Source organism: Crotalus tigris, unplaced genomic scaffold (assembly GCF_016545835.1).
Source record: "Crotalus tigris isolate CLP2741 ecotype Arizona unplaced genomic scaffold, ASM1654583v1 scf7180000017871.4482833, whole genome shotgun sequence".
In the NCBI taxonomy this organism is placed as follows: domain Eukaryota; kingdom Metazoa; phylum Chordata; class Lepidosauria; order Squamata; family Viperidae; genus Crotalus; species Crotalus tigris.
This window is the reverse complement of record NW_024096690.1, coordinates 333,173-603,447: the sequence shown is the minus strand read 5'-3', so window position 1 is coordinate 603,447 and position 270,275 is coordinate 333,173. Positions and strand designations below refer to the sequence as shown.

Here is a 270,275-nt window from a genome sequence, read left to right as displayed (position 1 = left end):
TATTAGGACATGTTTTAGAGTTGAACTTATTCTCTTACTAAGTATAGAGACTTAGAAAAAAATTAGTAATCTACATTGTAATGAGACCAAAAGTCTCATAAACAAAAGCCGTTAAAGCTGTCCAAATAAGATGTTCTAAATAATTATTACTCCCCAAAATTGAACAGGCTGAAATTATTTAAAATTAATGCCACAACATACGCCTCTATTGATAAAATGGAACAGTCCCAAATATTTTCACTCCTAGTGGTTGAGAATATTTCTGAGATAATATCAATTCAATTATTGTTATGAGTCATCTTCCTGGAACATGACCAAATGGCAAGGTATTGTCTAAAGAAAAATCTTCATCAGGATCCAGTCCAAGCTGGCAATAATCAAAAAGGAGACTGCTTTAGAAAAAACGTTGCAGTTTGTTGACAAGGAGAGCCAGACAGAAAGATGGCTCTGGAAAAACTGACCCATGTAGCAGAGTATGGTGGGTTTTTATACCTTCTGGGGCTCTTGAGATTGTTTTCTGTTCCTGTTTGAGGCTTTGTATTTCCTGTGTCATGTACTTTGACCTGAGTCTGAGTGTGCCCTTTTGGTATTGGTGGGTTAATCCTATTATGTCTCCTGTCCTTAGAATTTGGGTGGGGGTATATAGATTTTAGGAGTCTTTGTCTTCCTAATAGTTTAGGCTCCAACCTTCCTGAATGGATTATTACATCTGCATTTCTAAAAGCTGGCCTCTGTATAGTTTCTGCTTGGGGGAAAGAGGCTGGGGCTGGTTTCTGTCTTTTTTAAGATTTTCATTATTCCTTTAGGGAAATATATTCTGCCTTTTTAATATTCCCCAAAATATTTCTTTCTCTGGATTCTTTCCATAATAATACCCTCTTTGTGCCATAAGAGTGTGAGTGACATACTTTTACTGGCACAAGATTAAAAATTGATCTGGTCAGAGAGATTTGATGGGCACTTCTATGGGGCTCTAGGATGTGGGAAAACAAGCTTTTAAACTGTTAATGCAAAAAAAAGTGGGGGAAGACACTAAGAGAAGCAGCAGAAAAAGATCCCTGCAGTGGCTCCCAAAAGGGGAGCTTCCAAGCCATAAAGGTCTAAAAGTTTTGGCAAAAGTTCTGTTAGATGGAAAAAAAAATTATAGTGTCCAATATTCTGTGCCAATTCTTTTCAGATGTTGGATGTCACTTTGAGCTTCCAGACAGGTTTTTTTGAAGCACATGCCTCCCAAAATTCTTCACAGCCATGTTTTTCCTCAAGTACATAACCACTGGCTGCCCATTTTTCAAGGGTTGCTTCCTGCCTTAGTTTTAGTTCAGTGCATCCAAGTTTGTGATGTCCAATTAAAGTTAAGCCAGTGTGCAAGCCAGACTATTAATTTTCTTAAATTGCACACAGTGAGCCCTAGGATTCCCACTCTGAGTCCACCAGTGCAACATATTCTGGGCTTGGTTTTGGAGATCTCTTTTCTTCTCCTTCCTCAGTGAGAGCATATGAATTGCAAATCGCCTGAAGGGACCTGATTCCCTCCCCCTTGGAATTTGCAGGAAGTTGTGCATGTAAAGCTTTAATGCCACAGATAATCAGGCTGGAGCTTTACTGAAGGTAGGTGATGGGAATAGACTCAATGTGATTCTGAATTGTGTGAATGTAGCTACTTCTACAAAACATGTAATACAAACATCCTTGACAGATTTTCCCTCCCACCAGACAGAAGTCCAAGGTGTTCAGTACTTGTTATGCCAACCATTCCCAAATGCCATCCCTCCATGAATCCATTCAACTGCTTAATTACAATATAAATGTGACAAGAAAGAAAACTTTATGATAAGTTTCTACCTTCCCCCCCATAGGCTTTCCCTGTTAGCTTCTGAAGGTTAACATGGGGGCCAATGGCTCCAGGCCTCCTTCCTTCCTCTGCAGCTTTCACAGGCATCCTGGTGAGGGTAGGACTTGGGAAAATCTGTTCCACTCTGGTGGCATAGTGGCTTTCTAGGGTGACTGGATCAAAACCCATTTCCTGATTCAAATGAATGGAGGCAGATCTGGGTCAATGTGCTCTGCTTCCAAAGGTTGTGGGGTTCATCTCTGCAGGGCTGAAAGACATGAGAACAGGATCCCCTCCCCCCTTTCTGGGTGGACTCTTCCAGGAGAGGCTTTGCTGATCAGACAAAGACATGGAGAACAGAAGATAAGAAATGGAGAAGTAGATAGGGGAGGGTAGCTTGCAGTCAGAGTTTGAAAAGACATTACTGCAGTTATTAAAGAAACAGATAAGCAGACAAAATGGGGACACCACAGATGAGGACAAAAGAGAGTTTGGATTCTGGTAAGAACAAAAAAAATGAAAAGTCACTTCTGAAACTGAACATTTGCAACATGTTAAAGAGGACTTAAGGACTTGCAACATGAAAATGCTGGGCAGCTTGGGAATGCTGAAAACTCCAAATAATTTTAAAAGCTTAATATTTTAAGGTGTGCAATTTGCTAGGGACAGGATAGTCTACCTTTTACATCTGATTTCAAAATATTTAAACATCATGACAGCATTTTGGCCAGCAGTGTCAATAAACAATTTAGATAAAAATACCACATTAGAGATTGAAAATAAATGCTTATGTGTTCCAGGATTAATTCCATAATAATTTCACTGATTAGTGATAGGATAAGAAAAGTAATTTAAGATTATTTCCACACACAAGCAAACTTGAGCTCATGAGGCTCTTGTAGATAACACACTTCATTTTTCAGGAAAATGATAAAACCCATTTACAACACATGCAGAAAAGGGAGAACGAAACTTTTCCTGTAGTTGAACTTAAAACATTCCCTCCTGACAACTTTGGGCTGTTCTTACAAGTACAGAGAGAGAAAGGGAAAAGGGGGGGAATTTTTTTTTTCTTCACCCTGTTTGCTGGCCAGACAAACTGAATGAGAGTATTTTCCTTTTGGTAGCTTATTTTAAGCAGAATTTCTAGCAGAATTTTAGAATTCTTTTCTCTTTGGATTAGAGACAACAGTTACATTTACCTCAGACACAAAGACTTTGACACACATGCATACACAAAGACAAGGGAAAGAGAATAAAAAAGGAAAACAACTCTTAGTTTTACACATCCTGATCATTCCCACCATAAATCTTAGTTAACTCAAATTAGGGAAGGCACAAATCTTAAACATAAAACGTGTTTGCATAGAAATAGAGAGAATCACTATTCCTATATTTTATTTTCCTTTTTCTTTTAAGTACCTTTATTTAGCCAAATTAGTTTCCCAGCAAAGCCCTGAGCAAAGCCTATTCTTCATAATTTTCTCTTCATCATTTTTTTTTCACCTCTTGTCCCACGCCACAAGCAACTCTCCTAGGGTGCTCCTGTCACAACCCACAAGCTACAGCTTCCCATGTTCCTCTTCCAATGTGGGGTTTAATTAGCCAGGTCTCCCTTTGTGGCCAAACTCTGCTACTCCACCTGTCAGTTTTCAGACAAAACTGGGAGAACTCTGGTTCCCTCACAGAGTACGGGCACCTCCTAACCAAGAAACACACCGCCTGTCACTTTGCTGACACTGAATTGGTAGTATTACATGAGGATGATTTTAATGTATTAGGTGAAAACGATGAAATCTTTTATACTTGTATCAATAGTAATTCCTGTTTACCCTTTGGATTGATTTATTTTCAACACATCATTCAAAAAGTAAATTTAGCATGGGTTTGTCACCTGATCCAAATGCTTTACTGCAGGATTTTGTGCAACATTTGAATACGGCAGCATAGAGATAATAATGATCTGGGTTCTTCTATCTACAACTATTATCATTAGTGATCTGAGCCTGGTTGGCTAGTATGTTAGAACAGGGCTTTTCAACCAGTGATACGGGTACCACCTGTGGTACATTGGCACCTGGTAGGTGGCATGCGACCATCCTAGAAAAGTAGTAGCGGGGAAGGGGAATGAGCTGAACTGGTGGCAGCACGGCACAAGCCTGAGCGAGAGATTCCTGGAGCTGCAGGGCTGTCAGGACTCAGCAGAAGCGCCAGGATCACTGCTTCTTCAGGGCTGTCAGGGCTTAGTGGAAGTGCCAGGATCAGTGCCAGGCTCCAGCTGGAGCTCGGTGCTGATCCTGGCACTTCTGAGCCCTGAAGAAGCACCAATCAGCTGGAAAGCAGCACTGATCCTGGCACTTCTGCTGAACCCAGAAGAAGCGCCGATCAGCTGGAATGTTGCAGCATCTCCAGGGTCTTGTGATTTACATTCAGATGCTTGGCAACTGATTCATATTTATGATGGTCACAGTGTCCCAGGGTCATGTGAAGTGATCAAAACCTGCCGCAATCACCCAGCAGACGGGGGGGGGGAATAAAAACCAAACACCCCACACCCCACCCCCGCTGCCAATTCTTAACATAAATGCTCACAACAATAAAAACCTTGGATAGGAGGAAGAGTGGGCAGGCAGGTATCTTGTTCAGCTGTGGCTTGGGGGCCACTTTTTTCAGTGCCATTGTAACTTTGAACAGTCACTAAGCAAACTGTTGTAAGTCGAGGACTATCTATACTTTATCACTTTTTTCCTTTTTTTTTTTTTTTTGGTCATCAGGTTTTTGACAACTTGCTAGGTGACTGGTGGTACTCGGATATTGCCATATCCTAAAAGTGGTACAATGGGTGAAAAGGTTGAAAAGCCCTGTGTTAGAACATTTATTTTCAAACATGCAACTGAACTCATATTCTACAGGAAAACTTTTGACCTTGAAAGAAGTGTATCTTAATAAATTTATCCAGCAAATTATACACAGGCCAACTGCTTTTGAATTCTAGGATCATTAATATAAATGTATGTGACCTTTGTATGCAAATAAGTACTTTGGGGGGAATCTCAGCAAAAGAATTCTAATACAAGCATAACAGAAGCAGCCCTGTGCAAAAATTGAACCCTGCTATGTTGATTATTAAGCACATGAGTAAATAACAGGTACTGAAATGATTGAGAGGTTAAACTATAGCTAAAATGTCTATTATAGATTAGAAATCATGCTGTTAGACTGTAGGGCAAGCTAAATAAAGCTTTTTATAATATAAACGGTCTCTTTACCTATGGTGTTCTCCAATGAGCAAGAAGATGTTGGGAAATTACCGTGGTTTATTTCCACACCGTCCCAGTAAATTCTCATGAATCAGAGCCAACACAGATGCCATTCAACCTGACTAGCAGCCCAAAATATACTTTGATATTGATTTATTAAACAAATATTAAACCAGGTAACAATTGTCAAGCAGAAGCAGTGATTAGACAGACTTTAAAAATACCAGAACCATTGCCAAAAGTAAACATTTTAATAACAGAATAATCAGAGAAGCCATCGAGATAGAAAAACGCCCACACAGCATGAACAAGTGAGATGATACCTCCTGCCTACCAGCCATTTGGAAACCCACCCTTATTGACAAACGACTCCCTAACACAAAAAATGATACCAGACCCACACTCACAAAAACCACACAGGATGTCACCACCACACATTCACGCAAAAAGCAAACCCAAAGCCATACCGATGATGAGGCACGACCACAAACCAGAAGCCAGACCACAGCTGCATCATTAGCCACTTTAAACCCCTCCAATTCATACATGAAGCAAACTGACACCCTCCATGAAGATGAGGCACGACCACGAACGCGAAGCCAAAAAATAGCAAGGCAGCCCAAAATCTTAAACCCCCCTGCAACTCAGACTAACCTGAGCACAACCAAACAAAACACTCCCCCAGCCAATCAGAGCACAGCCAACCACCCAGCCAATCAGAGCACAGCCACGCCCCTAACCAATCAGAACACACCTCCACCCAATCAGAACACAGCCAAGCTCCCACCCAATCAGTTCATATCCCCACTGGCAGTTAAAAGGAAGAAACAGCTAAGACCACACATTGCTTCTCGAAGCATGAAACTGAAAGCACCAGCCTGAAGATGACGAATGGGACTTCGTCGAAACGTCGCCAAGACACTTCCAATTTTACGCGGGAGAAAACCCGAACAACCAAAGACCTATACACACACACACACACACACACACACATATTCCTAATAACTATAAAAATACGAATCCCAGGCATATCTGTACAATGATAGAAAATCCTTGAACTCTGGGAAGGATATAAACCAGCTGTTTATTGTTAAAAAACTAAAACAATAAAAACAACTATTTACAATACTAAAAACAACCTAAGCTTTTGCTGGTCCACTGCCAGCGTCATCAGAGTGAGTGTCGGGGGGGTGGGGGATGAGAAGATTTCTTATAAACCTTCTAACTCAGTTTCTTGCCCATTGACTGTGTGATAGGGCCGTCCGCCCTAATTGACCGTAATTGCCTCAGTTGTCCCACCCCCTCTAGTTTGCATTCTAGTTTCACAGCCTTCTTTCTTCCCATTGTTTCCTTTTCCACCCTTCCCATTCTTGTCAATCCCATCTTTCCTAATGTTGTTGCTGTTGGTATATTTTCTGACACACACACACATACACACACACACACACCAAAATCATCCTGGGCCACATATCTGGATCCGGCATTGTAGGTGCTTTTCCATTGCTGCTTCCCCCCGCTTTTCCTGTTTATCCACCTGCTGTTCTTGCCCTTTTATCCCTATCGGCCCCGTTCTCTCCGGTTTCCCTTTGTGCTTAGGCACGCGTGCACACAGTAACCTCCTGTCCCACTGTCTCGTCCACATTCAATCAGCTGGGGTGACTGCCGGATCGCTCCCAGATTCACTCCGTCGTCTGCGCCCAGCAGATGGCTCTCCATGTGCGGTCATGTGCGTGTGTTGTGCTGTTTTCCCCCTGTCTCGTCCATATCCGATAAGCTGATATTTGCGGGATCACTCCTCCACCGCTCACCCTGGACAGGTGACCGTTCATCCTGTTTCTCCTCCCCGCGGATCGCATTACTCTCCTCTGATCGTTGTTCTCCCTTCTCCTCACCCTCAGCAGCTTGTTGTGCATCTGGTCTCCTTTCCATGCAATAAATGCCTTCTCTAGTTCCTCTCCTTGTGAGCACAGTCCGCATTCTGGCTTGCTCTTCATGCATTTTTAGTGCCTGATATGCCGAGGGCAGCTCTATGTGTCAGTTGATCGAGCAAGCATCCGAGAGCCAAGCCTCCCTGAGCAAACATCCTCTTTTAGAGGCATCCTGGGCGATGGTTTCCACTCCCATAAAAACAAATGAGTGGCCATTGCTGATCATGTGTGTCCATGTGAGGCAATTACGGTCAATTAGGATGGACAGCCCTATCACACAGTCAATGGGCAAGAAACTGAGTTAGCAAGGTTTATACGAAAACTCCCCACCATCCTGACACTCACTCTGATGACGCTGGCAGTGGACCAGTGAAAGCTTAGGTTGTTTTTAGTATTGTAAATAGTTGTTTTTATTGTTTTAGTTTTTTTAACAATAAACAGCTGGTTTATATCCTTCCCAGAGTTTGAGGATTTTCTATCTGTGTGTGTGTGTGTGTGTGTGTGTGTGTGTGTGTATTGCTGGGAGAGAGAAATGATGTATCTGACAGAAGAGAAGAGAAGATGTTATCCACTCACAAAAATATCCAATTGTATAGAGCACATGTGAGTAAGCTGCTCAATTACTGTAATGTGTTCTTCTCTTACAGGAAAGCAGCTAGATAACCTTTATTGTTATTTTTTTACTGTAGGCACAATGGCACATTAAAAATGACATTTAGTTTCTTGCTCTCAAGAACACATACATAACACACATTTAAATATACTATATACAATATATGTATAGACCTACACCCTTACATATGAGTAACATATAAATATTAATCACTGTCCATCTTGAATATATAATGGAAGGAGGAAGCTTGAGAGTTCACAAGGTTAATGCTGTATGGAATGAAACTATGGTTGAATCTGGATGTTCTGCTATGGATACCACGAAGCCTCCTCCCAGAAGTTAACAAGGAAAACAGGTCGTGAAAAGGATGTGTAGTGTCCCAGACAATCTTCCAGGCCCTGCTCAAGCAACACTTATGTGCTATGTCCTGAATGGAAGGGAGGGAACAGCCAATGATCTTTTTGGCCATTCTCACCACTCTCTGCACCGCCTTCCTGTCTGAAGCAGTGATGCTTCCAAACCAGACTGTGATGCTGTATGATAGGATGTTCTTGATTGTCCCCCTGTAGAAAGTGGTCAGGACAGGGGAAGGAAGATGTGCTTTTCTCATGCAATGCAGAAAATGCAGGCAGTGCTGTGCCCATTTCACCAGTGTCTCACTGTTGGCCGACCAAGCCTACTTGTTAACTGCACACCCAGGAATTTAATGCTAGTAACCATCTCCACAGGTGAATCATTAATGCATAGAGAAGTGCGGCTGTGCCTGCCTTTTCTGAAATCAACAATAATCTCTTTGGTTTTTCCAGTATTTAAAATTAGGCTGTTTTCTACACCAGTTCACCAAACCCTCAACCTCCTTACAGTAAGCATTGTCATCATGAGTAAGGCCCACTACTGTTGTATGATCTGCAAACTTCACAATATGGTTGGTGGCAAGTCTAGCACAACAGTCATTGGTCAACAGGGTGAACAGCAGCAGACTTAGGACGCAGTCCTGAGGAGTAACTGTGCTCAAGAAAATGGTGTTAGAGGTATTTGTTCCAACTCGCACAGATTGGGGCCTGTTGGTAAGAAAGTCAAGAATCCAGTTGCACAAAGGAGTGTTTAAACCTAAAAGGCCCAGTTTGTCTACTAGATGGTGGGGGGTGATTGTGTTAAATGTCGAACTGAAGTCGACAAACAACAAACGCATATATTTCTTTCCTCTAAGTGCTTCAACCTTAGATGGAAAATGGAAGAAATAGCATCCTCCATAGAGCGATTTGGTCAGTAAGGCAAACTGAAGCGGATCAAATGTTGGTGGGAGGCTAGATACAATAATGTCCTTTATCAGTTTCTCAAAGCATTTCATGATGGTGGATATCAGTGCAACCAGACTGTAATCACTGAGGCCTGTAATGATGGACTTTTTTGGCACTGACCAAATGATGGCCATCTTAAAACACGATGAGACCACTGCCTGCTGCAATGAGAGATTGAAAATAACTGTGAGAACACATGCCAGCTCATCTGCGCATTCCCTACACGTCCAGGATATTATCTGTCTGCTGCTTTCCGAATGTTAACTTTCCGCAGTGTATTCTGGACAGAGGTGAAATCAAAGCTAAGCACTTGCTTGTCAGGATGGGGCACAGCTTTCCTAGCAGGAGTGTTATTTGATGCCTCAAATCTTCCAAAAAATGTATTCTGCTTGTTTAGGAAGTCTGTGTCGTCCTTGCATCTTGATGGAGCCGCCTTATAATCCGTAATGGCCTCAATTCCTTGCCACATTCGCCTGGTGTTTGTTGGGTCCTGAAAAAAGTTCTGAATTTTCTGGCAATGGGCTTGCTTTGCACCTTTTATGACACTTTTCAAATTAGTTCTGGCTGTTCTAAGTGCCAGCATGTCGCCGGATTTAAAGGCCACATTTTGTGCTTTCAGCATCTTGCAGACCTCATAAGTCAGCCATGGTTTTTCATTTGCCCTCACAACAATGCTTTTAAGGATATAGACATCCTGTACGCACTTTTGGATATATGCAGACACTGTGGTGGCATATTCCTCAACATTTATATGTTGGTTATCAGTAGCTGCTTTTTAAAATATGCCTCACTCCGTGCATTCAAAGCAGTCTTATAATGCTTCTATAGCTTCCTCTGTCCAAACCCTCACCTGTTTTACTCTAGGTTTCACTCTGATTAATAAATGTTTATATGCTGGAATAAGCAGCACTGAGAGATGGTCATAAGGGCCCAGGTGAGGGTGGGGGATAGCTTTGAATGCATTCTTGATGTTGGAATAAGCAAGATTCAGTGTATTGACCCCACTGGTTGCAAAGTCCACATATTGATGGAAATGTGGCAGAGTAACTTTCAAATCAACTTGAATTAAAATCCCCCACTACAATAAATGCACCCTCTGAGTAAGTAGTTTGCAAGTCACTGATGGTATGAAAGAGAACATTCAGGTATTCTTATCTGTTTGCATCGGCGGGGGGGATATATACAGCTGTGATAATAACAGAAAATTCTCTAGGCAGATAGAAGGGTCTACATTTGATGATCAGAAGCTACATATCAGGGGAGCACAGACTTGAAACCATCTTGGCATTATTACACCATCTGTCATTTATATAAAAATAGACACCTCCTCCCCGGGATTTGCCATTAAGAACAAAACTCCAGTCCAGCCAAAATGTTGAAAATCCCTTCAAGCTAACAGCACTATCTGGGACAGAGGACTTTAACTAAGTTTATGTTGCAATGATGACACTCTAGTTACTCACCTTCCAGTTTGTTATTAAATTTAGCCTCAAGTAATCTATTTTTGGCTCTAAGGAGCGAGCATTTGCAAACAAAATAGATGGAAGTGACATTCTGTAAGGTCTAGCTCTTAGCCTAGATGTTAGGCCTCCGCGTTTGCCACGTTTCCTCTTTCAGTCACACCTTCTCCTCTTCTTCCGAAGATGGTCAGCAATGGAGGGAAACTTCCCAGCTGCAATGGCTGCCACCTCATGATGCCCCTGCCATCCAAGACACTGCCTTTGCTGCTCAGAACACTGAGCATGATGCTGTTTCCATCTCCAGTAATTTCCTTTCTTCTACCCTGTTCCTCCAGACATTTCAGCCGATCTCTCACCCTTCATGACAATTGCCAGCGCCTCTGTTGTTGATTCTTTCCCCCATAGTAATCCAAGGTCATGCAGACTCTCCAGAACAGTTTTCTCGATAGTTCCTCTCTCACTAAATAACTTCATCTCCAATATGGATTGACATTTGTATGAAAGTTTAGCAATCCAACTCTACTTATTTGTCACTATTTTTGAAAAGTACTTCAGTCCAGATCATTCATTCCCTTCCATAGCTCAACACTGCTGTTATAGCTCACCAGAATTACCAGGTTTTCTAGGCAGACTCTTTTCAATTCTGTGATGATGATGATGATGATGATGATAATGATAATAATAATAATAATGAAGACAGCAGAATAGATGAGAAAGAACTGGAGAAGATAACAAAATACAAAGACCTACAAATAGAAATAGAAAGACTGTGGCAAAAGCAAGCAAGGGTAGTACCAATAGTCATAGGCTCCTTGGTTGCAATCCCAAAACAACTGGAGCACCACTTGAACACCATTGGCATTGACAAATTCGCTATTAGTCAATTGCAAAAGGCGGCCTTACTAGGAACTGCTTCCATCCTGCGACGATATCTGTAATACCATCAAACATCCACATCTGCTTATCCCAGGTCCTGGATAAGGACTCGATAAGTAGACAAAATGCCAAATCCAGTCTGAACATCTGGCTGATTGTGCGATGATCCATAATAATAATAATAATAATAATAATAATAATAATAATAATAATAATAATAATAATAATAATAATAATAATAATTGACAGACTTTATCTACCAAGGCAAATAGGTGGGCGTGGAATGCTACAAGTACATCAGATGGTTGAAGAAAAAAAAATGGCTTTGGAAGAATATCTGAAGAACAATGATGAAGATGCACTGAAATTAGTATATCAGGAAGGCTTACTGACTACTGGAGAGACCAAACTGGCCTACAAGAAAGACCAATGAAGAACAGAATAGAGGCATGGGAAGACAAAGCACTACATGGCCAATACATTAAAAAAATAGCTGGGAAAGCAGATAATAACAAGACCTGGCAATGGCTAAAAGCAGAAAAATTGAAGAAAGAGACTGAGGGACTAATTCTGGCTGCACAAGACCAAGTCTTAAGGACAAATGCATATAAAGTCAAAATTGAGAAGACAGCAACAGACAGTAAGTGCCGCCTATGCAAAGAAGCTGAAGAAACAGTGGACCACTTGGTAAGCTGTTGCAAGAAGATTGCACAGACTGACTACAAGCATCGGCATGACAAAGTAGCAACAATGGTGCATTGGAAGATCTGCAAAAAATATCATTTGCCTGTAAGCAAAAACTGGTGGGATCATAAAATAGAGAAAGTCATAGAAAATGATAAAATTAAACTGCTCTGGACTTCAGAATTCAAACAGACAAGCACCTGCAACATAACACCCCAGACTTAACAATTGTCGATAAGAAAGACAAAAAAGTCTGGATAGTGGACGTGGCAGTGCCTGGAGACAGCAGAATAGAAGAGAAAGAACTGGAGAAGATAACAAAATATAAAGACCTACAAATAGAAATAGAAAGACTGTGGCAAAAGCAAGCAAGGGTAGTACCAATAGTAATAATAGGCTCCTTGGGTGCAATCCCAAAACAACTGGAGCACCACTTGAACACCATTGGCATTGACAAATTCGCTATTAGTCAATTGCAAAAGGCAGCCTTACTAGGAACTGCTTCCATCCTGCAACGATATCTGTAATACCATCAAACATCCATATCTGCCTATCCCAGGTCCTGGGTAAGGACTCGATAGGTAAACAAAATGCCAAATCCAGTCTGAACATCTGGCTGACTGTTCGATGATCCATAATAATAATAATAATAATAAAAAGTTGGAATGGACCTTGGAGGTCATCTAGTCCAACTCAGGCAGGTAACCCTATACCATTTCAGTCAATGGCTGTCCAGTCTCTTCTTACAAATTTCCAGTGTTGGAGCATTCACCGCTTCTGGAGGCAGGTTGTTCCACTGGTTAATTGTTCTAACTGTCAGGAAGTTTCTCCTTAGTTCTAAGTTGCTTCTCTCCTTGATCAGTTTCCATCCGTTGCTTCTCGTCCTACCTTCAGGCACTTTGGCGAATAGCTTGACTCCCTTTTCTTTGTGGCAGCCCCTGAGATATTGGAACACTGCTATCATGTCCCCCCTCATCCTTCTCTTCATTAAACTAGACATACCCAATTCCAGCAACCGTTCCTTATATGTTTTAGCCTCCAGTTCCCTAATCATCTTTGTTGCTCTTCTCTGTACTCTTTCTAGAGTCTCAACATCTTTTTTACATTGTGGTGACCAAAACTGGATGCAGTATTCCAAGTGTGGCCTTACCAAGGCATTGTAGAGTGGCATTAATACTCACATGATCTTGATTCTATCCCTCTGTTAATGCAGCCTAGCACTGTGTTGGCTTTTTTGGTAGCTGCAGCACACTGACTTGATACGTAATTTGTTCAGGTCCTGAAATCTTTTGAACCTGGCCATCAGCAGAGTGGTCCAATAAGGAAAGAATTACAGTTTAGTTTACATGTGAGGCCTGCTGCATTTTGTTAGGGAAAGCTCTGAGTAAAATAAATGGGATGTAGCTGGATCAATGCTGAATCAGCAGAATTCTAGAGGAATCCTTTTCAGAGGAAGGAAGGAAGGAAGGAAGGAAGGAAGGAAGGAAGGAAGGAAGGAAGGAAGGAAGGAAGGAAGGAAGGAAGGAAGGAAGGAAGGAAGGAAGGAAATGAGAAACAGGGAGGCAGGGAAAAAGGAATGTAGTGGAGAGGGGAGTTGAGATGGGATTGGCACTAGTTGGGATCGGCACTGGCTGGAGGCTTTGCTGGAGTTCTGCAGATTCAGCGGAGAGGTTGGGAGCTCTGTGGCCTCCGCAGTGGCTGGTGGCAGGGTATGGCTCTTGGGGAGGGATTTTTAAAGAGAAAGAGGAGATTGACTGGGGAAGAAGAAACTTTTATTCTTTTTTCCGGAGGGGCAAGCCAGATGGAGGGAGAGTGAGATAGGAGGTTGGAGAAGAAGCTTTTATCCTTTTTTCCAGAGAGGCAAACCAGACAGAGGGAGAGCAAGGGAGGAAGTTGGCTGGGTTTTGTTTTTATTCTTTTCAGTGAGGCAAGTTGGACAGAGAGGGGAGGAATAGAGATAGAGACGTTTCTGTAGAGCAAGCTTGAAAGAGGGAAGAGGAGATCAAATAAGGGGGGGTTCCTGTGAGCTGCTGAGAGAGACTGGCCATCATCACCTCACGTGAGCTGCTGCTGCCAGAGACTGACTATCATTACCTCACCTGAGTTGCTGCACCACTGCACCATGTGTCTCTGTCAAGCAAAGATGTCCAGGTAAGGGACCCTTTGGACCTGCAGCCAGAGGGCCAGGAGAACCCAGACATCCATGGTCCCTTCAGGAGTGGCACTACAAGAAGGAAGGAAGGAAGGAAGGAAGGAAGGAAGGAAGGAAGGAAGGAAGGAAGGAAGGAAGGAAGGAAGGAAGGAAGGAAGGAAGGAAGGAAGAAAGGAAAGGCAACTTGGTTGAAGATGCCCCAGTTCATGCAATTCTGCTTCAATCCTGGATCCTTTGAGATTTGGGCTCAAAGGTGAAAACAATTTTGTATTGTGTTTTATCACAGATAGGACTTTGTTGGCAAGCCAAGTTAACATTGGTATTCTTGAATTGTGAGTTCTTAGGAAAGTATCCCCTCCTCACTGCTGCAAACAGCCATTTCCAGTGGGGAAAACAGGACAAAGTAGAGTGGGGAAAAATATTTTCCTTTGCTATATTTCCGGTCTGAATTAGGCCATGGCAGGGTCCTTATAGGAGAGCCCTTTTAAGGATTATGTATTAACAGAAAAGCAAGTAACTTACCTCTGTTCCTAATTGCTAAAGGTGTTGCACATAAAAAAACAGAGAAGCTCTGATCAACTATCACAGCCATTGTTGTGTCCTGAGCCTGCAAAGGCAGGCTCGGGATGTTGCAATGGTCCCGGGCAGTTGCAAGCTGCCCGGGACCAGACTGGCTGGCGCCGGCTTCGCATGCATGTGTGAAACGCGGAGCATGCCAATTGTTGTCATTCAGCCCGGGGAAGCGTTCTTAATAGAGGCAGAGAGACCTGCATGCCTCAGAGCTGTAACGGAGCTGAAGAAACAACAATAAAGGCTTCTTGACACTACAAGATACTCTGTGATTATTCACCATTAAGCTGAGGACTCAACACTGGTAACGAAGGTGGGATACCTTACAATCAATTAAAAGAATTGTAAGCTTACCCAGGAGTCCGGAGAACAGCTAGGAAGACGGCGTTAAATTCAGCACCTGCCTGCCAATACAGCGTCGTTGGAGGTAAGCTGGCTGATAGACCCTTTCCTTACAAAAGAGAAAATGGCAAAGATAGGAAGGCTCCCTGAATTTGATGTCACGCACCCAGAAAGATGGGAGTCTTATGTGGCCAGAGTAGAAAACTACTTGAAAATAAACCAAGTAAGAGAAGATGGTTTAAAGGCCGCTACTTTGCTCTGTCTTTGTGGTCAAGATGCATTTGAAATTGCTGAAAATTTAGCAGCCCCTGCGCCTCTTGAATCTGTTACCTACACAGATTTTAAAAAATTACTAAAAGAACATTTTCAGCCCAAGTTGTCTGTTATTGCATGGAGACATACTTTTGAACAGAGGGATCAACGGGCTGGTGAATTAGCTAAAGAATACATTGCAGCTTTGAGAAGAGCAGCTAAGCCTTGTGAGTTTAAAGACTTAGAAGAAAGGCTGAGAGACAGATTTGTATGTGGGCTTAGAAACAGAGACTTGCAGCAGAGACTTTTTGCAAAGGAAGACATATCGTTCCAAGATGCCTTGAGAGAGGTTATTGCAGAAGAGGCAGCAGGTGGGGCAATCAAGAATATGAGGCCTATCAGAAGTACTCCAGAAGCTGTTTCCGTGCACCATGAGGGAGTCCAGGAGAGCTCAGAAGAGGATCCTGAAGAAGAGGTGGATCATCTCTACCCAGCCAAAGAAAGGAAGAAAGAATTATTTCAGAGTTAATCAAGTAAGAGAAGAGGGCTTAAAGGCCGCCACACTACTCTGCGTTTGTGGTCAAGATGCATTTAAAATTGCTGAAAACTTAGTAGCCCCTGCACCTCTTGAATCTGTTATCTACACAGATCTTAAGAAATTACTGAAAGAGCATTTTCAACCCAAGTTGTCTGTTATTGCTTGGAGACATAATTTTGAACAGCGGGATCAACGGGCTGGTGAATCAGCTAAAGAGTACATTGCTGCATTAAGAAAGGCAGCTAAGCATTGCGAATTTAAAGACTTAGAGGAAAGACTGAGAGACAGACTTGTATGTGGACTGAGAAACAGAGATGTACAACAAAGGCTTTATGCCAAAGAGGACATATCATTCCAAGATGCCTTGAGAGAGGTTACTGAAGAAGAGGCAGCAAGTGGGGCAATCAAAAATATGAGGCCCATCAAAAGCTTTCCAGAAGCTGTTTCCGTGCATCATAAGGGAGTTCAAGGAAGCTCAGAAGAGGAGCCTGATGAAGAAATAGATCATCTCTACCCAACCAAAGAAGGCAAAGAAAAGTCTTCACCTGTATCCAAGTGCTTCGGGTGTGGAGGTCGCCACAAGAGGACTGACTGCAAGTTCTGTTCTGCAATCTGTAGAGCATGTGGGAAGCAAGGCCACATAGCAGCTGTGTGTCTGGGCCGACAGAAGGTACAGCCCCGGGAAGAATTGCGCCTGAAAGGTACCAGGGTCCCCAGCCAAAACAGGGTGGGTTTCTGTGCTTCACAAAGAAACATTTATAGGACAGGCACACACAAGCCACTCAAAAAGAAACTGTCACTTAAAGTGAAGTTGCAAGGAGTTCCATTGGTTATGGAACTAGACACTGGGTCTGCACTTTCAATTATTTCCATTCACACATTCAGAAAGATTTGTTCTAGCAGCGGGTTCCAGGCCAAGCTTAGGCCATCCAATATAGTTCTAACAGACTTTAAAAACTCCAAAGTGTGTGTTAAGGGGGAGGCCACCCTTAATGTACAATATAAGGATTTTGAAGGTCCATTAGATGTATTGGTAGTGGGGGGTGAGTGCACGAGTCTCATGGGACTCAATTGGTTTGAGGCCTTGGGAATGAAAGTTACAGGGCTTAATAGTTTGCAAACAGTAGGTCTACAAGAAGTCCGCAAAGAATTTGCAGATGTCTTCAGCCCACAGCTGGGTATTTACAAAGGACCCCCAGTTTCCTTAAAATTGGACCCCACTGTCACTCCTATCAAAGTAAAAGCAAGGAGAGTACCTTTTGCTTTAAAAAGAAAAATTGATGCTGAATTGGACAAATTGATTCAGCAAGGAGTCTTAGAACCTGTTGACTCCAGTCCTTGGGAAACTCCCATAGTCACGCCTCTTAAGGCTAATGGGGATATTTGCATCCTTGCAGATTACAAATGCACCCTAAATAAGGCATTGCAACAACATGCATATCCTGTACCTGTAGTCAGCCATATTCTGGCTTCCCTCAAGGGGGGGGCGTGTTTTTGCTAAGCTAGATTTAGCACAGGCTTATCAACAGTTACCTGTTGATGAAGCTGCTGCTGTAGCACAAACCATTGTAACACACGGGGGGGAGGGCATTTAAAGTCAAAAGACTACAATTTGGAGTAAATGTGGCTCCTGGAATTTTCCAAAGCGTAATGGAAAATATCTTGAGGGGTATACCAGGGGTTTTCCCCTACTCTGATGATGTCTTAATTGCTGGAGATTCTACTCAAAACTTAGCTGAGAGGTTGAGGGCTGTCCTGTTGCGCTTCCGAAAAACAGGCCTTAAGCTTAAAAAGGACAAATGTAAAATTGGGGTGCCTTCTACAGATTTTCTGGGTTTCAAAATTGATGCCACTGGCATTCATCCTGCTGAGTCCAAATTAAAGGCTATTATGCAAGCTCCTAGGCCTAAGTCCAAAGCTGAACTACAAGCTTTTCTGGGCCTCTTGAATTTCTATAATGCTTTCATTCCTAACAAAGCTAATGTAGCTGAACCACTTCATAGGCTTCTGGACAAACAGGCAGTGTGGCAGTGGTCACAAGCACCTGAAGCAAGCTTCAATGAGGTTAAGGCCTTACTCACATCCAATAATGTGCTTGCACATTTTAATGAAACTCTTCCTGTGTGCATCGCTTGTGATGCCTCCCCTTATGGGGTGGGAGCAGTACTTAGCCACCTGAGACCTGATGGAATTCAGGTTCCTGTTGCGTATTACTCCAGAACCTTGTCTTCTGCTGAGCGAAACTACACCCAGATAGACAGGGAGGCCTTAGCTGTTGGTGCTGGAATTAAAAAATTCCATGATTTTTTATATGGCAGGCATTTCACGGTCTATACCGACCATAAGCCTTTGTTGGGGTTGTTTACCACAAACAAACAAACCCCTCCATATCATCTCCCCTAGGATGCTGAGATGGTCCATCTTCCTGTCAGCCTATGACTTTTCCTTAGTTCACAAACATGGCAAAGAAATGGGCCATGCTGATGGCCTCAGTAGATTACCCTTACAGGTAGTGGAGGCTGATCCTGCCCCTGCCATCAACATCCTTTCCATTCAGGCGTTGCCTGAGTCACCTTTAAATGCCAGGGATGTGGTTGCTGAATCAGCCACAGATCTCACACTCTCTCATGTCTTATCCTGGGTTTTGTCTGGATGGCCAGAGAGTTGTCCAGATACTGAGTTTCAGAGTTTCTGGCTTAAGAGACATGAGTTATCCACTTTTCAGGGTTGTCTGCTGTGGGGCAGCAGAGTTGTTATTCCTACCTCAATGAGGTCTAGAATCTTAGGTTCCCTTCACGAGGGCCATCCTGGCATTGTAAGAATGAAGACGCTTGCACGCAGCCATTTGTGGTGGCCTGGGTTAGACAAGGAAATTGAGGCTAAGGTGCACGAATGCCACCTTTGTCAGCACTCATGCCCAGAAATGCCCCAGGCTCCTGTACATAGATGGGAGGACACACAGTCACCTTGGTCCAGGATGCACATTGATTACACTGGGCCCTTTCAGGGTCAATTCTTCTTGGTCATTGTTGATAGCTATTCAAAGTGGCTTGAGGTTGTACCTGTCTCTGTGGAGACTGGCACCACAGGTTGGCAGACTTTCTTCTTGCGCACTGCACCACATCTTCAACTTCTACTGGGAAAAGCCCAGCTGAACTTCGCTGGGGGCGCAAACTGACTACTAAACTTGACCGGTTCACCCGGACAGACTGCCTTCTAAGGCTTCACAACCCAGGGCACCGAGGTATCTGCAAATGGGTGCCCCAGTATGGATTGATAATTACGGGCCAGGTCACTTGTGGGTTCCTGCTGTAGTATGCAAGGTTACTGGTCCTTTGTCCTACGAGGTCTCATTGGATGATGGTCATGTCCTTCGGTGGCATATCGACCAGCTGCGTACAAGACTTACCCTCAGAAACTCCTGGGCCTTTTCCAGGGGGGAGGGGGACCACTATGGGCAAAGGGATAGGTGTTGGCAGCAGCCGGGCCCAAACAGAGAGGCCACAGATGGCCTATTCCAAGATTCCACAAGTGTTCCAAACAGGAATCCATGGGAAATAGGAAGCACACAGGCACCAGTGCCTACTCCAGCCAGGAAGTCACCCAGGAGGCATACTCATCATTCACCCATACCATTCAGCACTCCAGTCAGGGAGAATAACCGGGAGCATCCTAATAACTCAAACATTGCAAGAGAGCTGGCACACAACCAGTCTAGTTGGCCCAGTACTGCTACTGTTTCCAGAAGGAGGTATTCACACAGGGAGGTGGCCGGAGAGGCACATCCCAATTCTGACACCTCCGGCATAGATGGGGGGGGGGCAACTGAGTTTTGGGGAAATACTGAAACCCCAGACAGTCCCATTACGGGACTGGGGAGCGAAGGAATGCAGCCCCTGGATAGGTCCAGTGTGGTCCTGGGAGGCTCTACAGAGTTGCCTAACAGTGGCAGTTTATTAGAGGGGCCAGAGAGCCTGCAACTTTGGGAGAACAAAGTCCTGGTCTGACGAGCCTAGTGGACAAGCAAGCAGACCAGGCAATGGGGCACGGTCCATGGGGACCACCAGGGTCTGAAAGAGGGGGCAACTTCATGTCATCCTCTAGGTAAAATGGAATTGGGGACTCTCAGGGTCTAAGGAGGTCACAGAGAATCAAGAGATCTCCTAAGTACCTTGAGGACTTTGTAACTCTGTTGGCAAAGCAGAAACAGTGAGAGGGTGTCTGCTGTTGGGAACAATGGAAATCCGGGCATTGGGTATTAATGCCCAGAACAATAGCCTGGTACCATTTGAAGCATGGGTTGGCACACCACGCTCATGTTGAGGTCGTGTGTAACTATTCATATAGTTTATTAGTCTTAGCCGGGGGGAAGGCTCGGGATGTTGCAACGGTCCTGGGCAGTTGCAAGCTGCCTGGGACCAGACTGGCTGGTGCTGGCTTCGCGTGCATGCGCGAGGCGCGGAGCGCGCCAATTGTTGCCATTCTGCCCGGGGAAGCGTTCTTTTTTTTTTTTAATTGAAAATTTTTAGATTTTACAAAACAATACAGTTCCCTTCCCCAAACCCCAACCCAACCCTCCCTTACCCTCCCCCGACCTTCCCAGAGCTGAATACAGGCTTAATTAAAAAATTTTCAAAAAGTCTTAAAACAGATATAAACAATAAACAAGTCTAAATACATTAATTAAACAAATTGTAAAATAGTTAACAATAATATATGTATAAAAAGACAAAAATACAAGGAAATACAAGAAAATAGGAAGAAAGAAAAAGAAAAGAAATAAAAAGAAAAAAAGAGAAAAAAAAGTCTATAAAGTCTATAAAATATCTTAAGTTTTAAATATAAGTTATTGAAAAGCTAAATAATATTTTTTTATATCCAACTTATATTGTATAAAGTCTATCCATTTTTTCCATACCAAAAAATACTTCTCTTGCGATTGGTCTTTCAAGAAAGCCGAAATCTTTGCCATTTCCGCCAAATAAGAAACTTTTAAAAACCACTCTTGCAAGGTAGGCAAAGATTCCTTCTTCCAACATTGCCCTACTAACAACCTTGCCGCTGTAATTAAATTTAACATCAATGTAGTCTCTTTAATATTACAATCAGAAACAATACCTAACAAAAACAATTGTGGGGTTAATTTTACCCTTCTTCTAAAAATTCTTTGGATATTCCACCATATCTTAATCCAAAAAGCTTTTATATTTTTACATGACCACCAAATATGATAATAAGTAGCATCCAAACATCCACATCTCCAACATTTAGGCTGCAAGTCAGGATACATACGAGACATTTTTTGTGGATCAAGGTGCCATCTATAAAACATTTTATAAAAATTTTCCCTTAAATTTTGGGCTTGTGTAAATTTAACATTCCTCACCCAAATAATTTCCCAGGTATCTAATAGAACCGGTTCTTCAAAATTTTGTGCCCATTTGACCATACATTCTTTGACTAATTCTGCTTCTGAATCCAATTCTACTAACACCCCATAAATTCTCTTAATATGGGTTCGTCTTTGATCTTTTATTTGTTTTAATAAATTCTCATCTTCTCTAAGTAAACCCACATTACGATCTATCTTCCACCTCTCCACTATTTGTCTATAATGAAACCATGAACGGGGAAGCGTTCTTAAGAGAGGCAGAGAGGCCTGCATGCCTCAGAGCTGTAACGGAGCTGAAGAAACAACAATAAAGGCTTCTTGACATTACGAGATGCTCTGTGATTATTTGCCATTAAGCTGAGGACTCAACAGCCACCATTTTGACAGTTTTGCTGTACTGTTGTCCCCATTAAATGCAAGACGGGATAAACTTAGCCTGGTTTCCTCTCAGTCTTTTAAGTGGCCACAAACTACCAGCAAAAGTGGCATTTGAACACAAGGCAAGGAGGCATTGAGAAATGTTTTTCCTTTTGCATCTGAGCATCCAAGAAGAGACAGGAAAGGAGAAAGGGAAAGAGGAAAGGGAAAGGGAAAGAAAAAGAAAGAAAGAAAGAAAGAAAGAAAGAAAGAAAGAAAGAAAGAAAGAAAGAAAGAGGGAGGGAGGGAGGGAGGGAGGGAGAGAGGGAGGGAGGGAGGGAGGGGAAAAAGGAAAGGGGAAGGAAAAAATGAAAGGAGAATGAAGAGGAAAGAAAAAGAAGAAAAGAGAAAAAGGAAGGAAGGAAAGAAGGGAGGGAGGGAGGGAGGGAGGGAGGGAAGAGATTATAATGAGAGGGAGGGAGGGAAGATCTGAGGGAAGTCCTGCCTTATCACTTGGCCATCAGCAGCCCTGCTGTCCTTTTCCATCTCCTTGTCCACCTCCTGAACTCTCCTGGTGGTCTCCCATCCTATTGTTGAAATGCTTTGTTACAAAGCCAGGCCTTCTCACGTGGAGATGGAGTAGGCCTCCCTCTGACCCACACATTTTGCCCTCCTGCAAACACCATGAGCAACCTGGCCAAGGAGAGTGAGCACAGAAGCAGCAGGGAAGAGGTAAGTGCAGCCAGGAGCCCCTTCAGAGAAGCGAGGTTGGGCTGGGCTGAGCACTTGTCCTCCAGGCAGCCTGTGCCAGTCCTCTGCATGACCTGAGAGGGATGGCGAGGTTCCTCTGGTGGACAAAGTTTTGATGCTCGCCCTGGTCTTGTCTTCCTCCACTGGAGACAATGGATCTCCCCAGCCTGCCCAGGCAACCACAGCTGCCCCCTGACAAGAGCGATGTTTTCCTCCTTATTTTCAGCCAACAGTGTTATTTGATTTCCTTATGGACCACGAATAATATATCTTGCATGCCATTAAATAGCACCAAATGTTATTAAATAAATTATACTTATTGGTTATTAATTATTAGTTTCAGCTAATAGTTTGAACCGATTTAATAACCTAAATGTTTAGACTCTGATGGAATTGGTGCTATGGGAGGCCCCAGTTTGAAATATAAGTTTCTACCTGGTAAAAGCAAATGCTTTCAATTGGTTTTAAAAGGTCATAACTTTCATTATATAAAATGCCTGAGTTAACTATTGTAATTGTTTGGCTATTGATTTTTCCTTAAGTGTACTTTATTAAAAGCTTCCTGCAGAGCACTGATTATAGTAACTGAATTTAAAAAAAATGTGGCACATCAACTTTGCTGGGAAAGAAAATCTCTCTGAACTTGGCTGCTTTGTTAATGGGTGCTGGGTCATTGTGCCTGGAAGTGGCTAGCAAACAACTTAACATCAGGCAGAAATCTGTTGAAAGGCGAAATACAATTTGAATAAAACAAGCCCGAAGAATCCTAAATTATAGCTTTTGCACCCAGATCTGAGCAAATTGGTTCTAAATATATCTGAAAGCACCAAAAACACTTTGTTAATAATGCATGACTAGAAAACATTTTGGCTTCTGCATCTTTAATAATTTTCTAGAAAAGTCAAGTAAGTAAAAGTTTGAAATAACTGAAAATGTTGTTATAATTAGAGCCATAATGCAATGTCACTTGAATAATTTTTTACAAGAGTCAGCTATTCAATATAACATTTGAATGTTTAATCTAAGTAATTCAAGTGTAATTCTATTCAAAATAATTCAGCTTCAGAGAGCTAGTTTGATGCAGTGTTTACAGCATCAGGCTAGAAACAAAGAGGTAGAAAATTTCAAGGACTTGTCCATGCAGTCACCAAGAGTCCAGGTAGTCACCACCACTAGGAGTCACCAGTTTGGGCATTCAAAGGCACCAAAGTAACAAGAACAGCAGCAACAACAACAATAACCATACTTAAAACACTTTACGTTCTTTTATACCATCAAACAACATCTGCCTATCCCAGGTCCTTGGGAAGGACTCAATAGGTACATAAAAATGCCAGATATAGTCTAAACATCTGACTATGCAAAGAACCATAATAGGAATTTAACAGTAGCAATTGGGAGAAGTGTATAGTATGGACAGTTTTGTTTTTGTTTAAATTTAATTAATTTAATAGTTTTTCTTTGCTTGACATTGGTTCAAACCCCTTTTTCATTCAGGTACACTATTTCAAAATTATCAAATGTTTTGAAGAAAGAATGAATCAAATGTCAAAACTGCTCTTTGAGCTACTCGCAAAAAATGTAGGTCATTTGTTTGGAGAGTACCTGATAAAAGTACTTAGCAAAATTCTGTGGCCCACCTGATCCATGCAATTATATTATTATAGGGAAAATGTCCATCAATAAATGAAGTGCTACAGACATTACCTAGAATGATTCTTGACCTATTTGAGAAGGTAGTAATGATAATCAGATATGGTTGTAAGATAATTTGCTCATTTCCTTCCCATCTTAATCCATTTTAAATCAATTTTTGTGTTAATATTTATTGTTTTAAAGTTTTACCTTGTTTTTATTAATTGCAAGCCACCCAGAGTTGCTTCTAGGTGACATGGGTAGCATTTAATTTTAATAAATAAATAAATGGTCACAGGCAATCAAATTAAATTAAATTGCATAACTTAGTAGGTATGAGTACTAGGTTTCTCCTTTCCAGGAAGACGTAATACTACAGGAGTTAATACCTCTGTTTTTGTGACCAGGCATTCTCATTGCCTTTAATTAATATTACATTGTCTCATTCTAGTATGGGTCACTTTTCTGATTAATACAAAGTGGGAAGAAAAATCTGGGTTTGAATTTAGCCAGGTTCCCCATAGAACACATAGGCAAGTTGCTTGGAGCAGGGCAAGACAAGAAACAATGGTTGGAAATTGACCAAAGAGAGAAGCAACCTGGAATTAAGGAGAAACTTCCTAACAGTGAGGTCAATTAACCAGTGGAACAGTTTGCCTTCAGAAGTCATGGGCGCTCCATCCCTGGAGATTTTTAAGAAGAAACTAGGCAGTCACTTTTCTGAAATGGTTTAAGTTCTCCTGCTTGAGCAGGGGGCTGGACTAGAAGACCTCCAAGGCTCCTTCTGGCTCTGTTTTGTTCTGTTCTGTTCTTATTTCAGCAGCATTTCATTTTAATTGAGAACTTTGCTGTGAAGTATGTTAGATGTGTAAATTGAGGTACTCCTGCTCGGACAGCATGTGATGTTTGCAGAAGAAGATGGTTTTTTGCTCCATGGGATGGGTTAATCTTAGATGTGTAAATCTTTTCTTTAGCCTGGAATTTTATGAGGGGTCTGGCATGAGGATATAGTATTATAATAAAAGATTTCCCTTATCTTGAGGAGTTTCTGTTTTAGGTTTGCCAGTGTCAACTGACTTCCTGGAGAGGCGTGCTGCCCAAGTATCAGGTTTCTTTGTATGTTCTGCGTTTGCCAGTAGACTGAATGTGGTTTGATGCATAACCTGGCTAAAAAAAGGAAGGGTATCATAGCAGCTTTTACTCTTCCAACACAAGAAAGATACAATACAAAACCAAATTTCAAATTAAACTTTTCAATCCTGAAGATCTTCCTGAAACTAATAAGAAATATATTTTATTTTTATGTTACCCATCCTTCACATCCTCCTATACTGCTTTCTTGAATGAAGAAAGAATGCCATGAGTGGGCATCCAAAGTTATCCAGCTGAAACAAACCATCACCTTTATTGGCAGCAGCAATAGAAGAAGATGATGAAAGTGGATAACAGGAAAATCATCCCTTCATATTGTGCAAAAGGCACTGGTAAGCCACTTGAGGAAACCACATAGGTAGACAATATAAAGTGATTGACAATATGGTGTTAATTCTGAATCTCTCAAGTTGCATAGTACTGAATATGCTACTGAGGAAAAGCTGAGAATCTTTTAGCGATGTTTAGTAGATTAAGATCTTTAGGACATCTAGTTGCTATTGTTGTCATGCAGGAAAAGAATCTTCAAAGTTGCAAGGACAAAAATATACTGATTACATGGAACATAAAAGCATGAAAATGAAAATGCTCAGCACAGTGAAAGGTGAAATGAATCAACATTGACATCATAAGCATAAAATGACCTGAAATTAATTATAATTAGATAGTGTCAGTGTTATGTCCTGAGCCTGCAAAAGGGCAGGCTCGGGATGTTGCAACGCTTTGCGCGCCTAAATGTGGCCTTTTGGCCCGGGGAAAAACATCCTTAAGAGAGGCTGAGAAGTCTGTGCTGCCTTGAGTTGTAACGGGGCTGCTGAAGAGAAATAAAGAAGGTTACTGAACATCAAGAATGTCTCGCGTTGTCATTGCCATTAGCCGAGGACTCAACACTGGCGACGAAGGTGGGATGGCCTTGCAATTACGCAAATAATTGTAAGCTTACCCTGGAGTCCAGCACAGCGAGGAAACGGTGTTAAATTCAGCAACTGCCTGCCAATACAGCTTCATTGGAGGTAAGCTGGCTGATAGACGCTTCCTGCTTTACTAAAATGGCAAAGATTGGAAAACTTTCAGAGTCTGATATTACACATCCCGAAAGATGGGAATCTTACATGGCCCGAGCAGAAAATTATTTCAGAGTTAATCAAGTAAGAGAAGAGGCTTAAAGGCCACCACACTACTCTGCTTTTGTGGTCAAGATGCATTTGAAATTGCTGAAAACTTAGTAGCCCCTGCACCTCTTGAATCTGTTACCTATACAGATCTTAAGAAATTACTGAAAGAGCATTTTCAACCCAAGTTGTCTGTTATTGCTTGGAGACATAATTTTGAACAGTGGGATCAACGGGCTGGTGAATCAGCTAAAGAGTACATTGCTGCATTAAGAAAGGCAGCTAAGCATTGTGAATTTAAAGACTTAGAGGAAAGACTGAGAGACAGACTTGTATGTGGACTGAGAAACAGAGATGTACAACAAAGGCTTTTTGCCAAAGAGGACATATCATTCCAAGATGCCTTGAGAGAGGTTACTGCAGAAGAGGCAGCAAGTGGGGCAATCAAAAATATGAGGCCCATCAAAAGCTTTCTAGAAGCTGTTTCCGTGCATCACGAGGGAGTTCAAGGAAGCTCAGAAGAGGAGCCTGATGAAGAAATAGATCATCTCTACCCAACCAAAGAAGGCAAAGAAAAGTCTTCACCTGTACCCAAGTGCTTCGGGTGTGGAGGTCGCCACAAGAGGACCGACTGCAAGTTCTGTTCTGCAATCTGTAGAGCATGTGGGAAGCAAGGCCATATAGCAGCTGTGTGTCTGGGCCGACAGAAGGTACAACCCCGAGAAGAATTGCGCCTGAAAGGTACCAGGGTCCCCAGCCAAAACAGGGTGGGTTTCTGTGCTTCACGAAGAAGCATTTTTAAGACAGGCACATACAGACCACTTTAAAAAAAGCTGTCACTTAGGGTGAAATTGCAAGGAGTTTCATTGGTCATGGAACTAGACATTGGGTCCGCAACTTTCAATCATCTCCATTCACACATTCAGAAAGATTTGTTCTGGTAGTGTTTTCCAGGCCAAGCTTAGGCCTTCTAACATAGTACTAACAGACTTTCAAAACTCCAAAGTGTATGTTAAGGGGGAGGCCACCCTTAACGTGCAGTATAAGGATTTTGAAGGTCCACTAGATGTATTGGTAGTGGGGGGTGATTGTACGAGTCTCATAGGACTCGATTGGTTTGAGGCCCTGGGAATACAAGTTACAGGGCTCAACAGCCTGCAAACGTTAGACTTACAGGAAGTCTGCAAGGAATTTGCAGATGTATTTAGCCCTCAGTTGGGCACATACAAGGGTCCCCCAGTGTCTTTGAAATTAGACCCAACTGTCACTCCTATCGGAGTAAAGGCAAGAAGGGTACCTTTTGCCTTAAAAGGGAAAATTGATGCTGAATTGGACAAATTGATTCAGCAAGGAGTCTTAGAACCTGTTGACTCCAGTCCATGGGAAACTCCCATAGTAACGCCTCTTAAGGCTAATGGGGATATTCGTATTTGTGCAGATTACAAATGCACGCTCAATAAGGCATTACAACAACATGCCTATCCTGTGCCTATTGTCAGCCACATTCTGGCTTCCCTCAAAGGGGGGCGTATTTTTGCAAAGCTTGATTTAGCTCAGGCTTACCAACAGTTGCCTGTGGATGAAGCTGCTGCTGTGGCACAAACCATTGTAACTCATAGGGGGGCATTCAAGGTCAAGAGACTGCAATTTGGAGTAAATGTAGCTCCTGGAATTTTCCAAAGAGTAATGGAAAATACCTTGAGGGGTATTCCAGGGGTTTGCCCCTATTTTGATGATGTCTTAATTGCTAGAGAGTCTACCCAAAATTTGGCTGAAAGATTGAGTGCTGTCCTGCTGAGGTTTCGGAAAACAGAACTCAAACTTAAAAAGGACAAATGTAAAATTGGGGTGTCTTCTACAGATTTTCTGGGGTTCAGAATTGATGCCAATGGGATTCATCCTGCTGAGTCCAAATTAAAAGCTATCACACAAGCTCCCAGACCTAAGTCCAAAGCTGAACTGCAAGCTTTTCTGGGACTTTTGAATTTCTACAATTCATTTATTCCTAACAAGGCTGATGTAGCTGAACCACTTCATAGGCTTCTTGACAAACAAGCTGTGTGGGAATGGTCACAAGCACACGAAGCAAGCTTCAATAAGGTTAAGGCCTTGCTAACATCTAACAATGTGCTTGCACATTTTAATGAAACACTCCCTGTGTGCATTGCTTGTGATGCTTCCCCTTATAGCGTAGGAGCTGTATTCAGCCATCTCATACCTGATGGAACTCGGGTTCCTGTTGCATATTACTCCAGAACTTTATCCTCTGCTGAGAGGAATTATGCCCAGATAGACAGGGAAGCCTTAGCTGTTGTTGCTGGAATCAAAAAATTCCATGATTTTTTATATGGCAGACATTTCACGGTCTACACTGACCACAAGCCTTTGTTGGGATTGTTTACAACTAACAAACAGACCCCTCACATTATCTCTCCCAGGATGCTCAGATGGTCAATCTTCCTGTCAGCTTATGATTTTTCTTTAATTCACAAACCGGGCGAAGAAATGGGCCATGCTGATGGCCTCAGTAGATTATCCTTACAGATAGTTGAGGCTGACCCTGTCCCGGCAATCAATATTCTTTCAATTCAAGCACTGCCTGAGTCACCCCTTAACGCCAGGGATGTGGCTGCTGAATCAGCCATGGATCTTACACTCTCTCGAGTCTTATCCTGGGTTTTGTCTGGATGGCCAGAGAGTTGTCCAGGTACTGAGTTTCAGAGTTTCTGGTTAAAAAGGAACGAGTTGTCCACCTTCCAGGGCTGTCTGCTGTGGGGTAGCAGAGTTGTCATTCCTACCTCAATGAGGTCTAGAGTCTTAGGGTCCCTTCACGAGGGTCATCCTGGCATTGTAAGAATGAAGGCGCTTGTGCGCAGGCACTTGTGGTGGCCTGGGTTAGATAAGGAAATTGAGGCTAAGGTGCATGCTTGTCACCTTTGTCAACGCTCTCGCCCAGAAATGCCTCAGGCTCCCGTACATAGGTGGGAGGAAACACAGTCCCCATGGTCTAGGGTGCACATTGACTACGCTGGGCCCTTTCAGGGTCAATTCTTCTTGGTCCTGGTTGATAGCTATTCAAAATGGCTTGAGGTTGTACCTGTCTCGTCCACCACCACTGCAAAGACTATCCAAGTACTGCGGGGAATTTTTGCTGCACATGGGCTTCCGGATGTTTTGGTGTCTGACAATGGCCCGCAATTCACTTCTTCTGAATTCCAAGCTTTCTTACAGGCCAACATGATTCATCATGCCACTTCTGCTCCTTTCCACCCTTCCACCAACGGGATGGCTGAACGGATGGTCCGCATCACCAAGGATGTTTTAAAGAGACTTACCTATGGGGATTGGCATCACAGGTTGGCTGACTTCCTCCTTTCCTACCGCACTACACCTTCCACTTCTACCGGGAGGAGCCCAGCTGAACTTTGTTGGGGGTGCAAACTGATTACTAAACTTGACCGGTTGCATCCGGACAGACTGCCGCCTAGGGGTACACAGCCCAGGGCACCGCGGCAATTGCAAGTGGGTGCCCCTGTATGGACCCGTAACTACGGGCCAGGCCATTTATGGGTTCCTGCCACTGTTTGCAAGGTTACAGGCCCTTTGTCTTATGAGGTCTCCTTGGAAGACGGCCGCATCCTATCCTGCGACGGCATATTGACCAGCTGCGTACAAGGCTGGACTCACCTGCAGAGACTCCTGGTTCTTTTCCAGGGGGGGAGGGGGACCCTTACGGGCAAAGGGAAGGGTGTTGGCAGCATTCAGACTCTCACAGTGAGGCCACAGACGGCCTGTCGCATGATTCCGCGAGTGTTCCAAACAGGAATTCAAGGGAACCAGTTAGCACACAAGCTACAGCGCAGACTCCAGCCAGGGAGTCACCCCGGGGGCATAATCATTACACACGTACACCTTTCAGCACTCCAGTCAAGGAGAATAACCGGGAGCATCCTAATAACTCAAACATTGCAAGAGAGCTGGCACACAATCAATACAATTGGCCCAACACAGCCACAGTCCCCAGAGAAGGACACTGCCACAGGGAAGTGGGAGAAGAGCCAATTTTAGACATTGGACCCTCTGGTTCAACGGAGGGGGGAACTGAGTTTTGGGACAATACTGAAATAACAGACAGCCCTGCTATGGAACTGGGGAGTGGAGGAAGCCAGCCTCCCGTTAGGTCCAGTGTGGGCTTGAGAGGCCATTCAGAGCTACCCAACAATGGCAGCTTAATAGAAGGGTCAGATCGCCTGCAATTAGGCAGGTCAACCAGGTTAGAGAGAGAGCAAAGTCCTGGCCTGACAAGCCAGGGCAAGCAAGCAGGTCAGGAATCAGGGCACAGTCCATGGGGGCCACCAGGGTCTGAGAAGGGGGGTGAACCTATAACCTCCACAGGACAAGGTGTACTTGTAAATAATCCAGGCCTACATAGATCACAGAGAGATAAGAGGTCTCCCAAATATCTTGAAGATTTTATAACCTTACTGGCCAGGCAGAAGACTTAAGTGTATTCTGTGGAAGCCGGAAATGGGAACACTGGAGTTAATCCCCAGCAATATAGCGTGGTACCATTTAACAAGAGTGTACACCACGCTCGTGTTGAGATCGCATTAAAATTGTCATGTAGTCTTAGCCAGGGGGAAAGGGGTGTTATGTCCTGAGCCTGCAAAAGGGCAGGCTCGGGACATTGCAACGGTCCCTGGCAGCTGCAAGTTGCCCGGGACCAGACTGGTTGGCGCCAGCGCTCGCGCGCATGCGCGAGGCACTTCGCGCGCCTAAATGTTGCCTTTTGGCCTGGGGAAAAACGTCCTTAAGAGACGCTGAGAAGTCCGTGCTGCCTTGAGTTGTAACGGGGCTGCTGAAGAGAAATAAAGAAGGTTACTGAACATCAAGAATGTCTCGCGTCGTCATTGCCATTAGCCGAGGACTCAACAGTCAGGAAATCACACTATTTATTATTAAGAACATAAAAAGCAAAGAAGGAACAGACAGTACTTGGATACAATGCAGTCAATGATCAAACAATAGTAATTAGACTTCATGATCAGTCCTTTAATATGATGGCTATCCAAATAGCTCCAACTATTGTTACAGAAGAAGAATTTGGAAAAAAATGATTTATGGTCAACAGAATATTACAGCAAGATGTGTTGCTTGTGGTCGGGGACTGGGAAGTCAAAGTTAGAAACAGTAGAGAGGAAAACAACTATATTGACTAAGAAGTAGAAGTGAAACAAGATAACAACTTAATACTTTTTCCCAGTCCAATGATTTCTTCAATGCTAGTTCAAACAACCAAAACAAAGCAGAGAGTTGTTAGAAGAGATAAGGACCATTACAATGATATATGTCAAGACATGAAAAATAGGCATAAGTATGGAAGAACAAGACAAGATGAAGCTAGATTAGCATCTGGCCATTATCAGTTTGGAGGAGTCCAGGAATTGAGAGCAAAAGAAAAAGGATTGGTGGGTCCTAACTCAATTACCTTCAGTAAATCTGGAAAATGATTGAAAGATTTTAGTCTATCAATATCAAATACTGAAGCTAACAAAATATAATTTGTATATTTTTATATAAATAATCATACAGTATCCTTAATTTCACATTCTAACAAAGTAATGCTTAGATGTCCTACATGAAAAGGGAAATGCCAGGTATTCAAGCTGTTTAAAAAAAAAAAAAAGCCAAGGAACATGCTGGCTGTCCCTGTTAATGTACCAACTGAAGTGGTACCTATCTATCTACTTGTGAGTACACATTTTTGAACTGGAGTGAATGACAGGAACTCACCCCACCCTGAAGCAGCACTCAGGTCTCCAACTTGAGCTTGCTGATTGTCAACCCAGTGTCTTAATCATGTGAACCACTGTGCTCTTCTACTGCTTTGCTAAGCAACAGCAATTCCAGCAGTCCTCTTTGCCATCATTAAATAAGGACCATGCAGGCTGTTAAGGAGACCTCATATGACCACAACTTCTGAGTTCCTGCCAGCTTCCCCATTATAATGGTGTGAGGGAAAGACCTTGAGAGGTGGGTAAAGAGATACTGCTTAGGGAATAGCCAGATAAGAGAAAGTATAACTTGCAACTGGATAATGAGTGGGGCAAGATGCTTAGAACGGATCCTCCCTAGTTTTGGAATTGTAAATGGCAAGATAATTTTATTTTCATAGTTGAAAAATTCTGTGAAGTTTAAAATTAAATAGAATTAGCTTATCTATTTGTGGTTCCTGTCTGTCTACTCAGTAGAGTTGACACTCATTGACTTTGCTTTTGGGAAGCTGGTAGGGAAAAGCAGAAATTGTGAATGTGGGACATTGCAATAACTAGAGCTATGAGGACTTATCAAAAATATTATTTGTTCAGTGCCATTGCAACTTTGAACAATCACTGAACAAATGGCCATAACCTAAGAATTACCTATAATGATTTAAGGAACACTCTGAACTGCAAACTATCCAGTCACATTTTAGCTCAGATTGTTGTGTAAATGAAAAAAAAAAGCCCTATTTGAGTAAATAATGAATTAGTTGTCAGAACTGGCAATATTGGGCTAGATAGGCTGATGAAAGACAGCTTTTTGTGTTCTTAAATTAAATGAAATGATATAAATGAAACTTTTCCTGCTATTTACTGTTGTAATGAGCTTTTGACACAGGGCAAGATCACTTTGCTGACAATAGCCTTCATACTGCTGCAGCTATAGAACACATCTGTGCATAGTACTGAGCCACAGGAATAGGTCCTTGCACCAACTATACCACAGAACTCACAGAGCAGTGGAATAGTCTCTGCATGAATTATGACAATTATATTCTTTGCATTACATCACCCCCTGCTGATTGATTGTGGTACCTGCTAACAAAGAAAAGATTGCTTTGTGTTTCTTTTAATATGGATTCAGGAGGGAGGGAGGATCATAGAATCTATCTATGATTCTATCAAGGCCTCTCGTGAACCATCTTAAACAAAACACAAGCAATCACCTTTTCTTTAAATGCAGCGGCATGCTGGAGAGCAATGGAAAGATTGTAGGAGCACTGATGGAGCAAGATAACTAGCGAGGAAAAGAAAGAAGAGCAGGTGTTATCCTTAAATCTCCCAGACCATAATTGCCATCCAGGAACAAAACTAAATCTAGAAGTGAAGTTGATACAATCCTGCCATCTGGTTGACTTTGGGCAAGTTACTCTCTTTTGGACTGGGAAACTGAAAAACAGCTATCTACCAACTTCCTTGGTAGATTATAGTTCATAACTTTCAATGAAAAGGATTTTATCCCGCAATGAACAGATATGGGCTGATGACTATAGAAACAACAAAGGCAATACACTCCCAAGAAAGAGGTTCCTTTAACACGAATACTTCGAAATCTGGGGCAAATTTTACCGCTGGTATGAATTAAGAACTGCTCGGACTTCAAACTAATGGTAGAATTAAAAGATATACATAACTGTACATATAATTGTATATATAATTGTATTGTATAAAAGATGAGGTTTATATAGAGGTTAAGAACAATGTATAAAATTTTTGTACTATGATAGGAACTGATAGGAAAATTTACTCTGGAATGTCATGTTTGTCCATTGTTGTTTTAATTGTATTATGAATAAAAATTTATATATATAAAAAAAGAGGTTCCTTTGTTTTTTAATTAGGTGCATATACATTGCTTTTATTGTTAATATATTTGATGGAAAATTCTCATAAAGTTCAAAAGAAATGACTGCATGTGCCTCACCTAAAATAGGTTGGAGGTTATGGTCAGTTCTTCTTCACATCTTCTATTCATGTAATCACAACAGGAGGAATTGGAATGTAAGTGGACACATACTTGATTTACAGAATAGAGCCGTGGTGAGCATTGGTTAGAATGCAGTCATTGCAGACTAACTCTGCCTACAGCAGGAGTTTGATCTTGAGATTGACTCAGCTTTCCATGCTTTCAAGGTCAGTAAAATGAGGACCTAAATTGTCGGGGGTAATACGCTGACTGTGTAAACCACTTAGAGTGCTTTAAAGCATTATGAAGACGTATTTAAGTTCAAGTGCCTGTTGCTATTTCTATCTTCTCTCCAATTTCTTGCCTGGAACAGACATTAGCAATAACTGCCTTGGTCTTTTAAACCTTCACTAACTCTGCCACTGATAAAGTGGTATGTGGAGAATTTATATTTAAAATGGCCTCCTGCTCATTCCTGTATCTCCCATTAGCACAGATTTTTCCCAGTAGCTGTGAGAGAAGAAAAGGATTAATAGAATCTCTTCTGAATGATTCATAGCTTATTCGGAGGCCCACAAGAGCAATGATGTGTGTTTGTGGTTCATCTTTCTAATATCCATTTTTAATCAAGATAATAAGAACTGAGTCAAAAGATATGTTTATATATGAGTGCACTGAAATCGTCATTAAATTTTTTAAAAAATTAATGATCATTGCAGCTGGACTGATCATTTTTGTATAAAAGTGAAAAAGAGATGACATCACACTCAGCACGATTCTTAATAATCCTCAATAGAAATAAAGAACAACTATAGAAAATGTCTTCTCCCTTGTGATTAGTTACCAAAATGTAAAATTACTAGTTATTAAATTAGTAATTATTGAGTTATTGGAAGTGGTGTGCCTGGCAATGGAATAGGAATTCATCAGTAATTTTGAATAATATTAAAATACTTTCAGTCTTTAGTGAAATAGGTTTTAAATATAAGGTAAATGGTTGATTTTTTTTTCTGGAATAAAAAAATAAAGTGTGATTAAAATTAGAAAGTTACACAAGAACTAAGGATTTAGATAAATTTAAAATAATTTTTCTTATTCAATAAGAATGAGTAGACAATTCTGCATAAGCATTTACAAAGCCTCTTAGTACCACGAATTTTGGGAAACCACACCAGCACAGGCTTTATTATAGTAGAATCCATGACAAACCAGTGTTATCAACATGCAAAACCTGCAATGAAGTACTTGAGGTATTATGTCTGACTCAAATATTTAACTTGGAAGCATTGGATACATGTACATGCCAGCATTCCCCCCAAGATGTCCCACTTTGCTTTAGAAACTTGCACATGCAGCAACTAACATTCATGTACTTGATGAATTTTTATTCTGGTGGTTCCTATATTTTAGAATGCTCTTTCCAGCGATCAGTCATACATTTCAAGTACTGAATTGCACTTCCACTCTTCTGAATACTTTCCGCCTCCCCCTCCCCCCAGAGTACAGATAGCCCCAAACTGTTTATAATTTGCAAAAAAAGAGAAAAAAGTTAAAAACAGTTTCTGCTTGAATAGGCTTTCAGTGCTTAGTCATTCTTAAATGCTTCATTTGTGTGCTTCTCCTTTATGCTTCCTTTTTTACATTTAAATGTTTTATCTGTCATCTGCCTAGATTCGGTCAGATTTGAGATGGGATATTAATACTGGAGAATAAAACCTGTTGAAGTGCTGTTTGCTCAGGCCTTTCCTATCTGAATGCTATGTTTTTACTGTTTCTCCTTTAATTTATATTGCTTTAATGAAAAATGCTTTAGGAAGGAATGGTATGGATAGCGCTATATTGTAGATGTATATTCAATAAATAAATGTTCTAAATAATAAAAATTCACAAGTCATTGACCCAAGAGATGGGATTTTCCTTCTTCAGGTTTCAGTTTTAATTTTGAAAATGAGGACACACAATCATAAGAAAAATGCTTTGCCATCATAATGCCCATATTTAATCTTTTTAAACAAGTAAAGCCATTTTTTTAAAAAAAAATTTTTTATCTCATACAGTACATTTTTGTATTTCCTCAGCAATGCCTATCAACAGTATTCAAACATTTGACATATTTCTCAGTATTTTAAGTAGCATATAACCAGTGACTACAGTAAAGCAGAGTTCACATTACACATCTTCTTTAATTAAAATTCAGAAGCTTAAACCTTATGTCACATTTGACATAAAGACTGTTCTTCTACCTGCACATAGAATTTGGCAAAAGTCAGGGGCTATTATGCAATGGTTGATAAAAGTCACTGTTGCTATTGTCCCAAAGATGCTTTTCCAAAAGGCAACTGGACTTTGTTGTTTTCCTTGAAAATCTTTTGCTTCTTGTCCAAGAAGCTTCTTCAGTTCTTCAGCTTCTTGGAGGAGAAGTGAAACATTTTTTTGGGGGGGGGGGGAGACAAGAAAATCCAGTTGCCCTTTGGAAAAGCATCTTTGGAAAAACCATGATCTGGATGATTGAGAACCTCTATAGAACCTCCCATTATTCTGTCAAGACAAAAAAAGAGTGGGGGGCCACACATCTAATTCTATAGCATAATATCAGTACTACGCCTAAGGTTCCAGACTTCAGACAGAAGTTAAAGGTTTTCTTCTTCGGTGAATAAGATCAAGCTTAAGTTGAAATTGTACAAGTTTATTTTATGAGATATTTTGCTAACTTACATATATATTTGGCGAATTGTCTCTTTGAAACATAAGCAATTGTTCACAAAGGTTGAAGCAACACTTTCCTTCCAGAGAAAAACATTGCCTGTTAGAAATCTAGAATCAAGTAATTTGCTTCCTTTTTTTTAAAAAAAAAAAAAGAATTGATGGGAAATGATGAGCATGTCTTTGGGCTTTCGATATTTGGTAATTATTTAAAAAAAATAATTACCCCCCCAAAATTGTAACTCGCAATTGAGCATTTTTTTAATGAGATCCAATTATTACAGTGACAATACATCCCAATAGTTGCTTGAATTAAACAAAACAGGAGTTTGATGTCTAGCAAGGTCACAGAAATTAATTTAAATAAAATAATGCTATATAATAAGATTGCAAACAAATATTTTTACAATTAGTGATGCATTGGCCTAAAAATTATGTATCAACTATGATATTGTAAATTTTCACAAAAAGTTATGGAAAATTCGAGATGTGTTAAGTATTAAATAACTACATGAAATATCAATGCATTTTCAAAAGTCATCCTTTGAAAAATCTCACGGTTTGATACTGACATAGTTGTACTTTGATCCAACTAAAATATTTTCACACTATGAAAAACATGAAGCAATTAATATATTAATTTGAAAAATGCAACAGAAAATACAGTAAATCCTTGCTTAGGAATGTGTTACTGGCATTTAAAAGTCATGAAATTAATAGAACTCCACAGACATCAATCTAGATCAGTTTTGAAAAAGCTTTGGAGATATAACAAAACTGACTTTAAAAGTTCCACTAATGTTACAAGACTGATTATGTAGCATTTAACTTGCATATATATGTAGCGCAAATGATTCATAGAACACCCAATCTGCAATGAACGTATAACATAGGTTTCTGGATACTTTTCATGATTCTCCATGAAAACTTTATAGAAAAAGTAGCAAGGGTGATTACCAACTTTACATGCCTACACTGTAGGTGCATACAATATTAAAGGCAAAGAACTTTAGGAAATAGCCCCACATTCTCAATAAAGTTTAATTTTGACCTATTTATCTCTTCACATATTGTTTTAAGTGTTCAAAATTAACAAGTTCAGCATATCAACATACTAATTTGGGAATCTCTAAACCAGGGGTGTCAAACTGCCAGCCCGTGGGCTGGTTTCATCATACCGGAGCCACACCCACCCCATTGCCGGCAATGGCAAAAAAGCTCCGATACGTCGCGCGATGTCACATGACATCACGAGTTTGACATGTCTGCTCTAAACTCTTTTTTTAAATAATATTTTATTAAGTTTCCAATTTTACATTTGAATATTTAAAAAGCAATGTGGTGACTGGGTTACAATAGTTCAATAACAGAATCTTAGTGCAAATCTCAGGTTACAACATCGAATATTTCTTCTCTTTTTCTTTTGACATTTACTGTCTCATATTTGGGTTAGTACATTTCTAATTATTACATTTATCAATGGATTTTTAGCATACATATCTTAATTATCTTCAGTCTTCATAAACAATTCATATCCTATTACTAATTTTATTCAATTTTTAATTTATCAATATTCCAATTTAACCTTTAATATTTATAATTTTCAGACTTTGGGTAACCAAAGTTTTCCTTATCTCACCTGATAACAAATTATAATATCCAAAACACATATTTTATCTATTTGAATATAATCTTGTTCTATTCCCTAAGGTTTATCTATTTCCCATATTTAATCATCTACTTAATAACACAATATCCCCTTTAATAAATCAAAACTATTATATATATTGCCTGGGTTAATCAATAAATCAAACATATTCATAATATTTAACTTTCTTTTCCCTTTTAAGTCCAATTTTTAAATATTAAGCCAATTAAATATTTATTTTCAACTAGTTTCCAAATATTATAAATCTAATTCCAAAATTCCCCTTATCTCAACATCTCCCTTTAACCCTCTAATTGGCAATATAAAATCCTCTCTAATGAGTCAAAATCTCAGTTTTTTTCAACCTTATTCTAGCTTTCTTCCTTTGCCAATTAGAGTTCCATATCAACGCCTTTAAATCATCAAATAGATCTCCCTCTATTCTTTCATATGTTGTTTGAATTAAAGGAGACCATTTGATTGCCAATTTTCTGGAAGATCTAGCCCATTTGTATTCATTAAAATTTCTCCCTGTTATTCCAGTTCCCCAGTTTCGCTCTAATATATTTGTCTTTAATTCAATCTGTTCCACTTCTTTCTCAAATTTCTTCTGATTTATATAGAAAGTCATTTCCATTTTCAATGTTGTCACTTCCCTTTCTGGACTTTCCATCAGGTATATTTGATGATCAATTGGGTCCTCTGTCTCCATATTTGGTTGTCCCGCTTCTTCTGTTATCTTCTGCATTGTTGGTTCTTTAGTTGTAGTCAAAATTTGGCTTTGTGCATCTAAGCTGGCATCTTGATCTTTTATTTTAGGTATTATTTTATCACAAGCTGCAAGAATGCTTTCATGTATTGCTTTTAACATAGAAAGAATCTTTTCCTGGTCTTCATTCATCTTTCACTTATTTGTAAATAATCTTTCTAGTAAAAGTTATTTATTAAGCAAAAGACAGTAAAAGTTTACAGTCACAGTTCAAGTGGACCAATTCTGCTACCCAGCTGTTTTCTTACAGCTAAATCTTCTCACAGATGGTTCCAAGGTCAGGAAAGTCTTATCTAGGTCTGGGCTTTGAGCCAAGTCTCTTTTTAGGAAATAACAAATTGCAATACCAAGCTTCACCACAAGATGTCACCAATGCCATCTAGAGTTTTTTAAGTCCCAAATTTTTCCAATTCTTTTTCCAATTTTATTTCTTTTTTGTAGATAAAAACAAATGTCTCCAATATAAATAGGAAAATTTTTAGTCACCAAGTTTCAGAAACATATAAATCCAATTAGATTAAAGTTGTTCTTTTTAATGCTTTGATTCCCCTGGATAGTCAGACGCTGCTATTCTTAGAGGGTGGGATAGAATTTCCCTTCCCTCTCTCCTCAAAGGGGGAAGATACTTCAAGCTAGCTTTACAGGAAAGAAGGTACTTGGGGTAAAGAGAAGATCAAATCTCACCCAGTTTCATCCACGTTGCTTTCAGAGTGCTCGATAGTAGATTTGACTTAGCTGTCTGCAGCCTAATGACGAGCCATATTGCTATGGCCGGTCTTTTCTCTGCTAGTTTGGAGGACTGCCCCAGATTGAGCGGGAGGGCTGCCGCCCTTCTGTGGTCAAGTGGGGGTCTTCTCCTTGCTCGTTGGCCCTACAGGGAGACTTTTGACCCTTCCCAGGGTCCCCCAGCAAAGGAAAATCGGATGTGGAAGATGGAGTCATCTTCCAAGTGTCCACAGCGGCTGCGTCGGCAAACCAGAACTTGGGAATCTCTAAACTCTTAATATACTTACTTCAACTGTACAGAATCAAATGCATTCATATGGGTAATCCTTTAACTTCTTCACAGCTGAAAATATTGTGAAGTTTATTTATATTTACATACTTATATAATTATGTACGTACATGAAGTTTATAAAGTAATAATACAGCCATCTCTGTTCATATTATATGTGTGTGTGCGTGCATATGCACATATAAATACGTACAAAGCTGAATGTATAGTTTTATACTAAACTGATTCTTTTATAAACTATTCATAGTGAAATCAGAAACAGTTTTTAAAAGTGTCTCATATAGCAAGATATCTACTTAAGGATGAGTTGGACCAATATAGTCTTGCTTCATTTAGTTAAAGTGCTGCTTTCCATTTGTAGCCGCTGTGTATTCTTCTTTAGCATAATTAAATGATCTTTTCTGTAAAGACAAAGAGGTCAGCATCTATAACATTTAGTGTGCAAGTGGGGCAGTTTTGAATAATCAAGAAGAAATCTGTGGCCATTTTGTCAGCGATGAAATAAGGTTCAACCTGACGCATTTACTACATGTAAGAGGTCATGCCACTATTATGCAAATCCTTCACAGAAACATGTACAATTATAAACAAATATTTTAGCACAAAATAAAAACAATCAATTTTAGGTAAATCAAGTATATAAGTAAGAACTGAAAGCCTATGAATGAACTTTAAAGGCTAGAAGTTCTTCAGAGTGCATGTTATTTAAGGAACGCAGGTCAGGCAGTTTCAAAAGTAGTTTTGTAAATATAGAGGCTTCATTTGGATGGTTTTTTGTGATCAAAGTCCTGAGTGCACGGATCAGTGTTTCTTGCAGTGCTTCCACAGAATTAACATTCTCTATTCCTGATCGTTCTAAATGAAAGATAAACAATGGGAAGGAGACAGTTATTGGTTTGCAACATACACTGTATAAACTTCTGCAAAGTATTGAGGTATTCATCAAAGCATTCAAGTTAGTAAATGATATTCAAAGTAGGTAAATCACAACTGCTATAGATCAAGGCCTATATAAATTAACACGTTCATCTTAGGTCCTTAATTTATAATGAAGGATGGAGGGGTACCTAAGGTAGGCAAATACATTCTGGAGATAATGACAATTGAACTTGTGATCCAATAGCTTGGATATGTACTGTAGAGGAATCTTTACTTGTCTTTTTGAGCAGAGTAACAAATACACACATATTAGAACATCTCAGAGATCAGAGTTGCAGTAAAGTGAAACAAGGTTCTGACTCTATTCTATTGTGGAAAAGAATTGTGTGGCTAGAGTGTACAGCTAAGAGGAATGCGTGGATTCCTTCTAGGTAAGGATCCTAACATAATCAGGAATGTAAGATGGAAGAGTCTTAATAAATTAAAATTTTCTAGGGTGTTTATTTGAGTGAGTGTGACTTCAGAATACTCTTCCTTGCCACCCAGAAGAGTAAGAGGGCATGTGTTAGGCTGTCCACTCCCCTCCTATATTATTTTTATGATTTATTCCACAATGAAAAATTACATTCCTTTGCATGGTAAAGAATTCATGGTAAGTGGACTAAGAAAAAATATTTTTGCACCTACCAAGGACATTGTTTATTTTACCTGTGTTGCACTTCAGTAACTAAAACTAATCATCATAGATCAGACTGCATGACAATTCAAAATTACATTTCCTATTGCAATATTCCTATTCCAATATGGATCAGAACATGCAAACAGTGTAATCTCCCTGCCCCACAGGATATATTTTATTTTAAAATTCAATAGTATATTGTCTTTAGAAGTTCACAAGAGAAAGAATATGGAACTAAAAATGAGCTCAAAAAAATCTTCCCAAAAATCTTACATATGTAAAAGCAGCTGAAAAATAGCAATGCATACCTAATAAAGTAGAAATATTGCATCATTACTAAAAAATAGCAGCATGGGTGCTCTTTGCTAACCCCCAAAACAGTCCCAAATGTAACTACTGCTGAAAAAAATCTGCCTCTCATTCCTTTTCATGCAAACCAACTGTATAAAAAGAACAAAGACAGAACCATTAATAAGGCACCTCCAACAAATACTATAAGATAATTTTCATATATAATCTTATTTGTTAAACAGTGTGAAGAAATCCAGGGGAGGGAGAGAACGGGAATCCAACCCCCAAACCAGATTTCATATATTATGAAAAGACAAAGGATATGTTATTTTTTGCTACATATAAAGGTTCATTTTGTTTTCTTACCAGCAGATACCAGGACCACCGCTGTAAACAAACTCATTTCTTCATCACTAAGGTTCAGTGCATTTAGCTTTTCACTAAACTCAAACATGGAGTTCAGCAGATCACCAGCTCCCATGGTACGTAGATCATCCAAACTATACTTCTTTCCACTAAGAAAAGTGACAGTACGATCTTTTGCATCAAATAGGGATGCAAACCGTACCATTAGTACCTAGTCAAAAGAAAATTTAGGGAGAAAAGCTAGCATGTAAATCTATACTCAGTTCATATAGAATCTTCAAAGTTTGACAGCTCATAAAATTGAAGATAAAAGTCTTCTCTGAGCCAAGGTCAATTCTTGGTGACTTGTCTTAAAATTAAAGGGAAGTGATCTAAACTACTGCCTTCTGGGATTTTACTTCCCAGACCTTTAATATCCTGGTTCTCTTCTACCCAACTATTAGCAATGAAGTAGTGAAATATATCCTGAAGATTTAATTCTAAAATAATCCACACACAAAATGATTATTGTCCTATATAATTTATATCCTCTGTTTGTTTGTTTAAAAAGGCTTTCTTACAATTTACTGAAGACATGATTAATCCAAAGCTTTTAAAAAAAATCCCAGCAACTATTTATATAATTTAGAAACAGGCCAGGTTATATGTAAAAAAAATATTTAGAGTTTGGAGTTATGGAGACATCCTCACTTGGCTTTGATATTTTTATTGGCATATTATTTATTTATCAAATTTATATGGCTGCCCATCTCACAAAAAGTGGCTGTTATATTGAGGATATGAAAATGGTTCTGAATTAAAATGCTACATTTTCTAAAACTGTATTTTATTATTGTTGAAGTGAGAGGCATTCAACAGGGGGGCAGTCAAAAACACTCGTGTAAGCTGATCTCCATTCCATACAGCCTTGAAAGGGATGGAGAATGTTATTTAGCACCAATATTTAAAACTTTTTTTAAGTAACAGAGCTCAAAAGCAATCTCTTTCCTCAGAAAAGGAAAGATGAGGCAAAACAAGATAATAATTGGCACTTCTTAAATAAAGTTTTCTCGTGTTCAGTGTGACTCTTTCTAAAAGGCAAGACTGAATATAGTCAGGAAGCATTGGATTTCAATTGCAGACAGAGGTGTGGGTCTCTTTAGACTAGAGGAGGGGAATTATGGCCCCTTTATGACTTGTGGACTTCAATTCTAGAATTCCTGAGCCAGTATGGCTCAGCATGGTCATAAAAGTCATAAAAGAGCCATAGTTCCCCACCTGTGCTTTAGGCAATAGATATCACCAACCGGGGAAGCCCACTTGGCAGATATCACACAGAGAATTTGGGTACAGCAAAAAAAGGTGAGCGCTTTTCAAAATGAGTGAGGAGACAGGATGAAACTTCCAAGTAAAACATACAATCTGTAATTACATAAAGGGGCAAATTTTGCCACATTTCCCCAATAACTACAGCAGATATATGCCAAGTGTACCAAAGTAACTGCACTCATTTTATCAGTTTTGATTGATGGAAAAAGAAGAAACAAAAAGGAAATGTTCACCTCAAAGGTCCCAGCCTTCAGAAGATTTACTTGGTCATGTTGGGAAAGATCTTGGAAACCTGGAACACGCTTGGCAAATTCCACTACTTCCTTTACTGCGGGGGTAAAGCTCATAGAAAATTCTTCCCAGACTTCCTGACCAGACTTATTTGGATCCACAAAAGGAGTCTTGTTCATTGGGCAAACCTGGATATTTAAACATATATAGAATCAAAATGCTATTCTGAACACCCTCCTTTTCAAAAACTATGAAACTGGCAACGTTCTGTTTCAGAAGAAGAGGCATTGAGACGAAGCAACAAGTTCCAACAGTTCTCCTTTATTGCAAACACCAACAGAACCGATTTTAAAATGGTGCTGCCCCCTTTTATAGCCCTCCTGCACAATACCTTTCTGGCCAATCATTTCAAAGGATCTTTTCCTGCCATGCGCACGCGCACAAGACTGGGAGCAACCTTTCTTGTCGCAGGCATCCACATGGTCTGCCTGGGCCAATCGCTGCAGCCTGCGCCTGCCAGCCCAGGACATAACACCCCTCCCCCCTTGGCTAAAATAATAAGGCACACTTATTATTTTAAATACCTCAACACTCCATTATATTGCTTACGTTGCATCTATACACATACACAACACTACAGTCTTGCTACACCCATGCTCCCCGCTCCTCTTGAGCTGCATTACTTAACCCAGACTACTAGGCCTGCCTATGAACTGACAAGGACCGTACATAGTCTTGTAAGTATTTGTGAAGACCTCTGGCCCGCCCTGATCTTCTCATGGCCGGTGTGTGTGCCTGGCCTGCCAGCTTGCCTGCCAGGCTAGGGAGACCAGAACTTTGTTGCCCCAAGGATCCAGGGGATCCACCCAGCTGCTGACTGCCTGGATCCGCTAAATCCAAAACAGGGTTCCTTGGGGGGGTGGAATTCCCCAAATCCAATGGTGGTGTCCCCAAGTCCACAATGGACTCCTCTTGGGAGCACTGTCCCTCGAGCCCTAGACCAGCAGCTGGAGTGGCCTGAGTGGCTGATGTGCCCCAATACCCCATGGCCCCGTGTATGTGCCAGAGGTGCCAGAGACTGGAGCCCCCTCCATGTAAACCTCCTTTCTGCAGACTCCCTGTTTGGAGCAATAGCTGAAGCCTGGGGATGTTGGAGAGAACATGGTCCACAATCTTAATTGTGGACCTCCTTCCCCCCAACAGCAGAGCCAGGAGCGGAAGAGTTGCTGGGAAGTCTCCAGCACAGTTGGTCAATATGACGTTGGATCACACGACCCTCGTTCAAGGCCACTTCATATGACAGCAGCCCAGAGACCTTGCATACCACTGCTGTGACCCAGAAATGTTCTGGTCCATAGTTCCTTGCCCTGACCGGATCGCCCACTTGTCGTCTCCTAGGTGCCCATGGCTGTGACACCTGTGAAGCCACCCAGTCTGGGTGCAATCTGTCCAGTTTCGTGATGAGGTGATGACCCCAGTGGAGTTCAGCTGGGCTCTTTCCAGTAGCTGTGCAAGGTGTGGTGCAGTGGCAAAGAAGAAAGTCCGCTAGCCTGTGATGCCAGTTCCTGTGAGTGATCCTCTTTTAGGCATCCTTGGTTGTACACACCATCCATTCAGCCTGGCCGTTGGAAGCTGGATGGAATGGTGCAGATGTGGTATGCGGATCATGTTGGCCTGGAGAAACTCCTTGAACTCAAATGATGTGAATTGGGCCTCGTTGTTGGAGACAAGGACATCTGGAAGTCCATGTGTGGTGAAGATCCCTCTCAGCACCTGGATGGTCCTAGCAGTGGTAGTGGAGGAGACAGGCATGACCTCTAGCCACTTGGAATGGCTGTCCACAAGGATTAAGAAGAATTGCCCCTGAAAGGGCCCAGCATAGTCTTTATGGACCCTCAACCATGGGGTATGAGTCTCCTCCCATCTATGAACTGCGGCCTGGGTCATCTCCGGCCTTGATTGTTGACAAACAGTGCACCTGTGGACCTGGGTCTCGATATCTTTGTCGAGCCCAGGCCACCAAAGATGGCTGCGCGCTAATGCCTTCATCTGGACTATTCCTGAATGTCCCTCATGCAAAGACTGCAGGACTGTAGTCCTCAGTGAGGTGGGATTACTATCTGGCTACCCCATAGGACACATCCCTTGAAGGTAGAAATCTCGTACTTCCTCTGCCAGAAGCTCTGGAATTCTGAGCCTGGACATGTGTCAGGCCATCCAGACAATGCCCAGGTCAGCATGCGTGTTAGTGTGTGATCGGTGGCTGTTTCTGCAGCCACGTCCCTAGCACTGAGGGGAGATTCAGGCAAGTCCTGAATAGACAGGATGCGGTTGGCAGGTGCTGGATCTGCCTCTATCTGCTGTAATGGCAACCTGCTGAGACCAACTGCATGGCCCATTTCTTTGCCTGGCTTGTGAAGCAGTTATGGTCATATGCAGACAGGAAGATAGACCACCTCAGCATTCGTGGGGATATTATATGTGGGATTTGTTTGTTCATTGTGAACAACCCCAGGTTATGGTCTGTAAAGACCGTGAAGTGGCAGCCATATACGAAGTCATGGAACTTCTTTATGCCAGCCACTATGGCTAAGGCTTCCCTATCTATCTGTGCACAATTGCATTTAGCTGATGATAGGGTTCTAGAGTAGTATGCTATTGGGACTTGCATTCCATCAGCCTTCAAGTGACTTAACACAGCCCCAATCCCATAAGGGGACGCATCACAGGTGATGCACACCAGCAAGTTCTCATTGAAGTACGCTAGGACCATATTTGAAGAGAGCAAGGCCTTGACCTCTTTTCTTTTCATGTGCTTGTGTCCACTGCCAAGGAGCCTGTTTGTCCAAGAGCCGGTGTAACGGCTCAGCCACCGCAACCTTGTGAGGAAGGAATGAGTGGTAAAAATTTAGCAGACCCAGAAAGGCCTGAAGTTCGCCCTTGGATTTGGGACTTGGGGCCTGCTGAATTGCTTGCAGCTTGGATTCAGCAGGGTGGATGCCCTGAGCATCAATGCAGAATCCTAGAAACTCTGTGGAGGTAACCCCAATCTTGCACTTGTCTTGCTTAAGCTTCAGCCCTGCTTGGCAGAAACGTAGCAAAACAGCTCTCAGCCTTTCAGCTAAATTGTCAGCTGAGTCCCCAGCGATGAGGACATTGTCAAAGTACAGGCAAACACCAGAGATATTTCAGAGCGTTCGCTCCATTACATTCTGGAAGATGCCAGGGGCCACGTTTACTCCAAATTGCAATCTTTTTACCTTGAATGCCCCCGTGAGTCACTATAGTTTGGGCCTCAGCCGCTTCCTCATCAACTGGCAATTGTTGATAGGCCTAAGCCAGGTCAAGCTTAGCAAAGATCTGGCCCCCCTTGAGGGAGACTAGAATGTGGCTGACCACCGGTAGTGGGTACGAATGCTGCTGCAGCGCTTTGTTAAGCGTGCACTTGTAATCTGCACAGATTCAGACTTCACCATTGGCCTTCAGTGGTGTAACTATAGGCATTTCCCATGGACTACTGTCCACAGGCTCTAAGATACCCTGCTGAATCAGTTTATTCAGCTCTGCATCTATTTTACCCTTTAAGGCAAAGGGTACCCTGCGTGGCTTGATTCTAATGGGGGTTATGGCTGGGTCTAGCCTCAGAGAAATAGGAGGGCCTTTGTAGGAGCCAAGTTCTGGACTAAACACATCTGCAAACTCCTTGCAGACCCCAGCCAGGCCTGTTGTTTGCACGCCGTGTATTCCAGTCACCTGAATTCCCAGGGCCTCAAACCAGTTGAGTCCAATGAGTCTTGTGCGGTCTCCCCCAACCACAACTACATCCAGTAGCCCCTCAAAATTCCTACACTGTATCTTGAGCGTGGCCTCCCCCCTCACGTTGACTCTGGAATTTTGGAAATCTGTGAGGATGAGGGTTGACGGCCTGAGTTTAACCCGTAGGCTGCTTCTGCTGCAGACCTTGTTAAAGGTGTCTGGGGAGATGATCGATAGAGCAGACCCAGTGTCCAGCTCCATCGACAAGGGGACCCCTTGCAACTTCACGTCAATGTGAAGCTTCTTCCTAAGTGGCCTATGGACCCCCATTCTAAAAATGCTCGTATGTGATACGCAGAAGCCCACCCTATTCTGGCTGGGGACCCTGGTACCTTCCTGAGGCAATTCTTCTGGGTAACGTTCCTTCTGGCAACCCAAACAGACGGAGGCAATGTGGCCTTGCTTCCCACAGGCCCTGCAGATGGCGGAGCGGAAACAGCAGTCTGCGTGGCGATGGCGGCCTCCACACCCGATGCACCGAGGGGATGACACTGGCTGGGCCTTCCCTCCATGAGGTCTTCTCCCTGGAGTCTGATGCAGCCGGTCCACTTCCGATTCTGGATCCTGTTCGGATTCTTCGTGAATGACCTCTTGATGGACGGTGGCTGGAACTTGAGGGGGCTTGGCGAGCGACAAGGCCTTCACAGCTCCGCCTGCTGCTGCTTCGGTTGAAACTTCCCTCAGGGCATCTTGGAACGTGAGGCCTTTCTTCGCGAAGAGCTTCTGCTGCAACTCCTGGCTTTGCAGGCCACAGACCAGACGATCCCTCAGTTTCTCCTCCAAGTCTTTGAATTCACAGGGCCTAGCTGCTTACTGTAAGGCCACAACAAACTCTGCTGCAGACTCACCAGGCCTCTGGTCCCTCTGCTCAAACGCGTGTTGCCAGGCAATCACTGAGAGCTTGGGTTTGAAATGCTCTCAAACATCCTCTTCAAGTCTGTGTAGGTGATTGATTCCAGTGGTGCTGGGTGACCAGATTCTCTGCAATCTCTAAGGTTTCTTGCCTACACACATACAGCAGCATGGCAGCTTTGAGGTCATCTTCGTGAATTTGATTCACCTGGAGGTAGTTCTCCACCTGGGCCATGTACGAGCTCCAGCATTCTGGGTGAGCTGTGTCAAATTCTGAAAGCCGGCCTATCTTTGCCAGCATTTCAGCCCAGGAACTTCGTCCACGCCTCCTGCTGTAAGGATTGAGAAGGGGCCCCCTTTTCTGAGCTCACCTCCAGCGTTTCTGTGCTGCCAGGCTCAGTCGATCTCCAGGCGCCACACTTCTCCGAGCTGCAAGCCCCCTGTGGCGAGTCAGCTTGGCTTCTTACTCTGTTTGCCTTGCAGGCATCCCTCCTTCGTCGCCAATGTTCTGTTTCAGAAGAAGAAGCATCAAGACGAAGCAACAAGTTCCAATAGTTCTCCTTTATTGCAAACACCAACAGAACTGATTTTAAAATGGTGTGGCCCCCTTTTATAGCCCCCCAGCACAATACCTTTCTGGCCAATCATTTCAAAGGATCTTTTCCCGCCGTGCGTGTGCGCGCAAGGCTGGGAGCAGCCTTTCTTGTCCTGGGCATGCACACGGTCTGCCTGGGCCAATCACTGCAGCCTGTGCCTGCCGGCCCAGGACATAACAGGCAATGTCTTCAAATATAACACAATTATTTATAATTAAAACAGTTCATAATTAAAAATGCTAGCAAGTATGTTTCAAAAATATTAGAGTCTAATTAAAATTAAGAGTTTCTTCTTGCCAACTGCAAAATAAAATCTTTCTTAGAAAAGAAATTTAAGTATGAGCAGCTACTTTAAAATCCATTTCCCACGATATTTTATACTTGCAAACCTACATTTGCAGAGCATCTTTGCATTACAATTTTTGAATGGCTGTGATAATTTTATTTCCATCTAGTGCAATTGGTAGGCAATTACAAGCCTATTGACTAACCAGAACAAATTATATGACCTTGTGACTGTAAATACATTACTGTAATCTTAAATTTTTTTCACTTCACTTTAAGACATAAAAAACTGTTAAGGCTTAAAATGTTTGAATCACTTGCATGCACATTTCTTCTCTTAATTTCTATGCCATTTGAAAAATACAGCACAAATAATGTAAAAGAATCAGAGAATGTACTCTCAGCTTCAAGTGAAATTGCTATCGGAGTAATTACTATTCAGTTGGTTTGCTTAACTGACATATACTTTCACAAAGTCACACTACAATTAGTAATTAGTTAACATTTATTCCCCCCCCCCAATTGAATTCATAGATTTGTTTTAAAAAAGCACATATGAGGGAAGGTATTCGTCCATCCTAAAGCATCTTCACATATGTGTCACTGTGTTAATATTCCAACTACAGGGAGTCCTCAAACTACAACTGATCACTTAGCAACTGTTTGGATTTATGAGGAATCCCCAAAAAGGTAGTTATGATAAAGATTTGAAATTCTAATGACACCTCCCCCTCCATTTACCCGGTCACATTTTGGACATTTAGCAACTGGCTAGCACTGATGGCTGTTTGCAGTGTCCCAGACTCACATGTCTTTTTGTGTGTGTGTGTGTGTGTGTGCTAGGAATGGATATTCACTTCCAGTTTCCAGCAAAAGAGGGATTGGCTAAAATGGATCTGCTTAAGGATTGTAGAGTTCACATAATAACCACTGGAGCTGGTTTCATAGAGACAGAGAAAAAAAGAGCTGCCCTCCCCTTTTAAGGCTCTGCAAAAACAATGCAACCGCCCAAAGCCCTGATTCAAAAAGCAGAAGTTTAGCATGGTTTTCTTCTTTTCTGCAAACTCTTCTCTGGGCCTGGTTACTTCCATTTCAATGGAAACAGCTTCTTCCATTTGAAGCCAATCTCTGCTAGGAATTGTGAATTGTGCTTGATTGTTTTAACCCATGCAAGTCAAGCTGAAATGTCTTATAACTATTGTGCTTAGGAGCCACATTCAGAGAAGAGCTTTAGAAAAGGGTAGGCAGCTTTTATTCTCTATGAAGCCAGCAGCAATGTGCCAACCCTGTCCAAGAGCACGAGAAAAGGGGCATTTTAAGATGCTAGAGCTGAGGGCTGGTTTTAGCAGTTTTATCTTCCTTTTCTTAAAGGGCCAGGCTGGATGACCTCATGGGGAAAAGGAAATGGCGAAGTTTACTTGGCATGCAAAGCAATTCAAGTCAAGAAGGCTGGGCTGAAGAATCCCAGATGTTCAGGACTTTGTGAAGAAGGTGGCTGCTTCATGTCCTTGGAGTCTCCCAGGCATTTAGACCTTTTCTTTGGAAGAGAACTTCTAAAAACTCTTGTTCCCTTCTTTAATGGAAGGAGAGGATCAAAGCTTGAGGGAGCAGCACACACACATACACACACAGAGAGAGATGTGCCTTCCTTCAGACATTGCAAGACATTCACAATGTGAATGTGTCTTCCACCTTTCCTTTCTTAAAGCTCTTTCTGCCCCATATAGACTCTGGCAGATTTTTATCTTTCTTTTGAACTAGTAGCCCCTTGGATAATGGGATGAAGTTCCTGGCTACTGCAGATAGGAGGGATCTGGGCCCTGAGAGGTTCAGGCAGGGGGTTAACCCAACCCCAGCAAAATCTGGGGCAACTGCTGCCACTCAGTGTGAGGAAAGCCACTTGCAGGGGTGATTAGGGGACTGTTTTATTATGGCTGCTCAGAAAATAGTGCCTGCTTCTATGGTGAAGCCAAGTGGTCTGGCAACTCTGAGGAGTAGAGTGATGCAATCAGTGGCAGATATGGGGTGGGAAGTAGGCATAAGGCCAGGGGGGAAGAGTGGAGGGAGTCGACACGGCAGTGTCCTTGTGATCAGTCATAAAGGCAAATTATTGCGGGAGATGTTGTAACTTCAAACAGTCGCTAAGGGACTGGTTGTATATAGAAGACTACCTGTACACTCTACCACCTTATTGTTCCCAGGACTACGTGACTAATTTAAGCTTATGACAACTAAAGAACAGTATTTAATAATTGTAATACCAGATGCATTCTGCCTCCAGTGCTGCAGGAATACACATTCAGAGTTTCAATGGAAGAAAATCCATTTTCGAGCATTGTATTATACCCTTTTGTGGTAAAGCCATTGGCGAAGTTCATAGAATGGAAGCAAAGATTATACCCACTTGGATAGTGCATATTGTTTTGCCCTTTATACTCTTCATTGAAATGTTTAACATTCCCATTTTGAAGCACACTGCTTATGCTACCATGATCAATTTCACCACCAGAATTGAACTGGGCCAAGTATTTAAGATTTTTCTCCCTATTCGGATGCTGCAAAACAGTGATATGATCTTCTGGTTGTTCCTGATTGTACATAAATGTATCTTTGTGGGCACTAGTTACCATGCCAATCACTTCTTCCTTGACAATATCAGAGGGTAGAGGAAGAGCAGGACATAGTGGAGGAGGAAGGGGAGAAGGAGAAGAGAGCCTTTTGACAGTTTCTTCTTCTTGCTGTAGTTTGGAGTTCAGCTGTTCCTGAGGCACTAAGAGCAATGCTTCTTGGCTATCTTTTAATGCTTCAGTGGGCAAGTGATCACTGAGTTGCGTATTCATCACAGTTTTCATGGCACTTTGCATTTCAATTAGCATCCTCTGCTTCTCCCGTTTAGGAATTCGGCCAAATCGAACAGCTATAAGGAAGACAGACAGAGCCTTTAGTTTTACATTATATCAAATTCTAATAAGCATGCATTCTTCCTTAAGAAATCATACTATTGATTAAACACAGAATCTATTTGACATCAAAATTGTGAACAAGGACCAAAAGACTACTCAGCTATTTCTGGGACACTTAAATTCTGAAGATGCATTCTTCTCAAATCTGAAATACCACATGGAAGAGAATTTATACACAGCCCACACAGCGTTTTCAATTGTAATAAAGAGAATGAGTCAAATTTTTATAATTCTTTTTCCTTCTAAAAGCAAATTGTACATTTATGCTGCTTCTGGACAGAAAGGGCTATTGGAAAAGATGCTGACTTTTATAAATATTCTCTCTTTCCTTTTCCTATATTATTTTTGTACTTTATTCTCATGTTATTTTCTTTTATTAATATAGCTTATGTTGTCCAGAAAGCTGTGTTATTAATAAAGCATTGAAATAATTTATAAAATAAGAATAGATAAGCAATTTTTCTTCTCAACAATGCAGGCAGGAATGTAAGCACTGTTTTCATGACTAAGGAGAAAAAGAGCAGAAAGATACATCTTGGAGTACACACCTTGGAATGAAAACAGGCAAAATGTAGTAACCAGGGCCACTCACAGTTTGGAAAGTATTGTGATTATATTTACTAAAAATTCTAAGAATAACCAAAATTTATCCGAAAGTGACAGACTGGCTGTACTGAGATACTTTGGCTTAAGAGAACTGAAAACCAGTCTGTGTGCAATGATGATATCCAAAAAAGGCAGACATAGACAAAGTAATATTGGAAAGCCTATTAGACTAACTATAAGATTGCAAATGTATTTGCCCTATAATTTTTTTAGTTCCTTAATTTGCTGGTCTTGCACAACCAATTTAGCTAAAATACTAGTTACTTTGTGATTCCATATATGATGCAAACCAGCCAATGTGTTTAGTTTAGAATAGTATCTCCTTGATTCAATTAATCAAGTTAAGTTACCATGCCATGATTAATTAACAATGGTATGATGCTTCCCATTTACTAGATCACAGGTGTCAAACTCGCTGTGTCACGGGATGTGTTGCAATGTATCGCAACTTTTTTTGCATTGCTGGAGCTGGGGTGTGCGCAGCCTCTGTATAATGCAACTGGCCAATGGGCCAGTAGTTTGACAGCCCTGTACTAGATCATTCCTCTAAATCAGTATTCCTCAAACTTGGCAACTTTAAGATGTATAGACTTCAATCCCCAAAATTGGCTAGCTAGGGAATTTTGAGAGTTGAAGTTCACACATTGTAAAAAGTAATCATATTTGAGCAACGTTGCTCTAAAAAAACCAAAAAGACAGATCTAGGTTAACCTAACTAATTTACCAGATCCCAGGCTAATTTTCTTATGGCTCAGCCTAAATTGGAAGTATATATATTTCAGGAAAAATATCTAATAAAGTTAGCCAAAGTACTAGTGAGTTTGAATATTCTTCCTTGAAAATTATCCTCTTAGAAAATTCTGTTTGGAAATTTGCATTGTTTCCAGTGATTGATAAATAGTAAAGTCAAGAGCCTGTGATAAAGTCTAAAAAAATCTCCTATATTTTTCCTTAATGATTAAGATCCCTTATACATTTTGTGATGAATTAACTAAGTAAAGACTATAACTATTAGTGACTTTCATTTGCTGTTTTCTTTAATCAATATACTATATTGAAATGTCTTAGCCTTTTTATATTACATTGGAAGTGGCTTTATTGTACACTACAACACATTAAGATACATATAAAATGTGTTTGGAGATGCAACACTTAGTCCTAGATTTATGAATTGGACAGATTTTTTTTCATTAGTTTAAAATCATAGAAGTGGATGGCCATGTATCTCACATGTAAAAACATATAAGGGATCCTGACAGCCCATACTGCCTTGTATAGTTGAAGATGTAATTATTCCCTTCACAAACATGGTTTAGAGCCCTTTGTGAATACGGCCTTGCATACTGCTTATTCCCTCCATCATGGAGGGAATTCTGTTGATGCCACAAATACAAGCTCGTTACTTTTACAGGTAGATTTACAACCACACCGAGTCCAAAATTTCTGTTGCTAAGTAAGTTGTTAAATGAATTTTGCTCCATTTTATGATCTTTACAACTGTGATCTTTACAATCACAGTTGCTAAATGAATCACTGCAGTTGTTAAGTCACACAGTTGTAAAATGAATCTGACTTCCCCATTGACTTTGCTTGTCAGAACTTCACAAAAGGTGATCATATGATTCCGGGATGCTGCAACCATTATAAATATGAACCAGTTGCCAAATGTCTGGATTTTGATCCATAAGGACATCACAATGGTTGTATGTGTAAAAAATGGTCGTAAGTCATTTTTTTCACTGTTATTGTAACTTTGAACAGTCATTAAACAAACTGTTGTAAGTATTCACAAATGCTCACTGGGATTACAAGTTCTTGTAGGAACACATTTCATGTTCTAGCATCATTTCCATACTTGTGACTTTGTGGTTACGGTGCAATTGGAAGCAGAGCACAATGTTAACCTCTACTTTATCACCATTTTTATAAAACTTCCATTTGAATTAAACACAAAACGTACAACAATTCACCTTTTGAAGGTCACTGCTCAATATAGAAACATACCATCTCTTGACATTCCTACCGACAAGCATTTTTTGAATCGGCACTGCTGACACCTGTTTCTATTCATTCTCATTACACAGCAGTTGTTACTCTTCAGGCACTTCTTATATTGGATATTTTGCTGAATGCTTCTTCTAAAAAAACCCTGAAAAAATAAGCAATGGGTTTTTAGTTGGGTTTTTTTTTTTTTTGCGAACAAGCTTCCAATTATATAATATGAATACAATCTTGTATGTTTAATTTTCAAATTAAATAAGGCTTATGAAATTGTGTTGTGATTAAAAACAATAGAATAAAATACACACAAAATATTCATGTAAAACTTGAAAGAATATTACCTTTAGCCTTGCTGATTATACTTATTTAGAAGAAAATGAAAATATTTTAAATGTGGCAATTTAGCAAATAAAATATATAGCAAATAAAACATATTTCAGATAGTCAGCAACAATTATACTCATTCCTAAATTTATATTTATTCTTAAGCCATTTATATTAGAAAAATTACCTTGCAGCCTTCACAGGCATGGACCCCATAGTGAAATCCTGAAGCAACATCTCCACAGACTTTACACAGCAAGACCATGCCATTAAATTCTAAAAATGCAACGGTATGAAAACAGTAGTAACATGGAAAATGAAGCACGGATAGATTTGATTTGTTATGTAATGTAATGTAAAGGAATATAATTCTGTACACCTGCCTTCTCGGGTCATTATTACATATGTCTCAAAGAATTAGAAAAATATTTTAATATAGGAGTCGACAAAAGATTAAGCTGTATAGTGTTTAAAATATAATGTTGTGTAAATCTAGAAAAAAGCACTCTAGGAAATCTGGGCAGATTGCCTTTGAAATAAATCCTATTGCCAAAGGTGCTCTCCAAATTGCATCCAAAATTTTAAGATGTAAAAGTGTTTTGCTGTTAAGTCTGTTAATTATTAACTAATACTGACTGTATAAAAATAACATTGTTTAGGATAAATAAAAACTGATACATCTGCTCTACATAAATGAAATGTTACCCCGTATCATCTACAATAATAGCACAAATTTATTAGATTTAAATGCCATCTGAAAATTTCTTTTGTTCAGAAACAAGGCAGTAGGTTTATCAAGTAAACACAAATGTTTCAGCAGGTGATGGGGTAAAAAAAAATGAAAATGCTACCCAATGATGACTTATGAATTGATGAAATATCATTAACTTATTAACATGTTGCAAACAGGTTCCAAGTAACAAAGGTCAGGGAATCAACAATTCCACTTTTGATCATGGAATTTAATTATCTGAGTAATAAACCAACTAAAATTGTTCTCTGAGATTACAATATTAGGAACAGTGCAAAAAGTATTAAATTAATAAGTTATTATTAAAGTTGGCAATACTTAAATAATCAGAAAAAACAGAGATATTCATTTAAGTGATTTGTATAAAGGATATTCAAATACTCTTAGATAGGAAAAGAAGTGTTTAAATGTAATGTTTTCCCTAATACTCCTGACACCCCTAATAATGAATTGGTTATAGGATTGGCGGCTATATAATTGTTTTAAATTAATAAATAATAAAATATAATACATGTTTTAACATTTCAGAAGTTGAAACCCGATAGTCATAAAAATATTGTACTGAAGTATTCTTGTTTGAGTTTTGTGCTGATATAGTGGGATGTTCCTGGCTTATCAACTACAACTGGACTGGCAATAACTCCAAGTGGAAAATCATATGACCGCACCAAACGTATAACACTTCTGCTTGCCTCATAAAGTCAATCACTTAATTAAGTGAATCAATTTAGTGCTATCAAGTGCCACTCCATGTGATCATATCTTGCAATGTTACTTCCAGGTTCTCCATTGATTGTGAAACTTGTAAATGGCAATCACTGCAAGAGCTACAATAATCGTAAATGTGTGGCACTTGCAAAGTGCCTGAATGGTGATCAAGTGACCACAGATAGATGTGGTGGCATAAATGTGAGGATTGGTTGCAAAACTTTTTTTTTCAACTCTTAATTTCAAATGATCACCATACAAGGCAATCAGTAAGCTAGGACTAACTGTATCTAATAAAAGCTTTATTAGGGTGGGAGAGAATGTGCAATTCCAGAACAAATGTGCAGCAATCCTAAGAAGTTCCAGATTCAAAGGCTGGTCTCTCCAAGCTAAGAAGTACAGAAATTAAGTGCAGTAGTCACCAGTTACTGGAAGCTTAAGAATCTGCAGACAAGCAAATAAGATACTTTGAAATAGTCTCATGTTTTGTGCACACTTGGTAAATGATTCAGAAGAAATGTTTTGGGTCTGGTGCAAGTGCAGTACTCTTCTGCTATGTTTTAAATTAGTTCCTTGTTTTTCAAGCTTCTGTACAAGGCTACCAGTTTTAAAGGTAACATTAACCATAATAAATGCTCCTAAGAGCAGTGTAAACCTAATAGAGGTTTTGTGCTTATATGAGATCACAATCACCTAAATTATCTTCAAAATGTGCACGATCATGTTACATGGATAAACTTATTTTACTTTGATTCAGAAATGAATCAATTTGAACTTATATATTCTTTCAGTAGCAAACCTGGGTGATTCCAAAATCTAAATTCTAAAATGCTGTGCTTTATGCATTTTAAATAGGGAGATTTCCAGACTGGGGTTTCTTGGTAAACATTTCTCAAATTCTCATTTTTTTCCAATTTAATTGTGGACCATGGGACAACATAGCCTGTTGGTCCCAGTCTGTCTATGGAATAGGAATATGACAATATGACAGTTTGGGGCATCAGAACTCCAGTTTAACTAGAAGAATGGAAGTCAGAGGTTAAATGCTGAAGATTTAATACTTCAGGTTACAGGCCACTGCTGCCAAGCTTCAGATATACCTATCTTATACCTAAAGTGGAAAATCTAAGGATCAGTTCAGATGTCACAAGTTCCTCCTCTTGTTAGTCTCTCATTTACATTACAATGTTATATGGGTATGTCTAACAAAGGTTCAACCAGAGACCACCTGGAAGACAGCATTTGCAAAATTTCAATGATCAACAAGTGAGTACCAGTTTAATCATAACAGCTAACCATGGGAAGGAAAAAGGAGAACCTGTAAGTTATAGAAAAAGGAAAGGAGCTGAGAAACGTGATGTATTTTGTAAAAGACTAATAGCACTTACTTGCAAATCCATTATGACTTTTTGCTGTTGAGATGCTACTTGATTGATTTGCCTTAGTGTGATTCTCTAATTGGTCACTGTAGGATCTTCTATCAGACTGCTCTTTACTCTTGCTACTACAGCTCCCCTCAGAGGAGGAACTGTTTGGTGACGGTGGCACAGGGGAAGAAGAGGACTGAAAACTGTTGTCTGAGCCTTCGCTGTGACAGGAAGCAGGGCTAGATGCAGAGCTTGAAGAGCTGATATAAGCAATTACACTTCCTGGAAAAGAACACAGGAGTACAGATATTATCTGTAGTCAGGCGTCAGCTTCCCCTTCCCCTCCTCTTATAACATTATTCGAAATGTTTGATTTCAGAAAACAGTATCTACTTCATCATCTGAAGGTCAAGATTCAAATTCAATTACATCGCCCTAACCAAGAGAAGGTACTCAGAGAAAAACAAATGAAGTTTAAGTTGGTTTTGAAGACACAAGAAAATAGGTTTTGGTTTTGAAGACACAAGAAAATAGTCAGTGGTGAATCCAAAATATTGCAATTTGATTTTTCATATCTATTAGGGAGCAGGTATGGTAAGCCATTAAGACACAAAGTCAATAAACTTTATAAGTTTATAAAATAACAGTATAGCTTTCAGCAGCAATGAACATTAAAAAACAAACAAACCTAGAGCTTGGAGAGTCAGTTTACAAGTTTTCCAAGCCATACAGTGACTAAAGGACCCTCTAGAAGAGTAACTCCTAAATTCATTAAAACTTTTTATATATGCGGAGTGATACAAATTTACAACAGTCCAAATATTGCAATTGGCCTTGGTAGAAATAAGCAATTACTTTGGAAGGAAGTGAAAAAGGCCAAACAAGGGTCTTCCAGCAGAGTGAATGAAATTAAAAACAAAAGTGATTAAAATGATGTGAGATAAAATTGAATTAAAGGATGCTAAAAGTGATATTTTAGATATTTACATGGGAAAGATAGTAACATTCTATGAGTGGTATTGAAACAAATGCTGTTGTATACAAGAAAAAAATGAAATGCAAGTCACAATGCAACTTGTTTAACATGGGCATTAAGACTCCATCTATGCATGATTGATTAGACATATGACAATACTGTTTTCCTATTTTTTTTTAAAAAAAGGATTTAGAGGGCATACAAAAACTATAGAATAATTGCCTTAGGTTTGCTCTGGAAGTGGGCCAAATTGTGACTAAAATAGTTATCAGAGCCAATAATGACAAAAATTTGGGAACTGCAATCTAAAACTTACATTAATAGCATTTTGCATGAAAAATATAGATTAGTATTCTATCTTAGAAGTGACCCAATATGAAATAACTTTCAACTATCTGATTTGTGTGCTCTCTAGTATTCAGCATAAAATAGGAGATAAGAAAAACATTCATTCAAGCCCATAGACACAATTGTGGATAGTTTTTTTTTTTAAGCGTTCCACAATTATCACATACTGACCACCACTAAGCTACAACTTATCATACAGATTGGGCCTAAATGAATTTTGCATGTAACAGGTTAACTTGTCTTGATGTCTCTGTTATCTATGATGTTTTGATGTTATGAAATTATTGAGCTCAGACTTTAATAGCACCAAACAGTGGCATTAATACGAAAAATATTAGGAAGCTAAAAATGAATACCATGTATGTCAAATGGATTAATTTTATTTCATTACAAATGAAATAGGGCAATGATGGCGAACCTATGGCATGCATGCCAGCTGTGGCACTCAGAGCCCTCTCTATGGGCACATTCGCTGTCGCTCCAGCCCCGCCTCCCCCTGCAGCCCCCTCCACACCAGCAGCCCCCGGGTGCGGTCCATGCAGAGCAGCGCAGCCAAGGACATGACAGCCGGGCAGCAGGGACAAGACTCTGCCCTCGTGCCCCATCGCATGCAGATGATGCTGCGGGGCGCGGACAGAGGGCATGGCCGCTATGGTGCTGCAGGACCACCTGGACGATCTGCAGCAGGCCATGGAGGCGGTGAATGGTCCTGTGAGTGGACGGGGCAGAGCAGGGGGACGGAGTAGGGAGGCAGGCGGGGGATGGGCAGGGGGTGGGATGGTTTTGGGGCACTCGGTCTCTAAAAGGTTTGCCATCACTGAAATAGAGAAATGGAACTTTTTGTACTTTTAGCCTTATAGCACAGTTATTTATGCATAACTGTAAAAAAAATTCAAGAGCACTTGGAAAGGCTTAGTAAGAGATAACCATGAATAAGATCCCAACCTCAGTAACTTTCCCACTGATACTCTGATATTTCAAGTACTCTTCACAAAAGATCCTCAGAGGGAGAATCATTTCAAATAATAACATTAATAAGAACTATAGTATGAGAAACAAAGGATGATTTCTAAATTTGCAAAACAGAGTCTTAACCTGTGTGCTTACCCAAATGTGTGCTGATTTCATACATAACCCCATTATTTGCAGTGAATGGAACAGAATCAGATTACAATAAAAATTACATTTGAATAACAGGTTTTAAGGATGGAATTACAAAACCAGGGAACGATATGGTACATTGGTGATGCACCTATCATTAGTGTTTTGTACTGAACAATATGACTTTTTAAAGTGGAATATTATTTCCAGTATATTGAAAAAAGAGAAAAAAACAAGGATACCCTGTCAAATAGTAAATGTGCACTCTATTTTACAAAAACAACTGTTTAATTTGACTTGAAACAGAATTCTGATACCGATGTACTTAATATTTTATGCTGTTTTTCCTTAATATTCTACATACAAGCACATTATGTATTTCCAAAGTTTTCTACCAAACAACCTAGCTGCTTATGTAGCTCATGCAAATCTATGTGCATAGTTTATTGTATAAAACAAGAAATAAAACAAATGTATCATGTCTTTTTAGAAAAAGCTGGTTTTAAATTTTGAGTGAAGCGTATTGCCACTTCAACTCTAATATTTAACTGCCTCTATTTATTCTCTAGTCTTTAAAAGAAATTCTGCCAGATTTTTTTTTAACACACAATTCTTATCTAAATCATATTTCAGATTTTCATCAGAATGCCAACTTTGGACATGTAAAAGTTAAACCATGTTCACTTACCATAATTAATCTTATATAAGTATCACAATACCCTTAAACAATTGGATTAGAAGATAAGAATACAGAGGAATATAATTATTATGATTTAGCACCTGACAGCTGTAAGCCATCTCTTTATAGAAAAGCATTCTGTAATATACTCACAAAATCCCAGAGTTAAAACATACAAATAATTTCAAACCTCCACAAGAGGCTCAGCAATCTATGCATAAAAAATAAATAAAAAAGAGCATTGAGGAAAAGTAGGAAATATTTTCACAGTAAATGCACATCAACAGCGAGAAAACTGCTATTTGATATTCATAAACAATAATGCTGACATCAAATTAATTAGGATAGTGAGGAAAAATTGGCAACTGAGAAATAACCTTGCTTATTCACCTTTGGAATACAATGGAGAAAAAAAAGTCCAACTTCATTTATGTATTTACAAATTCTTCAGATTGATGATAATGGTTTAATAGTTCTGCTTATAGCAACATTTCATTTTAGAAAATATTATGAAAAAAGAAACACAAATAAAATGGTCAATATAATGATTTTACATAATCCAACCTCTTTATTTTTCTCTATTGTAAAGTATTATTTTATATGGATGGCACATAAAAATAAATACACATACATATTTTGTGGTACCATAAGGTAAACGGTAAAGATGAAGTCATATCTTACTTTAGGGGGAGGTGCTCCTCTGTTTCTCAACCGAGGATGCCAGCATTGTCCGAAGACATTTTTATGGTCATCACTATACACCAAGGCACATGGAAAGCTGTTACCTCCCCACTGAAGGAGTACCTATTTATCTACCTGCATTTACATGCTTTCAAACTGCTAGGTGGGAAGGAGCAGGGCAAATAACAGGAACTCATACCATTACACAGCACTCTGGTCTTGAGTTCAGGCAGTCAGCTTTCCAGTTGACAAGCTCGGTGTCTTTAATTGCCCTTTCATATGGTGCAAATCTTTTTAAACTATTATCACAGTGATGTTCAGAAAATTAAAGTGATTGATGGCCTTTCCTTACAAGGAGAAACATATAATTAATTCAGGAAAAAGGCAAGACAAACGAAGTGTTTTAAAACTATGAATGATGTCAAGGAAACACATAAAAGCAACTACCTCTCTCTCTTTCATAGAACATACTTCAGGATTATACATGGTAGTAAAAGGAAGATAGGCCAAAAAAACTAAAAAAAAAATACAGTGTATAAATGACATTTGTTCACCATAAAGTGTGAGAAAGGCCAGTGGCTTAGATAGTCCTTGTGACATAGAGCCTGATTATTTGTGGGGGTTCTCTGTCTTCCATAGCTTCCTCGTCCTATATGATCAACCAGAAATAGCATGCTTTGGATCCCATCAATTAGACAACCTTATCTGATACCATCCAAGAAACAGGCCTTCTCTTTCACAGTGCCTGCTGCTCAAATGATATCTCAGAAACTTGTATGTCCCCCATGCCATTATTTAAACCAGCCATTAAAACCTGCCCCCCCCCCAATCTTGAGCAAAATAGTTAATGGACTCCTTTTAGGACATTTGTTTTGGTGGTGGTGTTTTTCCTCTAGAGTTTGTTTTCCAAATAATAGTCCTCAACTTACAATCATTCATTTGATGATCATTTGAAATTAAAATGACACTGAAAAAGGTGGCAGAATCAGTCATATTTGTAACCATTTGAAACACACCCACAGTTAGGTGATCTAATTTTGGAGGCCTGACAACCAACTGTTGGCAGCATCTGTTAGAATTGTTGCCACTTTCAGCTCTTCTCAGCCAGCTTCTGACAAGTGAAATCTATGGGGGAAGCTAGATTTTCTTAATAACCCATGATTCATTTATCAACTGCAGTGATTTACTTAACAACCATAACAAATAAAATGTAATAAAATCAGGTGTAGCTCACTTGCTTTGCTTAGCAATAAAAATTCTGGATCAGTTATGGTTGCAAGCTGAGCACTAACTGTAGTCTGCATTATTTTGTGTTCTAAATTGTTTCATGTTATAAATGCCAACGAGACTTAATAGATAGATGATAGATAGATAGATAATTAGTCAAATCCATAAAGAAAAATCTTGCCAACTAATAAACAAAGCAGCTATATACTGGACTATTCTATCAGTTATAAATTGCTTTTAGTCTATTAGAATGAGAGTGAGCTTCTCAGCACTACATTCCTTCCTAGCCAAAAGGAATTTACCTTACCAGAAGCAAAACAGACTCCATCTGATCCAGCAATCTTTTAATGTTCTTTTTCTTATACCTTTTTATTACATGTTTTTCACTACATATTAAACAGACCCCAAAGAAAGCAATTTATTGGCATTCTACTTATCTTTTTTTAAAACCTTTTTAATCATCAAAATATCACCTTGCAATTCAACTTTATTTCTCCAAGATGTATATCCTGTTATATATATTTTTTCTATTAAATTCCATTATGTTTGCAATTTTGTCAACTTGTGTGATAGATACTTGGAGTCAGTCATTTTGAGCAATTACACACAGCCACTACACACCTGTACTTTCTACAATTACTGAATTGGGAGGAAGAGAACCACTCCCTCCGCTATCCAGTCTTTCATAAATAAAAAAAAAGCATTTCAATTCTCACAGTCTTAGGCAAACTGCCCAATTCAGTTATACAACTCTCTGAAGTCTATACACGTTATACCACCTGACTTCATCTATTGCATAAGCTCAGTCATCAGAAAAAATTGTTCCACAGCCTTCCTCCAACCTGTTACATTACAAATGCCACAGTTCCTAGTCCATGTGAGAGTGAGATCTCAGTGATGACTGGATTCCTATCACATGGGCATACACACATACAAATAACCAGAAATGGTTTCTGTTCTAGAAGGAGGTATAAGCAAAATTGTGTGATATTCCCAAACTACAGAAAATGCTTTCAAGTAAGTCTAATTCTAGAGTGGATGGCTATAAATATACAAAAATGGTGGACACATTTACATGAGACTAAATGTGAGTAGAAACCATGAACAAAGTCTGAGTAGGTTTCAAGACAGTATCGTTACATCAACTACACTTCAATAAAAAATAACTATGCCTGTCTGCTCAAATAGTTCTATAGGTAAGAGTAAACTCAATGACTTAGGGCTTCCTTTTTGCCTTCTGAAGGGCTGTGCAGACCTGGTCCTTCCCCCAAGGTAGGGGTTGAGCTTGGAGGATATTTGGTCTGGCACCTGGCGAAAGGGTACTTTTGTTTTTAACCATTTTTTTTAAATAGATTGTTGTGAGCTTTCTAGAGTCATTAGGAGACAGGAGGCCCGTACAAGTCCTGCAAGTGAATGAAGGCAAGTTGGGAAATAACTGCATTAGTTTTTCAGGAAAATACAGCAACATCACACAGTTAGTGACAGTATCAACAAGCTTCCCCTATGTTCTTTCTCCTTTAAATTCTGATAACTCGTCTTGTTTTTTAAATAAAAACAGTTCACCATATCTCTGAGCTTCAATTTTTTTTCAGAACCAGGAAGACATTTAGCAGTATTTATCTACACTTTTCTCTGAAAACAGCCCACTGAACTTAACGTGATAGCAATCTTTTAATATATGAGAGTCACTCACAGAGAAGAGGGGGTCAACCAATTCTCCAAAGCACCTAAGAGAAGACAAGGAATGTAAGATTAACAAAGAGAGAGAAAACTTAGAATCATCAGGAGAAATTTCCTAACAGTTAGAACAATTAATCAGTGGAACAGCCTGCCTCCAAAAGTTGTGGGTGCTCCATCACTGGAAGTTTTAAGAAGTGACTAGCCAGTCATTTGTCTGAAATGGTATGATCTCCCGTTTAAGTAGGGGGTTGGACTAGGAGACTTCCAAGGTCCCTTCCAATTCTTTTATTCTGTAACTTTTTGATTGTATATAGAATTGCTACAACTTTATCTATCACTGTACATAAAGTTGTAGCAATTCTATATACAATCAAGAAGTTACAGAATCAGACACATTTAACCCTCTTGATTTAAACTTCCTTCACTGTTGTCTACAAATTACAGGAATTGTAGACCAATATGGCCACAATATATTGTCAAATTCTATATATAAACAAGTATATAGGATAACACAGTTTCACTCAGGAGAAAGAAAACAGAGAAGTATACCACTGCCAAAATACACCACTGAGCAGTATCTTTATTGTGGAGTCCTTGGTGCTCCCTGAGCTTGGTTATTTGCTTGGAGACATTTCATTACCACTCTAGGTAACATCAGCGCTGAACTTATATTTATCTCTGATCCTATCCCTGGTTTTCTAAATTCAATTAATCAAGCTCCTGATGAAATCTATTTAGGGAATGTGCAGTTAACCAAACTAAAGCTACCTAGTCCTCCATCACTTCGAGACCAAAAGTGACCAAATTCTGCCCAGCAATTGAAGACGTCCGGTCAACGGTCAAGCATTCCGCGGTTCCAGGCACAATCCCTCCCAATGCCAAGCGGAAACGGCCCGCCTTCGGATCCTTTGTCTGCAGAGCAACTTCCATTCACCAAGTACAAATCACCACTTTGTGGTGAAGTGAGAAGAGATGACGGGCGTGGCTGAATGAATCGCCTCCACTGCCTCCGCCCCCCACGTGTCCCTTGCCCGCTGCGCCTGGATGTAGGTCACCAAAACAACGGCCTCCAGCTGCTTACACGTGTCAGTCCACACGGTGCCCCAGCAAGACCGCCCAGCGCAATTATGCAATCTGGGCATCTGAGCAAGCCAGAGCCAATGAGGGCGCGCCAGGCACTGAACGTAAACAAAAGGGCGCACATGGCTCAGCCGGCCAGTCCATGTGAGGCCACGGAAAGAAAACAACTGGTAGAAACAGGGGTAGCAACTATGGGGAAGAGGGAGCGGCGGCAAGCACAAACCTGTCCGCAAGGCCAAATGCCCAGACTGATCTCTCTGTAAAGTATCGTAGCCTTGCTATCCCAAAGAAAAAGTTGGATTCCGATCAAGCTCCAAGAAAGGGTTTTTTTCGCCAACCCTCCATTCCCATGATGCGTTTTTTTCCCCCCTGAATGGACTGATAGCTGTTTCTTCTCCCACCCTTTTCTCCCGACCCCACTAGTTTGTAACCTCTCATTTCTAAGCCAAGGTCTTCCCTTTCAGTCAGCACAAACCTCATCACCGCTTCAGCCAGCCCCAGAGGTGTAGAAGCTACAAGTCTTACTCTGTGTTCCTTTGCTTTTGGAACAGAAACACGAGAATAAACTAGTAAAGCGACCTTCAAATCATTTAGGATCAAGACACTGGCCGAAGCGATCTTCCTTAGTAAAAGCAGTTGCTTAAAGTGCAATACTCCATCTACCCAAACTCTCTTGCTCTAATTATCCCCTTAGGCAAACCCCATGACCCCACCCCACTTTCTGGGCACTTACGGTTGCGGACTTTCGTCCCAATAAAGAATCTACTTACCGACACTCAGCTCCATGCCTGCCTTTCCTCTCTTCCAAGAACCTGCTGCCGAGGGCCGTGGTTTTTTTCAAAGAAGAAGGAAGGGGATTGCGGCTGGCCCTTGAGAAAGCCTCCTGAGCCGCCGACTTAAGCCCACCCCGGTGCGTCTCTGGTGACAGTCTTGAAGAGCTGCCGGGGCGCGCGGTGCAGGGGGGGGGGCGCCTCTTTCTGGGTCCCTTTTCTGTGCCTTCCACCTGCGTGCGGATGCAGAATGAACCACTGCGGCAGCTGTACTCATGGGAGGTGCACCCGCCTGCCCTGTGCGTGGAGCTGCCTCGTGCGTTGTTAGGCGGGAGGAGACGAAAGAACGGCCGCAGAAGCCGCCGCCGAGCCTTCCTGAGGAAGTTTCTTGCTGAGCTGGCTCCCTGTCAGGGCTGCTGCGGCTGTTTCCTCCTCCCCCTGACAAAGCAAGAGGAGTCAACGGGAGTTCGGCTCTGACCCACGTGCTTCTGCGCTGCCACCCTTCCTTTCCTTTCCCTACCTGCGCCTCATTCCCTCTGCTTTGCCGCTTGGGCGTCTTTCACCTAGTGACACGGTTCCTTTTTTCTCAGGAGGCCGAAGGGAGGGGACGTTAGAAAGAACAAGCCGTTCTCACGTGTAACTCCGCGTGGTGAGACGGATCTGTGGGTCTTGAGCTACATCAAAAGAACAGAGAAGCGGGCTTGCGAGTTTCTGTCCCTCTTCCAACCGCGCGGAGCAGGAAGATGGCTGACTTAGACATTTCCTTGAATTTTGGACTTCTTCCCTGGGTCAGAAAGGAAATTTCAATGCTTTCAGCTTCTTGAGTAACTGTACTGTAGCATTATGGTAAATATGGAGATTCTCAGTCATCCAGGTCGTGGTTGTCCCAAAGGTGCTTTTCTAAAAGGCAACTGGACTTACTTGAGGGGTTTTCCTTGAAAAGGTTCGCTTCTCATTCAAGAAGCTTCAGTTCTGTTCTTCAAAACTGAAGAAGCTTCTTGGCTGAAAAGCAAAACATTTTCAGGGGGAAAAAAACAAGCCTTTTGGAAAAGCACCTTTGGGACTAGCTTTATGGTAATTATCACTTGGTTTCAGACAGAGCTTTCTATTCTAAAGTAGTTGTTACTTTATCGGACCACACTTATGTTTCTATAAAGTTTTCACCTATAGCAAAAGGCAGGAATAATCACCTGTCTTGACTTTGACCCTTAGGATACATATGATATCTCTTCATCATCAAACCTAACACATTTGTTATCATACAGGCTTTCATGGATATGGTCCGGAGCTAAACAAATTAAGTTAGAAATATCCAGAATATTTTGCGTCTCCAAAAGCCTTATATGGTTAAGTCACATTTAGATGAAAAATCTTCCTTGTCATAAATAATAAGTAACATACAGCATTAAGCTTAAGACAGAAAACCTTTATTGTATAACACACAAGAGCTAGACAATCACTTGTCTGAGATGGTATAGGTTCTCCTGCTTGACCAGGGGGCTGGACTAGAAGACCTCCAACGTCCCTTCCAGCTCCTATTCTATTCTGTTCTGTTCTATTCAGTTTGAAATATTTTGCAGCTTTTTATTAATGCTACATTAGCTTTGAAGTAAAATTTTCTTTAACATTGAATTTTAGAAAAGATGGCTAATATTATGCAAACTTCTTTTTATCTTTCAAAGTTTAAATTTAACATAAGAGTTAATAATCTCTAGTCAATATGGTATAAACACCATTGTACCTAAATAATATAAAATATTACTTCTGTTTTATAATATAAGAAAACAATTTAAGAAAGAAACATTGTTTAAGGGTACTTACTGATCCCCACCATCTCTTATTAAACAATATACCAATAGAATAAATATTGGATATTGGATAAGCATCAAAAATCATGTTAATGTTAACATATAATTAAATTATTAAGCTTGCATTATGCCATTCCCATTTGTATCTAATTCTGTACTTTGTGTTAGTAATGTTGGAAATGTTAGTAATAGACATTTTTTGCAACCAAAAAACTGAACCAATTGAACCAATATCTTTACTTGTTCATAAATGATCTTGGTTTAGGGAAATGCAGTGAGCTGACCAAATAAGCAGATAAGTATTTTACAAGGTAGTAAAAAAATGAAAGATTTCTTTCAGTTGAGTCAATGGTCAAACAAAGGGCAAATATTGATTACATATAATCTATATTTAAGATTTAGAACATTCCCTGCTTAACTTCGTATGTACAGTGAGCTCTCTGAAATTAATGGAGAAAAAGATATTGGGATCATAATGGAGAGCATAGTGAAGATGTTAACACAGTATGCACCAAGGCAAATCTCACGTTAGAGATAATTAAGAAAGAGATTAAAAAATAAAACTGCAAAGATTAAAAAATGTCCTTTTACAAATGTAAGGATGTTGGCACCTGAAATTCCTGTACAGTTATGCTTGCCATGTTGGGTATGAAAAGGCGTGTAACACAACAGAACTAGAAAAAGTGTAAATGAGGTCACGTGCACTTAAACTCTTTATGCAGAAAGGACTATTGTGGGCTGAAATAGGGAAAAGATAACTAAGACGGAACACGATTGAGGTGAATAAAGTCACACTTGGTATGGAGAAAGTGGACAGGGAGAAGTTCTCTCAGAATTCTGGTCACCAGATCATCTAGTGACAGCAATGAAGAAAGATATATGAAAGAAAATACTTCTTGTGATATATAACTGTAGAATTCATTACTACAAAATTATAATCACTTCATGGAGATTAAGTATTTCAAAGCTGTTCCTTTTTAAGACTTAGACTTAGGGTTTAGAACTGCCTGCCTTAAATACCAGCTGAAAAGAAATGTTGATAGCAAGAGGTATTTCTCTATCTTGTTAGCACTTCGGAGACATTGAGTTGGCTATTGTGTTTGGTTAAAGTGTGCTTGGTTAAAGAACAACCCAGATGGGTTGTTCTTAATGAACTTTTTGTGTGTGGATTGCAAAATACCATTTTTAGAACATTAAATAAATGTCATTCTTTCAATCCAATTAAGTACTTTGTCATCTCTCTGTCATAGTATCATTGCAGAATGACTTTGCTGACAAGAAAGATTTGCAGTAGAAATTCAATGATGCAATTTGTTATCTTCACTAATTAATTATTCACATATCTATTGTATTATTAGCAATGTTCCTTGCAAGTAAAACTTTTATGGACATTCTCCATTGCCATGCAGTACTTCCTCAGATCAGGCTCAATTAGAAGGCTAAATCCAACAGGTTTGCCTTGTTGTCTTCCTCACTAGCCCTGGATTTACTCCGTACAAGTATTAGGGACAATGCTTATGGATGGATGTTTTACTCATTAGAGCAAATCAACTAACCACTGAATCTTAGTTTGTACTTGCAAATTGTTAGAATAGCTAGACTGACTAGCTTAACTAGCTTAACAGAGTAGTGATCGGAGGCTAAGCAAATTTGTGCTGCCTCACAGAACGAAGGAATTAATATTAAGCTTTGTCTGGATATGCATTTGTTTCTAGATTTATTCTGGATTCAGCTGAATAGTATGCAGATCCCTTGCACCAATTATTTTGCAATGTTTCTTGTTTGATTTATGCTTGTGGAGGGATCTGAATAAAGATAAACTGATCAAAGCTTTCATTCTTTTAAGTTTATCAGTTACTGATTAATATTTGAAGAGTCCAACTGAAACATACCTAACTAGTATCTTAATTTTTCTGAAAAAAATCCTGACTCCACTCTTGCTATTAGCATAGCCTTCCTTTTAAAACTCGAAGTTACTTGTGTGCCCTTAATGGCAGAATATTTCTAAATTTATATAAGGTATCTTATTCTTAGAAGTTACTTTGTTTGCATAAGAAAATTGGTATTTAATTATAATTTGCTTCATAACAAAATGTTAGTTATGTGGTTAACATAGCTACATTTCTAGAGATTGTCTATTACTATTTTCCCAGCTATGTCCCTGGTAACAAGATAGGAACCAGGATGGTTTTTCTTGCCATTTGCCACAATCCTAAAATTCTGGAGAACAACAGGGTGATTGTCAGATTTGGTCCCTTTCCTTAAACATAGTGGTGAGGTCTGTGGGTTTTATATCTTTTAATATTGATCTCTGTGTGAGATGGGTGGTCTCTAAATATGAAAGATACATTAAAATCTGAAGTTTTTAAACTTTTTAGCAATTGATCATTAGAATGTGAATATGCTGAATTTGGTTGTCTTCCTCTTTTAAGAGAGGAAAAATCATATTACTAATATAATTGACCAATCTTTGAGTCTTTCTGACCAAGCAAAAATACATACAAAAATATATAAAAATGCATTCATAGAATATTCCATTTGTATATATAACATTTTACTAAATAGTAAAAGGTAAACTTGCAATATTAAGGAATATAAAGGCAGGGCTGGTTTAAAGAATTGAGAGGTTCAGTACAACATCAGGTTAAGAATCCTCTTTATCTGTGCTTTACATTAACATTGCTGATTGATTCTGTAACAATAAATGTTAAAAGGTCAAAAGGGTCAAAACTGACTTAACAATTGTCTTGCTTATCAATAGCAATTTTGGACTCAATTGTAGTTATTAGTTGAGGACATCCTGTATCTAATTATACTGTTTATTCATAGCAGCTGAAATTCCTGAAAATAAATCTTTCTAACCCAAATAATAACTCTGAACAAAAATCATCATTGATTGATGTATTATTAATTCAATACCAAACATATTTACTTTACGTGGAGCTGTGGTGATGCAGTGGTTAGAATGCAGTACTGCAGGCTAACTCATTGCTCATTCCAGGAGTTTGATTGTGAGCGGCTTAAGGTTGATTCAGCCTTCTATCTTTCTGAAGTTGGTAAATTGAGGACTCAGATTATTGGGAACAATAATCTTTAAACACTCTTTAAACCACTTAGAGAAGACTGTAAAGCACTATGAAGCGGTATAGTGCTATTGCTATGTTTAGCCGAACTATTAATGTGTGTTAAATAATTATATTTGTTCAAACTGATCCATTGAGAATTAGAATTGTAACACACTAAACTCCTGCTAACTTTGTTGAGTTTGATTTTAAAAATTTAACAAAGATTTTAAAGGTGTGCTATAAATAAGTACACCTTTATAAATAGGTGTGCACACGACTTCTAAAAAAAAACAAGTTACCAGAAATCAGATTTGACAAAAAAAAAAATATATATATATCACTTATTCATTGGTAAAAATAATCTGGCATTACAGCTCAAATTTAGTAAAATTAGTAAGTAATATCAAGGTAAAGTAACATATTTTACTAAGGCAATCATGTCACTAATATATTTACAAATGATATATGTATTTTTAGTTGTGTTCAAAATTCACTGATTTGGTGTTCTCCAGATGATGTGGATCACACATTCCAGAAGAAAAATAGAAAATTCTCATATATTCTCATAAAATCTAGGACAGACAGTAATTCAGTTTTGTAAGTCCCTATTTTTTAAAAAAATCCAAATGAAGATCTATTGCCAATTGAATTAAATAAAAAGTCATGCAGTGACAGGTTTAGAAGTTATTTGTCTTGTCAACTGATACTTGTTCTTCATTGTTATATAATGTAAAACAGTTCAGAAAAAAATTGCTTTATCAGCAAGATCTGCACACCATAGTCCATTTCATTCCCTTTTGGTTGGCAGTCTGGAAATTTATCACTAATTTCAAGTATAAACATGGCTATCAACAGTGATATAACCGTTTACATTTCATTGCATGTTGTTGCCTGTGCTTGAAAATGTAAGTGAAGCATATGAAACAGATGGACATGGTTACAATTGCATTAGATCAAAATGTACTTTGTTTTTAAATTATAGTATGTGTGAACTCAGCCATTACATTTTGCAAGTCGTGGCTTGCAGGCATTGTAAAAATACTGATCAACATAAGTACTATTTTTCTTTTCTTTTTTTGTACATTTCTTTGATGTTTGAGGAGGGTTTTGTTCTTATGTACACAATAGACACTATTTCAGTTCTTATTTTCAAGTCAAGAAAATTATAAGACAACTCTCATAAAAACTGCTGTTTTCAGCAGTTTGAAATGGGAATATATTCTCGGATTCATGATTCTTGAGTACTTTTGTGGCTTGCTATAATGCTGATGCCCAACCGGTATATCAAGAATAGCAACTTAAACAAATGAGGTATAAAAGTTTATCTTACAATAGCTAGTTATTTGAATTATTTTGAACCTGATTATATGCTGAATAAAATTGATCCCCTGTATACTACAAAGTTGCTATCAAATTTTAAGTTATGTTGAATCCTTAACTGACAATGATCAGACAGAAGGATTTCTGCAATTGATTCATTAAGTCTATATATTTTCTAATGATTGGGCATGTCCCTCATGCTATTCAGCTCTTCATTAAAAATACTTTGATTTTATTAATATATTATCAGACATTAAGCACGATTAAAATTATATGATTCATTAGAAATATTTAATGAAAGCTTTGGCAACTTATACATGTCAGCATAGCAGCTTTGGCCTGTACAGCTTTCTGCATAAAAGGAAAATGAATATTTTAATGATAAAGAATGCAGTATAGAAAAAGATTGTATTTTAAACACTGAATATGTCACAGTCATGCTAGGTGGACTATACAGTTGTTAAGTTATTCTGGATATATCTTTTTCTTCCATTGTGCTGCTTTTAATATCCTACCTTATTGTTAGTCTTGGATGTGAAACATTATTCCTCTACATTAAATATAAACTTCCTTAATTTTCAGACTTCCGGTTTCGATGGCTGACGAGATGAATGAAAGAAGCCAGGGCTCCAGCTTCTCAGCCCAAATTTGCTTTGCTCAGCGACCCTAAACAGTCAGAAAGTTACCCTGGAGGGGCAACGAAGAAGGAGGGATACTTCAGGAATCCGGACCAAATGGCGGTCGGTCTGAGCGGACTGAAGAAACCTTCTGAAAGGACAGAGGAAAGGCTGCTGGGTGAGCCCAGGCAGCCCAAGTCTTCGCCAGCCAGAAGGAAAGCGAGGAGCTGCGGCACTCCACCAAATAGCTGATTGTCAACAGCGTGCTGAAGCTGGGTGAGCCAGTGCTTTTTCCTTTTCCTTTTGGATTAAAAAACGTTGAGCCCCTGATTGGGAAGAGCTAAAAAGTAAAGACCTCAGAAGAATTGAAGCTAAAGGTGGCGAGCAATTACAAAAGGGGAAGATATTTAAGGAATACAAAAAAAAAAATTCTAAAAATTGAACTCAGATTGATTCAAAGAAGGACTACTTAATCTACAAGAGGTGGAAAAATTTTCTAGATATAATCTTAAGGGTAAACAACCTATAAAGAACTTTAAAAGAAAAACTTTCTAAAAATTTTCTAAAATCAGACATTGATAAAATAATGTATGAGGACATTTAGTGGTGAAAGAAAAAATTACAGTATTGTTAAATACTAAAAAAAAATCTGGAAATAATTGACCTTGGGATAACACCTGGTGTAAATAAAGTGCCTTGGTGTGAGTCTACAATGGAAAAGACTTTTCATAACTATATTTGTTGATTCTGGATATAACTAAAACAGGAATTATTTGGAGACAATGAATGCTTTACATCTGAGACCTGACTGGAGGAGTTGGATTTGCGCTAATGTAGTTGGCTTGTTCTTTTGGATTGGATTTTAGCCTAAGATTGTTGACTTTTTCTTTCTTTTTGCCTGCTCTATTTTGTTTTTTTCCTTGAGATACTGGATTTAGCTTAAAGTAGTTGGCTCCTTTTTACATTTTGGATTTTACCCTAAGACTGTTGGCTGAAAAATGAGTACATCAAACATCACCAGACTTATGAAGAAGACTTTCTTCACATCCTTTTTTGGAATACCTAGCCTAACAACTCAGGGATCTATTGAAACAATGTTGCAGTGAGAAAATAAGCACTGCCCAACATGAAATGCAGACTACATTAAAATTGATACAAGAATCAATGCAAAAAAAAATCATGAAGATACAAAAAGCAATTTTGATAAATTAAGTGAAGAAATTTTGAATATAAAGGCACAATTTGAAGTTCATCATCAAATGATTGCCAAAAATGAACAAAGAATTCAGAAAATGGGAAACAAATCAGATGATATTGATAAAAAATGGAAATACTATTACAAGAAAATGAGAAATTAGAACAAGCAAATCAAAATCTAGAAGGAGCGGTGGCGATCTTAGAAATGGAGAAGGCAGAACACTATTTGAGATTTCAAAATATCCCTGAAGACAGAGAAGAAAATATAGCAGTTGTGATCATTGAGCTTCTGGCAGAGGCTTTGAAAGCAGACAGAGCAGAGATGCAAAGAGATAGATGAAATATTTCGAAGGAATTCAAACTATGCAAGGAAATATAAATTATCTAGAGAAGTACATGTGAAATTCATAAAGAAAACAACAAGATATGAAGTATTGAGAAAAGTGAGAAATGAGCCATTACAATACAAAAATAAAGAAATTGTGGTCTTAAAGCAGATACCTAAGAGATTAAGAGATACTCGAAGACATTACTATTTTTTAACTACAAAGCTGATTGCAAAAGGCATAAATTTTAGATGGATAATGCCAGAAGGGATTTTAATTAATTGGAATAATACAAGATATCGACTGGATTCAATCTGGAAAGCAGAAGACTTTGAAGTAAGAAACTGAGCAGTCTTAGATGGAGTGCAACATCAGCAAGAGGAGAGTAAGGAACAGAAACAAATGGAAGAGACAATTGAAGAAGTAACTACACAAACAGGAGAACAAAAGAGAAATTTGAACAAGAAAGTGAAGGAACTGCCAGAGAACAGAGGACCACGAGATCGACTAGACCTAAATATAAATAATGGAAATGGAGAAAGAAAACAGAATTTTTTCAGTGAATATAAATGGACTAAATTCCCCATCAAAAAGAACAAAATTTTCAGGAAATTACAGAAATTAAATATAGATATAATTTGTTTGCAAGAGACACATATAAAAAAACAACAACATAAACTGTTGGAATACCCCAAAATTGGGAAACTTTATTATGCATCAGAAAAAAAGAGATGTTGCTGTATATATTAAAGAGACAATAGATTGTAAAATGGTTTACTCAGATGAAGAAGGAAGAATTGTGATGGTAGAAATATATCTACATCAAAACCAAACATTGTTAGTAGTAATATATGTATCAAATAATAACCAGGAAGAATTTTACCAAAGCCTCCATAGAAAAATAATAGAAATGGAGTACCAAAATATTTGTTTAGTAGGAGACTTTAATGCAATAGTAGATGGGACAATTGACTATAAAAGCAGTAAAACAGGGAAAACTGGAAGAAAAACCAGGAAGATGGTTAGCTTATAAACTTAAAAAACAGAAGAAGAAAATGATATACAACTTAGTACAGTGGTGGCGAACCTATGGCATGGGTGCCAGAGGTGGCACTCAGAGCCCTGGGTTTCATAAAACCTTTTCGCTTTAGGCCTCCGTTGCCGTGTACAAAAAAAATGGTTCAATCAATCAATTTCAACTTCTCATGGGAAAAAAAAATCTTGCAAAGTTGGAATTGATTGAACTTTTTAGTCCCACCCAGTCTGCTGTTACCATTGCAGACACACCCACCCAATGGGCCATACCCACCCAATTGGCCACATCCACCCGGCATCCGATGATGCATAAGTGGGTTTTGGGTTGCAGTTTCGGCACTCGGTCTCTAAAAGGTTCGCCATCACTGACTTAGTAGATAAAAAAGGCTGTCTACAATTAAAAAATAAAGAAATAAAGATAATTAAGAAATATTACAAGAAACTGTAGGACATGGAAGAAATTCCAAGAGAGAGAATGATCCAATATCTAGAAGAAAATAATCTTTCAAAAATTCCAGAAACATTTAAGACTATGTTACTGGAAAAAATCACAATGCTGGAAATAACAGAGGCCATAAGAAGGCAATTTTAAAAAAAAAAACACTGGGTCCAAATGGATTACTGGCGGAGTTATATAAAACCCTACAAGATACATTAAGTGAACTGTTGAAATACGTTTATAATGGACTTTTGTTGGAGGCTAAACTCCCAGCCACATGGATGGAAGCAAATATTACTTTAATGCCAAAAGCAGGTTCAGATTTGACACCGATTAAAAATTACAGACTGATATCGCTGCTGAATGTGGACTATAAAATTTTTACTTCAATAATGGCAGAGAGACTAAAAAAAACACCTAACTGAATTTATACATCCAGACCAAAATGGTTTTCTATCAAAGAGACAGATTAAAAACAATTTAAGAGTGATAATGGCCATATTAGAATAATATGAACTACATCCAGAGAAACAACTGGCACTAATATTCCTAGATGCTCAAAAGGCATTTGATAACGTTTCCTGGCAATTTGTGACTCAACAATTACAAATAATGGACTTTGGACAGAACTTTATAAATATGATAAAAAAATATACAACAAACAAACAGCAAAAGTGATCATGAATGGAAATTATACTGAGAACTTTGAGATATGAAAAGATATAAGGCAAGGATGTCCACTATCTCCATTGTTATTCATTTTCACTCTGGAAGTCTTAATAGAAATATCGGACAAGATACAGAAATTAAAGGACTGGAAATAAAAGGTGAAACATATAAACTACAAGCATTTGCTAATGATTTGGTATTTATCTTAGAAGAACCTTTGGAGATGATTCCTAAATTACTGGGAGAGGTAGAACAGTATGGAGAAATGGCAGGATTGAAAATAAACAGAGAAAAAACTAAGGTAATAGCAAAAAATCTTACAGATAAACAAAAAAAAAGTCAGAAAAAACAGTGTTACAGATAGTTAAAAAGGTTAAATATTTGTGTCTACGTTTAACAGCAAGATGTTCAACAATAAAAGAAGATAATTACACAAAATTATTGAATTAAATAAAACTGGATTTGGAAAAATGGAAAAATTTGCAATTGTCAATACTAGGAGGAATTGCTATAGAGAAAATGAATGTATTGCCGAAAATCTTATTTTTATTTCAAACAATACCCATAAAACTTGAGAAAATTTGTTTTCAAGATTAAAATTCATTAATTTTGAAATTCGTTTGGGAAGGAAAGAAAACTAGAATTAAGATGAAAACATTACAAGATGCTAAGAAAAATAGAGGATTTGGTTTACCGGAGTGGGTTTTGTACTATCAAGCATCTGTATTAACGTGGGTAAAAGAACGGATAACTCTTAGAAATAAAAGGTTGTTATATCTGGAGAGGCATGATTTATAATTGGGGTGGCATGCATTTTTATGGTACGGGAAAAATAAAATTCATAAATATTTCCAAAACCATTATATAAGAAATGCATTGTTAACAGTATGGGGAAAAATAAAAAGTAAAATATATTTGAAAATTCCAGGGTGATTGTCAACTATGGAAGCATTTGTACAACCAAATTTGGTGGACTTTGAAAAAATCTGGACATATAGAGATATTCTAAATTCTGAAGGGAATCTAAACTCTAAACAAAAAATAGAAAATCAGGGTATCAACTTGTCGTGGTGGGCACATTTATATATGCAAACTAAATATGAAAAAGATGTTAAACTCTATGGATTTTATAAAGAACAAATGGCATTTGATAAGACTTTGTTAACTTCAGATGAGAAATTAAGAAAATGTATATTTTTTATTAACTTTGGAAATGAAAAGCAAACAAGTTAAAGAAACAATGATAAGATGGGCAAAAATTTTTGGATATAATATAGAATTAGTAAAATGGCAAAATTTATGGGAAAAAAATTACCGTATATGCCGGCGTATTAGGCGACCCGCGTATAAGATGACCCCCGTCTTTATAGCTGGGCCGCATTCCTAGAACGTCGTCTTATACGCCGGAAACTACCAGACGACTCGGCGTATAAGACGACCCCCGTCTTTGGCGCCGATTTCAGCGCTCGCGGAAGTCGTCTTATACGCCGGCATTTACGGTATAACCTGACAATGTCAACTTCTTATAAAGAAAATTTATATAAAATATTTTATAGATGGCACCTGCCACCAGCAAGATTAGCCAAAATGTTTAAAAATATGTCAGATAGATGTTGGAAATATAAACATATTATCATGTTTGGTGGACATGTGATAAAGTAAAGAATTATTGGAAAAAGATACATATTTGGTTAGAAAAGATATTGAAAGAACATGTAGATTTTAAACCTGAACTTTTTTTATTAGGTATAATGCCAGAAAAGACTAACAAACAAAGCCTATATTTGTTTTTACGCATTACAACAGCGGCAATAATAATATTTGCGCAATATTGGAAAAATGAAGGAATACCACCAGATGAAGAAATAATTAAAAAAATACTAAAATGCACAGAGATGGACACATTGACTATGAGACTGAAAGAAACAGAGGAAACAGAATATTATCATACTTGGGACTTATTTTATCGATGATTAGAAGAAAGAAGAAAGGATTAGGAATTAAATATGTATTAGCGTATTTAAACTTAGACAGCACGGTTGAAAAATTATTATTGTATGTATGGAAAAAAATAATAAAATCTTATAGAAAGATAAACTTCCTTAGTTTTCAAGCAATGGAAATGATTTGTTTTATAAATTGGTGAAACTTAATTGTTTTGCTGCATTTTCATAAAATAATACAATCTGTAATAGAGATTTTACTATCTATAACAGAGACCAAGTACCCAAACTGCAATCCAAAACCCATTTATTTATTGCTGGGTGCTGGATGGGTGTGGCCGACTGGGTGGGCATGGCCTCGGTGGTCACAGCTGATGGGGTGGGCGTGGCCACCTCAATGATGCTTGTGGGGAGGGACGTTTGTGGGGGTCGGGCAGGGTTGGGGGAGATCCAGGGGTCTCTGACTGGTGGGGCGGACCGGAGTGGACCAGAGGCTCATCCTGTGGGGTGAGGCAAGGCGAAGCAGGGCAGGTGTGCCAATTGCCATGGGGCAATGCAGGGTAAGGCAGGGGTTGGAACAGCTGCTGCCTGATATCATCAGCCCCCCCACACAGAGGCCAGCGAGCGCATGGGGGCCGCCAGTGTCCGTCAGCAGCCACAGCCTTCTGCATCATCAGCGTGAGTGGAGACAGCCCCGGGACTGCCGGGAAGGAGCCCTCACCTGGTGCAAGCCCTGTCTACAGGGTGGCTCTGACGGGGGGGCAGCTGCTGCTCTGAATCCCTTGACTGGCCAAGCACACAGAGAAGCAGGAGGCGGTGATCCCTACATCGCCAAGCCTGGCCAGCCACAGATCTGGAAGCAAAGCTGTGGTGACCATCCTTGCGCTGGTGGGGGCAGTGGTGGGGGAAGGTGAGCTGTGGCACACACCCTCCCCTCCCTGCCCAGAGGTACACGTGGGACAATGTGCGGCAGGAGCAGCAAAGGGTGCCTGCATGCCAGATCCTGCCTTCCCCCACCACCGCCGCCAGCGCGAGGACGGTTGGCAGAGCTTTGCTTCCGGATCTGCTGCCTGACACTGTCAGCCCCCCAACACAGAGGCCAGCGAGCGCATGGGGGCCAACGGTGTCTGTCAGCAGCCACAGCATGCTGGCTGTCCTGCATAATGGTGGACTGGCCACAGAACCCCATTGGTGCGGGAGGAAATCACTCTGAGATAGCCGGAAGGAATAGCCGGCCTGGGCACATCCACCCGACGGATCTGATGGGGTGGCTTCTGCTGCTGCTCTGACCGGTCAGCCCTGCAGGGAAGCAGAAGGGGCAGCTGATGCATGAAGCCGCTGCCTTGTCAGGCTGCTAGTGAGCAGTCGAGGCGACTCCAGACCCCCGGCTGCCCCTCCACCTCCTGCTTCCACATTGTCCCACTGCACCTCCGGGCAGGGAGGGGAGGGCGTGTGCCACAGCTCACCTTCCCCCGCCACTGCCTCCATCAGCACAAGGATGGTCGGCACAGCTTTGCTTCCAGATTTGCGGCTGGCCGGGCTTGTCGATGCAGGGATCACCGGCGCTGCCTCCTGCTTCTCTGTGTGGTTAGCCAGCCAAGGGGCTCAGAGCAGCAGCCGCCACCCCCATCAGAGCCACCCTGTAGACAGGACTCGCATCAGGTGAGGGCTCCTTCCCGGCCGTCCCGGGGCTGTCTCCGCTCATGCTGATGGAGCTGCACTGCAGAAGGGAGATGGCAGCTCTGATTTCACTCACTCTCCCGCCAAAACTGCTCCTTTTAGGTTCCCTCACCCGCCCAGCTCTTGCAGCTATTCCCGGACTGCGCATGCATGGAGAGGGGGAGAGGGAGGAGCCCAGCAATGGCGTGCGTGCCCACAGGGACAGCTCTGCATGCCTTCTGTGGCACGCGTGCCATAGGTTTGCCACCACTGATCTATAAAGACCCTATCAATTTAGTATAGAAAGATAATTTCCCAACATCAGCTTATGTTAACATAGTGGAATCTAGCATGAAATTAGTAAATTCTAGAAGCTATAAGTTCTTGTGGTTATAGCTGTCAGACTAAGATGTATTTTTGTATGTTATAAACTATATAAATGTTGTAATCCTGAAAATATAATTGAAGCTAGAGTACATAATTTTGTAGTGCGAAATCCTAATTTTCATTCAAGCTTTGCTACAAGAATTCTAATAAATCAAAACCTAAATTGTAAGTTTGCTTAGGAAAAAGAAAACCTTAGAAGGAATAGCTTTGTAGAAAAGTGTAATGTTTGATTAATCTAGAATATTTGTGCAGCTTTATGCTTTAATGTATAAATTACCTATCTCAGCATGTATAAAGGCAGAACTTTATAAGAAAACATGTGTAGCCTGATCCCAAGGTATTTGCTCAATTCCTTTTTAATGAGATTTGTTTTCTGCTATGTAACCAAGTAATTTGCTGCTTTTGTGTGTGTTGGGGCAGCTGGAAAGTATAGGATGGTCTGTACAAACTATGCTCTTTAGGTATTATTTTCTAACTGTTCATTTTGTTCTCCATGCAAATGGATGGGACAGCTCAGCCCTTTCTCATTTGTCAATAAGTTAAATACAATATAGTTTTTAGATTTTTGTTTGGAATTAGGTGTACTATTTTGGAAAAAATAATGGGAGTTATATGAGATGTAATTTAGAGAAAGCACCTACATAATAATCTATTTAACTAAAACCTTGTATTTAAATACAGGTAGTTCTCGACTCACGTTCATTTAATGATGAAAATTACAATGGCCCCGAAAAAAGTGAGTTATGACCATTTTTCACGCTTAGCAGCATCCCCATGGTCATGTGATCAAAACTCAGAGTCTTGGCAACTGACTCATATTTATGACCGTATTAGTTCCCTGGATTATGAGATCACTTTTTGACAACGTAAGTCAATGGGGAAGTCAAATTCACTTAACAACTGTGTAACTTAACAGTTGCACTGATTCATTTAACAACTGTGGCAAGAAAGATTGTAAAATAAGATACAATTCAGTTAACAACAGAAATGTTGGGCTCAATTGTGGTTGTAAGTCAATGACTACCTGTATTTAAAGGGATTCACCATTTTGTGACTGCAACTATGACTAGATTATTAAAATTTTAGCATGAATTATTGGCTTAGGAGCAAGTAATCATTCAGTGATTTTAAACATGATGTGGTGCATTATGAAACCACTTTTGACTAACCATTTTTAATGTCTACTCACAAAATATATTGTGAACAAAGTATATCTAATGTTCCGCTTCCAGAAATTATCACAATTTATATAAATTATTACAAAATAGAGCCGAACCTCTAATGAAATAAATTTATATCAATCTTCATTAAACCACTTTTGGAATAATTTAATTCCAAAATTTGCTATTTGTTTACACGGCAAAGCATTTTTTTCCAATTTTTGTGCAGATTTTATTTTCAACTTTTTTCAAAATTTACAATCAAAATTATTAATTACAAGCGAGTTTCTGTTGCATATTCAATGTTTATGGATGAGAAGCTGTAGTGAGAACGCTTTGATTCAGACATGTCAAACACAAGGCCCGCGGGCCAGATGTGGCCTGGGGAGGGCCCAGATTTGGCCCCCCGGGGCTGTCTCAGAAATGGCAAGAGACCGGTCCCCGCTGCCCTAGCCCACCGCTGCCCCAGCTGGTTACCTTGGAGCATGTGCAGGAAACAGCCAGCACTCTGTGCAGCAGCAGCAGTTCATTTGCTTTAGCCCGCCCCTCCCTCCCAGCTTAACCCCGTCAGGCCCGGTCAGGAGTGTAAGAGGAAGAAGCCGAGGTATTACAAAAAAGCTTCCCCCATTCTTCCACTCCTTCTCTCTCTTTTTTTTAACTTCCTCCTACTCATTCAGGTGTAGCTGAGGAAAAGGATGAGGAGAAAACAGAAAGGGTGTGTGTGTGTGTGTGTAAGAGAGACAGAGACAGAGAGAGAGAGCCGGGAGGGGAGGAGGAAGCTGAGGTTTTACAAAAAAGGAGAGCTTCCACCTTTCTCTCCCTCCTTTTTTATTAACCTGTGTTGTGTGGCATTTGTGTGTGTGTGAGAGAGATTGAGCCAGCAAACTTACAAAAAGGGGATCTCTCTCTCTTTCTCATACACATACATTTGTTTCTTCTGCCTAATTTATTAAATCAATGATGCTTTACAATAGCTGTCTTTGAGAGTTTTCAACATCAACATCTAATTTGAAATTAAAAGTTTCTGAGAAATCCAGGGTGGTTTACAAGAAAACTCTCAAAGACAGCTATTGTAAAGCATCACTAGCACTACTTAAAACAGTGGTTCTCAACCTTTTTAATGCCGCGATCCCTCAACCGGTCGTAAGTCGAGGACTACTCAACTGGTGCAGCACCGTTTGCAGAATGGGACTTTTGGCGGGCTCAGCAGGGCAGAGACAGCCTGGACAATTCCTATTGGCTTTTGAAAGCCAATAGAATTAGACTCTGTTCAAGAGAGTTTATTCTATTGGCTTTCAAAAGCCAATAGACAAGGGAGTAGCACAGCTAAGGAAAAGGGGAAAAAATGTGGACTGCATTGTTTGGCGACCCCCGTGAAATGGTCCAAATGGGGTCCCAACCCATAGGTTGACAACCACTGCTTAAAACAATATTAAAAGTATGTATTTTAAGAAAAATAGTAGTAGTAATTTACTTACTGCTGTTTGACCATAAAATGTGTTGTTTTACATATGCCAGGCTGAACAGTGTGTTTGGAGTTGCCCCTAAATGAGTGAGGGTTGCACTGTTCATATTTTCCTTGGGAGAAAGTTTTATAATGGGGGTGCCGTCTCTGAGAAGGCTTTGCTTGTGGCCACTGTTCTATAAACCAAACCAGGGGGACCATCTGGTCTAAATGGATGGTAAACATAGATGATTAGGGGCTGGAGGCTAAAACATACAACAAATGTTTGTGGGAATTGGGTATGTCTAGCTTAGTGAAAAGGACTAGGGGTGGTGACATGATAGCAGTGTTCCAGTATTTGATGGCCTGCCATAGAGAAGGGATCAACCTATTTTCCAAAGCATCAGAAGACAAATAATAGATGGAAACTAATCAAAAAGAAAACCAGCCTAGAACTAAGGACTGTGAAAACTAACCAGTGAAAAGGCTTGCCTTCAGAAGTTGTGGATGCTCCACCACTGGAGGCTTTTAGTAGATTGGATATTCTATTGACTGAAAGGTATACATCCCCTGCTTGAGCAGGAGCTTGGACTAAAGACCTCAAAGGTCTCTTCCAACTCTTATTTTTTGAGAGCAGTGCTGCCAACCTCTCCCCATCCTCGTCCCTTCCTGGGAACAGAGAAGGCGGGGAGGAAGGAGGGGAGGGAAACAGGAAAAAAGTAAGGGAAGGGAGATGGGAATGAAAAGGAGAGGCAGGGAAGGAAGGAAAGAAAGAGAAGGGAGAAAGGGAGGGGGGTCTGAGGGAAGTCCTGCTTTAGCACTTGGCCACCAGCAGCCCTGTTGCCCTTTTGCCATTCCCTGGTGGTCTCCCATCCTATTGCTGAGAATACTTTGGTTACAAAGCCAGGTTTCCTCATATGGAGGAGTGGGCCTCCCTCTGACCCACACTTTGTCCTCCTGCACCCACCATGAGCAACCTGCCAAGGAGAGTGAGCATAGCAGCAGCAGCATTGAGGAGGTAAGTGCAGCTGGGCGCCCCTTCAGGGAAGTGTGGCTAAGCTAGGTAGGGCTGTGGGGTCTTGATGCCGTGGGAGCTCAAGGGCCTGGGCTGGGCACTTGACCTCTGCTGCCCAGGGCTCTGGGCAGTCTATGCCACTGTCCAGGGGCCCCGTGCACAGCCTAAGGCTCAGTGAGGCTCCTCCAGTGGACCATGCCTGGTGCTTACCCATCCCACCCACCCTTCCCCACCTTCGGATGCGCCTCATTCCTGCCCAGGCCCGCAAAGGTGCCCGAGTGACATGGAGCTGGCCATGCCCATGCCAGCCACACCCAACCAGTCCCCCAATGGCAACCATGATTCTGATGGGGCCCTCAATGAAATTGAGTTTGACACCCCTGCTTTGATTCAACCTCTTTATTCCAATTTCACCTCAATGACCACAGAAAGCAATGTAAATGTAAAATCTCTGGCTGACTTTTTATTGTAATACATTTAAAATCAAAAGGATCAGCAATAATGATGAAGCTGCAAAGTGTTATGCTGTCTCCATGAAAAGGATCAGCGATAACGATGAAGCTGCAAAGTATTATGTCGTCTCCATGCAGCACGACGTGATCCACCAATTGTGTGATGGAACTTATGGCCTTTGCCGAGGCCACGGCTCTTCCTGCCAGCAGAGGTCAGCCCACGCATCTCTCTATGTTTGTGAACTGGTTTGGTGATCCATTGCGTATCTGGATTGCGCCTGATAGCTTTGTGGAAAGGATCAATCAGAATGACCTCAAAGAACTTGTATGTGGAATCCTCACCCACCCAGTAAGAATTCAGCACTCTTAAGGCTCCACAGTGTCGGCCAGCACGCTCCTAAAAAATAAAATAGTTTAAATATATGTATCTGTACCTATATATAGCATACAGGTGAAATCAGATTGAGAAACTTGATGTAAAAAAAATAGTATATAAAGACAAAAGTACTTACAGGTAATTTAATATCTCCTTTCTTTACATGTAAGCATTTAATTTTCCTCAATGGCCATCTCTCATGTTTTCCCGACTCTAAATATTTTGATTCCACAAATGCTATGCTTTGAACAGTTGCTTTACTCAGATATTAGTAATAACTATTCTCATTAGTAAACTATCATTCCCAAACAATGCTGCTCAAATAATGTCAGCCTCCTGCAAACATTCATTTGCTCAATGTGGTTTTCTATATAATTCAAAACATATTGGTTTGCCCACGAGCCAGAACTCTGCATTAAGGGGAGAGTTCTCATGTGAACTGATAACAGCATTTGAATTAACTGTCTCCTGAAAAAATAAGGAATACAGATAATCCTTAAAATCAAATTCAACCCACCAAGAATAATTGACTTAATTAAATCCATTTCTAATCTCATTTCCAATTTATTTCTGTACTGCTATATACATCCAGTTGTATTTACACAGAAACAATGTCTTCATATAAATGGTTATACAGAGTTATTTATCACAATATTGTTTATAGACATTCTATCTAGTATTGGAAACACTACACCATCATTATTACTCACTTGGAATATTTTCATTACTTGAACTTAGTAGTTTAATATATGCTAGACTACATTACATTGTAATATTAATATAGCATAATTTAATATATTATGCTATAGATCATAGACTTCTAAAATTTCACATGGTTCTTCTCCAGATTTACTTACTTCTGCTACAGACTGCAGACTCCGGGCAAATTTCAACTGGTTCACACCATGATGCACAGGCTTTCCATAAGTAGCACCCTTAGGAACTGGACGTTTACGACCACCACGACGAACTCTGATGCGATAGATGACATAACCTACAACAGAAACAAATAACATTCTAAAAATCTTAAAACTTTTTTCCAAGCTACCTGGCTATTCTGTATTTTTGATCCACGTATGTCCATTTTATTAATCTGAGATGATTTACAGCAGCAACAACAACAAAAAAAAGACAGAAATTAGATTCATATAATATAGACAAAAGAAAATATTAAGATTTGTTGCCTTACATAAGCTTCCTTTCTATCAATTTGACTTTTCAGGTGTTTCCTGCAGTTTATCCTCTTTGGATGTATAACTAGGTGCCAGTTAATTTATAATAATAATCCCTGTAGTGAGCATTGTATCAGATCGGTTTTTCTCCATATATGTAATAAGCATGCAATAAAACATATAGAGGAAGAAAACTTTAAATGTTCCCATTACCTTGCTTGGCTTTATATCCCAGCCTGCGGGCTTTGTCTGGTCTGGTTGGGCGAGGAGCTCGATGAAGTGCCGATAACTGGCGATATTGCCAGCAACGGACACGCAGGAGAAAACGCATTACATCAGACTGCTTCTTCCTCCATAATTCTTGGATATACTTGTAGGCACCCATTATGACTTACCTACTAAAGAAAATGCAGAATTATGTTACATCATATTTCTTTAATAACAGGCATATACTAAAAGGGACTCTTTTAAAAGAATAATGCTCTCAAGTATCTAAAAGTAAATTCCATAAAACTGACTAGTAAGTAAATCCATAAAAATATACCATTATTCTTTGGATGCTGTGTTTCTTTTTTCTGCTAATGTGCTGGTAAGAAGGCACATAAAAGCAATTTTAACTTCAGTCTGACAGATAAATATGTCAAATAAAAAAACATGTTTTGCATGTCGTAACTTTTGCCTTCTTCCATCAGCTTCTGAAGCTAATGTCCATGATAAAATTTCAATCTGTTACTGCTTATTATATATACCATACACGCAAAACCACACATGAATATATATGTATCATATACACAAATATGTTTTTATCAATATAAGGTAACATTTTTTCTCAAATTCTCTAGGTTTTAGCTTTATTCAAAAACATAGGTTGCTGCTTTGTACCAATTGCTTGGATAATCTTTTCTGACAGAAACTATCTAAATATTGCAAGCAGGAATATTTTACATCATTTACCAGTACTACCTAAAAAGAAAGCCTTAAAACAAGTCTGCCAATTTGGGAGTTATTCTTAATTTTCTATTTCAATTCTATTTTTTATTCTCATTAACGCTCACAGCAGTCCCCTCCTCTTGACTATTAGTCAGATTTGAATAGAAAACCACTGAAACTCAGGTTTCGTGCAGGGAGCCTAATGGTTAAGGCACCAGCTTAGAAAGCAGGAAATCTTCAGCTCAAATACAGCTTCAGCCATTAAAGCCAGCTGGGCGACTTTGGGCCAATCACTCTCTATTAGCCCAATCCACCTCACAGGATTGTTGTCGGGACACGGTAAGAGGAAGAGGTGTGCGTGTGTAAACAAATTAATAAGTCTGCTCTACTATTTACGAGTTCCTTCCTCCTCTTCCCCCCCCCCAATAGGTTTGCACTGAGCAAAGACCGCATGATCCGTCATCGCTCGATTTTCACCATAATTCTGAGCTGTAAGAAAAGCCCCGATGCCAGAGGAGCCCAGCATTTCAAATATTTATTTTCGTTTCCATTCTCATCCTTCATCTTTTTAAACTTGACCATGTCGTCCGGTAGCAAAGGGCCCAAGACGCCATCCTGCCAACCAGACCCTAAACCCTCTTTTTCTTCCACAGCTACCCAAACATAATCATCCTCTCTCCCCAAGCCTCGATCCATAAGAATCTAGAGCAAATGGGTGCAAAGAACCTCCAAATTGCAGGATGGTAATGGATACACCGTCCGCAGAAAGAACACAAGCAACCTTACCAGAAAGCGCTCGAAGCCGGAAAGGAAGAGGCCTCTCTCCCAAAATGCTTTGCAACAGAGGCGGCAGGAAGATTCAGCGGTCAGATGCTTGCTGGGAAATGTAGTTCATAGGGAACACATGTTATTAGAGCGTGGACTTTCACGCTATGGGATGAAATTGATCACTGTGACTTTTGACTGGCCGCTCTCTACTAGTTATGTTGATTTAAAGTCATCTAGATGTGGAAATTATCCTAGAAAAGATTCTACTTAATCACAGTTTGGGACTATTAATGATAGACTGCTTTAGAAATACTCTTTCGTCATGATGGTTTACTCCATACGATCTATGAAATGGGCTGGATGGGAAGATCATGGCTGAGTTCTTGTTTTAAATTAAATTCCAATGTTGTTCCAGAATTCATGGTGTTAAAGTCAAACACAGAATAATTCTTTCATATTTAAAATTTTTTTATTTGTTGCTCTTTAGAAAAAAATAACTTCCAGTTTCATTAACTTTGTGCAAAGTAGCTTATATTTTGTAAATGGAAAAAGTAGTTCTAGAAAACTTTTGCTCGTTCCTCCAGAAATCTTAAGTTCTTAGGAGAGTTGTCCTGTAATTTTAAAAGGGATCGACTCTCAACTTCAGTTATATAGAGCAATAGCATACTTTTATCTTTAAACTATGAAATGACAAAAATAACTTCTATTCTGGTTGGTCTATAGGTTCTGGATTGCTAATAATCTGAAAGAAGATGGGAAAGGGTTTCAAAGTGTTGGTTTGTGGAATGTGTTCAGTGGGAAAGACAGCCATCTTGGAACAAGTTCTGTATGGTAATCATACTATTGGTAAGATATGCCTATTTTTTATTGTCTAATGTAACTACCACTTTAATAATTAATAAATATATGTAAAATGATCCATATAACACATTTGCACTAATCAATATAGGTTAATTACGTTTTCCACAAAAGGCAAACTAAGAAGATCTAAAGAATTAGATATCCCTTGTAGACATTTTTCTAAACAAAGCTAGCTTGTGGAAAACAATGTTCGAATTTTTTTCCCCCCCAAAAAATGGTTGCTCTTTATTTCAAACAAAACTAGGTGAAGAATACAGCAGAACTATGGGAGATGTATATGTTGCTGTGGCTGAAACAGACCAAGGACTAAAAGAACAATTACGTTTGTATGACACCCAAGGACTGGAAGGAGAAGATGATTTCCCGAAACATTATTATTGTATGGCAGATGGCTTTGTTCTAGTGTATGCTGTAAATAATCTGAAATCTTTTGAGAAAGTTAACTGGCTCAAAAAGGAGATTGACAAGTTTAGAGAAAAGAAAGAGGTAAAAGACTGTTCCTTTTATTTTTTCAGTCAATTTGCAGTATTATTAGTATTTGTTCCATAAAACTATATGAGCTTATTATTTAAACTATTTTCCAACTGCTTATTAGTCATCATGCTATTTTGAATGTGTCAGAGATTATGGGTTGAAGCACCTCCACTTCTCACTATCAAGACTTGCTTGGCCTGGATGACATACAGTATTATCTAAGTAGACTCCTTCTTAACTTAACAGGTTTTATTTTCCTTTCTCTTCTTTCCTGACCTTTCTGCCTCTCAATCTCTCTAGAAGAGTCTCCCTCAGAAGAAATGGATTGGATAACCATGGTACTACTATTAGAAATGGATAGGTGACTTAGTCCTACTGCTTGTCATAAGAGGCAATTTAATTTAGACAAAATCCAGTTCATAATTTGGAGTATTTCTATGTGAGTCTTTAAGGTGAAAGTCCCCTAAGTATTAGCTACTAGGATTCTCTATTTTGCCTCACTAAATGATTTCACACACACAAGGCATATGTAATAAATTTAATAAATTGTAGATATTGAGCTCCGAGTGAGATTAAATGTTTTTGACAAAATACATACAGGCAAAAAACCTCATCTGGGACCATCTAAAACAAGTTTTCAGGTGGGTACAGTTACATAGCATTAGATGTTGCAAAGGAAATATTTGTGTAATATTTTGGCTTGCTGATTTCATGAGCTGAATGTAGCATTATAATAGTAAGTTATTTAAAAAGTATACAGTAATCCTCAACTTACAACTATTTGTTTAGTGACTTAAAAGTTTGAGTGACACTGAAAAATATGCTTATGACATTCTTCATTTATGACCATTGCAGCATCCCTATTTGGATGCTCGGCAACTGATTCATATTTATGATGCAGTGTGTAACCTCCTCACAAGCAAAATTAATGGGAAAGCCAATTTCACTTAACCATGCAACTAAATTAACAGCTGGAGTGATTCACTTAACAACTGTGGCAAGAAAGGTCATAAAACGGGGCAAAATTCACTTAGCAACAGAAATTTGGGACTCAATTGTGGTTGTAAGTAGAGGACTATCTGTATGACTTTAATTATGTCTTGAGACTCTAAAAAGACAGTAGATTTTCAGTGTTCTGTAATTGGGATCTGTTAATTTCTGTTTCTGTATAACATCATATCTATAGCTGAGGTAACTTGAGAGCTAGTCAGCACATTCTGTAATTTGTAGGATCCACCTGTCAGGAAAGGTAAAAACTGCCTAATCTAATTTCCCTTTTATACAGTAGTCCTAAATAAGAAGTTACTGCTGCTGTTGTTTCTCCTTCTCACTCAGTCTGTTCCTAGACTCTGATATTTTCCAAATATTTTAAATTATAATTTCCTAGGCAATTGTTTTTTTAAAATGTTTTATTGATTTTTAACATAATCTCCTTAATATTTGGTAAACAGCGTATTGTCTGGGTAAGTATTTAAAAAACAATCAATAATAATTAATTTCTATAATTCTATGGTCCATATAATGGCTTGGCATGATTTTCTTCCAATAATATTCTTTTACCAACCTTAAATTAATATAGTTCTTATTTTTTGAATGACAATTAAATATAAATATTTTTCTCATGTTTCTGCAAATAACCATATCAATATAAAGCTTCTTTTCTAATTGCCTCATCAGAGATCCTATTTACGGAATTCTTATTTAAATTTGTTTAAATTTATTATAGCTGCTCCACCTAACAATGGAAGTTATTTGACCATAGTGAGTTTTTAACCCCTGCTTTATTATTTTGATAAATAATTCAAGGTTACCTAATATTCCTGAGAGAGAGTGCCTCGTTCAAAGTCACTCAGCCAGCTTTCATGCCTAGAACTCAAAATAGTTTCTAGTCTGATGCTGCAATCACTAGATCAAACTAATCTTTTTCTCTACTGTTAACATATTTCTAAAAGCAACCAAAATACAGCCCTGGGTTTAAATATTGGTAGCTAATGTTCTATAAAAGTAGAACTTTGGAATCATACTCTAAAATAGAACTGAATATATAAAATCCATTCACTTACCTACCTGTGTTTTGGATTTGGAACTGTGTGTTTACTAACCCTCTACTGATATATAGCATCTTTCCTTTGGAAAGGAGAAAAAGAAATAGTATTCATGATTATGGTATTTATCTGGCAATAACTGATTGCTGTTGCAGGTGCTTGTGTTTTTTCTCAAATGATGGCCTATATAACAAAAGTATTTGTTTGCATAGTCGTTATTCTGAAAAATAGCAGTTAGGTCTACTTCTGTTGAATCTATGGCTAGATTTCCTAGCATCTTTTCTCATTGGCAATACTGGATATTGCAATTCAGCATATCTCAAGAACTGTAAGTTCCATATCCCTCTGCAGGATCTAGATATAATCATGGTTAAAATAAATATATTAAAGGAATAAATGGTTTTAAAATATATATGGAGATGTAAATGCTTTAAATAACAGTAATAAAATACAGGAAATGTAGTCAATAAGATTTTAGTGATTACCAAGTCAATTTTAGTACATCTACTTCAAATATAACTATTCAACTACTGCATTATAAAATTGAAAAATATATACATAAACATTACAGAAGTCAGTCAAGGAGCTAAAGAATTATTTATTCAGCTCATAGATCTGTTTGAATTTTGCATGGTCTACGGGAATAATAGCAGCTGTCTAAATTGCAGGGAAGAGGGCATCCCAGTCTCTCTCCCTTTCCCAATAAGGTGATTATCCTATATTTGGAAACTGGTACAAAGTAAGTTTTACATCACTGAGCGTATTTCCTATTTTGATTGTTATATTTCTTCTTTGCAGTGGCCAGTTATTGTTTTGGGTAATAAAACTGACCTTTTGGAGGAAAGACAAGTACAGAGTGAAGTTGCACAACAGTGGGCTAGGATTGAGACAGTGAAGTTATGGGAAGTGACAATAACAGATAGAAGGACAATGATGGAGCCCTTTGTGGTGTTAGCAAGCAAACTTTACGAATCACAGAACAAGTCGACGTTCTCTTTCTCCCGTCGGAGACTCAAATTCAATAAGGAAGATTACTGAAAGTTCTTATGTTTCCCACTGGCCAAGAATCTACTGCGGCTTTTGCATTTCCAGAGTTGTTCATTTCCAGAGCAACCAAAGCAGCTCTCACACTTCACAAAGAGAATGGCATTTGAAATCACTTCGTAAAAACACTGAAATGATCATGGTTGTCTGTATTCAGTTATATGTTTGGGGAATGTAAGCTGGAGAATGCTTGAGTGCAGAAAAAAAGAAAGAAATGGCATTCTAGAGTCATTGGGAATACTGCCACTTCACTTAGCACTTGTCAAAAAATTTAAGGGCATTTCAAAAAAGAAAGAACAAGTTTTTTTGATCATAGATTGTATAGCTTTATTCATTGTTACGACTTTGAGAAATAACTTGTGAAAAAGAGAAGCTAACAGAGAATTGAGTGAAGCATAAGCATTTCACCTTCATTACCTTTATTATAGTATGCTAATACTGTTAGCACCGATGCTTTTGGATGAACCACTGTTATTTCTATCATCAAGCAGCCATTCATCTCAGGTAATGTAAAACAATGATCATTAGCATTGCTAAAAATTGGGCTAAAGAAAGAAAAAATAATTTCCAATCACTTCATACATACATGGGGAAAATTTTGGTCCCATTCCCCAATTTCAAAGCCCACTAATATCTCTCCCTGTATAGTGACAGCAGCCTCATGAAAAGGATAGGACAGCACCAGAAAAAAAATAGTAACTTGGGTCATTTAAAAGGCTATAGCAGGGCCTCTCACTCTCAGCAACTTTAAGAAGTGTGGATTTGTAACTTCTGGAATTTCCCATTATACATAAATCTCAAGGTTACTGTGATTGAAAAGCACAGAACTATGTTAAGAGTATTTGATTCTGGCGTAGTGTTTTGTTTGACCTAGGTATTCCATAAACTATGATTTATGGCTCAACATATCAGCTGAAATCAGCCAGTAGTAATTTATTAAGTCTGTACAGGAAAAAAACATTACTATGGGAAAGGATTGCTCCATCCAGTTTTAGCTTTAAGCAACCTACCTCTTATTTCAATTGTACTCATTGTTGCTGTGCAATTAAATGCCTTAAAAATAGTATACTGACATAAAAGCAAATGAATACAGAATTTAAACCTAGGGAAGTGGAAAGATCTTTTTACAAAAATAACATGAAGATAGGTACAAGTTGAGCTTCCCTAGAAAAAGAAGTAGTAGCATTCCTAATTATACTTTTCCTCATAGCTATATTCTGCATCACATAAAGATGATTTTAGCAACTGATCACAAACCTAGATCAAAATTCTCCAGAATTACTAATTGATGTGGCTAATCCCACTGGCTGGATGTTTTAGGAACTGTAGTCCCCAACAAATCAAGACAGTGCTACATTGAAGAATTCAAAAGGGCTATCACAATATAACAAGTTCTCATCCACTTCTCGTAAATGGAATCTGTAGTTAGATTTGTATTTTCACAATTTTCATTACAATTCTCAAGGATACAAAATTCAATTAGAAAGTGGGTGGCTAATTGGACTGAAATTTCTCAAAATATGCAGTATAGAAATTGATCAAAGTTTCTTTTCTTTCCATCCAGGAATAAAATATTTTAAGGCCTAATGTATATATTTTAAGCACATTTTTTGAATTTAAATAACATGGGTGAAATATCTAGGGTTTAAATTACAGATTGAATACAGATTCTGACTTCATTCTATTTACATTGCACATTGAAATGGCTCTGATCTGTTTATATAATTTACTCATTAAGTTGTCCTTCAGTGCATTTTGTAGAATGACAGGGTTTAATTGTAGCATCATAATAAGCACAGTTAACATGAATTTTATAGAATTATTCATTCTGGGCCACTAGTGAATTGTCCTGCTTCAATTACTATTAAGTGAAAGCCAATTTGAATTATGTTCACTTCAGATAATATTTTGGGCACTATTAAAAGAAAAAAGGAACTCTTTTGATAGAGATATTAAGTATGTTAGCACTTTCGTATAGATGGATACTAAGACAAAAGGGAAAAACTATTCCCACTCCCAAATATGTCAAGCAACAATGGCCTGAAATCACAATAAATAGCTTTAATGTTGAACTGCTAGGGAAACTCTAGGTTTAAGTACTTAGGAGATGATCCAACTTGCAAAAAACAACAGATTGTTGGATAGGTAAGTAAGTCTACCTTCTCGTCCAGAATTTCATAACCTGTTAAAGTCTTTTCATGTAACTTTTTGTTATGTGACCTGGAAACTATTCTTTTTTTGTATGATTCATTTATCAGGAATAGGTTGTATTGTCTGTTATACTGGGGTCCCCAACCCCCAGTTTCTGGACCGCTACTGAATCAGCCTGCGCATGTAGTGGGAGAGTGAGTGAAGCTTCATCTATGCATACATGGGATCTAGGTTGCACATGCAAAACCACTTACCCTTCCGGTCCATGGAAGACAATTTTGTTCCAAAACCAATCCCTGGAGCTAAAAACGTGGGGGACCGCTGTGTTATACACAACCAACAGATGTATTCCAGAAAGAAGTATCAGTAGGGGGTTTGTACATATTTTTATTAGCACAGTAACAAATGCAGACTTAGATAGCCCACAACATACAACCAATCCACTGAGTAACTCCTATTCCACGCCTTACAGTTAAACAGCTTAAGGTATTTCACTACAGGTTGCTCCAAGTCCATTTAAAACCTTTATTTTCACAAAGGTAACTTGGCATAGAAAAATGAATGCATGAACTATTTTCCCTATGCTAGGGGAGATGACAATCTAGCTGCACCCCTATATTTGAACTTAATGAAAGGGTAGTCTTGTAAAAGATGTGTTAAATATGAAACTCCCACCTCCCCTAGGGAAAATATTCCCAATATTGTTTTACAAATAAAATCAAGTTAAAAGAAAATTAAATTGCAAGCCTTCTTGCAAAATTTTTTTACAGAAATGCCAAATATATGTACCCCTAAATTAAGCTGTTGTATTTTTTTTTTTAATCTATTGCAACCAAACATCCTTTCCCACCCTCATCCAATTGTCAGATTAGTTTACATTCTTCTTGGTGCTATAGCAGAGCTACTATTGCTGAACTAATGACAGTCTTAAAATATGCTAGTCCCATTCTAGCTGTCTACTGTAGCAAGATACCTTAAGTAACAACAACAAAATTTCAGGAAATAAAAGACTGAATAAATTCTGTTATAGAAATACCCTACTCTTTTTCAGTTTCTCCCCTTCCCTGTCCCACCCCTTCAAAATCATAAGCAGCTCTTTCTGTCACAGATGATTTAACACAAAGATATGACAAAAATCCAGTTTATGTTGCATATCTCTTGGTCCACTGTCTGGCCATTCTGTCGTGCTCTGCTCTGTTAGTCATATACTGAGTTGCAATACTTCCAACAAGGGGATCAGCTGCAAAATAAATAAAACAAATGTAATAGATCAGATATGATGAAGACTCCTAGAACACTGCTTTAATGAAAAATATTTGTGTGACTTTTTAATTACAATTTTAGAATTTAAATACATTTTCCATTCAGGCCAAGAATGGGAAGGGGAATCTGGTCTTCGAGATGTTGGCAAACCTTTATTCTTTTCCACTAGACTTCACAGTGCTTTTTCAGCAATAGCCATACTTGCTGAAACTGTTGGCAATCATACAATAGTTAACACTGCATCTCTGTTAGGCCCATGCACATCAAAGACCTACTATAATAATGGGACTTGCTGGACAACTGCTGTTTCCATAGATACAATACATTTCTATCAGTCCTTTAAAATATGTCTCACAGCAAATCCTTCTGGAGATAATGATGACTTTAACAAAGGCTGTAATCCTTCAGTGTAAACACCATCAATGGGGTTATTCCACTTCTTATTAATTTTGTAGAAATGATAGAATCACTTTTCCATCACTGGATTTTGAAAAACTTCATTTTGTAGGTTTTTAAAATTAAGTTTTGGAGTTTATGTCAATGCAATGGAATATACATGGCATTCTAACCAATAACAATTCTGTTTGAGTTTTGTTTTGAATTTGCTGTTCTTCAAGACAGGACAGATAATCCTTGTTCAGGGACCACTCAACGTTATGACATAGATGAATAATATGAAACATATTGTTCCTCATAGTTGTGGCTGTTACAACGTTCTTGTAATCATGTGATCATGATTTAGGTGCTTGGCAGCCAGCTTGCAATTGTAACATTCATAGCATCCTACAGTCATATGATTGTGATTTGTGATATTCATTGCTGGCTTCTGACAAGCAAAATCAATGGGGAAGTTGCAGAAGGTTGCAATGGCAATCACATAATCACAACATGCTGCAATTAGAATAGAATAATAACTCTATTGTCACTTTAAATGTACATTATTCAGCATACATTAACATGAGATTTTATTATATAACAGCTCTCAAAGAGTAACCAACTCCAATATACTCTGCATAAATAGGGGAAAAAAAATGCTTTTCTCATCCGACGCAGGAAATGCAGGCACTGGTTTGCACACATCACTAAGGATGATTTGTGGAGAGACCAAGTCAGATTGTTAGTTATCTGCACCCCCAGATACTAAATACTGTTGACCACCTCCACAACTGTAGCATTGATACAGAGTGGAGTATGGCTATGTCGGCTCTTCCTAAAATCTACAATGATCTCCTTTATTAATATTCAGAACCAGGTTACTTTTATTGCACCAGTCCACCAGAGCCTTCACCTCTTCTTTATAAGCATCTTCACTGTTGTCCCAGATAAGATCTACCACTGCCGTGTCATCTGCATACTTCACAATGATTCATAGCAGATTTGGCACAGCAGTCAGGGTCACCAAGGTGAATAGTAAAAGACTCAAGACGTAGTCCCGAGGGAACCTGTACTCAAGAAATGGAGTTGGAAACTTTTCTTGTGATATTCCCTTACAATGGCAGCAGGGACTGCTGCAACTCCCATTATAAATTGGCATGATCATATGATGGGCTTTACAACTATAGAGTTGCCAGTTCAAATTACCCTCATTAAGCAAGGACTGCTTGCATAGTTTTAGACACATTTGATTGGATTCTCCTTGTGTATTGTGTTTTGGAGATGGGCCCTTAGCAGGAAGCAGCTAGAACAGTGCAGGAAAACCTATGGGTTAACAGACTAGTCTAATATAAGGCTGGACAAGGAAAAGAAGGCCAGCCAGTGAATGACTTTTGCAGTGATGATAAAGAAACCTATGGAAAGCAATTATAATACAGAAATGTATGTGCTAATATTTCTGCTGAATCTCTTCTAATTAAAAGAAAATATTTTCAATTCTATACAAAAAATGTGAGTTGCTTGGCTAGAAAAGGTCTGTTGCCGTCTCCTGATCAATACATTCTTAAATACCCAAAAGAATGCAGTGCTAGAGGGCAGCCATTCTTTTTGTAGAAGATGTTCCTGTATTGGTTATCAGAAATCAATATGAAAACTCCCCATGGTTTTGGCATATGGATTTATCTCTGTATAGATCCTGTTCTCTGTCCCTCATCCCTCATTTTGACCCCACTTACCAGGATTGCAATCTGTGAGAAGTGAACAAATTGAAAGAAGAACTTTAGAAATAGTTAATGCTGGACTCCAGTTATCTTTTAATATATCCAAACAGATCACTCCTTGACTGTTAATGTTGCAGTGATAGATTCTTGTTCGAAAGGTAACCTATGTGAGAAAAGTTTTTTTAAAAAAATGTAAGGAAATTGTGTTCATTCTCATCTTTTCATTCAGATCCAAGCATTTCCTACAACAGATATAAAGTGCTAAATTTGTCTAAACCCATTTGTAGATAATTTCCAATTTTTGATAAATTATTTATCTAGCATCAGACAATTTTCTATTATTTCTCATTCTGCCAGATTTCCATGAATAACTTTTCTCCTTTAATTCCAAAATATTAAATCCCACTTATTAATTTCATCAATTGAAGGCTTTTCTAGGGTTTACAATAATGTTTTAAAATCCTCAGATGTTAATCTGAGCTAAATTAGTCAATATCATTAAAATTCAATTTGTTGCATCTGATTTTTGTATCTCATACAATGATGCAAAAGTTCACTTTCTAGTGGTCAGAATGCTTCATGTATTCTACCAGATTACCTTTGTAAGTTCCCATGGCTCAACTTCTGAATGAGGAAGCCAAACCTTTGCCCCAGTTTTGTACTTTTTGAGATTAGCTAGATTAAGGAACAAAATGCTTGTCTTAAATCTCTCAGTGACTTAAAACATCCATTTCAGTCCTTACAATAATAAAAAAATGGATCTTGCATTGCCTACTTTTGCAATGTGGTCCCTGATGTGTTGAACAATATCTAATGTTGCCCTTGAGCTGACAGAAGATCTGTATATATGCAACAGATAACAAGGAAATTCTCAAAAATTCATCTTATATTTGATTACATTCCTTAGTTGGTCTTTTTGAGACTGATTTAACTTGTACAAACTTTGGCTATTTCTTATTTTCCCAATTCATGAATCTGAATGTTACACCAAATAATGCAATTATATTTTAGGCTTTAATTCCATAATTCCTAAATTTTATTCTAAAAAAAATATTTATACTTTCTTTTCAACTAGCCATTATATAAAAAAACATTTTAATTTATGGTGAACCACTGCCATTCTGTGTCCATTGTTTGCATTACATGAGAATTACACAGACTTAAAAGGTGATGAAATTTATTGCAGCATTAATGTATTGCTAATTTTCTTCACAACTTTAGGCAGGATACTTAGGCAACATCTGCTTTCTAAAGATAGGTACTTTATCAAGGCAGAAATTACTAATCTTTTCTACAAGTACTGATTAAGAGAACATTTCTTGTTACATTTCTGATGATAGTGCTTAGATTTGCCATAATTTAATGTATTCTTCCTCAAAGGACCAATTGTCAAACATTTTAGCCCAAATCTTCTACAGGAGGCATAAATATCAGTTCTTATGAAAAATATTGCACTGACTTTAATGTATTCAGCACATACTTGTGGTGATAAGGGATGGGATTGGGAAAGAAGAGCAAAGAAGGTAGAAAAATGTATGCAGGATGAAAGATTATGGTTTTTCTCATCATTAAACTGTATCTATGCCTGCTTTTGATTACTGGAGGACAACTATAGAAATTCAACACACTCTTTACCAGGGCTTTTTCTGTCATAGAACGCTCAGAACGGAGTTCTGGCACCTTTTTTGGATGGAACCTTGTAGGGAAGGCAAGGCAGGTTGTATGACGTGTGTGAGTTCCGGCACATTTTTTATATATATATACAAAAAAAGCACTGCTCTTTACATTTACGACACCACTGTAAAAAAAAAAAATCCTAAGGATTTAGAATGCAATTAAAACACCCTGCTACCAGTTTTCCTTGCAAAGAAAGGGCAGGTCAATTATCTGTATGTTTGTTTACATATACATAATTGTATTTGTTTACACTTTTGATTTATAACTCTGGGCAGGATACAACATGAAAAATCCAGTTAAAAATTCACAAAGAACCCCCCCCTCCCAATTCTGTAGTAAGAACAATAGAATCAGACAATCTACTTGATTGGCTCCAAATGGAATCTCCAAGTCCACTGATGAAACTATGTCTTCTTAGGCCTTGCAGAAAAGAAACAAGGTGGGGGCAATCATATCTCTGGAGGAATGAAGTTTCAAAATGAGGGAAGGCCCTTTTCCAAGGTCCCACCAGATGTACTTTCTTGATAATTGGGACCCACAACATGCCCTGCTTTCTTGCTCCGGTGCACTGGATAGATACAATTGGGAAAAGGCAGTCCATCAAATATCCTGGACCCAAGGTTTAAAACTGATAACCAGCACCTTGAACTGCACCCAGAAGCAAACTGGCAACCTGTGCAGCTCCTGAAAATGTGATATATGTGCAAATTTGGACTTGCAAAAAAAACATGCAGGCTGCTGCATTTTGAGTCAACTGTAGCTTCCAGGTGCTCTTCAAAGGCAGTGCAATACAATAATCCAAATGAGAGATGATCAGGCATGGATGATTGTGAGAAAGGCCCATTTGTCCAGCAATGGCACTCAACACACAGTGGTGTAAAGGCCCTTCTGGTCATGACTGCTAACTGCTTCTTGAACAAGAGTTGTGTGGGTCCAGGAGAAACTCCAGATTACGCATCAGATCTGTCTGATGGTAATTCTCCAAGAACCAAGAGGCTCCAAATCCAAAAACATTCTGTCTTGTTAGGGTTCAGATTTAACCTGTTGCTTCCCATCCAGACCTCAACAGCCTCAATGCACAGAGAAAGGGAGATTGTAGCATCATCATGGGCAGAGATGTACAATTCAATATTATCAGCTTATTGATGATATTGTATCCCATTGTGACAGATGCTCTTATCCAGCAGTTTCATGCACTGTAGATGTTAAACAGGAGTAGAGAAAGTACCAACTCTTGAGGGACTCACAATGTAGGAGTCAAGTGTTTTACCTCTCATTCCTGATCAACACTGACTGGAAATAGTCTTGAAGAAAGGAGGCAAAGCAGAAGAACACCATGACCTTCCACTACCAGTCTAAACTGTTCCAGAAAGATACCATCCATGACTGATATTAAAAGCTGCTGAGAAATCAAGCGGAACAAAAATGGATACGCTATCCAGGTTTCCATGTGGTTGAAGAACATACTACTGATGAACTTTGAACTGTATATTTGAGATGATATGATACAAGATTCTCTACTGAAATTGTATTTGGTCATCTGAATCTAATTTGGAAGAAGAAGTATATAAACAAGACCATTTTTACTTTATATAACTTGTAGCTAAAACTGTGGCAATAAACTGTAAGTGTCTAACACTAAATACCAGTCACTGTTGAACATGCAAAATAAATGCATTTTTTTTTTACTGGTGATTGTTGTAAACATGATTATTGTTATATTTGGAAAGGACCATAGGCAAACATCCATAAGAATTAGAGGCAGAACATAAATAGCAGAATTTGATTTGACAGAGTAAAAAAGGTGATTGATACATAGCATTCTAATACAATTCTCAAATTAATTCGCATAATTTTAATCTAGCAGTAGACAAACAGGATAGTATGATATTGATTCAAATAATATTTTAAACAAAAACACAAAAGGAGGAGAAAAAAGATACTGATGCACTAAAAAAAATCAAGACATTTTCTGTGATAACATTCTGCTCTTTATCAGAATACAATGTACTATGTCTAAGCTATTTAGTGATGAGTACAAAAATATTTATGAATGACAGGAGGTATATATTAGTCAAGAACATTTATGACTTATTACACAACTCGTCAAACTTGCCCATCCTCCTGTTTAAGCACTGGGTTAGCACAACTTGTCATTCCCTACAGAGTTGAGGGTAGGAGTGTGGTGTCTGTAGTTATGTGAGTCTACTACAATGTTTCTCTGAATTTTCAAGTGTTCCACATAGTTGACAGATTATTCTCTTTATGGTATTTGATAGTTTAGCTTGAAAGAAAGGTATATCCTCAATACCAAAAACTAATTTAGAAGAAATGCACTCAATACTTTCCTCAGTTAATAATTTTATTGCTCTTCTCTTTTTTAATTGTTAAAAATAGATAAAGTCTAAAAACATTTCCTTCAGGAACTAAGAGATTTATGAGACAAAAGTTTCTGAAAGAGTAACTTATATGGATTGCTCCTAAGCAAGAATTTACAGCAATGTGGAATATTATTGTGATTTCTAAACTCTATATCAGAAATCTTTAGTGTAATTTGAGGGCACAGTGTACACATTTAAAATAGTTAATCCAATATTTTCTTAACATATCTATCTCTACACTTTCATCTTTATGGAAGTGACAGCTACCGTGTTTCTCCAAAAATAACACCCAGGCTTAAATTTTTTTTCCTCCAAAAGAGGCAGTAGGTCTTAGTTTCAGAGGATGTTTTATTTTTCCCCCGACACCTGCCTCACCTTGCGGTGGTGGCACCAACGCCCCATCCAGCAGGAGCCCATATGGTCACTGGCCCACTTCAGTGGCCATTCGCAACCATTGGCGGCAGGAGGCTGCATGGCCCACCATGCTGTGTCACCCCATGAGATGAGGCAGGGTGAGGGAGGGGGTGGAGCACCCCATGGGTGCACAAACACTTTTTGCCCAGAGGGAGATTGGCCATACCCACCCCCGGGCTTATTTGTGGGTAGGGTGTATATTAGGCTCACCCCCAAAAAATCAAGCTAGGGCTTATTTTCAGGATAGGTCTTGTTTTTGGAGAAACATGATAAGCTGTTCATTAGCATCTTATTTCAAGTGAATAGCCTCCTTGGAATATTATGGAAAGATTAAAATATACTGAAAACAAAAACTTTAAGAAGAAAGTTAGAATATTTTAAGTCTGATTTAGTAAAAACAATTATTCATTTTGAATAAATGATTGCATCCAGACTAATTCCTAGGAAGGAAGCCTGGGAAAAGGAAATGGGGAGATAATAATTTGCTGTATTCTCTTCCCCTTGGATTGTTCTCCAAAGTTCTGTGATAAATGGCAATGGCCAGCGTAGTAGAAAACAGAATTGGAGAAAATCAATGCCTAATCCCTTTTTTCTAATGCAGGAAACATTGCACATCCTGAGGCTCCAGGCTTTATGTACTGCAAAAATACTTAAGATCACATCACTAACATCAGATGGAGAAGCAAGACAATTCCAAAAGACATCTAAAGAACCTTTCAATAATCAATAAAACAAAAATAGACTATAGAACACAACAAATTCTGAACAGCATTTAAAACGGCACTCATCTGCCTATTGAAGAACTTAGATGATGACAAAGAATAGAAAAGAATAATAGAATAAAATAATGGCACAACTAAATAGTTTGGGGTTAGAAATGGAGGGTACCATGGTTGTATACTATCACTATATTTAACATATGTAGAACACTTTATGAACAATATTTGACTACAGGAAATTGGAATTTAAAATAGCTAGTATTATGCTGATAATACTAATTTGTCAACTAGGAATGAGGAAGACTTGAAGAGTTTTGTTAAAGTGAAAAAAAGAATACAAACGTCAATCTAATGCTTAATATTAAGACAAAACAAAGTCCAACTACTAATACTAGGTTAAATATTATTTATTAACAATAAACTGCTTCAATCTACGTAACGTCAGACAGCATACATAGACAAGCCAATACAAAATGAATATTTCTATGTGTTTAGTTAGAAACAATCACAAAACCATGAATACCAAATACTTTAGTGACTAAAGGTTTGAAATAAAATCCCTTTGACAATCTTTATGAAAAATAAAGAGTTTAGGGTCCAATGATAACAGACATTATCATCCTGCATTTAAAAATAGTGATATTGTAGGAGTGATAACTTTAACCATAAAATAAGGAAATGTATCTTTAGCTGGGCATTCTTTTGTTATCAATGATTAATTAATTAGTCTTCATACTAATCAAGCATGTCTTATGAATAAGAAATTGAGAAAGTCTCTTTTAAAAATCTGGGAGGTGATTCTAAAAAGGGAAAACAGTTCAGTAATCTGATTCTATTTTTTAAAAAAGTTCAGGTAAAAGGACTCTGGAAGAAAATCTATTTTCTATGGAGAAGGTATTGCCAAGAATTTGCTACCTGGAAACCCCCCCTCCATAACATTATAGACAAAGTAACAGAATTTCAGAACCATCATACTAAAAAAAGAAGTATTTTTAAAATGTTTTTAGTTATAGCGAAATACTAACAAGTACAATAGCAATATCACCAATAAAAAAATAAATACAATAAAAACCTACATATGTTGTATTAATTAAACGTAACAGAAAGGAAGAAAAAAGAACTAATTAAAAAAATCTACATAATATCCATTTGTACTAGTATGATATTAATTGAATCTTTAAATTTCTTTTTTTAAATAATATTTTATTGGTTTTCCAGTTTCACATTTAAATATTTGGAAGGCAACGTGGTGATTGGGTTAATCAATAGTTCAATCCTTAAGCTTCTCATTAAAACTAAATTATATAGAAATATACTGCTTTATCTTTCAATTTTTAGAATATGGTTTTTGAAAAATATATAACATACAAATATCTTGAATCCATTCCTTATCAGAACAATAATTTTCTTTACATTTACCTAAAAAACTAAAGCTCTTAATAAAATTACAAATTCCATATTTTAGAAATATAATTTAATGTTACATTTATGTCCTTATTATATAATCAAACTTGTGGTAACAGTTGCCATGACTTTGAACCAAAACAGAATTGTGGATGGACAAGAACAAATCAAATGAATTAAAGAGCCCTCTGATATTCTGTAGTACCAGCACAGGTAAATATGATGTTCCACTTTTTACAACATTCTTTCAGAGATCCAACAGATATCAAATAAGATTTTCTAATGTATTAAATTCTTCCTTAAATCATAAGGAATAAATTTTACATTTTTTAAAAAACTGGATTTTCTGGCAAAATTGAATATTCCACTTCTTCATTCTATGTAACTAATGCTAACTTTTATAATATTTTTTATCTGAATGGTTTCACTTTACTTGCTCCATTTCTTAAGGATACTAAGATTTCAGATGCTATATTATTGAGTCCCCTAAAACATCTGGGCCATACAATTTTAGCTAAATTCCTAGTTTTTGTTTTCTGAAGTTATTTCACTACATAAATGTATTTTCAATCACAATTAAGAAGGTACAAAATTTACAAATACAATGTTTTATAATCCATAAAGCAACTGTAAATCCATTGGGATTCTGACAAATGAAGGACATGATTTAAATTATCACAATAATTTTATGCATGAATTTGAAAGTAATCAAATAAATGAATATAAAGATACTCAAGAATAACAAGGTACTGCTTCTATTTTGTAACAAAAAATATCAAACAGTTTTTGTCTGCTTTAAATGGATCCTCACATGACAAAACTTTTGAAATAAGACTGGATAAATTAGTATACAAAACTACATTGAATAAAATTAGACCACAATAGGCAAAATAAAAGTGGTATTTCTATAAGATAGGAATAGAAGAAAAACCAGGTATTTGGTACAAATACAATGGTCTTTCTAGCCCAGGAAAAGAATAACTTTTGTATTACCTGATATCCTTAGTATCTCAAATAATGTTGTGCTCTCCAAAAATTCTGATGTAATAGGTTTCAGTCCCCTCAATACAATTATCAAACTCTATAAAAACATCTACAATGGAAATTCCAGAACTGGCTGGAACAAGACAACATACTTGCAGAGAAGCAAGTTGGTTTTAGGGAAGGCCACTCTATGCTGGTCTATGACTAATAGATTTGATTGACTGAGTGATGTAATAACTAAATGGTAATAATAATAATAATCAATGACAGATGCTCCATTTCGATACATTATAATCTTTTCAATTTCATGGGTATCAGGACATGGGCATTCTCCCATACAAAAGAATCTGCTGCTTATTTAGATAAGATGCTAGCATCTCATTGTGAAGCTCCTTTTTAGGAACATATGCTTAATTAATTATTTCATTAATAAGATTCAGAAAGTAAAACTAATAAATTAGGTAACGTTTGCTATCCTTTTTACTGTCTAGATTATTGGGTAGGATATTATTGCTGATTCTTAGGTAATCTATTATGCTTTTACGTCAGTGGTTCTCAACCTTTTTAATGCTGCGACCCCCAACCGGTCGTAAGTCGAGGACTACTCAACCGGTCGTAAGTTGAGGACTACTCAACTGGTGCAGTACCGTTTGCAGAATGGGACTTTTGGCGGGCTCAGCAGGGCAGAGACAGCCTGGACAATTCCTATTGGCTTTTGAAAGCCAATAGAATTAGACTCTATTCAAGAGAGTCCATTCTATTGGCTTTCAAAAGCCAATAGAATAAAAGGGAGTAGCACAGCTAAGGAAAAGGGGGAAAAAAATAGTGGACTGCGTTGTTTGGCGACCCCCGTGAAATGGTCGTTCGACCCCAAATGGGGTCCTGACCCACAGGTTGAGAACCACTGTTTTACGTGATTTAATTTTCTGTTTTTTTTATAAACTCCCTTGTAGATCCTAAGACAGGAGGGTAGGCAACTTGGCTCTTTTATGACTCGTGAACTTCAACTCCCAGAATTCCTGAGCCAGTCATGCTGAGGGGAAAGGGAGAGGTTTCCAAGCTGAGTCATGCTGGCTCAAGAATTCTGGGAGTTGAAGTCCATGAGTCATAAAAGAGCCAAGGTTGCCTACCTCTGACTTAAGAGATGAAAAGCCAATGTATAAATGTTTTTAAAAAATTAAACCCATGGATGGTTGCAATCTGAAAGCCAACAAAACTCATGATTTTGACAATACTTACAAAAATAATTTATGTAAAAACCACAAAGTTATGCTTTTATTGAAAAAAACCTTACAGTAAATTGTTTTATAAATCTATGATTTAAACTACAGCAATACTGAACTATCACAAGTACAATCAACAGAAACATTTATATCGATAACAACTGGCTACCCAATCTATTATATCTATTCAGAATTCCAGTTCAAAATACAGATGGATTTCCTGGGTATGACAGCGATTAAGCAAAGGGACAGTCTACCTCCTGGATGCTGGGTGCTCTATTGAAGGTTTTCAAACAAAGGCTGAACAGTCCTTTGTCTGGCATCTTATAAGGATTCCTACTCTGGGCTTCATTGACTATGCAAAAGCCTTTGATTGTGTGGATCACAACAAATTGTGGCAAGTTCTTAAAGAGATGGGAGTACCAGACCATCTCATTTGTCTCTTGAGAAACCTATATGCGGGTCAAGAAGCAACAGTGAGAACCGAACACGGAACCACTGATTGGTTCAAAAGTGGAAAAGGAGTCCGGCAAGGCTGTATACTGTCGCCCTGCCTATTTAACTTATATGCAGAGCACATCATGAGAAAGGCAGGGCTAGATGAATCAAAAGTTGGAATTAAGATTGCCGGGAGAAATATCAACAACCTAAGATATGCAGATGATACCACTCTAATGGCAGAAAGTGAAGAGGAACTAAAGAGCCTCTTGATGCGGGTGAAGAAAGAGAGTGCAAAAGTTGGCTTGAAACTCAACATTAAGAAAACCAAAATCATGGCATCCGGCCCTCTCAATTCCTGGCAAATAGATGGGGAAGAAATGGAGGTAGTGACAGATTTTATTTTTCTGGGCTCAAAAGATCACCTCAGATGGGGACTGCAGCCAAGAAATTAAAAGACGCTTGCTCCTGGGGAGGAAAGCTATGGCAAATCTAGACAGCATACTAAAAAGCAGAGACATCACCCTGCCAACAAAAGTGCGTATAGTCCAGGCCATGGTTTTCCCAGTTGCAATGTATGGCTGTGAAAGTTGGACCATAAGAAAGGCTGAGCACAAAAGAATTGAGGCCTTTGAACTATGGTGCTGGAGAAGACTCCTGCGAGTCCCTTGGACTTCAAGGCGTTCAAACCGTTCAGTCCTAGAAGAGATCAACCCCGACTGCTCTTTAGAAGGCCACATCCTGAAGTTGAAACTCAAGTACTTTGGCCACCTAATGAGAAGGAAGGATTCACTGGAGAAGAGCCTAATGCTGGGAAAGATTGAGGCAAGAGAAGAATGGGACGACAGAGAATGAGATGGCTGGATGGAGTCACTGAAGCAGTAGGTGTGAATTTGAATGGACTCCAGAAGTTGGTAGAGGACAGGAAGACCTGGAGGAACGTTGTCCATGGGGTCGCGATGGGTCGGACACGACTTCGCAATTAACAACAACAACACTCTGGGCGGAAGACTGCAGCAGAAGACTTCCACAATCCCTTTCAACTTATGATTCTATGATGATCTTAATAGCTATCCTTAACTACTCCAGACAGAGATTTCTGCAAGAACAATTCATTGCACAATTATTATAGTATATGCTTCAGTCATCCCTTCAGTGCTTACCCATTAGGTAAAGAGCTACATTTGCAGAATGGAAAAATATTAAATAATAAGGGAAATTAAATTATACTGAGTAGTATATGAAATGTTGATGCATACAGTTATGCATTAGAAGCTACATAGACCATGTGGTGCATTTATTACCTTTGGAGGCTTGAAGGGATATTCTGGTGTAAATGTGATGTCCAGGAAGAAAACGCCACCCTCGTACACTGAACCTGGAGGTCCTAAAATTGTTGATCTCCATTCATAGATATTATCACCTTTTGGGCCAGCACTGCAAATTAAACATGAATAAAAAATTGACAGTGTTTAGCTTTAATAAGAATTAAATATTTATGAAAAGTAACTCAATTCTTATAAACATATTCATTATAAAATTAATACTTTAAGAGAATGATCAACAACTAGCAATGCATATTGATTATTTCTCACAGAAAGCTGCTATCTGTGGTGATGCTGAAGGTAAAAAAATGACATAAAAGCAAGGCAGACAGAACAATTTAGGGACAAGATTGAAGTAGAAATTTAACAAAAAAAGTGCAGGTTAAGGAGGAATCTTGGATTCATCTATTTTTGCTTCCTTCCTTGCTTATACAGCTTCTTCTTCTTCCATATCCATTATTGGACGTTGGCGATCATGTTGGTGATCCTGTTTTTATCAGCAGCCGCATGAAAAAGTGCTGAGTTTTGTCCAAACCAGTCCCTTAGATTTTGAACCCATGATGTTCTTCTTCTGCCTGGACCTCGTTTGCCTTCAATCTTTCCTTGGAGGATTAAATGGAGTATGCCGTATTTTTCTGGGTGTCGCATCACATGTCCAAAATATTCTAACTTTCATTTTTTAATTGTTTTGATGATTTTCCTTGGCTTTCCCAGGCGGTTTATCACCTCCTCATTTCTGATCTTGTCAATCCAGCTTATACGTAACAGCCACCTGTAAATCCACATTTCAAGTGCTTATACAGCTTGTGCAATATTAAATATTTCTTGTCTTTTTATATTACATCCCTGTATGTTTCCATCACAATTTAAGAATGTTTAGCTTTGATCTATAAACCATTTATTTATAACTATCTTTTCCACTATCTATCAGAAATTTGTTCTAACCTCAAAGAGCAAATGAATGGTTACTGTGAATTTACTACAGTTTGGATTTGCCTAGCACCTGACTACCTACATAAGAAAAATGGGGTGAGGGAAGTTAAAATAAAAAAAAATCTCTGGATGGAGTTTAAATATTTATGAAATTTATAGGACTGTCAGTGGAACTCTGGAAGTGAACAAAATAAAAACATCAATTCCATTAAAATAATAAAAGAGGAAAATTTGGGGACCATGTTCAGCATTAATCCCTTGCTCCTATATAAACATGGGTTTGCTAATGCATTTTCTGTTCTATTATGTTCTAAATTTTATCAGTGAAAGTCATCAGTAATAGATCATGATATTTTCATAGGAGTCATGAAACGAAATATTTACATTTATGTGTGAAACTACAAGAAAACAGATCTAAGTTAGACTCAAGAGAGAAAATACATCAATATTATTTGGGGAGAGAAAGGGAAGGAACCTGTTCAAAATTGAAATATAGCGTGATATTCCCAAGAGGACAATTTGCCTCAGCAGCTTTGCTTGAACTATGTACACACTGCACTAGAAACAGAAGCCTTGCTTATTAGCATATTGAAATAAGTTGCAAAATTACTACTTTAGATATCTAAGGTACCTAATTAGCAGTTAATTTTTTTCTCAGAATTAGGTTATAGATGATGTAGTATACATTTTCTTCCAAGTGGGCACAAAAGTTAGGCCACCCCTAGAATTGTAACACAAAGCCAAATGCCGAATAATAGTAAAAAATTATTTATAGTTATATTTCATGATGTAACAAGCTAACATATAAAACTCCATTCAGATACCAATTAGATCAAAAACTTACTTAGCAGAAATAATAATAATAATAATAACAACAACAACAACAAAAACGATATCTGTAATACCATCAAACATCCACATCTGCCTATCCCAGGTCCTGGGTAAGGACTCGATAGGTAGACAAAATGCCAAATCCAGTCTGAACATCTGGCTGACTGTGCGATGATCCATAACAACAACAACAACAACAACAACAGTGCCTGGAGACAGCAAAATAGATGAGAAAGAACTGGAGAAGATAACAAAATACAAAGACCTACAAATAGAAATAGAAAGGCTGTGGCAAAAGCAAGCAAGGGTAGTACCAATAGTAATAGGCTCCTTGGGTGCAATCCCAAAACAACTGGAGCACCACTTGAACACCATTGGCATTGACAAATTCGCTATTAGTCAATTGCAAAAGGCGGCCTTACTAGGAACTGCTTCCATCCTGCAACGATATCTGTAATACCATCAAACATCCACATCTGCCTATCCCAGGTCCTGGGTAAGGACTCGATAGGTAGACAAAATGCCAAATCCAGTCTGAACATCTGGCTGACTGTGCGATGATCCATAATAATAATAATAATGAAAGTGGGAGTGATAAATGGAGATGATAACCATAGCAAATATTATGAATGTTATGAATAAGGTTGAGAAAATCAAAAAAATTTTTCCTGCAAAAGTATATTACCAAAATTTCAACAAAATTAACCTAGGAATATGAGCACTTTAAGAAGTTTTTTACTCCTCAGAATACCAATTATTTCAATCAGCACATCGGTTAGATACATACTTTTTAAATGCTTTACTCGATGTTTTGAAGATGTTATTATTGTAATGTTACTTGATTTACATGATCTGTTCAGACAAACAACACCACAGTTAACCTGCAAATTTACAGAGAAATAGCTCTATTGAATATTCTCAGCTCTGAGTCTAAGGAATTATCTAAACGGGATTGTTGTTGTTAATTGCGAAGTCGTGTCCGACCCATCGCGACCCCATGGACAATGTTCCTCCAGGTCTTCCTGTCCCCTACCATCTTCTGGAGTCCATTTAAGTTCATGACTATTGGTTCAGTGACTCCATCCAGCCACCTCATTCTCTGTTATCCCCTTCTTCTATTGCCCTCAATCTTTCCCAGCATTAGGCCCTTCTCCAGTGAGTCCTTCCTTCTCATTAGGTGGCCACAGTATTTGAGTTTCAATTTCAGGCCTTCTAAAGAGCAGTCGGGGTTGATCTCTTCTAGGGCTGATTGGTCTGAACGCCTTGCAGTCCAAGGGACTCACAGGAGTCTTCTCCAGCACCATAGTTCAAAGGCCTCAATTCTTTGTCACTCAGCCTTTCTTATGATCCAAATTTCACATCCATACATTGCAACTGGGAAAACTATGGCCTTGACTATGCGCACTTTTGTTGGCAGGGTGATGTCTCTGCTTTTTAGTATGCTGTCTAGATTTGCCATAGCTTTCCCCCCCAGGAGCAAGCGTCTTTTAATTTCTTGGCTGCAGTCCCCATCTGAGGTGATCTTGGAGCCCAGGAAAATAAAATCTGTCACTCCCTCCATTTCTTCCCCAACTATTTGCCAGGAATTGAGAGGGCCGGATGCCATGATTTTGGTTTTCTTAATGTTGAGTTTCAAGCCAACTTTTGCACTCTCCTTCTTCATCCGCATCAAGAGGCTCTTTAGTTCCTCTTCACTTTCTGCCATTAGAGTGGTATCATCTGCATATCTTAGGTTGTTGATATTTCTCCCGGCAATCTTAATTCCAACTTTTGTTTCATCTAGCCTTGTCTTTCTCATGATGTGCTCTGCATATAAGTTAAATAGGCAGGGCGACAGAATACAGCCTTGCCAGACTCCTTTCCCAATTTTGAACCAATCAGTGGTTCTGTGTCCAGTTTTCACTGTTGCTTCTTGACCCACATATAGGTTTGTCAAGAGACAAATAAGATGGTCTGGTACTCCCATCTCTTTAACAACTTGCCACAATTTGTTGTGATCCACACAATCAAAGGCTTTAGCATAACTAATGAAGCAGAAGTAGATGTTTTCTGGAACTACCTAGATTTCTCCATGATCCAGCATATGTTGGCAATTTGATCTCTAGTTCCTCTGCCTCTTCGAAATCCTGCCTGTACTTCTGGTAGTTCTCGGTCCACATACTACTGGAGTCTAGCTTGTAGGATTTTAAGTATAACTTTACTAGCATGTGAAATGAGTGCAATAGTGCGATAGTTTGAACATTCTTTGGCATTGCCTTTCTTTGGAATTGGAATGTAAACTGACCTTTTCCAATCCTGTGGCCATTGTTGAGTTTTCCAAAATTGCTGGCAAAAAATTGACATAAAATTCTAGAATGCACAAAAATGAACAAATTTACGCTAGAAATGAAAGACAAGGAGGCAATAGAATTCTATGAAATATGGAACAAATGTTATGATTGGCTAGAACAGATAAACAGAAAGACATGTTTACTAATGTAAATAATTGTAAATAATATATATGAGATGTATAACACAGTACTGTTAAGGAAAAAAATGTATTTTTATTTTTATTTTTGTTGTATAGTGAAAAGGGAATAAATAAAAATTAAAAAAAAGAACATTCTTTGGCATTGTCTTTCTTTGGAATTGGAATGTAAACTGACCTTTTCCAATCCTGTGGCCACTGTTGAGTTTTCTAAATTTGCTGGCAAATTGAGTGTAGCACTTTTACTGCATTGTCTTTTAAGATTTTGAATAGCTCAGCTGGAATGCTGTCACCTCCACTAGCTTTGTTGTTGCTTAGATTTCCTAAGGCCTATTTCACTTCACATTTTAGGATGTCTGGCTTGAGGTCAGTGACCATCGTGGTTATCTTGTATAGTTCTTTTGTGTAGTTTGCCACCTCTTCTTGATCTCTTCTGCCTCTGTTAAGTCCCTGTCATTTTGATCCTTTATTATGCCCATCTTTGCATGAAATGTTCCCTTCATATCTCCAATTTTCTTGAAGACATCTCTGGTCCTACCTATTCTGTTGTTTTTTCCTATTTCTTTGCACTGTTCATTTAAGAAGGTATTCTTATCTCTTCTAGCTATTCTCTGGAGTTCTGCATTCAACTGGCTGTATCTTTCTCTTTCTCCTTTGCCTTTCGCTTCCCTTCTTTCCTCAGCTATTTGCAAAGCTTCCTCAGACAGCCATTTTGCTTTCTTGCATTTCTTTTTCTTTGGGATGGTTTTAGTTGCTACCTCTTGTACAATGTTGTGAACCTCCGTCCATAGTTCTTCAGGCACTCTATCAGATCTAATTCCTTAAATCTATTTGTCACCTCTACTGTATATTCCTCAGGAATATGATTTAGTTCATACCTGAGTGGCCTAGTGCAGGGCTTTCAACCAGTGGTATGGGTACCACCTGTGGTACATTGGCACCTGGCAGGTGGTATGCGACCATTCTAGGAAAGTGATAGCGGGAGAGGGGAATGAGCTGAACTGGTGGCACCACCGCACAAGCCTGAGCAAGAGATGGTTAGAGCTGCAGGGCTGTCAGGGCTCAGTGGAAGCGCTAGAATCAGTGCCGCTTTCCAGCTGATTGGCGCTTCTTTGGGGCTGTCAGGGCTCAGTGGAAGCACCAGGATCAGTGCCAGGCTCCAGCTGGAGCTCGGTGCTGATCCTGGTGCTTCTGCTGAGCCCTGAAGAACCGCCAATCAGCTGGAAAACAGCACAGATCCTGGCGCTTCTGCTGAACCCAGAAGAGCCGATCAGCTGGAATTTTGCAGCATCTCCAGGGTCTTATGATTTACATTCAGATGCTTGGCAACTGATTCATATTTATGATAGTCACAGTGTCCCAGGGTCACGTGAAGTGACCAAAACCTGCTGCAACCACCCAGCAGATGGGGGGAATAAAAATGAAACACCCTCCACCCCACCCCTGCTGCCAATCCTCAACAGAAATGCTCACAACAATGAAAACCTCGGACAGAAGGAAGAGCGCCTCCGGGCGGGCAGGCAGACAAATGTCTTGCTCAGCTGTGGCTTGAGGGGCACTTTTTTCAGTGCCATTGTAACTTCGAACAGTCACTAACAGTCGAAGACTACCTGTAGTTTATCACTTTTTTCCTTTTTTTGTCATCAAGTTTTTGACACCTTGCTAGGCAACTGGTGGTACTCAGATGTTGCCATATCCTAAAAGTGGTACAATGGGTGAAAAGGTTGAAAAGCCCCGCCTAGTGCTTTTCCCTACTTTCTTCAATTTAAGCCTAAATTTTGCAACGAGAAGCTCATGATCTGAGCCACAGTCAGTTCCTGGTCTTGTTTTTACTGACTGTATAGAGCTTCTCCATCTTTGGCTGCAGAGCACATGGTCAATCTGATTTCTGTGTTGATCGTCTAGTGATGTCCATGTGTAGAGCCGTCTCTTGGGTTGTTGGAAAAGAGTGTTTGCTATGACCATCGTATTCTCTTGACAAAATTCTATCAGCCTGTGCCCTCTTTCATTTTGTACTCCAAGGCCAAACTTGCCTGTTATTCCAGTTATCTTTTGGCTTCCTACTTTAGCATTCCAATCCCCCATGATGATAAGGACATCATTTTTTTGGTGTTAATTCTATAAGGTGCTATAGGGCTTCATAGAACCAGTAAATTTCATCCTCTTCAGCCCCAGTGGTTGGGGCATAGACTTGGACTACTGTGATATTGGTTTGCCTTGGATTCACACTGAGATCATTCTGTCATTTTGGGGATTGTATCCCAGTATTGCTTTTCCTATTCTTTTATTGACTATGAAGGCTACTCCATTTCTTTTGAGGGATTCTTGCCCGCAGTAGTATATCTGATGGTCCTCTGAATTAAATTCACCCATTCCTGTCCATTTTAGTTCACTGATTCCTAAGATGTCGATGTTAAGTCTTATCATCTCTTGTTTGACTACATCTAACTTGCCTTGATTGATGGATCTTACAATCCAGGTTCTTATGGAGAAAAGATCTTTACAGCATCGGACTTTCCTTTCACCACCAGATATATCCACAGCTGAGCGTCCTTCCGGCTTTGGCCCAGTCGCTTCATTCTTTCTGGCGCTACTAGTACTAGCCTTCTGCTCTTCCCCAGTAGCATATTGGACACCTTCCGACCTGAGGGGCTCATCTTCCAGCATCATATCTTTTTGCCTTTTCTTACTGTCTATGGGGTTTTCATGGCAAAGATACTGGAGTGGTTTGCCATTTCCTTCTCCAGCGGATCACATTTTGTCAGAACTCTCTGCTATGACCTGTCTGTCTTGGGTGGCCCTGCACGGTATAGCTCATAGCTTCATTGAGTTATGCAAGCCCCTTCGCCACGACAAGGCAGTAATCCATGAAGGAGTAAACAGGATTACTATACTGCTAAAATACAATTATTATCTTAAGTTGCATTAGAAAGCTCTCCTAAGATAGAATTCTGAAAAAGCAATTTAGAATTAGAGTGTGCCAACTAGAATTGTCAACTGGAATTCATAGTAAAAAAAAGGAAATTAATTATTCTTAACTACATGCATGAATTTTTCTGCATGAATTTTTCATTTTTTTCCTTTCCTATAATTTTTTTTAAAAATTATATTGCTAAGTGTTACTGAAACATGCTGTATCCAAATTAGAATTATCAGTGTGTGCTAGTTTGATTGCTCCAATCTAAGCAATTTGTTGTGGTCATTAAGAGGTAATATACAAGTTTACAACACAATAAAAGAAAACAATAAACCAGAAGTAACCAAGAAACTGATGAAACTGAGCATATGATGATACATAGGGCAATCATATGTTTATGTATCTCTTAATTGCTTCTTTAATGGGTGCCCCAGATCATTCCTTATCTATAAGGAAGAGTTGACTATTGATATGAAACACATTAAAATACTTTGATAAAACACCAATCTCTTTGGTAAAGGTCAGTTTAGCTTTCCTGTCAACTATACACAACAGCACTGCAAAAAATTAAAAGCATGTATGGAGAAAAATAATGGAAAAGGAAATGTGTTTTTTGTTAAAATCATTAAGTTTCAATTAAAAATAAAAATAAAAAACTCAAATATTATTTGAAATATAGCATTAATCAACAAATAACAAAGACCCAATTAGTCAAGGTTTATAATATACACATATTCTGTCTGCAATTTTCATGCAATTACCAACTATGTAGTAACTACTCAAAACCTTTCCTCTCTTCCAAGAGGGCTGAGCATAGAGGAGAACGGAGATGAAGTTTCTCAACTTCCCAACTTTAGTATGGAGTTAGAGCACGGGTGTCAAACTCACCATGTCACATGTCACGACGTATCAGGACTCTTTTTGCATTGCCGGCAATGGGATGGGCGCGGTTTTGGTATGATGAAACCGGCCCGTGGGCCAGCAGTTTGACACCCCTGAGTATGTATTATTATTATTATTGCTTCTTAGCTCCACCACTCTCAACTGACATTTATGCAACTTATGAACATTTTTAAGAAGGTATATATCAATGATTAAGAAGGTCTATATCAATGAACTAGATAAATGACAAGCCTGTGAAAAGACAAATGTAGAATCTTTAGTCTTAATAATTAAGTTAAATATACTTCCACATTATTAAGCTGTTACATATGTTAGAGAAAACTCTAAAGGTGTTAATTGTAGTAAAGAGAGAGAGACGGGGGGGGGGGGAGAGGGAGGAAGGGAGGGAGGGAGAGAGAGAGTTAAATAGCTTATACTTCTTGAAAGTTATTACATGATTTGTGTAGAGCTTGTAGCTTTTAGGGAGATTTTCTGATTTTTCTAATACATTAATTTCCTTAATGTATAGAATTGTTTAAGTCAGTATTTGTATGTGCAGGTAATAAAGCATGAATATTATAGTCTTTATTTTGAATACTCAATTATCACTTCTCCTTTCATGTTCCCTCAGAAAATAATCTGACATAAAAGAGGCTTGATCTTTTTTCTTTTTTAAAAAATGGCATTTTTACGATATTATTGCATTATCTAATACTATCCTAATTTGATCACATTATTTTTCATTATATTTTTGAACACTTATGAGATACTCAAGCCACAGAATGGTGAAAGTCCCTACCATTGTCTTTTATTAATGATAACATTTGTTTGATTAGAAAACATGAGCATTGTGGAGATTTTTTAAGCTTAATGTTTATATTTTTCTCTCTGCTGTTCAACTAGGAATATTTAAAAGGCAAGTATAGTCCCTGAAATTAAAGTAAAAAACAAAAAGAAACCGATTACTGGAAAGTTCAGACCAAAGCCTGGGTCTATGTGTCAATGATACTGCGTGTCTTATGCCCTTTTTGGAAGATTTCAACAATGCAAGTTTGTCAGGCTAGAACTAGGAAAAGTGTTATTATTCATCAGTGGTATTTCTTACATTTGAATTGAGTAAATATATTTGAGCTTTTATTATTCAAGCTTCATTAACTTAAAGGAAAGAAACTGGCAAATCAATGTAGGGTCATGTAGGACTCAAGATCATATTACAATCTTTTTCTATATTGCTAGAAAAAAGTGACAAGCAACATTTTCTTTATTACTACTTCTTGGTTAAGTAAATTGTAGCAATAGCTGCAGCTTCATCCCCTATAAAAACAAACACACATGTAGAATAGCCCTCAAACCTTGAGAAAATATAAAAAATAGGCCGAAACCTCTAAGACTGCTGTACTTTAGTAGCAGATAAGAAATAAACCAATCAATCCAGTGTAAAATGGAACATGGAGTGGAACAAAATTTTGTCCATTTTCATTTCATACTGCTCTGTGTTGTTCTTTGTTGTCAAGATTAAGTTAAATTGATGAATTGGCCATAGGGAAAATGCCTTAAAGCAACATAGAGGAGGTGACAATGACTGAGGTTTTAAAATGTAGCTGATGTGGATTCTGTCATGTGTTAATTCATAAAAAGTAGATTCTCTGGTCATTCATTCTGACTGATTTTATTGCATCAGAAACAAATTTTGTACTTATATAGCAATCGCTTATTGAACTTTTTTATCTACAATTAATAGTGCATTCCTCAGAATCCTGTCAGGAGACAAAAATATCTTACACTCACACATAATGTACTCACAAAAATAACACAAAATATTGTTATACTGAGATTGTATAGAAGTAATGAGTTCAGGTAGTGACATTTAAAATCTCTGAAAAGAGAAGCAGAAGATATGAAATATTGTTACAATTTAGAAAAGGATCCAGCTGTTCTCGAGCAATTAATAAGCAAATGCATATCATATTGTCCATTATCCATTATGATCACTGGAAAAAATAATTTGTTAAGCAAACCTGTGAAAGGTAACGTTTTTGTTCAAATGTGATTTCTCTCAGCTAGCCCATGTTTTATATAGGTCCTAAGTTCCTTCCAACAATCAGTGTGCTATAGTACTTAATCCATTCTAAATCATGAATTTCTCAGCAACTTTTAACTAAAAATGTTAAAATAAATAATCCAAATATAAGTCTATCTAGTTTGGTAAGGTCAGCTGGATGCAATGTTTAACCGACACTGGATTTCACAGTAAAATACTAATGCTCAGTGATTTATTATCATTTTAATCAATTAGCATTTCTGTAAAACTGATGCATGATTCCACAATGTAACATACAACCCTGCCGATAGTTAAAAATAAACAGCCTTTGGGGAAAAATGCAATCTCTTCATTTGCTTAATAAGATAAACATATCAGAGACATTTTAATTTCTAGCAGCAGAAAGATCCCTTTCGAAAGTATACTGCTACACATCTTCTGGTCACAAGAGGTTCATGTAATTGCATCTTAATCAGCCTGTGTTGACAACTAATAGAGATTACACTAACACAAATAAAATTGAAAAAGCTATTTTCTTTTCTAATTTATCCTATTGATTTCAGTGATAGCTAAATTAAGCAAACTTAATTTAAATATAACACACTAGTTCCAATCCAAAGTACAAGTAAGTATAATTAGATCTATATTTAAGCACTCTTCCTCTTTCATATTTAAAACATGAAAATGTGTCTAATGTCTTGACACAATATATTTATGAAATATATCACTAATAAATATCACTATTAAATTAATCCAATTAACTAATGTTAGCACAAGGTAAACATATGGAAAGGCATAGAATTTTAAGGCTACTCAGAAAATGTGCCACAATAAGCTATATAAAATGTTACTCAATAAAATGCATGCACACATGTTTATTTTGCATTCCATTGATTTGATATTCTTTAGTCTGAATTCAATATTTGAGTATTAAAAAGAGAATAGTGATTAGTAGGCAATGCTCCACTAAATTCAGTTAAGAGCTTTCAAATAATTATACATGGAATTTAACTGCCTTATGCTGATTTAGACTATTGACTAAGAAGATTGACAAGAAACCATTCTGTAGCATGGGTAATATTTTAAAATAACTCCTTCAGGGCAGTACAGACATTAAATATTAAAATAACAAGTTAATTTATTAAGGAATTTGTTATAAATTCCTTTTAGCATTTATAAAAGAAACCAGTTTAAAAGAATATATATGCAATTAGGAACACTTGACTGATGATTAGCCAATGTCGGAGTTCAGAGTCAATATTTCTCTTGCAATTAATAGTAAAAGCATTTTCTCTTTCTTTTTTTGCCACCCCAGTCAAATATATTGGTAATAATGGAGCTATTTTCTTTTTCTGTCTGAGGAAGGAAAAGCAAATGTTCATATTATAGAAAATTTACTATCAAATGACTGCAAACTCTTGGCCTCTTATAGAAATCAAATCTTTTGGTCTTTGGTCGCTGTTTTAACTGTTCCATTTTTACATAAAGTGTGATCCTGATACTATAAAGAACTAAAGAGAACTGGAAAGACAGGCTACACAATCTTTACTCTTTCTGTCTTTGCTCTTTTAAAATTTATCTCTGATATTTTTAATACTTTGCACTATTGAAGTAGATGCAATCTCCCTCAGAATTGGATTTCGTACATTTTTAAACTGTTAAAGTAAATGAACTGCAACAATAGTATCTCTTAAAAACAATTATTACTTCACCCTATATATTTGTGTGCTCTGGGCAATTAATTTCATAATGTTAAGTGCAATGTAATGAAACCTCTAGAAGTAGCTGCTACTCACGCTAAAAAGTACCTGTTTTCATCATATTTCTTTCAGAACACAGTGGCTCCCCACATAGCATATTTTAGTGAACTGTCACATTTCCTGTTTCCCTAAATTCCATTAATTTGTTCTTAATTTTTAGGATTTTGCTCAACATTGTACAAGCCATTTTTATAGGATTTTGCACAGAGTTTGCATGGACACTTCCTGGCTGTAACAATTTAGAAAGGAACATATGGAATTTTATAAATTAGCCTCCCTAACCTGGTGCCCTTTCCATATGACAGGTTAAAAATGATAATTATCTGCCTGATAATGGTATCTGTTGCCCGTTATCACATTTGAGAAAATTGCAAAACAAATGTAATAATGTACTTCCAATGAAAGTTTGGAATTACTTTAAGAAAGCATTGAAACCAATAACCTGAAATACAAGACAACACACATAAAATACAAAAACAAATGTTTAACTCTGAAGACTAGCTTTCATTAATAAATTAGAAAAAATGACTAAAGTTGAAAATCTGATATACAATTAAACAAAGTATCTTGGATTTGATAAACCAATACAATCATAATATATTGTAGTATTTCACATGAAATATGCTATTGAAAGAACTGATATATAAATTGGCATATTTAAACAAAATAGATTTCTATTCTTATTAGTCCCATACAATATGGCCAACATGCATGTCCTTTTAATTGTGTAGATTCTACTGAATCCTCACAAGAGCAGTGCTCAATACAGCAATGTGTCCCATGATATGTTGAAAATTATAAAAGGCTGAGGGAAATGATCTGACACTGTATTTACTTGCACAATCATTCTGTGGAATATGCTATTCTTCTCTGATGTTTTCTTCACTACTAAAAACCAATACTGTATTGATTCTCTTGCACTTAGAAATGTCAAAACTATCGATGGCGGCTTTTTTTTAGCCGTCCACCCTGGGATTTGTCAAAGCCAGCTGAGACAGCGAGCAACAGCTGTCTCGTGGCTCGGAACCTCTCTCCCCGGGAGAAGGGGAGCAGGTGAGCTTTCCTCAGATAGTGGTAGAGCTCCGCGAGACCCCAAAGTTTTTTTTTGGTGGTCAGAGGGTGAGAGCTCCCATGGAGTCTGAGGTGTTCTCCACATTCCAGGATGCCTTTGCCTTGATTTTTCTTCAGGGCAAAGCTAGACGCTGCTTCCACATCTGCGCTTAAAATGAATTTGTGAGTAAAATTTAAAGCAGACAGAGCTGACCAGGAGAGATTAAAATGGGGATTATTTTGAGACTTTAACTCTGGAAAAGAATTTATCTTCTCCTTTTTTTCAATTAAGAGTGGTGAAAAATGGCGCTGAGATGTTGATTCTTTGAGTGAAAGGACCGGAACTTCTATTTGGAACAATGTAACAGATTTTGTATTTATATAAAATGCAAGAATCTTCTTTTTTTCTTTTAAGGGGGCTTTTGTCTTTTTTCCTCCCCTTCTTTTTTTCTTTTTTCTTTTTTGGTATTTGTTGATTTTATAAGATTTTAGCAGACTTTTTAATAAGCGGTTTTTAAAAATAAAATGGCTTCAAAGCGTCTCGGAGCTTCTGTTGTTTCTAAAGCCTCGATCTTCCCGGTAATGCAGACAGTTCAGCAAGCTAAGTTTAAGGTACCATCACTTTCTCCATCGTCATCAGCATGTACACTTAAAGATCTACAGGATGCCTTGGGAAATATGGCACGACAGATTAAAGAAGAGATGGAAGAATTTTTTGAAAATAAAATCAGAGAAATGAGAGAGGACATACTGTTTGCGTTTCAAAAGTTCGTTGGTCATATAGAGCGTCTGGAGGATCATATTGATGATGCTGTGGAAAATTTTGAAAAACTGGAAGATCGAATTGACAAAGTAGAAAATAAGGTGAAAATAATACAAGATGAAATTACTATGTTACAATATAGAGACATGGAATTTGCTTTAAGAATAAGGGGAATGAAGGAAAACATGCAAGAGGATTTGAGACAAGTGGTGGTAAAAGATATAGCTTTCATTTTGGGGGCTGAGCCTGAAGAAATACTGAGAGAGACGGAAAAATTTTTTAGGGTTAATTCAAGGGTTGTGAGGCAGAGGAATTTGCCAAGAGACGTGGTTATTTATTTTTCTAAGAGATCACTTCGTAATGAAATTTTACAGGCTTTTTATAAGCAGAGATTTCAAATTGCAGCTCAAGATGTTATAATTTTAAAAGAAATACCTTCAAAAATTCTTAGAAAAAGAAAGGATTTTGCTTTTTTGGCTGACGAGCTCAAAAAACGACAGGTCCGGTTCAGATGGGAGATATCGGCTGGAATAGTGGTGAATTATGCGGGGATATATTATAGACTTAATACAATTTCAAAGGCAAAAGATTTTTACACTTCTGTTTTGAAGGCGGGCTCTCCATCATCTTCACGAGATAATAGAAGAAAAGTTGGAAAAGCAGCCGGTTGATGTAGGAGACATACAGGCTGAACCTCTGCAACAGTCTCTTTTGACAGAAGATTTTTTAAAGAAACCGAGAATGACTCGTGCAGCCTGTAGACGTAAAGAAAAAAAACAGCAGAAGGCAGATGTTGGAATAAAGAAAAGGAAATGATGAATTTTTGTAGTAGTTTTTTGAGATAGAAGATGTTTTAAAGGAATAGTGAATGATTTGTGTAATATGTAGATGTAAAGAAAAAGAATAGTGAATGATTTGTGTAATATGTAGATGTAAAGAAAAATGTTAGTTTAGCTGGTAGCTTGATTTAGTATGTTTAAAGGAATAGTGAATGACTTGTGTAGTATGTAGATGTAAAGAAAAAGAATAATAGAAGGTATTGATTTAGTGGAAAAGTTTAAATATTTGGGAGTATATATTATAAATTTTTTAATTTAAAGTGTATAAAAATAATTATGAGATATTATGGGTAAAGGTGTAAAAGAATTTAAATTCTAATGATCTCTGTTGGTGAGAATTTTAGTGATTAAGATTAATGGTTTGCTAAAACTTTTTAAGTAGGAGGGTATTAATAAATTTATTTAAGGGTGGGGGAAAAAAAGAGCAAAGAGCCAAGTTTATTGAATGTAAGTTTGTTGATGGGGTTATATTGGAGGGAAAATCTTGTGTTTATTATGGATGAATGGTTGTTTAAAAGAAATATACACCTAGGCATGGAGAAGATGGATAAATTACATGTAGAGTAAATATGGGATTTAATGGATAAATTATGATTAGAGTTGATATGGGATTAAAAAGTATTATTTAGATTATGAATATTTTTTAGTTTTTAATTTGGAATTGCTTATATTGTTATTTTTGTTTTGTTTTTTTAAATTTGCTTAAATTTGTTTTGTATTTGAGTTAAAGCACATTATTGATTTGTATAGTTGGATAAGTTTATTTAGAATTTGCTTGTTTATTCGTAACCCTGTAACCAGCTCTGGGAAGTGAGGGGGGGAGGGAGGGAGGGGGTTATTCTAGGGGGGATATTGTTAAAAACTTGTATAAAACTTTTCAATAAAAAATAACTGTAATAATATTATGGAATAATATTAGCACAATACTTTCCCTCAGTGTTCCTAGCACTATGAATAAAAAAAGTACAGCTGTTTTTCCTTTCCTACTTAATAGATTTTTTTACAGAGAGACCTATTTTAGAAGAGAAGATAGCAAAATGAGAAAAAGAAGGCAAGAGTTCTTTTGAGTACATACGTGATCACCTTTTGTGACCTTCTGACAAGTAAAGTAAATGGGGAAGCCACATTCACTTAACAACTCGTTAAACATTCGTTTAACAATTGTGGCAAGAAAGATCGTAAAATGGAGCAAAATTCCTCTAACAGCTGTCTCACTTAGCAACGGAAAGATTAGGCTCAACTGTAGTTGTAAGTCGAGGACTACCTGTACTGAGATGTTATTGGAAGAATGCCCGTCTTTCACCACTTCTATCATCTAGATGCATGTAGAACTTCAGCATCTATATTTCTAAGTATAAAAATATATTTACTGGAAGTTCTACATGCATCTGGGGGATAAATGAGGTGAAAGAAGGGCATTCTTCCAGCAGTATCTCAGTACAGGTAGTTCTTGACTTACGACCACAATAGATTTAATCATGTTACACAGTATCTTAAAGATGACATGAAAAAGAAAAACCTTCATCATATAATGGCCTGTAGAAACACCAAGCTGCTGAATTATACAAACTTCTCCATTAGCAGACTAAAAAGATTGCTATGTAAAGTTAGAAATAGTGAATTGATATTCTGGCTGATGCATCTGAAGGTAATGTTATATGAATATTCAAATCTTATTGTATGAGTTATCTTCAATATTCATGTGGACTGATCACATCTTCTCCCTGGATCAACCAAGCAATACTGTGAAGATTGTTTCCGAGTACCTGGAGATACTGAGGGTCTGGATGGGGCTTCTTTTCTAACCCTGGCAAGATGGAGTCACTGTGGTCTATAAGCCCCTCCAGTTCTGCAATTTTTCACCTTTAACTCTGCATAGGAGTGCATTTACTCAGAACTCATGTACAGTCTGGGGATCCTCCTAGATTCTTGCTTCTGCTTGAAAAGCAGGTGGCATCTGTGATGATGGGAGGTTTTCTGTATAGGTTTATCTTGTATACAAATTATATCCATTCCTGGTTATATCCATACCACTATTATGGTGAATCATGCTTTAACCATCTTTCACTTGGATTAATGCAATATCCTTATATGGATCTGTGTGATCAGCATTTGGAAGTTTCAGATGGTTCAAAATTTTGATATTTTTCATTACATTCATATAACACCATTACTCCACAAGCTGCATTGTCTCCCACTAGGTTTTTTTTTAAAATAAAAATGTTGCGAGCAGTAGGATTTAAAGATTTCTATTTTCTTTAACTATCCAATTCACTAATACCTATTTCTTAAGAATGTCAATTATTTTACACTAATTGTCAAAACAAAAAGATCTTAATTTATTTAATTCCACTTTGATAGAGTGATGCATAGCATTCTTTAAGGAAGCATTAATCACTTCCAAGAATAAATTATTAGGACATCCAAATTAATCCTTATAGGCTGCCTATAAACAATTGAAGGGAGGGTGTTAGTGCAAAAACATTATTTATTTACAATATACATATCAAATCACATATGTGCACTATGCTCTTAGGAAGTTAAATACTGGTATCTAGGATATATTTAGATATATTTCTTTTTCTATATAACCAAACTTAAAAAAAAACCCATTTTCTAAGGAAAAACAAATTCTTTGATCCCCAGAGTGGTGAAACATAACTTGACTTCCTTATTGAAAGGCCTCAATTTGTGCGAGTTGGAAAGAAAGTTTCCAATTTCATCTTTTTGAGTACTAGCTCCCCACAGGGCTGTGTTTTGAGTCCATTACTGTTCACCTTGATGACCCATGACTGCTGTGCCAAATCTGCTAGGAATCATATTGTGAAGTATGTGGATGATGAAGATTCTTATAGGGAGGAGGTAAAGGCTTTGGTGGACTGGTAAAATAAAAATAACCTGGTTTTGAATATTAAAAAAAGATTATTGTTATTTTAGAAAGAGCTGGCATAGTCATATTCCACTTTGTATCAAGGTTGCAGCTGTGGAGGTGGTCAATAGTATTAAATACCTAGGCATGCAGATAATTAGCAATCCGACTTCATCTCTTCATACATTATCCTTAGTAAAGCATGCAAACCAGTGTTTGCATTTCCTGGATGAGGAGAGCACAACTTTCTCCTTCTGTCCTTACCACTTTTTACAGAGGCACGACTGAGAGCATTTTAACAAACTGCATCACTGTTTGGTTTGGTGATAGCAATGTGTCAGATATAAGCCCATACAGAGGGTGGTAAGGACAACTAAGAAGATTATAGGAAGCTCACTTCCCATTATTCAGTATACTGCTTATAGCACTATGTGCTTAGAGCTCGGAGCAATATTAGAGTCTACACATACCCATTTCACGGTCTGTTTCTGTTGTTCCTCTCTGGGAGGAGATTTCAAGTATTTATAGCAGTACTACTAGATTCTGTAACAATTTTGTTCTTTATGCCATTCTTCTTGTAAATTCATTGGATTCTTTTTTTTCACCATGTATATGTATACATTTGAACTAAATTGTGATGTTTCTCTGTATCATATATGTGTGTGTATGTGGGTATATACATAATGATATTTTTTGAGAGCTGAATGCAATTTCATTTTAATGAATGCTGATTGATGTACATTTAAAGTGACAATAAAAAGTCTATTCCTATCCTATCCTATCCTATCCTATCCTATCCCAGTCCAGTCCAGTCCAGTCCTTCAGAATATTAAAAACAGAGAAAAATGCATGGAGGTGAAAGGACATAAAAAGTAATAAACAATATTTCAAGTCACTGAAGAAATAATTTATCCATCCTTTGCCCCATTTAAAACCTATCCTGTCTAAATGGGAATTTAAAATAATTCATTTTTCATGGTAGGTGTCTAGTCACTTCTGCATCATTTCACTAATAGATAGGGATGCCACCTAATAGGTAGCAGAGTCAGCAAACAGAAGTAGATAGAGATGGGGCGTTGGTCTTACCTGAACGCCTTTTCTCAGTACGGAGATGGATAATCCACCAATGGGTTTTCTCTGTCTGTCTGCTCTTAAGACCAAGTAACCAAAACTTGACACGCCCCCTCTTCCTGTGGAGTCCATTCTTAACAAGGGCGAATTGGCTGAAGGTTGACGAGGTATTGGCTCTCAGTTCCCTAATAACGGCCTGCTGACCTTGGGATGGGTGTGGATTATCCATCTCTGTACTGAGAAAAGGCGTTCAGGTAAGACCAACGCCCCTTCTCCAGTACAGGAGATGGATAATCCACCAATGGGACGTACCAAAGCCTCACTGTCCCGAGGGGTGGGAGACAGACAAGACCGGTAGATTGATCTCTGAAACAACTTGCTGGAGGACCCTCCTACCAAAGGAGGCGTCCGCTGAGGCAAAGCGGTCGATTTTATAGTGGCGTACAAACGGGGAAGGCGAAGACCATGTCGCGGCCCTGCAAATTTCCTCGATGGACGCCTGGGTAGCCCATGCCGCCGAAGTTGCAGTGCTTCGAGTGGAATGGGCAGTGAGATGGCTTGGGGGGCGGCAGAGACGATACCTTGTACGCTTCCGCGATAGTTTCGGATCCACCTTCTAATGGTGCCGGCGGAAACTTTCCGCCCCAAGGTGCCTGTTTGGAAGGACACAAATAGAGCCTCTGACTTGTGGAAGGGTTCCGTACGTTTTATATAACGCCGCAACGCTCTGCAGACGTCCAACGTATGCCACTGCCGCTCCCAGTCATGTGTTGCGTTTAGACAGAAGTTTGGGAGAATTACTTTTTGTGTCCTGTGAAAAAGCGAATTCACCTTCGGTATGAAGGAGGGATCTAACCTAAGGACCACCCTGTCATTGTGGAAAATGCATAGGTCATTTCTGACTGACAGTGCGGTCAGTTCCGAGATTCGTCTGGCCGATGTGATGGCAATCAGAAACGCCACCTTTAGTGACAGGTGTCGCAAGGAAATGGTCGCCAATGGTTTAAAGCATGACTGAATGAGAGAGTGAAGAACTTGTGGTAGTTCCCAGGACGGGTACCTGTGAACTACGGGAGGTCTGGTGTTATAGGCGCCCTTGATAAATGAGTGGATCCTGGGATGGTGAGCTAAGGGAACCGAGTCCGTGCAGGTGAGGAGGGTGGACAGGGCCGCCACTTGCCTGTGGATGGTCGCGGGGGCGAGGCCTCTGTCCAGTCCCTCCAAGAGGTAATCTGCTATCTGAGGGATGTAGAGTTTGTGCATGTCAAACTGTCGTTTCCTGCACCAAAGGCAAAATTTTTTCCAAGTGGAATCATAAATGCGATTTGTTGCTGGATGGCGTGCAGCTTGAATTATGGTAATTGCACCAGGAGAGAATAGTTCCTGCATCATTATCCGGTGCTCAAGTGCCAGACAGTCAACTGTAACCATTGGGGTTCCAGATGATGAATGGTTCCCTGGTGTAGGGACACTTGATGAGGAGGAATGTTCCACGGGGGCGATTGAGACAGGTTCATCAGGTCAGCGAACCACGGTCTCTGTGGCCAATATGATGCTACTAGGATCACTTCCGCCCGCTCGTGTATCAGCTTGAGGATAACTGCCGGTATGAGTGGGAGTGGGGGGAGGCATAAAGTAGACCTTGGGGCCACTGAGTTCTTAAGGCGTCCGTCCCCTCCGCCCATGGATTGAAGTAGCGGGAGTAAAATCTGGGAAGCTGAGCATTGTCTGACGATGCGAACAGATCGAGGATCAGGTACCCGAACCTGTGGGAGATGTCTAGGAACAAGTCCGGGTGTAGCCCCCACTCTGAAGGGTCCACTGTGGTGCGACTTGTTGGTTGTCGACCCCCGATATGTGTTCCGCTTTTATCGACTCCAGACTGGACTCTACCCAGTTGTATAGGAGTCGCGCCTCTGTCATGAGGGTTTTTGACCTGGTCCTCCCCCGCCGATTGATGTGTGCCTTGGCTGCTACGTTGTCTGTTAGGACTAGAATGTGGCGGCCTCTGATTCTGTATTTGAAGTGTTGCAGCGCTAGGTGGATAGCCCTGAGTTCTAGTCACTTGATGTTGTTCCTCAGATCCGCGGCGGACCAACATCCCTGCACAAACTGAGACTCCAGATGGGCTCCCCAACCATACAGACTGGCATCTGTAGTGATGGTAACCTGTCTGGTTCCTTGAAGGGTGACCCCTTGGTCACGGCCCGAGAACACAACCAGCGTAGCACCCTGCGGATTTGTGGCGGGACCCTGACTACGTGATTGGATGCGCAGGTGTTCTGCCATTGGTAGGTCCCGCAGATGAAACCTGGCCCAGGGCACTATGGCTATGCAAGATACCATCTTGTCTAATAATTGGGAGAGGGTTACTATTGGAGCTGAGCGCTGTCTGTATACCTGGCGAGCCAGTTCCCTGATGCCCACCCGCTCCTGGGAGAGATAGACCATGCAGTTGGTTGTGTCTATCGTGACCCCCAGGTGCAGCAGCCTGGACGACGGAACTGTCTGGCTCTTCTGGAAGTTTACTGAGAATCCATGTAGTTGGAGAACGCGAATGACGGTCCTTACATCCGCCTGAGCTGTCTGCAGGGATGTTGCTTGGATTAAGATGTCATCTAGGTAACACTGGACACGCATCGGAATTTTCCTCAGTTTGGCGGCTACCACTGCTAGTATCTTGGTAAATACCCTGGGTGCCGAGGACAGGCCAAAGGGGAGAGCCCTGTATTGGAAGTGTTTTCCTCCGTAACAGAAGCGTAGGAACCGACGGTGGTTTGGGTGAATGGGAATGTGAAGGTAGGCTTCCGTGAGGTCTATCGATGCCAGGAAGTCTCCTTGTCTGATGCTTCCCAGGATGGACTGAAGGGATTGCATCTTGAATTTTTTGTATGTTATGTAGCGGTTGAGGTTTTTGAGGTCCAGGATTGCCCTCCATCCTCCTGAGGTCTTGGGAACCACGAAAAGGATGGAGTAAAATCCTCTGCCTCTGTATTCCGCTAGGACCGGTTCTATGGCGTGGATATCCAACAGGTGTTGGATGGCCTCCTGCATGAGTCTGCATTTGGTGGGATCCCTGGAGACCGAGCAGGTGATGAATTGGTCTGGGGGGTGAGCAGGAACTCCAGGGATAACCCAGACTGGATGGTTTGTAGTACCCAGTTGTCCGTGGAGGTCTGTTCCCACTGGTGGAAGAAGTGGGCTAATCTTCCCCCAATGGGTAGGTTGGTGTAGGAGTCATTTGGTCTTCCGGTACAGATGACCCGTTCCACAAAATAGTCGTCTCGACTGATTTTGTTGCCTGGGCCGGAAGCCCGGTCTGTCGTAGGGGCAGTCGTATGTCCTGTCCTGCCTGGGAGTGAATGGCTTGGGGGTCTGGCTGATAGATGTGGTTGCCGGTTGCTGAAAGGACTGCCTACGAAAATAAGGTGTGGTACGTTTGTCCGACCTTTTGTTCAAGTGTGCCATGACCTTCCGCTTGTCCTTGTTCTCTACAAGATAAGGGGCCAGGGCCTCTCCAAACAGGCTGCTGCTTGAGTAAGGGGCGGTCGCTAGGCGCCACTTAGCCTTGGTGTCGGCTTGCCAGTGTTTTAGCCATAGCATTCTCCTGGCAATTATGTTGGATGCTATGGATCTGGATGAAAAAATGGCCGATTGGAGCGTTGCGTCTGCAGCGTATTCCGTGGCTGCCACCATCTTAGTCAGGTCCTGGTGTGTCCGCATGTCCTCCATAGGAACTATGGCTTGTAGTTGTTGTAACCACATGAGGGTGGTCCGGACAAAAAAGAAGGCCGAGGTGGCTGCTTTGATGGCCCATGCCGCTGTCTGGTGGGTTTTGCGAAAGGCTTGTTCCCACTTTTTGTCATCTGCCTTAAGAGCCTCCACTAGGTCCCCAGCCATGGCTTTCTGGGAGACCAAGGGGGTCCAGGCTTCATCTACCTTAGGAATTTCTAAGGCATCGTTGAGATCTGCGGCAGTGCTGTACAATTTTTTGTCCGTACCACTCACTGATGGGAAGGAAGCAGGAGAGTCCCATTGCTTCTTGATCCCTTTCAGGAAAATGGCGGGGCAAGGTACGTGATGCTGCGTTGTCACCTTTTCAACGAATATGGGTCTGGACGTGGTGGCTGGTGTCGCTTGCGGCTGAGGGAACTGGTCCATCCCTATGTCCGAAGTGACTGTAGCCTTGCGGAGTATTGTGAGGAAGAGGTTGGGATTAAATAACCTCCCTGAGGGGGGCCCAGGGGGAAGTTCCTCATCCTCTGACATGGTAATCTCAGGTTGCTCCTCCTCTTGTGGTGAAGAATAACCACTCATGGAGGACTGGGCCGGGGAGGCGGGCTCCTGAATGCCTCTGTGTGGAGTTCAAAGTGTGGCATGGATGAGGTGGAGGCCCCCTGATCGTGATGGGCGGAGCGCTGTGTTAGGGCTTGGTCCACCACTTTGGTTAATAAGGCCTCTAGCCGTCCATCTGCCCAGATGTCCCCTAGGTCGTTACCTCTGAGTGTGGCGGCCGCAGGTGGTGAAGTGGACTCAGTGGTTGTGCCCACAGTCGTGGTTGTTTGTTGGGTCGATGTGGATGGCAAGCCCAGTGGTGGCGGTGTTCCTGGGATGGACCACACACCCTGGGTTGATGTAGATGTACCCAATGGTAATTCCATCTTGGTGGCCGCCATTTGAACCAAATCCAATTGGGCCTGCCTCTGTGCTCTGGAGAACTCCTTCTCCAGGGCCTGGTGCCTACAGCTGGCTTGCTTTTCCGCCAACTTGGAGGGCCTCTTGAGCGAATGTTTTGTCTTCGCTTTGCACTTGCCTGCTGCTTTCTGGCCAGAAGGTGTATTGCAGCCGTAATTGGGAGGTGGAGAGATCGTGCTCATGGACTGAGGCAACGATGATCCCTCCATCCCGTTTGAGCAGTCCCAGAAAACAACTGAGAAGAAGCTCAGGCAGGCAAGTGATTGGTGGGAGCGAGATTGGAACAAGTACCAAGACTGTCCCCCTGATCACCCGACCATAAATAAAAATATTCTCTCTGGGCTACAGTCATGGTAGCTGAGGAAGGTACCAAAGGCATGTTTGGAGCCACTCTTTGGGTTCCGCCCGGAGGCCTTAGATGACCAGGCACTGTGCACCAGTAAAAGAAAAGGACAAAATATCAGTGGTGACCTCGAGAAGGTCTGTAGGCCTGACTTAACAAGCAGAAAAGGCACCAAATGGCGCCACCCAGAGCGGAAATTTATTCCTATTATTATTATTATTATTATTATTATTATTATTATTATTATTATTTAATATGTGTCTATGTGTCCTGCCTTTAGGCCTGTTGGCCTTGCAGTAGGGTTAGGTGTCGTTAGGCCTATGCAGCCCGGACTCTTGTTTAAAATTTTATATATATATATATCCTGTTGCCCGGGGGGATCGTGGACGGGGCGCTGGCTGTGCGCTCCTATTCTGCTGCTATTACGAGATTCCGGATCAGCTGTGGAGCTTCTTTGAGCTCCGTTAATTTTTTTCACTGTTAAAATGGCGGCCGCGGCCCGTTTTCCTCCGAAAACGGACTCTGCGGCCCCCAGGAATGTTTTATAGCCCCCGGTTCTTGTGTGGGGCTTACTTGCGCTCCGTCTGCTTCAGCGGCTTTAAAATGGCGTCCGCAGCTCGTTTTCCTCTGAAAACGAGCTCCGCGGCCTCCCGGAAGTTCCTTACACCCGGGGAATTCGAAATTGAAGCGCTGGTTGTGCACTCCTATTTCGTCGCATTTGGGGAATCCCAGCCGAGAATTGCCTTTGTTGCCTGAAAAGGCAACTAAAAATGGCGCCCGCGGTTGCCCTGGCTGCTGGGCAAGCTCCGACGATCCGAATTCAAGTTTGAATCCGGACCTGGAGCTTGTTATTTTCTTTCCAAATTTGGGAAAAAATATCTTGGAGGTTGGGGAGAAAGGCTCAGCAAGTGGTCTCTGCTGATGCCTTCTTCCCCTTTCCCTGGGGCTGGCTGGGATCTGTGGGGAAGTTACCCCCCACACCCCCTTTTCAAAATTAGGTTTGAGATCAGGAATGATCTCAAGAAAAAAGAGTGGGTAAATTCTTATAAGGGGCAAAATTTTCAGAAGGGAAAGCCAATCATTAATGGATAATCCATCAATGGGTTGCTTTGTCTAACCTGATAAGCTAAGAGCCATGCCAAAATGAGTCTTCCAGAGCAGAGACCAAGTTAAGAATGGACTCCACAGGAAGAGGGGGCATATCAAGTTTGGGCTACTTGGTCTCAAGAGCAGGCAGACAGAGAAAACCCATTGGTGGATTATCCATCTCCTGTACTGGAGAAGCATTTTTTTCCATACCAATGCCATGGCAAATGTTTGCTTACCATAAGCTCTGTTAGTGTTCTAATCATAAACATAACAGGTAAATCAAATCAATCTGAAAATAACACAACACATCATAGCCATATTGTCGACAAAGCATCTGAATTAAGAAAAGATGGCAGAAAGAAAGGTAGTCAAATGATAATTTAAAAGTGAAGTCTTACAGATATTCAGCAATCAGATATGTCGCTTAGACCTATAGCACAGAAGCACACATACAACCTGACTTAGAAGTGATAAAAAGGTTAGGTCCTGTTAGGATTTATTTTGGCAACTATAAAGAGCTCCCTGTGCTACCCAAATATGGATAGTAGACTATTCACTCCTTGCATTTAATTTTTTTTTAAATCCAAGAAACATTAATTTTGTCATAGAAAATTTTCCAATTAGGGAAAGTTTTTTTTAACTCATTAAACATAGTTACTGCATGACTCACTTTTATTTAAAATGGGATGGGAAGAGGAAAAAAACCCCAGAAGCATAAGATAATGGCTGATTGTTTTACATAAAAAACCAAATTTCAAATTGCATGCTTGTTCTGTTGCAAACTTACAGCTTCCATATAAGTTGGCAGTAATGGAGGTAATGAACAGTTTTCTAGAACACTAAGAATACATTCAGGCACCAGACTGAGTAAGGCTAAAGGGAAACAAAACTTTAGTTTAGCCCTGAATTCTCCAGGGAGTGTGACTTTGAAGTCACACATTTCCTGATTCACTCTTACTTTAAAAATATGAGAAGCCACACTGCCTCTTCATTGATTTTACAAACATGAGTAACAAAAAAATAAAAATAAAAACCATGAGCCAACTCAGCATGCTTAGCATTATGTCAATTTGAAATAAAGTGAATTAATCTTATCAGCGAAGAAACGAAGTGAATCTGAGTATATCACCATTTACTATACACGCTCATTGAAACTCAAGTGATTACATCCCTCATACTAGTATCCATAAAATAGCCTTAATAAGGTCAAGACCAAACTCTTTGACATTATAAGTACTTTCTTGGAAACTTCAAAATTAGTTTATCATGCTTATTTAATAGAATAAGATTACACATTTGTTATCTTAAAAGAAATCAAATTGAACATGTTTTTAAATCCTTAATTCCACATGTCCAGGGTCAGGTTTACCATAAAAATTGAGAAAGCAAACACTCTAATTTCTTGGTACCCTATCACTAACGAAGTAACAGTAGTGTGCAAACTCAGGCTTACCATTACAATAACAGCTTCATATATAAAAAGGACATCAGAGCATGCCAGCAAACATTTCAAAACTAGGCATCATAATGACCACAAACCATAAAGATCATAATGACCACAAACATTGAAGACCATAAAGAACACTATAAAGAATTCTGTACAAACCAAAAGACTGCACACTGCCCAAAACAGAACTAAACCTTGTCTATAAAATTAACATAATTTTATATATAAAGGGCAAATAAGTACCAGTTTTATTTTTTTTTCCATTGCTGGAAAACTCACAATTCTAATATCTTAATCACTAGACTAAACTGCCTCTCAGTTGCATCAAAGAATTAAAGAACATAAGTGTAAAAAGAAGAATCAGGATTTTAAATAATTTGTATCTATCTATCCCTTCAATACAAATCATATATTTGACTAGGAGTTAGGAAATTATAGACCATACCAATAGCAGGAGAGCCAGAGATCCCTAGAAGCCTTACACTCAAATAAATGGACCATTAATGGACCAATGGAAGATATAATTTACCACTCAGTCAGGTGTCTGATCCAGCCATACCTACTAAGCAGGCAAGGCAGACCAATTAAAATAGAGAAAATATTATTTGCAGCAATCAATTAATTGACATCTCTCAGGAAACCACAAATCACCAACTTATCTTGAGATTCCACAAGGCAACTCTCACTAAAATGTTGCACTGAAGAACCCAATTAGACTGAATTTTATCAGTCAACCTGATAAAAAGTCTTGACAAATTGACTATTAAGTACAAAGAATAAGGTGTATTCTTAAACACAAAAAGCATAAAGTATAGAGCTGCAAGACCAGGTATTAAAAAGCCCACTTGAATTTCATTGATAAAAGTAATTATAAAACAATTATTACCTTGGAATTTCTTTAATATATCATTATTTCATTTTTTTAGTCACACCAGATGAAGAAAGCTACAAACAATTTACCACATCCAATTAGTAACACGTCTATAGATAATCAAGCTTAACAATTTCACAGACTTGAGCACTCACTTCTCATTTTAAGAACCCAAATCAGATTAATTTTGCCAACATCAATAACTAATAACATGGAATAAGCGAAGCTACAATTGATAATATGCCCCAGTTTAGAAACTTCTGGCCATACACTAGAGATTTTTGAAATAGGGTTAATAGAACTATTTAGTAAGATTAACAGTGGTATGTATCATAAAATTTAAGTGATGCTATCCAAAGGTAGCATAAATCCATGCAGGTTAAGTGATTAAAAAGAGAAACAATTCTGACAAGCAGAAGGCTTCTTTCCTCCATACTACATCCGGTGTCAATGATAAATTTTCAAAAGAGAAACATATGCATATAGCTAAGGTCAGAAATAAAAAAAAATGGATCTGCATATCTAAGGTCAGAAATAAACAATGAATAAAAGGGGCGTTGTCTTACCTGAACATCTTTTCTCAGCATGACGATGGAGAATCCACCAATGGGTTCTGCTTGTCTTCTGCCCGTAGACTAAGTCAGCCAATTTTTTGCTCTACCTCTCCTCCTGAGATGCCCCTTTCCCAGTCTCGACTGAGGCGAAAGCTGTTGGCTATGTAATTTTATGTTGGCTCAATTCTTTCCCTGCATAGGACCTGACTGACCCTAAGGGCGGGACTGGATTCTCCATCGTCATGCTGAGAAAAGGCGTTCAGGTAAGACAACGCCCCTTCTCCAGCATGATGAATGGAGAATCCACCAATGGGACATACCAAAGCCTCACTGTCCCTACGGATGGGAGTCAGTCTGGCCTGTGTCCCACTCTCTGATACTACACTTTGGAGGACCCTCCTGCCGAAGGAGGCCTCCACAGATGTGAACCTATCTAACTTATAGTGTCTTATAAAGGGGGAAGGTGATGCCCAAGTTGCTGCCCTTCATATTTCCTCAATTGGTGCCTGAGTCACCCAGGCTACTGAAATGGCAGCCCTGTGAATGGAGTGTGCAGTGATTTGCTTGGGGACTGTTAATGACTGTCCCCTGTATGCCTCTGCTATTCATCTCCTAATCCATCTTCCGATTGTGGATGCCCTTTGACCTCTTGCATGGGAGGGAAGGAGATGAACAGGGCTTCAATTTGCGGAAGGGTGCCGTTCATTTAATGTATTGTCTTAAAGCCCTGCGAACGTCTAGGGTGTGCCACTTGCGCTCCAATTCATGGGAGGGCTCGGGGCAAAAATCTGGTAGCACTACTCCTGTGTTCTGTGAAATAGGGAATTGATCTTGGGAATGAAGGAAGGATCCAAACATATGATCACCCTGTCCGTGTGGAAGATATACAGATCCTCTCTCACTGATAGTGGTGTCAGCTCTGAAATGTGCCTAGCTGAAGTAACAGCGACTAGAAAGGCGACCTTAAGGGTCAAATATTGTAAGTCGCAGGTCTGAACAGGTTCAAATGGGGGTAAAGTAATGGCCTGTAGGACCTTAGGCAGATCCCAGGATGGATATCTGTGGACCACAGGTGGCCTGTTGTTTGTTGCGCCCTTAATGAAGGATCGTACCACTGGATGCCTGGCTAGTGGTTCAGAATTGCCATAGGTAAGAATGGTGGATAAGGCGGCTACCTGTCTTCAAATTGTGTTGGGCACTAGTCCCCTATCCAAGCCCTCTGGTAGGTAGTCTAAGATCCTTGGGATTGAGATGCTAAAATGTTCTAGCTGTTGTTTAGTGCACCAGCTGCAGTAATTTCTCCGCATGGAGTCATAGATTCTGTTAGTTGTAGGCCTTCTAGAGGCCTGGATTGTCCTGATGACTCTTTGTGAAAAGGTCTCCCCTTCTAGGATGCTCCGTTCAAGTTCCAGGCGGCTAACTGGAGCCATTGTGGCTCTGGATGAAGTAAAGGCCCCTGGCTGAGGGGATTTTTTTTTATTTAAAAAGTTTTATTAATAATTAACAAAATAACCCACCCATCCCCACCCCCCTAATCCCCCACTTCCCAGAGTCAAATACACGGTATTACAAGCATATTAAACATAATCTAATTAAATTTAACCAATATATTAAACATAATCTAATTAAATTTAACAATTTATACAACAATTAAAATCATACTTAACCCGTAACTCCCTTTAAACCTTAATAACATATTATAAACAAATCCATTTGTAAGCAATTATTATATAAGCAATTATTATAAAAAATAATACTTATTATTATTTCTTTTTTAAAGATTTAATCATAAAATAAATGGAACTTTTTAGTTCCATATTTAATCTGAATATAATCTATCCATCTTCTCCATACCATAATATATCTTTCTTGTGTATAATCCTTTAAATAAGCAGAAATTTTAGCCATTTCTGCTAAATTAGAAACCTTAAGTGTCCATTCTTTTAATGTAGGCAACAAATCTTTCTTCCAATATTGACCTATCAATAACCTTGCTGCTGTAATTAAATTCAACATTAAAATAGTTTCTTTAACATCAAAATCCTCAAAAATCCCTAATAAAAATAGTTGAGGAGTAAATTTTATCTTCCTTTTAAAAATATTTTGAATGTTCCACTAAATCATAATCCAAAAAGCCTTAATATTTTTACAAGTCCACCAAATATGAAAATAGGTTGCATCAGAACTACCACATCTCCAACATTTAGGCTGTAAATTAGGATACATACAAGACAACTTTTTAGGATCCAAATGCCACCTATAAAACATTTTATAAAAAATTTCCCTTAAATTTTGAGCCTGTGTAAATTTAACATTTCTGGTCCAAATTATCTCCCATAAATCCAATGGGATGTGTTCCTGAATATTCTGAACCCATTTAACCATACAAACTTTAACCAATTCCGTTTCTGAATCCAATTCTATTAACGCATTATAAATTCTTTTTATATGAGCCTTATTCTGATCTTTAATCTGAATTACCAAATTTTCATCTCCTGATGTTATTCCAACTTTCTTATCTAAAGTCCACCTATCCACTATTTGTAAATATTGAAACCATGACTGTAAAATATTTTCTTGCCTTAATACATCTAAAGATTTTAATTGCCAATCATTACCTAACCAAATAAGTAATTCTTTATACAAAATTTTTTCAAAATTCATCCCCTTAGAGATTCCCTCAACTGCATGTCCAGGAATCCCCCAAATAGGTATTTTATAATTTAACCTATAATAATACTTCTTCCAGACTCGAAGTAGGGCACTTCTTAAAATGTGCGATTTAAAAGCCCGATCAACTTTCTTATTAAAAATTAAATATGCATGCCAACCATACAATAAATCCCACCCTTCAAGAGAGCGAATATTTTTGTTTGTTAAATTAAGCCAATCACTTATCAAAGTTAATGCGGCTGCATCATAATATAATTTCAAATTAGGTGCTTTAAGCCCTCCTCTTTCTCGAGCATCTTGCAAAATCTTAAACTTCACCCTTGGTTTCTTCCCAGCCTATATAAATTTATTGATACCCTTCTGGCACTCATCCAAATTAGCGTATTTTTTTAAAATGGGTATCATTTGAAACAAAAAAAGAAACTTTGGTAGAACGTTCATTTTAACAGCTGAAATTCTCCCCAACAACAATTGCAATTTTTTCCAATCGTTTAAATCCTTTTGTACTTTTGTCCATAATACTTTATAATTATTCTTATATAATTTTCCATTAGAAGCAGTTATAAATACTCCCAAATATTTAACCTTCTTCACTATCTGAAACCTGTAAGTCTAACTAAAGTTTCATTTTCCTTCTCAGTCATATTCTTAGATAATATCTTAGTCTTATTGTTATTTACTTTAAAACCAGAAACTTTCCCATATTGAGTTATAAGTTCCAATAAATGACTAACCGATTGAGTTGGTTGTTGTAAAGTTAACACCAAATCATCTGCAAAAGCTCTCAATCTATACTCATTCTTATTTATTTTTATTCCCTTAAGTAATGAGGGAGATTTGATCATGTGGAATCCTCCACGGTGGAGATGTAGAAAGGCTTAAAAGGTCTGCAAACCACTGCCATCTTGGCCAGTGTGGTGCAATGATAATTACTTCTGCTTGTTCCTGCAATATCTTTCTGATGGTTGCTTATATCAGAGGAAGCAGTGGGAAGGCGTATAGCAGTCCTTCTGGTCAATGTCCTCGAAGCGCATCTGCTCTCTTTGCCCCTGGTGACAGAAACTGGGAGTAGAACCTCGGGAGCTGAGAATTCTTGGGGCTGGCAAATAGGTCCAGCACTGGGTGGCTGAATCTCTCTGATGCTTCCCTGAAGAGAGCAGGGTGCAGACTCCACTCTGAGTGGTCTACTGTTGCCCTGCTTAGGAAGTCCACCTGATAATTTGCTTCTCCTGATATGTGCTCGGACTTGAGGGAGGCTAGGTTGGTCTTGGCTCAGGCTCCCAGCGCCTGTGCCTCGGTCATGCGGGACCTGGATCGCGTGCCCCGGTTGGTTGATGTGGCCTTTGGCCACCACATTGTCCATGAGAACCAGAACATGCTGATCCACTGTGTTGTGAAAGTGGCGAAGGGCCAGGTGATTGATTCTGAGCTCTAACCAGTTTATGTTGTGCTTTAGGTCTTCCTTTGACCATTGGCCCTGTGTCAGCTGTGACTGTAGGTGTGCTCCCCAACTGAATAGACTGGCGTCCGTGGTCAGAGTGACTCGGTCGGTTTCCTTGAACATGTGTCCCTTTTTTACCACTGGAGAAGCCCACCACTGGAGTGACTCCAGGACCCCTGGTGGTACCTTCACTCGTCTGTTGGATGAGCTCATTCTCCTCTTTTGGAACGGGAGTAGGAACCACTGCAGATTTCTGGAGTGTAGTCGTGCCCAGGGCACGATTGCAAGGCATGAAATCATCTTTCCTAATAATTGGAAAAGCATGGCCAGTGTTGTGGTTCGCTTCTTTTGAATCAATCTGATCATGGTTCGAATGCTGTCCAGGCGATCTTAAGAGAGGTAGACCCTGCACTGTATTGTGTCTATCATAGCTCCCAGATGGAGAAGGCGGATCGAGGGGACCGCCTGACTCTTTTGAAAATTTACTGAGAAGCTGTGTTCCTGAAGCATTGTTAGAGTCAGTGCTAAATCTAACTGAGCTGTCTGAACTGACGAAGATTGGATGAGAATGTTGTCTAGATAACATTGAATGCGCACAGGAATTGTTCGCAGATGTGCCGCGAGTGTCGCCAATACTTTTGTGACTACTCTGGGAGCTGAAGAAAGTCCAAAAGGTAGAGCCCTGTACTGAAAGTGCTGCCCTGTGTGGCAGAATCTGAGAAACAGGAAGTATGTTCCGGAAGTATGGGAATGTGAAGGTAGGCCTCAGTCAGGTCTATGGATGTCAGGAGGTCTCCCTTTCTGGTACTTGCTAATATTGACTGTAGGGTTTGCATTTTGAACTTTCTATAAGCCAAGTGGTTGTTGAGACTTTTTAAGTCTAGAATTGCTCTCCCCACTCCCGAACTCTTTGGGACTATGAACAAGATGGAATAGAATCTCTGTCCCCGCTGATCTTTCTCTACCGGTTCTATGGCCTGGATGTCCAGTAGGTGTTGGATGGCCTCCTTGATAAGGTTGCTTTTGGCTGGATCCCTTGGAGATGAACATGGAATGAAGCAGTTCGGGGGTGTTGAACTGAATTCCAGTGAGAGGCCGAATCTGACGGTATTTAGGACCCAAAGGTCCGTGGTAGTGGCTTGCCTTTTGTGAGTGAAGAGAGCAAGCCTGCCACCAATGGAAGAGTCCTCCCCGCCGTCACTTTGATCTTCGGTAGGGGCGACCTCCTGTTCCTCAAAAGGGCCGCTTTGATTGGAACTGTTGTCTGAACCTGTCTCTGTTGCCGGTTCTATCATCCTGTTGGTCTGACCTAGGCTGATAGGGACGAGAAAAGGAACCTTGCTCTGTGCCTGTGTCAGATCAAAAGGGCGGTCTGCAGGGGTATGAGGAGACTCTCCTCTCCGTTCTCCTTGACTGGTGGGCCAGAATTTTGCCTTTGTCCTTGTTCTCTATCAAATAAGGATCAAGGGCCTCACCAATAAGCCGCCCACCCTTGTAGGGTGCTGCCGCCAATCGCCACTTTGCCTTAATGTCGGCTCTCCACTGTTTGAGCCACAACAATCTGCGTGCTCCGGTGCTGTACACTATTGCCCTTGCAGCATAGTTTGATGCATGTAAGGATGAATTTGACATGAACTCCGCTGCCGCCACTAACCTTCTTAAGTTCTGGTGGATTCTCTCCTCCTCCGGAGAGATACTTTCCTGAAGTTGGCGCAGCCAGAGAAGTCCTAGCGAAAAAGGATGTAGAGCTGGCTGCCCTGCAGAAGGTGAGATCCATCTTCTTATCTTCTGATTTCAGGACCTCTGCCGCATCCCCGGCTACCGTGGATGGAGAAAAAAGAGCAGCTAGGGGTTCATCAACTGTCGGAACCTCTATTACCTCCGATAGGGCTGGATCTAAGTTGAACATTTTCTTGTCTGTCCCCCCCATTCGTTGGAAAGACCCCGGTGCCCCCATGTTATTCTGAACTGAATCAAAGAGGAGAGGGGGGCAAGGAATAAATTGTTGTGTGTAAGTGGGCTGTGAAAACATCTCATTGTTTGTGACCTAACTAGTTGATGGTCCCTTCTGAGGAAGCAAAGGTCTGTCAATCTTTGCGGTGCTGCTGGCCTTGTGAAGCAGGGGTTTGAACAGGGATGGATTAAAGAGTCCCATGAAAGATGGAGGATCTGGGGGATATGTCTTCTTCCTCTGACAGCCCCTGATCCGTCAGCTATGGTCCTCCGCAGGAGACTTCCTGCTTCTAGAGGACCAGGAGGGGGAAACTAAATCCTGGTACATAGAGGCTTCCTCTTGGGAAAGGCGGGAGCCCCCCTTTGAAGCCACAGACCCTGTTCTGGAGCAATGATGTCTTGAAGACGCCATGGTCTGAGCGACGGCTGAGATATCAGGTATTGTAAGTATTCTGATGACAATGCTCCATGATTGTCTGAAATACGGGTGCCTGCTTCCGTCCCCAGACCTCCAGGCCCCTCACTTAGGGAAATCCGCTCCCCTCCTCTGTGTCAGCCTCTGCTTCCAGAGGTTCCTGACTAGGCTTTCTTGGGCCAAATATTTCCTTCTCCCTGTAACTAGATCGTTCTAGCCCCTCCTCCCCTGAGCTTTACCTCTTCTCCGCTCTAGAAAACTGTTTTTCCAGAGCCTGGTGTCCCTATCCGCTGTCTTAGAAGGTCTTTTACCAGATATTGCCTTGGCTTTGATCCTGCCAGCCGCCTCCTGCTTGGATGATTTTTGCCTCTTATGATCAGGGGGGCTAATGGAGGTTTCCTGCACTGTTTGGATAGTGTTTGTGTCTGCCATTTGTCAATGGGATATATCCCGATGCAAGCCTGAGAAAGAGAGGTCCCTATTAGGAGGCCTTGTGAACTCTAGTCCTGGGGCGATCTGGACTGAGCCTTGCAGTTATTAATATATTTTTTTCTTCAATATTTTATTTAATATTCTGGATGGAGGCTAGGGATAGTGGAGGAAGATTCTGTTCCCTGAACAGCTTTCCGCAGCTCGGCTGAGTCCCCCAAGCTTGTTAGAAGCCTCCTTGCGCTCCGCCTGCTGGCTGAGCTCCAGGAAAAAAGCGTGCGGCAATTTAAAGCTACCCACCGACCGGCTGAGCTTCAGAGAGAGAGCAGGCTGCCGATGGAAGCCGTGGGAGCCCTGATGCTCACCGTGGATCAGCTGGACTAAAATTAGAATCTGCGGGAGATCTGATGCCCCCCGCGGATCAGCTTCATTGTCCGCGGGCCAGCTGGGCTTTCGCAGATCAGCTGGGCTTCGAGGAATCCTCGTGGAATCCCGGTCCCTGTGGTTGTTTAGATTTTTAAAAAATCCTTGGCTGTCCCAGAAGAGGGGGAGCTGAGGCGATCCTTGTAGTTGGGGTGTGGGAGGGAAGGGGGTGGTGGTGGGGAATCTTTCCCTGGTCCTGGAGCCCATGCGGAGCCAAAATGGCGACTGACTCTTTGTTCTTCCCTCCGGGATTGGCTGTCTTTAAGGCAAGCCTCATGGTTGTGCTGCAACTTGCCGCAATGAAAAAGGCAGTAAAAGGCGAATCTCCGTTTGTCCTTCGCTTCCCCCCTTTGGGTGAAAATAATAGAAGAATACGACCTGATTTAAAGTCCTTTGAGTCTGGAGCCAAGAAAAACCTATCTGTCCGGGCTGAGACTAAGTCGAGACTGGGAAAGGGGTGTCTCAGGAAGAGGTGGAACAAAAAATTGGCTGACTTAGTCTACGGGCAGAAGACAAGCAGAACCCATTGGTGGATTATCCATTCATCATGCTGGAGGAAATAATGATCAATTTTTGAAAGTCCCTCCAGCTATTCCAAGAAATGTGAACAGAGAGTAGAATGGGAAAACAAGCTGCTAGAAGGACCGTCTTAGCTAATTAAATAACTAAGTAGATCAGGATAGAAAGTGGGCTAAAGAAATAATGATATATCTAAATATAAAACAACAGTTCACATAATCTTCAAAAAACGGGCAAGTAAAACAAAGTTTTAAGCTTTATTTTCATAGCATTTTAATAGTAAGTGCATTAAACAATAGGCAAATACTTTTCCAATAATCAGATGATGATTCTATTGATAGAATTTTATTTCTGTCAACTGGAAAATACTTCTCTATTATGAGTGAAAGGTGAATTTCATAGTTTATTATTTGCCACCAATGTAATTCAGCAATTTTTTTAGTCATGAAACTTATTAACTAGTTTCATCAAGCAGTTCTCATTTCAGTTTAATAAGAATAGAAAAAACTCTATATTCTTGGATTCCTGAAATAATGGCTGAAGATAAATGTGGACATTTCCATGCAAAGCAGGTCACAATTAAAATATTCCTGGATTGTAGTTAGGAACTTTTACTGTCTTCCAAGTACAATATTAATTATAAGGTGAGGTTTTACATAGTTTTTATGCTTGGAATGCCCTTAGGATATGAATTAATTGTCATTTCAAACTGTATATATAAGATTACATGGGAATCAAATGCTGCACTTAGCTGGTATTAGCAGTCAATCTATTTTAGCATTATTTATATTTATCAATAATCATTCAAACTAAATATGTTAGTTGAAAAGTACAGCAGAATAATAATAGCTGTAAATAGTTTATTTTAATAGGACTTGTTCAGGCTTGTGTACAATATATTCATTGAGATGTTAAATGGAAAAGCTGTAATGTCTCTCTGCAGATAAATGATAAGAATATGAAAAAGAACAAATTGCAAAAAAACCATTTTCAGTTCCCAAAGATCCACACTCAGTGAGAGCCAAAGATCTTGTAACAAGGCACCTTTTTTTTTATTCCTGCTGTGGTTAGCTCAATGAAATTAAAAATTATGAAAGTGTGTCAAATCAGAAGGAACTACCTTCAATTGCAAAAGTGCAAATGGAATCAGCGATGGGAGACACTACCCTGAAGAAAGCAGAAGTAAACCTTAAGTGGACAGGATCATAGAGAAGTAAAGGGGGAAAAGTAGAGCTTAATGTATTTGTTAGGTTGTCAAGGACTTTGGTTCTGTTGAACGGAACAACAAAATATTTTTTCCATCCTAAATTATATTACTGAAATAAAGTTAGCTCCAATTAACAGAGATTTTTGTGTGTAGGGAATATGAGCAATATTCAATTCTAATTTTTCAAACAATTTCTTGGGCTCAGAATTGTTTAATCTTAAGTAGAGATGTTTCATTCTAGATTTTGCTGAATATCAACATTCTAAATAGCACAGAAGATCCTTATATAATTTCTAAATTGTCAAAACTACACCTAATGAGTAACTGTACACAGGTAGTCCTCAATTTACAATCATTTCTTTAGAACTTTTCAAAGTTACAATGGTGCTGAAAAAAACAACTTACGACTGAACCTTTTACTTATGACTGTCACAGTGCCCTCAGTCATGTGATCAAAATTCAGGTACTTGGTAGCCAGCAGTATTTACAATGCTTGCAACATCCCGGGATCACATGACTGTCTTTTTGATCTTTTCACCTGGTTTCCGACAAGCAAAGTCAATGGGAAAAGCTGAATTCACTTATCGAACACATTCACTTAACAATCACAGTAATTTACATAATGACCGTGGCAAAAAAGTGGCAAAATAATGCATGACTCACTTAATAACCATTTTACTCAGTGAAAAAATTTCTGGTCACAATTATGGTTGTAAATTGAGAATTATCTATTCCTTTCTTCCTGCTACCCCAGATAAGCATACATTATAGCATGATCAATTATACAATATATCATCCACATTCAAAGTGTCCAAGAGTGTCAAGAAAAGTGCCCCAAGCTGTCTTTGCTTATCTTCCTTAAGGATTAAAAAAAGAAAAGAAAAGAAAAGAAAGAAAGCCAGTTTGATCAAGTGGTTAAGACACCATGCTAGAAAGCCAGAGACAGTGAATTCTAGTCATGCCTTCACCATGAAAGCCAAGCTGGGTGATCTTGGGCCAGTCACTTTCTTTCAGCTCAATCCACCTCACAGGGTTGTTGTGGGGACAATAGGATGAAGATATGTTAGTGTGTGTGTGTGTGCGTGCATGTGTGTGTATGTGTGTGTTGGATATGTTTGCTACCTTGAGGTATTTGTAAAAATAAAGACAGGATAGGAAGGAAGAAAGGAAGGAAGGAAGGAAGGAAGGAAGGAAGGAAGGAAGGAAGGAAGGAAGGAAGGAAGGAAGGAAGGAAGGAATACCCCGTTCTAACCAGTAGTAGTAACATGCTTGGTAAGGAAAACTAATTTTCATATACAATTTCACAGACATTAGAAATCATATGCACTCTACTGTAAATAAATGTGTGGTCTCTGCTCTTGCCAGACAATAAAAATGTGTTCAGTGATTTTCTTTCTATTTATTTTTATTTTCAGGCAGATGGGAACATTTCAAAGCAAAATAGTGGACGACAGTTATCGTTTCTATTTTCCAAAATTATCTGGGTCTATAGGTGGTCAACAGCCATCCAGAAAATAAAGATAGTAAATAGATGAAGATCAGTATTTTGCACTGAAACATTTCTGACCATATTCTTGCTATACATTTAATTTAAAAATAATTTAAAATAAAAGATTAATAGTGAAAGAAATAAACATACATTAGCAGAATATAAAGTAGAAAGTTTTTTCCCCAAAAGAACTCTGAAATTCTGAAACTTAGTAAAACCTTTTTGGGGGTAATTGCCCAATAAAATTTTTCACACGACATATAGGAGAAAAGGAGTCTTATCTGTAACAAAGATGAATATATTATATTTAGGGTACCCTTACAGGGTATATTATAGTTGGTAGTAGAATTGTTAGCCTTGGCTGATCTTAAAAAACTAATCACGGTTGGTTCAAACTAGTATTTGAATAGGGGAAATCCTACGGCTCTAGTAAGGAAGCCAAAAATTCCAAGAACAGTGGCAAGCTATTTCTACTTACTGCCAAGAAAACTACAGGATCATATCCATTTAGAAACCAGAAATCTTTGCAACTAGGAGCTAAGAGCAGGAAGTTATGCATACAGACTGAATGGTCAGAATTGATCACAGTTACTCAGGTTAGCCATGAGAAATGATACATATTGGGGTCTTGCCTCCTAATACATCATATAAGCAGGCCAAATCAAAACAATCTTAAAACATTCATCTTAATAAAATAAGCACGAGTTTATTTTATTTCATAACACTATAATTTCCCGCCAATACCATATTTAATGGGCTATCTTAATAATAGTAAATGGCAAAACAATTCTTATAAAATAGCAATTATTAGCTTCTAACCTCTAAATCTCTCTTCTATGAATTACTGGGAAGACAACTGACAAAGCAACTGGTCTTTCAATGAACTGAATTATTTTATCAACTGTAATAGATGGAGGAGGGAAAATGAAAAGAACAGTCAATGGAATTAATATACTAGAACTAGAGAGAAATAAAATGATAAAAATTAAATGCATATCTCTGCATTAGTATATGACACAATACTCTGCTTGCCACTAAACTCTTGAGTCCATCATTCCCTGTTCTGACTACATTTTCACTTGTTTTTCCTTTACAGCAATATCATACTGCATGTGAAGTAATGAATAGCAGCAAAAATACAAATTGCTCAACTGGCTTAAAAAAAACCACCATTCCCTCAGAAGCATAATTTGATATAATACATGAATCTTTACATAAAATTCACAGGTAAGCAACTTAATAATAGTAAAACTAGAAAACAATTAAAACGTTCTCTCAAAGCAGAAGCAGTAACCACAAACTGAAAGAGAGACATACATATCCAAACAGAAGTGAATATGCATAAAGTGGTTTCTAAGAGGGATTTTCAGATCTAAAATAAAACTGTTTACTTCTCTAGATCAAGGTTTATCTTAGATCAGTGATGGCGAACCTTTTAGAGACTGAGTGCCCAAACTGCAACCAAAAACCCACTTATTTATTGCAAAATGCCAGGGCTGAATCAGCATTGTGGTGCTCTCAGGGGTGTGTGTGTGGGCGTGGTTCACTGGGTGGGTGTGGTTTCAGTGATCATGGCAGACTGGGTGAGCGTGGCCAAGGCCAGTGCCTCGCCATTTCCGGGGCATCTCTGGGGGGCCAATGCCGCTTGCTCACTTTCTGCCCTGTCGCTTCCAAACGCCATGTGCTCGCTACTCTGGCGAACTCTGCTGGGGCAACAGAGAGGGCTCTGAGTGCGGCCTCTGGCACGCGTGCCATAGATTCGCCATCACTGTCTTAGATGATCTGAAATCAATAGATTTGAATAACAAAAACATTTATGATCCCGAAACAAAAAAGCTCTTGGATCAGTGAAAAGCCAGAGCCTAGATTAGAAACTGAACAGGTTTAGAACAAATAGTTGTCATATACTAAAGAAAACAGAAGACTGGATATAAATACAATCCACTCCATCAATATTTTTTTTTTACCCAAAACACAGTTTAGGGTAATTAAGACAGTTCTCCAAATAGTCTAGGAAATTTCTGTGTTAAACTTGATTTTCTATTTCAGGGGTAGGCAACCTTGGCTCTTTTATGACTCGTGGACTTCAACTCCCAGAATTCCTGAGCCAGCCTACCCCTGTTCTACTTCATTGTGAAAATAAAAAAGCTATTCTATCTCTGAATATTATTATCTGTAAAAGTCTATGATTTGAATAGCATGAAATAAATAAATAAATAAAGTTCTAAATATTTATTTTTATTGTGTATATGGAAAAAATAAAGTATTTGTTGTACACCTGGTAAAAACAAGCTACCCACCTATCTTCAAATCAGTCAAGATTTCAAAATTTCTCAAAATATTCAATAATTATGCCTCTCTGTTTATCAGCCTGGACCTCAAACATAACTTTTATTTCAATAAGAATTTATACTAATATCGGTTTCCAGTTTGCGATTGTGGCGCTGGCAGACACAGGGGAGCGCTTTCTCTGCTGTCTGGTTTTCCTTCATTGGGCGACTCTGAAAAGGGTCGAAAGTCACCCTGGAGGGGTGACTGCCGCAAGGACCCTTGACAGATCATGGAAGGGCAGCAGCCCTTCTGTTTAATCCAAAGCAGCTCCTTTGGACCGACAGAGAAAAGATCGGCCATCAACATGGCTGATCACTAAGCCATACCAGCCAAAAGCCAAAATCACCACCAAACACAACAAAAGTACCGCAGAGGAATTGGGTGAGACCTTACCTTACCTTTCTTGTATCCCAACTACCTTCCTGTAAAAGCCTCTTGAAATTTCTCCCCCCCCCCTTAACATTGCGGCATCTGTCTACTTTGGGGAAATAAAGCTTTGAAAAGAAAAGAACAACTAAACTAAATAACTAAATAATTGGACTTGCACTTTTTGGGGTCCCAAAAATTTCCTATTTCTTTTGTTGTTAGTTGCAAAGTTGTGTCCGACCCATCGTGACCCCATGGACAACATTCCTCCAGGCCTTTCTGTTCTCTACCATCTTCTGGAATCCATTTAAGCTCACGCCTACTGCTTCAGTGACTTCATCCAGCCACTTCATTCTCTGTCATCCCCTTCTTCTATTGCCCTCAATCTTTCCCAGCATTTACAAGAACCTATATTACCTTATCTACTTGTTAAGTTGGAAAAAAAAATTAAACTGGATGAAAGCCTAATTTGAGTTTGGAAAAAGACTGTACATGCTACTGGGGATATCTTGTGGCAAAACCTGGTATAGCAAGTGAATTTTTTTTTTCTTTTGGACTGTGAGACCTGTCTATAGCCCAGATTTGTCCTTGGTACTATCTAAAAAAGATAAGAATTTGAAACAGCTGGATGGTGAAAACAACTTTTAGGAATAGTGGAGGTGGACATTCACTGACTTTTATCAAAAACAGCCTCCACTAAAGGACTATCTGTAAACACCATAGAAATGGAGGAACACTACCTACAACTTAACTATAAACTTATACTTGAAAAAATCATTGAAGCTACTGAGTTAATGAATTCCAGATCAAAAGACAAAGGTGCCATCCTAAACTTACAAAATGAAGCCCAGATTTTAACTGATGAACCTACAATCCAAAAAGCAACAGAAGAACACTAATTACAATCTACTGAAAACTTTGATAGTCAAACCCTTATTTCAACTAAAAAATCTACAATTCAAAAAGCAACAGAAACTGAAGAAAGCAATACTAAGATGGAGGATGCTGCAGATCAACAAGTATAGCATATTGACATCCTAGACAACAATCACAATATTGGACATGACTTCTTACTTAAGCCAGATGAAACCAGAAGAAGACCAGACTGAGCTGACAACAAATATACTAAACCAAACATGGAGATTTGAACTATTAGGCCAACAATCTAAGAATTACAAAGGGGCCAGTTCCTTTGAAAAATTGATAATTGGATGGTCTCCCTTGATTCAAATAACATGCGTGGGAATGAAGGGAGATCCACTTGAGGATTTAAAGGCACTGGTATGGAAGCCTGCTTGGCACAAAAAGAAAGCTAGAGTCAGATTTAAAAAATGGGATCTTTTGTCTTATAATGGAACAGCCTAAAATTTTACTTAATGGGCTAAGCAGATTTTAAAAGATATTAATTGATTTAATATTTAGGACTTAGACTTACAATATTTTATTAGTAAGTGATGAGGTACTAGGATGAGAAATAGAATATATTGTATTCGTGAAATAAAGTAAGAATCTATTTAAGTAAACATTGTGTATTTTAGATGTGACAACTATTTTGTAATGAAATAATGGAAATTTGGGTTACCTGAAATCTAAATACTATAGATATTAAGCTAAATTGGAACACTGTAATTGAAATTAGGTAAAAATTTAAAACAGGATATGGATATGTATAAGTTAAAATATATTGATAAATGTCTTAACTGATTGAATTATAATTAGCAATGTATTAATTTGAATGTAATATAATAATCAAGGGCAATAGAGAGGGATTTTTTGATGAAACAATCTGAGATATGTACAAAAGATATTGTTATTGGACTACTGATTACCCAATCTCTATGTTGCTTCCTTAATATTTGGATTTTTATAAAACTGGAAAACTAATAAAACTTGTTTTAAAAAAAGAATTTATACTAATATCCATGTGGAAGATCTTCATTATTTCTAGAATCTCTCTGTATAATGCTTTTTCGCTTTTATTGTAACAGAATCTTTCTTATCATGGGAATTACACAGAGAAAGAAAAAAAATATTAGTCTTAGAAAAAATACTTTACCGTATATGCCGGCGTATTAGGCGACCCGGCGTATAAGACGACCTCCGTCTTTATAGCTGGTCCGCATTCCTAGAACGTCGTCTTATACGCCGGAAACTACAGGTATTTCCGGCGTATAAGACGACTCGGCGTATAAGACGACCCCCCGTCTTTGGCACTGATTTCAGCGCTCGCGGAAGTCGTCTTATACGCCAGCATTTACGGTACTTTTCTGCAATCCATTTTCTACCATTTTACCAATCCAAAATCTACCATTTTCTGTGAGACTTTATAAACAGCACTATTTACATTCCACATTTTAAAAAAGCAAAGCAAAATTATATGTACATGGTTTATATTCTTCTATAATAGAAATGGAAACTTAAGTAAGACATCATTCATGTCTTCTAAACCAGAGTTAGATCTTGGTAATTTTTAACCATACTAAAGGTGGGATACAAATAATCAAACAAATAGGTAAATAGCTACTCCTCATTTCCTGTCACCAATTGTTAAAACTTCTGTGTTCTTTTCAACACAATGAATTTATAGTTAGGAAGTTCCAATTTAGAAGAGCTACATCTTTGAACTTCAATACAAAAAGTGTAGCACTGTATGTGGCTTGCGTAAACTGCAGAGAGGGACTCTCTGAGACTTTCTTTCCTAGCTTTAGAAAGTCAACTATGATTGCCCTCAATCCATGACTTCCTAATCTCAAGGTGAGCAATTATTACATTACTATTTCCAAAAGAAAGAGGTCAAGGGAATGGCAACAGTTTGAACAGTAGATGGGGAAATCACAGCATACCACTAAAAAGTATTCCTACTTTTTTCAAAATCCAAAATTCCTGCTTTTATACAATTGTGGCCCAATGAAAACTAGTCAAGATCAGCCTCTGTTGACTATATTAAGAGTTTTGTTTTGTTTTGATTTTTTTTTTATTTGCTTTCCCGGTGACTTTTCCTGAGTTATTTTATTTTTTACTTTCCAGTCAGTCATTTGCTGCTGGTTTTCCATTCAAATACTATCTAGGCCTGACCCTGCTTAATCTCAGTGCCCATTTGCTGGACAGCCATTGCATCCTGGTGAGACAAAATAATAAAGTTTCTTCTAGTTCTGCAAAATATCTTAGATATGGTTTATAGCAGGGGTGTCAAACTTGCAACGTCACGTGACATGTTGCAATGTATCGCGACTTTTTTTCCATTACCGGCAATGGGGTGGGCGCAGTTTTGCCATGACATATCCGGCCCATGGGCTGACAGTTTGGCACCCCTGATTTATAGCAATAGTTTATTAGCTCCCAGAAATTTTTCAAATTTATAGATAAATTAACAAAGTTAGATATGTAAAAGTACTATTTAGACATGACTACACTGGCATAAAGCTACATGTATAAAGGGTTCTTTCTACTGAATAATATGTAAATATGTTATCAGCTCTGAAATGTATACAATATGGACCTATTTTTGAAAAATCAGCAAATCATAAAGATAGCTAAATAATATTAAACAATATGTATACAGAACCAAAGATAAGATTTAGAAGGATGAAAGAAACAATGTAATTTATAAAATCAACTGTAACAACTGCAACCAATTCTACATGGGAAAAATATAGCGTCAAAAGAAAATCAGGCTCCACAAACACCGGCTGACAGTCAAACGCCATAATCTTAAATCCTTAATCTATACCCACATTTACACCAAATAGTACCAGTTTGATTAGAGAAACAAAAAAACCATCAGCCATGCTACCATCCACCATGCTCGTGAGTTCATCGAAGCCTGGCACTCCACAAGCAATTCCATCAAGAGACAGATTGACCTATAATCAGTCTACTAACCCCTCAGAATCCAAATCAATCGCATAGCCAACCAGAGATATCACTGACCCTCAACCAACCCATGCAAGCTCCCCTCCCACCAGCAGTTCACCTCACAATGACCCTGACCTGATATAACCTTCCCATTACAAGACCCATCACAAGACTCACTGATGACTCACACCTGACCCATCACAAGACCCATGACAGACCCTCACTTGACACACCCACACCTGAAGCCCTTATAAACAGAAGAGCACTGACACTGACATCTCCTAAATTCTGCTGGTAATGAAACATTTTGAAACCGACCCTCAAGCTCATAGAACGAACCTTCACCCTCAAACTTCTATCTCTCCGCTTGTAGAAAAAAGTATGATTTTGTATTACTCATATTTTCAAATATCAAATGCAAAGTAGTAAGATGACAAGTGAAAAAGGACAAAGTTTAATATTACATTTATGTAATTGTCAAGTCTATAAAACACTACTCTCTGAGGTGGATATTGAAATATTTTAAAACAATATTTGAATTAGAAAACAAGACAGACATCAAGTAGCTAATTGTATCCATTGGCTAACTTTTCTATCATCAGAACTAACATTTATCTTTGTTTTTCTATCAATATTGCTATTTCAAAAATGGTTGGAAATCCAGGGAAGACAAATACATATTGATCAAATGCAGCCATTGTGATTATCTGGATTTTGTTTTAATTTTGAAATTAATCATTTGGAACCACAATAAAACAAATATATAAGGTACCAATACATAAACTGTTACCCATATGCATCCGTCCAATCTGTTTTTAAGCATAACTTGTGCTAAAATGATGGTTTTCTTTGAAGTAAGTATAACCTGAAGAATGAGGTATATATACAAGCTGAAAATTACCAAGTGTATAGTACAGTATTATAGTAAGTGGATGTTTTAGTGTATAGCACTAAATGGTGCTATATGCCATTTAGTGTACAGAAGAATTCACAATTATCAGGGATTATATAATAGGCAATTTCCAATTTAGGAAACAAGGAAGAAATCACTATGGAATATATGTATCATAATTTTCACGCACTCCAAAATTCCTAAAACATTCTTTCCTGCAATTATCATTTTTTAAAATTGGAATACAGATTGTTTCTTTTTTTAGAAAAATAGAAACCACTAAAGAATATATATAGCAATAATAAACTTAACAGGGTTCTTCCCACTTTTTAATCTGAAGATACATGCAGCAATATGAAACTGCTAAGATGCGAAATGACTAAACACTTATACGAACTGGACATAGCAATTATAACAGAATAACAGAGTGGGAAAGAACCTGGGAGGTCTTCTAGTTCAACTCCCTGCTCAAGCAGGAGATCCTATACTATTTCAGACAAATGTTGTCCAATCTCTTCTTAAAAGCCTCCAGTGCTGGAGCACCCACAATTTCTAGAGGCAAGTCATTTCACTGATTAATTGTTCTAACTGACATATAATCTGATTATATGCTACACTGTGAAGATTTTAAATATATGTGCTTTTAAATGTTCAATATTAATGACACAACATAGAAAATAATTTTACGTGCACATGCATATATTTAGAGACTGTATAAAAAAACTGCCTCTCTAACTGTATTAGGCAAATTTGTGTTTATAATAATTGATTTGACTGATACATTAGTAAAATCAAAGCAGTTCTAATGCAAAGTACAGTTCAGTACTGATTATCTGCAGTGTCCATGGAAGGACTTTATTCAGAGGTGTCTACAGGACATGTGGGTCAAATGAGGAAAATAGGATCACACCAATATAACACAAGCCCCAGTTCCTTTATATATGCTTTATGACAACACACACACTCATAAGAAAGGGATGAACCTTGTGTAAAAAAGAAGAAGACTTTAGTTATTTTAATGTAATTCCATCTTCATTTTCATTTCCATAATTTACAAGCCAGAAGATTCTATGCATTCCTCTGTGTTTATTAATTCCTGACAGAACATTAAATCTTAAGAAAATATGTATTTATTATTTTTAGGTTAAAAGATTTATAGCTCTTTTTATAAAAATGAAACTACATATCACTAATATGTATAACAGAATCCCCTGAAAGTGAAAAATTTCATGAAAGGGAACATATTCCCAGGTCATAGGGAATAAGACTGCAGTGTTAGCTTTATTTATGTATTTTGACCCGTTTTATTGTTAGCATTTCCTAATGAACTGCGAACAATGTTGGTACTATTCATAAAAATCTGGAAAACAGCTGAAAAAGATTTGGGTTTTTATTCAGATAGATATTAGACTTTCAAATCATCAGTCTTTTTGACTGGAATATAGAGCCATTTGCACTGAGTTCTTTTATCAAAGTTGCGATATCCAGAACTTAAGATAGACTCAGAAATAGACGTTAAGGGAAAAAAAAAATCTCTTCACTAGCTTTGCTCATTATTTTTCCAGAACAAACGTACAGGTAGTCCTTGACTTAGAATAGTTCACTTAAAGATCATTTGAAGTTACGATGACACTGAAAAAAGTGACTTACAACCATTTTTCTGACTTATGACCACTGTAACATCCCCCATGATCACATGATCTACATTTGGATGCTTGACAACTGACTTACATTTATAATGGTTGCAGTGTCCTGGGGTTATATGACCATCCCTTTGCAACCTTCTGACAAGCAAAGTCAATGGGGAAACCAGATTTGTTTAATAACCAAGTTACTAATTTAACAGTTGCAGTGATTTATGTAACAAATGTGGCAAGAAAAGTCATAAAATGGAACAAAACTCACTTAAAAGATTTCTCACTTAGCAACAAATTTTGGGTTCAATTGTGGTCATAGGTTAAGGACTATCTGTATTTATACAACTCTCAAATTCCATATTAGTGAACATTCAAGCATGCATTTATTGATATTCCACATATACAATATTATTTCTTTATAGCTAAATGTAAGCCACTGCATATGAAACTATTTTAAAATCCATACATTGTCAAGAGAAATGTAGATCACCCTTTAATGGAGAGACTTTTCAGTTCTTAGTTAGAAAATTGAAGTGTTCAAGGTGAACATAACTCCTCCATATTAATGAAAATTTGTATTTAAATGTAACAGATACCATTTTTTTAAAAAAAGATACTGCTTTTGTCAATACTACAAGTTTATAGAAAAACTTCCTTTATAAAAACCTATTTTTATCCTATTATTTTTTGAAGGTTTATGAAAGCCTAGTGGATGGCTGGATTTGCTATTCAGACATCAGGTTTTTTGATACATACTTGTTCAATATGTTGCACTGAAATAGTTATGTATACAAGTCATTATAGTATGGACAGTTTTTAGTTTTTCCATACATGGTCTCAAAGAGCACCAGGTCAATAAAGAAAAGCTCTTGGTCAACATCTGGAGCATTTCAAACCAAGATTTAAACAGAGACCATAAAATGAGGTGAAACTTAATCACTTGAAAAGTATTGCCATGCGAAAGGAAAGAGTTGCCATAAGATTACTATCAGGTATAGAACAAAGGAGGAGGTCTAAGGGCAATGAAGATGGTCACATGTTATGAAAGAGATACAAGAGAAAGCTGTTATGAAAAAAAAACCAATCCAGAATAGCTATACAGCACTATTCCACCATAAAACTTTAATTTTAGTTACCATTTTCTAAGATCACATTTGGACACAAATTTCTTACAAATCAAGGCCTGAGATTCTGTTCAAAGTAGCTTATAATCAATAGTCATTTTTATGACAATTACTTAAATCTTCTTCAATTTACCCCCAAAACTTAATACATTACTATTCATTACATTAATATTAGGAAGCTGCCAGCTAGGCAAGAAGGAGCACTCAAGTGGGAATTAGCCTTGAATCCAAGAGACCTAGGGTTAATCCCCCTTTCCCATAACTTTCATGGGTCTTTATCTATTTGTTTCCATGAGAAAGCAAGCAGTTTGGGGACATTCCTGTATGATAGGCAGGATATAATAAATAGTCCATTTAAACTCTACATGTGAATTTGATTGCTTCTGCCTGACAATTAACTTACACCACATATATTCAGATCAAGCTGGAAAATCTTAGTTTTTCAAGCACAATCTACACAAAACATAAGCAGATTGTTATTGACAATGCTCAACCTTGGCCTGAAGCCAAATGATTGAATTAAAAAAAAGAAAGTTATAACAACATGAGTCTGTTGGCAGACTTCTTAAAGAAAAAAAGATATCTGAAAAATAAAGTAGTTGCCCCTGTCACCATTAACATTAAGGATACCAACATATCTCTGCTTATTAACTGGAACTGAGTGAAATAGTTTTCACCTAAAAGAGTATTTATAAACTTGCAATCTTTTGTGCTTTCTTATCAATGCTAACTCTAAGTCTTCATTTGAATGCCATGAACTACCTTGAAGCCTAGAATTTAGAATATTTAAACTATTATTTATTTATTTAGTATATCAACTTATATCATAATTATACTTCTACTCCTCATATGTTAAGTAGAAACTAAAGCTTTTTCAACTCATAATGAAAGCAACTTAAGAATTGATAGGTGGTGGTGGTGGAGGATTCAGAGACAATAGAAATAGCCTGGATAGCTCGGTGCTTATGTTACATAAGTACAATAATTTTAACAGCCTATACATTAGGTACTTAAATCAGTTGTTGCATTTCTTGTGCCAATCATTTTAACATGACATCTGTGCTGGCTAGAACAATTATTTGGTGAAAATTGTTCTATATATTTAAATAAAAAATAATTTTAATATGTTTAATGCAGAAAAGATAACACTTTCTGTACTACACTACATTATATCAAAACTCAAGAACTTGATCAGAAAACAGCATTACTGCAAGATGTATTTCTTTTCTTATTCTTTTGAACAATTATGAGTATAAATCATAACTAATCTTTGATGTGAACAATGAATTTAAAAAGAAAAAATCCACAATAATCTACATTTTTATTTACTTACATAATCATAAATATCTTATGATCACTAGATTGCTTATGGCATAAACCAATCTCTGTCCCTCAAAAGTCTTGAGCAAAACAAGTATATTTTCATGTGTTTTAAAATGTATGATTCCTAGAAAAAGGAGCCACATTTACTATCATTATATTTTGCCAAAATAGAGATGTGAAAGATATTGGATTCAAACATGAGCTGTTTAAACAGAGTTATCTACTGAAAGTATCCCATGATGATCTCGGTACAAACTTTGATTCAAAAAGCGTGGGCTGGAAAGAGAAAGAACATGGTTCAATATTGGATGCAGAGCATAGATGATATTTACAACCACCATAAATTAAAACGGTGTGCAGTTTCCATAGCATGACAGCCCTTACTAATCAGAGAAATATTTTCTGTTCTTCTGCCAGAGTGAGATAGTCAGAAAATCTACTCACCCTCCTATTCAAAACAAAAGATTTTACTACTTCCTAATTAAATGCAACGGGCTAGATAAATTAAGGGACAACAGACACTTTCTCAAAATGTTTAAATCTTTTAAAAGACAGCTCAGAGCTGGTTTCTAAAAGACAACATCCCCCAATTACATAGGGGCTTAAGTATACCATGATCACCTTAAAATTATACTTCTGTAACACACATTACTATTGTGCACATAGCTAGAAGAGATATTTTCTCTTTATTCCCAAATCTCAGTCATAAATAAAACAATATTAAAAATATTTATGAAAGTAAAAGAAAGTGACAAAAAGGAAATGTGTTTTATATGCAACCATTTTTCAGTAAAACAAAAACAAAATTCACATCTGAAACTCACATCCTGAATTTTAAAGCCCATAAAGAACCATTTTACACAGTTCAATTCTTCAAAACAAGATTTTCGGTGTCATTGTTCAGAACGAAAAATGGTCTTTTTAAAAATCTTATATATAGCAATGTGATTGAGCACTGTGATCCTCAATTTCTTTAACTGACAAATAATATGAGACATGATGTCTTTGTATTCTGCCCTTCCCTGCTATCCCGCAACCAGCACAAATTGGATGAAAGTTGATAATATAGTATAATGCCATCAGATGATATTTCTTACTTAAACATTAGCAACAGGACATGGAAGAAAATATAGGATGGCATTGTAATTTCCACACTTATAATGTATAAACTTGTAGAAGTATCAATACATACCTGCAGTTGGGAGGTGGATCTAAGGTGATGTCAGCTAATTCCTTTTGAATCCTATGACAATAAAGAACGAAGGTTCATTATTTTGTCGAGTTAGTTTGATCTGCTTTTATGTTTCCCTATTAACAGAAGTGAAAGAAAATTGCATAAATTTACAAAACAGAGTTAGTCAACATTTTCTAATATTTCCAATCAATATTTTTATCATTTAAATTAAATGTAAGGCAGTAGACAAAGAGGCATGAAATATTCCTTCTTTTTCCCTCCCGAAACAAGACACAGATCTATTCTTCTCTATATAAATTCCTAATGAAAACCTGCTTTTTTATTTTTATTGTTTCTGTTATAATAATAGAAACAAGATACAGAGAACTAGATTTATTAGGCAACTTGGTGAATATACTGCTTCAAATTCCTGTCACAGAGCAAACATACATAAGGAGGATCATAATCACAATGGTGGTACAATACAAATATTTGCAGTTGTAATTGACATTGACAAGTCTTGCTACTGAAACAAGACATATTTTACATGGAAGTCTTAAAATATGTACTGAATTCAAATTGATTTGAAAAACAGAAATTGTTAATTGAAATGCACATTATAATAAAAAGCAGAGTCCCCCTTTCATAAAAAACAAATATTTTGTCATATAATCTGATTATCTTAAAGCAGCAACCAAACATAAAACAATCTTTACACTCCTTATGTTAAGACCATTGTTATAATCTACATCTTTGGATAGGTAAAGGGCTATGTAGTAAGTCAGCAGGAATTTACAGTCTTGGTTTCCAGTCACATGCTTTTAACTTTTCTCACGTCAATATCAGTAATATAGACAAATGCTAAGAAGAAAGTTATCAGGAAAATAATCCACCTTTAAAGGAATGGTGATTCTGATTTGGAAAAAGTTATTATCTTTCACAAAGAGGAGTGAAACAGGGATATTGAAAAGAGTAAAATCACATTTTAAAAGGCAGTAAATAAAGATTCTAGATAAAAGACAATCTCACCTTTTTGCGCTGGTGGAAAGGAGCTTGGAATTTTTACTCATGCTGACTTTACTTTCTTTCTTCTTAGGTGTGTTTGTCTCTTTCTCAGTCTGTTGGTTGGAGGATGAAGATGAAGAAGAGCTGGTGCTAGCCCTTGAATCGTCATCCGACATAGCTCCCCCCCACTATAGCTCCACCCAAACCTGGAGAAGAAATACCACAAGGAACAGGGAGGGAAACTGAGAATTACTAATCACTGCATGTGTGTGTGTTTTGTGTGTGTGTGACTGTCTGTGTCTCTGTGTGTACAAATCTCAAGATTCTAACTCTTGGGAAACATTTTCTTCTCCCATTGCAGGGGAAATATAGAAACTGGATTAAAAGAGGAAAAAGAAGTAAGTCTCTTCTCCTTCTACTTCAGTAGCATTTAGTGCTAGTTCCATCTCTAGAAAGGAGGGGGAGATAAGGAAAATGAAGGTGACATAGGTCGGAGGAAGGAAGGAAGGAAGGGGAAACAGGATTACTGAGACTAAATAATTTCCTTAAAAGTCTCCTCTTGCAATTTTTTTATTTGAGTGAGACTTACCAAGACCCCTCTCCCAAACATGCAATCCCAAGACACAGGCATATGGAGAAGACACTACCAACAGTAATTCACTGCCTCTTAAGCATAAGAAAATGTTGGTGGGAAAGCAGGGGAATCCTTATTTACAAAGCTTAGGCAGAAAGAAGAAATTACCATTTGGAAAGAGGGCTGTACTAAGAAAGCCTGATCAAAAGTAAAGGTAGTAGGGTGATATTTTAAGAGATTAGAAAGGAAATTTAGAATCCCAAGATGAGGAGGAATGGGAATACTTCTCAGGAAGTGTATTTACCCATGACTACTAATTTAAAGAGAGGGGGAGGGTTGATTAGAAAAGAGATGAGGTGCGTGTAGGGAACGGAGATTTGTAGCTTTCGGCCACCATTTGTGCGTTAAGGGCGATAGGAATTTCTGAAAGGCGTCTGTGGGGGTATTTGGGTATCTCTACAATTTAAAACAGCTTCTCCAACGGGACTCTCTGCCCCCAGATCTTTTCGCTGCCTGCTGAAACCCCCTCCCATTTCCTGCTACCCACTTCTCAATCCGGAGACCCCCTTCTTTCACTTCAGCCCTCTCCCCCACCAAATTTTTTCCTCTCCAGCCCATCTTTCGCCTCCATTCACAAGCGGAGGTGGGGGTGATGGTAGTGGTAGTAGAGCTGCACATCGAGGCACCTCTCCTGCCACTCCGGCCTCTTGCCGCTCAGCCGAAGGTACAGCTGGGCTGGGGGCGATATCTGACCGTCCCAGAAAGGATCACCCCAAATCCTTTCCTTCTTCCCTCCCTCCCTCCCCCCCGATCTCCTTTGCCAACCCACGTCGTTCTCCCATCTCTCGCTTTCCCCGGGCAACCACAAAGCCCCACCGGGTCGCTTTCCCCCGTTTTTCCCTCAGAGCTTGTCCGGACCAAGCCGCGACCCAGGAAAGGGGAGCTGTGTCTGGTCGTGGCCATGGGGTACCCCTTCCCCATACCTCTCCCTTTGTGTCTGGCTGCTCCTCCTCGGTGCGGCTGGGCCTGGCCACTCGTGTGTCTCTCGCAGGGAGAGAAGCGGAAGTGCTGCAACAGCAACTATTAAACAGGCAATGGCTTCCCTGCCTGGCTCAACCCCCCCTCCCTCCCCCCGCCGCCAAGCAGGGAGGGCATCCAGCTAACCGGCGCCACACATAGTACTCTATACACATACACACACATACACACACATAAACACAAACACAACTCTCGTTCTAGTTATCAATGGGCAGGGGGTCAGTAACTAAAGAGGCACCACTGCCCCATCCCAAGAGTGTTTCCCTTGGGTCATATTTTTATTCGCAAACTGCGCCCCGAAGATTTTCAGATGACAACGGAGAAAAGGGGATAGGTACCTCTCCCCCCAGACTTGTGAGGCGAATCTCCTCTTTTCTGGAGCAAACGGGTAATACTCCACACCTTGACACGCTACTCTTCAGAAGACTTTAAAAATAATGATAATGACAACAGCAGCATGAATAATAAATCAGATGTGCGCTTTAAAAGGTATCTGACAGGGAAGACGAACAGAGGCTCTCACCCTACACTCACATTCCTAACAATTGGGTTTTTTTTTTCTTTTTACCTGTAAGGACAAGAGCATAAAACTTGAGGGCAGAAGGAAGTGTCTAAGTAAAATAAAATATTGGAAAGTGGTCAGATTTAAAAATTACCTTATTCCTTTACTCTCTTACACACACACACACACAGACAGACACAGACACACACACACCCCCCTCTGCTCCCTGCTTTTGCAGGCAATACGTCTGCTCTCAACTATCTTCTCCGGGGATTTGACTTTTCTGCTTTTCTATGTCCCTATCACTTGGAACGCATACTCTTTTCCTCTAACTTAATCTGCTACATTAACTTCATCTTTGTAGTGGTGGTGTAGAGGGGTCTTGTTTTTACTTTATTGCCTATTTTAAATAAAGCAATTGGTAACCATTTAAGTTTCTGGTACTTCAAACAACGCATTATTAAGAAACTGTAGTCACAATCCAGCCAGAGTTGTTGATGGCAATCTGTAGATTCTGGCACCATTGTTTTTTTTTAAAAAATGATAGTGCTTGATTATTTAAACTGTTAAAAACATGTCATGTTAGTAAAATGTTTATTAACATCCACATTATATCATTTTTCTCACTTGGCTCTTGTCTCCTCAGATATGCTCATAGTGTTAAAACCCATTGAGTAACATCATTACCTTATAATGGGGAACTGTAATGTTATAAATCCTATTCTGGGATTTTTATGAACATGTCTGAAATTGGCAGCAAACTGAAACAAAATCAGTCTTATTTTCAGATGTATTACTGAGAAACCTATGAGTCAAAAATTCTTCATTTGGTTTTTTCTCTTTAAACTGTTACACTGATAGGCTATTTGTAAGAGACAAGTTACATGATGGTATATTAATTAGATATATAAATGGCTGAAGTTTCTCACATATTGGTAGGCTCAGCATTATTGTTAGTGAAGAAAGAAAGCACTGGTTTTGTCCTTCTTTCTACTTATTTCTGAGTCAACATGTATAGGATTGCACTATTAATTCAACCTAGAACAGAAAAGGCCATTCAAAAGGCATGCTAGCAAAATCCAATAGAGTGGATGCATTCAGCTGGACAGTCTTTTTCTTTCCTTACGAGTTTCTGTTTGTGTAAAATAAAATGACATAATAGTCTTATTTAACACTGAAATCCAAACTGAAGCAAGTTGGAATATCTTTAACTGTAGAAAATATAGTGTGCTCATACCAAGTCATCAACATTTTTCAATTTCACCTTTTTAGCACCCTAGAATCTTAGAACTGGAAAGAATCATTTAGGTCATCAAGTTCAACCCCTTGCTCAATGTAAGAATCCGATTTAACGCCTCTCAAACAGATGGCTGTCTTGCTTCCTGTGAACATACTCAATTATGGGAAGTCCATCGTCTCTTTAGTAATTGGTTCTACTGTGAAACTGCTCACTGTTAGAAGTTTTTTTTAATAGCCTTTTAGAATTTGGCTTAAAACTGAGGGGCACTACGTAGTTAATAAAAGCAATATTGCTCTATCTTGTGTAGATGCAGTAAATGGAGAAAAGTCAGCACTCCAAATGGCTTTTAAACACGTGTAATTTGATTCATTGCAACATTTCTTTCATATGGAGTCCAGCTGTTTCCCTCAGCCTACCCTTATTAAACCAGAAGACAGATCTGTCTCTGAAAGAGGCCAAATATTTAAACAAGGGATATCTGATATATATTGTAATATACATTGTGAATTTCAGACTTAAATATGCCAATGGGAAGGAAAAGCCCAAACCATGTGAACTAATTTTCCAATTCCAATTCAATCTGCAGCAGCAAGAAATTGTTGCTACTCCATCTTGCACACATTTTTTCTATTATATTACTCACTTTTTAAGATCAAAAGAGACTGATTTCAGAACAACTTGCTCTTTATTTTCACGATAGGATTTTCAAATTCATTATTTCAAAGTTTGGTTTGCTGGTTAAATAAGTACTTCCTTTATTTCTTGGGTTTGGAGATATATCCATTGACTTGCATATAAATATCATTGAACTTAGTGAAACTACCTTCTTAGTGAATATGTATAAAATTGGATTATTATAAATTATTTTAATTTTGCTTTATTTATATTTCATTTTTTTCAATTTAATAGGGTGGAAATAATATAAAAAGAGATCTGAATTTACCTCAGTGATCCAGGATATCTAGAAAGTAAAGCTTGTCTTCTAGGCCTACATAACTGTCAAGAGGAAAGAGTCAAGTTGATAAAGTAAAAATACTTGTAGGTTGCAAAGAAAAGCATGGATTGGTTGTTTTGCAGCTAATGGAAGGGCAGAAGCCCTAGAACTGACTGTGATGGATATAAATCTATTACTTAAAAAAAATTGAGTTGTATAAGCTTGATTGGCCACAGGTTGCAGAGGCCTGATCTAGATGATAAAAAGTCTGAAAAAGTTACACTATGTGTGTGTTTTTGAAATACTTCATTTCTGTCAATAGTATTTCCTTAGGTAGGGTATTCCTTCATAGTTGGATCTTTTAAACCAGGGGTGTCAAATTGCCGGCCCACGGCTGGATGCGTCACACCAAACTGTGCCCACCCCATTGCTGGCAATGGCAAAAAGTCACTATACATCGCGACATGTCATGTGACATCACGAGTTTGACACCCGTGTTTTAAACTAAAGGTTTGCCAATATAATTAGAGTTACAAAGTAGATTTAAAAATTTCTTACTTCAAAGGTACATAAATTGGAATTATAGTCCATCCTAAGTTGCAAATCTGAGAAGCTGAAGTTTATTTAGATGTCAAGACCTTTGCATACATATTATGACTGTGTATGTGTGACACATTATTATGATATACCTTTGGATTTCCTTGTAGTATACTGTCAGCCTTATGAACTAGCTGAAGTAATCCTGTTCAGTCTATATAGTAAAGAAGGCAGGTTCAGGGAAGATAAAACAAAAACAAACATGTTTTAATTTACCCTAATGTCTGTGAGATAGCATTAGAGAGTTCCAATCTGGATGAACATTTTATTGATATGTATCAAGTGGGATGGGGATAGGTAAAAGATTGTGGAATTGAGATGGAAGAGGAAAACATAGTAGGGGTAGCACATCAAGAATGGTTTCTGGAATTTTTCCTAACTCCTTAAGAGCAGCTGCACTCTAGATTTCCTAACTAATGGGGGAGAGGGTAAATAATGGAGCAATTGGCAACATTCTGAATTTCTGCCCAACTGCCTCTTCTGTTGAACTCTGTTGGGCTTTAAAAGATTTTTTTTCCTCTGCTCCAGCTGAATCTGTCCCATTTTTTTTAAACTCAACCTTTCTATTGCTCATTTATCCCAGCACACCCAGTGGTGGGATTCAGCCAGTTCGCACCAGTTCGGGAGAACTGGTAGCTCATTTTTTGTTTCCCAGGCCCAGAATGGACTTCCGGAAGCAGCATCCACACAGCAAGTTGTTCACATATTTGAATCCCACCACTGAGCGCATCAGATCTGCTGCACTTCTATTGTATTTGGACAGTCAGCAAGAGTCCTCAGCCAAATTACATAATTTATTCTAAGATGTCACTGGATTAATACAGCTAGTTCTTAAGTTACAACCTTAATGGAGCTTGCCCATTACAAACATAAGTTGTAACAATTGTAAAAAAAATTGGTAATGTGACTGTTTACAATGTTTTTGTAGACATCATTAAGTGAGCATGGCAGTCATAAGTGTGAACCCTCTATTCACTATAAGTGCAGTTTTGCTGAAAAGTCCTGGTTTTCGGCAAACCTTCATAAAACACAATCTTGTGATCATGGAATGCTGCAAACAGCCATACTGTAAATGCTGAACACCTAAAGTACATCACTGACTGGTGGGAGGGCAGCTATCAGAACTTGGATCCAGGTCATAAATCTTCTTTTTTAAACAGGTTATAACTTTGAATAATCAGTAAGTGACCAGTTGTAAGTCGATGACTACCTGTAAAAGGTAGAAAAAGCTTGCAGAGCATGGCTTCTGGAATTCTTTCCAATTCCTTTAGCAGTAGTGGCCAAAAGAAGCATCAGTAATTTCTTCTCTACTATGTGTGGTGTCTGCTTTATCCTTGTGTTATATTTCTGTCTTTGTGGGAAGGACAAGACAGATTGCATATGTTCTGTGAAAGGAGAAAACAGGAGGAAAGATTTAGAATGAAGCAGTAGCTAATTTTCTGAACAGCTGCCCAGATGTTTTTTCATAAGTATGAAGGAATTTCTTTCTGGAATTTTTTATTATTATTTTTGCTTCTGCCATCATACCAAATTCAGTCCCCCTCATTTAGTTTTTGGAGAGACATCTTGCTGATAGACAGCAACACAAATGTCATGAGCCTCTTTCATTTCAACATTCTGTTGGCTTGGAAAGAAGAACAAGAAGTTATTTTGAAATTTTATATAAAGAGAGTGATGTGATTATCATTCCTTTTCTCTAAATTTAAACTTTTATATCGATCATACTTTGCATCCTTTAATGAAGTGGGTGACACATCAATACAAGTTATTGATAATATTAAATACATAACTGTTGTGTCCTGAGCCTGCAAAAGCAGGCTGGGGACATTGCTATGGTCCTGGGGTTGCTGCAAGCTGCCCGGGACCAGACTGAGAGGTGCCAGCCTTGCACCCATGCGCGAGGCGCGAAAGCACGCCATTAACTGTAGCTTTTTTGCCCGGGGATTCGGACACTAAATAAGAGACCTGCAAGTCTCACTGTTGTGGTGGTGAGCAGAAGGAGAAATAAAGAACTATTACTTCTAACATGTGTGATCTTCATTCGCCATCGAATGAAGGACTTAACACTGGCGACGAAGGTGGGATACTTGCAAGCTTGAAAGAAAAAAAGCTGTAAGACTTACCCAAGGAGTCCAGGTACTGAGTTCCAAAGCTTCTGGCTCAAAAAGCATGAGTTATCCACTTTTAAGGGTTGCCTGTTATGGGGTAGTAGGGTAGTTATCCTGGCCTCATTGAGGCCTAGAATCTTGGTCTCTCTGCATCTCTCTCTGGCATTGTCAGGATGAAAGCGCTTGTGCGCAGCCATCTTTGGTGGCCTGGGCTAGATAGGGATATCGAGGCTCAGGTGCACAGGTGCCAGTTGTGCCAACAGTCATGGCCAGAAATGCCTCAGGCCCCAGTTCACAGGTGGGAGGAAACTCAGGCACCTTGGTCCAGGGTGCATATAGATTACGCTGGGCCCTTTCAGGGGCAATTCTTCTTGGTTGTTGTTGATAGCCACTCCAAGTGGCTAGAGGTTGTTCCTGTTTCCTCCACTACTACTGCCAGAAAAATCCAGGAGTTGAGAGGCATTTTTGCTGCACATGGCCTCCCAGATGCTCTGGTTTCAGATAACGATCCTCAATTCACTTCTTCTGAGTTCCAGGCTTTTCTTCAGACCAACCTGATCCAACACGCGACTTCGGCTCCTTTCCACCCCTCCACCAATGGAATGGCTGAGCGTATGGTGCACATCATCAAGGATGCCCTCAAGAAGCTGACTTATGGTAACTGGCATCACAGGTTAGCAAACTTTCTTCTTGCACATCGCACCACACCTTGTACTTCTACTGGAAAGAGCCCGGCTGAACTACGTTGGGGCCGCAGGCTCATAACTAAGCTAGACAGACTGCACCCTGATCGGGTGGCATCTCAGGCTTCACAGCCTAGGCACCAAGGAGGTTGCAAGTGGTGCTCCGGTCCGGACTCGGAACTATGGGCATGGTCATTTTTAGATTCTAGCTGTGGTCTGCAAGGTGTCTGGACCTTTGTCCTATGAGATGTCCTTGGGCGACAGCCGCATTCTCTGGCAGCACATAGATCAGCTGCGTACGAGACTGGACTCTTCCTCTGCCACTCCGGGCTCTGATCTGGGGGGGGAGGGTTATATTGTGCATTTTGGGGATCACTATCAGCAGTCACTGGCCACTGAGGAGGCCGGAGGAGGCCCATCTCAAGTTTCCGCAAGTGTTCCCAACAGGAATTCATTGGGACAGGGAACATTCTCCACACCATCACTTACTCCAGCCAGGGAGTCACACAGGGGGGTACCCACACTACTCACACTCATCATACAGCACTCCAGACAGGGAGACTGACCGGGGGTACCCAAACAAATCAAGAAATACAAGAGAATTGGCATCAACTCAAGGGAACTGGCCCAATTCTGCAACTGCTCCCAGAAGGAAGTCAATTGGAAGGGGAGTAGACAGAGGCAAATCCTAATTCTGGCACCTCTGGCACTGACTGGAGGGCCACTAGGTATTGGGGTACAGCAACTACCCTGGACAATCCATCTGCTGGGATAGGGGATGAGGGGCTGTGTTTTCAAGAGAGGTCCATTGTGGACCTGGAGAATACCAGAAGTCCAAGGGATGCTGGTTGGGACTTAGAGGGTCCTACCAGCCAGCAGATGGGCAAGTCAACCAGGTATGGGAATGAGCACAGTCCTGGCCTGCCGAGCCTGGTAACAGAACCAGGTCACCTGGATACCAGAGGCAGCAAAGAGTGGGCACACCTAACCCGGTAGGGGAGCAGGGAAGCCAAGGGTGTTCCCTGGGTCCGAGGAGGTTGCAATGGATTAAATACCTACCCAAACAGGGAGTTTGTGATGTTGCTGTCAACTCCCGGGCAAACAATACAGAAATGCCATAAATGAATGATGGTGAAGTTATTTGGTTTTGTTTTGGAAGCCAGATATGGTTATTCCCAAAACGATAGCATGGTATCACACAAAGATGTGGTTTTAGAGTAACATCTATGTTCCACAGTCCATGCATTTGATTGATGGAACCTTATACCACGTCCCTTCATAGAGGTCGTACATGTGTGCGGAGAAAGCTTCATCTGGGGGGAAGAGGTGTTGTGTCCTGAGCCTGCAAAAGCAGGCTGGGGACATTGCTATGGTCCCAGGGTTGCTGCAAGCTGCCTGGGACCAGACTGAGAGGCGCCAGCCTTGCGCACATGCATGAGGTGCGAAAATGCGCCATTAACTGTAGCTTTTTTGCCCGGGGATCAGGACACTAAATAAGAGACCTACGAGTCTCACTGTTGTTGTTGTGGTGAGCAGAAGGAGAAATAAAGAACTATTACTTCTAACATGTGTGATCTTCATTCGCCATCGAATGAAGGACTTAACAATAACATTTTTGGATACCTTTTACCAGAGTATATAATTGGGAAATGCTATTGGCCTATGTCCTGTTCAAGTTTTCATAAACTTCTGGTTAAAACAAAAGTGGGGACAGGCTCATTTTCCAGAGCTGGCCTAGAGTCCATCTCTGGATCCCTTTCCCATAAGCCTATAGCTCTACCTATTAGGTTAGGGACTACATTAACGGGAAAATTCAAACATTCTGTTGGATCCCTGGACAGGTTTTAGATGGATACTCTTTTGTTGTGTAAGAATAACAGGAAACACTGGCAAATGCTGTCCATTTTGCCTTGTTCTTTAGCTCTGCTTCTTCTGAATTTATTCTGAAGCAGAAGATGCTATTCTGAAGCAGATGATATATGATGTAATTTTGAATCTTTATTATTAGAAGAAAAGGTTTCATATTTCTGAAGCCTGGCATCTTCTCTAAGAAGATATCTAAATGAAGGAGTAGCTTGAAAGAATGGCCAATTCCTTTTCCTTTAGGTGTGTAATTGCTGGTGAGGAAAAAAGTACCAAAGAGGACTATAATGAACAATGAATCAAGATGGAAAACTGTATGAACATCTTCTAGCTAATTTAGCTTTTACATTGTAGACAAGGCAATTAATTTTTCATGCTTTATTTACAAAATAGGAAAAAACTCCAAAAGTGATATAATTGTTAAGTTTTGACTAGGTGTTGGAAGGCACATGTTCTGGTTTGCTTTCAAACCTGGAAGCTTATTAGGTGAGTCTGGATCATCTTTCTCTCCTAGCCCATTCCATTCCACAGTGTATCCAAATTAGAAGGAGCAAACAATATACCATGTTTCCCAGAAAGTAAGACCGTGTCTTATTTTCTTTTGGGCTTTGAAGTAAGTACTAGGTTTTATTTTTGGGAAGGGCTTAATTTTTGCCGGTACCAGTACCAGTGAGTGCACAGGGGTTGGGTGAGGCCTGTGCATTAGGTGGAGAAGCAAGGCGGCAGCAAAGGCATGATGGCGGACCAGGTACAGTACCAGTGCAGCCCTGGGAAAGAGTGCCAAGCCCGGCGCAGGGTGAATCGGCCCAGATCTGGAGTGCTGCCCCATTGCCTGTCTGCCAGGGCCCTTTGCCAGCGGCCACCGGTGAAACCACACCGTCCACACCTCTGCCTTTGGGCTGCTGAGCGCCAGCCTGCAAGCATACTCGTTGCTGCAGGCACTGGGCTAAGGGCGGCACTGAAGCTCTCATGCCAGCTGGGCACTTTTGGCATCTACCGGCCGCTCCCACTGGATCACCTTCTGGCCAGCCAGCCGCCACCATGGGTAAGGAGGCGAGGAAGGTGGTAGGAGGGTGGAGTTGCTTCCCTCCGCCTGTCAGTCACCTGCCAAAGCCATGCAGGGTAAGGTTACCGCGCCCCCCCCCCTCAGATGCCCTTGCCTCCCACAAACATTTTTTATTAACCTGCCTTTCAGCTACATTGCATTTCTCTATTCGCTTCTCAGCCTTTGCTGCGTGTTAGTGGGACTACTGATAAAACAAAAAAAAAAGTTCAGTCAGACTTGTTAGAAAGTCTGATTGAACTTTTGTTTGTTTGTTCTACAAACACGCCGTGAAGGCTGAGAAGTGAATGGAAAACACAATGCAGCTGAAAGGCAGGTTAGTAAAATGCTTGGGGGAGGCGAGGGCATCTGGGCGGGGGCAAGGGCAACCTTGCCCTGTGTGGCTTTGCCAGGTGTCTGGCAGGCAAAGGGAAGCAATTCTACCCCCCCACCACCTACCTTGCCTCCTTATCTCATGGCTGGGCCAGTAGCCGACCAGATGGAAGGCGATCCGGCAGGAGGCAAAAGTGCCAACTGGTATGACAGCTGGAGCGCCCACCAGGGGCTGAAGAGCTCCAGATTCAGCCTTTAGCCCGGTGCCTGCAGCACCAAGTAAGCATGTAAGCTGGTGCTCAGCAGCCCAAAGGCAGAGGCGTGGGCAGTGTGGTTCCACTGGCAGCAGCTGGTGAAGGTCCCTGACAGGCCAGCAGCAGGGAGGGCTCTCCAGCTGTCACATGGAAGATCTGGGCCAAGTCACACCACCCTGCCCCACGTTAGGGCTTACTTTTGGGATAGGGCTTATATTAGGCCCACCTCCCCAAAATCAGCTGGGGCTTACTTTTGGAATAGGATTTACTTTTGGGGAAACGGTATATGCTGCCTTAAGTATTGAATGAAAGGCAAGATACAGATCTATAGGTCTGAAGTTGTGTTGATATTATCTGGGAGGCATTTGGAATCAACAGTAGAAAAATCTTTTAATTTTATTACCTTTATGCTCGGTAAAAATGCATTGTCCCATTTGTTTTCCTCCTTATATATTAACACTTTCCTTTGTTTTTGATTTATATGTTACTGGAAGCTTCTATTTCTTGAAGATTAGTGAAGCAAACAGGTGACACTATGTTTGCAAAAGACTGATCACAGCTTTCAGTATTAAAAACTATCCAAGTTAGCTGTACATTATTTGTTTTTGTTTGTTTATTGTTTCATTTTTGGTATAGTAACTAAAAAATGAATTCATCTATATGCATGAACTAGAAATCTAGTTTCTGTTGATTTAAGGCATAGAGGTTGTAGATATTCAGAAACTAATATAAAGATGTAGATTCAAAGTGCAGTATAATTATTCTCTGATATATGAACCCCAAGTTATTTCACTCCTGCATCAATATTTTATGCGGACCAGAATTGGTAATTATCATATTTCCTCATTATCCCTGCAAATGCCATTGTAAATCAACTTTCAGCTTCTGCATCCTTCGTTCTATCTATACCTAACATTGTAACAAATGATCAATGGTATTTAATTTTTGCAGTATATTTGTTTATCAGTTTAGCTATACTATAACACATTAAGGCCCATTTGCACAACACATTTATATTGGTTTCAGTTGGAAATAAATATTATGTTTTCAGTATTTCCTTACAATATAAAAAATTGAATTCTTGTAAAGAGGAAAATACTTTGGAAGGATTTAAGTGCTTCCATGGAATTGAGATTCTACTGGACACAATGCAAATTAAGCAATTCTGAAACTATATATATTAATGCAAACATGTTCTCTTAAACAGAATAGCTCTTTTGCAGTGCAATAATATGTAAGTCTACCTAGATTTGTAAGATGTACTCAGAAGTAAAGTGTTTGGTTTATGGATAATCCTGATCATAAATCATACTTATAATCATGAAAATCCAGAATTGGGCTAATTTAATAAAGCCTATTCAGTTAACCATTGCCAAGCAAATTATAGGAATGTAACTTTCACCAGTCCACTTTTTTTTATTGTGGTGTCTTAAATCATGGTACACTTTTTCTTTGTTGAAGTCAATAATACAATAAATAGGAAATCCTAAAGCACTGAAATGATTTCAACTGCATTCAGTTGATCAGTTCTACTGCTTTGGATGAAAATATTGATCCAGTTGATTTTTTTCAACAGTTGAATCTTTATGTATGTATGTAGGTAGGTAGGTAGAAGTAGAGGCAGAGGTAGAGGTAGAGGTAGATGTATGTATGTATATGTTTGTTTATTTACTTACTTACCAAACTTGTATACTTACCCTTTGAGCTATATATCATTAATGGAAGCTTTTATTTCCTGCAAATTAGTGAAGCAAATAGGTGACAAAATTGTAACTTTGCTCCTGTTACACTGCGATTCTGCACACATCCTTTTTATTTGTGTTTTAGTGCTAGCATTAGCTGTTAATTTAAGGTGGATTTTGGCATTGGCACTGAGGACATGTGGCTAAGGTGGTTCCTTGTTCTTTGGTCAATTTCAAAATTGTGATTATTGCCAAAAGAAGCTTTAGGGATTGAAGAGCTCTGCACCCAGGGATTTGTTAGGCATAAATAGATAGATGAAAGAACCTTTTGCACTGGGTAGTGCAATCAGTGCTCTAGCCTTTAAAATATTGAAGAAAATGTGGTTACATTATTACAATGTTATCAAAGGAGATACTTATTTGGAGACTTCCGGTGGATAGCGTCGATGATGGCGGCTACATTGTAGCCGTCCTCCTGGGACGGCGTGAGAACCGCGGAGCACAGCAGAGATCAGCTGTCCCGCGGCTCGAAATCCCCCTCCCGGGTGAAGGGAGGGGGTAGAGAATCACCCGAATAGAGGTAGAACCTCTTAAAACCCCCAGGAATTTTTTTCTGGGGGGTAGAAAGAGAGCCCCCTCGGAGTTCGGGTTGCCTCCGCCTCCCAGCTGTCTCTGTTCCTTCGGGAACAAAGCGAAACACCGCTACCATCTCCGCACGCTTATAAGGACCGGGTGAGTGATTTTTAAAAGCGGACAGAGCTGGATAAAGGATTGGACTTATTGATTTTTTATTTACTTTTTAGTTTAGGCTGATTTTCTTTTCTTTTTCTTTGTTTTTTGCTTGTGTGGAGAGTGAAACTAAAATGGCGATTTGAAAGTGCTTTTTTTTTTTCTCGGAAGAAAAAGAGTCAAACGGAATGTTATGGACTATTTAGTTTTTTCTATTTAAATTTTTTAAACTTTTTTTTTTTAGAAGGTGGTTTCGTGTTTTTGAAATAGCTTTTAAACTCTCCTTTGCTTTTTATTTTTTTTAGAGGATTTTTTATTGTATTTTCTTTAAGAAGGAAGAAGAGGAAATAAGATTTTTCCTTTTTTAAAAAATGGCTTCAAAGAGGCAAGCAGCTTCTACAGTTCCTAAGGTGGCTTCTTCCCCTGCGATCTTACCGGTACAACAACCTAAAGCTACACCGGTACAACAACCTAAAGTTACACCACCATCTTCTCCTCCTCTGCCAGTATTATCTGTACAAGACATGAAAGATATAATGGGAAATGCTGTATCTCAAATCAGAGAGGAAATGAAGGACCTTTTAGATCAGAACAAAACTGAAATCAGAGGGGAAATGAAGGAGCTTTTAGATCAGAATAAAACTCAAATCAGAGGAGAAATGAAGAACCTGTTAGAGCAGAATAACACTATTCTGAGGCAAGATATAGTTATGGCTCTATCAGGACTGGCTTCTGTGGTTGAGAAGCTTGATTCAAGGGTTGAAGAGGTTGCAGAAAAGGTTGATACCCTGGAAGATAAATTTGAAGACATGGAAAAAAAGATGGAAATTTCACAAGATGATATTGTTATGTCTCAGTATAGGGAAATGGAATATGCTTTAAGAATTAGGGGTCTGAAAGAGGATATGCAACAAGATCTGGCAGAAATTGTGGTAAATGACTTTGCTGTTATTCTGAATAGGGAAAAAGATGGAATACTTAGAGAAGTGGAAAAAGTTTACAGAGTTAATTCCTGGGTCGCAAAACAGAAGAATTTACCAAGAGATGTGGTGATTTATTTTGCAAAGAGATCTCTGCGTAATGAAATTATACAAGCTTTCTATAATAAGAGGTTCCAGATTGCTGCTCAAGATGTCATTATCTTAAAGGAGATCCCATCTAAATTTTTAAGAAAGAGAAAAGATTTTGCTTTTCTAGCTAATGAACTTAAAACAAGAATGATGCCATTCAGATGGGAGATTCTGACGGGTATTGTTGTGAGCCATGTGGGGACGCGTTATAGACTCAATACAGTTACTAAAGCAAAGGAGTTTTACAGTTTGGTCCTGGGAGCAGGCTCACCATCATTTATGATGCAGAAAGCTTTGGATGGTAAAGAGGTGGAACAACAGTCTGAAGGACAAGGTGTGATGGTTGCTGGAAAGCCACAGGTGGAGTGGTCGCGACAAACAGAGATCAAAGAGCAAAGAATGACCCGTGCAGCACATAGACGCAAGGAAAAGGAACAACAGAAGAAAGAAGTTAAAGAATCTCTTCAAGAAATTGTTTCGTTGCCGGTGGGAAGAGCAAGACCCAAGAGTTCTGCAGCACATTCTTCTATGGCAGACCTTCAAGCAGTCTTCTCCAGGCTCTTGGTTAAGGGAGATGGTAAAACTCCTGACCTGGAATGCTAATGGCCTTAATTCCCCCCAAAAGAGAAAGAAAATCTTTCATTACTTAAAGCAACATAATAATGATATTATTTGTTTGCAGGAAACACATATTTTATCTAAAGACCAAAAACATTTAGCCAATGCTCGTTTGGGATCTCATTTTGTATCTTCTGCTCCTGGGAAAAAAGGGGGAGTAGTCATTTATGTTAAGCAAAACTTACCAGCCTGTTTGGTAGAATCTGAACTTCAAGGGAGATATGTTATGATTGAGGTTGGTTTATATGGGAAGAAAATACTTATAGTGGGGTTGTATGCACCAAACCAACAACAGGAACAATTTTACAGATTGTTACATCAGAAATTAACTTTGTTGGATTATAGATCTGTGATATTAATGGGTGATTGGAATGGTGTGTTAGATATACAAAGAGACAAAAAAGGATCTTCTACTTTTTTTAAACAGGCTAAACTACCTAAAGCCTTTTTTGATTTGAAAGAGGACTGGGAGCTGAGAGACTACTGGCGGGAACGCAATCAGGAGGAGAGAGACTTTACTTTCTTTTCAGACAGACACCAATCCTTTTCAAGAATTGATTTTTTCTTGATTACAACTGATTTATACTTTAGGGTAAAGAATGTTAAGATTTTTCCTAGGACATTGACGGACCATAGTCCAGTTTGGATGGAGCTGGCTGATGAAAAAGAGGAGAGGAGATCGTGGAGGATCAATCAGAACTTATTTAGACAAGAAAAGAATGTTCAAAAATTAAAGGAGCACTTAAAGGATTATTTTGTTTTAAATATGCATAAGGGAACATCAGTGTCAATGGTATGGGATGCAGGTAAAGCCTTCATGCATGGGATCTTGATACAAATGAATAATACTCACAGACAAAAGCAGATTCAGAAACGTAAGGATTTGGAAGATGAGATTAAATTAAAAGAAAAATTTTTGATTTCAAATCCTACAGATGAAAAGGTTAAAGAATCTATAAAATTGCTTAAATCACAATTTAATATGTTGATGGCTGATCAAACTGCAACTAACTTACTGTATATGAGACAAAATACATTTTGTAATGCTAATAAACCAGGGAGATGATTGGCTTACCAACTCAGAAAGCAACAGAGACAGAGAATTATAGATAAAATAAATCATAATGGTAAATTGGTATATCAGAAGGAGTTGATTAAAAAATCTTTTCTAGATTATTATCAAAAATTATATAAGAGTACTAAAATACAGGTCTCAGATATAGATAATTACTTAAATGAAACCAACTTCCCCAAATTAACAGAAGATCAGAAACAAGAAATTAATAGTCCAATTACTAGTGAGGAAATTGAGACAGTGATTAAAGAACTAAAATTAGGTAAAGCACCGGGTACGGATGGTTTGACATCTATTTATTATAAAACTTTGGTACAAGAGATGATTCAACCTTTAAGACAGCTTTTTAATAATATATTACAGGGTTTAGAGATCCCCCCGTCATGGGGCAGAGCCTTTATATCTTTAATTCCAAAAGAAGATCAAGATCTTACTCTACCAAAGAATTATAGACCTATATCTCTTTTAAATGTAGATTATAAGATTTTTGCAAAAATATTAGCTAATAGGCTTATGAGGGTTTTGTGTCAGATTATACATAAGGATCAAACTGGTTTTATAACTGGAAGGTATATGAAGAATAATGTCAGACAAATTATTAACTTATTAGAATATCTAGATAAAAATAATCAAGTCTCTGCAGGATTGATATTTCTAGATGCTGAGAAAGCTTTTGACCAATTGAATTGGCAATTTATGTTAAGACTAATCGATAAAATGAACTTTGGAGAAAAAATTTCACAAGCTCTTGGTGCTATTTATCAAAAACAAACGGCACAACTTATAGTTAATGGGGGCTTGTCAGAGGTTTTTATAATAGAAAAGGGGACTAGACAGGGATGTCCATTGTCACTTTTGCTGTTTGTTTTCAACTTTGGAAATATTGTTGATTAAAATTCGAGAATCACAGCAAATAAAAGGAATAGAAGTTAACAAAAAAGAATACAAACTAAGAGCTTTTGCAGATGATTTGGTGGTTACCCTGTCCCAACCTACTCACTCCGTAATAGAGTTATTACAATTGATATATCAATATGGACGGGTTTCAGGTTTTAAAATTAATAACAATAAGACTAAAATATTACCCAAAAATATGACTAATATGGATAAGCAGACTTTGGTTAATCTGATAGATTTTGAGGTTGTTGATAAGGTAAAATATCTGGGGGTTACTTTATCTGTCTCTAATGTAAAATTGTATAAAAATAATTATGAAAGGTTGTGGGTCAGGATACAAAGAGACTTGGAAAATTGGGAGAAGTTGCAATTATCTCTTTTGGGAAGAATTGCGGCGATTAAAATGAATGTCCTGCCTAAATTCCTTTTCTTATTTCAAATGATACCTATCTTAAAGAATGAGGTCAATTTAAATGAATGGCAGAAAGGTATCAATAAATTTATCTGGGCGGGGAAAAAACCAAGAGTAAAGCTTAAAATTATACAAGATATTCGTGAGAGAGGTGGACTCAAGGTACCGAATTTGAAATTGTATTATGATGCTGTGGCCTTAACATTAATTAGTGATTGGGTTAATTTAACAAATGTAGAAATACTCCTCTTGGAGGGTTGGGATTTACTTTTTGGATGGCATGCCTATTTAATTTTTAATAAAAAAAGTTGACCGGGTTTTTAAATCCCATATTCTAAGGATTTCTCTACTTCGGGTTTGGAGGAAATATTACAGAAGTGATTCTAAAATACCTTTATGGGCTATACCTTGGCATGTGATAGAGGGGATAAGGAGAGGAGTTAAGATGGATAGTGTTTCTTATGCACAATTGCTTAGATGGGATGGTAAAATTTGGCAGTTAAAATCTTTGGAAGATTTAGCACAAGAAAATATTATATATTCATGGTTTCAGTACAGACAAATAGCGGACAGATGGAAGATAGATCGTAATGTGGGCTTGCTTAGAGAAGATGAAAATTTTGTTAAACAAGTAAAAGATCAAAGACGAACTCATATTAAGAGAATTTATGGGTTGCTAGTAGAATTGGACTCAGAACCAGAATTAATTAAAGAATGTATGATTAAATGGGCACAAAATTTTGGTGAACCAGTTCTACTAGATACCTGGGAAATCATCTGGGTGAGAAATGTTAAATTTACACAAGCCCAAAACTTAAGGGAGAATTTTTATAAAATGTTTTATAGATGGCACCTTGATCCACAAAAAATGTCTCGTATGTATCCCGACTTACAGCCCAAATGTTGGAGATGTAGTTGTTTGGATGCTACTTATTACCATATTTGGTGGTCGTGTAAAAATATAAAAGCCTTTTGGATTAATATATGGTGGAATATTCAAAGAATTTTTAGAAGGAGGGTAAAATTTACCCCACAATTGTTTTTGCTAGGTATTGTTACCGATTGTGATACTAAGGAGGTTATATTGATGTTAAATTTAATTACAGCCGCAAGGTTGTTAGTAGGGCAATACTGGAAGAAGGAATCTTTGCCTACTTTGCAAGAGTGGTTTTTTAAAGTATCCTATCTGGCGGAAATGGCAAAGATTTCGGCTTTTTTAAAGGATCAATCGCAAGAGAAGTTTTTTGTGGTATGGGAAAAATGGATAGATTTTATACAACATAAGTTGGATATAAAAAATATTACTTAGTTTATCAATAATTTATACACAAATTTTAATATTTTATAGATTGTATTATTTTTTTCTTTATATGTTTTATTATTATTTTACTTTCTTATATTTCTTTTCTTCTTTCTCTTTATTCTTCTTTTTTTAAGTATTTTTTTCTTTAATATTTATGTCTTATTTATATATATATATTATTGTTAATTATTCTATTAGTAGTTTAAGTAACGTATTTAGACTTATCTATGGTTTATATTTTTTTTTCTTTAAGAATTCAAGAAAATTTAATTAAGCCTATATTCAGCTCTGGGAAAGTTGAGGGAGGGAGTGGGAGGGTTGGGGTGGGTTGGGGAGGGTTGTTTTTTCTTATTTTGTAAAATTTTAAAAATTTTCAATAAAAAAAAAGGAGATACTTATTTGAAATCCCATTAACTTTAATCAAAAAGTTGATTTATAAGGTGGAAAATGTCACCATATTTGCAGGTAGGTGTTGGATGGTTGGGTATTCTTGCTGTCAGTTTTTCAAGATGCCCTAAAATAAAGCAAGAATGGAAAATCTGGAATAGTCTTTGCTTTGTGAGACAAGTATCAGCTAATCAGCAAGTTGCCTCTAGCAACTTGGCAGTACCAGTACACCAAAGTAAATATGAAAGTACTTTCCCCACTTTAAATGTCATATTGAGCTGAAGCTTTTCATCTCATTTTGGATCATTAGCTTTGACCTTTGGACCACAGTTTACAAGTGTCAGAAGGTGAAGTAACAACTACACATATATCCTAGTCTTTCTGAATTCACAGAAGGGTCAAAAATTCACTGAATCAAAAATTATTGAATTTGGAAGCACACCATTTAAACCAATGATATGTACATTTGAGTAAAAAAGGCAGAATACAAATTAATAGATAAATAAATCAATAAAAATACAGGTCCAAGTTACATATGATTTTTAAGCTTTAGAGATGGCTCTCAAAGGCCTCTCCAAAAGTTAATACATAATTGAAAGATAATATTAATGTTACTCCAAATATACTGGATTTAATTGTAATTAAATTATCTTTGTTCTCACTCACTTACTTTCTGAATATGACTATTAGTATCTTACTCAAAAGCAAAGTGTGGCGCTTAGATCTTACCCAAATGTGCACACTTTTAATTTAACCCATGAAAGGATGGTGGGGAAAATAAAGTTAAGTGCATCCATAAACATTTTCCAAGCTGATTTGATCTTTATATTTGATATAAAGGAAGCAAAAATAAAGGATTAAAAACATCTTTTAACACGTTGAAAAGAGGTTATTGGAACAATTTTCTGTTGTGTTCACTATCACTGTTATTTAACTCTTGTCAGAGTTAAAAGAGGCTAAGAAATCCAAGCACTTTTTCTTTGTATATCTAGAAAAACAACATAAGTAGGAGAGTATGGGATCAGTGGAATCATGTTCAAGGCACAATTAATAATACAGATATTTTTTTATTCTGTCACAAAATACTTGGTTGTACATCACTTTTATAACCATATTGAGGATGCATAGATAAACCCCAAAGAAGAATACACAGTGTTTTTGCATGAATTTCTTTGTTAAATATCCTGAACTACCCTTTACCCTCTATAGTTTATAATTTACCCTTTACTGTACTCATTTCATTAAAATGACCAGCAAAGCTCTTCACCATTGCCCTTAATCTTTTTTAGCTTTTTCACAGTAAGAATCATTTTACATTTATCCAAGCAGTTGAGGAAAACAGTGATCATGTTTAGCTCTTATTTCATTCGTGTTTGTGCAGAAGATTGCATCATAATGCCACTTTTTATGTGACAGGATAAATAGTGGATACAATTACAAAATTAAAATCAATTATCATATATATTCAGTTGATGCGAGGAAAGATCTTATGTAGGAGAAATCCAGGTATACTCACCCAAATAGTCTCTACATTTATGTATATAAATTGAGCATTGTGACATTGTGGTTAGAACTTCCTGAAAAATGCAACAAGCTTAAACCTGAAAGACTTGCTGCGAATCAGTGTCATAATGTGCTTGGATGCATGATATGATTTATTCCAGCTCTGAAGAAGCTTTAGCCCATGACTCCAATTCAACCACAAGGTTCCCTAATTTGTCTGCAAGTTTCTACCTTCTTTCTTTCTCTCATTGTTCCATTCTTCCAAAACCTCTTTTCCATAGGCATATAATTTTATTAATGTAAGAAATGGCCTTGTTGCTTCACTTAATATTGACAGATTTGCTATAATATTGTAGCTATTTATGTCTTTATCTGTATATTTATCTTATTTATAGATAATATATTTGCTACAATACTATAGCAGTTTCTATCTTTATATTTATCTAACTAGATATATTTATACATAGTTATATTTATCTTATTTATAGATAATAAAAGATCTTTACAGAGATATTATTCTGTGATGAATATTGAAGATATGCAACAATTCTGTAGCAAGTTCTGTCTTTTTCTACATCCTCTACTGTTCCCTTTCTCCATATGTGACCTCTGGCTACTCCTGAATGAATTGATGAAAGTCAACATTCTCCATTTGACTAGACTGATTTGCAACAACTACCATCCCACAATCACAGCTGATATTTTTGCAAATGTGACTTCTCTCTTGAAAAGATAAGACTTTCAATCTCAAGAATAAGAATAAAACTTGGTAAGTTTTATTTCCAATTAGCTTAACCAACAGATGTAAGACTGAGTTCCTTGGGTGATGCTGATTATTATTAATGTTCATTTAATACAGCTTCAAATCTGATTTTGAGAACAGAGAATGGCTGTATTTGAAGCATAGATTTTAAATGATTAACCTATCCATGATTTATTCAATTAACCCCATTGTTTGCTTTGAAGTATAAACTAACCACCTAGGCTGCTAAATTGTGATTGACTGGTTTGTGGTTTAATGCACTATGTGAAAACAACCAAAGCTAATCTTATATTCCTCAGGTAACTTTGATATGGTTAATGGGATTCTTTTGGAAGGGTGCCAGGAATCTGGGTGCAAACCTTTGCTGAAACGTTGCTTTAGTAGTAATTAACTGAATGAGAAAAATTTCTCCCCCAAATGACAGACATACTCTTAAAAAAATGGTTCATATACCTAGAACCTGGTGATGGTAAATAATCTTTAAAGCTCTGGAAAGGACATTGATTAGTTTGATTGCAACATATTCTCTGAGGTTTTGTGAGAAAAGTAGCCACATTTCAGACATAGGCATTTCTAGGGTTAAAAGGGTTGAAATTTACATTGTGTTGTGATCTTAATGAGATAAATTTTATAAAATGATGTCTTTTCTATTTTTCAATTTTTTTCTTGCACCTTTTGCCTTCTCTTTGCTTTCTTTTTACTTTTTTCTTCCTTACTTTATATTAGCTTGTATTAGTTTTTATTTTATTTTCCCAAATTTTAGTATGAACTCCTCCCACTTGACTTTGCTGAAGGCTCCCAAATGAAGCTACCCAAGCCAGGAGTATTATCTGGACACAACAAATCAGAAGCACGTGTGATGTGTGCATGGTACATATCTACTGCCCTTTCAAATCTATTCTAGGGGAACAGATTTATTTTACTTCAGACGGAATCTCTCTCAGTTTTAATGCTAGGTAATTACTTGAAAATTAACACCACTGTATAGTAAAGCTCATTACAAAGACAGAGAAACCAGAGAGCAGCAAGAAGTCAGCCTCGGTTTGAGCATTATTCCATGGGGAAGTTTCAAAAGGACATCTAAGGATCACAGCAAACAAGATTTCCAAGAATTCAAGATATTGAAGCTTTTTACATTTCAGCTTACAAAACCTTGCCTATTAGCTCTATTCTACTGGTACCTATTCTTAAGCAGAATTTATTGAGGAGTTATATTTCTAGTCTCTGGAAGAGTAATTTTTCTGGATACTGACAGCCTGTATACTCTGACATTCATATTGCATAAGATAACTCAGCTTCCTGAGAATATTTTCCTATAACGAATTAGGATTTTTTGAGCAAGTGTCACCCCATGATATTTCAATATAAAGGGTGAAATTTCTGCTACAGAGTAAAACATGCAGAGCTTCTAACTTATTCACCCATTTCATGTGAGACCCAAGTAATCTCAACTGCCAAGAACATCTTTTTTCCCCCTGATAAAATGTGTGTAGTAAGCCAAACTCTCTTGGTCAGGAAGAAAGCATCTTTGGATGAGCCTATGGAGCCCCCTCTTACTTCACTTGGTTTTATTATTACACATTTACTTTTCCAGTTGGCCTCTATTGCTTTTGGTCATGCATTGGAGATTTTGTAAATCTGAGTTACCATAATTATTAAGAAATTTTATAATATTTAAAATGTATCTACCTGCTATATTTAATTGAAAGCGTACTGCAACGAACTATCCCTATTTAAAGATAAAAGCACTAGCTTCTGTAATCAATAGTACAGCTGAATAAAAGTGATCAAGTTGATAGGCAACTAAGAAGCCAAGGAAGATCTGTACGTGGTGGCAGAAGGTCATTGCAAGGTTGCAAGATAAATTTCCTAGAGAGGAAGTGGCAAAGTCTTGAGAGAGAGAGAGAGAGAGAGAGAGAGAGAGAGAGAGAGAGAGAGAACTAAAAAGCTCTATCATCCATCAAACATCTAGCAAGGAGAGAAAAAAAGAGGTCTGGAATCAGGCCTCCTTGTCCCCCCCCCCACTAAGTACTGAAATGTGGTTTTTCAAAATGGGTCATTGCATACAGCCTGAGCTATCCACTGCCTGCTGCTCTGCATGCAGGCCTGTCTTAATCTTTAAGACAGATGTGCTTATAATAAATAAATTTGGCCATCCGTCTAGTTCTTAGCATGTGAATTTTATAGAATGCACTTATTTGTTTAAAGTCTGTTCAGTGTTGAAAAGTCTTTTTCTGATGCTACTACAGATTAACATAATTGTTTTACTAGAGGTCATAGAAATTTGCCTGAATTGTTGCCTTTGAACTAGTGATACAGACTTACACTTCAAGAAGATGATCATTAGATGGTAGCAAGGAGTTAGAATTTTTTCTTTGCTGCCATCTGGTTGTTATTTGGGCCTTTGCATTCTGTTCATGCAACCAGAACAGGTTTAAATGAAAGAACACAACTGTTAAATGTTTGGGTATTGTGTACCCTTATTAGTGCATAAAATGTGTGAACAGACTTTAAACAAATAAGTGCATTCGATAAAGCTCACATGCTAAGAACTAGATGGATGGGCAAGTTTATTTCTTATAAATCTGTCTAAACTGAAAATAAATACTATACTAAAATTGATTTTGCGATTGCATCTCTCATTTTAGATACAATTCTGTTAATTGTTTCAGATTAATTTAAAATCTAGCCCCTATTCTGTGCTCCTGCCAATCCCTATGAAGCTGGGCAAGATCTCTTATTCCATCTGTAAATTCTGCAATACTAGCAGCAGCAAATTTCAGAAAGGATATTGTATTAAACTTATGCAACAAAACAAAAAATAGTCTTGTGGTAGCTAAATGATTGACAGTTTTATTATGATCTGAATGTATCAAAGTTTACCTGGCCACTGGAAAATGCAGTGTAATGGGAACAACCTTGGGAAATGGGGTGAAGAGTTGCTGCCTAGAGAAATGCCAGATTCGAGGTGGCATAGTTCACAGGTGTATAGTGGGTGAATCAAGAGATCAGGATGGATGTTTCCTAAATTATTGAATAAAGCTGATAAAAGGAGAATTGTACATTCAGACTTGCAAATTCTGTTAATATAGCTTTACAATAAAGTAGAATTATGTTTCCTGTCCAGTTTACTTGTTAAGGCTGACATTGATCTTGGAAGTTTGAACATACAGTTCTCCCACTATTACTTTAACAGCCAGATTCCTTAGAGAAGGTTCCACTAGAGTCTTTTGCTCTACCTACTATGAAGCTGGGGACTATGTTCCTTATTTGACTGTTCCCTAGGCAGCATCTCCTCACCCAATCTTCCAAGATCATTCCCACATACCATGACTTGAGGTTTAAATGCATAAAACTGTACAAGTGAGGACAAAAATCCCAAATAGTCTTTGTCATAGCAGTGCTTCCAACTTTCCAAAAATGATACATGGATTGTCCATTTGTAGTACAGAGAGAAAGGAGAAGCAGCAGTCTTAAAACTGAAATGAGCCATTTTTTTTGTCTGCAGAACACTGTTCTCAAAAAAAGATACCCATGAATCTGGGACAATCCTTCCCATCAGCACCAGGCCATAATTTACTAATTTATCATCCATTGCCCTCATTGTCTAGGTGGTATTTTCAAGCAGAGGATGGAGAGAAAACCATTAGTTGTGTTCATAGTAAAAATAAGAGGGTGATTGTGACATGGGGAAGAAGCTCTCTACTGTCTTTTTTACATGTGCTATGTATGAGAGACATGTAACAAATGGGATGGAGCTTCATTTGAATATTCATAGCTATCATATTGACTTTTTTTACACCTGCCCACTGGTTAATACCCATAGACATCATGAGAAAACAAGTTGGAAGACTAATTTCTCCCTGTTCAGTTGCATGCACTTACATCTATAAAGTACGTTCCAGCTGAAAACGCCCTGGGCCCAGCTTTGATTTACCTTATAAAAAGAACAAGTGGAAGTGTTAAGAAGCTAGTGTATAACAAATCATTGAATTGTTTCAGAGGCATCTATTGCAAATATTTCCTATCATGTCACCCTTATCTGTAAGCGCATTGTCCTTAGTCTCACATGCTGTCTGCCAAACCTGTGTATAACCTGTGTACTCATTTTCTGAATTAACAGATAACAGAATAACAATCCAATCCTCTGCTCAAGCAGGAAATCCTATACCACTTCAGACAAATGGTTGTCCAATCTTTTCTTTAAAACTTCCAGTGTTGGAGCATTCACAACTTCTGGAGGCAAGTTCTTCCACTGATTAATTGTTCTAACTGTCAGGAAATTTCTCCTTAGTTCTAGGTTGCTTCTCTCTTTGATTAATTTCCATCCATTGTTTCTTGTCCTGCCTTCAGGTGCTTTGGATAATAGGTTGACCTCTCTTATTTATGGCATCCCCTTAGATATTGGAACACTCCCCTATCCCTTCTCTTCATTAAACTAGACAATTCCTGCAACCATTCTTCATATGTTTTAACCTTTAGTCCTCTAATCATCTTTCTTGCTTTTCTCTGCACTCATTCTAGAGTCTTCACATCTTTTTAATTGGATGCACTATTCCAGGTGTGATCTTACCAAGGCATTATAAAGTGGTGCTAACACTTCAGGTGAACTTTATTCTTTCTCCAGCATGATGACTGGAAAATCCACAAGTGGGTTGTCTTAAACTTCCTGCTCAGATGAGACTAAGTCTAGAAAGTTGCCACATCTCCTGCTGGGCTAGACTAACCCAGTTTTTGATTTAGTCTTCGCTCAGCAGGACACTTTATTTTGGGCTCCTTCTAGGCTTAGCAGTTAGGTTGAAGATTCTCGTGGATTCTCCTTCTTCATTGCTGTTAGTTCGACCATTTTAATTTAAATTGGACTCACTTAGATAAAGACAGACAGGGTTCATTTAGATTGTTCTGGCTTCTCCGGACGATCAGAGCCTTCTGGCCATTTGAGAGGGCTCTCCTCGCAGCTTGGGTCATTTTTGGATCACCGAGCAACACCCAGCTGATCCTGACACCGGGGAGCTTCGTCGGAGCCCTGTCGGACTTTCCTGCTTGATCTTGCTCGCGAGCCTCCTGTCTCCTAGCTGCGGCTTGCCGGCGATCATTGCAGAGCTCAGTGACCTAATTTCTTTTTTTTTTTTTATTAAAAAGTTTTATAAATTTTACAGAAAATAAAAGACAATACAAAAACAAAAAACAACATATACAAATAAAAAACAAACATTACCCAACAAAACCCCCCTTCCCCCACCCTACCCAAACCCCCCTCCCCCCCCAGGGCCTCCCAGAGCAGAATATAGGCTTAATTAAAAAAAGTTAAAAAAATTTATATTTATAAAAAAAGAGAATATAAAATAGAAAATATATATATAGAGAGAGTTAAAAATTATGAAAAAACTATATAGTATTTTTTTATATCAAATTTAAATTGTATGAATTTTATCCATTTATCCCAAACAGCAAGAAATTTCTCTTGCGTTTGTCCCTTTAAGAAAGCCGAAATCTTTGCCATTTCCGCCAAATGAGACACTTTAAGAAACCATTCCTGCAATGTAGGCAAAGATTCCTTCTTCCAATATTGTCCTACTAACAGCCTCGCAGCTGTAATCAAATTTAACATCAATATAACCTCCTTTGTATCACAATCAATAACTATACCTAACAAAAATAATTGTGGAGTAAATTTTACCCTCTTTTAAAAATTCTCTGGATATTCCACCATATCTTAATCCAGAATGCTTTTATCTCTCTACACGACCACCAAATATGATAATAAGTAGTGTCCATACAACCACATCTCCAACATTTAGGTTGTAAGTCAGGGTACATAAAAGACATTTTTTGTGGATCAAGGTGCCATCTATAAAACATTTTATAAAAATTCTCCCTTAAGTTCTGTGCTTGTGTAAATTTGACATTTCTCACCCAAATAGTTTCCCAGGTGTCCAATGGAACTGGCTCACCAAAATTCTGCGCCCATCTAATCATACAATCTTTAATTAGTTCCGTTTCTGAATCCAATTCAACTAAAACCCCATAAATCCTCTTAATGTGGGTTTGTCTTTGATCCTTCACTTGCTTAATAAGATTTTCATCTTCTCTGAGAAAACCCACCTTACAGTCCATCTTCCATCTATCTGATAATTGCCTATATTGGAACCAAGAATAAATAATATTTTCTTGTGCTAACTCTTCCCGTGATTTTAACTGCCAGTTTTGTCCATCCCATTTAAGTAACTGTCTATAAGACACCATATCCATTTTAACCCCTCTTTTTATTCCTTCTATTGCATGCCAAGGTATAGCCCATAATGGTACTTTGAAATCACTTTTATAATATTTTCTCCAAATCCTAAGTAAAGAAGTTCTTAAGATATGAGATTTAAAAGCCCAATCCATTTTTTTATTAAATATTAAATAGGCATGCCACCCAAAAAGTAGATTCCATCCCTCTAAGTGGAGTATATCAGAATTTGTCAAATTTACCCAGTCACTAACTAATGTTAAAACCACCGCATCATAATATAATTTCAAATTCGGCACCTTGAGTCCTCCCCTCTCACGGAAATCTTGCATAATTTTAAATTTAACCCTTGGCTTTTTCCCTGCCCAAATAAATTTATTAAGGCCTTTCTGCCACTCAGTTAAATTGATCTCATTCTTCAAAATCGGTATCATTTGGAACAAAAAGAGAAACTTGGGTAGAATATTCATTTTTATCACTGCAATTCTTCCCATGAGGGATAATTGCAACTTTTCCCAATTCTTCAAGTCTCTCTGTACCCTAACCCACAACCTTTCATAATTATTTTTAAATAATTTTGCATTAGAAACAGATAACATCACCCCCAAATATTTTACCTTATTAACAATTTCAAAGCCCGTCAAATTAACCAAAGTCTGCTTCTCCCGACTAGTCATATTTTTAGGTAGAATTTTAGTCTTATTAACATTAATCTTAAAACCCGAAACCAAACCATAATTATGAATCAACTGTAATAATTTTACTACAGAATAAGTAGGTTGCGACAAAGTGACAAAGAGCAAAAGCTCTTAACTTATACTCTTTTTTATTAACTTCTATTCCTTTAATTTCCTGCGACTCTCGAATTTTGATCAACAGTATTTCCAGTGTTAAGACAAACAGCAACGGTGATAGTGGGCAACCCTGTCTAGTACCTTTCTCTATTGTAAAAACCTCTGACAAGCCACCATTAACGATAAGTTGTGCCGTTTGTTTTTGATATATTACCATAAGAGCTTGCAATATCTTTTCACCAAAATTCATCTCTTCCATTACCCTTAACATAAAATGCCAATTCAATTGATCAAAGGCTTTTTCAGCATCTAAAAATATCAATCCTGCAGGAACTTGGTTGTTTTTATCTAAATATTCTAATAAATTAATAATTTGTCTGACATTATTTTTCATGTACCTTCCAGTTATGAACCCAGATTGATCTTTATGCACAAGGTGGTGCACAACCCTCATAAGCCTATTTACTAAGATTTTTACAAATATCTTATAATCCACATTTAAAAGAGATATAGGCCTATAATTCTTTGGTAAAGTAAGATCTTGATCTTCCTTTGGAATCAATGATATAAAAGCAGTACGCCATGAGGGAGGAATCTCTTGACCCTGTAAAATGCCATTAAAAAGATCACCTAATGGTTGAGTCATCTCCTCCAATAAGGCTTTATAATAAACTGCTGTTAACCCATCCGTACCCGGTGCTTTCCCTGGTTTCAATTGTTTTTTTTTTTTATTGGAAGTTTTATAAATTTTACAAAAGACAAAAACAATACAAAACGAAAACAACATATACAAAAAAAAAAAAACCTAAACATTACATATAAAAAAACCCCCATCCCCCACCCCTTACCATAAACCCTCCCTTCCCCCCCCGAGCTTCCCAGAGCAGAATATAGGCTTAATTGAAAATTAACAAATAAAAAATTAAGTTAAAAAATTTATATAATATCTATAAGTAACATTAATATATATATATAAGTATATATATATTTGTTTTCTGAGGTTTTCGCGGGTATTTGTATATAGGTCTTTGGTTGTTCGGGTTTTCTCCCGCGTAAAATTGGAAGTGTCTTGGCAACGTTTCGACGAAGTCACATTCGTCATCTTCAGGCTGGTGTTTTTAGCTTCTTGCTTTGAGCAGCAATGTGTGGTTTTAGCTGTTTCTTCCTTTTAACTGCCAGTGAGGGTATGAACTGATTGGATGGGAGCTTGGCTGTGTTCTGATTGGGTGGAGGTGTGTTCTGAATGGTTAGGGGCTTGGCTGTGCTCTGATTGGCTGGGGGAGTGTTCTGTTTGGTTGTGCTCAGGTTAGTCTGAGTTGCAGAGGGGTTTAAGATTTTGGGGTTAGGGAGTCGTTTGTCAATAAGGGCAGGTTTCCAAATGGCTGGTAGGCGGGAGGTATCATCTCGCTTGTTCATGCTGTGTGGGCGTTTTTCTATCTCGATGGCTTCTCTGATTATTCTGTTATTAAAATGTTCACTTTTGGCAATGGTTCTGGTATTTTTAAAGTCAATTTCATGTCCTGTGGCTTTAAGGTGTTGGACCAGGGAAGATGTTGGTTCCTCTTTTTTGACTGAGTTCTTATGTTTGAAGAACATAAGAACTCAGTCAAAAAAGAGGAACCAACATCTTCCCTGGTCCAACACCTTAAAGCCACAGGACATGAAATTGACTTTAAAAATACCAGAACCATTGCCAAAAGTGAACATTTTAATAACAGAATAATCAGAGAAGCCATCGAGATAGAAAAACGCCCACACAGCATGAACAAGCGAGATGATACCTCCCGCCTACCAGCCATTTGGAAACCTGCCCTTATTGACAAACGACTCCCTAACCCCAAAATCTTAAACCCCTCTGCAACTCAGACTAACCTGAGCACAACCAAACAGAACACTCCCCCAGCCAATCAGAGCACAGCCAAGCCCCTAACCATTCAGAACACACCTCCACCCAATCAGAACACAGCCAAGCTCCCATCCAATCAGTTCATACCCTCACTGGCAGTTAAAAGGAAGAAACAGCTAAAACCACACATTGCTGCTCAAAGCAAGAAGCTAAAAACACCAGCCTGAAGATGACGAATGTGACTTCGTCGAAACGTTGCCAAGACACTTCCAATTTTACGCGGGAGAAAACCCGAACAACCAAAGACCTGTATATATATATCTCTATATATAAAGATAAAAATTATGAAAAAGCTATATAATATTTTTTTGTACCCAATCTAAATTGTATAAATGTTATCCATTTATCCCAAACGAGAAGAAACTTCTCTTGCGTTTGTTGCTTTAGGAAAGCCGAAATCTTTGCCATTTCCGCCAAATAAGCTACTTTAAGAAACCATTCCTGCAATGTAGGCAAAGACTCCTTCTTCCAGTATTGTCCAACTAACAGCCTCACGGCTGTAATCAAATTTAACATCAATACAACCTCCTTTGTATCACAATCTGTAACTATACCCAGCAAGAATAATTGCGGAGTAAATTTTACCCTCCTTTTAAAAATTCTCTGGATATTCCACCATATCTTAATCCAAAATGCTTTTATCTCTCTACATGACCACCAAATATGATAATAAGAAGCATCCATATAGCCACATCTCCAACATTTGGGTTGTATGTCAGGGTACATAAGAGACATTTTTTGTGGATCAAGGTGCCATCTATAAAACATTTTATAAAAATTCTCCCTTAAGTTCTGTGCTTGTGTAAATTTGACATTTCTCACCCAGATGGTTTCCCAGATATCCAATGAGACTGGGACACCAAAATTCTGCGCCCATCTAATCATACAGTCTTTAATTAATTCCGATTCTGAATCCATTTCAACTAATACCCCATAGATTCTCTTAATATGGGTTTGTCTTTGATCCTTAACTTGCTTAATAAAATTTTCATCTTCTCTAAGAAAACCCAATTTACAATCCACCTTCCATTTATCTACTAGTTGCCTATATTGGAACCAAGAATAAATAATATTTTCTTGCGCTAAGTCTTCCCGTAATCTTAACTGCCAGTTTTGCCCATCCCATCTAAGTAGCTGACTATAAGACACCATATCCATTCTTACACCTCTTTTTATTCCTTCTATCGCATGCCAAGGTATAGCCCATAATGGAACTTTAAAATCACTTTTATAATATTTTCTCCAAGTCCTAAGTAAAGAGATTCTTAAAATATGAGATTTAAAAACCCAATCCATTTTTTTATTAAATATTAAATAGGCATGCCACCCAAAAAGTAAATCCCATCCCTCTAAATGAAGTATCTCCGGATTTGTCAAATTTACCCAATCACTAATTAGTGTTAAAACCACCGCATCATAATATAATTTCAAATTTGGTACCTTGAGTCCACCCCTCTCACGGAAGTCTTGCATAATTTTAAACTTAACCCTTGGCTTTTTCCCTGCCCAAATAAATTTATTAAGACCCTTCTGCCACTCACTTAAGTTAATCTCATTTTTCAAAATCGGTAACATTTGAAACAGAAAAAGAAACTTGGGTAGAATATTCATTTTTATCACTGCAATTCTTCCCATGAGAGATAATTGCAACTTCTCCCAATTCTTCAAGTCCTTCTGTACCCTGACCCACAACCTTTCATAGTTATTTTTAAATAATTTTACATTAGAAACAGACAGCATCACCCCCAAATATTTTACCTTATTAACAATCTCAAAACCCGTCAAGTTGGCCAAAATCTGCTTCTCCTGACTAGACATATTTTTAGGTAAAATTTTAGTCTTATTTACATTAATCTTGAAACCCGAAACCAAACCATAATGATGAATCAACTGTAATAAGTTTACTACAGAATAATCAGGTTGCGACAAAGTAACAACCAAGTCATCCGCAAAAGCTCTCAACTTATATTCTTTTTTATTAACTTCTATTCCTTTAATTTCCTGAGACTCTCGAATTTTAATCAATAATATTTCCAATGTTAAAACAAACAACAATGGCGATAAAGGGCACCCCTGTCTAGTACCTTTCTCTATTGTAAAAACCTCCGACAAACCTCCATTAACAATAAGTTGTGCCGTTTGTTTTTGATATATTACCGTAAGGGCTTGTAATATCTTTTCGCCAAAATTCATTTCTTCCATTACTCTTAACATAAAATGCCAATTCAATTGATCAAATGCTTTTTCAGCATCTAAAAATATGAGCCCTGCAGGAACTTGGTTGTTCTTGTCTAAATATTCTAATAAATTAATAATTTGTCTAACATTATTTTTCATGTACCTTCCAGTTATAAACCCTGATTGATCTTTATGCACAAGATGATGCACGACCCTCATAAGCCTATTTACCAAAATTTTTGCAAATATCTTATAATCCACATTTAAAAGAGATATAGGCCTGTAATTTTTTGGTAAAGTAAGATCTTGATCCTCCTTTGGAATCAATGATATAAAAGCACTACGCCATGAAGGAGAAATCTCTAAACCCTGTAAGATACCATTAAAAAGATCACTTAATGGTTGGATCATCTCCTCCTTTAGAGCTTTATAATAAACAGCTGTTAACCCATCCGTACCCGGTGCTTTCCCTAGTTTCAATTGTTGAATTGCTGAGGCAATTTCCTCCTTGGTAATTAAGCCATTAATTTCATGTTTCTGATCCTCAGTTAATTTGGGGAAACTTGCCTCAGCTAAATATTTATTTATATCTAGAAGTTGCACGTTAGTAGATTTGTATAACTTTTGATAGTAGTCCAAAAAAGATTTTTTGATCAATTCCTTCTGAAAAACTAGTTTACCCTTGTAATTTATTTTCTCTATTATTCTCTGTCTCTGTTTCTTTCTTAATTGATAAGCCAACCATCTCCCAGGCTTGTTAGCATTACAAAATGTATTTTGTTTCATAAACAATAAGTTAGTTGCAGCTTGATCTGCTATCAACATGTTAAATTGTGACCTTAATAACTTTACAGATTCTTTAATACTTTCATCAGAAGGATTTAAAATCAAGGACCTTTCTTTTGATTTAATTTCATCTTCAAGTTCTCTACGTTTCTGAATCTGGTTCCGCTTATGACAATTATTCATTTTTATCAAAACACCACGCATAAATGCTTTACCTGCATCCCATACCATTGACATTGAGGTCCCCTTATACATATTCAAAACAAAATAATCCTTTAAACACTCCTTTAACTTTTGAACATTCTTCTCTTGTCTGAACAAATTTTCATTAACTCTCCAGGATCTCCTTTCCTCTTTCTCTTGAATCAGCTCCATCCAGACTGGGCTATGATCCGTCAGTGATCTAGGAAAAATCTTTACATTCTTTACTTTATTATACAAATCCGTAGTAATAAAAAAAAAGTCGATTCTTGAAAAAGATTGGTGTCTATCAGAAAAAAAAGTGAAGTCTCTCTCCTCTTGGTTACATTCCCGCCAATAATCCCTTAATTCCCAGTCTTCCTTCATATCAAAAAAGGCTTTAGGTAACCTTGCTTGTTTAAGAAAGGGAGAGGAACCTTTCTTATCCCTTTGTATATCTAAGACACCATTCCAATCACCCATTAATACCACTGATCTATAGTCAAGCAATGTTATTTTTTGATGTAACAGCTTATAAAATTGTTCCTGTTGCTGATTTGGAGCATAGAGTCCCACTATAAGTACCTTCTTACCATATATACCAAGTTCAATCATCACATATCTCCCCTGGGGATCTGATTCTACCAGACAAGCTGGTAGGTTTTGTTTGACATATATAACAACTCCCCCTTTCTTTCCAGGAGCAAAGGATACAAAATGAGATCCCAAACGAGCATTGACTAGATATTTCTGATCTTTGAGTAAGATATGAGTTTCCTGTAAGCAAATAACGTCATTGGTATGTTGCTTCAAATAATAAAAGATTTTTTTCCGTTTCTGAGGAGAATTCAAGCCATTAACATTCCAGGTCAAAAACTTTGCCATCTCCCTTGGCACGCAGCCTGGAGAAGACACCATCAAAATCTGAAAGTGCTGCATGTGTTGCATAACTCTTGGGTCTTGCTCCTCCCACCGGCGGTGATGCGTTTCCAGAAGAATTCTCTTTAGACTCTTTTTTACGTTGCTCCTTCTCTTTACGCTTGTAAGCTGCACGAGTCATTCTCTGCTCTTTAACCTCCATCTGGCGTTGCCTTTCAGCTTGTATCATCCCAGCGGAAACCAAACTTAATGCCTCAGATTGCTGCTCGTCCTCCTTGCCACTCGGAGATTTCTGACCAGATGGAGTTGAGCCTGCACCCAGGACCGAAGTATAAAACTCTCTAGCTTTGTCAACTGTATTCAATCTATAACGTGTCCCCGCATGGCTCAAAACGATACCCATCGGAATTTCCCATCTAAATGGCATCGATCTGGCTTTAAGCTCATTGGTTAAGAAAGCAAAATCTTTCCTGCTTCTTAAAATTTTGGATGGGATTTCCTTTAGAATGATAACATCTTGGGCAGCAATCTGGAATCTTTTGTTGTAAAAGGCTTGTATAACCTCATTCCGCAGGGACTTCTTTGTAAAATAAATCACCACATCTCTAGGCAAATTCTTCTGCTTGGCAATCCAAGAGTTAAGTCTATACATTTTTCCCACTTCTCTGCTTAATTCTCCTTTATCCATATCCGAGGCCACTACCAGATCAGTAAGAACCACCTCCACCAAATCTTGATTTATATCTTCCTTGAGGCCTCTAATCCTCAAAGCATACTCCATCTGTCTGTACTGAAACATCAAGATGTCTTCTTGTGAGGACTCCACCTTCCTTTCCACATCTTGAATTTTATCATCAAAAGAATCAACTTTGTTTTCCACTTCCTCAAGCCTTGAATCCAGCTTGACCACCACGGTAGCCAAACCTGAAACTGCTGCAAGTATATCTTGTCGCAAATCATTATTGTTTTCTTCCAGTTTGGTCTTTATCCCCTTTATCTCTTCTTTAAAATCAGATTTAATTTCTGATTTAATCTGTGTAGCAAATTGCTTCATTTCCTCTCTCATTTGGACTACAATCTCTCCCATTATACCTCTAACCTCTTGTACTGAAAGTCCAGGCAAAGGGGGGGAGGGTGGTGGCTGAGCCGGTGGTACATGTTTAGTTTGTTGTTGTAATTGTGCAGTAGAAGTTATAGGAGAAGAAACAACCTTAGGTATTGAAGAAGGCTGCTGTCTCTTTGAAGCCATTTTAAAAAGCACAGTTCTCACTTCCCTTTCCCCTCCACACAAGAAGGGAGGAGGAAAGAAAAAGAAAAAGAATTTTTTAAAAGAGACACACTATAGTCCTTGAAAATCCAGAGAAAATCCAAAGAATAAAAAGGCAAACAAATCAAAAGAAAAAAAAATTCTATGCCAAAAACAAAAGCAAAATCCAATCCTTAAAAAGGGAAAGTAAAACAAAAAGGAAAGGAGAAAAAAACTCCGACACTTTCAAAACGCCATCTTAAATCCTTTCACTAATATAACAAAGAAAGGAAGGAAAAATAGTCAAAACCAAATAATAAAAAAAAATAAACACCTAAATTATAAAACAAAAATCCTTTAAACTGCTCTGTCCGTTTAAAATTTACTCACCAAAATACTATAAATACGGAGATAGAAGCGGCAGTTTCTTTTGCTTCCTAGGAAGCAAAAACAGCTGGGAGGCGGAGATCAGCAGGAGCTCCGAGGGAACACTCCTTTCACCCCCTCTAGAAATAAATCCAGAGGGGGTTCAGGGGTTCTACCTCTATTCCTGCGTTCTCTGTCCCTTCCCTTTGCCCGGGAAGGGAATTTCGAGCCGCGGGCCAGCTGATGCACGCTGTGCTCCGCGGCTCTGACACTTCGCCAGCTGGACGGCTAGAAGATAGCCGCCATCGCCGTCGCCTCGTACCGGAAGCTGCTGGTTTCAATTGTTGAATTGCTAGCGAAATTTCCTCCTTAGTAATTAAACCATTAACTTCATGTTTCTGATCCTCTGTCAATTTAGGGAAACTAACCTCGCTTAGGTATTTATTTATCTCTAAAATTTGCACATTAGTAGATTTATATAATTTTTGATAATAATCCAAAAAAGATTTCTTAATCAGTTCCTTCTGAGAAACTAATTTACCCTTGTAATTTATTTTATCTATTGTTCTCTGTCTCTGTTTCTTTCTCAATTGATAAGCCAACCATCTCCCTGGCTTGTTAGCATTACAGAATGTGTTTTATTTCATAAACAATAAATTGGTTGCAGCTTGATCTGCTAACAACATATTAAATTGTGTTCTTAACAACTTTAAGGATTCTTTAATACTTTCATCAGAAGGATTTAAAATCAAAGACTTTTCTTTTAATTTAATTTCATCTTCCAATTCTTTACATTTCTGAATCTGTTTTTGCTTATGACAGTTATTCATTTTTATCAAAATCCCACGCATAAATGATTTCCCTGCATCCCATACCATTGACATTGAAGTCCCCTTATACATATTCAAAGCAAAATAATCCTTTAAACACTCCTTTAGTTTCTGAACATTTTTTTCTTGTCTAAATAAATTCTCATTCACCCTCCAGGATCTTCTCTCCTCTTTTTCTTGAGTCAACTCCATCCAGACTGGACTATGATCCGTCAAAGACCTAGGGAAAATCTTGACATTCTTTACTCTATTATATAAGTCCGTTGTAATCAAGAAGAAGTCAATTCTTGAGAAGGATTGGTGTCTATCTGAAAAGAAGGTAAAGTCTTTCTCCTCTTGATTACATTCCCGCCAATAGTCCCGTAATTCCCAGTCCTCTTTCATATCAAAAAAGGCTTTAGGTAATTTTGCCTGCTTAAGAAGAGGAGAGGAACCTTTTTTGTCCCTTTGTACATCTAAGACACCGTTCCAATCCCCCATTAGTACCACGGATCTGTAGTCCAGCAGATTTATTTTTTCATGTAAGAGTCTGTAAAATTGTTCCTGTTGTGACCTAATTTCTCATCTGCTCTGGCTTCCATGAAAATTGCTGGATTATTTCATTAGCTTGACAGGCTCAGCAGAATTTTTTTTTTTTTTTGGACCCAAGGCAAGCAGCGCAGGCCGGGCTGATTCTCCTCACAGCCTGACTGGTCCTGTCAGCCTTCAGCCAACTGTTATTTTTGGCCAGCCGCCATCTTGAGCGCCGCGCAAAGGACCGATTGCCATCTCAGAGCCTTGTTTAATCTGAAAAGGGCACAGCACTCATTTAAGGACATTATCTTGGAGGCATTAACAGTAAGAGTCCCTCAAGGGCCTCTTCTTTACCCTACTGAGTTTTGGGTGCCCCGGGAGCAGTACAATTAGGACAGCTGCCATTTTGTTCATTGCCTCCTCTGAGTGACATCAGAGGCCTTCACCCCTCTCTGGTGCAATTTATCAGTTGGTTCCCTTGGCCAATTGTTATAAGGCTTGGCCGCAGGGGTGTTATAAAGGTCATAAAAAGGGGTCCTCGGAGAGTAACTATTGACACTTCTGGCCCTCCAACACTTTCATCTTAGAGTTAGGAGGCAGGCACACCTTCAGGCACCACCGCCAATTTCCCGTATTTCTGTGCAGATCCTTGCTCCCAAGGGATTTCATTCGCCCCTGCCCAATGAAAAGATGCGGGCACTGTGCCACCGGTTGTGGCCTCACAGATAGCTTTTAGCTCGCTACCTGTTGTTGTCAGCCATTGATTATGTTGGTCAGAGCCCAGTATATCCCACTCCGGCAGACTAAGAATTTTTCTCCACTCCCGTGTCAGATATCTCCTACCCGGAATATCTTGACTACAATGGCAGACAATTTGACTCCTCAGCCTGCTCAGAGCGTTTCAGGATCCCCTGCCAAGAAGAAACATAGGTCCTCCAAATTGGAGGTGGCAGGGAGGATTAAAGATAAAGCCAAGGCTATATCTACCAAAAAGCCCTCCAAGGCAGCTGAGAGAGAGGCCACAAGGAGACATCAGGTGATGGAAAGGGAATTCTCCAGAGCTCAGAGGCTCACTTCGAGTGGAACAGAATTAGTTTCCCCCGTTCCACTGGAGGCGTTGCTTTTCTAGCCTCAGCATGTGCCATTTAATTCAGCCCCGTGGGGGAAACTGGACAGGTGGACCTCCCTTCCTCTAGTCAGGCAACAGGTCCTCAGGGGGTTTCCCCATCCCCTAGAGTTCAGCTGGGGCCGGAGGCTACCTTTACTCCTATGGCAGCAGGACTTCGTCCAATTGAACATGGCCTGACCAGTTTCAGGCCCTGATGGCTCAAGCTTTCGCCCAATATATGGCCTCTTCCCTTGGTCAGCAGCCCCCTCAGGAGCCTGTGCCTCCATTGACTACGTTTCCCCAGACAGAGATGCCTCTGTTTCATGGTTCTGCCATCTTGGACAGATCTTCTCAGGGCAGGGAATTGGGATTGAGTGAGTACGAGACATTCTACATGCTGCTATTAGATGATGATGAAGCCTCTCCAGATCCTTCTCCTTTCACCGGCCTTTTTGACCCATCACTCTTCAAGTCATTGCTCCTGAAGGCATGTACTTTGGCCAACATCGCCCCAGACCAGGAGCCATAGTTGGCACCTCCCACCACCCAGGACTCGAATCCACTATTCTCTGAGCCGGTGGTCGTGGAGAGACACATTCCCTGTCCGCCCTTCTTCCGTAGCGCTGTCCAAAAGAATTGCCACTCTCCCCACTCCCAGTGGGACAGAGAAAAAACTCTTTAATGTCGCACCCTCTTTTCTTTGCTCCTGGAGGTGCCGCTTGTGGATGCACCTTTGACTTCTCTATTTTCTTCCCCCACTGCACCAGGGGACTGGCTGAGGCTCTAAGAGTGGAGGATAGGAGGTTTGAATTTTCCCTACGTAGGGCTCATAAGGCCTCGGCTTGGTCGGTGAAGGCAGTGACATCATTGTCCTTCTTTGCCAGATCCTCCATCATCTGGCTGTGTGAACTTCAAGCTTTGATTCCCCCAGACCAGGTACGAGCGCATCAAACCCTGGGCAAACTGGTCGCCACATCTGAATACATGGCGAACGCTTCGCTTCATTCCGCCATTCTTCACGAGCCATAGCCGCAAGTATGTCGGCCCGCAGACTTCTTTGGCTCAAACAATGGTGGGCTGACCTGAAGTCTAAGTGGCGATTGGCAACCGCTCCTTATAGCGGTAATCATCTATTCGGTGCAGTGCTCGATCCTTACCTGGTCGAGGATAAAGACAAATGCAAGATGTTGGCGTACATTCCTAGGAGACCGGATAGGAGATCCCAACAGGACTCCCAGAGGCAGTTCTTTCACTCCAGACCTACCTGGCACTGGTCCAGAAACCCCTGCTCCTTTCTCTCCAGACAGGACTGCCATCAGGACCACCCAGTCCCCAGGGCCAGACCCCAATTCCAGTATAAATGGCCCTTTCAGGGTTCCATAGACTGTCCATTTAGACGGACCAAGTGACTCCAGGGAGGCCTCTCCTATAGGTGGTCAGCTTTCTCTCTTTAGCAGCACATGGGAAGCCACCACCACAGATTCCTGGGTGTTAGACACCATCATATATGATCTTACCTTGGAATTCTTAACCAACCCTCCAGAATGCTTCCTCGCTTGCCCCAACCCTAGGAACGCTACCAAGGCAAAGCTCATGGCCATGGCCATTGCTCATCTACTGCAAATAGAGGCCATAGAACCAGTACCCAAGGATCAGAGGGGAAGAGGGTTTTACTCCACTCGTGGTTCCAAAAGCCTCGGGGGGTTGGAGAGCGATATTGGACCTGAAAGAACTAAATTGCCACCTTACAAGTGGTTCAAAATGCAGGCTGTCAAATCTATTCTTACCAGTATCAGGAGGAAGGATTTCCTGTTATCCATAGACTTAACGGAGGCTTATTTGTATGTTCCAATGCTTCCCAAGCATTGCAAATTCCTCAGATTTTGCTACACCCACCGGCATTTTCAGTACAGGACACTTCCGTTTGGCCTCTCTTCGGCTCCAAGAGTGTTCACGAAAATCTTAGCAATACTAGCTGCCTACCTGAGAATGATTCCGGTACCTGTGCAATGTTATCTGGATGACATCCTTATTCAGTCCCGTTCCTTCCGGTCAGCCCAGTCGGACCTGGCCCTCACCATCAGGACCCTTCAAGTTCATGGATTCTCCATGAACTTCCAAAAGAGCCACAATGTTTCTTCAACTTGTCTCCACCTGGGCGCAGTCATAGACTCAGAACTATGAAAGGTTTTTCTCTCTCAGGAACGTTGGGACAGCATTTGGGCCCTCATTCATCGGGTCCCAAGGGTAGTTCCTCTGGTCGTGCTGTCACAGTTGCTGGGGAAAATGGTCTCCTATATGGGAATCGTTCCATGGGCCAGGTTACACTCCAGAGAGCTTCAATGGTTTCTACTTCCCTTTCAGAGGTTGGGCACCAGCTCTTCTGACAGGAGGGTAAGAGTTCCACACCAGACATTACATTCCCTCCAAGGGATCTCTATTCAAGGAGCCAGTCAGGCTCACATTGACCACAGACGCCAGCTTGTTCGGCTGGGGGGCTCACGCCCAATCACAATTAGCTCAGGGTTGGTGGCCCCACTCACCAGGACCTCAGGGCCATACATCTGGCCTTATGCCACTTCACCAACAGAGTGGAGGGACAACATGTTCTGGTGTTCACCAACAATGTGGCAATGAAAGCCCACGTGAACAGACAGAGAGGGGACCTGGTCCATGTCTCTCATTAAAGAGGCCCACCTTTTGAGCTCTTGGGCGGAGGTCAACCTCTGCTCTCTCAAAGCAGAGCACATCTCGGAGGAAGCAAACCGACAGGCAGATTCCCTGAGCAGGTCGATGGTGGACCATCTGAGTGGCGCTTGGACCCAGCTCTGTTCAGGGAGATCTCGGACAGGTTCGGGCAGCTGCAATTAGACCTGTTTGCCTCTCCAACCAACTCCCAACTTCCGAGGTTCTTCTCCAGGTTCCCATCCCCAGGGCAGGGGGGACAGACGCCCTCCGCAGCAAGTGGCCCAGGGAGTTGTTCTATGCTTTTCCTCCCCTCCCCCTAATTCCAGCAACCATTCGCAAGATGCTGCAGGAACAGGCAGAGATCATATTAATTGCTCCACACTGGCCAAGACATCAGTGGTTTGCTGACCACGTGGACCTTTCCATCTCCCCGGCATGAAGGATTCCTCCAGATCACATTTCCCTCAGCCAGGGAGTTCTTCAACACCCGGATCCCCAGTGGCTCCAGTTAACTGCCTGGCACTTGAGTGGCAGAACCTGACCCGGAAATCCTATTCGTCGAGGGTGATCTCTATGATTCAGGCCTCCAGACGTCCCTCTACAAATAGGATTTACGATGCTCTGTGGAAGAATATTTGCCTCTGGTGTACCAGGCATCACTTCCACCCCTTCTCCATCACTATTCCAAATATCTTGAATTATTTGTTGGAGGGACTAGATAAAGGGTTAACTCTGAATACTATCCGTAGACAAGTAGTGGCATTATCCACGGTGCTTACATATGACAATTCTGCCCCTTTGGCCCAGCACCCCGTGGTACGCTCCTTCCTCAAGGGGGCGACTAATGCCAAGCCACCGGTGATACGTTGATACCCCTCTTGGGACCTGTCATGGGTTCTACAGGACCTGACTTCACCACCATTTGAACCCATTAAGTCTTGCACTCTACGGCTCCTTTCAATGAAGGTGGCCTTCCTGATTGCCGTCATGTCAGCGAGACGCATTTCTGAGCTGGCAGCCTCTCCATCAGAGGGGACCTGTGTATATTCGATGAATATATATTAGATCCAACATTTGTACCCAAGGTGAATACCTGGTTTCATAGGACACAGGAGGTAGTACTTCCCAATTTTTGTCCTCGTCCATCTCATAGATTAGAATTGCAGTGGCATAAGCTGGACATGCGCAGGGTCCTGCGACATTATATCAAATGGACTTCTGCCTTCTTCCTTTCAGCCCTCTTCCATGGGCCAGAAGGTCTCTTCTTCAACCATAGGAAGATGGATCAAGGCTTGTATCACCCATGCATACGTGTCACATTTCCTGCCTGTTTCCAGCCATATCACTGCCCATTCCACCCACAGTGCAGCTACATCAGTGGCTTGGTCGACATAGGCATCCATTGAAGAGATCTGCAAGGCGGCAACGTAGTGCTCCCCTTCCTCATTTGTCAGACATTACAAGTTGGACAAGTTTGGCCAGAGGGTGTTACAGTAAGTGGTATCATCCAGTGGGACACGAGCCCAGACTAGTTCCCGCCCTGTAGGGACAGAGCGGCTTTGGTATGTTCCACTTGTGGATTCTCCAGTCATCATGCTGGAGAAGGGGCGTTGTCTTACCTGAATGCCTTTTCTCAGCATGATGATGGAGAATCCACACCCACCCTTTAAGTCTGTCTGGTTCTGTGTCAGGGATAGGAGGAGCCAACGCATCAGACTATCGTCAGTTGCTTCGCCTTGGTCGAAAACTTGGTTAGTCTAGCCCAGCAGGAGGCATGGCAACTTTCTAGACTTAGTCTCATCTGAGTAGGAAGGTTAAGACAACCCACTCATGGATTCTCCATCATCATGCTAAGAAAAGGCGTTCAGGTAAGACAATGCCCCATCCCTCTGTTAAGGCAGCCTAAGTTTTTTTTTATGGCTCCAGCACTGCTGGCTCTTATTTAAGTGGTTGTCCATTAGGTCTTCCAGATCCCTCTCTTGGTGACTGTTATTGAGCCAGGTACTACCTATTCTGTACTTATGGCATTTTTATACATTGTTTGCTTAGAACGTCTTATTATTGAAAAAGTTTGCTATTTATTTTAATTCCATCTTTATCTGTATAACTAAACATAAATCTAAACAAAACAATACAATCATTAAGAAAAAATACAAATACAAAAAGACTTCTTAATTCATAGAACAGCTACACAAAACAATGTGATTATGATGGAAGTTAATTTTCTTCAGTTTTATTTTATTTTTTTAAGTTTAATGTTAAAAAAAACCCTGTTAAACTATTAAAGTTTAAGGAGACATTCACATTAGGATTTAGTTGACATGATTTAAATTCATTTACTCTGCAATGTCTCCAAAGCTGTAGCCTAATTACACAAACAGTGCAGTTTCAACAGAAAAATGTTTCTCTCTGCTCAAAAGGGTTTATTTTGTAGAATAGGAATAGATAGTATAATTCTTGGGGCCCTGAAGCACCTGCAACATCCCATTTATTGCACCTTTAACAGTCAATTGAAATAAAACTTTTAAAAAGTCATTTTGAAGTGGTTCCAGGTAAAAATGGCAAAACTATGTGAGATTTTAAGGAATTATATAATTGAAGACTGTCTAGGTTTGTCCACTTCATAAAAGTTATTGGTTATTTATTTTAAATTGGTATTGTTATTACTATTACTTTTAAAACTATTACTATTTTGTATTTGCATCAGTGCACGATAAAAAGCTTCCTGAGGTCAACATACTATTACACTATTCATCTTAAAAAGATAGCAGAGTAGGAGGGGAGAGGGTGATGACCAACACATATCTACACATCTAAATGTGCCAAGGAAGAGAGCGGGAGGCTGGCTTAGGTAATGTTTTAAGCCATGCAGTCTTTTGAAGGGAATAGATTCCTTCCAATTCAGTAAGTAAATATTGCATTTGCAGGAAAGTGGACACTATTGAGATAAGAGGTAAGATATCCAGATAAGTAAACATTTCTAAGTAAACATTTCACTGCAGTGTTAGAAGTTTGACATTAGCACATTTTTCCAAGGCACAGTTCTTTAGGAGACAAACATAAACATAAGATAGGGCCAGTTTCTTTTTTTTTATCTCAAACCATAGAAATTCAAGAGTATTAGCCCCAAAGCTTTTGCATTCTCATGGGATGGCCTTTATAACGAACTTAACTCAATGCTGTCCAAAATTCATGCCTACATTATTTATTTAGTTGATGTTTGGAAAATTTGATTTATCTTCAAGTAGACTGCATTGTTACTTAAAAATATTAATCATTTTAAAAACATTTTAAAACATTTAAAAAACATTTAATAAGAGCACAAAAATACTAAAATTTATTTCATTTCTTGGATTTATATCCTGGTTCTCCTCCAGGGAGAGGAGCAGGTCACACAAATATCTCCTTTCACTTTATTCCCATAACAACAACCTTGTGAAGTAGTCTGAACTGAGAGAGAATAACTGGGCCAAAGTCAGCTAACATGCTTCCAAACTGAAGGCGGACGCAGGACTTATTCTGGTGTGGAGAATCCATGCTGAATTAGAGCATGAGAGAGGGGACTTTGTTGCCTGCCCCGAGTTATTTATTATAGCTCTTGAAACTGCAAGTTTAAGTCCGATGGCAGTTCAAAGATACTCAAGGACAAAAAAAGGATGTTTTAAATTGTGCGCAGTTGCCTTTCTACAGTTGGCAGGGCAACAGATAGAAACTGTCAGGATTGCAGAGATTGTCAGAGAGCCAAAGCAGCAGTTATCCTTTAACTGGGTGAGAGGAGTGCCACGAACCAGTCCTGGAAATGATTATGTAGGTATTTTCTCAGCTTTGTTTTTGCAGCTGGCCATTATTTCCTGCCATATAGTTTCCAAATGAAGTCTGGAGTGGCTAAAGCTCGGGAGAATATGTGCCTTGCAGAAAGGAAGCTGCAAGTTCAAATCTCTGGAACTCCAGGCAGGAAAATGCTAAAAGAAACCCAAAATCTCAGTGGCCAGAGAACTGGTTTAGGATTTGGTAGTTCTTTGTATTTAAAAATAGTACATTTCAGTATTGTTAAATATGGAAGCATTGTATATGATGATGGTTCTGAAAGGAAGGAAAAGGAAATATTAGTTTTCTTGTATATTTTGTTCATTGGATGTTTATGTATCTTCCATATTTCATAAGAAGCAAGAACATGAGTGTGTGTGTGTGTGTGTGTGTGTGTGAGAGAGAGAGAGAGAGAGAGAGAGAGAGAACATACGTGTACATGTAAAGGAGAAAAAAAAGTGGAATGTCCATTAAAGTGGAATGTCCATGTTCACAGCTTAAAAAAAAAAAATCTCTTCAGGGCTTTAAAGAAAGCTTCTTCCCATAACTTTTTACCTGGTCATTTCAATGCATAACTAGAACTGAATTTGACCTGCATGACATAGCCTTATCATTAATCTAGAGCCTGGAGTAGGTTATGTTTGGCACAAAGGCCACATCCTCTTCATCATTTCATTCTCCATCCTTTCAAAGATAGTTCCTCCCCTCTTCACTGGTGTGAGATTCTGGAAGCTGATATTGATAATCAGCTGTAGGCAAATCTGAAAATTCATGCCAGATTAGATATAATTCTAGTTTCCAGAAGTAACGATCTTACTAAAATCTGGATAGGTGAGGTCGGTTTTACTAGATGTCTACAGCATTTTCCAGAAGGGAAAACAACAAATACAATAAACAACTAGCTCCTGTTTGCTGTATGTACAATATCTAAATATCATTCAACTACTCATCTATATCAACTTGAGAGTCAGTTTAGTGTAATGGTTAAGGCACTAGGCTAGACCCTGGGAGATTGTGACTTCTAATCCCACTTTAGACAGAAAGTCAGCTGGGTTATTTTGGGTCAGTATTTCTTTCCCAGCCCTAGGAAGGAAGCAACAGCAAACCATTTTTGAAAAACTCATCTAGAAAACTACAAAGACTATTTCATGCACTTGTCTGGAATCAACATTGACTTGAAGGGACAATTTTTAATTCAGTTAATATGTAGACTCAATTAGCAGTCAGCCTAAACAAGAAGAAAGAGCATTATGGAATAAAATCTGTTATGTCCTGAGCCTGTGAAAGCAGGCTCGGGGCATTGCAACGGTCCCGGGCAGGTGCAAGCTGCCCGGGATCAGACTGGCTGTCGCCAGCACTCGCGCGCATGCGCCAGTGCAAGCGCGCCAAATGTTGCAGTTTGGCCTGGGAATCGCCTATAAAAAGGGCAGGGAGATTTGGGCGTTGTCGGCGTCTTGTAACCAGTATGCTGAACAGAAATAAAGAGGTTCCTGAGAACTACAACTGCTTCTCGTGTCATTGCCATTTCGCGAAGGACTTAACACTGGTGACGAAGGTGGGATTGCCTTACATCGACTGAAGACAGGTGTAAGCTTACCCTAGAGTCCTGAGCAGTAGGAACGGCGTCAACTCAGCAGCTGCCCGCCAATCCAGCGAACATCGGGGTAAGCTGGCTGATAGACCCTTCCTTTTCTACAAAAATGGCAAAAGTTGGAAGACTTTCAAAATTCGACATCTCGCATCCGGAAAGATGGGAGTCCTACGTAGCCAGGGTGGAAAACTATCTTAAAGTCAATGAAGTAAGAGAAGATAGTTTAAAAGCCGCCACCCTGCTGTGCGTTTGCGGTCAAGACGCATTCGAAATAGCTGAAAACATAGCAGCACCTGTACCTCTAGAATCTGTTAACTACACAGATCTCAAAAAACTACTAAAGGAACACTTCCAGCCCAGGTTGTCCGTCATCGCTTGGCGCCACACCCTCGAACAGAGGGAACAGCGACCCGGAGAATCAGCCAAAGAATACATTGCTGCGCTGAGAAAAGCTGCTAAACACTGCGAGTTCAAGGATCTAGAAGAACGGCTGAGAGACAGATTTGTATGCAGACTGAGGCATAGAGAATTGCAGCAGAGGCTTTTCGCTAAAGAAGACTTATCATTCCAAGATGCCTTGAGAGAGGTTACTGCAGAAGAGGCAGCGGGCGGCGCCATCAAGAACATGAGGCCGATAAGAAGCACTCCAGAAGCTGTGTCCGTGCACCAGGAAGGAGTCCAAAGGAACCCAGAGGAGTATCCTGACGATGAAGTAGACCGTCTCTACCCCACGAGAGAAGGGAAACAGAAGGAAAGCTCTTCAGCTCTCCCCAAGTGCCTTGGTTGTGGAGGTCGCCACAAGAGGACTGACTGTAGATTCCGCTCCGCTATCTGTAGGGCATGCGGAAAACTGGGACACATTGCAGCTGTGTGTCTGGGCCGTCCGAAGGTACAACCTCGGGAATAATTGCGCCTGAAAGGTACCAGGGTCCCCAGCCAGAACAGGGTGGGTTCCTGTGCTTTGCAAAGAAGCATTTATAGGACAGGCACACACAAGCCCATTAAGAAACAGCTGTCACTTAAAGTGAAGCTACAAGGGGTTCCATTGGCTATGGAACTGGATACGGGGTCTGCACTTTCAATCATTTCCATGCACATGTTTAGGAAGATTTGTTCTGGCAGCAGATTTCGGGCCAAGCTAAGGCCTTCCGACATTGTGTTAACATACTTTCAAAACTCCAGAGTGTGTGTTAAGGGGGAGGCCACCCTTAACGTACAGTATAAGGATTTTGAAGGCCCACTAGATGTAATAGTACTAGGGGGTGAGCGAACGAGTCTCATAGGACTCGATTGGTTTGAGGCCTTGGGAATACACGTCACAGGGCTCAATAGCTTGCAAACAGTAGACCTACAAGAAGTCTGCAACGAATTTGCAGATGTTTTCAGCCCACAGCTGGGCACGTACAAAGAACCCCCTGTGTCACTGAAATTAGACCCCACTGTCACCCCTATGAGAATTAAAGCAAGAAGGGTTCCTTTTGCCTTGAAAGGTAAAATTGACACCGAATTGGACAAATTGATTCAGCAAGGAGTTTTAGAACCTGTCGACTCCAGTCCTTGGGAGACCCCCATTGTCACGCCTCTTAAGGCAAATGGGGACATTCGCATCTGTGCAGATTACAAATGCACTCTGAATAAGGCATTGCAGCAACATGCCTATCCTGTCCCCGTGGTCAGTCATATTCTGGCCTCCCTCAAGGGGGGGCGTGTTTTTGCAAAGCTTGACCTAGCTCAGGCGTATCAACAGTTGCCTGTTGATGCTGCTGCTGCTGTAGCTCAAACCATTGTGACCTACAGGGGGGCATTCAAGGTAAAGAGGTTACAAGTTGTAGTAAATGTTGCTCCTGGAATTTTCCAAAGCATAATGGAAAACACACTACGGGGTATACCAGGGGTTTGCCCCTATTTTGATGATGTCTTAATTGCTGGAGACTCTACACACAACTTAGCTGAGAGATTAAGGGCTGTCCTGCTGAGGTTCAGGAAATCGGTCCTCAAACTTAAGAAGGACAAATGTAAAATTGGGGTGCCTTCTACAGATTTTCTGGGATTCAAAATTGATGCTACCGGGATTCACCTTGCTGAATCCAAATTGAAAGCTATTATGCATGCTCCTAGGCCAAAGTCCAAGGCCGAACTACAGGCCTTTCTGGGCCTTCTGAACTTTTACAACTCCTTCCTTCCAAACAAGGCTAGTGTAGCCGAGCCTCTTCATAGGCTCCTGGACAAACAGGCAGTGTGGCAGTGGTCATAAAAACACGAAGCAAGTTTCAATGAGGTTAAGGCCTTACTCACTTCTAACAGTGTGTGCTTGCACATTTCAATGAATCCCTTCCTGTGTGCATTGCTTGTGATGCTTCTCCTTATGGGGTGGGAGCTGTACTAAGCCACCTCAGACCGGATGGAACTCAGGTTCCTGTTGCATATTACTCCAGAACCTTGTCTTCAGCAGAGCGAAATTATGCTCAAATTGACAGGGAGGCTTTAGCTGTTGTTGCTGGAATCAAAAAGTTCCATGTTTTCCTATTTCTTCACTGACCATAAGCCTTTGTTGGGGCTGTTTACCACACATAAACAAACTCCCCAAATCCTCTCCCCCAGAATGCTGAGATGGTCTATCTTTCTGTCCGCCTACGATTTTTCCTTATTTCACAAACCTGGGAAAGTAATGGGCCATGCTGACGGCCTCAGTAGATTACCCTTGCCAGTAATAGAGGCTGACCCTGCACCAACAATCAATATCCTCTCCATTCAGGCCTTGCCTGAGTCCCCTTTAGATGCCAGGGATGTGGCTGCTGAATCAGCCACAGATCTCACACTTTCTCGTGTCCTATCTTGGGTTTTATCTGGATGGCCAGAGAGCTGTCCAGGCACTGAGTTTCAGAGTTTCTGGTCCAAAAGGAACTAGTTATCCACTTTCCAGGGTTGTCTGCTTTGGGGGAGCAGAGTTGTCATTCCTGCCTCAATGAGGACTAAGGTCTTAGGTTCCCTCCACGAGGGTCATCCTGGCATTGTACGTATGAAGGCGCTTGCGCGTAGCCATTTGTGGTGGCCTGGGTTAGACAGAGACATTGAGGTTAAGGTGCATGCATGCCACCTTTGTCAGCGCTCAAGCCCTGAAATGCCCCAAGCTTGGGGCATTTCAGGGCTTGAGCGCTGACAAAGGTACATAGATGGGAGGAAACACAATCTCCATGGTCTAGGATGCACATTGACTACGCTGGGCCCTTTCAGGGTCAATTCTTCTTGGTCCTGGTTGACAGCCATTCAAAATGGCTTGAGGTTGTACCTGTCTCTTCCACCACCACTGCAAAGACTATTCAAGTACTGAGGGGGATTTTTGCTGCACACGGGCTTCCTAATATCCTCGTATCTGACAATGGCCCTCAATTCACTTCTTCCAAATTCCAAGCTTTTCTACAGGCCAACATGATTCATCATGCCACCTCTGCGCCTTTCCACCCGTCCACCAACGGTATGGCTGAACTCATGGTTCGCATCACCAAGGATGCTTTGAAGAAAATTACCTATGGAGACTGGCATCACAGGTTGGCTGACTTCCTCCTTTCTTATCGCACTACACCTTCCACTTCTACTGGGAGGAGCCCAGCTGAACTTCGTTGGGGGCGCAAACTGACCACCAAGCTTGACCGGTTGCACCCGGAGAGACTACCTTCCACAATCACACACCCCAGGGCACCTAGACAACTGCTTGTGGGTGCTCCGGTTTGGACTCGTAACTATGGGCCTGGTCATTCATGGGTCCCTGCCACTGTGTCCAGGGTCACAGGTCCTTTGTCCTACGAGGTTTCCCTGGACGACGGTCGTGTCCTGCGACGACACATCGACCAGCTCCGCACTAGACGGGACCTTCCCACTGAGACTCCTGGTTCTTTTCCAGGGGGGGAGGGGGATCCCTTTGGGCAAAGGGAAGAGTGCGGGCTGCCACCTATCATTAACGAGGGAACTACAGACAGCTCATTCCAAGATTCCGCGAGTGCTCCAAACAGGAATTCATGGAGCCCAACTAGAACTCAGGCACCAGTGCCTACTCCAGCCAGGGAGTCACCCCGGGGGCATAATCACTACTCACCCGCATCACTCAGTACTCCAGTCAGGGAGGATATCTGGGAGCGTCCAAACAACCCACACCCTGCAAGAGAGCTGGCACACATTCCGTCTAGTTGGCCCAACACTGCCCCTGTCCCTAGAAGGGGGCAAGCACACAGGAAGGTGGTCGAGGAACTGAATCCCGACTACAACACCTCTGGCATTACTCAGGGGACAACTGAGTTTTGGGACAGTACTGAAACCCCAGCAAGCCTGGGTACAGAACGGGAACACGGGGAAAGACAACCTCTTGACAGGTCTAGGACAGACCTGGGAGGTTCTACAGAGTTGCCCAATAGTGACAGTCACTTAAAAGGGCCAGAGAGCCTGCAGCCAGGCAGGACAACCAGGTCAAACAGAGGAAGAAGCGCTGGCCTGACGAGCCCGGTGGGCAAGCAAGCAGGCCAGGCATTGGAGCACAGTCCTTGGGGATCCCCAGGACCTACCAAGGGGGACAAGCATACATCACCCCTCAGTCAAGGGGTACTTGGAAGGTACCCAGAAGTCAGGAGGTCACAGAGAGCTAAAAGATCTCCTAAGTATTTAGAAGATTTTGTAACCCTACTGGCAAAACAGAGTTAACAGAGAGTATTCCTGTACACATAGGAAATAGAAGCAAAAGGGATAACTGGTACAAAGCTAGTATGGGTACCACACTCGTATTGGGTTGTATATTATTATTTGTATGATCATAGTCTTAGCCGGGGGGGGATGGGGTGTTATGTCCTGAGCCTGTGAAAGCAGGCTCGGGGCATTGCAACAGTCCCGGGCAGGTGCAAGCTGCCCGGGACCAGACTGGCTGTCGCCAGCACTCGCGTGCATGCGCGAGTGCAAGCGCACCAAATGTTGCAGTTTGGCCCGGGAATCGCCTATAAAAAGGGCAGGGAGATTTGGGCATTGTCGGCGTCTTGTAACCAGTATGCTGAACAGAAATAAAGAGGTTCCTGAGAACTACAACTGCTTCTCGTGTCATTGCCATTTCACGAAGGACTTAACAAAATCAAAATAGATCAAATTATGAATGTAATATTAATTGATTAATTTTATAGCTAAATTCCTTCCATGCCCAAAACAGCAACAAAAGCTGTTTTAGTTATGGAAAAAAATTATAAAATTCATATGAGAACAATTATTTTTTTGTAATTTGAGATGATAGCCCAATTTCACACCTTCAGCTTTATGGTACAATTAAACTGATTGGAACCTTAGAAATACTTCCAATTTGCCAGGATTCCCCTTTAAAGTTGTATTTCCTCAGAACGCTGTAAATAATAAGGACTCTCTGCTACTTATTTTGCAAGACAACATCAATAACTATAAGTTTGCACAAAAGCTAGAGAAACTCTTTCCTGATTTTTCACTCCCCATATTTTTCTCCACTGCTATTAAGAGAAAGAAAACAGTTCAGAGACAGCTTTGGTATGTCCTTTTCCAGGAGTTTAGAAACAATCAGAAATGTGCTCTGCCTTAGCCAAAATATATTCTTTTTTGTCTTTAGTAAACAAAGACAAGGGGTTCCTAGAATAAGGAGCTTCAATCAGATTGTGTATGCTAGCCTTAGAAATGCTAGTAAATTCAAATTCACTGGTTGATTAGGTTTCACAGTTGAATAAATAAAAACATCAGCATATGAAAAAATCATTTTAGAGTTTAAAATATAGCAGGATCAGATGTAAGTACTTGGACCGTACACCATGAAGAAATTCCAGAGCTATATGTTTGGCTAGGAAGTTGAAAAAATTCTTGAAAGAAGTACAAGCAAACCACTTCCATATTGTTGCCAAGAAAATTACATAGACCTGGCCTTCCACTCACTAGAAGCAGAGGTCAAGTTGAAGGAGTTTTTATCTTTTATCCTGGCAAAAGCTCCAGGCTATATTAAACATTGCTAAACATTTGTCTTAGCAAGTCTGTTTATATCAGAAAATCAATAGAGCCACATGGTCAGCTTATACCAGTGATAGTGAACCTTTTAGAGACTGAGTGCCCCAAACCTACCCTCTGCCCCCGCTCTGCTTCCCACCCTATCTGCTCTGTTCCTGCTCATCCCCTGCCCCATCCCCTCGCAGGGCCACGCACTGCCTCTATGGCCCACTACAATAAATCACCCAGGCAGCCCTGCAGCGCCATGGCAGCCACGCCTTTCGCCCGCAACCTGCAGCATCATCTGCACACTATGGGGTGCAAGGGCGTAGTCTTGTCCCTGCTGCCCGGCTATGTCCTTGGCTGTGCTGCTCCATGCGGGCCACATCTGGGGGCGACTCGCCTCCAGGGGGGCTGTTGGTGAGGAGGGGGCCGCAGGGGGCTCCAAGTGCTGCCTCTGGCACGCGTGCCATAGGTTCGCTACCACTGGCTTATACTCATCCTTGTTAGCAAATGTGGAAATAGTAGCACAGAAATGTGATAAAGCAGGAATGCCTGGACTCATTTCAGGCATTTGAAGAAATGATCTTAGCAAAGTAAAATTGCTCCTGCTCATATTATCTATCAATACTGGAAACATATATAAAAATTAGTATTAATTTAATAAAGCAGATTCTCTTGATCTCTCTAAACATTGTTAAAATACAGAAATGGCAAATACTATCACAGAAAAAGCAAAGAGTATTTTATCACAAAATATGCTTGCACATTACAAAAAGCCAAATATGTTGGTGAGAAGGGAAAGGGTTTTTTTTTGTGTATACTATACTGAAAATGTGGGAAGTACAGAAAGGGAAGTAGAAAAATGATGCAATTTCTTAAGGTAAGACTTTTCATTTTTGTCGTTTACTTTGTATAAGCTCAATGATAAACATTTAGGATTCAGAAGCTAAACAGAATAATTAGAGAATAACTCTCAATGAATTATCAGACCCTGAAACTTGTCCAAGTTATTCTAGAGTTACTTTCTTTTTTTGTTTCTTCCATTCAGTTGTGTTCTATTCTTGGAGACTATCTGGACAAATCCAGTTTTCTAGGCAAGTTGTTTTTCCAGAAGTGCTTACTTCCTAAGGCTGAAAGAAAGTGATTGGCCCAAGGTCACCCAGCTTCTAGCACTAAACTGACTCTCTATAGTTACTTTTAAAAAAAACAAACATAACAATTTGTTAAAACAATGACAGTTTCTCTTATGCCTAATAACCCTAGACTATCTTTAATTCTCATACTTATTATTTGTAGAGCCCAACTGTTCTGGAAGCAATTCTTTGCAAAATTTGCAAGCCCTCTTTGTTGCATTAAAAGCATAATAAGGAAACAGATTTCATCTCTGTGTTGGTTTCTTGCTACAGCTATGGAATTTCAGCAAGTTGTAAAACCTTTCTCTATGCTATTTGCTATAAGACAACCAGACTATGTTGTTTAATGTATTAGTATCTTGCCATTCCACTAAGATAATAATGGACCATCTATGCTTATGATCACAGTATTCCTGTGATATAGATTACAATGTATGATGAGCAGATATTTGAACACATTTTCCTAATTCAGTTTTAGTATTCTGTCTACTGTACCCTGTTGTCCAAATTCAATCCAATTTTCCCCAAATTGGCTTTTTCCAGATGTGTTAACTAAACTTTCAAATTTCCCAGCTGATTAGCCAGCCAACATGCCCTTTGGCTGAACATTTTGCATGTTGTAATTCAATACATTTGAAAGTACTAATTAGTGAAAGCTGATTAATTTTCAGCAGTTTGCAGTTAACTGTTTCAAACTACTCCTATGCCATGCTTCAGTACAAAATTCTCGATATTCATACAATACTAAGCAAGGAAATTAAAATATGGAGAAGGTAGTTTCTGGATTTCTTTATTTCTTATTTTCAGGTCTATACTCCATGTTACATGAATTATTTTTTAGTTGTTTCCTTTTTTAAGTTACAGTATTTTTTTTAACTTTTTCCCTTTTACTGTGATAGAATGAATGTTTTTAAATTAAAAATATCATAAATACATGCCAGTTGCCAAATATCTGTATTCTGATCACATGATTATGGGGATGCTGCAATGGTCATAAATGTGAAAAATATTCATAAATTACTTTTTTTCAGCTGTTTATACCTTTGAACAGTCACTAAATGAATGGTTGTTAAGTCAAGGACTACTTGTATAAGGGTCTATGTAGAGTCCTTATGTAGAGTAGTACGTGACAGAGTTTTTACTGAATCATCGCCATATGAACATAATAGAAGATGCCTGGGAACTTCTAAAAAGAACTGCTGAGAGCATAGATCCAAACTGGCTAAAGTGAAGACCATACGAAATTTTAAATATGTGGTTGAAAAGGATCCTTTCGGAAGCAAATGATAAATATTGGAGTTTGGCACCTTACTTAAACTTGCTTGGAGATTTGTATCTCAGATTTCTTGCTTGCCAGCAGTTCTAGTATTATCAAAGCCTAATGTGCACAGATTTTCCATAGAAAAGTCCAGAAACTGAATTTTATCTAGGGCTTTTTAAAGCCATGATGATTTAAAAAGATCTCTAAATGCTAATGGGGCCAAACCTATAGGGAGTAGAATTAACTTTAGCATAAGTTAAGAAAAAGAAATCAGCTCTGGCAGCCATCAATACTACATTTGTTTGTACTTGTATAATTGTATGTTTGATACTATTTTGAACTATCCAAATTACCGTAATAAACTTATTTTGTATGGTTTTAATAATATTGAGTTTTGTAAGTAAGCAAATTTGGGAGCCATGGAGAAACTGTGGGATTACATGCAGATTGCAGGAAAATAAAGGGATCCTTTTGAACAATAAAATCTTACAATAGCTGTAGCGTTATGCTGTACAACACTTGCTTGGTAAGAAAAAGAAGTTTGCCAGGAGAAGGAAGTGTGAAACTGTACTCCAAGATATTTATGGATGAACAGCTGGAGTCCAGTTTATTTGCCATTTGCGGATCTTATGATAATGTTGGGCAAAAATTAAGACTTTGGTTTTCTGATAATTTATTGATTGTTTTTGTTGTATGCAAAATAAAGCTAGTGCCCTAAGTGTTTTTTTTCATTACCACCACTGAAGTAGAACATCATAGGCAAACAGTAGTGTTCAAACTGCACAATCAGCCAGATTTGGGCAGATGATAGGCTTGAATAGCACAGATTACTTTTCTGCAGATGGTGGAGAACCAAACAATGATCTAATGTTGATAGTTCCTCTCTAAATACAGCCTGTTATTTAGCAATTATATATTCATTTTATAGCCAATTCAGTGTTTTTAAATATAAAAATCTGGCATATAATTTATTTATTGGTTTTAATAAACTGAGGCCTATAATTTCTAGAGTTGAGTTTATAAACCTTAGTAGGAATGATAATCTGACTTTGTGTTTTTGTACAAAAGTCTCAAAATATTTTTTTCAATGCCATGTTTTGTAGCACACAGCTGCTCAAATAGTGGGATAAAAGTTTGAGCTGTAAGAAGACATTGCTTTGTCATAAATTCCCACAAATTTTCCTACAGAAGCCTCTCTAAATGTTGATTTTGTGTTCTGTTTTTTACACTTATATTTATTTCCCTTAAGAATAGTATGTGAGCTAGCAAGACATACCTTGACTTGATACTAGAGACATACCATGAGAAAGTGCGAGGGAATCCACATTTTCATTTATCTTTTCCTTGTCAGATAGTGAAAGGCCTAACATCTGTTCTTTTTCCCCGTTCTGGCAGAAAGTCTCATTCAAGTGACTCGGGGGCTGAAAATTTGTTGGTGGGGAATTGTATTTTAATTACAGTTTTCTTTTGTATAGAATGTTCTTCTGTCTTTGATTGCTTTGCAGATTTTTTTTAATGAGGAGAGGGAGTCTGGACTAATGCCATTTTGTTCTTTCTGTTTCCCATGCTGTTGAAATCCATTCAAACTTCCTTGTATCTTTTGCCTCCACCATATTTTGTCTGTATATGTGAATGTATTTATGTGAATGTATTTAAAATAGTTTAAAATAAGTTCAATAAATATATTTACTGAAATCTACACTAAGCAAGTTTTACTTGTTTTAACTAAAACTAATTTTAAAAAACAGAAATAGCTAAAAATAACTATTTAAAAATAACAAAAAAAATAAAAAGGGATAGGAACATAAAAAAATCATTGCTGCACCGCTGTCTTGGCTCCCCTCCAAGTGTGTTAGTACAAATTTTGATACATTATATTTGGCTTTTTAATTCAAAGTCCAGGTAGTCCTTGACTTACAATCACAACTGAGCCCAAATTTAGCAAATTTCTTTTGCTAAGCAAGACAGTTATTAAATGAATTTTGCTCCTTTCTTGCCCCAGTTATTAAGTGAATCATTGCAATTAAGTCAGTAACATGGTTATTAAATGAATATGGCTTCTTCAATGAGTTTCCTTGTCAGAAGGTTGCAAAAGGTGATCACATGATCCTGGGACCCTGCAGCCATCATAAATATAAGTCACTTGCTAAGCATTTAAATTTTGACCACCTGATCATGAGTATGCTGCAACAGTCGTAAGTGTGAAAAACTGTCATTTTTTTTCAAAGCCGTTGTATCTACAAACAGTCACTAAATGAATTGTTGTAATTTAAAGACTACCTGTACAACATTGAAAAGAAAGAGAGGAAAGATGTTAACCCCAGCCCAAGAACAATACAGAAGAATCCATCCAAAGTTCAGTTATTTATTTTCTTACACCATATAGACAGAATCTTGCCAGACTAAACCTTTATATTACTCTAATCCTAATAGATACACTCAGGGACATTTTATGCTATTCTTTTAGCTCTCCTAAATCTTTTTCTGCGATCCAGCTCTGGGTTGTGTTATCTCTTATTTTGTGCCCCTCCTGGAAATATACTCCCTCCATCCTGGAAAACTACTATTTCACTGCAGTCTACCATACAACCTCGTCCTTTATAGACACAATCCATCACAATGGGAAAGCATACATCAAGATATTTGTTATAAAATAAAGTTTTCAGATTAAGTTTCTTGAAATGTCCAGTGTATTGCTACTTTGTATGTGTTTGTGTTTCTACATGCTATTTTTTTCTTTATTTTCCCATAAGAGCCGAGTCCATTTTTTTTACCAGGTCATCTGAATATTGATCCATTAGTTGTGACAGGAATTGATTGACCAGCTGATCCTCTGAGCCTGACATTGTGGGTTGAGAGAGAGTGACTGTCCAAAGTCACCTAATTGGCTTTCATGCCTCTAAGGTGGAACTGGAATTCATAGTTTCCTAGCCCTGTGCCTTATCCATTAGATCAGAGGTTCCCAAAGTGAACCATATAAGTGGTTACCATTGCATGCATGTGCAAGTATTGTCATGAGTACCACAGCCTTCACAGCCCAATTTGTGTGAGCGTCATCGCAAGCATCGTGGACATTCATGGCTCCACGTGCATGAGTGCTTATGCTCCATGTGCATGAGCAATGGATGTTCATGTGCATACACACACATGTGCATGCATTTATCTCCCACAAACCATCTCTTTGTTTCCTTCTCCCCTACTCCTGGCCGTCAAACCCAAAAGGTTGGGGAACTCTGCACTAGATCATACTGGTTGTGTATATTTATATTAATAGAAGGAAAGACTAGATCAGACATGTCAAACTCGTGACATCACGTGATGTCACACAATGTATCGGGATGGTTTTGCCATTGCTGACAATGGCGTGGGCGTAGCTTCTGGATGACGCGTCCGGCCTGTGGGCCGGCAGTTTGACACCCCTGGACTAGATGAACAAAACAGCATATGGGATTCTTTCCAATTCCTTAGTGCAGTGGTTCTCAACTTGTGGGTCGGGAACCCATTTGGGGTCGAACGACCATTTCACAGGGGTCGCCAAACAATGCAGTGCACTATTTTCCCCCCTTTTCCTTAGCTGTGCTACTCCCTTTTATTCTATTGGCTTTTGAAAGCCAATAGAATAGACTCTCTTGAATAGAGTCTAATTCTATTGGCTTTCAAAAGCCAATAGGAATTGTCCAGGCTGTCTCTGCCCTGCTGAGCCCGCCAAAAGTCCCATTCTGCAAACGGTGCTGCAAGTTGTCTGCAGCGAAGGTGAGCTGTCTGGAAGTTTCCACCCCTCCCTGCTGAGCAACTACTAAAAATGTAAGTAAAAGAGGGCCGGGGTGGGAGGTGGGAGGCCGGCGGGTGCAGGGAGGGTTGCTGGAGCACGTGGGGCCTGGCGGGTGCCTTACCTCCCTTGGGCTGGGCCAACTGGTGGCCCAGCCAGTGGTCGGCCTGCGCCGTCTCTGCCGCTTGCCAGCTATGCCTCGGCGGCGGAGGCGGCAGCACAACGCATGCGCAGCGCTCCCGGGCAGGGAAAGTCCTCGACTTACGACTGGTTGGGGGTCGCAGCATTAAAAAGGTTGAGAACCACTGCCTTAGTGGCACATAACATTAATTACAAGTAAGATTTGAAAGAAAATACATTGAGAATCAAAGAAAAAGAAAACACAGAATATTTTCAGACATGGAACTTATTTTACCAATGGCTGGAAAAATGGGATAGAGAGTCAAAACTTAACTGGTATTACTAAGCAAAATAAATCAACCCAGACAACACATTGTTCTATAAGCACTAATGAATTGTAATAATAGAAAATTAATAAAATTTTGGACATCTAAATATAGAATTCAAATCCCAACCAGAAGAATATAGAGAAAATGCCCAAGATTTAATGATCTAAAGTGAATGAACCTCTCCAAATTATCTGACCTTTGGAGCATAATTCTATTCACCAGCATGAAACTTTTAGAAACAGATTAGTGATTTCCTCTTTTATGAAGTATTTTGAATGAGAAGTGCAAATCAATAGTTCCTTAACTCAGGAATAATTGTTTCTAGATTCTTCCTCTATCCAAAGAAGTATACGCAGAAGTGTTACATATATAGTATTTTCAGGATAATATTTCTACTTTTATGTTCTTAAAAACAACCATGGTTGATTATACAAGATGGCTTCCAAATGACATGTAACTAGTTTTTAATCTGTTGCTTACTTACCTACACTGATTTAGTGTTTTTCATTTCCATTTAAAATTAATCATGGTGGGGCTCTCTGGATATTGTTAGGGCTACCAGAACTTGATTGAAGAAATCTGGACAACCATTAAATAGCAGAAAGGAGATAGAAAATATTCATGTTTTGCTGCCATCTGGAAATCACTCAGATTTTTCCCAGTCCAGACATGGTAGTCTTAATTTTACAACTCGCAATAGTTCAACTTCTAACATATGTTATCACTAGCCATGTTCACAGCATGACATCTTCCTATGGGAAAAACAAAACAAAACTCTTGTATGTTTTCTTAGAAATACTGAAGGATCAGATCCAGAGTTCTTTTATGTACTTTAGAATAATTAAGAAAACAAATTAAAGTATTTATTCCTTCACTTTTCCTTTTATGGAGTTGAAATGGGGAGACACTCCCTTCCTAATAAGGAACTTTTGTCAGTTCTTATTCAGAACTAAAATTTCCCCGACTTAGTAAAAATTACTGCCCCCTTTATGGATTACTGCCCCCTTTATGGATTACTGCCTTGTTGTGGCGAAGGGGCTTGTGTAACTCAATGAAGCTATAAGCTATGCCGTGCAGGGCCACCCAAGACGGACAGGTTATAGCAGAGAGTCTGACAAAATGTGATCCACTGGAGAAGGAAATGGCAAACCACTCCAGTATCTTTGCCATGAAAACCCCATGGACAGTACTAAAAGGCAAAAAGATATGATGCTGGAAGATGAGCCCCTCAGGTCGGAAGGTGTCCAATATGCTACTGGGGAAGAGCAGAGGGCTAGTACTAGTAGCGCCAGAAAGAATGAAGCGACTGGGCCAAAGCCGAAAGGACGCTCAGCTGTGGATATATCTGGTGGTGAAAGGAAAGTCCGATGCTGTAAAGATTTTTTCTCCATAGGAACCTGGAATGTAAGATCCATGAATCAAGGCAAGCTAGACGTAGTCAAAAAAGAGATGACAAGACTGAACATCGACATCTTAGGAATCAGCGAACTAAAATGGACAGGAATGGGTGAATTTAACTCAGATGACCATCAGGTATACTACTGTGGGCAAGAATCCCTCAGAAGAAATGGAGTAGCCTTCATAGTCAATAAAAGAATAGGAAAAGCAATACTGGGATACAATCCCCAAAATGACAGAATGATCTCAATTCGAATCCAAGGCAAACCATTCAATATCACAGTAGTCCAAATCTATGCCCCAACCACTGGTGCTGAAGAGGATGAAATTGACCGTTCTATGAAGCCCTACAGCACCTTATAGAATTAACACCAAAAAATGATGTCCTTATCATCATGGGGGATTGGAATGCTAAGATAGGAAGCCAAAAGATAACCAAAATAACAGGCAAGTTTGGCCTTGGAGTACAAAATGAAACAGGGAACAGGGTAATAGAATTTTGTCAAGAGAATACAATGGTCATAACAAACACTCTTTTCCAACAACCCAAGAGACGGCTCTACACATGGACATCACCAGACAGTCAACATAGAAATCAGATTGACTATGTGCTCTGCAGCCAAAGATGGAGAAGCTCTATACAGTCAGTAAAAACAAGACCAGGAGCTGACTGTGGCTCAGGCTTCTCGTTGCAAAATTTAGGCTTAAATTGAAAAAAGTAGGGAAAAGCACTAGGCCACTCAGGTATGAACTAAATCATATTCCTGATGAATATACAGTAGAGGTGACAAATAGATTTAAGGAACTGGATCTGATAGACAGAGTGCCTGAAGAACTATGGATGGAAGTTCGCAACATTGTACAAGAGGTAGCAACTAAAACCATCCCAAAGAAAAAGAAATGCAAGAAAGCAAAATGGCTGTCTGAGGAAGCTTTGCAAATAGCTGAGGAAAGAAGGGAAGCGAAAGGCAAAGGAGAAAGAGAAAGATACACCCAATTGAATGCAGAATTCCAGAGAGTAGCTAGAAGAGATAAGAATGCCTTCTTAAATGAACAGTGCAAAGAAATAGAAGAAAACAACAGAATAGGGAGGACCAGAGATCTCTTCAAGAAAATTGGAGATATGAAGGGAACGTTTCATGCAAAGATGGGCATGATAAAGGACCAAAATGGCAGAGACCTAACAGAGGCAGAAGAGATTAAGAAGAGATGGCAAAACTACACAGAAGAACTATACAAGAATGAGCTTAACATCCCAGATAACCACAATGAGATGGTCATTGACCTTGAACCAGACATCCTAGAATGTGAAGTGAAATGGGCCTTAGAAAATCTGAGCAACAACAAAGCTAGTGGAGGTGACAATATTCCAGCTGAGCTATTCAAAATCTTAAAAGACGATGCAGTAAAAGTGCTACACTCAATTTGCCAGCAAATTTGGAAAACTCAACAGTAGCCACAGGATTGGAAAAGGTCAGTTTACATTCCAATTCCAAAGAAAGGCAATGCCAAAGAATGTTCAAACTATCGCACCATTGCACTCATTTCACATGCTAGTAAAGTTATGCTTAAAATCCTACAAGCTAGACTCCAGCAGTATGTGGATCGAGAACTACCAGAAGTACAGGCAGGATTTTGAAGAGGCAGAGGAACTAGAGATCAAATTGCCAACATACGCTGGATCATGGAGAAAGCTAGGGAGTTCCAGAAAAACATCTACTTCTGCTTCATTGACTATACAAAAGCCTTTGATTGTGTGGGTCACAACAAATTGTGGCAAGTTCTTAAAGAGATGGGAGTACCAGACCATCTCATTTGTCTTTTGAGAAACCTATATGCGGGTCAAGAAGCAACAGTGAGAACCGAACACGGAACCACTGATTGGTTCAAAATTGGAAAAGGAGTCTGGCAAGGCTGTATACTGTCGCCCTGCCTATTTAACTTATATGCAGAGCACATCATGAGAAAGGCAGGGCTAGATGAATCAAAAGTTGGAATTAAGATTGCCGGGAGAAATATCAACAACCTAAGATATGCAGATGATACCACTCTAATGGCAGAAAGTGAAGAGGAACTAAAGAGCCTCTTGATGTGGGTGAAGAAGGAGAGTGCAAAAGTTGGCTTGAAACTCAACATTAAGAAAACCAAAATCATGGCATCCGGCCCTCTCAATTCCTGGCAAATAGATGGGGAAGAAATGGAGGTAGTGACAGATTTTATTTCTCTGGGCTCAAAGATCACCTCAGATGGGGACTGCAGCCAAGAAATTAAAAGACGCTTGCTCCTGGGGAGGAAAGCTATGGCAAATCTAGACAGCATTCTAAAAAGCAGAGACATCACCCTGCCAACAAAAGTGCGTATAGTCCAGGCCATGGTTTTCCCAGTTGCAATGTATGGCTGTGAAAGTTGGACCATAAGAAAGGCTGAGCGCCAAAGAATTGAGGCCTTTGAACTATGGTGCTGGAGAAGACTCCTGCGAGTCCCTTGGACTGCAAGGCGTTCAAACCGGTCAGTCCTAGAAGAGATCAACCCCGACTGCTCTTTAGAAGGCCAGATCCTGAAGTTGAAACTCAAGTACTTTGGCCACCTAATGAGAAGGAAGGATTCACTGGAGAAGAGCCTAATGCTGGGAAAGATTGAGGGCAATAGAAGAAGGGGACGACAGAGAATGAGATGGCTGGATGGAGTCACTGAAGCAGTAGGTGTGAATTTAAATGGACTCCAGAAGATGGTAGAGGACAGGAAGACCTGGAGGAACGTTGTCCATGGGGTCACGATGGGTCAGACATGACTTCGCAATTAACAACAACAACAAGTAAAAACTCCTGATGTATTGAACTATAACTCTTATCCCTAGCCAGTATTACCATTGATGCAGCTGACAGGTTGTAATGAAAATTTAAATTAAATACACCTGAATATAACTACATTTAAAATTAAAGGACAAGAAACAGTTGTCAGTATTTTCAAAGTAGACCAGACCAGGAAATAGTCTCTGCAAGAAAACTCTGGAACTCAGGCTTCTGGTTTGTGCCCATGGCACTGGCGGATGTGCGGGGTGATCGCTCCCTCTTCCGTCTGGTTTTCTCCCACTGGGGGATCCTGAAAATGGTCAGAGGTCACCCTGGAGGGGCGGCGAGCATGAAGAGGACCTCCGACTGATCGTGCAAGGGCAGCAGCCCTCCTATTTGATCCAGAGCAGCTCTTCGAACTGACAGGGAAAAGATTGGTCATTAATATGGCCCATCACTAAACCATTACTAGCTAAGGCCAAAATTACTATCAAGCACTTCGAAAGCACTGCGGAGGAATTGGGTGAGATCTTACCTTCTTTGTATCCCAAGTATTTTCCTGCAAAAAGCCTCTTGAAATTTCTTCCCCCTGTGAGGAGAGAGGGAAGGGAATGTTTTCTTCCCACTCTCTAAAATGGTGGCGTCTGGCTACTTGGGAAAATAAAGCCTTGAAAAGAATAACTAAGTATCTGCATCTTTTTGATCTTTGGAGACCCCCAAAGTTCTTATTTTCATGGGGATCTGTTACAGTATTTACTTGTAAAGAAGATAAAAGGACAAAAAGCCAGCCTGCCCTGAAAAAGACTATAAATGCTACTGGGGATATCTTGTGGTGGAGTTTGATATAGCAAGTGAATATTCTTGACCAAGAGACCTGCTTAAAGCCCAGACCTGTCCTTGGTACTATCTAAGAGAGATAAAAAGCTGAGAGAACAGTTGGGTGGTGAAACTGGCTTTTAGGAACTATGGAGGTGAACACTTACTGACTCTTGTTTAAAAAATAGCCTCCACTAAAGGACCATTCATAACTATATCAGAAATGGAGGAGTACCAGCAACAAATTTCAGCTAATTACAAACTTATACTTGAAAAAATTCTTGAAGCTACTGAGATAATTAAATCTAGACTGAAATATAAAGGCGCCAGCTTTAACCTACAAAATGAAACCCTGATTCCAACTAGAGAACCTACAATTCAAAAAACAACAGAAGTGGAAGAAATTAAAGAACAACAAGTATAATGTACTGAAAATTTTGACAACCAAACCCTGATTGCAACTAAAGAACCTACAACCCAAAAAGCAACAGAAGCGGATGAAAGTAATACCAAGATGGAGGGTGTTAAAAATCAACAAGTACAGCACACTGAAAACCTAGACAACCAAAAAACAATCATAAAATTGGACATGACTTTTTACTTAAACCAGAAAAAAACTGAGGAAGAAAACCAGACCGAATTGAAGATAAATAGACTAGAGCAAATATGGAGACTTGAGCCACGAGAGCAACAATTAAATGATTATAAATGGGCCAGTTCCTCTGGAAAATTAATAACCAGATGGTCTCTTTTGATTCAAATAACAAGTGCAAGAATGAACGGAGATCTATCTGATGATTTAAAGGCATTGGTATGGAAGCCTGGTTGCATAAAAAGAAAGCTAGAGTTAGATTTAAAAAATGAGTCTTCTGATTTATGACAGAAGATCCTAATGTCTCAACTAATGAGTTAAATGGAGATATTGAGATGAAGGGAAATATGATTATAGATTTAAATATTGTTGGAAAATGAAAAAAATAAGGGATTAATTGGCTTAATATTTAGGATTTAGATTCATAAGGGAAATGAAAATTAACTATTAGAAATAGTTTCAAATTATTGTTTAACCCAGATAATACAGATGATGGACTTGAGACAATAAAGGACACTCTATTAGTAAGTGATGATGTACTAGGATGAGAAATGGAAAATGTTTATGAAATAAATTAAGAATATATTTAAGTAAATAATATGTGTATCTTAGATATTATAACTTTTATGTAGTGAAATAAAAGAAATTTGGATTACTCAAAACATAAATACTATGGATGTTAAAGGTTAAATTGGAATACCGTAATTAAAAGTTAAAAATTAGGTAAAACTTAAAAACAGGATATGGATATGTATAAGCAAAAATATAATGATAAATGTCTCAACTGAACTTGTTATAATTAGAAATTTACTTGTTTAAATATGATATAGCAAATGTTAAGGAAAATAGAGAAGAATTTTTTGATGATGTAACCTGACATATGTACTAAAGATTTTGTTATTGAATTATTGATTACCCAATCACCACACTGCTTTCTAAATACTTAAATGTAAAACTGGAAAACCAATAAAATTTGTTATATATATAAAAAAGAAATACTGGAACTCCACTTTATTGATATATGCTATAATAAGAGATTCTTAAAAGCCTTGGGATGTTTTCTCTCTCCTTTTGCCACATCATGAGGTGAGTTCCTGCTATTTGCCCCAGCTCCTGCCAACCTAGCAGTTTGATAGCATGTGAATGTGACTAGATAAATAGGTATTGCTTCAGTGGGAAAAGTTACTTTGGTCCATATTTTCATGACGGCCACATGGTAGCAGTAGCATCCTCAGACAACTCAGGCTCTCTCTGCTGAGAATTGGAGATGAGCACCGCCCCCTTGAGTGAGTCACGACTAGATAGGGCTGTGGTGGCACACCTATGCTATGTGTGCCACAGATGGCATACAGAGCCCTCTCTGTGGGCACATGCACCATCGGCCCAGTCCTAGGCTCTTAGCTGGGTTTTATAAAACCTTTTTGTTTTAGGCCTCCACCACCATGTGCAAAAAAAAAAGTTTCAATCAATCAATTTCAACTTCTTGCAAGGAAAAAAAGATCTCGCAAACTTGGAATTGATTGATTGAACTTTTTAGTCCCAACCAGTCTGCCGTTACCACTGCAGCTACACCTACCCAATGGCCCACGCCCACCCAATTGGCCACACCCACCCAATGGCCACATCACTCGGCACCCAATGATACATAAGTGGTTTTTGGGTTGCAATTTGGGCACTCGGTCTCTAAAAGGTTCGCTATCACTGGGATAGGGGAAACCTTTAAGCCTTTATCTTGTGCCAAATAAAAGTTAGAATCAGCTTAAATTTCTTTTTCTTCTCTGGACTTATATAACATTTTACTAATTGCTGCATTTAAAGTAATCTCTGGTTTTTAACACTAAATATGGCTCCCATATACTGTCTATTTATTATATTTATATAATTATTTTTCTTCAAAGATCTAGATGCTGTTCTCTCACACTTATATATCTTATTTTGGATCATATGACATTGGCATTCCTTCCAACTTGGTGAAGTCTCAAACTATTCTCACCATGTCATGGTGTCATGTCAAACTGAACATAGAGAAGACACAGATTTTGGGTTTCCATTTTGATGTTCTTTTTTTTCTAATCTCTGTTTTAACAGCTGTCAGCCTCCTTTGAGATGGGGGACCTAGGAACTCAAATCAATGAAGAATTTTCTTTAAAGTCCTTAATTGAGATATCATTACACTTAATCAATGTTATAACATCTTCTGGTTCTTCACCACACAAAGCAAAGCGACTGGTTCATGATCTAATTATTTCACACCTGGATCAGTGCAGCTGTTCGTTAGCTATTAATAATACTATATTTTTCTCTACTTCTTGATCCAGATTCAAATCAGTGTAGCTGGGTTGTTCTAGACTTACTAGAATAAGATAGAGGAGATGCTATCTCATCTATTACAACTTGGCTACATTAGATACCAGTTTAAGTTTCTGTGTTAAATCAGCAAGTCCTGATCATAGGCACATCTTGTTATCTCAAAAATCTGTTCGTAGTTTATGTGCTCTATCAGTTGTTTAGTCAAGGCTGATTGGTATCTTATTACAATGAAATAGCTTTGTCATGATTTGATATCTGGTGTCAGTCCTCTAAAATCAATTTCTACCAAAATTACATCTGAGTCTCATTTTTTAAATTTAATTTGGGGGTAGATGATTCTTTGAATCAGTCTAGAATCCTGGTTATTGCCTACATAAACTCTTGAGATTTTATCAACAAAATTCCAAAATTTCTTTCTTCCAAAATTTAAAAGAGGTTTCTTTTTAAGGATCTTTATAAAACTAGGTAAATATAATTTTTTAATTTAAAAAATCTTATTTTGATACAGATTTTCTTAAATGTCTTCACTAATTAAGATATCTGAGGATCTATATTTTTTTTGTTGTGATAAATTGGAATTATAGCAAATTATTGTACATTTTTTCATATTTGATTGCTTCGTATTGTTTTGGGATACGAAAAATAAAACTACTATAATTATACTATACTATATAATTATATTATATTATAATATAATAAGAAACCCTTTGGGCTGGTTAATTGAGAAATAATGATTGATCCCAAATCTTTTATTAAGATTCACAATTAAATAGACATTTGAACTTTGGTGTTCCTAGTCTGAGTCCAAAAGCTCCATCTCTATATTATCCAAATACTCAAGGCTAGGAGATTGTGAGTTCTAGTCCCACGTTAGGCATGAAAGCTGGTTGGGTAACTTTGGTCTAGTTACTCTTTCTCAGGCCAACTCAGTTCACAGGATTATTGTTGTGAGGAAAATAAGGGGGAGGGGAGGAATATTTGGTAGGTTTTCTGCCTTGAGTTATTTATAAAAATAATAAAGAATATAAATAAATTTTAAAAAATTAAAAAATCCTAACCCTCTTTAAAAATTATTTGCAGGGCTTTAGCATCCAGTAAAAAAAAAATGGAGAATTATAGAACACCTTTTCTACTGATCAGACAAAAACACTAGGCCCAGGAGCAGGTTTTCCTGCAAATTCTAGAACAGTGGTTCTCAACTTGTGGTCCGAAGTCCCTTGGGGATCTGTGAGATCATCACAGTGGATCTGCAAAGTCTTAAAGAAATGTTATGATTTAAATCTTGAGGTCTTGGGATTCATGGCCATGGTCTGTGGCCACAAAAGTATTTAAAGGGGGTCTGTGGTGAAGAAACGGTTCAGAACCAGAGTTCTAGAAGAACTCTGAAGAATTTTGCAAGAATTACAACATTTACAAGCAGGTCAAGGTAACTGAGAACCAATACTACTTTACAGGCAGTTAATTAACCAATAACAATAACAGCAGAATCAGGAAAAGGGTGTTTATTTCTGTCTCCAAGAAATCCAGAGGCCACACTGAAGCAGTTCCTTGAAGTCTGGTCTATAGGCTTAAGGAGAAAGAATAATCAAATTGGCCCAAAATAGGTAATAGATTTGCCAGATTTGCAAAGCAAAATAGTGCTCAAATTCAGGCTATGAGTCAGGTGATAAGCATAGATGAGATGGTTCCAGAAAGCAAGACAGGCTTTCTGGATACAAACTGAATGATCACAAGTGTTTCCAGCAACTTGACTAGCTTGCTATGTGAGCTCTTATGCTCCAGGCAAGTAAGCCCCACCCAAAGTTAGCTGGCGCTTCTCCCAGTAGCAACTCCTGAGTAATCTGACCACAGAATTTTGTAGTTTTATGCCCTACCATCTTTTAGCTTCTCCACCTGGTGGCAATGGCACTCCTAAAGATTCAAAGATTGAGGTCTCATTTCATGGTTAGGAACTGAAAAAGACCCAGAAAGAAAAAAAATTGTTCTCATATATGTTGCGTCCTTGGCGGGAAAACAGACACGAGAAGCAGCTGGAGTTCTCAGGTTCTTTTATTCAGCGTTCAGCTTACAGGAAGATGGCTTCAGCTCAGCCCAAACGCCTCACAGCCTCTTATATAGGCAACTCCCGGGTAAATGGGTTACTTTTCCCGCGCCAGCACCCGCGCATGCGCACGGCGCTGGCGACAGCCTGTCTGGTCCCGGGCAGCTTTGCACCTGCCCGGGACTGCCTGCAAACGCCCGAGCCGTTTGCAAGGCTCGGGACATAACACCCCTTTCCCCCGGGCTAAAACTACTATCAACATACAACATTTATTTTACACGACAATTTGCTCCCCAGTGTTCCCACTGTTTACTGGCTTCTGTCTTGCCAACAATGTTATGTAATCTTCTAGGTACTTAGGAGATTTCTTTGCTCTCTGTGACCTTCTTAGCTCTGGGTTACTGGCATAAGTCCCCTGACTGGAGGGAGGCATGAGCCTGTTCTCTCTACTGTGCCCTGGTGTCTTCCAAGGACTGTGCCCCGATGCCTGGCCTGCTTGCTTGCCCACCGGGCTCGTCAGGCCAGGGCTTCTGTTGCTTTGTGACCTGGTTGTCCTACCTAGCTGTAGACCCTCAGGCCCCTTGAAGTGATAGCCACTGCTGGGCGTCTCTGTAGAACCCCCTAGGTCAGTCCAAGACCTGTCAGGAGGCTGTCTATTCCCTGAACCCCATTCTGTGTTTGGGCTCGTGTGGGTTTCTGTACTCTCCCAAAACTCAGGTGTCCCCTGATTTGTGCTAGGGGTGTTGTAGTCGGGACTTGGTTCCTCGACTAGCTCTGTGTATGTTTGACCCCCTGTAGGATTTGGGGTAAGGTCAGGCCAACCTTGGGCATTGTGTGCCAGCTCTCTTGCGGGGAATGATTTGTTGGGATGCCCCCGGGTATCCTCCGTTGCTGGAGTGCTGTGTGCTGTGTGTGGAAAGTGAGTATGCCCCCGGGGTAACTCCCTGGCTGGAGTAGGCGTGAGTGCCTGTTGTGTGGGTAAGCTCCAAGACTTCCTTTTCGGAGCAATTGCAGAACCTTGGGACGAGCCGTTTGTGGCTCCCTCAGTGGCGATGGGCAGTAGCTCTTGCCCTTCCCTTTGCTCCAAAGGGTCCCCCTCCCCCCCTGGAAAAGACCCAGGAGTTTCAGCAGAAAAGTCCCGCCTAGAGCGGAGTTGGTCGATGTGCCGACGCAGGACACGACCGTTGTCCAGGGCAACCTCGTAGGAGAGAGGACCTGTGATCCTGGACACAGAAGCGGGGACCCATGTATGACCAGGCCCGTAATTGCGAGCCCAAACCGGGGCACCCACAAGTAGTTGTCTAGGTGCCCTAGGATGTGAGGTAGATGAAGGCAGTCTGTCCGGATGCAACCGGTCAAGTCTCGTAGTAAGTTGGCGCCCCCAACGAAGTTCAGCTGGACTTCTCCCTGTAGAAGTGGACGGTGTGGTGCGATAAGAAAGGAGAAAGTCAGCCAACCTGTGATGCCAGTCCCCGTAGGTGAGTCTCTTCAAGGCGTCCTTTGCGATGCGCACCATGCGTTCAGCCATACCGTTGGTGGATGGGTGAAAAGGCGCAGATGTGGCATGACGAATCAGGTTTGCCTGTAAGAAAGCTTGGAATTCGGAGGAGGTGAATTGAGGGCCGTTGTCAGACACAATGACATCTGGCAGCCCGTGTGCAGCAAAAATCCCCCTCAGTACCTGAATAGTCTTTGCAGTGGTGGTGGACGAGACAGGCACAACCTCAAGCCATTTTGAATGGCTGTCAACAAGGACCAAGAAGAACTGGCCCTGAAAGGGCCCAGCGTAGTCAATGTGCACCCTAGACCATGGGGACTGTGTTTCCTCCCATTTATGCACAGGAGCTTGGGGCATCTCTGGGCGAGATCGTTGGCACATGTGGCATGCGTGTACCTTAGCCTCAATATCTTTATCTAAAGCAGGCCACCACAAGTGGCTGCGTGCAAGAGCCTTCATACGAACAATGCCAGGATGACCCTCGTGGAGGGATTCTAAGACCCTAGCCCTCATTGAGGTGGGAATGACAACTCTGTTTCCCCAAAGCAAACAACCCTGAGAAAGGGACAATTCGTTCCTTTTGGACCAGAAACTCTGAAACTCAGGACTAGGGCAGTGCTCAGGCCACCCGGACAGGACCCAGGAGCGGACACGTGAAAGTGTGTGATCTGTACCTGTTTCAGCGGTAACATCCCTGGCACTAAGAGGGAGCTCGGGTAAGGCTTGGATTGATAGAATGTTGACAGCTGGCGCGGGGTCAGCTTCTACTACTGGCAGAGGCAACCTACTGAGGCCATCAGCATGGCCCATTTCTTTCCCAGGCTTGTGGAGTAATGAAAAATCATATGCAGACAAAAAAATAGACCACCTAAGCATTCTAGGGGAAATGATGTGGGGAGTCTGCTTACGTGTGGTAAACAGTCCCAGCAGAGGCTTATGGTCAGTGAAGACCGTGAAATGCCTGCCATATAGAAAATCGTGGAATTTTTTAATTCCAGCAACAACAGCCAGAGCCTCCCTGTCTATCTGAGCGTAGTTGCGCTCGGCAGAAGACATGTGTTCTGGAGTAGTATGCAATAGGAACCTGAGTTCCATCAGACCTGAGGTGACTCAGGACAGCTCCAACCCCGTAGGGGGATGCATCACAAGCGATGCACACAGGAAGAGACTCGTTGAAATGTGCAAGAACACTGTTAGAAGTGAGCAAGGCCTTGACTTCTTTAAAGCAAGCCTCATGTGCTTGTGACCACAGCCACACAGCTTGTTTGTCTAGTAGCCTGTGAAGAGGCTCAGCTACACTAGCTTTATGTGGAAGAAAAGAATTGTAGAAATTCAGGAGGCCTAAGAAGGCCTGAAGTTCGGCCTTAGACTTTGGCCTGGGTGCTTCTAAAATAGCAGTTAGTTTGGATTCAGCAGGATGAATCCCAGCAGCATCAATTTTGAATCCCAGAAATTCAGTAGAAGGCACCCCAATCTTGCATTTGTCTTTTCTGAGCTTAAGGCCTGATTTCCTGAATCTTAACAGGACAGCCCTAAGCCTTTCAGCTAGAATGTGTGTGGAGTCTCCTGCAATCAAGACATCGTCAAAGTAGGGGCAGACCCCTGGTATACCTCGTAGTGTGTTTTCCATTACGCTTTGGAAAATCCCAGGAGCGACATTCACTCCAAACTGCAGCCTTTTTACCTTAAAGGCTCCCCTGTGGGTCACAATAGTCTGAGCTATGGCAGCATCATTATCAACAGGCAGCTGTTGATATGCTTGAGCTAGGTCAAGCTTTGCAAAAACACGCCCCCCCTTGAGAGAGGCCAGGATGTGACTGACCACAGGAACAGGATAGGCATGTTGCTGCAATGCCTTATTGAGTGTGCATTTGTAATCAGCACAAATGCGAATGTCCCCATTTGCCTTTAGAGGCGTGACAATGGGGGTCTCCCATGGCTGGAATCAACAGGTTCTAGGATTCCTTGTTGGATTAGTTTGTCTAATTCAGTGTCAATCTTACTTTTTAAAGCAAAAGGGACCCTTCTTGCTTTAATCCTAATGGGAGTGACAGTGGGGTCTAGCTTTAAGGACACAGGTGGTCCTTTGAATGTGCCCAGCTGGGGGCTGAAAACATCTGCAAATTCCTTGCAGACTTCCTGTAGGTCGAGTGTTTGTAAGCTGTTGAGTCCTGTGACGTGTATCCCCAGGGCCTCAAACCAATCGAGTCCTATGAGACTCGTTCTTTCACCCCCTACTACTAACAAGTCTAGTGGACCTTCAAAACTCTTGTATTGCACGTTAAGGGTGGCCTCCCCCTTAACACACACTCTTGAGTTCTGAAAATCAGTTAATACAATATCAGAAGGCCTTAACTTGGCCTTAGTCCCACTACTGGAACAAATCTTCCTAAATGTATGCAATGAAATGATGGAAAGGGCGGACCCTGTGTCTAGTTCCATAGATAATGGAACCCCTTGTAGCTTCACGTTGAGTGACAGCTTTTTCTTCATGGGCTTGTGTGTGCCTGTCCTACAAATGTTTCTACGCGAAGCGCAAAAACCTACCCTATTCTGGCTGGGGACTCTGGTACCCTTCAGGCGTTCTTCTTGAGGTTGTGCCTTTCGTCGGCCCAGACACACAGCTGCAATGTGCCCTTGTTTGCCGCATGCCCGGCAGGTAGCGGAGCGGAACTTGCAGTCGGTTCTCCTGTGGCGACCTCCACAGCCGATGCACTTGAGCGGAGCTGAAGAGCTTTCCTTCTGATTTTCTCCCTTCGCGGGGTGTAGACGGTCGACTTCTTCGTCCGGATCCTCCTCGGAGTTTCGTCGGACGTCTTCTTGGTGCACGGACGCACCCTCTGCACTGCTTCTGATCGGCCGCATGTTCTTGACGGCGCCGCCTGCTGCTTCTTCCGCGGTGGCTTCCCTTAAAGCGTCTTGGAAGGATAATTCTTCCTTAGCGAAAAGTCTCTGTTGTAGCTCTCGATGCCTCAACCCGCACACGAATCGGTCCCTCAGTCGTTCCTCGAGGTCCTTGAACTCGCAGGGCTTGGCGGCCTTCCGTAACGCGGCGATGTACTCCTTGGCTGACTCCCCGGACCGTTGATCCCTCTGCTCGAAGGTGTGGCGCCATGAGATAACGGACACCTTGGGGTGGAAGTGGTCCTTCAGCAGCTTCTTCAGGTCTGCGTAGCTTACAGACTCTACTGGAACAGGTGCTGCAAGGTTTTCTGCGATTTCGAAGGCGTCTTGGCCGCAAGCGCAAAGCAGGGTGGCAGCCTTCAAGCTATCTTCCCTCACTTGGTTTGCCTTGAAGTAGTTCTCCATTCTGGATACGTAGGACTCCCACCGCTCTGGATGTGAGACGTCGAATTCCGCAAGCCTTCCGATTTTCGCCATCTTCGGATCTTCAGGAGACGGGTCTATCAGCCAGCCTACCCCCGAATGCGCACTGGATTGGCGGGCAGCTGCTGAGTCAACACCGTTCCTCTTCCGCCGCTCAGGACTCCTTGGGTAAGCTTACACTTTTTCCTTTCCAGGTAGTGCAAGGCATCCCACCTCGTCGCCAGTGTTGCGTCCTTGGCGGGAAAACAGACACGAGAAGCAGCTGGAGTTCTCAGGTTCTTTTATTCAGCGTTCAGCTTACAGGAAGATGGCTTCAGCTCAGCCCAAACGCCTCACAGCCTCTTATATAGGCAACTCCCGGGTAAATGGGTTACTTTTCCCGCGCCAGCACCCGCGCATGCGCACGGCGCTGGCGACAGCCTGTCTGGTCCCGGGCAGCTTTGCACCTGCCCGGGACTGCCTGCAAACGCCCGAGCCGTTTGCAAGGCTCGGGACATAACAATATAGGTTGAACAGAGATAGTTCATACTGAAAATAGGCAAAAGGCCACCCACAGTACATGACTCTGAGGTATGTATATACCCCATTTTTAGGGTTTTAAATGTGAGAAAGTAAGGAGGAGGAAGAGGAGCAAGCATGAAGATGTAAGACTTGCCTAAGACTATATATTTACAGGCTGCAAAATGCTTTACATTCAACTGCTAAAATGCCAAGGTGTAGAATAACCAATGCTCATTTTCTTTTCAGGTTTCTGTATTCTCACCTCTGGAAATTTTTCTCACGAGACAGTGGGAGCAGAGAGATTCAGCCCATTCTATCCAATAAAGAAAGAAAGAATGTTCTGCTGAAACGGTAGAATATGTGAATATACTACACATATCCAGAACAGATTGCATTAAAAATAAGTAGGGTAACAATATCTAAATTACTTGGTGGTATCATGTATAAATTATTATGTTTCAGTATTACATAGAGCAGGAAAGCTAAAGGAAAAATATCAGGATTCTGCTTCATACTGTAGCTGATGTAGGTAATTTGTGGCCTGCAAAAAACATGCATCCTCTGTCTCACTGAGTCAAATTTTCTTAAATTTTAAAGGATGCCATAGGCAGGTTTGATGGCCTGTAGACAGAGCCATAAGATGCATATGGGCAGAGGTTTAGATATTCTGATTTTATTCTTGGCATTGACATCATTCCAAACTACAATTATACCAAAACAATAAAATATGTATTGCAGTGTCAATATTTTGGTATTGAACTCAGAGTGCACAGCAATGGAGTGCATGTTGCAATATAGATCAGACTTGTATTTTGTCACTTGTCCCTGCTTCCTTAGATCCTATGGATCTAGGACAGATATGTCAAACACAAGGTTTGTGGGCGACCTGCCAAGGCCCAAATTTGTCCCCTGGAGCTGTTCCAGAAATGGCAAGAGACAGGCCCCCACTGCCCCAGCCCTGGCCCACACCAACCCAGCTGGGCGCTCTCTTGGTGCATGCACAAGAAATGGTGAGCGCTCGAAGGCTGGTGGTGTGCAGAAGCAGCTATAGCTCATTTACCTCACCCGCCCCACCCGTTCTGGCCGCGGCCCACCCCTCCTGGCCTGTTTTTGTGACCTTCAATGTTTTAACTAAGCAGAGAACTGCTGCAACAAAGAAAACATTTTGAACTATCTATAAAGCAAAAATCATAACCTTAGAAAAAAACCTGATCTTCCTGGATTATAAATATTTATTGAATGTGACTCTAAAGCTGTCTGCAGAGAAAGGAAAACTTTGATTTTTGGCTATCATGGAACATCATAGATCTGCAGAAAGAACATATCAAGAAAAAACAAATATTTTCAGGTGGAAATACATGCTATGCTGCAACTAATACAAAGGACAATGAGTTCAAACCATGAGGAAATTAAAAACAACTTTAAAAGTATAAATGAACATATCTTCAACTTAACCTCATAACCAAAAAACTCTCAGAAAATAGAAAAGAGAGCTATCAAGTAAAGCAGACAACTGAACATAAACCAGAGGAAAGAGATTTAAAGATGGAACCCAATAATAGAAAGAATTATGACTTAACCCAGGTGGAGAAAAACTTGCAGGAAATATTTGACATGGAAAAGATAACCTACACTTCAAGATTGCAAAATAAGTCTGAGGACAAGAAAAAAGATTTTACAAAATGGATTATAGAGCTGTCAGGAGAACTACAAGAACTTGAGAGACAAAAAATGAAAAAGAGAAATTAAGAGAGAAATTAAGAAAAAGATTTTCAATGAATATGAAGAGGCAAAGCATTCCTACAAAAAAATCTTACTTGACTTGTCTCTTATACCAATAACAACATCTACAAGACTATGCGACCTTCTGGTCCAGTGGAGCATACTGATTAGGAAAGATGTGTGGCAAAAAAATATATATATGCTAAAGTTAGAATCAAGAAATTAGTTGATGGATTTATCAGATGGAATATCTAAAGATTAAACATCTGTTTGAATATGGTTAAATAAATAGAAAAATTCTGGATATAAATGAATTTTAATTTAAGAAGGATGGGCCCCTGAAGTAACAGTATTTTTGTTATGAGAAATATAAAAATGTTGGGATGGTTTATATGAGGGAAAAGTTTTAGATATTTAAGTGTAATTGAGTTTGAGAAAATTTCAATTGATAAGAATGTTTTGAATAGATTTAAAAGATCAGATGATTGGATTTATTAGATAGAATACTTAAAGATTAAACATTTGAATATGGTTAAAAAAGAATATAAAAATTCTGGATATAAATGTATTTTAGTTTAAGAGGGACATGTTTCTCAAATAGTATACTATTTCCTTTTTTCTTCTCTTTTTGTTTTTGTTTTAAGATATGAGAAATGTAAAACTGTTGGGATGGCTCGTATGAGGAAAATATTTAAATACTTAAGTGAATATTTAAGGAAATCTTAACTGGTAAGAATATTTTGAAATTGCGGGGGAAACAAATCTAAATAAGAACTCTGAAAACAGGATTTATGAAAAGATAATTAAGATAATCAATTAGAAAAGAAGCTTTATATTGATATGGTTGTTACTTGTAGAAATACTAGAAAAATGTTTATATTCAATTGTTATCAAAATACCGTATTTTCCGGCGTATAAGACGACTGGGCGTATAAGATGACCCCCAACTTCGGAGAAGATTTGCATGGTTAGAAAGTTGTCTTATACGCTGGAAAATACGGTATTTTCCAGAATATAAGACAACTGGGCGTATAAGACAACCCCCGACTTCGGAGAAGATTTGCATGGTTTAGAAAGTTGTCTTATACACCAGAAATTATGGTACTAAGAAATGTAATAACTCAAGATTGATAAAAGAGAATATTATTGGAAGAAGAGAAAATCAAGAAAAGCTAGTATGTGGATTATGGAATTATAGAAATTAATTGTTATTGATTGTTTTTAAATATAAGCCTAGACAATATGCTATTTACCAAATATTAAGGTGATTATGTTAATGTATATATATATTAAAAAAGACCAAGTAAGTCTAGTCTAAGCAGGACTAAGATTAGTAATTTGATTACTAAATAAATGTAGGGAGAAGCCGAGAAAATTGGCCTTTTAAATTTTTTGGGGTAATTTACATCAAGTTTTCAAGTGGGAAAGAATGGTCCTCAAAAGGTCTCAGTTGCGTAAGGCAAGCTGATGTTCTTTTCCACACACTCCCATCCCAAATGCTAGTAAGGATCAAAGAGAGAACAGCTAAAGCATCAAAGCATTAGAGGCTAAATTACAAGTAAGATTGTTCCTTCCCTTCCTCTCTCCCTCCCCCATACACATTTGACTTCCTTTTCCCACTGAAGGCAATAGCTCTATTTTTATAACCAATATCCTAGTGTTTAATTTGCTTTAATTAAACAATTGCAGTGTCAAGGAAAGAACCTTCCAAATATCATGGAGATATCATTCCTGTTTCCCCAGCCAGATTATTAGACTGGTTGAATGCTTGCTGCTTATTTACTGGGTTGGCAGACAAGCCTAGAAGGGACACAATGGAAGCTGGAAGGAAATGAACACTTTAGGTTCTCCTCTTGCCTTCTCAATCTGGTGCTTTTGCACAGGCATAAGGAAACATTCTCCCATAGACAATATAAATACATCTAACTACTAAGCCAGAGCACTATATCTGTCCATGCAAGGGGAGGGAACCCCACGCTTCATCTCCATACTTCAGATTGCATCCAAAAAAATATGGCATGAAATCATAACTTTGTGTCCAGTATTTATTAGAACCTGTAGCAAGTGATACAGCTACAAAGCTTTTGCCCTACACAGAAAAAGCTAGCACTGGGAAAATAATTTTCAAATAGGTTAGTTTTAGAGCAGATCCTTGTAGCCAAAGGAAATGTTTGTGCCAAGACAAAATGCAGTCCATAGAGCCAAAGAAGAAATCCATTCTGTACCTACGGGACCCAAAGTCTGCAAGAAATGATGGACTTTTCTCTTTCTATCAACTTTTGAGATGAAAATGTAGACTGCGGAAAATTTTGAATGTTAAAGACAGATTCTCTTAAGTCCGTTTCCAAAGGGGAACCAAAAGGAGAGTATTCAAAAGTATTCACATGTCTGAACCTGCTTCAACTAATTGTGCATCATGGTTGACCAGTATCTAGATTTGTGCCTCGAGTACAGTTTGACTTTGTACCAAGAAGAAGAGTGGCTAGAAATTTATAAATGGATCTCAGATTTATAATTGGATTGGTTGCAGAACTATGTGAAAATACAATTTTAGGGGAACTGGACACTGGATTTCTATATGAGGTGCTGTTTAGGCACTCTTGTCTATATTTTGGGCTCTCTTGTATTCATGGATATTGTGACAATTATGAATTTCTCTAACCTATGCAACCCCAATTTTATGCATCCCTTATTTATGTGGTTTAGAGAATGTTCTTCTATTCCCAAATGAAGCTCAGTCTTTCTTCCTCCCCTCAAAGAAATATCTTTAACAATAATGCAGATTTAGTTTACCTAGTGATTTACAGCCGTACATTTGTTTTCTCTGTGTATAAAACATTCTATTTTTGCACAAAGGGAAGATTGAGCAAGAAATTAAGCCCTCCAACCACTCCAACTTCCTCTACTCATACACCCTTCCTGCCATTTATTAGGGCAAATGGTTAGAAATTACAATCAGGACAAAAAGTAAGAGATTGCAATGGACTCCACATAAAGAACTAGATGTAGCAGGAGGCACTAACCTATTCTGGGCAACATTCCTTCCAGGATGCCAGGAACCTGCTAATTAAATAACAAAAGGTCCTTTCCTCCAAGAGATTGCCAACTCCATTTGCAATGTTAAACACGCAGAAACTGCAAACTCAGCAGGGGTGCCTGACCATAGAGCATTCCTTTTTGGAAACCTGGCTTATTGCACTTTGTCAGAATTCCTAGAGAGAAAGTGCTTTTGAAGAACAAGGGTTGTTTTTTTCCTATATAAGGCGGTTGTCAGTGAAGGCTCCAACCAGCTGATCATAATAGACTAAACTTAATCTCTGATTCAACTGCCTCTATTCTGCGTTCTTTCTTCTCAGCTCGGAACCTGATTTTTTTTCTAACAAGATTGTATCTATTTTTTGCTTAATGCCAGTTTTGTTTACATCTATGAACATGCTGACAGAAAAGTAGGAGAGAAATATAACAGTTTGGAGAGAAAAGATTTATAATGCAAAGCTTTCCAAGAAAGTCAAGTGTTTGTCTTGCATCTTGCACATCAAGAAGAACAAACAGTTCCTGGGACAAAGACACTATAATGCAGATGTGTTGAATGCAAAAGTTATCTAGCCCAGTTTTGGGAATTTCCAGATAAGACTAGGAAAAATATTTGTTGGAAATATGAACAAGCTACAGCCAATCAGCATAAGCAATGTTAATATAAATCAGCTTTTTATATTCCTAAATAAGTTATTCAAAGCTGCTTTTTCTCAATAGTGGAAAACATATTCTTTGTTTGGGAAGAATATCAAATACTCATAAGAGATATTTGCAACCTATGAATCAAAGCACATCCTTATTCGCTTGAAGTCTTGGAACTTACCATTTGAAATTTACTTACGATTTGAAAATTACACTGAATTATAATTTGAAAGATTTTTTAAATGATGTATTCATAGCATTTTATTCCAGATATATTGTTAAAGATGTACAAGAGAATTCCAGGTGGATTGGATAGTCAATCTGAAGGTACTTTTTATCATCTTCGGCGGATGTGTAAGAAAGCTAAGAAATTTTGGAACAAGATATTTTTGTTAGAAAATTCTGAAAAAAGATGTAATATTAAAAGCTGAAGCTTTTCTTTTAGGTTGGTGGATAAATAGCTGTGGAAAAAACATAACTATTTATATTTTATAACTATTGTTTTAAATTTGTTATATTCTCAAAATTGGAAAGAATAATATATACCCACAATGGAAAAATAGACTTTAATAGAGCTAATTAATAGAGCTAGTTGTGAAAGGTGAAATTGATTGCTTTGCTTAGAGATTGTAGCTTTTTGAATATAAGGTTCTTTATATTTAATAACTTATTATAGATGAAATTAAAAGATTTTATGAATCTTGGTTGTTATAAGCTATTAGTATTTTAAGATATTTTACTTCTTACTTTAAACTTAGAGAGAGGTAATTGTATTGTTAACATGTACTAAAAGAAAGTTGGAGGTCACCTTTGTTATATTTATTTAATGTATTTTCTCCCTACTTGTTTTTTTATGTGCTTTATTATTCCCTTTTTCTTTTATGTTAATTTGTATTTTAATGTATAATATTAAAAGTTTAAATAAAGATATTTTAAAAAGATTTTGTTTTTATCTTGATGTATTTCAATCATTTTAAAGTAGTTTGTCACTCTCTGTTTCAGATTTTTAGAAAAGGTAAATATTTGATGTTCTGAGTAGATTGGGAATATCTTATTTGTTAGAATGTAACATACATTTTCCGTGTTTTATGACAGAGGTCTATATTGTTTATCATCAGGGTTTTTTTGGCTGCATGTGCATTAGATTTTAGGCTGCAGCTCAATGAAAAACACCTTAACAATTTGGTACATCCAGGAGTGAGTGAATAAATGAATCACTTAACCACCAAGAAAGCAACACCTTATATAATATAGATTGCTTTATTTTCAAATCTCAGATGCATTAAAGAACGGAAACTAGTCTTAAAGATGATGAAATGAAAAATATAGTGATCACAAGCAAACACATTACACCACTAACCAAACTAAGGATGATGAGGTGCTAATTTAGAAAAGGGATTACCTTTACATGGAATAAATTCTCTAATGGTAGAATGCTAAATGCTCTATAGATTAATCCAGTTCCATTGATCAAGTAATAGCATTAGTCTGTTAGCATTGTTGATAGGGGATTGGAGGCTAAAGCATATAAGGAACGGCTGCTGGAATTGGGTATGTCTAGTTTAAAGAAGAGCAGGATGGGGGGGGGGCATGATAGCAGTGTGCCAATATCTCAGGGGCTGCCACAAAGAAGAGGGAGTGAAGCTATTTTCCAAAGCACTGGAACGCAGGACAAGAAGCAACGGGTGGAAACTAAGCAAGGAGAGAAGCAACCTAGAACTAAGGAGAAACTTCCTGACAGAACAATTAACCAGTGGAACAACCTGCCTTCAGAAGCGGTGGATGCTCCAACACTGGAAGATTTTAAGAAGAGACTGGACAGCCATTTATCTGAAATAGTATAGGGTTTCCTGCCTGAGCAGGGGGGTTGGACTAGATGACCTCCAAGGTCCCTTCCAACATTATTATTATTATTATTATTAATAATAATAATACAACAGTAACAAGACATATTGGGCAAGTCAAATACTATTAAATGCAATACAGAGTGAGCATGTGTTTATTTATTTAATTTATTTAAAACATTTACATAATTGCCTATATTTCAGCCATCTCTGGGCAGCTTCTAATTAACACTGAAGTGAGTGACAAAAATCATTAAGTTCCAATTATTGGATATTTGAATAATGTCTTATTGTTACATACACTAGGCCAGGGGTAGGCAACCTTGGCTCTTTTATGACTCATGGACTTCAACTCCCAGAATTCCTGAATCAGCATAGCTGACTTAGGAATTCTGGGAGTTGAAGTCCATGAGTCATAAAAGAGCCAAGGTTGCCTACCCCTGCACTAGGCTGTTCTACGTATATGGCAAACTTCATAACTGTATACTCTGTACTCTGCTTTTGCAAAATCTTTTGTTTCTTTGGGATTTTAAATGTATTAGGCAATTTGAATGAGGAATCAGTTCAGAACACTTTGCAAATGAAAATAAAAGGAGGCTGCAAAATTTTTTTGTAGTAAAAACAGTTCAGTTGAGATTTATTAAGATATGTAAAATTTATGAAAAATTGAATGAAAATTATGTAGCCAAATACATGTTTTAAATTAGCTTACCAATGCAGGGCTACTTTTGTCACCATAGTTATTTTAGTCATAACCTATAAAAAAAGCAACAAAAAGTCTTACATATCTTATAAACTATGACATTGATCATAAAATAATTATTTCTATTTGCCTCCTTTATTTTGTTTATCTCTGATTTTGCATGTTATCTTCCCTCTTGCCTCTCTTAGGATTCTAGTCCTAATAATGTATAAAAAGTGAGATGATAAATTTGTATGAAAATAATTAAAAGCTGACATTGTTCTCAAACTGGTAATCTTAAGGTATCATGAGGTTTTCTGCTGTATTGGTTTTTCTGCAATATCCTTAGGTGGGTGCCTTGATGTAAGAAATAATAGTTATTAAACAATTAAAAAGCCACATACAGGAGATAATACAAACATGTGAAAAAGTCAACTCAGTAATACCTCAAAAATAGTTATTGAAAACTGATTTGTTGAAATATGACTTAAAGATAGATCTTTGCAGATAAAAGGAGACCTCTCAAGTAAAAAAAAAAAATTCCTTAATTTAGCTTAGGAATGCTTATTTTCTTAAACTGCCTATTATGTACAACATGGGGGGGGGGGGGAGAGGAATCTATGAGCTGTTATCAGTATTGATGATTTTAAAAAGGATTGGTGTATAGATAGTGCTTGCCCTATGACCAGTCACTTAGTGACCTTTTGAAATTACAGCAAACCTCAAAAAGTTACTTACAACCCAATTCTGAAGTTATGGTGGTTGTATTTCCTTGCACAGTCATGTAACTGAAATTTGGGGACTTAGCAATTGGCTTATCGTTGAATCTGTTTGCAGGGTTCTTCAGTCGTGTGACTTCAATTTTCAACATTTGAATTTTTTATTATTTATTTATTATTAAATTTATTGGTCGCCCATTCTACCGCAGGATAATTCTGGGTGGCTTACAATATTTTTTTTCCAATTTCTAGTATTTACTTCTGATTTCTGGCAAATGTCCATTAGGTAAAATGTACAATGTCATTCATTCAATGACCACAGTGTTTGCTTAATGACCAATGCAAAAATGCCCCCAAATAAAACCTAGTTATGTGATGCCTTCACTTATGACCACAATCACTTATAACCATAATTCTAGGTTCAATTACGGTTTTAAACACAGGACTATCTGTATTTTTAATTATACTTCCTATGGTTCCATCCTATTTTTTAAATGCAGACATCGTGTCCTTATGTTCTAATATCCTGATTTTTCTGCTTCTTTCCCATTCTTGTGGCTTTTTCATACAATTTTGCCTGATGCTGGAGAGACTGAAATTTTGCACATTCTTTTTTTGTCATATTTTGTATTAAAGCTTTAGTCCAGTGTGGAAATGGGGAGCTGGAAATCTTTGCTGTTCTATTTGGGATTCCTAAAGCCATAACTTGATTTATCACAAGCTTTATTTATTTTGTAGTGTTATAAAGAAGTGAAAGAAAGACAAAACCAGTTCTTTTAACATAAGCAAATAATAACAAGAAAGTTTCCCCAAAATATTAACACCAAATTACAGTCTTGAGTTATATCAAGAGGAGATTTTTTTTAAAATACACATGAACAATTCTATTAACTGTACATCATTCAAGTTAATTTTGCTAGAATGAGAGCTAGCTTGGTATAGTGCGTAAAGCATCAGGCTAGAAATTTGGAAACTGTGAATTTCTAGTCTTGCTTTAAGCATAAAGCCAGCTGAGTGATCTTGAGCCAGTCTTTTTCTTTCAGCTCTATGAAGAAAGCAATGGCAAACCAATTCCCAAAAATCCTTGCCAAGAAAATTGCATGGACTTATTCACAGTCTCTGAGAAATAGACACGATTAAATGGAATTTTAAAAAATCACTAGGGACCCAACCATTGGTACAAAAATGAAACTCACGCCCTTCCATTATCTGCTTTCCTGAAATATATACATGCCATTGAAGAATGTGTAAACATGCATTGATTTGATCATGTTTAACTTTTTGATAGAAGCAGATTTTCATATGATTCTTGCAGAAGTTAAAGTGTGCACACATCCATTCACTCAGCCATGCACAAAATGTTGCCTCATACAATTCTTAAAATAGCTCTTCTAGTATAAAATATATTTTCTTTTCCCCTTAATTTACTTCCATTCCATTGCAAATTGTCTGAGAGAAGCAGACAGCATTTTCTTTTTTTTTAAATATCTGAATCTTAAGGCATACAATTAAATGTTTATCATCAGGGATGCAAATGTATTACCAATTATCATTCAGAGATGTCTAAAATCATTTTTATAAGCATGCAAAAGAACAGAAAAAACACTTATACCATTATAGTGGTGTCAGCTCCAGATTACAAAAACAAGCCCCACCTTGGTATTTTTCAATGGCTAGATTTTTTGTAACAATAAAATGCACATTTCTCAAATTCTACTTACTATGTATGTCTATTGAGCTCATTTGCAGAATAGTAAATCAAAACATCCTCCTCCTCCCGTAAATCAAGAAACAAACTGAACAGATTTATTTATATATATTTTATATTTTTTTAACCGTCCATCTCTCTTGAATTGTTTGTTTTGGTGCCAAACCAGTAAAAACACCGCAAGGAAGTTGAAGTGATAGCTGGTTCAAAAATATACAGGGATGGTAACCATAGCCAAGAAATAAAGGACTTGTTTGACATTTGAAAGAAAGATTGTAACATACTAGCCAAAGTGTTAAGAGGATGTGATGGCTCAATGGTTAAAGACACTGAGCTGATCAGCTGGCTGACAGCGTGGGTGCAAGACCTGAGTGCTGCATAATGGGATGAGCTCCGATTACTTACCCCAGCTCCTGCCCACCTAGCAGTTCAAAAACATGCAAATATGAATGAATATATAGTAGGTGCCACTTCGGTGCGAAGGTGACAGTGTTCTGTGTGCAGTCATAGTGGTCACATGACCACAGAATGTCTTCAGACAATGCTGGTTCCCTCAACTAAGAAATGGAGAGAAGCACTGCTCCCCTCGACTCAGACCTGACTGGACAGGGGAAAACTTTACTTTTACCTTTAATCAAAGTGTTAAAATGTAGCGACATCATAATCACAAAAAACATAGATATTTTTCTAGTGGAAATATATTGCTTTAAAGTTGGACTATTGGAAAAGACTAGTAAAAACACTGGGTGCTTTTGAATTATGATACTGGAGAATACCTTGGGCACGCAATGAAGAAAAACATGATGAAGTAAAACCAGACTGTTCAGTGAAAGCTGAGTGCTAACAATGAAGCTAAAGCTTAAATATTTTGAACATGTAATGCAAAATGATTCATGGAAAAATGAAATAATCCATAAAAATATACAGGGATGGTAACCATAGCCAAGAAATAAAGGACTTGTTTGAGAGAGGTCAAGATGGCTAGATACTACTATTATAGTCCTCTCCAAATGAGTGGAGAGGCCAGGAACTGAGGATGAGGCAGTCCCAGGGCCATCTGGCAGTGTGGGGGGTGGGGCAACTGACTGGATGAAAAGCTGCCTGCAGGAGTAGAGCCACTGCACAGGCTCAGGGGAAATGACAGGCTCTAGACCACCTCTGACAACGAACAGCTGCCTCTCCTGCTGATCCGCAAACAAGGAGACCAGAGCAGAGGGAGGCACAGAGGAGGTTGGCAAGGCTGCTTAACAGGAAGCAGTCCCACCTCCTCATAAGGAACACCTGGGGAAGGATGATTTAGCCAGACACTTGAGGAAAATTTCTTTTTTGGAACACCTGCTGGCTTTGATGTGCACCTTCCCAGCTTTTGTGAATACTGTCTTATGAATTGTAATCAGGTTTCTTGACTCTGAACTTCAGACTTCGTTCATGGACTTTGGACTTGGCTTTATGACTTCACACTTTTGGACCATGCTTTGGTTTTTGGGAACTTTGGATTTGTGTTGTGAACATATTTGTGGGTATTGAGACATCCCTCTTTGCCTCGTGGGTTGGCTAGGACTTAGCTCATGGAACCAAGGAATTCAGACTGAGGAAAAACTGAGGGCTGGGGCAGAACTTCACTGGCACTATTGGACGGTCATTTGATGCTGTGATAAGTGAACAATAAACAGACTCTATTTAATCTATGCCTTGCCAATGTGACTTGGGTGAGAGCAGAGGCACAATAGTTCTTTGGAACACAGAGACCCATTGTGAATGTGAATATAAAGTAACAGCAAAACTTTACCTGTTTAAAATAGAATAGAATAGAATAGAATAGAATAGAATAGAATAGAATAGAATAGAATAGAATAGAATAGAATAGAATAGAATATCTTTATTGTCATTGGGTATCTCACAACAAAATTAAGTGTATACTACGCACAAGTTAAAAAAAAGTACATTATATACACACATCCTTCACATTCTATTCACCATTGTGCTGCCCCTAATATTGCAGTTCAATGTTGCACTATACAGTAATATATAATATGGTTACAGCTCTGGGATAAAAACTATTTTTCAGCCTATTTGTCTTTGTTTTTATTATGGTAATAATGTCCAGATGGTAAAGAATGTCCGGGATGAGAGGAGTCTTTAAGAATGTTTTGAGCTTTCCTAAGACAGCAGGAACTGTACAGTTTGTCTGGTGGGGGGGGGCAGGAGGAGAGGGCAGCCAATAATCCTCTGGGCGATGGTAATGAGCCTCTGAAGTGCTTTCTTACCTGCTACTGTGCAACAAACAAACCACACTCAAATGCAATAGGTTAGAATGCTCTCTATAGAGCAACAGTAGAAGGTCACTAGTAATTTTTCATTCAGTTGTTGTTTCTTGAGAAGTCTCAAGAAATATAATCTCTACTGGGCCTTCTTAACCAATGCTATAACATGAGCATTCCAAGTCAGGTCCTCTTTTATGGTAACACCCAGAAATCAAAGATGGCTACCCACTCTACACAGTCTCTATTATATCCTGGGCCTGCTGAATTGCTCAGCAGGCTCAGGAAGGCTGCAGAGAGTCCCGGGCAGACCACGTGGTTGCCCGGGACCAGACAGGCTGTTGCCAGCCTTGCGCGCATGTGCAAGGTGCAAAACCAGCCTTGCATTGATTGGTTGATGCTGTCCTTGCAAGGAGACTATAAAAGACCTGCGCGCCATTTTGTTTACTGTTCTGTTGCTGATTTGCAATAAAGAAGACTTGCTTTTGTGTTACTCGCTTCGTCTAAATGCCTTTGACTAGCGAACAGAACAGTCTCTGCTGATGATTAGGGACTGAATGTCTGATTTATTCCTCCTATAATCTACTATAAGCTCCTTGGTCTTAGTTGAGAACCAAATTATTGTCTCTGCACCACAAAAGCAACTCTCCACTTCATCCCACTAGGCAGACTCATCATTCTTGGAAATAAGCCCCACCACTGTTGTATCATCCACAAATTTAATAGTAATATTGCTGGGATGAGTGGGGGTGAAGTCATAGGTGTAGAGCACAGGTCGGCAACCCGCGGCTCCGGAGCCGCATGCGGCTCTTTGAGCCTTCCCCTGTGGCTCCCAGCCTCCTCTGCCTTTGCAGAGAGAGACAGAGACAGACAGAGGCAATTGGCAATTGCGCTTCCCTACTTCTCTCTCTCTCTCTCTCTCTCTCTCTCTGTGTGTGTGTGTGTGTCTGTCTGTGTTTGTGTGTAAAAGAGAGCGCACTCACAGTGTTCTCCGAGGAGCTGAAAAGCTTACTGGGCGGAGCTCCTCCCTTTGCTGCATCTCTGCAGGAAGCAGGAAGCAGGAAGGGCAGGAGAGAGCTAGCTAGCCTAGCTAGGCTGACTCAGGAATTCTGGGAGCTGAAGTCCATGAGTCATAAAAGAGCTGAGGTTGCCTACCCCTGAGCTTGTTGGACAACAGCTTGAAGCTTGCCAGGTGAGCAGCAGATAGGAAGGGGGGGAGAAAGAGAGAGAGAGAAAGAGAGAGAGAGGGAGGGAGAGAGAGAGGAAAGAGAGAGAGAGAAAGAGAGTGGGGGAAGAGGAGTGGCAGACCAAGGGCAGATAGAGAGGGAGGGAGAGAGAAAGACAGAGAGAGAGACACCTAAAATGAAGATAACACTGCATATATCCTTTTTTTACCTTTGTGTGTATGTAATTTTATTCTCTTAAAGCATTCTCTTGGTGATCATTGTTTTAATAGTATGGATATTCCCAAGAGTCATATTTTTACTTTTATTTTTAATTGTGTGTGTGTATGTATATATATATATATATATATATATATATATATATATATATATATATATATATATATATGTTTTCTGAGGTTTTCGCGGGTGTTTGTATGTAGGTCTTTGGTTATTCGGGTTTTCTCCCACGTAAAATTGGAAGTGTCTTGCCGATGTTTCGATGAAGTCTCATTCGTCATCTTCAGGCTGGTGCTTTCGGCTTCGTGCTTCTACACACACACACACACACACACACACACACACCTATAATAAGGGTAAAAAAGGATATATACAGTGTTATCTTCATTTTAGATATCAAAAGGGTTTTGCGGCTCCCGGTGTTTTGTTTTTGGTGGGAAACGGGTCCAAGTGGCTCTTTGAGTGTTTTGGGTTGCCTACCCCTGGTGTAGAGGGTATAAAGTAAGGGGTTCAACACACAGCCCTGTGGGGAGCCAGTATTAAGAATAAGGGCTGAAGAGATATAGTTGTCTAATTTAACCGTCTGAGAGCAGCCAGACAGGAAATTCATAATCCAAAGGCAGATTGAATGTGAAAGTCCGAGTTTAGACACCAATGTGTATGGAAGAATTGTGTTAAATGCAGAGCTGAAATCTACAAAGAACAAAGAGCATCCTTACATAGGTCCCCTGCTGCTCTAGATGAGTCAGAGCAGTATGGAGAGTAATGGCTATGGCATCCTCAGTAGATCTTTTTGCTCTGAATCCAAACTAGTCACTATTGATTGTGTACGGGAGGCAGGACACAATGTGTCTGCAGACCAGATTTGCAAAACACTTCAAGATAATAGGGGTGAATGCCACTGGTCTATAATCACTGAGACTGACTTCTTTGGCAATGGAACAATAATGGACGCCTTCAGACAGGATGGAATAGTGGACTGGGAAAGAGATCAATTAAAAATCTTAGAGATGACCCCAGCCAACTGGTCTGTGCATCCAGCCAGAAATGCCGTCAGGTCCAGCAGCCTTCATTGAGTCCACAGTTCTCAAGATACTCCTCACCTCATGCTCCTCCATGGTGAGGGACGGGCTGTGGTGAACTAGTGGCTGTGTTACAGCTGCTGCTGCTGGCTTCACTTTAAAGTGGGCAAAGAAATTTCAGTTCCTCTGCCAAGGAAGCATCTCTGTCAACAAGAGTGATGTTATTAGGTATATAGTTGGTGATTTGTTGATCCTCTGCCACACCTGCCTTGCATCATTGTTTATGAAAATGGTCTTCAATCTTCCTCTTATAATCTTCCTTGGCCTGCCGAATGCCTCTCTTCAGAGTAGCTTTGGCAGCCTATATTTTGCTCATCACCAGACCTAAAGTCATAGTTTCTGTCATGCAGGTAACACTGGACTTCCTTAGTCATCCAAGACTTCTGATTGGGATAAATCTGGATGCATGCCTGTGCAGTATTTAAGGTAGTCCAGAACAGCTGTAGAGTATTCCTCCAGGTCTGGGTGGTTGAAAATGTCCCTGTTACCCTCTCAGCTGTTGAGAGGTACCTTCAGGCTAGGAGTTCACAGTCTTTATTGTGGCCAGAGTCTGTTAAGAGGAGTATATGCTGGTACTAAAAGCAGGGACATATGGTCTGACTGGCCTAGGTGTGGTAGTTGTATAATCCTGTAGCCAAGTTTAATGTTGGAAAAGGTCTTGTCCAATGTGTTTGCTTCTCTAGTGGCACACTTAATATGCTGGTGGAATTTGGGGAGCATTGCTTTTAAATCAGCATGGTTAAAGTTCCCCACTGTAATGTGCATAGCACCAGGATACTTATTCTGCTGTTTACTAACAGTATTATACAAAAGTCCCAAAGCCAAGTTAGTAGCAGCGTAAGGTGGAATATAAACAGCAATGATTATGACTATAGTAAACTCCCGTGGAAGGTATATGGGTCTGCATCTCATAGTCATATATTCCAATCCACAGAGCAGTGACCGTCTACAGTCTTTGTGTTGGTACACCAACTGTTGTTGACATACATGCATAAACCCCCTCCTTTGCTTTTAGCAGAATGCCTGCTCCTGTCCTCGTGGTACTCTGTACAGCCCACTAGCTCTACAGCTGTATCCAGCACAGATGAGTGATGCCAAGTCTTTGTGATTAGTAAAACACAGAATTTGTTGCAATTCACAGCCTCAACTCATCCATTTTATTGGCAAGGGATCTTATGGTGGCAAGAAAAATGCTTGGAAGCGGTGGTTTGCTTGGGCGCTTACGCAACCTCACTTTTGCTTCCTGTTCCTTCACTTTGTCTGCCTCCTTCCGGCTGGAATAGTAATCCATGGAGAGTCCAGGGTCCTAGCTGCATCCACTGGTATATCATGAGAACAGAGAAACTCAGCTGTAGTAGTCCGCTCGCCCTGTAGTCTGATTTGCAAAAGATCGTGCCAGCCATAAGTATTTTTTGCCTGACAGGGTATGAAAAAAGCAAGCAAAAACATATACTACATGCGCCGCCATCTTGTTGGCATTTGCTCTTTCTCACATGCACACACCTGCTCATTCTTACCCATGTCTCATCCATCTCAACTAGATTGCAAGGCATTAGCTAGAGGAACAAAGCCATCAAGTTTAAATCCAAAGATGACTCAAAGAGTAGGTGGGCTTCAAGACCCCTTTTGATTCCCCAAACTCTTCACTTTTGATTCACAAGATTGTCAGCTGCTTTTGCCATGTTGCACTCAATGTATAGTCCTTAATGGAACTGCATCTACTTGAAGAGAAGTATGCAGAGAGGTAGCCCAAGGTTCTATCTTAGATCTAGTATTCTTCAAATATCTTCATCAACAATTTAGACAAGGAGATAGAAGGGGAACTCATAAAATTTGCAGATGACACCAAGCTGGCAGGAATAAGTCAATACTGTACAAAAGGGCTGTAAAAACTGCCGACCCACAGGCTGGATGTGTCACGAGGAAACTGCGCCCACCCAAAGGATCACCACAAAGAAGAGGGAGTCAACTTATTCTCCAAAGCTCCTGAAGGCAGGAAAAAGAAGCAATGAATGGAAACTAATCAGGGAGAGAAGCAATCTAGAACTAAGGAGAAATTTGCTGACAAAACAATTAATCAGTAGAACATCTTGCCTCCAGAAGTTGTGGGTGCTCCAATAGTGGAGGTTTGTAAGAAGCAATTAGACAATTTTTTGTCTGAAATGGTATAGGAGTTCCTATTTGAGCAGGGAATTTGACTAGAAGATCTCCAAGGTCCCTTCCAATTGTGTTCTTCTGTTCTTCTGATTTACAAGTTTAGTAGCTGTGGATGGGATTTGGAGGGAGAGGGGAGTTTCATTCAGGCCCACCTTCCTTTGTCTAGTCCAGATGACAATTTTTCCTTTCTTTCCTTAACAACTTGATTCCTTCTTAATTATCTCCAAGGGATTTTTTTTAGACAAGATTCCTGATTTTTGTCCATCTTCCTTTTGTCCCCCTTCACTTATAGCTATGGCAACTTCAAAGAAAAATTAATTTTTGTTTTTTAAAAAGTAAATTGAGGATTGCCAATTTCAAACTAATGTAAAACCATATCATATTTTTTCTGGTTTGATTTTCACCGTTAATGATTTAAAGAAGCTTAAAGAAAAAACTATAAAAATATCACCAAAATATTTATTATCCATCTTCAGTGAAAGCTTGATCTTAAATTTATAAAATCTGGGACATATCTTAATTAATGCCTTTAAAAACACTAGATATGCTTCTAAAATGTTTGTATGTGTTATAAATGTTTTGTTTAAAAGCAAAAGCTATCTTTTGGCATAGATATTTTCGGTTCTAACCACAAATAGATTACTATACATTAGACAGATGGGAAACAAGCCTTGAATTAAAGAAAACAGGAAAAGTCAACTGATGTGGTAGATAAAGTTATAATTATTTCATGGAGTAACTACAGTCGCAAACAGTAATGTGATAATCACAACTGTGCTTCTTCATATCTCTGTTGAGGCAGAATTAAAAAGAAAAACAAACAAACTGGGTCTCAGTGCAGTTTAATTGTACTTATAGGCATTGTGCCCAAGGTTACCAATTGCTGGGGAATGAAGAAAATAGTGTGGAACTGAAAATCTGTTAGTTTTCTTTGAATGACTTGTGAGTATGGTTCATGCCCTAGATTTTAACCTTTGTAATTCTGATACATTATCTTATCTGGCTAGTTAACACTAGTTGACAATAGTTTACTGTGTATATTTACCATGACCCCCTCAGCTTTATGTATTTCTTAATGCTGATACCTAAAGCTTTAAATTGCAATAGCTTATGGTAGTATTACTCAATGAGGGGCCCTCCAGATATCCACAAGACTCAAACATATGACTAATTCTGTGATAGACTCCCAACTAACAAAAGATCCAAACGTATTACCAATTCTGCTGGAAGATACCAGGGTAGAAATAAGGGAGCCAGAGAATGTTTCTTCTAATGCAAATGATCAGTGGCATGTTTTGTTTTCAAGAACCTGGGCAAATACAGATCTTGTCAGACTTGAACACTTGGCCCTATCCAAGAAAATGCAATTCAATGTGAGAAAAGCAAGGTACTACACATAGGCAGAAGAAAACAAATGCACAGATATAATGCACAGGTGGCACTTTAGCAACTTGAAAGTATGAGCCAGCACTGTGTTGCAGCGGCCAAAAAAACTAATGCAATCCTAATTTGCATCAACAGAAGGATAGTTTCAAGATTATGTGACGTGATAATACTACTTTATACAGCACTGTATAGAATAGTGTGTCAAATTCTGGTAAACATTGAGACTCCAGAAAGAATACAGACAAGATAACAAAGATAAAAAAGGGGGTTTGGAGGCTAAATCATATGATGAACAATTGAGGGGACTGGGTATGTCTAGTCTAACAAAGAGAAGAACTGGGGGGTGATATTATAGCAGTCTTCCAGTATCTGAGGGGCTGTGACAGAGAAAAAGGGGGCAATCTATTTTCCAGAATACCTAAGGGCAGGACAATAAGTAACAGATGGAAGATTATCAAAGAGAGATCCAATCTAGAACAATTTCTGATAATGAAAACAATTAATCAGTGGAACAGCTTATCTTCAGAAGTTATGAGTGCTCCATCACTGAAAGTTTTCAAAAAGAGCCTGGACAGACATTTGTTCAGAATGATATAGGATTTTTTGATTGAACAGGGGGTTGGATTAGATTCCTTCTAACCCTATTATTCTGCATTCTATACTCTAATTTGTCAACGGAGAGTCCCATTCTAAGTGTTCCTCGCCTCTTTTTCCTAAGAAGAATAAAACAGGAAAAAAAACCCAATCAATTAACTAGAGGGGGGAATAAATGAATTGAGCAGGTGGCTTGAAGTTCTAGGGTTTTAGATCCTGAACTCAGAGATTCAATCTTGTTAGCTTCACTAACATTGAGGAAATTGCTGCCTTTTTTTGGGGGGGGATTATAGTATGCTCTGATAAAAAACAAAAAGAAACTAATATTCATAGTTTCTGATTTTAGGGGAAAAATAAAATGTGCCCATGCAATCTAAAAATCACCTGATCCAAGCTCAAGACAAAATATTCTCTCCGAGAATGAGACCTTTCCCTTTATTATCTTGGGAAGAAGAAAAAAGTTTGAATTATAAATGACAGCAGCCATCTGTGGGAGGATAGCACCTCCCCCCAGAGAAAGAAATATTTTAGGAATATTAAAAGGCAGAATATTATATTTCCCCAAAGGATCTTAAAGCCAGAAAAGCAGGTAGTTTTCTTAATAGCCCAGGCAGAGACCACCTCTGTAGAAATGCAGATTTGGTTATTCATTTAGGCTAGAGCCAGGAAGCTTGGAGCTGATGAGATTAGACAGACAAAGACCCCTAAAATTTACATCCTCCACTCCAACTCTAAAAACATGACCTTTAGGACATAATAGGATGAACCTATCACTATCAGAATACCAAAAGGACACGCTTAAAAGCTAAGGTCAAAGTTCATGTCACAGGAATAGAAAACCACCTCAAACACAAAAGCCCAAGAAGGTATAAAATCCCACCACTCCAAGATACATGTGGTCATCTTTCCTAGAGCCACATTTCTGTCTGGTTCTGCTCTTCAATAAACTACAACGTTCTTTCTAAAGCAGTCTCCATTTTGTTTATTCCCAGCTTGGATGGGACCCTGTTGAAGATTTTTCTTTCAACATATATTTTCTATCAATAAAAATTATAATTAAATAATCTAACTCAAGGCAATATTTCTTTTTTCAGTATTTCAAATGACCAGTAGGAAACAATGTTCCATCTATAGAAGAATTAGATAGACAAGATTTGTTTCATAGTTCAGCTGGATAAGGGATACAGAAAGGGGTAGTAGTGTGCCTCGTGTCCAGTGGAGACATCCTGGACACGAGGCACACTACTAAGAAATGATGGGGAATTATCAGGCCATTACTGGATTGAGACTCAGCCAGTTTGCTACATACCTGCTGAAGGAGAAGATGAGATCTGTCAGCATAATTCATGAGCATACTTTTTATAGAAAAGCCAAACATTAATTTTTTTCTTGTGCATCAAACATAAATGATCACAGAATTAACTTTCTAGAGCTATTAGTTTCTAGTTATCAGATTTGAGGAATCTATTTGGATAGCAAATCAAGTCTAAGGAAACAACATTGGCTGAGAATGTATGAGGATGATGCTATTCTATCCCTGGTTACAATTTTCTCAGAGGGGTGGCCATTTCTGATTTAAACCATTAAAGAATCATGTATGGCATTCATGAAAATGTGCTGTGTGTTTTTTTTATAACTGAGCATCGTTGCAAACATAGCCATAATGCAAATCACTGAAAGATACAGAGTAACAGAATAAAGAGAAATATATTCCTATTTATAGAAATGAAAAAACTGGCAGTGTACAGATACTTGTTTTCAGTACCTCCCCCAGTTCTCGAGTTTCCCCTTGGCAGAAGTAATTCTTTTACAACATGTGTCTTTCTGATGTCTCACATTACAAGAGGCACTGAACGGATCCTGAAATTCCCTGCGCTGGATCAGACCTTTTGCCAGCTCAGTGCATGGAGCAACCCTTTAATTTGGGAGTAATGATAATGATTAGGCTTGTACAGAAATGTTGACACATATTTATTAATTGCAAGGTGGGGCTGGTTGAGTCATCTATTAGGGCAAACACATGATGAACAATGAGTGCACACAGTAAATTGGAAACAATCCAGTCATGTATCAGCAGCAGCTGCAGAACCACTAAATTATTGTCCTGCCAAAGAAATGAAAATTCTATCTAGCAACCTGCTTATTTTTCCCCGCTTCAGTTCTGGAAATCCATTTCTCTGTCAAAAAAAGCCCTTTGCATTCAGCTCTGCTGAAACAAAAGCAGCTCCCAATAGACAGCCTTGGGACCATGCCAGGATTCCCAGTGATTTAGTGATGAAATTCCTAGATTACAAATCTCTCAGAGGTGTAGCCAGCCAAGGTCAACAGCACCTGGTAGTATATTAAAACAGATGATAACTCAAGTGAAAGGTTACTTGAAAACAAAAACAAAATATGTTTCCTTGCCAGGAGTTAATTGAATGATCAGAGATCAGCTATTGATCATTTAAATGGCCATTTCCATTGTGTGTCTGAAATTATGTGACCATTTCTCTTTAAGCAAGGAAGGGTCAGCAAGAAGCACTGCTCATTTGCATGTTTTAATTCATTTCAGGGTTTGAAAATGTAATATTGCTCATAGTCATAATATTAAGTGATTGCATGGTAGTCATAAAATGCAAGAAAATATTAATATCTAAGCATTACCTTCTGAAAATAAATTAAATTAACATTTCTCTCAAAATTAGCAGTCAACTTGCTTGCCTTAGGTGAGGAATACGTCCTCTCCTAACTTGCCACCAAATCGTGATTTTTAATGTGATAGAAGAGGGAGCAACGTCTTTCAGTAGATGATGCCTCTGTCAACAAGGTAACCTCCCAATCTGTTGGAACTAAAATCCCCAGAATTCGTGCCCAGAATAGCCTGTGTCAAATGTGCAAGACAGAAGATTGAAATCAGTCTGAATATATAAGATGCTTACACACAGCAATTGAATAAATAGAGAAATATGGGCCACCTTTTTAATCCCTAAATAATTAGGTGAGGCAAAGATTAACTAAACCTCAAAGGAAATTGTTTTTCTAGTATGTTAAAACTAATGTTTATGTTAAGAGGCATCAAAAATACTAATAACAGTATAGGAATACATTGTTACAGTTAGTATCCAAATAATATACTAAATACAGATTGATAAAACAATTTATGGTTAGAAAATATTCAGGTGTTATGCTTTTACAAACAATAATTCAATTATTCCCTTTTATGTTTTCGGGTCGCAGGCATTAAACGAAGACACATGGTGAACATCAAGCTTTCTTTATTGACTCCTCTTATAACCAACAACAACCAAAAAGGCACGCAGGCCTTTTATACTGTCCTAAACCCAGACAGCATCAGCCAATAGGAATCTGGCTGTTTTCGTGTCTTGCGCATGCTCCCAAGGCTGACAACAGCCAGTCTGGTCCCGGACAGCTTTTGGTCTGCCCAGGACCATTTGCAATATTTCTGAGCCTGCTGAATGCTTCAGAAGGCTCAGGACACAACATTCCCTATCAGCGTCTGAAGGCAATATGACTGTAATTTAGCATCATTCAGAGATAAGGTATCTGTTCCGAAATATAATAAATTTAGATGGCCTGGAAAATTGACTATTAATGGTGTCAAATAGTATGAACAAATATCTTGATAAAAGGGACAATATAGAAGGAAATGAGCAGTCGTTTTAATTTGATTATATTGGCAAAGGTACGTTATAAGGAATTTTTTTAAACCTCTTTACCTAGACCACTGGAATCTTGGTATTTGTGTAGCCAGATTTAGCTCTTCTCTCTCTTCTAGTTTCCTACTCTTAGCCATTGCCAGGTTGTTCTCTGCTTTGCCTCCTAATTTTTTAATGCACTGACCATGTATTGCTTGCCTTGCCATTTCTTTTTTCTGTTTTTTGTTTGATATTACTAGTAGGACAGTAATCTCCCATAGTTAGTAAATATTCATGGTGTATTATTCTGCTCACAACAATATGAAGTCACAACTGCCACATTTTTGCTAGTATTGGTTTCATATACATTTGATTCTTTTCAAGAACCTAGGACAGTGACGGCAAACTTTTGAGTTTGACATGTCAAAAATTCAGAAAATATCTAACTTGATTTTACTGGTATATCACACACACATAAAAGAAAAGAAAAAAACAATTCATAATAAAGAGTCACTTTGGATAGTAAGATGGGCAGCATATAAATTTAACAAATAAATAATTATATTTCAAGTTGTCTTTTTCTCTTAGGAAAAAATGCTATCCAAGGCAGATCCAGGTTGTATGAAACTTAGAAACTTTGGAGAATCTTCTTGTGTGGCTTGCAGCCTCCAAAAAGAGCAGGAAAGCCCATACTGTTCTTGTTCTCATTTTGGAGGTTCCAAAGGCTGTGGGAGAGCAGACGCCTGTTGTGTGACTTCTTGATGATCCAGATGCTACATAGGAGCACAGCATACTGTTGTGGGGTCTTTGGAATCTCCAAAAATCACATTAGAACTTTCTGCACTTTTTGAACTAAGGGGGTTACACAAGAATGTGGTGTGCTCTCACATAGCTTCTGGACCCTTGGAATTGCTCTCACGTAGCCCCTGAAAATCATGAATTTCTGGAAGTGCACAAGAAGCATGTGCAAGTTGAGGAGGGTGTGGGGTATGTGTGCATGTGCAATGCAATGGGCTGGGAGAGGATTCATGGATAGGGGAGACTTACTTACAATGTGCAATATTCCCTAATGGCTCCCCCTTTGACTTTCTGGGAAAGTTTGGAAATTCCAGTCATGTGATCAAGGAGTGATTGATAACCCTGGCCATAAATATGTAAAGGTTGCCACTCATCCAGATCACAATCATGTGATTTCTGGAAGGCTGAGATGGCTAGATCTCTGAGGACTGGTCATAACAATTCATTCCGTACCATTGTAACTTCAAATGGTTTCTGAAGAAATGTCAATAAGCTGAGGACCACCTGTATGTGTTAGCCTTTAAAAGGACAGAAGGTGTTGTTTTTTACAACAACAGATTAACATGGTTGCATATTACGCAGCATGAAAACCAATGTGATATAATATTTTTAATATTATCTTATGATTAAAGAACTCAGGTTCTATTCCTTACTCAACCTAAGATGTATTAGCTGACTTGCAGTCAAATAACTCTGCCAGCACAGTATACTCATATGGAGGATTAAATAAGGGCTAACAATGCCTTCAGTTCGTTGGAATAAAAGTGGAATATAATTATTAATATTTTTTCATCCTAGATCCCGAATTAAGGGATTACATGGTTAAAAAATTGAGTTTTATTCTAGATGCTTTAAGATCTGATGGTCAATGCATTGGCAATGCATTAGACAGATCCAAATGTAATGTTCTCAAGAAAGCAGGAATATTGCCAATTATATGAAATTATCTTTCTACATATTTCTTTTAATGCCAAAAGATTTTAATTTTTTTAAATAAAGATTGGAATTATCTTTGAGGTAGATAAAAATATTATGTATCTCCATGGCCACCCATAATGTGTATGTTACATAACAATTGATTGATTGATTGATCTCAAATAAATTATTGGATCTATATTACTGATAAGGGATACTAGATTAGCTTTAATTCACCTGCAAAATCTATGTATACTGAATTAATTGATCTTGAAGTCAAGTTGAAAAATTATTTTTAGGAGCATTCCCATGTAGGTAGTATTTGATTGCTCTGGCTCAGCCTGTGGGAGAGGAGATAAAAAAATTGTTAATACCTGTTCGAAATTTGTGAAAGGGATCTGCACAGTGGGACCATTTTTACATTTCTTAATGATTTAGAGTTGTGAAGGATCCTCTCTAGGGGATTTTATGAATCATGCCATTCTAATTAACCCCATTGTTATGTTTTGTTTTGAACATTAAAGTCCCTCTGGGGTTATGACACTTCTTTCTCTAGCAGGAGATTACATTTTGTACCACTGTATAATATAAAAGTCCCCCAGACATTGAAGAGCATACAAAGATTTTCACATGCCAATTCCATTCTTCCCCAGCCTGGTGCCTTTGCAATTTGCTGGACTCCAATATTCATAATTCCCAGTCTTTGGTAAAGATGGTCATGAATTACTGTAGCCCCAACACATTTGGAGAGTGCCAAGTTAAGGGAAACAGCTGTAGTGAATCAGAAAATTACATATAAAAGTATTTGTTCTCAAGAACTACAAGAAAAATAAGATTACATAGAAGAAAATTGGATAGGAGGCAAATGGAAATGCTGCTTTGTTTAATTCCAAGTTGTTGAAATTCATCTCTGAAAAATGTGAAGCTGATTGTGGTTATTTTAGATCAGCCTTCCTCTGTGTGGGGATGGTTAGATCTCAAATCTCAGAACTCCCAGGAGGGTGTCTCAACTGGGGAAGGCTGTCCTTAAATTGCCTTTTAAAATGAATTAAGTCTTAACTTTCCAGCTGGTGCTTTTCCTTTATGTTGAAAAACAAACCATATAGCTATTCATATTGAGAATAATGGAAGTTGTAGTCCAACATGGATGAATAGCACTTAGTTGGAAAAGTTTAGATAAGCACATGGACAATATCTTTCATAGATTTTTTTTTTTTGCCAAGATAAAATTGAACATTCATGTTAAAAGAAAATGTATCTATAAATATTTGAAGCTGAGAGTATAGAAAGACTACTGTTTGTGGGTGTCCAATCACTACCGAAAACTAGGTAGAAGCAGCTCATTTTGGCATAGTCAGTTAAACTCAATTAAATGTAAACACAATTAAAAAAAAACTTGGTTAATGTGATGCATAAATGGTCTAAGGTCTATGGTCCATGACTAATCAAATATTTTGATTTATTTTTAATTGACTCCCCAGAATTTGATCAGTATGATTTAATTTGAACTTATCTGATGAGATAATGCTGAGTGTATAAATACAATGGCCACAAGAGGTCATAACAAGTTCTGTGAAACATGCTCTGAAAATACCCTATGTCTGAAAGAAAAGTGTATTAATTTATTAAAAGCAGCTGCAGAATGAGAAGGATGTGTATACTGAAGTATAAAGTGCGTGCGCGCGCAAACACACACACAAACACAGAAAGTGAGAAAAAGGTCAATACAGATGATAACATAAATTAGTCAATCCATCACCTATTGCCCTATAAGATCATCTTGGCCCATTATATTTTATGATTAAAGACCAAGCTCAGATTGCAAAGACCTAGATTCAAATTCCTGAACTGCAGGATTCTCTCTCTGTGTAGCTTAGATTTGTGTTTATATATTTATTGCTACTAGCTCAAAATAAATATTTCTATTCTATTATGATGCAACTAATCTTCCAGGTTCTCAATTGTTTCAATTTTTGTTGTTTGTTTTCAACCTAACTTTGAGATTGAAAAAAAAAAGTTATCTGGGAGACATTATTGACTGGGCTTTCTTGTGTGATGATGAATGGTGCTCTTTCTGGATTTTTGATACCTATCTCACCATCACTTTGCAACCTCTTGGCTTAATCTTTTTCTAATCAGAAGCCAATGAAGAGATGTGAGAGCAGCTTGCACAACTTTTGGAGGGAAGGGGTTAGAAAAATACCTTAAAAATAACTGTGGGCCACAAAGGACTAGGTGGCCTGCTAATCAGTTATCAATCTGGTGGCAGTGACAGAGGTCTGGGGACCTTGGAGGACCTTGGCAGTGTTCCTGTCAAAGAGGAAGTAACTATGGTTATGGATTCTCCTTGGTAGCAACTGATCGGTGTCTTTTGTTTTTTTTTAATGATGGTAGGCAGCACAGGGTGCTTGGTGTACCGCATGTATCCTGCAGATTATATATTATGCAGACCTGAGTTACAGAATACAAATTAGGACTGGACCAAGTTTTTTTAAAAGAACATTTGAAAGAGGTGTTTCTCCTCTTGAAATATTCAAGCTACAAATTCTTGAGAAAGTTTGTATGAATATTTTGATGGCTGTCTTTAGCTTCTGTGCATGACAGCTGTTTCTTTTTGTTAGTGACTCCAATGGAAGTATTGTGCATGCATAAACATGCAGTCCCAGACAGCTAGAGATAGCCAATTTGAACCTTTCAGAGAACACCATTATTTTAAATCAGGTAGAGATATTTTTTAAAGATTTGTTACATGTCTATACTACAAAGTATTGGAGTGAAAAAAAAAAGATTTATTGATCTTGTATATGCTTTTGATCTCATCTCTAGCTTCAGACAATGGGAGAAATTGAACTCTTTCTAAAGTGATAAAAGATTACTTGTTCTTATATATAAGCTATATAAAAACTTCCAGATGAAGGTGCAATGTAATGCATAAGAACACTGCACCAAAGAAATCCTGTTGAAGGGAATAAGTGTATATTCTAACTTCTTTCTCTTTAATCTCTTTATTACCTCTTATAGATACAATTCATTCAAATCATTTATGGAGATGTTGAAGTGCACTGGGTCCAGAACAGAGCTCCAGGGCACCCCACTGCACACTTCCCTCCACGTAAATGCAGTTTCACTGAGGACCACATGCTGAATAGTCATGTAGTAGTCAGCCAGCTACGAATCCATCTGGTGGTGATGCTGTCTAATCCACATTTTTCTATCTTGTCAAGTAGTAGGTTTTGGTCTACTTTATCAAATGCCTTACTGAAGTCCAAGTAAATTATATCCACAGCATTCCTCTGGTCCACTAATTTTGTCACCTGGTCAAAGAATGCAATAAGATTGTCTGGCATGATCTGTTTTTGACAAACCCGTGTTGGCTTTTAGTAATGACTTGGTTTGCCTGTAGGTGTTCGCTGATTCGTTGTTTGATTATCTTTTCCAGAATCTTCCCAGGTATTGAGATCAGGCTGATATGTCTGTAATTTCCTGGATCCATTTTTTTCCCCTTTTTTGAAGATAGGAACTACATCAGCTCTTTTCCAGTTCTCTGATAGTTCCCCAGTGTTCCAGGATCTTTGAAAGATATAGTTCAGTGGTTCTGAGATCACATCTGCCAGTTCCATCAGAACCTTGGGGTGTAATCCGTCTGGTCCTGGTAATTTTAACTCATCTAGGTTGGACAGGTGCTTACTTACCATTTTCTTGCCTATCTTAACTTGTGTTTCTAATGTATTTTTTACAGTAGATAGATTGGACTGTTTTTTCCCTTTGTGTAAAGATGGATGCAAAAAACAAGTTAAGTAGTTCTGCTTTCTCCCTGTTCCTTGTTATCTTCTTGCCACTTTCCCCCACTAATGGACCAATTGTTTTCTTGACTTTATTCTTGTTTTTTACATGTTGAAAGAAGCTTTTTTTGTTATTTTTTACTTTGGTCACAAGCCTTAGTTCATTGAGCCTTTCCTTGCTTTATCTTTGCAGGCTTGGGCCTGCAGAATATTTGCAGAATATTTGCTGATATTTTGCCTTAGTTACATGCCCCTCTTTGCACTTACCCAGATCTAATCCATGTATCAAAGGATAAGATATGCAAAACACAAATAGATATAATTAAATTAGGTCTCTCAGCAAACCTGCATGTTCACAAAAATAAACATCATAGATATACCTATATACACACACATATACCCCTCAAGTGTCATCCTTCACACCAGGACAAGCTCCCCTATAAAAGTGTGTTGCTGTACCACATTTCTCTGCAGCTGCCCCTAAAGGCAAACACTTTGCTTTTAGGAATAAATACTCCTTCTTTCCTCATAACTGTCTGGATCTCATTTTTATTTATTCTTGAACAAGGCTGGCTCTAGTTGGAACCCCAAATTATTCTCTGACACCAAGGTCATGGTATTTGCTAAGGATCTTAAGGCACATGCTTGACGGCTAAACAATCATTCACTAGAGCAAATAAAGACCTCCAAATATTTGGGAATTGTTTTTCATTCTGTGGGCAACAGAAAATTTCATACCGATTATGTTATTCCATTTGCACAAAAAACAATGTCAGTTTTACAATCTTTCTATTTCCTGCAGGTGGCTCAGCATATACCTGCAGAAATTTGTCTTTTGTCTAAGATCTGATCCCAACTCTTTTTGGAGTTCAATTGGGCCCATATGGTACATTTCTTCCTCTTGAAAGAGTTCAATCCAAGTTCTTGGGATCAATTTTTCAAGTACTTTTCTGGATTTTAAACAAGGTGATATGCCATGAAGCCAATCTACTTAAAATAGAAACTTCTGCCTGGATTTTCATTTTCTCCTGCTGACTCTCGCCTGGCTTATCTCCTCTAATTATGACAAATAGCTTTCAGGCTTCCTGGTGCTGGCAATACACAGCCAAACTAAATTTTATGGCTTTTTATGAGTTAGCTGATTTCAAACAGCAGGCCATTGATTTAGAAATGTAAACAGATTTATCAGTTGTAACTAGAATCATCTTCCTAAGCCATTTTGCACCTCTTCTCCAACCAACCAGAGATCTTAGATTCATAACTATTTGCTTATCCAAATTCAGTTCCCTCACAACAGTTACTGAAGGAAATAATGAAAGCTCCCTTTTGAACAGAGACTATATACATGTGATGGAGAAATAACTGAAAAGATGAAACATGTTACTTTGTTTGTTTCCCCACATAGATGCTAACCAGGAATAATTAACCCCGTTCTTTACTAAACATCATGATCGTTCTGACATATTTTATCATATTTGATCTTACTTGTTTCCTTTCCTTTCCTTTCCTTTCTTTTCTTCACCAAGGCTATCAGAATGATCAGTTTTGACAAGGCATTGACAGTAATTTCCCCAAATTCCAGATCAAATTGTCATAGCCCCAACATAAAAACCAGATTTAATGTTTGACTTGTGCAATGGGTTGGGCCATCAATACCTTCAGATAGATCAATGGTTGCCATAGTGGCCACTGCTGCCCCTGGTATAGAAGGCAGATGCATGTCTCTTAGTACTACAAATGTTTAGGGAACTCCATTATTAACCTAAGTTGCTCAGGCAGCAAGAAGGCTGGTAGATCAGCAAACCCTTCTGTTCTTTCAAACTCAGCTTTACAAAATTCTACATCTAGATATCTGCAGAACAGTACCCCTGGCAACCACCCAGAATCTTTAGAAGACAGCACCCTTATCCTGGAATCACAGCTGGTACCATACAAGAAACCTAACTAGGCACACCACAAAGAGGATTCCCCCCCTCTGCCAATCAGATTTTTGTAGGATATAGCAGGTTGGGCCTCTAATACAAGATTAAATTGTGCATCATTCAAGCTTTATTAAGACCAACTTTCTATTATTAAGAAGGAACAGCTGGATACCAGGCAGAGAGGGCAAGCACAGAAGCTGGAAAGTAGCACTGGGATTTTTGTGACTTTTACCCAGAGAGTGCCCTCCACCAGTTATCATATCATGTCTATCACCATGATGTTATTGCCTGCTGTCTCCCAATCTCAGAGTACCACATCTCTTGTCTTTTTTCCTTTGAATCTCTGGGATTCGTCATTCCAACTCACAACCCACTCAGCCAAGTAGTCAGTCAGTGCAGATCTTCAAAGTGTTTCTGCACAGCAATCTGGTTCCTAAGTCCAATAAACAGGCCTTCTTACTATCTCTCTTCTCTGCTCTCACTCAGGTGACAAGCAAGAAAAAAACAGGCTCATCATCATTTCTCCCACTAAAAGATGAGCAAGCAGTCTGTGTCCCCCCCCTCCCCAACACTTTCACCCAGACCAAGTTCCTTATTTTGAGTGTGGCCCAATTTCTCCTTTATTCTGCAGAAGTAACAATGCAATATCTTCAGAAATAGAACCAGCAATAATAAACAACACAGACTCCAGTCCTCAAGTTTAATGGCTACTGAGCATTAGAAAGAAGTTGGCCCAAATAATTCCTGTGCAACATGATGAGTTATTCAATAGCTACAGAAAGCAGATTATTTCTCTTGCATGACTATCCTCCATTCCCGTTCCTACAGTGTCCCATTGGGAAGGTCAAACCCTCTGGCAAACCAAGGGTGGACAGCCCCAGCTGTCAACACTGCTGCATTGTCCAGAGCAATTGAAACTCAACCCTCATTACTAACTTGTACAGTGTAGCAAGTCTCAGCCTCATGACTGCACCACGGCCCTCTCAACTGATTTTGCCTTAGTGTGCTTGTGTAAATCAAGTCACTTTGATTTATAAACTAGGTTTTATTTAGTTTTGATGTCCACAACCATTGTAGTTGATCAATCAACTATGAATAAGCAAATCGTGGCTTTATGCATGATGTGAGTCAAATAAATACCTAGCTGTAAATCATGATTTATAAACCACAATTGGGTTTGCCCATCACACTAAGCACAAACTGATTCATATCAGAGTAGAAAAAGAACTTGGACCACACATCATGTGTGAACTCAGTTGTTTCTTCCCCCCCTTTATTGGATATTTGTATCAGAAAATTGGCAGCAAGATAACATTAAATGCCAGAATGTTTGGAAATGCAGAATTGTTGAATGTGAAAATGTGTTGAAACCAATTAAAATACATTGTGGGTAATTGAAAAGAAGGGAACAGCATTTGTCTGTAGATTGCTGTTTCCCATTCAAAAAACCCTTTTAAAAAAGTATTTTTTTTCTTGAGGCACAAGATTTTGAGCAGAAAAAGTACTCTTTGCTGCCATCTAGTCTTATTTTTCTATAGCCACTTGCAAACCATGACCAACTTAATCATGGTTTACTCAATTTAATTCAACATAAATTTTGTACCAACTGATTTATACTTGCAGTGGATAAACTGAAATTTTCACCAGACTAAAATTAGAAATTACCCTGTATAATAAGATTAAGAAGAGAAGATTAAGAAGAAACCAGCATGGCTGCATAAAGAACTCTCTGACAAATTGAAAGATAAAAAGGACAAGTACAGAAAGTGGAAAGAGGGGAACATAAATAAATCAGAATATCAGCAAATAGCCCGAGCCTGCAAAGATGAAGTGAAGAAAGCCAAGGCTCAAAATGAACTAAGGCTTGCGACCAAAGTCAAAAATAACAAAAAAAGCTTCTTTCAACATGTAAAAAACAAGAAAAAAGTGAAGGAAATGATTGGTCCATTAGTGGTTGGAAGTGGCAAGAAGATGACAAGCAACAGGGAGAAAGCAGAACTATTTAACTCATTTTTTGCATCTGTCTTTACACAAAGGGAAAAAACAGACCAACCTATCAAAAATAGTGCCATAAAAAACAAAACAGAAACACAAGTTAAGATAGGCAAGAAAACGGTTAGTGAGCACCTGTCCAGCCTAGATGAGTTCAAATCGCCAGGACCAGATGGATTACACCCCAGAGTTCTCAAGGAACTGGCAGATGTGATATCGGAGCCACTGAACTATATTTTTCAAAGATCCTGGAACACAGGGGAACTACCAGAGGACTGGAAAAGAGCTGATGTAGTTCCCATCCTCAAAAAAGGAACAAAAATGGATCCAGGAAATTACAGACCTATCAGCCTGACCTCAATACCTGGGAAGATCCTGGAAAAGATAATCAAACAACGAATCAACGAACACTTAGAGGCAAACAAAGTCATTACTAAAAGCCAACATGGGTTTGTCAAAAATAGATCATGCCAGACAAATCTTATTGCATTCTTTGACCAAGTGACAAAATTAGTGAATCAGAGGAATGCTGTGGACATAATTTATTTGGACTTCAGTAAGGCATTTGATAAAGTAGATCACAACCTACTACTTGAAAAGATAGAAAAATGTGGGGTAGACAGAACCACCACCAGATGGATCCGTAGCTGGCTGACCGGCCGTACTCAGCGAGTGGTCCTCAATGGAACTGCATCTATATGGAGGGAAGTGGGTAGTGGGGTGCCCCAGGGCTCTGTTCTGGGCCCAGTACTCTTCAACATCTTCATCAACGATTTGGATGAAGGGATAGATGGGGAACTCATCAAATTTGCAGACGACACAAAGCTGGCAGGAATAGCCAACACTCCAGAAGACAGGCTTCAGATACAGAAGGATCTGGACAGACTTGAACACTGGGCACTAACTAACAAAATGAAAATCAATGGTGAAAAAAGCAAGGTTCTACATTTAGGCAAGAAAAACCAAATGCACAAGTACAGCATAGGTGGCACCATGCTCAATAGTAGTAACTGTGAGAGGGACCTCGGAGTCCTAGTAGACAATCACCTAAATATGAGCCAGCAGTGTGCTGCAGCTGCCAAAAAGGCCAACACTGTGCTAGGCTGCATTAACAGAGGGATAGAATCAAGATCACGTGAATTATTAATACCACTCTTCAATGCCTTGGTAAGGCCACACTTGGAATACTGCATCCAGTTTTGGTCACCACGATGTAAAAAAGATGTTGAGACTCTAGAAAGAGTACAGAGAAGAGCAACAAAGATGATTAGGGGACTGGAGGCTAAAACATATAAGGAACGGTTGCTAGAATTGGTATGTCTAGTTTAACGAAGAGAAGGACAAGGGGGGACATGATAGCAGTGTTCCAATATCTCAGGGGCTGCCATAAAGAAGAGGGAATTAAGCTATTTTCCAAAGCACCTGAAGGCAGGACAAGAAGCAAAGGGTGGAAACTAATCAAGGAGAGAAGCAACCTAGAACTAAGGAGAAACTTCCTGACAGTGAGAACAATTAATCAGTGGAACAGCCTGCCTCCAGAAGCAGTAAATGCTCCAACACTGGAAGTTTTTAAGAAGAGACTGGACAGCCATTTGTCTGAAATGGTGTAGGGTTTCCTGCCCGAGCAAGGGGTTGGACTAGATGACCTCCAAGGTCCCTTCCAACTTTACTACTATTATTATTATTATAAGTAGCAAGGAAATTAAAACTAATTAGATTCTACAATTAATGGCTTTTATCCTTTACATTTAAAACAGAAAGAATTAATAAATATATATGTAAATGAATATTTTTTTGTCTTCCTGAAAACTAAAATATAAGGTTTTTGCTATGCTATTTAGCATTTGCTATGCTATTTAGCATAACACAGTGACTATATAAGTGTAAAAATGATTTATTATTGTTTTAATAAATATAATTTCCATAGTACTTGCTTATTGTTTACCATATACAATGGCTCCAGTCAATATTTTTAAAAGCAATTTCTGAATTGCTATAGAAATTTCAGCAAATAATAAGGTGAAATTACTATAAAGTGGTAATAGTAATTTATACCGTCATAGCAGGCAAGCAGGATTTTTGTAATATAATCTTTACCCTTCTTCAGTCACCTGGCTGAAAATTATTGAATAGCTCTAATATACTTGGCAGCACTGGACTACTATAACTACTACATAAAGTGGTATCTTCCAATATGTTTTCAGTAACCAGGAAAAATAGACAGTTTGATCATAACTGAATATATAATAGTACATATAAATTATTTTTTATAATTTATGTTGCTTTCTAATATAATCCATGTGGGATTACATTTTCAACAATAAATCCATTTCAAGAGAGAAATAATTCAGAACTGATCTTCAAACCCAGCCATCTAAAGAAAACTTAGCCTTGGATATCTTTGTGTACTGCATTCATTAGTAAGTGATATTTTTTACAACAGAGTAAATTTGTCTGGCCCTTTAAAATCTGATTTAACCAGACTGTGTCTAAAAGCATATTTCCTGAAAATAAAAGTGAAATAACCGTTTATATGGTTTCTTACAATGAAATTTCCATGACAAGAGCATGCACCTACAAAAGTTATCTCTTTCATCTGCAGGATGAACAATTTTATGGCTTAATTCCTTCTTTGAATTGTCCCTTATTAGTAACTCTGCTGGAGTTAGTCTACTCTTTGACCTGCAGACTCAGGCCTAGTTCAGAACTAAATCTAAGACTAGGAAACTATTTGGAAATATTTTCTTCCTGTTCAATATGTAAAGCCATACCAGAATTTAATTATTTGAAAAACCACAATTGGGAACATAATAGTTTCACATGGTC

At 39.1% G+C, this 270,275-nt stretch overlaps 4 protein-coding genes and 1 long non-coding RNA gene across 8 annotated transcripts; 2 read left to right on the top strand and 3 right to left on the bottom strand.

Moving 5' to 3' along the window:
• Positions 1-40,547: 40,547 nt before the first annotated feature.
• Positions 40,548-67,053, bottom strand: NR1D2 (nuclear receptor subfamily 1 group D member 2). Of its 2 annotated transcripts, none has more exons than XM_039343662.1 (8): positions 66,634-67,053; positions 58,113-58,373; positions 55,453-55,541; positions 54,945-55,089; positions 51,999-52,288; positions 43,825-44,010; positions 42,284-42,494; positions 40,548-40,923 (listed from the first exon to the last, which is right to left on the bottom strand). In XM_039343662.1, the coding sequence occupies exons 1-8, from the start codon at positions 66,647-66,649 to the stop codon at positions 40,727-40,729; spliced, it is 1,395 nt and encodes a 464-aa protein (XP_039199596.1). In that variant the 5' UTR covers positions 66,650-67,053; the 3' UTR covers positions 40,548-40,726. The 2 variants fall into 2 exon arrangements, with proteins under 2 accessions (XP_039199596.1, XP_039199595.1); XM_039343661.1 differs by having other exon boundaries at positions 51,633-52,288; positions 66,634-67,052.
• Positions 67,054-67,287: 234 nt separating this feature from the next.
• On the top strand, positions 67,288-73,897 carry LOC120308120. The gene is made up of 2 exons (XR_005556748.1): positions 67,288-67,421; positions 73,409-73,897. It is a non-coding gene; the product is annotated as an uncharacterized LOC120308120 (long non-coding RNA).
• An 11,257-nt stretch (positions 73,898-85,154) lies between these two features.
• RPL15 (ribosomal protein L15) lies at positions 85,155-88,510 on the bottom strand. Its single transcript, XM_039343654.1, has 4 exons — positions 88,434-88,510; positions 86,931-87,115; positions 86,403-86,539; positions 85,155-85,566 (listed from the first exon to the last, which is right to left on the bottom strand). The coding sequence occupies exons 2-4, from the start codon at positions 87,100-87,102 to the stop codon at positions 85,261-85,263; spliced, it is 615 nt and encodes a 204-aa protein (XP_039199588.1). The 5' UTR covers positions 87,103-87,115; positions 88,434-88,510; the 3' UTR covers positions 85,155-85,260.
• Positions 87,124-94,426, top strand: NKIRAS1 (NFKB inhibitor interacting Ras like 1). 2 transcript variants are annotated; one of them, XM_039343659.1, is made up of 5 exons: positions 87,124-87,986; positions 88,301-88,512; positions 89,139-89,261; positions 89,521-89,762; positions 92,594-94,426. In XM_039343659.1, exons 3-5 carry the CDS (start codon positions 89,168-89,170, stop codon positions 92,831-92,833), a joined length of 576 nt encoding a protein of 191 aa, XP_039199593.1. In that variant the 5' UTR covers positions 87,124-87,986; positions 88,301-88,512; positions 89,139-89,167; the 3' UTR covers positions 92,834-94,426. The 2 variants fall into 2 exon arrangements, with proteins under 2 accessions (XP_039199593.1, XP_039199592.1); XM_039343658.1 differs by lacking the exon at positions 87,124-87,986 and having other exon boundaries at positions 88,502-88,628.
• A 931-nt stretch (positions 94,427-95,357) lies between these two features.
• Positions 95,358-162,276, bottom strand: UBE2E1 (ubiquitin conjugating enzyme E2 E1). Of its 2 annotated transcripts, none has more exons than XM_039343656.1 (6): positions 162,147-162,276; positions 160,614-160,795; positions 159,603-159,653; positions 108,891-109,023; positions 98,362-98,509; positions 95,358-96,230 (listed from the first exon to the last, which is right to left on the bottom strand). In XM_039343656.1, the coding sequence occupies exons 2-6, from the start codon at positions 160,763-160,765 to the stop codon at positions 96,133-96,135; spliced, it is 582 nt and encodes a 193-aa protein (XP_039199590.1). In that variant the 5' UTR covers positions 160,766-160,795; positions 162,147-162,276; the 3' UTR covers positions 95,358-96,132. The 2 variants fall into 2 exon arrangements, with proteins under 2 accessions (XP_039199590.1, XP_039199591.1); XM_039343657.1 differs by having other exon boundaries at positions 160,614-160,702; positions 162,147-162,272.
• Positions 162,277-270,275: the final 107,999 nt, after the last annotated feature.

Coding starts and splice junctions, on each gene's coding strand:
- NR1D2 (XM_039343661.1), bottom strand. Junction 52,289..54,944: donor GGTAGGAATGTCAAGAGATG/GTATGTTTCTAT, acceptor TCTTCCTTATAG/CTGTTCGATTTGGCCGAATT. Junction 44,011..51,632: donor CTGGAGGCAGAATGCATCTG/GTATTACAATTA, acceptor TTAAATATCCAG/GTTTGCCCAATGAACAAGAC.
- RPL15 (XM_039343654.1), bottom strand. CDS start 87,102: ATGGGTGCCTACAAGTATATCCAAGAATTATGGAGGAAGAAGCAGTCT. Junction 86,540..86,930: donor GGGATATAAAGCCAAGCAAG/GTAATGGGAACA, acceptor TTTCTGTTGTAG/GTTATGTCATCTATCGCATC. Junction 85,567..86,402: donor GTCTGCAGTCTGTAGCAGAA/GTAAGTAAATCT, acceptor TTTATTTTTTAG/GAGCGTGCTGGCCGACACTG.
- NKIRAS1 (XM_039343659.1), top strand. CDS start 89,168: ATGGGAAAGGGTTTCAAAGTGTTGGTTTGTGGAATGTGTTCAGTGGGA. Junction 89,262..89,520: donor GTATGGTAATCATACTATTG/GTAAGATATGCC, acceptor AAACAAAACTAG/GTGAAGAATACAGCAGAACT. Junction 89,763..92,593: donor AGTTTAGAGAAAAGAAAGAG/GTAAAAGACTGT, acceptor TCTTCTTTGCAG/TGGCCAGTTATTGTTTTGGG.
- UBE2E1 (XM_039343656.1), bottom strand. CDS start 160,765: ATGTCGGATGACGATTCAAGGGCTAGCACCAGCTCTTCTTCATCTTCA. Junction 109,024..159,602: donor GATCCACCTCCCAACTGCAG/GTATGTATTGAT, acceptor TTTAATTTGCAG/TGCTGGCCCAAAAGGTGATA. Junction 98,510..108,890: donor ATCCCTTCAAGCCTCCAAAG/GTAATAAATGCA, acceptor TTTCTCACATAG/GTTACCTTTCGAACAAGAAT.